At 38.5% G+C, this 288358-nt stretch overlaps 1 protein-coding gene and 1 long non-coding RNA gene across 8 annotated transcripts; one reads left to right on the top strand and one right to left on the bottom strand.

The window, feature by feature from the left end:
• Positions 1-60476: 60476 nt before the first annotated feature.
• Positions 60477-216839, top strand: ERCC6L2 (ERCC excision repair 6 like 2). Of its 7 annotated transcripts, none has more exons than XR_004902152.1 (20): positions 60478-60888; positions 65645-66069; positions 96496-96618; positions 111785-111978; positions 123643-123804; positions 124202-124409; positions 130462-130602; positions 131866-131979; positions 132259-132378; positions 141460-141531; positions 142054-142199; positions 148615-148710; positions 159063-159162; positions 168947-169099; positions 173325-173405; positions 174800-175931; positions 181001-181155; positions 204912-205093; positions 214632-216726; positions 216797-216839. XR_004902152.1 is itself a non-coding variant. In XM_036021482.1 (20 exons), the coding sequence occupies exons 1-20, from the start codon at positions 60843-60845 to the stop codon at positions 215596-215598; spliced, it is 4569 nt and encodes a 1522-aa protein (XP_035877375.1). In that variant the 5' UTR covers positions 60478-60842; the 3' UTR covers positions 215599-215817. The 7 variants fall into 7 exon arrangements, 6 of the variants coding, with proteins under 6 accessions (XP_028387267.1, XP_035877375.1, XP_028387269.1 ...); XM_036021482.1 differs by lacking the exon at positions 216797-216839 and having other exon boundaries at positions 174800-175753; positions 175802-175931; positions 214632-215817; XM_028531466.2 differs by lacking the exon at positions 216797-216839 and having other exon boundaries at positions 60477-60888; positions 214632-215817.
• Positions 216840-248555: 31716 nt separating this feature from the next.
• On the bottom strand, positions 248556-254052 carry LOC118499643. Its single transcript, XR_004902153.1, has 3 exons — positions 253464-254052; positions 251676-251750; positions 248556-251188 (listed from the first exon to the last, which is right to left on the bottom strand). It is a non-coding gene; the product is annotated as an uncharacterized LOC118499643 (long non-coding RNA).
• Between the last annotated feature and the right edge of the window lie 34306 nt (positions 254053-288358).

Consider the following 288358-nt stretch of genomic DNA (forward strand, 5'->3'; position numbering starts at 1 on the left):
TCCATACCCTGTTAGGAACCAGCGGCAAGGGAAGCTCATCTGAGCTCCACCTCCTGTCTACACCCCCACCCCCACCTTCATCCATGGAAAAAACGGTCCCTGGTGCCAAAATGGTTGGGGACTGCTGTTCTATGATGACATTTTTGTTCATTCAGCTACCTATCCAGCAAATATCTACTGTGTGCCTTCTGTGGTCCAGCCATTGTGCTAAGTTTTGGCATCCAAAGCAACAAACGATACAGTCTATAACTGGGTGGACATCCTGGGAACAAAGGCAGGGAAGAATGAAGGGAATCATGAGGAACCACTTGGGGAACTTTTGGTAAATTATGCCACGTACGATGAATTGTCACTGGTCATATTTCCTGGGGCTCTATGCTTTTAAAGATATTATCAACTTCCTAACTTTCCTTTCACCTCATTATAGGAGAGTCAGAGACAACAAGATGCAAACATAAATGCCTTCTCCTCCAGCTCCAAACCAAAAATAAGCTACCCTTTAAAGGCACAGATTTTATAGGATATAGATGATTATATTCTTTTAGGTTTACTGTTTTCTTAGCCTCTTCCTGAATTATTTTAGCTCTTGAGCACATGACATTCACATAAAATAGTCAGCAAATAGGTTAATTTTTTTTATAATGAGCAATATTTTAGGAATCTTTCTTCAAATATCAGTTACTATATGTCAGTTTTTATTATCATAGACATTCTTAAACTTCTTATTGGGCTACATCTTGGGGTTTTGTTTTTGATACACAAAAGAAATATTTTGCAATCATAGGTGCAATCATTAAAAGGAAAGATAAAAGCTCTAAGAATAATGCACCAATTCAGAGCATCTACTTGGGGTTCAGCATTGAGGAAAAGTGGGTTCTTTCAGGCCACCTATCTCTCTAGAATTCTAATTGGCTCACTGGTGTAAATGTTAATTCCTTTTTTATGACTTTAAATATTCTAGTTCAGACTAACACCTACCTTATCTCCTGGAGAAGCCTGAACTGTGTTTCCTCACCACCCCAAGCCCAGGATGTGCTCCCACTGTTCAGTGGGTTTCACACCAGAACACGTGGTTTTATGTGTATGGATGCCCTTTTTAGGCTTTGTAGGTTATTAGGACATTTTCTTTTGCAAGAAAGCAGGAAACTCAATCCAAACTGACTTTTTAAAAAAGGAAATTTACTGAGTCAAGAGGCAGGTGAATCCAGGCAAAGGACTCTGTTTCTTAGTTTGGCTTTCCAGAATATTTCATTTAGTCTGCAAATTCTTGTGGTGGTTGCTCGAAGTTCCAGACACACCCTCTCAGGTTAAAATTCAGGTGAAAATATAGTGTGCCTTCCCTGTAGCTTCCAAAGAAGTTCTGAATTGTACTAATTCAAGTCATATGCCCATCTCTTAATCAATCACAGTGGCCATGGAATTTGATGCTCCAGTTGGCTGAGCTGGGTTGCAAACTCCACTCCTGCAGCAGGTGTTGAGTCTCCCTCCAGCCATAGACACTGAGCTTGGGACAGATGTTCCTAGAAAGAAATTTAAATCATTACTAGAAGAAAAGAAAGTAAATGTCTCATGTCTTCCTCCAGCTTCTGTCCCATTTCTTTGATCCTTTTTAGCACAATGGCTCAAAAGAAATGCCTATCGTCATGACCTCTGCCTCTTATCAACCAGGTGGACTTCTAGAAGTTCTATCACTCCACAGATAGGCATCTCCAAGGTTGCCAATGACCTCCAGTGAACTCCAGGAGACAAAGTCAGGTGAAAGTCTGCTCTAGTTCTCAACTTCTCAACAGGACCACTCCCTACTCATTAAAAATGTCACCTCACCCCATCTCTAGTCACAGTTCCCTCTGCCTCCCTTGCTGGCCCCTCACTGTCTGTAAGACTCCAGCCTGGAGGGGGCCACCATCTTTTAGCTACCCTCTTTCCCTAGACATTCAGTAAAGAGAGTACTACTGCCAGGAGCAAAGCCAGAAGCTGGGCTAATGCAATCGCAGAGGAAATGCAGCCCAAGCAGAAAGAAAGGAGGGAGAACATTCCAGCTTCCCTCTGCTTGCTGCCCTCCCATCTCTAACCAGTGTCTCACATTCTCCAAACCCATGTGGGGAACTATTTGATAAGAGAGCTTTTGGGAAGTTAAGCTTATGGAGATCAGCCTTCAGTGAAATTGAATAAAGAGGGAAAGAATGTGAAATGGAACTGAAAGCAGTTAGGCAGATGAATAGCACAGGATAAATGAGAGAGAGCATCCTTCCCGTAACCAGAACCCTCAGATGTTACATTAACCTAGAGCACCTTGTTCTCTGTGTGGTTTCAGGGAGTATTACTTTTGCCTAATGTTATGGATGCTTAAAGACTTTTTGAACTGAATTTTATGATTGGGGTGTGGGTGGAGCATCTGTGTTTTCCCTGATTATGGATATTCATCCTATGGATACATTTATACATATGGCATATAATGTATGAGGTGGAAAAGAAATGTTCACATGGATATGACACTGAAAAAGTAGTAATTTTCTATGTCCCAGAGCAAGTAGCAATTCTTGTGACTGAGAGAAAATTAATGTTAATTATATTTATGATTAATATTAGATTTGTAATATTAAAATAATATTAAAAGGGACCAATCCATGTAAAGGATGCACTATTATAATAATATTAAGAGGGGTTAATCCAGTCCTGGCTGGTGTAGCTCAGTAGATTGAGCACAGGCTGCGAACCAAAGTGTCGCAGGTTCGATTCCTAGTCAGGGTACATGCCTGGGTTGCAGGCCATGACCCCCAGCAACCGCACATTGATGTTTCTCTCTCTCTCTCTCTCTCCCTCCCTCCCTTCCCTCTCTAAAAATAAATAAATAAATAAAATCTTAAAAAAAGAGGGGTTAATCCATAGAAAAAGAATTAATGCAAACCAAAAAACTCAAATACAAGTTTGACTTTTAATCAGGCACAAATTAAGATTTTACATTTTAAGTCTAACACTTGAGCTATTAATTCTAATGCAAAGCCAGATATCAATATTACATAAAAATTATCTGTTTTCCATGCCAACTAATGTTTTGTTCAACACAACCACCTTGAGTATTTTGCTAACTATGAGACTTGTAATTTCAAATTGAATTATCCAGATTAAGTGAGTAGATTTAACTGAATAATTGCTAAATTTTTAATCAACTCTGAGCTAGGTAGACACAGAGACATGTGCTTTGCATACTGTCATGGGTCTTGGCTGAAGGAGGGTGTTGCTCCCTGGCAGCCAAGATAAAAAGGGAAATACATGTCACTTTGTCCTCATGGTCTGATAAAGGAAGAGGTCTAATTCAGGGGAAGAGAAACACTTTCCTGGAATGATGTCAAAGTGAATTTGTCACAAAGATCCAGATATACAGAGCATTTGAGTAACATCACAGATATCTTTAATGGCAATAAAAATTCAGAAGCACTTTTGTAGGTTATTCTTATAAAGTATATTTAGTCTGCCATTCTGCTGGAGCAATACCAAATAAGACCAAGGAACAACACAGAACATTTCTATGAGATTTTTTTTTGTCAAAATAAAATATTTCAAGTTCTAACTTGGTATAGAGGTAGGCTTTGAATATGGAAGAAGTTAGCATGTCTCACAGAACATGTTTCCACAAACAGAAATTGTCTCCAGCAGGTCTAGGCAGGGGTTGCTGAGCTGCTACTTCTTCCCACTCACCACCAACTTGCCAGAGAGTGAGAAGTCTGTGTGTTTGCCTGGGTGGAAAGATGATGCTCAGCCCTACAGAGCACCATAGGAACTTAACCTGGATAGTATTTCTTAAGCGTGATGTGATATATCTGACTTAACTCTTTATAGAAATGATTGGCTTCTACAGGGAAATAGATGTAATTGGCCAGGAATGGAAGCCAGCAGACCAACAGGAATATTTCAGGAATCCATGCAAGGGTTGGAGTGGAGGCAGTATAGCAGAATAGGATCCAGACTGCACTGAAGTACATGGACAGGATTTGCAGTAGAATAGAAGATGGAATGTGAAAGGAAGAGCAAGATCAAGAAAAATGCCCACATCTTTGCACAGTTCCTAGGTGAAAGAGTTAACATTTACTGAAATTGGAAGATGGGTAGGAGGGGGAGGACAGGTTCAGAGTGGTAGAAAGAGTTCTATTTCAAACATAGAAATGAGGCATGTCAATGGAGAGTTGACCCACCTTTGCTGAAAGAGTAACTTTGCATTTCTTTAGGTGCTACAGAGTTCAGTTCTCTAGAACATGAAAGAGATAACTTTGCCTACACTTTGCAGGACAAGTATTTTTCATTGCTTACTGTTATGGGATGAATTGTGTCTTCCCTAAAATTAATAAGTTGAAGTCCTCACCCTCAGTACTTCAGAATGTGACTATATTTGGAGACTGTGTTCTTAAAGACATAATGAAACTAAAATGAATTTATTAGAGTAGGTCATAATCCAAGACAACTGATATCCTTAGAGGAAGAGAGAGTAGGGCAGGCACTTCCACAGAAGGAAGACCAAGTGAAGACATGGGGAAGATGGCCATCTACATGCCAAAGATAGAAGCCTCAGAAGAGACCAATCCTGCTGACACCTTGATCTTTGACTTGGAGTTTCCAAAAGTGTAAGAAAATGAGGTTGTTTTTTAAGCCACCCAGCCTGTGATACTTGGTTATTATAGTGCTAGCAAATAAATATATTCACCTTGACATTAGAAAAAAATCTGTTTTTTTAATTACATGATACCTTTTTAAGAAAAAATAATAATCTGTTGGAATTGAACTCTCTCCTCCTCCTAAAACAAACAAATAAAATTGACCTGCTTATTGGAATTACTTATATTGCCACCTGAAAGCTAAATCCTCTGTGCTAATAATTTTCATATATATTGAGTATTTTCCCCATAATACTTGTCTAACAGATTTATTGTTTCCCACCATGACTACTGGATTATATTATTAAAAACTATGACATTGGCCTATTGAGTCATCATATAGATTTACACTTGACGTAAAGGAGAGCTAGGATGTATTTTATACCACTCAAGATCAGAATCTGATTTTTTTTTTAAATTCTGATCCACATGATTCTGCTGATCGTGTCAACACACAGGCTTTGACAGAGTGTTTGTATCCTGAAATCTTCTGAGTCCTTATAGCTTACTTACTGTAACATCAGGTTAATAGATACTAAGAAACATTTAACCACATTCTTATTCAAGAAAAGCTGAGTATAGAAAAGGTCTGGGCAGCTCTCTGTATGCAACACAGCTGCACCTTTTCCTCCTGTTTCCCCAGGGTGTTCTCCCTCTCTCTTTTCTCCCTCTCTCTCTCTCTCTCTCTCTCTCCTCTGCACTCCTCTCCACCTCCACCTAGGCTCCAAAGCCCCTTCTTTTGCATCTGTAACTCATTTCCTGAGCCCATTTCTTCTATGGCTCACTTCTACCTGTGTGACTTTTGAAAACAAACTTCTTCTTATTTAAAAGGAAGAAAGGAAGAAAGGAAGAAAGAAAGAAAGAAAGAAAGAAAGAAAGAAAGAAAGAAAAGAAAGAAAGAAAGAAAGAAGATAAGTTCTGTAGGGAATTCAAAGTGGCTCAGTGGAGTCTCATAGAAAATATTAGATGGAAAGATCTGCAGCATGGGGACATAGAGATGATGGTGCATGTGTGATTAAGGAAAATATGATGGGGTACCTGTGAGTTCATCTTGAAGAAGCAATACATGCTCTTTCATTGTAGTAGTTATTAAATATCCAGATCCATGTCAAGATTAGAAAAATTCTGGAAGCATAAAATCTTCACTGAGTGACACTTTCCAAATTATCATTAATAACCATTTGAATTATACCAAGGATGTGTACAGGAAAGAGCTATCAAATTTCAACTATGAAACACTAAATCTCATCCTGGACCCCCATCATGAGCCACTGTGTCCCCAAGTCATCATTCTGTGGTTGCTTATATGGCTGTCTCCTGTTAACATTTATTTTTTTCTAAAGAACAGTTTATTTTCAGAATTAAATGGATTTCTGTTGGTTTTGGGAGTTTTAATTAAGAAGCCAACCTTCTCACTTAGACTATTTATTCCAGAAGTGTCTATTAAATCAAGGATGGGGCTGCTAGGCACAGGGTAGTCACAGCTTGTTTTAAACCATCTATTAAACCTATTAATGTGACCAGGAAGAAAGCTGCTCCCAACAAAACACCCAAATTGCAGCGCATGAATTCTTTGCTCTGCCAATAAGTTTTATAAACCTATGACACCCTAACTTTGTTTCAAGTTCATTAACACTCGAGTTGTTTCTACACATATAATTAGTTAGACTTAGGAACCTGAACATTCAGAAATATTTTAAGTAGGACTCATGATTTTTCATCCCAGTCTATTGGTTAATTATTAATAACCCCAAATCTGATCTCTTGATGGGAGAGTACAGTAATCCTTCTTGCACTTCTCTGCCAGTGAACAGTATTCCCCTCTTTACACATGATTACACATGGATTTAGACAGGTGTTTTCTTCTCTGACTCCTCTTCTTCTGATTCCTAACCTAGTTTTTCAGTTTAGATTGTTCATTGGTAGAACATTAGAAGAAACATCGCCCAAGTTAGTAAGGTTTACAAGATTGTGTGCCCAAAATGCCTCTAACCTGACATGGTTCGGTATAATTATTTCTGTAGTTCTGATGTCTTAACTCCAAAAAGACACAGCAATGAAAAACAGTTACTAATTTTAAATTGTTATTGAAAGATATTATAGTTGAATTCATAAAAATCAGTTGGTAACCTGCAGTTGCTAACCAGGAAGAAAATAAGATTAAAATGTCTTTAAAAACAAAAATAAAAACGAATGGGATGACATTAAACTAAAAATTTTGTACACAACAAAGGAGACCATCAACAAAATGAAAAGACAATGTAATGAATGGGAGACTATATTCACCAATGAGACATCTGATAAGGGGTTAATATCCAAAATCTACAAAGAACTTATAAGGCTCAACAGCAGATACTTTTTTGAAAAGTATCTAAGTAGATACTTAGATACTTTTAGGCATACTGCAGAAGTGAGGTAAGGAATATGCATGTCTCCAGTGGTGATAAGAAAAGAGTAAACATTTTCTTTGTTGAAGAGCCAAGTTTTATTTTTGAAGGAAATTCAAGGCCTGAAAAATGAGAATTGATAGGATGTATTTGATAAAAATAACAGAAAAATGCTTGGCCCAGGAAATTCCAGTTAGTAGGTTAGTTCTACTCAACATTTGTATGTGGATTTTGTTTTTGATGCACCCTCACCTCCCTGCTCCTTCCAAATGTGGACAATTACAGTGTCCACAACTAACCACAAAATATGTGTGCAGACCTGGGCACTCTTAGTTGTTCTATCCAAGAATCCACAATCTAAGATGACGAAGTTGCCTTCTACCAGAAAGGCCACACTTGAGGCTTTTAGAAATAGCATAGATAATGTTGAAAATGGAATTTTGTAGGTAAAAGTAGTGTGACCTGTTGACTGTTATGATAAATGCTATAAATAAGCTCTAAATGTTGAATTTAAAAGTGTTCAAGATGCGTGGATTGGCTAAAATATTTTTTATTTTTTGAATATCCCTCCTTGAATGTAAGGAAGTAAGTCTATTGCCTGGGTGTGTCCTTTGCTATAGCACTCACACCTGATTCCTGAACCCATGCCCAGTCATAGGTTCAGTTCCAGAGAGTGAACTAATAAGGTTAACAGAAACCTGCTTTGAATATTGTCACATTTTTCTCAAGTGAACCTTTCTTATAATGTAGTGGGCCAAGCACCTATCTGGAATATTTGTGGAGTTTATGGAACAGGAGGTCAGACGTGTTTGGGGCTTGCTTGCCTGAGCCTGTGTGCTTGATAAATTTGTAAGGTAGTAGAATTTGATGATACTTACTTTTATTATAACCTGATAGTGAGGTTGTAGGTAAATCACTAATCCTTACCCACATAAAACTCTGTCTCAGCCTCTGTTGTCTTAGGCCAAATGAATCCTAAGAGTGGTACATTGTCAAATTGACTTAGGTCACTAAGGAACACATGCTCACACTAGTTCATGGTCTGTTTCTTCTTTTCCTAGTGGTCTTCCCTTTATCCTCTCTCTTAAACCATGCACATCTTCCAGGGACCCTGTGTACTATGCTATCTCTGGTCTCACAGTCTTCTCCTCTCCTCTGCCTTCTCTTCTCACTCATAAACTGTTAACTTATTCTTAAGGCTCATTTGCTTACATTCTCCAAGAGGGATTTCTATCTGAAGCCCAAGAAATAACAGTAAAGTTTCAGGCATCAGGAAGAGTAAGGGAAGCATTTTTAGGGCCAGTTGTCACCCAACTACTTTAATATACTGAGGCCAGACCCTGGCAGTGCTTTGCAGTTAGCAGGAAGGGCAAGTAGAGACAGGACAGCCCTGGGAAAATCCAGGAATGGAGTGCCATTTGTTTTCTGATTTTTCCATTCTGTACTTGCCTTGTCCTCACACAGAAGGCCAGGCTCTGGGCTCTCCCCAAACATCTACTGTAAAAACACTCTTTACTGTCCATTTCCTCAGCATCTAGCATTTTGACAAATCATCAGCCGAGGATATCAGTGAAGCTTGTGAGTTCATGCATTATTTTAAGATGACTTATATAATCATTACCAGGGCCTTTCATGCTCCAAATCCAGTGAGGGAAATGTTAGGGATCAGAATAGTTCACTGAGAAGGTCATTTTAAGTAGGGATCTTTGCCAGTGTCCCAGATTATATACCATGTGCCTACCAATTTCAGCTTCACAGATTGCTAATCACCAGTGGTGATATTTTATTTAAGAAAAAATAGTCTCGACTTTCTGAGGATTTTTTCTTCTATTTCTCTTTTTTTCTAGACTGGTGAGTTATTATTATTATTCATTATCATTTTTTAGGATAACAACAATAATTCAATAAATGAACATCTTGCCTTTCTCTTAGGAATGTCAGGTACTTTCCACAACAGAATATGTATGTATGTCACAGGGTGCAGCCAAGAGGGGGTTCCCAAATAGGGATTTGGAATGGGGTCCAGAATTCAAGGTGTCCAGGAAATATTAGGATGTCCTCACTGCGCCCCCCCTCCCCGACACACACAGGTGTGCATTGGGGGAAGGGACATGTGAAGCTGGGCCATTGAGAGCTCTTTTGCATAGCAACAGCTTTGCAGCTAACCTCTGGTGTGGCCATTCAACATATCTATAACCTTTAACTGGTTGCATAGATATGTTAAATAGCTGTGGCCATGCTCTGAGCCAGGGGGATGGAAGTAACTTCCCCACCAAGACCTAACTAGGGGCAGGTCCCCCAAGTTATAGCACCTGCGTGGGAGCTTGAAGAAGATTGACTCCATGACTTGGGGCCACACCTGCCCAGACTCATGATGGCAGCCCAGAAAAGCTGGAAGGATATGAAAGTGCTGGCAAATGTAGCCAGTTGTGGGAGGAGTTGGAAATGGGGCTGCAGAGGAAGATTGGCTCGGGGATTTTAACCCAGACTCGGCAGCCATTGAGGGAAGAACCACGCAGCTTTGGCAGAGTAGGAACTGCTGCAGCCCTGCGAGAGAGAATCACCATCAAGTGGCAACCCCCGCTCCTCCCAGCCATTGGAGGGGTAACCACCACCTGGCTTTAGCTGGAGATCCTGGTGACACAGCTGATGGTGCTGGGAACTGAGGGAGTCCTACCAGCTGAGATGGAGTAGTGGGAAGAACTTGGGGCTGCCTGAGCCACAGACTTCTATTTCTTTTCCTGAGATACAGTACCCCAGACTGGGCAAAGAGGGGAAGGAAGGATTGTGTGTGTTTGTGGATGTTTTAAGGGACTTTGGGATTTTGATGAAGACATTAGGTCACTACTTAAAGTCTGTGCAGCATTAAATAAACATTTCCTTTCCTTTTCATGAATCTCTGGCATGGAGAGACGTCTTTCCTCTGGCAGCAGACATAACGAAACTGAGGGCTTCCTTTCCATAATAGTATATTGCCTTTGGCCCCCCTTGGCTCCTTGTTGTTCTATAATGTGTATACTATTAGAATATTTCCATTAAGTTAATGTGAGATGAGCTGGTAGATATTTTTATTTTTATTTTGTAGGCAAAGATATTATAGCAGATGCCGGTGGTGACCCACTGGCTCATATCACTTCAGTGGTGGCCTGCCCCTTTTCAGCTGCCAGGGGCTTCATCTCTCTGGTGAGGACAGGCAAGGCAACGGTTCCCCAATCACTGCAGGCAGAAGTGCTAAGGGGAATCAGCCAGTCTTTACAATGACTGCTCGCAGTTGGAATGTAAATACCCTTGCTTCCCCTACCCTCAGCAGTGTCATACCTTTGCGCTGTTACACCTTTGCAGTGGGTCTTATACCATTTCCCACAGTTTCTACACAGAATTAAATTCCAGCTTAATTCCAGGGACAGCAGGCTTAATCATGTGTCCCTAGCTGGATGCTATCTCCTTCCTTTCTTCCTGTTCTACTACTCCTCTATGTATTTCTTATACCTATGGTGTGCTGGTAAACTGGTGCTCAAAACACAAAGAAAAGGAATAAACCCTGCCATGATGTGTAGCACTTGCTGGTTTCCATGGTATAAATACTATTTCAGCTCTCAATGTGACCTCACTGGACTAAGGAGAGACATGAACAGTCAGTGTGCCCAGCCAGTGCTGCACACTGTTCCCTGTGGCTCCTAAGGACACTGCTTGCATTCAAGTCTGATTCCGGGTTTACTTCTTGGTGCACACAAAACTGGGACAGAAAAAAAGAAATCCAGAGAAACTAGGTAATTTCCGTAGGAGTGGACACTTGGTCCGTGGCTGAAGGAATGCCTTATTACCTAACAAATTAGATGATAAGGTGTGATATTATTGTTAGTTATTGATACTTAAAATTTCATTTATTTGTCAAGTAATAATGAAATAAATATAAATACTTTATACAGAAAAACCGATAGTACAACTCTATATTGTAACATTTTTCATATTCTTCCAAAAGGCCTGATATCTCTCCATTTATTTTACTTGCTGTGTCAGTTTCACTAGCCCTGGACTCATCTTTGCCTATGTATTTAGTGAAATTAATTTTGTACAGTAAGATTAAGAACCATAATATATTTATAGTATTTTTCAGTAGAACAGAAATAAATTAATCAGTCTTGGGCTTTTCCTTTAAAAAAAGTTGCTAAAACACATTTAGAATCTCATAACTTTTGAGATCACTGCCTTGAAATCACTTCTTTAAGTGAAATTTTTGCCATTGCCAAGAAATTCCAAGCAGCTCCTTCTCCTCTGCAATGCGGGCTCTATGTTGCCAAGCACACAAAGCCTAATCTGCAGGAATTGCCCTCCAATGTGCAAAATAAAAAGATTCCAACTCTCAGAAACATTCCATCTTGATCTCCTGCAAAAATGGGTCAATGTGCCAAATATGATATGTGATATGAATTGGATGCTAAGAGAAACTTGGATGACTGATTCATATGTGGCTTGTAGGACTTCTAACAGTCTGCTCTAAAGAATTGTTCCAGGCTCCTCTGGTAGAAACAAATGTGAGTGCCATAGGTTAACAGTAAATAATCATTTCCTACAGCTCTACCGATCCTACATACAGATTTTAACTTCTTCTTAACTATGTTCCTATTTATGGCTGTCTCAATATCCTCTTCTATTTAAATGTTATTTGACTTATTTTTTTATTTCATAGATTGTACCTAAATTGCTCATCTTCCAACTGAGGAGTCCAGGACTGCATAAAGCATTTCACAATTCTGAATGCAATAACTTCTGTATGATTTTGTGACACAGACGTAGGTACTGGGTCTAATTATGCAAATTAAAAGTGAATAAATTAGGCTATTATCAAACTGTTTAGGCTGAAAGAGAAATGGTCCTTTAGTTTACTCAAAAAAAGTATTAAATGCCTACTTTGTGTTGGGAACTGGACGTGCTAAGAGTAGTATTCTTATTGATTTCAGAGAAGTCAATACCTTACTGGTTTGGTTGGGTTTGGTGTGTGACCTTGGTGGTTGTTTTGCTTATGTCCCTCTCAGAACATCTTTAATACCATTTATTGGTTTATGTATTTACCTTACCCCTGTCATTAGATTTTAAGCACTTTTACTACAGATGCTTGGTTTTATTCATATAACATTTATCTAAATGCCTAGTAGATATTAGAGAAATATTGTTAAACTGAACTGAATTGAGAGGGAATACTTTTTTATTTCTTTTTAGGTCTGAGCTTGAGCTTGCAACAGAATTTAGGACTCATGACTTCACATTCCCACCTGCTTTACCCTGTATTTATAACATAATTTGTGCTGTAAATGCCTTTTGTGTCTGAAGAGTTTATTATTGACGGGATGACTCTCCTGCTTAATACCACAACACGTATGAATGTCTATTTGGATAAAGTTTTTTAAGTGTTAGACTTTCTTCTGACTCAGCAGGTTGATTCTTTCACTGGCTCCTATAAATGTGGCCTGTTATGAGTGGTAAATATGCAGCCTGTGGACCATATGTGTTCTCTAGGCCATATTCAAAACACAGAGAGTTCTTGAATTCCAGATGTAACCCAGGCTTCTGCTACAACTTGCCTAAGAAAAGCCATGCCTGAGAGATTCTGAGCCAGTAATGAGGCTGGTCCCTGAAAAATGCATTGCCCACCCTTACCCTCCTCACAGTCTGCAGCCTCCCAACTAGTTCTTAAGCTTCAGTCTGTTTTTAATTGAGTACTTGGGAATTCACAAGAAATCTTTGCACACATTTTTCTATTTCCTACTCTTTTCTCCCACTCATTTCTGTCAGCTTTTGTTCTAGTGCCTTCACTTTATTCCAATGCTCTCATCTCCTCCTCTATTTCCCTATCCCACACTCAGTGAAACATTAAATCCAGCACACTGACTTAACTTTTCCATAGTTTTGCATCAATAATATATAATTCTGCAAGAGGAATTAAATTGGAGTATATAAAACAAATACCACAAGAACAAGATTAAAACCTGTCAACCTTCTGGATAGTACATATGTTGCATTTGTGCTGTCAGTCACTCCTCCCATACCTATGGTGTCCTGAACATTGCCACTCTGTACTGCACCTTCAGCCACTGAGCCTGGACACAACTCAAGAAACCTTCTAAGCACTGCATTTCAGGTATCTACTACCTTCCATCAAAGTTTGAAATCTTTTTTTTAATATCTTCTTTTGAATTCCTTTTCTTGTTGGGTAGGAAGAACTAGTCTTTAAAGAAGAATTTTCTTTGGCCCACAGTTGGAAATCTTTTTTTTAATATCTTCTTTTGAATTCCTTTTCTTGTTGGGTAGGAAGAACTAGTCTTTAAAGAAGAATTTTCTTCATGGATGATTTCCAGGCTTGAGCAGCATGAGCATCCCCCAGAATTGTCAGAAATATAAATTCTCTAGCTCCAACCTAAACCTAGAGAGTCAAACACTCTGGGGATAGGGCCCAGGAACCTGTGTTTTTTATTGTGGTAAAATATACATAATATAATTTTGCTTTTTTTAACCATTTGTATAACATACAACTCATTGGTGTTAAATACATTAACACTGTTGTGCAACCATCACTGCTATCTATTTCCAGAATGTTTTCATCATCTGAAATAGAAATTCTGGAACTCTGTACCCATTAAACAGTAACCCCCCATTCCTCCCACCCCACACTCAAGTCCCTGATAACCTCTATTCTACCTTCTATGTCTATGAGTTTGCCTATTCTAGGTACGTCATGTAAATGAAATCATACAATATTTGCCTTTCTGGTTCTGGCTTATTTTCATTAGCATTATGTTCTCAAGGCTCATCTATGCTATAGCATGTACCCATATTTCATTCTTTTTTATAGATGAATAATATTCCATTGTATGTATATACCACACTTTATTTATTCATTGATCTGTTGAATATTTTGGTTGTCTCTGCCTTTTAGCTATTGTGAACATTACTGCTATTAACATTGGTGAACAGTATATGTTTGAGTTTCTGCTTTCAATTCTTATGAGTATATACTAATTGCTGGAAAATGTGGTAATTCATTTTAACTCTTTCAGGAACTGCCAACTATTTCCCATGGTGGCTGCACCATTTTACACTCCCACCAACAATTCACAAGAGATCCAGTTTCTCCACTTCTTTGCCAACACTTGTTTTCCTTATTTTTTAGATGATAGCCATCCTAATGGGTGTGAATTGCTATCTCAGTGTCATTCTGATAAACATTTCCCTAATGATTAGTGATCTTGAGCATCTTTTCATGTGCTTGTTGACCATCTATATGTCTTCTTTGGAGAAATGTCTGTTCGAGTCCTTTGTCCAATTTTGAATTGAGTTGTTAGTTTTTGCTGTTGAGTTTTAGGAGTTCTCAGTATCTTCTGAATATTAGTCACTTATCAGATAATGTGGTTTGCAAAATTTTCCCCCATGTTGTAGGTTATCTTTTTACTCTCCTGATAGTGTCCTTTGATGCACAGAAGTTTTTAATTTTCATAAAGTGCTAACTTTTCTTTTCTTTCCTGTGATCTTGGTGTCATGTCCAAGAAATCATTGCCAAATCCAATGTTATAAAGCTTTCCCTATTATTTCTCCTAAGATCTTCCTAGTTTTCATGTCTATGTTTAGGTTTTTGTTTCACTTTGAATTAATTTTTATACTTGGTGCAAGGAGAGGGTGCAGTTTCATTCTCTTGCATGTGGCTGTCCAGTTTTTCTAGCACCCTTTGTTGAAAAAGAGTGTCCTTTTCCTGTTGAATGATCTTGGCATCCTTGGAACAATCTGTGTCTTAACTAGGCCTCTAGACAATTCTAACCACATTCACATTTGAGAACCACTGTTCTGTGTATCCTACCCTTTATCTTATACTTAACCAACCTCAGCTTAGGACGGTCATAACCAAGTGGCCTTCCCAATACACAGAAGGCATTTTATCTTGAAATTATAGTCAGTCTCACTATAATAACTTTATGGGAATCCCAGACAGTAAGAGTGCTCATATCAAAAAGGAAAATGTTACCAACTTAAATCCACTCTTGTTATAACCAGTAAGTGATCCACTGAATGTCTTATTGCCCTTTTAGAATTAACCACAAAAAGAAAAAGAAAAAGACCCATGACATTTGGCGAATTAGGCTCTAGAAATCAAGTTTTCAAACAGATACTCTTAAAAAGGTTTATATACACTCTTTGAAACATTTTGCCAAACTTGGTCTTCAACTTGTTTATGGTAAGCAATGTTCATATCAATTTTAGTGTAGTGAGTTAAGACTAAAATTTTAAAAGCTCTGCTGAATTATGTATTAAAGCCTGATTTGAACCATGCTAAATTGGTACTTAGCTTTCATGTATTAATGAAAAAAAGAGTCTAACACATCATAAATAAATCTACTTGTATAGTTAAAAACCAGCTTTTATACAGCCAAGCTAAATCAGCCACATCTAAGTGTGGCAACAATATGCATGTCCAAGCCTGGTAGCAATACCCAGAAATTTATCATCAACGTAGCCCTGGAAGAGAAACAGTCACATCAAAGCTGCCAAACATTTCAAAATTCAGTGACACAGATTGATTTCTACTTATTATATAGATATCCAGGTTTATTTAACTGACAAATTAGGCTTTATTTTTTAGTTAACTATATCTTTCAATGGTCGGTCATCATCCAATCTAGAAATAAATGTTAGTTGATTAAAGTAGTAAAGGTTAAAATGTTTAAAGCACATGCTGTAGATCTCAAAAATCAAGTCAATATGTGTAAAGGGAAGAATTATTAGAGGATTTATGAAATCTGGCCTGAACAAATTAATTCATCAGTTTAGCCAAAGGTCTGTCAATGAATTCAAGAACCTTTTCAAAAAGGAAAACATCTGTTGCAATTTAAGTTTCTGTTATAAGTGAATGTTGTAGATTACTCTTTCTGAAAAAAGAATACAACAGTTTACACAAATGTCTTTGGAAGTTAATTGGAAACTACTCTCTGTCTTTGAGGATACGGGGGTGGCAGTCCTTGGGGAACTGAAGCTGTTACTGTACTCTCCACCCCTTCTTGGTGATGGAAGGGCTCTTGACTCACCAGGGCTGAAAGATATTCCAATAAACCATGATGCCAACAGTCTTAAAGAGATCACTGTGTAAATGAGTATGCAAAGCCTCTACCTACCTGTGTTGGATTCATTTAAGTGATGTACTTAATGGGAGATTTAAAGGTACTTCCAACGATGTGCATATATGTCATATACATATACATATACCATATACGCATATTTATCTGCCTTACAAATTTATTTAGAACCTAAACTTCAAATAAGAAGAAATTTCACTGTACATATTTTGAGCTAGGTGAAGTGAGTATTACACATATATAATAGGTAAGGAAACTGAAGCTCAGAATCATTGCATGAATTTGTTCAAGAACACATAGCTAGCAACTGGAAGGACTTAAACTTGATCTAATGTCATTTGATACTGGGGCATTGTTCTTCCTGTTGAGACACATTACCTTCCTACCATTCCCAGCTGTGTTTTCACAAATAATGAGGGCTCATCTGGGGTCACTGACCCTTGCTACTCAAAGTGTGATCTGTGGACCAGTCAGTAGTATTGGCGTTTCTTGAGAGCTTGTTAAAATGCAGAATCTCAGGCCCCACCCCAGACCTAATGAAAAAATCAGAATCTACATTTTAACAAGATCCCCAGGTGCATATTACTGTTTGAGAACCTATTTTAAAACTCTCTTTGGGAAACCCATGCTAGAATTTACATGCTAAAAAAAGGACCTGCTGAAACCCCTAAGATTTAACTTCAACTTTCAAAACAGTAATTTTCTTATATTTTAAAGATATATAATGATTGTGTGGATTTTGTTCCAGACTTATTAAAAGATAGAAGATTCACTAACTATTATGAGATTGAGACCAATTCTTTTATTTTTCTTTAGTTTCTCTAGTTTAATACTACACTGAAGAAATTTGAGCAATTTACTGTTGAAAACAGTTTTCAAATCATGAATAAAACTTTTAAAAATATTTTGCTAACAAGTTCAAAATTCATGGTATCTTCTATTTCTTTCAGCTTATGTTTGGTAATGTTTATAGTTTTATCATAATTAATCATGGGGAATGTGTAACTTTTAGTTCGCTCAAGTTTGGGGGATCTCAATTTAATACCGGCAAACTTTGAAACAAAGAGTCCCAAAATTTCTAATATTAAACAATGAAATAAATGTAAGGTTTACATATATTTAAGAAAGATGAAGAAAAACAAGATAATAATTTTCCAAACTCAGGGATTCTGGTGGCAAGAGCCTTTCTTAGTAGCTCAGGGTGCAAGGTAGAACCCATTCTGGACAAGGCACCCTTCTGTCAGAGGGCTTCTGACACATACTCGCACTCTACCAGACTAGGACAAGTTAGACACTCTGCTTTACATAATGTGCATGTCTTGTGGAACGTGGGAGGAAACTAGAGTCCCCAGAGAAAGCCCATGCAGACATGGGGATGATTTGCAAACTTCACACGACAGTGGCCCCAACCTAGAATTGATTTTTTTGTCAGCATTACAATGAAAAAGCATTGAAGGAAAGAAACAGTCTTATTCCAGAACCTGCTTTACTGCAATAGAAACAACTTCACTCCAAATTAAGGCACTTCTCCCTATTACTATCTTTTATTAACTCCCTAAAACTAAAATCATCCCTAGGCAAAGATATATTTTTATTAGCACAATGGTAGAAGACAACTTCTACCATCAAAAGCTTTTAACAAGCCTGTGGCTTCATAATAATCAGCCCCCAATGGCAGAAGTTGAAAAGCCAGTAGTTAAATTTTGGTTTTGGAATCTTTGTGAACTGCTAACTTGAACTGGCTTTTAGAAGAACCCCATAATCATATCTCTGGGTTTTTCTGTTTGATAAAAATCCATAGAATCAAATTGTGAAATTTTAAATTGTGTATCTGATTTACTTAAGTGTAGTAGAGCCCCTGCCCAAGATAATGCCATTCTCACCATGAGACATGGGCATCATCAAACATATCAAGAAACTTTGCTCTTGGAGGTCTACTCACATGGGAACCCAGGGAACTTTGGTGAAAGGTCAGAGGGTGTGGGTTATTTTAGGAAGACAGTGTTAGTGTGTAGTTCTTTCTTAACTATCCTCACAGGTAATTGGAGCAGAGAGAGGCAAGCTTGAGTATCCTGGAAGCTGGGGCAGGATTCAATGGGCAGAGCAGGCAAATAGCAACAGACATAAGGTAAAGGGGAAACACAAGCCAAATATCTCGGAGCTGTCAACGCAAGACATGTCCAAACCTGTAAGAATTATCATGAGATTATTTGAGTCAAACTGATGACAATTGCCAGGAAGGAAAATCTCAAAGGATTGAGAAAATGTTCTGGAAAATGGCAGTTTTAGTACTTGTTTTATATAACAGAATCAAAGGGCAAGACATCAGGGGTTGTGTGGAATCAAGTGGTAATAGATTAGGGAGGTAGGAGAAATCAAAGCAGGAAAACTTCTGGGATTGGATAAAAAGTAAATGATAGACATATACTTCTTTTACATAAGTGGGTACAGGATAGTTAACAGTCAGTAACAGATAACAATAATAAGGACAAGATTTGTGGTCTTCTGGTATGGTGGGTGGTTGTGCTTTGAGAGGTCTGAGAAAAGGAAATTACTTGGTATTCTAAAGGTATGTTATTAGGTATGTTATTCTAGATGCAAAAAGGTAACAGAAAGTTCCAGTTAAGGTAAAGATTGACCTTTGTTAGGGAAAAATACTGTTCCAGTGTAATAGAGAGGTCTGGCCAGATTGCTTGGCAGAGGGGAGGGACGCCTGAGAGAGGTCGGGAAGTGCCAAAGGCAGTGGATTGAAATCACAATTGAAACCATGTGACCACAGGCTTCCTGACCCCCAGGAAGGGTAAACAACTAATGCAGCTCATGACACAGCTTACACGGAGCTTACGGAGCTTACGTGGGCTGAAAAGGTCACAACACACATTAACAAGGTGATGCCCCACCCCAGGCAGAGACACTGTGACCTGTGAGGCTAGAAAACCCTCCTGCCCACTTCCAGATCATGGTGGCTAGAGGAGGAGCAGGACACAGTGCAGGCTGATGCACATGGTGAACATTAGCCTGAACTAGCTAACAAGTCGGACACCCCTGGACATATGATTTTGGGGCAAAAGGTTTAAAACAGAGCAAGCAGAAACTCGGTCCTTTTTGTGTTTCCCTCACCCTGCCCAGTTGTAGGTGGGAGACCAGGTATTTGTGGGACCCAGAAGACACCAGGCCCTGCTCATGGCTCTTGCCTTGCCCTGCTTGCACGGTGGGGAACAAGCTCACTCAGGATGCTGAAGGCCCTGTGCTGCAGGGCACAGGTCTCAGATGGCTTCCATTCTTTCAGTCTGAGAGAAGAGCATAGACCCATGGGCCAGTAATGTTCTCTGGGGATGCAAGTGGCCTTGGGTGCCAAGACCCAATGGACAGAGCCAATGTCTCACGACTAGCTGTAGTGATCTGGCAGTGCACCCTGGCCCCAGGAAAGAGAAGCAGGTGCAGACAAGGCAATGGAGATACCAGCCACACAAGTGTGTATTCAGAGAGAGAGAGAGAGACAGACAGACAGAGAGCCTGGAACTGGAGAGTCAGAGACTCATCCGTATAGCAGCCTTGGACTCCAAAAGGACAGATAAAAATAGGGGAGGGGTGGTCTCTGGGCATGGATTTGAATTTCAGTCTTTTTAGGAACAAGGGGATTTCTGTGCTTTACAGAAGAGAATGGCCTGGAGGAGGTGAGGCTCCAGCTCCCCCAGTTAGGCACCCTGTTAATAAAACTTTTTTCTTTCCCCACCAATTATTGTGTTATGCTTGTGTACAGCAGCAGGCTCCCACTTTGTCTGGTAATACTAGGACATAATGACTAGGATTGACCCTAGTTATTAGTTAGAAAGTTTTAATTTCAGACCATACTATGTGGTTACCTTCTGGTTACTTTCCAAAGAAAAACTATTTTACCACCATCTAACCAGTTTGGGTTTTATCAGAGCCTAACCAACCTGGGGAAAGGGAAAAATTTACTCTAGCCATCCTGTCATCCCACCTCAGGAGAGGGGAAAAACTGTGAAGCACTTGTGAAGTCTACATCCCAGGGTCATAAGCTCACTAAAAGTTTAAGATTTATTCATAAGACATAGAATGCTACCCCTCTTCTGACACCACACTAAAATCCTGTTTACTGGAATTCCTTTTACCAAGTACATTATATCTAGCTAGCAAGAAAAAATTACAAGGCATATAAAAAGGCAAACCACACAGCCCTAAAAGACAGAGCAGGTATCTGAACCAGATTCAGATATGGCAGGGATGTTGGAATTATCAGACCATGAATTTCAAACAACTGATTAATATGCTAAGGGCTTAAAGTAAAATTGTTTCTCTACTCACAATTTCTCTGACACCAAATGCACGAGTTTTCCACATTGAGAAATTATCCAGTTTGGGAACACCAATTAGCTGTCCTATAATCTAATTCAGTTCTGATCCTATCTACCCAGAGTTAGCACAATCTCCATAGGCTAAGGGCTCAGTCCCACAAGACTACCCCCACTTCAGATGCCTAATTTAAGTAGTGGGTCCCTAGGTTGTCTATTGGCTACAAATCAGGAGTTCCCACAATCCCACAATCCTCTCCTCAAGTTTGGTAATTTGCTATGGCAATTCACAGAACACAGAACTTTACTTACATTTAATGGTTCATTTTAAAGGATACAAATTAACAGCCAGATGAAGAGGTACATACAGTGATGTCTGGAAGAGTCCTGAGCACAGGAACTTCCATCCCCATAGTTTAAAATGTGCAGCACTCCTGGCACATGGATACCTTCATCAACCTGGAAGCTCTTCAGAATCCATCACTTAGGATTTTTATGGAGGTTCATTAGGTAGGCATGATTAACTAAATCATTGGCCATTGGTGATTAACTCAAACTGTAGCCCCTCTCCTCTCCCTGGAGTTCAGGAGGTGGGCCTGAAAGTTCTAACCCTATATTCACATGGTTGATTCCTCTGGCAACCATCCCCCATCCTCCAAGTCAACTTACTAACATAAACTATTAAATGGTTGAAAAGGACTTATTATGAAAAATACAAGACAAACCTATCACCCCTATTACTCAGGAATTTACAAGAGTTTTAGAAGTTCTGTACCAGGAACCAGAGACAAAAAGGAGACACGCATTTCTTATTAGATCACAATATCACAATATCACAGGGCTCTAATGAAAAAACTAGACAACAGAGATGAAAAGACAGATAATATAAGCAGACAGATGAAAATTCTAAGAAAGAACCAAAAAGCAATACTAAAGAGGGAAAAACCCCACTGTAATAGATATAAATGTCTTTGATGAATGCATTAATAGACTGGACATGACTAAAGAAAGAATCTCTGAACTTGAGGATATATAGATAGAAACTTCCAAAACTGAGAAATATTGAGAAAAAAGGACACAATATTCAAGAACTGTGGAACCACTACAAAAAGTGTAATATATGCAAAATGGGAAGATAAGGTAGAGAAGAAAGAGAGAAAGGATCAGAGGCTATATTGGAAGCAATAATGACTGAAAATGTCCCCAAATTGATGTCATACACCAAACCACAGATCCAGGAAGATCAGAGCACACCAAAAAGGATAAATGCTCCTCCCTCCAAAAATACTACACCTGAGCATATTATATTCAAACTTAAAAAAAAATCAAAGAAAATATACTGGAAAAAAAAAACGCAGAAAAAAAAGGACTTCCAGTCAAAATGGAGGCATAGGAGGATACACTTTGCCTCCTCATACACCCAAAGAAGGACAGCAATAAATTTAAAAACAAAAAATTGCAAGAAATGCCAGAAAATTCAACTGTATGAAAGTCTGACAACCAAAGAGTTAAAGAAGAAACATTCATCCAGACCAGTAGGAGGGGCAGAAATGGGAAGCTGGGGTGGAGAGGACTCACGGCAAGGCAGCAGATAGTGGACTGGGTGGTGTCACATTTGTGTGCTGATAAACTGGAAGGAACAACTCAGGAGCAAGACAAACCATGCAACCTGGGGTTCCAGTGCAGGGAAATAAAGCTTCAAAACCTCTGACTATAAAAACCTGTGGTGGTTGTGGCAACAGGAGAAACTTCCAGCCTCACTGGAGAGTTCACTGGAGAAACCCATGGGGTCCTAGTGTTTTGTCCTAGAATGTACACAAACCTACCGGCCCAGGAATCAGCACCAGAAGGGCCCAATTTCCTTGTGGGTAGCCGGGGAAGTGACTGAAAGCCAGCAGAGAGCTGAGCACGTGACCATATTCCCTCTCTGGCCCCTCCCCGACATACAGTGCCACAACACAGCCAAGTGGCTTACCCCACCCTGGCAAATACCTAAGGCTCCACCCCTTACAATGTAACAGGTGCCCTAATACAAAGAAATATGGCCCAAATGAAGGAACAGATCAAAACTCCAAAAATCCAACTAAGCAATGAAGACATAGCCAATTTATCAGATGCAGAGTTCAAAACACTGGTAGTCAGGATGCTCACAGAAATGGTTGAGTATGGATGCAAAATAGAGGAAGAAGTGAAGGCTATGAAAAGAGAAATAAAGTGAAATATACAGGGAACCAACAGTGACAGGAAGGGAACTGGGACTCAAATCAATGATTTGGAGCAGAAGGAAGACATAAACATTTAACCAGAATACAATGAAGAAACAAGAATTAAAAAACATGAAGAGACGCTTAGGAACCTCTGGGACAGCATCAAACATTGCAATATCTGAGTCATAGGGATGCCAGAAGGAAGAGCAAGAAATTGAAAACTTATCTGAAAAAATAATGAAGGAGAACTTCCTCAATCTGGTGAAGGAAATAGACTTCCAGGAAGTTCAGGAAGCTCAGAGAGCGCCAAAGAAGTTGGACCCAAGGAAGGGCACATCCTATTTCCCATATTAAAGATAAAGAGAGAATCTTAAAAGCAGCAAGAGAAAAGGAGACAGTTGCCTACAAAGGAGTTCCCATAAGACTATCAGCTGATTTCTCAAAAGAAAACTTGTAGGCAAGAAGGGGCTGGAAACAAATATTCGAAGTCATGAAAGGTAGGACCTACATCCAAGATGACTCTATCCAGAAAAGCTACAATTTAGAATGGAAGGACAGATAAACAGCTTCCCAGATAAGTTCAGGTTTAAGGAGTTCATCATCACCAAGCCCTTATTCTATGAAATGTTAAAGGGACTTATCAAAGAAAAAGAAGACTAAAACAATGAACAGTAAAATGACAACAAACTCACAACTATCAACAACTGAACCTAAAAAAGCAAAAACAAAAGACAAAGTAAACAAATAACTAGAACAGGAACAGAAATGGAGATCACATGGAGGGAAGGGGGAGGGGAGAGAATAGGGGAAAAGGTACAGGGAATAAGAAACATAATTGGTAGGTACAAAATAGACAAGGGGAGTTAGGTATAGTATAGGAAATGGAGAAGCTAAAAAATTTATATGTATGACCCATGAGCATGAACTAAGGGGGAGATTGCTGGTGGGAGGGTAGGTGCAGAGTGGAGTGGGATAAAAGGGAGAGACAAATAGGACAACTTTAATAGCAGAGTCAGTAAAATATAATTAAAAAAGAATTGATAAGCTGGACTTCACTAAACTTAAAAATGTCTGCCCTACAAAAGACATTCTTAAAAGAATGAGGAAACAAGCCACAGACTATGAGAAAGTATTTGCAAAACACCTGTCTGATAAAAGACTGTAATCCAAAGTATAGAAAAAGTACAGTCAACCCAAAGTGTGACTCAGTGGGCTGAGTGCCAGCTTGCAAACCCGAAGGTCTCCAGTTTGGTTCCAGGTCGAGCACATGCCTGGGCTTCCCAGCTGGGAGCATGCAAGAGGTAACCAACTGATGTTTCTCTCACACATCAATTGTTTCTCTCCCTCTCTTTCTCTCTCCTTCCCCCTCTCTTTAAATAAATAAATAAATAAATAGCCCTGGCTGGTGTGGCTCAGTGGATTGAATGCCAGCCTGTGAACCAAAGGGTCCCTTGTTCGATTCCCAGTCAGAGCACATGCCTGGGTTGCAGGCCAGGTCCCCAGTAGTGGGTGCGCAAGAGGCAACCACCCAATGATGTTTCTCTCCCTTTCTTTCTCTGTTCTTTCCCCTCTCTATATAAATAAATAAAAATTTTAAAATAACTAAGTAAATAAAGTTTTCAAAATATACAAAAAATCTTAAATCTCAACAATAAGAAAACAAACACTATTTTAAAGGTGGGCCAAGACCTGAACAGAAACCTTACCAAAGAAGATATACACATGGAAAATAAGCATATGAAAAGATGTTTCACATCATATTTTATTAGGAAAATGCAAAATAAAACAATGGTGAGACATGCTACACACTTATTAGAATGACTAAAATCCAGAACACTGACAACATCAAATGCAGAGTAACAGGAACTCTCATTCATTGCTGGTGAGAACGCAAAATGGTACAGTCACTTTGGAAGACAGTTGGCAGTTTCTTGCAAAACTAAACATAGTTTTACAATTCAGTTATTTATTGTACTTCTTAGTAATACCCAAAGGAGTTAAAAACTAACATCCACAGAAAAACCTGCATACAGATATTTATAGCAGCTTTATTCCTGTTTTTAAAATTAATACTTTTATTTCTATTTCTTTTTTTAATTTTATTGCAGTTCAAGTACAGTTGTCTGCATTTACTCTGCACTCCAGCCATACCCACCTCCCTCCTCTGATTCTACCCCACCTTGGTTTTGTCCATGTGTCCTTTATAGTTGTTCCTGAAAACCCTTCCCCTCCTTCCCCCCATTATCTCCTCCCACCTTCCCTCTGGTTACTGTCAAAACCTAGAGAAAAACAAGATGTCCTTCAGTGGGTGAATAGTTAAGTAAACTGGTAAATCCAGATAATCTGTATTATTGAGTGTTTAAAAAATAAGCTATCAAGTAAATGAAATAACATAAAGGAAATTTAAATACATACTACTAAGTAAAAGAAGCTAATCCAAAAAGTCTACATACTGTATAATTTCAGCCATTTGACCTTCTGGTAAAGGTAAAAGTAAGGAGACAGCAAAATAATCAATGGTTTCCAGGGGATGGGGAGAAGGGAGAGATGAACAGGCAGAACACAGGATTTTTAGGGCTGTGAGACTACTCTGTATATTATGATGGTGGACATATGTCTTTATACATTTGTTAAAACCCATAGAATGTCCAGCATCAAAAGTGGAGCCTAATGTAAACTTTGGACTGTGGGTGATGATGATGTGTCAATGTAAGTTCATCATTTGTAAGAAATGTACCACTCTGGTGTGGGACATAGATAGTGGAAAGGCTGTGCGTATGTGTGGTGGACAGGAGATATATGGTAAATGTCTATACTTCCTGCTCAATTTTGCTGTGAACCTAACTGCTATAAAAAAAAAAAAAAGAAAGTCTAGCCCTGGCTGGTGCGGCTTAGTGGACTGAGTGCTGGCCTGCAAAAGAAAGGGTCACCTGTTCAATTTCCAGTCAGGGCACAAGCCTGGGTTGTGGGCCAGGCCCCCAGTAGGGGGTGTGCAAGAGGCAACAACACACTGATGTTTCTCTCCCTCTCTTTCTCCCTCCCTTCTCCTCTGTCTAAAAATAAATAAATAAAACCTTTAAAAGAAAAGAATGTCTATTAAAACAAAAATAAGTGTGTATGTATTTGGTACCAATCAAAACAGCATAATGGAAATGGCGGCATTTGCATATAATGTACTAATACATGGGCAGAACAAACTACAGCTGATGTCACAACATGGATGTGTCTCATATAAAAGACAGAGAGGTTTTTCAAGATGGTGGTGGAGTAGGTGGATCTTGTGTTCACCTCCCTCCAGAACCAAACTGGAAATTCAGCTAAATTGGGACTAAACTGGGGAAAAGTTACCCTGAATGATCAAATGTAGACTGGCTGAAGATATTTATAACAAAGGAGCTATAAAAGAAGGGTGGAGAAGTGAAAGGGGCTGGCCCCACTCCTGCAGGTGGTGGTTGAAGTGCTAAAAAGATATTTTAGCTCTTCGAGAGTCTCCCTAAGAGGTGCAAGGCCTAAACCTCAGGACAGGGTCTGCTGGATGCATAGCAACCCTCTTAAAAGGGACAAAGCTCAAAATTGTGTTTGCAGTCACTCACCCTAGGCTCTGGCAGAGGGCGAGCAGTGCAGACTGGAATGTTCCAAGGAGAGTCGGGGGTGTGTTGCTCTGGGGAAAGATGTGGGAGGACAGTTGTCAGGATCCCTGTACTGAGTCCATCAGAGAAACTTGTAGTAGACATCTTTTCTGGGTGGAGCAATCCCCTCTCCATGGCATCAGGCTGGAGGGTGGAGGAAGGCACCCTCCCTTGGGAATTTCTTGTGCCTGACTGGTGAAGCCAGCAGCATAGGCTGGGGCCAGAACTGGCAGTCTAAGCAGACAGGTAAAATTAGTGACTAGCTGTGGGGAGGGGTTATTCTCCCCACCTTCCCTTGAACCTGACTCTCACTACTCCCTTCATGAAAGATCTGATAGAAACACCCTTCATTGTCAGGCAGACCCAACCTGTGTGTTCTGGAGGCCCAATACACCTGAATATGAGGGGCTCCACCTGCCCAGAGTCAGGGCAAAATCTAGAACAGGCTGTGTGGCTCTGAGGTAGTGGCCACATCTACCACCTTCCTTGAAGCCTGGATGGCACCACCCCTTCAATGGAGACTCATTAACTCCATCCTCTTGATTCTGCCAGAGCTTCTCTCAGTGATTCAGAGTAGCAGGCAGCTGGCAGGCCTGCAGAAGCAGATAGGGGCAGAACCCAGGGTGCCTTGGAATGTTTGCTGGCCCATCCCTAGGACCAGTGCTGGTAAAAGCCAGCTTTGGAGAGCAGTTTGGTCCTTCCCAGGCACAGCCAGGTCCATTAGAGGCAGCCACAGACTGTGGATTGCTTGTACCTTCAAACAGGTTGTCCAGGGCAAGGTATGGACAGCAAGTATAACATTGGCTAGAGCCAGAGTTCTTCCCTAGGAGCCAAGAACCAACACAAAGAAAGGCCAGCACCAGACAACAATAGAGCAGGATCCAACAAACTTCAAAAATAGTACATCCAAAGGGAGATCACAGAAAGCACCAAACTCTGCAGAGGAGAATTTCCATTTTCTTTTTTTTTTCAATTTTTTGCTTCTTTCTTTTCTATGTATTTTTAAAAATTTCTCGTTTTCTTAAGGAGATTTTATTTATTTATTTATTTTTAGAGAAAGAAGAAAAGAGGGAGAAAGGAAGGGTAGAAACATCAGTGTAAGAGAAAACCATCAATGGTTGCCTCTCCTACACACTCTGACCAGGGACCAAACCCAAAACCTAGGCATGTGCCCTGACCAGAAATAGAACTAGTGACTTTTTCCTTTGCGGGATGATGCTCAACAAACTGAGCCACACCAGCTAGGGTCACACCAGCCCTTTTTTTTCTTTACTTATTCTTATTTCCTTTTTCTTTTATTATTTGCTTTTGTTTTTCCTTTCCACTATTCTTAGTCTTTTTTCCCTTTTTTAATTTTAATTTTTTATTATTTCTTTAAAACATTTAATTTTTATTATATACATACTATTATTTCTTACTATACATGTTTTTTCTTTCTTCATTTTTCCTTCTCTTTTTATTTTTCTTTTTTGGATCAGCACCTACACAGCAGACTTCATGCAGTGATCTCACAGTCAGCCAACCTCAGAGTTGATCCCACCCATGAACAGGCCAAGAGCAATCAAGGCTCAATGACAGTACGAGGGCCCACAAAACCCAAACAAGGGATATTCCTAGAGCACCCATCTCAGGAGGTCAAGGATACCACGCCCTGGGTCCCAAAGGACACCTACTACATAAAGCCACCCCACAAAAATTGGGAGTCATAGCAGATCTAGCTAATACATAGAAACAAGCACAAAGAGACAGCCAAAATGAGGAGATAAAGAAAAAACCCCAAATGAAAGAAGAGGAGAAATCTCTAGAAAAAGGACTAAATTAAAGCTCTTTTAATTTATCATTAGGTAAGCAATTTATCATATACACAGTTCAAATTAATGATTATAAGGATGCTCAAAGAACTTAGTGAGAACTAAAATAGCATGAAAAAGGACATAGAAACCATGGAAAAGGACCAGTTGGAAATGAAGAATAACATATCTGACTTCAAGAACACACTAGAAGGAACAAAAAGTGGGCTAAAGCAGAGAATCATATCAGTGATTTAGAAGACAAGGTAGAAAAGGCACCCAGAGTAGAAAAAAAGACAAGGATAAAAAGAGTGAGGATAGTTTAAGGGAACTTTGGGCAACATGAAATGTAACAACATCCACATTGTAGGGGTTCCAGAAGGAGAAGAAAGTAAGCTAGGGATAGAAAACCGGTTTTAAGAAATAATGGCAGAAAACTTCCCTAACCCCATGAACAAAAAAGTCATAGATGTTCAGGAAGTGGAGAGAGTCCCAAAGAGATTCACACCGAGAATCACCATAATTAAAATGTCAGTTTAAAGACAGAGAGAGACACTTAGTTACTCACAAGGCAGGTCCCAAAAGACTGTCAGCTGATTTCTCAACAGAAACACTTCAGGCTAGAAGGGATTGGCCATGACATATTCAAGGTAATGAAAAGCAATGACCTGCAACCAAGACTACTCTGTCTTTCAAGACTATCATTTAAAATTGAAGGCAAAATAAAGGGTTTCTGAAACAAACAAACAAAAAAAAAGGAAAAGAAAAATTGAAGGAGTGCATTACCACCAAACCAGTATTGCAAGAAATGTTAAATGGTCTGCCTTAAGAAGAAGAAGAAGAAACAGAGAGAGAGAGAGGAACATAAGCATAAAGAAAAAAATGGCACTAAATAAGTACCTATTACTAATAACCTTAAATGTAAATGGATTAAATGCACCAATCAAAAGACATAGGGTAAATGAATGGATAAGAAAACATGACCCATATATAGGCTGTCTACAAGGAACCCACCTTAGAACAAAAGATTCACACAGGTTGAAAGTAAAGGGATGGAAAGAAAAATTTCATGCAAATGAACATTAAAAAGGAACTCGGGTAGCAATACTTATATCTGACAAAATAGACTTCAAAACAAAGATATAATATAATATATTATATAATAATATATAAGTAATTACATATATAATATATATGTAAACATATATGCACCCGGTATGGGAACACCTCAATATATAAAGAAAATCTTGGTAGACTTTAAGGGAGATAGCAACAGCAATACAGTCTTCGTAGGGGATTGTAACATACCATTGTCATCAATGGATAGATCTTCAGACAAAAAAAAAAATCAACAAGAAAACAGTGACTTTAAACAATACACTAGTTCAGATGGATTTAATTGACATTTATAGAATATTCCATCCCAAAGCAGCAGAAAATATTTACATTCTTCTCAAACGTACATGGGACATTCTCAAAGACAGACCACACATTAGGACACAAAATAGGTCTTAACAGTAGATGAGTGGATAAAAAAGCTTTGGTACATTTACACAATGGAACACTACATGGCTGGAAAAAGAAAGGAAACCTTACCCTTTGTGTCAGCATGGGTGAACCTGGAGAATATTATGCAAGTGAAATAAGCCATTCAGAGAAAGACAAATACCATATGATCTTACTCATATGAGGAATCTAATTAACAAAATAAACTGACAAAATAAAACCAGAGGCATGGACACTTGGAACAGACTGATATATTTCAGAGGGGGAGTGGGGTGTATGGAAGATGGGAAGCGATTAGCCAAAGAACATATATGCATATATGCAAAGCCCGTGGACACAAACAATATGGTGAAAACTGGGGAGTGAGGTCTTGATGGAGAGGAAAAATGCAGTAAAATGGGGGATATCTGTAATTGTCTCGGAAATTAAAAAAAGATAAGAGAATATATGGTTTATTGGTCCATGTTCATCAACTTTAAGAACGGGCACTAGCCTGTGAACCAAAGGGTCGCCTGTTCAATTCCCAATCAGGGCACATGCCTGCATTGCAGGCCAGGTCCTCAGTAGGGGACATGTGAGAGGCAACCACACATTGATGTTTCTCTCCCTCTCTTTCTCCTTCTCTTCCCCTCTCTAAAAAATAAAATAAACAAAATCTTAAAAGAAAAAAAAGAAGTCAGGATCATAATTACCTTTGGGCAGGAGGAGATTTGAGCTAGGCAGAAGCATGAGAGAATCTTGTGGAGTGATAAAAATGTTCATTTTGATCTTGGTGGTAATTACTGTGGACAAAAAAGGGGGCTACTTGACAGACCCTGACAAGCTTAGGGAACTATCTGGCAGGCCTGAAATGCTCTATACTGAAATTAACCATATGGGATGTTCTGATCATAAAAATTCCTAACTGAGCAGATTATGATGGGAAGTCACATCTTAGGCCTATAATAATATATTAATCTTTACCTTGAGCAAGCCCTGTCCATTGTTTTTGTGAATCTAGGATAACATACTTCAAATGTCAAAATGACCTCTTCCCTAGGCCTCCAGAGATTCAGGGTAAGGCAATCCCAAGATTCCTCATTTTTATCTTTCACCTATATACTCCTGTAAACTATGTATGTTAAATGTTAACATACACGCACCCATCACTGTAAGAGAAGTATGTATCTCTCCATTTTGCATTTTATCCAATCCTAGAAATTTTCCCACTTTTCCTTCTCCTGCTGCCTTAATCTGCCACAAATGGATTTCATGTAACCTTCCTTACCTCTTCTCTTTCGATTCTAATGTATAAAATGATCTGTAAGTGTTGGAGGTTTGATTCCCAGTCAGGGTATGTGCCTGGGTTTCAGGCCATGACCCCCAGCAACCGCACACTGATGTTTCTCTCTCTCTTTCTCCCTCCCTTCCCTCTCTAAAAATAGATAAATAAAATCTTTTTTAAAAATGATCTACAAAACTGCTACTCCCCAGAGCATTATCTCAATCTTTTGAGAGTTTACTTCCAGGTCTGCTTCTCAGCCTTGTCTCAAATAAACTGTTTAAACCTTTACTTAGGTTTGGAATTTCTTTTGTCCACATTGCACAGATGTACTCATATACAGAATTCATTGAGCTGCGCACTTAAGATCTGTGCACTGAACAGCATAGAGTATTTCCCTCAGGTTGTCCTTCAGTCTTTTCCCCATGTTCTCAAGCTGTGGTTTCAAGAAGAAGGATATATGGGGGTCATAAATTGACTCCTATGGAATACTGAGAGCCCAAGGTGCTGGCAGCTCTTGTGATAAGAGGAGGTAGCACCACCAGCATCAATGAAGAGGGTCCTTCATACACACAGCACTGTCCTCATCTTCAGGCATTAACAGTTTCGATTCCAACAGCAACAGCAAGAATAGCACCTCTAGTTAAAGAGTTGTGGCCATGGGGGTAACACAGCTGTTTTTAATATTTACTGGGACTAAAGACTTCATCACTGAGGTGGAAGGAGGAAAACAGTGCCTACCTTGTGGAAACAGACAGATGAAGAACAATATATCAGCCTCATTATAGAGCAAACATGAGAAGAATGGAATTTATACTACTAAACCTCAGGATTAGAAAGGTTTATTCATCACTTAAAGGCAGGGCTGGGAAACCCCAGGCCCCTGATCCCTTGTAATGACCAAGCCCTTATCATTTACCTCATGATCAAGAGCAGCCTAAAGCACATGCCTTCTGCAAGGAAGTAGGCCCCAACAATAAAGAAGGAAGGAGGAGCCAAGCTATAAGTGCTCAGTTCATTATCCCATGCTCCTCACTCTGAGAAGTCACTACCTCCCGGAGAAGGAGAGAGAGTAAGGTGGCACTGTGCCACACCAATGGATGTCCTCTACCTATAAACCTCAGGAGTGGGAAATGAGTGCCCTCTTATAACTGCCACATACCTCTGGCAAGAATATGAGAATACAGAGTTTCTGCAGAGCAGACAGTGAGTTATCATTATTGTTATGGTCTATTTTTTTGGTCAGATAATGATATGGTCTTGGAATTAGGTTACAATAGAAATGGCCATCCTGAATTTAGGACATTTCGTGATAACACATGGTGGTCATCATCTCATGTTAGGTGCTGGGAGGGCATCAGGAGAGATAATAATTTTTATCTATTCATAAGAAAGAAAAAGGCAGCCTCAGATTTAGGTCAGAATGTAATTACCACAACTCCAGATGCCTCTTGCTTGGAAAAGAAATATTCCTTCTTCTTATGAGGTGGCATGGTGGAGGATGAGATATATCCTCAATGAGAATAGGTCTTTTATCTGGGCAGCCAGATGCCTTGTGAAGAAGTCAAACCTAACCTCTCTCCTGTCTGTAATGGGAGCAGGATGCTGGCCAGGTCTGCTGGGATAGGGCTCCAGTTACAAAGCACGAAAAAATCTGTGTCCCAAAAAGGCACATGCTTTTACATACAAAATAAGCCTAAAAGTTTAATGTTATTTCAAGATGGGAGTAAGTGAACTAAAGTGCTATAAAGCTTTAATATAAATATGTACAATTGCCAGAACCATGTGAACAATGTGTGAAAAAGACCAAACTCCAGGTACTTTATAAAAATTGTGCTTGAGACAACTTATTTTCAGTTATTACTATATAGTATCTTCTTAGTGTTTTAGAAATTAACATTTTTATATTAATATCATTCATATTTCTACCTATAATAATTCATTTAAATATATGATTTAAAAAACTGCTACATTAAGAGCCTTATCCAAACACTATAATTACTTCCAGAATAATGTAGCTCTAATTTTATAATGAAAGTCAAAAACAGCATCACAAAATAAAATTCACTTGAATTATATGCTTTAATGTCTTTCATTTGTTTTAAAACCAAAATTTCAGTAGGCCATAGCAACTCTGCCATAAAGTACAAATGGAGGTTTTCCAATCTACTACTAGGCAGATTATCAAGCCAATCATTTAGTTCATTCTTGGAGAGAGCAGGGATGCTCTAGGGAAGGGATCAGAGAAGATCCTGGGGGTACACAGAGAATGCATGACCAGAAGGGACACCAATGAGGAAGTGAGGAGGATTGCAAGAGCAACCACAAACAAAGAAGGAGGGAAGGTTGTTACACTGTCCTCATTTCACAGTTTTGCAAATTGTGGGTCTAAACATCTAGCAAATCAGATTGGATAATTTATAATTAGATACTTGAGGAAATTTTTCAAGTTTTGCATTAATCCTTGGCATAGCTTCCCTCTATTCTCTGGATTGTTGCATTAGTGAGGATCTGCAAACAAAAGACATTCTTCATAGAAACAAGAAGAAAAACTATTCACTTTAACATTGGCACTGTTTTCTTTCTCCCTGATTTATTCACTCATGTGCTTCTTCAACTGTCCTGAGTCTATGGGAAAGAGTATTTACTGGTTAGTAATTGAATGCCTATTTATTCCCTCCCTGCATTACTAATCAAGAGAAGCAAATTTTTCAACTTCTAAAAGTCCATTTAAGATGTTCTTTGTATGACTCAGTGGACATATTCACTGGTGTTAAGCAATATCACTATGACTAACCAGCTTTTCTTTTGACATCTTCCAGTAGAAGAAATGAGTTGCTGTGTAGAAGTTTCCCTTCAGGTGGCCTTTACCTCAATCATAACAACGAACCAATTCTATAATGGGAAACTTTCTTTTCAAGAGATTCAAATGTTATGTTAATACAAAGTGCTTACTGCTACCAAGTTCTACCTCTCAAAATAGCAGAAGACAATAACTTTCTGTTGCTGCAGGGATTTTTTAAAAAAGAGCTCTTTACTTGGAATCCAAGAATATGACTTTTTTCTAGTATTTCAGATTTTCAGAAAATTAAGAACATTCCTCCTAAGAAGCTGTCATCAGCATAAGGTCTCTGAATGCAGCTGACTGGAAGATGGGCTTTTGAATGCAAGGTGGAAATCTACATTCAACTGAAGGTAATTAGAAAGCTACTGTTTAATATTAGGTTGCCAGAAGATCCAGATCCTCTCTTCCTAAACCCCCTGAAGAACCTTGTATATTATTCATAGAAGGTTTCAAAACAGACCTGGGTCATTAAGCACTTGAGAACAGGTTGATAATTATGGGAGCTTTATAGTATAAGATGAAGTTGCACTGATGGACTGGGTTTGCGAATATGATGGAGGGACAATGACTAAGTACTTGTTGATGCTTCCAGGGCTTGTTGGAAGACACAAGATATCATAACATATTTTTACAACATGTATTTAAAGCGAAGGGGAAAAGGAAAAGGAAGAGAAAGGTATACAGAGTAGTAGAACAAAAGGCTAAACAGAAAAATGTGTGAGTATTAATTGGAGAGTAAAGGCAATGATAATTAAAATTATTTAACATCAATTGTTTAAATTTTCAGTGCTAATTTAGGTCACAGTATGTGACATTGTTGATGCATAGACCTTATTTTAAATTCTACACTTACCATTATATGTTCTTAGAACACCTGAATTAAATAAGTAACTTATTCCTGATCATGTGGCTTACTATTGTATCAATAAACGTCAACACCAGGTTTTAAGGAAGAAATTATCACCATTACACAATATTAACAGACATTTCTTGAGCTCAGTGTTTCACTTTTATATTTAACAGATTGACCAATTTGCTACTAAGTTTGTTTCTCCTGCTTGGGCTGTAAAAGAAGCAGCATCCTCTGGGAAGCATTTTGACTTGATGCAGTATTACAGAGATGCCAACACACAATTTCAGTAAAATCCACACTTCTTCAGGTAAATTCAACTCATTAATACGCTATGTTGGCTAAATTGTAAAATATTGATTCACTCATCCTGCTTACAAAGATTATTAGATTTTATATTAAGTCAGAATTTCATCTGATTTCTCTATCTAAAATCTATGTGAAGGTTGGATGCCGATGATACTGAAAATAATTAAAAATATACTGATCTCCATGAGCTTAAACTTGTGTAGTATTCTAAGCCATTAGCACCCTTATTTATACCGAAAGCATACATAATATGGAAAAACACAGATTATTGATATTGTGAAGGTAACTGCCTGCATTTTAACAATGATTATCATTATTTTTTAAACATTTTGTTTAGTAATAGGCTAATGGTATTCTTCATAAAGAGTGCCTGCTAGTTCTTTCTTGAACTTAGATCTGTATCTTCAGTAAAGAAAGTTCCTTTAGATCCTTTCTTAAAAATCTAAGCGGACCTGTCCTTTGTTATAAGTGTTTAAATAATTTTTCCCAACTTTTTATTGTGAACATTTTCAAACATAGAGAAAATTTGAAGGAAGAATACAATGAGCATTCATATCACTCCTCTATCTAGATTCAACAACCATGAACACTTTGCCCTATATGCTTGTGTGTGTATATCTGCTGGTCCATTTCAAAAGAAGTTGCAGACTTCATAAAACTCTTTCCCAAATATTTCAGCTGTATCTTCATAAACACAGGGCACTCTACTACATAATCACAGTATCATTAATACCCCCAAGAAAATCATAATTTTGTAATACTATCTAACACCCAAACCACATAAAAATTTATTCATTTTCCCCAAATCTATTCTATGGAATATATTACATAGCTGTTTTTTGGTGTCTCTTTAGTCTTTTTCAATTTAGAGCAGTGTTTGTCCAAGCTCTCCCCAACAGTCAACACATATTTTCTTTTGTTGGCCCTAAACTTTTAAAGTGCCCAGGCCAGTTGTTTTTTATAATGTTCTACATTCCAAATGTGTTTGATGACTTCTTTATAGTGTCATTTAACTTATTCATTTCCTCTATGCATGTCTTGTGAATTTGAACTTTAGTCCTTCAGATCCCTCTTTAACATTTTATCTGAGTTACAGCTTCTCATGTTGGCTTTTTTACCATTGAATGTACATATAATACTTGGCCTTATCCAATAAACTAGTCTTTCTGATTTTGTAAAATGTAAGTGCCACTAACTGAGACCTCTCTCCTATACTTTATGATTTCTTAGCAAAATATGGAGCACACATTTGCCAAGTGAATCATGCCATTCATATTCAACCTCTTTGCATTCTTGTAAGTAATCCAAACATTTTCATTTAGAATAGGGTATACTACACTAAAAATATCATTTTCCTCTCAATGTACCACCTTTTTCCCCCTTAGCATTATCTGTCTTGTGATTTTTAATTAAATATGCTCTTCTCTAGTAACAGGCAATTAAAGTCTTAGAACTACCTAGGCAGCTGGTTATCTGCTTCTAGAATCACATATTTTATGAATAACTAAATGTGAATAAAATTCATGAAACTAAATTTTTATTGCACCAACTAAGTGTGAAGGAAATATGGATGCTACTCCTGTCATGTATAATGAGTGGCATGAGGTGAGGCAGTCTGTACAGAGCTATGGAGCTACTCATCAACTCAAGCCATAAATATCTGTAAAACTGACATATGAATGTTTTGGGGTGACTGCAAATTAAACTAATTACAAAAGTATTACAATGGATAAGTTAGTTCTTTAAATGTTTCTCAAGATAAGACGAAAGCTCACTATTTATTCATGACTGATTTGACTGGAAAGTGAGACTTATATAATTAGTGTACCAGTTTCTGGCCCAGAAGTTCATAAATTCAGATACAAAAACAGAAAAATGTACAGTCCGAGTTACTATACAGCACCTTGCATCCAAGAATCATTAGATATAGTATAGAAGAGGATTAAAGACAGTAAAGGAGATTTTAAAAATCTATTTAATTGGTCATTTAAATAGAAAATTAAAGAGAGAGCTGATAAGGTCTTAAGGTACATTATCTGATAGAGGAAGCCAGGGTTCTGAAAACCAACTATTGAAAAGTTGACTTATCGATTTTCTAAAAATTAATTTTCTCTGATATCCTTCTTGAATAACTCACCATTGGCAATAAATTATTTGTATATATTCAATTAATTCATTCAACAGTTATATATTTTTATCTTCACCTGAGGACATTTTTTAATTGCTTTTAGATACAGACAAAGGAAGGGAGGGAGAGAGAGTAAGCGAGGGAAAAAGAGAGGAAGAGAGAGAGAGAGAGAAACGTCAGTGTGAGAGAGAAATATCAATTGGTTGACTTCTCATATGCTTCCTGCCTGGGTCTGTGTCCTGACTGGGAATTGAACCCATGACCTTTCAGTCTGTGGGTTAACTCTTCAACCAACTGAGCCACACCAGCCAGGGCTCAACAGATATTCATTGAGTACGTACTATGTCCAGGCTTCTGTGTGTTGTACCTGTAACAGGGAGCATCAATAACAAAAAGTCATTGCTCTCATCATTTAGGGGATATGAACAATGAACATATAAAATACATAAAAAATAACATCAGGTAGTGGTAAGTCCTACCGGTACTTCCTCTTCCTTTCTTTCCACACTAAATATCAGTGCTCTAGATCTGGCTTCCATTCTCTAGAGAGCAGCCAGGAGAGGGAATGACACTGGTAAAGTCATGTGTGGATCTATGGCCCCTACCCTGGATGAGTGATGGTGGTGCTATTTTAAATAGGTGCATCCAGTAAAGCATATGACAAAATGGCATTTGAACCAAGACCAGAATAAACTTTGAATGTGAGCCATGAGAAAATCCATAGGAAGAATAATCTAGGCTGAAGGCAGAGCAAATACAAAGGACCTAAAGATAAATTTCTTAATCAATACTTATTAAAAAGGTTACAGTAGAAAAAAATGGTCGTAAGAAGACTAGATTGCCTATGTCATCACCCATTACAAGTTGAATATTTCTTAAAATGTTCCCTGAATTATGTGCATTTAATATTTTCAAAAAAAATATTTCTTAAAATAAACTTTTGATAAATTTGGCAAATTCAGCAAGTTGATTATTAGACAAATAGATCCTTTGCTGAATTGGCATATGGAAGAATGGCTTTCAATCAGTTATTTTCTGGCCAATTTACCTAGAGTTATCCCTGCTTTAGAATAGACATTTAATGTTTATTGAAAAAAATAAGAAAAATGCTGTAGGTGAAAAAAATGTCAAGAATTATATTGAATATTGTTGCTAAAAGTTATAACATACTAGAACCTAACTTGAACTTGGAACTAATATTACTCTCTGATTGATGTGTGGGTCACCGGCCAGCAGTGATCACGGAACGCTCTGGATGGCTCGTCGAAAAACACGCGAGAAAAAAAAAAACATGCACAGAGACAAACTAGTTTCTGTGGGGAAGTAGGGACAAAATGGCCACCCCCCCAGTGGGGAGCACCCCGATTTACTGTCCATATCTGATTTTATTGGGCTCATTTTGCATAATAATTCAGGTAAAGTACAGTACTCATCAGGGGGAAGTAAGGAACTAGAGAAAACAAGGAACTCTGCCGGTCTATTGAGTCGGGGTCAAGGAGCTGTAAGACTTTGAGGAACAAACTAACTTCCTCCTTGGACCCCTCTCATTCAACTGAGAGCATTCTAAACAAAGGAGGTTTCACAGTAATTTACGTGTTCTTTCTTAGGCCTGATCACCCGGGGAATCCGCCCTTTTCAGCACAGAGCTACACCACCCTGTCATTGTTTCAGGCTTAGGTGGAGCAGGGGAACTAAGGCAACCAAGAGATAAGGAGATTTTCTCCCAGACGATGAGACTCAAGCTATGTCAAAGCCGAGGAGCGAGGGTCCATCACCCCCTTTTGCTGCAGCCCCCCAAGTCCTTCTTTTGGGGGGCCTCCCAAAGTGATCGTGCCTGTCTTAGTTCGTTCCCCCCGTGGGGAATCTTCCCCATCTTTGGCTAACCGACCAAGCTTTTTGGGGTTCAGTTATGAATAAAGCAGCAGAAGCAGCATTCCTGCCAGGGAGATAAGCTTTTGTTTCCTTGCTGGCTTACGGTTCCAAGGGCGTTCCCTTAGCCTTAGCCTAGGTGGGGGTTTCAGCTTCTGATACCAGTCAGGGTGGTTCCCAACATCTGATATTTGACCCAACTGGGAAACCCTACATAGGCCTTTGAACTGCAGTCACGTAAAACTTACCTTTGACCCAGTCTATCTCTTAGTATTTTCCTTTTTATCTTTGAAGGAGGCCCAGGAAATCAGCCTGTTTTCCTTTCTAGCTGAGTTGCTTTCTAGCCCTTGAAATTTTGTTCCCCATATTACTGCATAATTTCCCGCATTCCTCATTTTCTTCTACATCTGGAGTTAGGCACCTAGGCTCTTTTAATTTTAAGAATATTATCCCTGATCTCTGAAAAGAAATAGGAGAGCAAAGCAGCTTGCATGGCAAGAGTTAGAAGGATTACAGAACCCTTACATAATTATAAAAAACCTGATCCTTGTTCCATCTAAGATGGTACATGGATACGTAAGAATCAAGTTTTTGTCTGTAACCTTTCCTCTCTCCTCTAAATTATATTAATGAGTTTTAGCTCTTCAGGATTGCTAAAAAGCAGTTATTGAAACTGGTTATTTAAACATGTTAATATTTATTTTAGAAAATACAAAAACAGTTGTTAAAACAGTCAGAATATATTGGTACCAGTTTGTGGTCCTTCTAGAAAATGGCCTCCCACCTGTCCTCACCCTTCATCCCTTTTCTAAACAGTCATCAGTGATCTAGATATGGATCCATAGAGACTGTAGTGCTCCTGGTCAGATCATAAATGATCCATGACCCCTTCTCTGGTGACTCCCATAGTTTGCTTGATTGGTCCTGCAGAATAAGAAGATTGTCTCTCAAAAATGATTCTTTATCACTTATTTGTTGTATACTCTGGACATGTGGTATAGTCAGTCCTCCAACTGCTAGTAAGCAAGGAGGCTGGTAAAGTTATCGGAACAATAGGGAAACTGATTGGATGGCTAGTAATATACGTAGGCACGTGAAGTGAAGATTTAAGATTTCCAAAAAATAAAAGGGCATAAAAAGGAATAGCGCACCTCTGTTCTCTGTCTTCTGCTGAGACATTCCCTCAATATTAATTTGGACTGAAAATAGGTATTGTTTTCCTGTTATAAACACGATTGTGGGAGGGGCACCTTTCTAGAATATACAATGGCAGATGTTTGAAATAGATGCCTTGCAGAAGACTATACTCAACTGAGGTTTTGCCCTCTGCATTTATCCCTGGAGGTGAAGTTCACTAAACCACTCTTTCCCTCTAGCCCCAATTTTAGATGCAAATAAGGTAGAACATATAGATATTTCCTTGACCCAAACTGGCACTTCATAGCTTTTAAGACCTCAGCAATGGATGACACCCTTTCAATGGATCCTTGGCCCTTTGCTCCCCCTCCCCCAATGAAGAACATTGCGCATTTCCTTACCAATTCTCTATGGCTTTGTCACCATATTGAGTATGACATATAACTACCAGGAAGCCATTTTTCAAGGGTAAGGATTCACTAAATGAGAAGGCAGTAGATGAGATGGAGAGGTGAACTGGATGAGCAAGGCTGAGCCATTATGCCTGGAGGGATCCTGTTACCAGGGATGTGACCAAGTCAAGGGCTTTTGTACAATAAGTAAAGAGCAAAGTGTGCAAGGTAAAGAGCAAGATAAAAACCTGTTGTGAATACTGAGCCCAGGGCTACAGCAGGACACTACTGAGCATCTTTGCTGCTACAGTACTTAATGGGTTTTTTTAGAGATTTTATTTATTTAGTTTTAGACAGAGAGGAAAGGAGAGTAACACCAATGTGTGATTGCCTCTCACTTGCCCCCTACTGGGGACCCAGCCTGCAACCCAGGCATGTGCCCTGACTGAGAATTGAACCAATGATCCTTTGGTTCACAGGCCGGCACTCAATCAACTGAGCCACCCTGCCAGGGCTAGAGTACTTAATTTTGGAGTCAAAGCAGCTTAACCCTCTTTTTAATATCTGATTTAGTTTTACAGACTGGTTTGGTAGTCAGGGCTTCAGCTACTAGGATAGGCAAAACTTCAGAAAATCTTCAAAAGTCAGACAAGGACATAGATAAAAATATCTAAATAGCAGAGGTCAATTCCAGGAAATTAGATAACTGGGATCAGAAACTTAAGGGCGAGTCTTTGTAAAAGAGTCTTTGCATGCAAGAACTGGGGAAAAAAGAAAAGAATAATCTAGTAACATTCACATTCACATTCACACTGAGTGATAAAAGAAGGCAGGATAACTGAACTGAACTTTTTCTATACTGCTACTTGCTAAATTTTAGAATGAAGTGTAAAGAAACTGAGACCAGGTTCTCATATCAGGATAACCTGGCTACTTCGAATTAGTTCCCTATGATTTTGAGCATCTGCCATCACTTGCTATCATTACTATGCCATCCCAAGGTGGCCAGACCAGCCTTTCTTCCCAAGTGTGGCACTTAGAGTTCTGGTTCAGCTCTCTAATTATTTACCTCACTGCACTGACCCGATGCAACTATTGCTAGTCTCTTAGCTTGTCTGATGTCAGCCTAGCCCAAGGCTGGTTTTTTACAGCACAAAAAGAGTGTTGGACTTGCAAATTTAAAGCCATAAATAAGGACTATAATGACTTAGAGTGGAAATAGGAACAGAAACTTAATGAAGCTGCAAGAGCAACAAAAAAACCAAGAACACAAAGAGCTTTATTTTAGACATCAAGGGTTTTCCCAGACTTAGTTTCACTGTTTCTTGGTGGTAACTCTAATATTACTCTATCAAATGGATGTATGAGGAAATGTGAAAACCCTACTTGTATCCCTAAAATCATTGCCACTACTCAAATAAATGTGACAGCTTAGATCAGCAGGAGCTCTGGGAACATCGGTAATGACCCCTCTGTCTTTGGAATGTCATTCTCTTGCTATAAACAAACCTTCAGTTAGTTCCCACTGACTTTGGGATAGTGGACTCTTCATCCTGACCTTCTATGTTCTCTGAGAACTCTTGCTAATCCCGTTTGTGCACCTAATACTCCCACAAAACTTAATCACTGTGTTCCGCACTTGACATGAACCTTTTCCATTTTCTGACTTTTCTCAGTTTACTTTCTGTTGAATAACATTTTATTTTACTTACACATCTAAATATAACTATTTTTCAATGACAGCTAAAAATGCCATCTTTTCCAGAATGCTTTTTTCTTGACTATACTTATCTCCAATTATACCTGTATCTCACCTACTTCACTCAGCATTTTTTAATTCCATAGTTAAGTATGTCTTGTCATCTACCTATATTACACTGCACATTCATTAGGCACAGAGATTATATTTTACTAGTATTTTTGATTGGTCACAGAGTTGAACTAATCATATTCCTTAGTTTATATTAGCCAATCATTATAGTTGAAGCAAAACATCTACAGTAAGTTAGATATTTGTTCCTTTTTATCTTATTGCCTATTCCCATTTCCTTTTGTATTCCCTGCATAATAATCTGGATAATTCATAGCTATAAGAAGTATCATTGTGACAGCATCAGTAAATGCAAATAGACATTAAGAAAATGCTCTGGCTACTGGAATTCTTGCAAGCTTTAGATATTGAGAATCTGTTTTAAAACTGAGCTACATAAATAACTAACATTGAGAAAAATAAAGCTCATATTTTTCCACAGAAATTGAGTGAATTATCGAAATTTGAGAAGGTGTTAACAGTCTTGAAAATATGAATTCATTGGGTTTTGCATTTCTACTGTGCAAAAGTGGTGTGGGATATTTCAACCAGTCTGCCAAATAATCTATGCATAAATTGGAGAGAGCCATTCCCCTGAAAGACTTGCTTTATATTAAAAAAAAATAGTATCCAGTTTAAAATAAACTCATTTAACTTTTACATGCTTTTCACATTTCCCTGTCTTAATTAGTTCCCCACGTTAATTTATTAATCAAACACTATCAGTTCGCAGCTCATGTCATCTCATTCAAATATATTGATGAATATAGAGCAGTGTGCTAAAATTATTATTATGAAGGAATCATAATAATATATTTGCTTTCAGAACAAACTTCTATTCAAGCCTGCACATCCTATAATAGCTGTATTATTTCATGGTCCCTAAGGTATCGCTCCCTTTTAAGACATGTTTGATGCAAAGGGTAAAAGTTTCTTCCTTTTTGCCGCCTGGTAGTATTCTATTTTACCATTTGCAACAGTCTGGATGGACCTGGAGAACATTATGCTAAGTGAAATAACCCAGTCAGAAAAAGACAAATACCAAATGATTTCACTCACATGAGGAATCTAATGAACAAACAAGCAAAACAGAGAGGCTCATAGATGGAGAGCAGATAACAGCTAGTGGGGGGGGGGGGAGAGGGCAGGAGGATGTGAGGAAGTGGAGGGGTTGAGCAAAAGGGAAAAAGGACTCATGAACATAGACAACAGTGTGGTGATTGCTGTAGGGAAGAGGGTATAAGAGAACCAAATGGTAATGGAAAAATATAATGAAGATTAAATCAAAATAAGTAAAAATAAAAAATTTAAGAAGAACATATTTGAAAAGTAAAACTGGCAACAATCTTTACAAAGTACATAGGCATACTTTAAAATTTGAACTTGAACATTGTCTGTGTGTACTAGCTTCTTTTTTTAAAGATGTGCCTTGTTTGAAGAATATAAGCAATGAAAATTCAGGTAGTCATGACAGGTGAGGTGATGTGTTCTAAAACAACTTAGAGAAAATGTATCTTTAACAGAAATCATATAGAACCTCAGACTTGAAATGGACCCTATAGATCATGTGATCTGAAGACCATTAGGGGAGACACAATCAGGACTGAAAATATTTTCACTCTGTAATTCTCAATGTGATCTAGAGATTGATATTTCTGTTCTGCTTAGTGAAAACAAATTTTACATGTATATAAAATTATATATATATATGGCATTATCTAGATGTTATGCAAGTGTAATTCTCATCATTGCTTTAACTGGATCTTTTGGGGGAAAAGATCCTCTTAATATGTAATACATTTTTGGACCTAACTCCTTGGAAAAACATATCTTCATTAGTATTAATCTAGTTGGGCAAAAAATCTTTCCGTGGTACTTATATCAGGTAATTTTCTATGCTACCACATTTTGGTATGAATATTAGGGAAGGGATATATGGATTCAGTCCAAATATTGTTTTTCAACATTTTATCTGAAATTGTATTCAATTTTCAATATATGTAGTTTTCAAAAGATAGTTTGGGCATTCTAAAATATCATTGTAATTAAGCATGTATTTGGTATATTTATTTAAAGCAATAGTAAACTACTGATTTACATATAAATTTTAAACAACCAGCATCATTTCTCTATAATGCTAACTTAAAGTTGAGTAGCATGTTCTTACATGGATACTGCTTGTGTTTTATGCTGATAGTTTTCATAATAAATTAATCATATATAATATACACCTTTTATAAATGTCTCATGTTCATAATTTTTCACTTGATTGCCATCAAATTAAAATCTGACATTAAAACTATGCTAAAGGAAATAATTCAAATATAACCATATATCTATCATTAACATGCAAATTTTGGCATGCAAACAATAAATACAGTTTATTTATTTAAAAACTCAGAATAAAGACATATCTAGAAGGTAACTGCCTTATATGCATTCCTCCAAATGGTATAGTTATACCACTTCCTTCATCATTCTACTACTTTACTGCACATTTGGTGTTTGATAGCTGTATTGGGTTGACTAGAAATTTTGAATATGAGAAAAGAACCTACTGAGTTGGTTTTGTTCTTTCTAAATTTAAATCTTTCTAAAAATTTTATAGTTTTGCATTTTCATTTGGTTTTAATTTACTTGAATTTAATTTCATGTGTTGTGTTAAATAGAAATTCAACTCCATTTCTTTCCCCTGTGAAAAATCAATCATTCCAGTTTTGAAGTTATTTATTGAACCGTTGCTCCTTTCCTTTTGATCTCTTACCACAATTATCTTGACTGTTCTTGGCACTTACAATTTCCCTTTACAATTCACTTGTCAAGGTCTGGGGAGTAAAATCTCTGCCAGTAATTTGATAGGGGATCACACTGGATCTATAGATTAATCTGAGGGAAAATACACATCTTTATGATATTAAATTTTCATACCATGAACATAGTATATATTTCTTTTTATATAAATTTCCAGTGAAGTTATTATTCCCCTATTCCCTCTAAAAATATTTTGCATATATTTTTGGAGAAGTGTCTATTCCAGTCCTTTGCTCATTTTTAAAATCTAGTTGTTTTTTTCTGTTGTTATGTTTTGCAAGATCTCTATATATTCTGAATATAAATCCCTTATCAGATATATGATTTGCATGTATCTTCTCTCATTCTGTTGGTTGCCGTTTTATTCTGTGAATAGTATTTTTTGAGTACAAAATTTAAAATTTTTCATGAAGTCCAATTTGTCTATTTTTTTTGTTTGTTTCTTATGCCTTTGGTGTCATATCCAAGAATTTATTGTCAAATGCGATGTTCTTAAGCCTTTGTTCTGTTTTCTTCTAAGAGTTGTATTGTAATAGGTCTTAAATTTAGTTCCTTGATCTGTTTTGAGTGAATTTTTACATATGATGTTAGGTAAGGGTCCAACTTCATCCTTTCACATGTGGATATCCAGTTTTCTTAGCACTATTTGTTAAAGAGACTGTCCTTTCCCCCATTGAATGGTCACAACACCCTTGTTAAAAATCATTTGACCATATTTGTGAGGCTTTATTTCTGGCCCCCCGTTCTATTCCATTGATCTATGTGTCTGTATTTTTGCCAGTAACACACTGTTTTGATTACTGTGGATTTGTAATAAGTGTTGAATCAGGAAGTATGAGTCCTCCAGCTTTGTTCTTCTTTTTCAAGATTGATTTTGGATATTCTGGGTACTTTGAGATTCCATATGAATTTGGGGGTAGGTTTTACAATTCCTGCAAAAACATTTTATTGGGATTTGGTAAGAATTACATTGACTCTGTAGATTGCTTTTGGTAGTAATGGCCATCTTAACAATATTAAATTTTCCAATCCATGAACATGAGCTGTGTTTCCATTTGTTTATGTGTTTAATTTCTCTTGGAAATGTTTTGTAGTTTACATTGTATGAGATTTCATTTACTTGGATAATTCCTAAGTATTGTATTATTTTTGATGACATTGTAAATAGAAATGTTTTGTAATTTCTTCTTCAGATTGTTCATTGTTTGTGAATGGAAATGCAATGATTTTTTTTGTGTTGACTTTAGATGCTGCTACTTTGCTGATTTCATTTATTAATTCTAACACCTTTTTGTGAAGTTTTTAGGGCTTTCTATACATAAGATCATATCATCTACAAACAGAGATGATTTTGCTTCTTCCTTTCCAATTTGGATGCCTTATATTTCTTTTTCTTGCCTAATTGCTAGGACTTCCAGTACTTCTAGTACAATTCTGACTATAAGTGGTGAAAGTAGTCATATTTGCCTTGTTTCTGATCATAGAGGAAAAGCATTCATTTCTTTCACCATTGAATATAATGTTAGCTATGGGTTTCCATAAAGGAGGCTTGTTATGTTGAAACAGTTTTCTTCTGTCCCCAGTTTGTTGTGTTTTTATCATGAGTGTTGAATTTTGTCAAATGTTTTTTCTGCATCAATTGAGATAATCATGTCATTTATTTCCCTCATTTTGTTCATGTGGCATAATATTTTGACCAAATTTTCTTTGTTGAACCATGCTTGCATTTCAGAAATAAATCCCACTTAGCTGTGGTAATTACTCCTTTTAATATGCTGCTGAGTTCTGTTTGCTAGTATTTGGTTGAAGATTTTTGTGTCAATGTTTACAAGGTCTTTGCCTTTAGTTCCCTTTTTTTGTAGTGTCATTTTCTGGCTTTGGTATTAAGGTTATGATTTCCTCATAGAATAAATTAGAAAATGTTCCCTCTTCTTCAATATTTTAGAAAAGTCTTAGAAGGATTGGTATTAGTTCTTTAAATGTTTGGTAGACTTCTGCTGGGAGATTTTTGATTACTGATTTGGTCTCCTTACTGGTTATAGGTATATTCAGGTTTTTTATTCCTTCATGAGTAGATCTTGGTAAGTTTCATGTCTCTAGGAATTTTTCCATTTCATAGAGGTTATCCATTTTTGTCATATAATTATTAACATACTCTCATAATCCCTTTCTATGTCTCATGATGTCCCCCATTTTTTATTTTAGTAATTTCAGTCTCCTTTTTTCTTACTCCATCTAGCTAATGGTTTGTCGATTTTGGTGGTCTTTTTGAAGAACTCACTGTTTTCATTGCTTTTCTCTATTTCTTATTTTATATTTTGTTTATCTCTGCTGTAATTTATATATTTCCTTCCTTCTGCTAGCTTTGGGTTTAACTTGTTCTTCTTTTTCTAGTTCCTTAAGTTGCAAAATTAAACTTGTTAATTTGAGATTTTTCTTCCTTTTTAATGTAAATATTTATAGCTATAAATCTCCCCCTTAACACTATTTTCACTGCATCTCACAAATTTTGGTACATTGTGTCTTCATTTACTTTAGTCTCTAAGTATTTTCTAATTTCTCTTTGTTATTTCTCTTTTGGTAAATTGATTGCTTAAGAGTATAACGTTTAATTTCTACAATTCTGTGCATTTTTCAGTTTTACACTTATTATTGATTTCTAACTTTGATAGAAAGTTAGAAGGAAGATAATTTTTTTCACACTTTGTATGATACCTACCTTTTAAAATCTATTGGGACTTAATTTGTCAGTCTATCCTGGAAAATATCCCATGTGCACTTGAGAAAAATGTGTATGTTCTTCTTGTTGGCTAGTGTTTTTTATGTCTGTTAGATTTAGCTAGCATATTAAGTCCTCTGTTTCCTTAATTTTTGTTAGGTTTTCCCACCTATTATTGTGAATAGAGCATAAAAGTTTCGAACTATTATTACAGAGCTGTCTATTTTCCCTTTCAATTCTGTCAGTATTTGCTTTATATATTTTGATGGTTTGTCATTAGTTACATAAATGTTTATAATTGATATATCTTCTTGCTGTATTAGAGCCCTTATTAACAGACAATGTTCTTCTTTGTCTCTTGTAACTTATTTGATTTAAAGTCTATTTTGTCTAGTATTCACATAGCAATGCTTTGCTCTTTTTTGCTTAGTATTTGCAAGGAATAGCTTTGTCTATTCTTTGCTTTTAACCTATTTGTGTCTTTGGGTCTAAATGATTGTCTCTTGTATGCAACATATATTTTATTCATGTGTTTTTCTCCATTTTGCCAATCTCTGTCTTTTGTTTGAAGAGTTTAATACATTTACATTAAAGTAATTATTGACAAAAGAGGGCTTACAACTGCCATTGTGCTATTTTATATATGCTCTCATTTCCTGCATTAATATATTCTTTTGTGTTTAATCAATGTTTTTATAATGAAACGTTTAAATACTTTTTCATATTCCTTTGTAAATATTCCATAGCTATTTTGTGGCTACTGTAGAGATTATATTTAACATCCTAAAGTTGTAAGACTTCAATTTTAATGTATACCAGATAAATTTCAGTAACATATGAAAATTCTCCTTCTTTACAGCTCTCTCCTGAACCTTTTAGTTTTTGATGTCACAAAATTACACCTTTATATATTGTGTGTTCACAAACATAAACTAATAATTCTTTTAAGTGCATTATTCTCTTAAATCAAGTACGAAACAAGATTTGGACTTAAAACCAAAGTTATAGTAATACTAGCTTATATGCTAATGATTATTTTTTTTAACTTTTCTTGTCATGTAAAAAATTGTACAGTTACAATAATATTAGCTTTTAAAATTTCCTATGTATTTACCTTTATTGAAATCTTTATTTCTCTGCTTCAGGGTACTGTCTAATGTGTTTCATTTCACATTGCAGGACTCCCTTGAGCATTTTTTGCAGGTAGGTCTAGTGGTCAAAAACTCCTTCAGCTTTTGTTTATCCAGACCTGTCTTAATTCCTCCCTCACTTTTGAAAGACAATTTGGTAGATATAGGATCATTGGTTGACAATTTTATTTCTTAGCACTCTGAATATATCAGTCCACTGTCTTCTGGCCTCCAAAGTTTCTGATGAGAAATCTGATCATAATTTTGAGATCCATTGTATGTGATTTGCTTCTCTTTTGTTGTTTTCAAGATTCTTTCTATCTTTGACTTTTGTCATTTTTATTATAATGTATCTTGGTGTGAGTCTCTTTGGTTCATCTTACTGGGAGTTTGTTGAACTTCTTGGATATTCATATTTATATGTTTCATCATTTGGGAAATTTTCAGCCATTGTTTCTTCAAATATTCTTTCTGCCTCTTTTTCTTCCTTCTCTTTTTGGACTCCCTAGTGTGTATATGGGTCTGCTTGAGGTTATCCCACAGGTCCCTTAGGCTCTGCTTACTTTTCTTTAATCTTTTTTCTTTCTTTCCTCCGCCTGAATAACTTCCATTGTCCTATCTTTAAATCCACTGATTCTTCTTCCTGCTCAAATCTACATTTGAATATGTCTACTGAGTTTTTCATTTCAGTTGTTGTACTGTTCAGTTCCAGATTATTTTTTATGCTTTCTATCTCTGTTATTTCCATTTTGTTCACATATCATTTCACTGACTTTCTCTACATATTCCTGTGGCTCTCTGAGCATCTTTCTTTCTTTTTTTTTTTTTGTTCTATATATGTTTTTTATCTTCTTTTTCTTAGATAAGTCCCTTTAACATTTCACAAAATAAGGGCTCGATGACAGTGAACTCCTTTAGCTTGACCTTATCTGAGAAGCACTTTATCTGCCCTTCCATTCTAAATGAAAGCTTTGCTGAAATAGAACAACCTTGGATGTAGGTCCTTGCCTTTCATGACTTGGAATACTTCTTTCCAGTTCCTTCTTGCCTACAAGGTCTCATTTGAGAAATCAGCTGACAGTATGATGGGAACTCCTTTGTAGGTTACTGTCTCCTTATCTCTTGCTGCTTCTAGGATTCTCTCCTTCATTTTTACCTTGGCTAATGTAATTATGCTGTGCCTAGGTGTGTTCCTCCTTGGGTCCAACTCTTTGGTACTCTCTGAGCTTCCTGGACTTCCTGGCAGTCTATTTCCTTTGCCAGATTGGGGAAGTTCTCCTTTATTATTTGTTCAAATAACTTTTCCACCTGTTGCTCTTCCTCTTCTCCTTCTGGTACCCCTATAATTCAGATGTTGGAATGTTTAAAGATGTCCTGGAGGTTCCTAAGCCTTTCCTCATTTTTTTGAATTCTTATTTCTCCATTGTTTTCTGTTTGATTGTTTCTTTCTTCCTTCTAGTCCACTCCATTGATTTGAGTCCCACTTTTCTCCCCATCACTGTTGATTCCCTGTGCATTTTCCTTCATTTCATTTATCGTAGTCTTCATTTTTTCATCTAATTTGTGACCAAATTGAACCAATTCAGTGAGCATCCTCATCACCAGTGCTTTGAACTGTGCATCTGATAGGTTGGCTATCTTTTGGTTGCTTATTTGTATGCGCTGTTGAGCTTTGATCTATTCTTCTGTTTGGGCCATTTTTTTCTTGTCACACCTGTTATGTATGAGGAGTAGAGCCTTAGGTGTTCACCAGGGTAGGGCAACCCAGTGACTGGGTTGTGATGCTGTATGTGGGGGCAGGGCCTGACAAGGAATGATGGTGCTTGCTCCACTCTCTGTCAGATTTCAGTCCCTTTCGCCACTTACCCCAAGCAAACTGGGCCTTTCTGATGCTAATTCCTGTGTGGATGGGCTTGTGCATATTCTAGGATCCCGTGGGTCTCTCCAACAAACTCTCCTGTGAGGCTGGGAGCCTTTCCCAGTGTCGCAACCCCCCACAGGTGTTTTCTATCAGTGCCCCAAGTGCCTCGATTCACAATCGCTGCCTTGCTAGGTCTGCCTATTGCCACCCTGTGCCCAGTGTCTGCCAGCCTCTGTCTGAGTGCCCAGGGTCTACCCACTGTGGTATTGCATGCCCGGGATGCCTTATGTGCCCGATGTCACCACTTTTTGTGCGGAGATCCCTTTCCTCCCGGCTATTTGACTCCACCCCTCCTACCGGTCTGGATGAATATGTCTATTTTAACTCCTTGGTTGTCCAACTTCCATACAGTTCAATTTTCTGTCAGTTCTGTTTGTTATTTTGTTTCTAAATTGTTGTCGTCCTTATTTTGGTTGTGTGAGGAGGCAGTGTGTCTACCTATACCTCCATCTTGGCTGGAAGTCTCTGAGCATCTTTATGACAGTTATTTTAAAGCCTTTGTCTAGTATATCTGCCTTAGGTGTTTTTCAGAGACAGTTTTTGTTGATTTATTTTTCTTTGAATGGGCCATAGTTTCCTGTTTCTTTGTATGTCTTGTGATGTATTTTGTTCAATAGTGGACATTCAAATCTAATATAGTAAGTCTGGGAATCAGATTCTCACCCTTCCCCAGCATTAGCAGTTTTGTGTTTGTTTGCTATTGTGATTGTTGTAGCCTCTCTCTGTGCCAAGAATCAATCTGAGATATAAGCTTAGTATCTTCTGTCTTTTCTTTTCATTTTTTATTCTCACCCAAGGACATTTTTTCCATTGCTTTAGAGAGAAAGGAAGGGAGAGAAAGAAACATCAATGGGAGAAAGAAGCATCGATTGACTGCTTTCTGTACACACGCAGACTGGGGGTCAGTGCCCAGACTGGGGATTGTATGTGTCCAGGCTGAGGATTGCATGTGCCCGTGCCCATACCAGGGATTGAACCTACCACCTAGGTATGTGCCCTGACTGGTAATCAAACCCACAACTTTGCAGTTACAGGACAATGGTCTAACCAACTGAACTATACTGGCCAGAGAGGGAGATACTTGCAACAATGGGATATATACAACAACAATGGCTTCTTACTTTTTGTCTACATCTCTGTGATCAGAAGCAGCAATTAGCAATTACAGCACAGATCCCCATTATTTAGCAGATAGAATCCATTTTGCCCATCTTATCTTCCACAGACTTAGTGCCAGCTGCTAAAAAGAACATAGGCATACCCACTGGCTGGGAGTGGGATATTAGTTAGTGATATTGTGCTAAGATCTAAAATTGGCCAAAACTAACTACAATTTACCATGTAAGTCTTCTCCTGGAAATTCCAAGCCTTCAACAGAGTCTGAAGTTAAAAAATCAGTCCTGGCCATGTAGCTCAGTTGGTTGAAGCATGCCCTATACACCAAAAAGATGGTGAGTTCAATCCTTAGTCAGGACACATACCCAGATTGTGGGTTCAATACCTGGTCCAGGCACATATAGGTGGCAGTTGATTGATGTTTCTCACATCAATATTTCTCTCTCTCTCCCTTCCTCACTCCCTTCCTCTCTATATAAAATCAATGAAAAGCATATCCTTGGGTAAGGATTAAAAAATAGTTATATCAAACAAATTCTGCCAGTGCAGTTGCTGTTTAAGTAAGGAGAGAGACTTGTGGTGCTTCTTATTCCACCATCAGTCTAGAGTCAACCCCCGAACAATCACAATTATGATTCTTCTTTTCTAATATCTATGATATATATCTAGCTTTCCTTTATTTTTGAAATTACTAGGACAAATGTGGAACAGACATGGTAATAACAGATACCAGTGTGTTCACAGTTTTAAAAGGTGTTTATACCACTTCACCACTAAGTATAGTGTTTTCTGAAGGTTTGGAAACGACACCTTCACTAAGTTAAGGAAGTTTTCTTCTATTGCTATCTTGCTAATATTTGGTAGAATTTTATAAAATGGTTTTTCTATCTATTCAGATAACCTTAGACATTTTTCTTTTAATCTGTTAGTAAATCATGCTATTAGATTATTCAATTTTAAATTATACTTACACTACTGAGACAAGCTCAACTTTGACATGATACATTATTGTTGCTGTTATTCAGTTAGATTCAGGTCACTAGTGTTTCATTTAGATAGTTTTTAAACATTTTTACTCATTTACTTACTTTTAGAGAGAGAGTAAAGGAGGGAGAGAGAGAGGGAAAGAAACATAAATAAGAGAGAGAAACATCCATCAGTTGTCTCTTATATGTGCCGCAACAAGGGACTGAACCCACAACCCAAGCATGTGCCCTGACCAGGAATTGAACTGGTGACCTTCCACTTTGTGGAATAATGCCAAAGCAACTAAGCTACACTGGTCAGGGCTTACTTAGAATTTTTTCATTTATAATCATAACAGTTTTAACAACCTTGTAATATTTGCTGGTCAGGCTAGCCTTATTAGACTTTGCTGTCAAGAGTTAACCAAGTTGACAAAATAAGTTAAGAGTATTCTTTTGTTACCCCTATTCTCTGGAAGAGTTAGAATACTGAATTTATCTATTCTGTTGAATATTTGGAAGAATTTGCCTATATAGTCAAATTTGGTTTTTTTGGTGGATTTGGTCTTTTCTTGGAAGGCTGTTTTCAACTACTGACTCCAGTTGTTTGTTTGTTAACAGTTATATTCAGGGCTACCTTTCCTTTTTGATATATTTTATAGGAAATATACATAAAATTTGTCATGAAATTGTAAATAATATACTCCCATAATTTTCTAATCTCTGAAATGTCTTTAGTTTTGCTCTAGTTTTCAATCCTAATGTTTTATTCTTTACTTGAGGCATTTCACCAGTGATTTACCTACTTTATCATTCTTCTCAAAGAGTTTGACTTTTGGCTTCAGTTTTCACCTATATCATATTTTTATTACTCTTTCATTAATTTCTGCTTATTATTTTTATTCTATTTTCTTTAGGACTAGATTGTTATTCTTTTGCAACTTCTCTTGGAAGCATAAGCCATTAATTTTCAACTTTTCTTCTTTCTTAATATAAACATTTCTTACCCCCTAAATATCAATTTCCCACAAACTTTGATTTGCTGCAATTCTATTATTATTCAGTCCTAATACATGTTGAAATGATAGGACCCATGATATGAAATCAGAAGATAAGTTTATTTATTTGCTACACTGCTCATTCAAACCTACTTTGAAGGCAAGTTGTTCTCCAGATCCTTGAAAAGAAATTGGAAAAAGCCACATGAATCTTCTGGTCTCTTTCAATTAAAAGGAGAGAGAGAGAGACTTTACAGGAAAGAAGGGGCTGGAAACAAATATTCAAAGTCATGAAAGGTAGGACCTACATCCAAGATGACTCTACCCAGAAAAGCTACAATTTAGAATGGAAGGACAGATAAACTGCTTCCCAGACAAGGTCAAGTTCAAGGAGTTCATCATCACCAAGCCCTTATTTTATGAAACGTTAAAGGAACTTATCTAGGAAAAAGAAGAAGACCAAAACTATGAACAGTAAAATGACAACAAACTCACAACTATCAACATCTGAATCTAAAACAAAAAGAAACTAAGCAAATAAACAGAACAGGAACAGAATGACAGAAATGGAGATCACTTCAGCAGGGATGGGGAGGGAGGAGAATGGGGGAAAGGTACAGGGAATAAGAAGCATAAATGGCAGGTACAAAATAGACAGGGGGAGGTTAAGAATAGTATATAGGAAATGTAGAAGGCAAAAAAATTATATGTGTGACCCATGGACAGGAACTAAGGTGGGGAGAATGCTGGTGGAAGGAGGGTGGAGGGTGGAGGGGAATAAAAGGGAGAAAAAAATGGGACAACTGTAATAGCATAATCAATAAAATATACTTAAAATAAATAAATAAAGTATCTCGAAACAAAACAAAAAAAAGACAAAAATTCCAACCATGTTTGTGAACTTATGTTACCCCTTGAAATTCTGACAACTTTCATATATTTGAGACTATTAATGAGTGTTGATAAGCTGAGAACTTTTAACCTTCTTGGTAAACTATGCCTTTTATAGTTATGATTAATTTCTTTACCCTTAGTGCTTTTACATTAAGGCTTGTTTTGTCTGATATTAATATTCTGAGCTATTCTAATGTAAAATAGCTATTCTATTTTTCTTTATTATTTTTCCAGTACATCTGTTTGCCTTACTTTCAACCTTGCTTTTATTTTTGTAGGTATATGTCTAGTACATACAGTTGTGTTTAGCTTTTATCCAATCTGAGAGTTCTATTCCCCAGGAAATTAATGTTTAATGCATTTATTGCTTTTGTGTAAATATATAAATTTTCACTATTTTGTGCTGTTAATCATAATTTTGCTTTATTTTTCTTCTTTTCTGCCTTATATTGGATGGATTAAATTTTCTTTACTATCCCCCTTTTCAGGCTTCTGATATTAAATGAGAGTCTCAGTTCCAACTTTGGACCTTTTGGGGGCTGAAGACCATGTCTTCTGTACCCACAAGACTGTTAAAACTTAGACCTGAGGTAGGCAAATGCCTCCAGGACATCAGTAACCTAAGTGCCAGCTTAACAAATTAGTTTTCAGCTCCTTCCTTATGTTTGGCCTCTGAGTATTTTACATACCTTTTTGCATTTTGAGTATTTTCCTAAAAGCATTTGAACCTGAAGGTTTTGTTTTGTCAGAGGGGTTTTAGGCTTGTTATCTGATGTGAGATATGAAATAGTATATAAAATAGAATCATAGGTTTAAAATTTTCAAATCTAACATATATGTGAAAATATTTCACAATATCTTCTGTGAAATATTTTAATATACCCATCAGAGTAGAAGAATCAGGAATCAGGTTCTAGTTCAGATTTTATAACCTTGGGTAAATCACCAAATAGTTATCAAACTATTCTATTATCTCTAATTTAGAGTATCAATGAGTCTGAAGTAAAAAAGGCATTGGTGAAGGTTCAAGGTGTAATAATACTCATCGTATTCCTAATACTGACCTGCCATTGACTGTGTGTCTCTCATTATACCTGGCTCAAGCCTCAAATTGTCCTTTTGTTGACCCAAGTTTTTTTTAAATTTTAGTTTAAAAAGTAACATAAAATTTACCTTTCTAACCATTTCTAAGTGTACTGTTCAGTAATGTTAAGTTTGTTAATTGTTGTAAACCTTGACTTTTAAACTTTAAGGTTTAGGTTATATATTGTTAAAGAAGGACCCTTCTGTTTTTACCATTTCTACCTGGCCCTTATTCATCTCTTCTTTATTCCTGTCCTTCCTTAGGTTGTCACCTGGGACTTTTCCTCCTCTTTTTGTAGTTTTAATAGGTCTAGTTTGCTAGATCCTTCTTTCCCAATGGTTTTAAGTGATTTAGTTATTCAACATTATGTATATTGACTTCAGGAATTCCTGAATATTTTGAAAGTCTTTCAGTTTCACTTTGCAGTGATTAGTATCATAGTGTTGGATTGTTACATGAGCACCTAGGCAAGGATGTCCTTGCTATGGGCTCAGACTAAAACTACTGTTAAGTGGAGGGTAGGGGGATGAGAGAGGAATGTTTGAGGATGTCTATTTGTATAAGGCATTTAATTCACTAAAACATGTTTTTATGTCATAATTATTCCTGCTTCATTATGCATCATAACCATGGTGGTTATGTTAAATAGTAAGTACTCAGAAAATGAGGCTCCCTCTTCTGTTAATTCAAAGGGGTATTCCTTCCACTAGATGATCTCATTCATTTAAATCAAAATTTACCTCTAAATTTATCTTATAACTTCTCTTTAGAGGTCAGCTTTTTAAGGATCAACATTATAAATCAGTGGACCTCTAGAAAATTAAGACAATAGTTTTGTAACCAAGCAGACAGGGGCCCATTCATATGGTGCCTCAGTGAATGACCCAACCATTAATGCTGGAAGAAACAGGTTTTTATTTACAATATTCCAACCATCAGGGGGCTGGGAGTACCTCAACTCAGAGCTCTGTTCTCCCACAAGACCTAGCACTTCCCATGCTCCCCCAAAAGACTATAAGCCAAAAACCCAAAAGTTCCCCATGTCCTTATTTTAAGCCGGTTGTGCAAACAGTTCTCTAGTCCCTCTGGGAAGGTACCAAAGTCACCATCCTCACACAGCAGCCCTCTTGTTCAGGATCTGGGATACGTCATCATCAGCCTCCATTTAATAGTCCAGGAAAGCACATGCCATGGTACACTGGCTCATGGTAAAGTCCAGAAAAGGCACAAGTCCCAAGAATCCAGGTAGAGTCTAGGCCTGTGAGGCAGCATGTCAGCGTCCTGCAAGGAAGGGCCTTTGCTGGCTTCGGAGTTGGCTAGAGTAGGCACAATCAGAGCAGCAGTATTTCTTTCCTTACTACATCAGGCCACATGGTGGGATCCCGACCATTAACTACATAGCTGCTTGCTTACTCCTTCCTTCACAAAGTTGCCGCATCATTGTTCTCCTTCCTCGTGGCTCCCCATTTATTTATTTTTAGAGAGGGAAGGGAGGGAGATAGAGAGAGAGAGACAGAAACATCAATGTGCGGTTGCTGGGGGTTATGGCCTGCAACCCAGGTATGTGTCCTGGCTGGGAATCGAACCTGGGACACTTTGGTTCCCAGCCCGTGCTCAATCCACTGAGCTACGCCAGCCAGGGCTACTACACCCTTTCTAAACTTCATGGCAGCTGTCTCACTGCTAGCAACAAGGATCTCCCATGTGGCTGCCCACCCTTAGTTTAAATACTGACTCAGAGCTTCCTGCATGACTTCCCACTCGGCACTATATGTTCTGAATGTCATGTAAACCTTCACCTGGGTGACAGCAGAGCTTCCCTTCAGGAAGCATATGGCTACCACTTGCCATTGTTATGAAAAGTATCTTAAACCGTATCATCTGCTTGTCCCCTCTCCCAGCCATAAGCTGTGGGAAACATGCTCTGTACCCTGGTTTGTATTACACAATGAACCATTTCAGTGGGAGAAAAAAAATCAAACTTCTCTGGTAGTTTTAAAAGTAAAGTAAGTTTGATTGAAATTTCCATTTGCTATTGATTTTATAGAAAATGTTGAGTTCATGAATTCCAAGAACCAGATTTTTCCCCTATATTTTAAAATTCCCAATACCAGGGTGCATATTAAAATCAAGAGTTGCAATTATAATCAGTAGGTTCTGTTAGAAGTGCATGAGAAATAGAGGTGGGAGGAATCGGATGACCTGATCCAAGTGCCTTTCTTTGATGCTGTGTTTGCAGATGGGCTGAGTCTGGACCGACTGCAGCCTTGGGGGAGGCAAGAATGGGGTTTTTAAGAGAAAAAGCAAGGAGTTTGTGAGGGGATAGGGGAGGGATTCATGTCTTGTTCTTATGAGTGGGTGCCTCAAGGTTTCAGGATGTGAATTGGGACAATGGGTTAGGTAAAGGGCAGGGCTCTTCTCAGGTGCAGGAGGGTCAGACTGCCCACCAGCCTTTATGGCTGGCATCAGATATCTATTGTGGGAGGTGGGAGAGAGTTTTGATTAAGCCTTGGGCTATCAATTGAGTTGGGATAACTCAGTCACGGGCAGTTCCAGAGGGTCGGAAAACTAGCCTGACTGGGCCCTGTGCAGTCTGATGGGCTGGGAGCTGGCCCAACTTTTCCACTTTTTAAAAGCTATACATAAATAATATGACTTCAATCCATGATATTTTAAATTAGAATGTAGTCCAAGCTCTGACCAGTGTGGTCCAGTTGATTGACATCATCCTGCGAAGTGAAAGGTCACCAGTTGATTCCTGGTCAGGGCACACGCCATGGGTTGTGGGTTTGACCCCTGGTGAAAGTGCATACGAGAGGCTCAATGTTTTCCTCCCCCTCTCTCTCCCTTCCCCTCTCTGTCAAAATAAATAAAATCTTCAAAAAAAAAAAAAAGAATCTAGTCCAAAATTCCAATTTAAGTAATAATGTGGTACCAGCTACTCATCAAAAATATTAAACTGAAGAATGGCTACGCAGAATGCGACTTTCATGTGGATGCACTGCATTGATAACAACAGTAATAGCGATACATATATTCCGTATTATATGACCAGGCACCCTTTTAGGTGTTTCAATTATTTCATTTTTGCAATAAACCTGTAGGTAGATTACTATTGTTAGCCTTTTTGCTGTCACGGGTGAGGACACTGAAGCAGTGATGCTAAATGATAACCTATAAATGATTCATGAAAGCCAATACCTTAGGCATTATTAGTGGATGAGTTAGACATTTCTCTTATATACACAATTTTTATCTGCTTGTAAATAGAATTTTATGAAACCATACTGTTAACTTTCAGTATTTATTAAAGAATAGATATCTATAGTTTTCCCCATTGTCTCTGTGGGAGGCAGAATATAACACTACCCTCCAAAAAAAAAAAATAGAAGAGGTTCACAACCTAATCTTTGAAGCAGGTGAATGTTACTTTACATGGCAAAAAGGCTTTGTTGATGTGATTAAGGGTACAGACCTTAAAATGGGAGAATTAGCCTAGATTATTCAGGTGGACCCAATCTTATCATATGAACCCTTAAAATCAAAGAATCCTTCCCAGCTGCAGAGGGTGATGTGACTACACTAGGAAGGGTCAGAAAGATGCAACCTCATTGGCTTTGAAGTCAGAGGAAGGGAGCCATGAGCCAAATAATATGCAGAGAGTCTAAATTATTCTAGAAGCTGGAAAAAGGATTCCTTAAAGTCTCCAGAAAATAATGCAGCTCAGCACAGCTGACACCTTGATTTTAGCCTAATGAGACCTGTATAGGGCTTCTAACTTACAGAACTCTTTAAGATAATAAATCTGTGTTGTCTATACTACTTTTGTGCTGTATAAGCCATTACATTTGTGGTGACTTGTTATGGCAGCGAGAGGAAACTAATACAGGCCCATTCAGGCTAACCTAATTTAATGAAGTATTGTACAGTATACAAAAATATTTTAATAAGTGAAGGAACTATTTCTGTATTCTACGAAGCCTGGAACAGTATTAGATGTTCAGTATCCATTTAACTCATGAGCATAGTACTTCCCTAAATATGCTTACAAAAGCAGACTAGATGTAATGTATTATACAAAACACTGATAACTTTACGCGAAAAAACACATTAAATTTTCACAGCATTTTTACCTTTGCCTTCTATTTATGGCACATGTTGCTGGTTTTAAACTTCCATTACATATTTAAGACTTACTATATTTTAGTGTGTGACAATAAAAATGCGCTAAATTCACTCAGCCTCCCCTGGGTGTCCCAACGCGTGGGCGTCCCCCTGGGCAGAGACAGCACTCCAAGAGGGGCCTGCTAGCCTCCTGAAATTCCTGGGTTCGAAGAAATCAAACCAAAGGTAAACCAGATCGCCCATCGAACTGCCTGCTGCCAGAACACCATTCGGCCCACCCGCCCTTAAAGGGCCACAACAGAACCGAGGGCAGGAATTCCTCCCAGATTACTTTAGGAGACGTAGGATCGGCACCAAATGAGCGAGCGATACCCAACCCCGCGACACTTTAACATATGGCGCACTTTAGAGTTACAGCCCTCTAGGGGTAGAAAAACCCCCGCAAAGATTGCTCCGCCCATGTAATGCAAGATTATATTCTCGCGAGATCCCGATGACAGTTCGGAAGCGTCATCTCGCGACATTTTGCGAGTCAGGGTTGGAAGTTGGAGGCCCGGCTTTGAGAGAGAGGATTAGGGGGTCGACTGGTACGTCGGCTGTCCTCCAGCGGCGGTGGGACCCGAGATGACTAGGTGAGGGCCTCCCGGTCAGCCTCCACAGCGCCTTCCGGCTCTGCCACAGCCTCGGACGCCATCAGTCTTTGTCCCTGGACCGCATCAGGCTGCACCTTTGATCCCTCTCTCCGGTTGTGTCGGGGTCTAGGGAGGCGATGTTCGAAGAGACGGCGGGAGGTGGAGTTGGCCGCGGTTTTCCGGCTCGCAACCTCCTCGCCCCGCCCGAGAGCAACCAGGCTTCAGGCCCCACCCCCTGGCCAGATGGATCCCTCCGCCCCGAACTGTGGCGCGGAAAGCACCGGTAAAGGTATAAACTCTGTCTCCTGACTTTGGTCTTAACTGCAACGGGTTGGGCCAGTTTCTGCCAGTTCCTTTAGGGTTGGGATTTGAACCTCTCCAAGTCTGGGGCGGATCTTTTGCGATTCAGTGCTAAGAAACTGGACTCTGGAGTCATACTGCCCTTGGATCTACTACTGGCTCCCTTAGTTGTTGAGCAAGTTACTGTGGCTATTAAATGAGATGGTATACATACAAAGCACTTATGTGACCCAGCACCTGGCCCATAGTAAGCGTTCAGTAAATGATATTTTCCTTCTTTGTCCTTGTACGCCCCAGTTCCTTGTGAATGGTGGAAGGTTTAAGTAGATAAAAAAGGTTGAGGTATTTAGTTCAGTTTACAACACAAGAGCTTAATATATGATGTATTGAGTCCAGGGTCTTTATGGAGTCATGAAGAGAGGGTTTAAGAAGGATTTGGTTATCTGCCACAAGTCATCTGGGATGTCTTCTTGTCCCCATATTTAATAGCTTTCATTATAGAGACATAGCAAAAGCTTGAGTGCATGTTCCGTGCCCAGCAATATGCCGAATGTTTATCTACATGCTTTCCTTTGAGGACGATCTCGATCTCATTAAATAGATGAGGAATTCAGAGCTAAAGTTCAAAGAGGTTTATGTAACAAACCAAAACTCTGAAGGACAAAAATGATGACACTTTAACCTAGGGACCAGAAATGTCAATACCAATAGAAACCTAGCAAGTGAAATAAATACATGAAGCTGCTGAGTGGAGATTATAGTGATGGGGATGCTCATGCCTCAGTTGAAAGGAACAGGGGCTACTCAGTTCCAGGGAATTGTTCATTCATGTGTGAATTGGTACAGCAGGGTAGCTTCAAGATCAGATAGCTTGGTTCATACCCAGGCTCTGCCACCTTATAGCTGTGTAGCTGTAGGCAACTTGGTTAACCTTTATCTGTTCCACCATTTGTAAAATAGAACTGATAATATTACTTACAGGAAGTAATGAAAGGGTTGTTGCGAGGCTTACATGCAGTACTCACCTGAAGAATATGCTGGCATACATAAAGCCTTCGAATGTTAGCTGTATGTAAATATTTGTTAATTCTACAATATTGAGTTTCAAACATTGTTCTAAGGGTCCAGGTTGTAGCGGTAAACACAAATTAAGCCCTGCTCTTCTAGGGAATTTATATTTAAGTTGGGGAAATAAACAATAACAGATATTTAATATTTTTCTCAAAAATGGAATAAAGTGGGGTAAAGGAAGAGAGAATGGCAGGGAGTGCTATTTTAGATAGGGTGATCAGAGGTGACACTCTGAGGAGATGCCATTTAATCAGAGACTTGAATGAAGTAAAAGAATCAGTCACTTTGGTATTTAGAGAGAGAGCGGTAGGAAGGAACTGAAAGCTCAGGGGGCTCGGAGGTAGGAGCATGCTTGCCATGGTGAGGGATAGCAAGGGAGCCAGTTTGGAATGGAAGAGTGAGAGCAAGTAGGAAATGAGTTAAAGAGGAAAACCAGGACCAGATCACGAGGAGCCTTACACCCGCACCAACCCCATGTTCCATTCAATCAAGTGTGAAATCCTCCCAATTTAAGCTATTTATTCTGCAGTTTGAGTCTTGAGAGATTCCAGCCCTAGCTCAAACTTACTTAGTTCTAGAAATTAGCCATAATCAGGAACCAAATAGATTTCCATAATTTTTTGTGTGAAGCCCAGAGGCTTCTGCCCATCCTGTACCCTCTGACACAGTTTTCTTAGACTTTCTTCCTTTTTCCATTGTTTCCTCAATACTCTTTCTTATAGCACACTGTTCTCTTCTTCCAAAGCACTTACTATAATTTAATGCTTGTAAATTTTTTAGTGTCTCTCCCTCAGTAAATATCAAGGATCTATGAGATCAAGGATATGTTTATGTTAATAAATTCAGCACATGTTTATTGAATGCCTACTGTATGCTGGTCATGGGGATAAAATTTTGAACAACACAGAACTTTTCTTTGAAAAGTTATTTTCTAATGGGAAAGACATAAATAAGTAAACGTGATAAACATTGTGATATGTGCTATGGAGGCAATGAAATAATGAGCTAGGGAATAATGAGGTACCCTACTTTAAATGAGGTGGTCAGAGACAAAATTTCCAAGGAGGCGACAGAAAAACAGCAGAGAAAAGATCTGCTTAGCATTTTTGAATCAAGGGAAATATTGACAGATTAAGTTGGAGAAGTAAGTAGGGGCAGATCATACAGGGGTTTATGGACTATATAGTAAGGAATTTGGACTTATTCTTTGTGTAGTGGATGGTTACTTAAAGATTTTAAGTTAAAGATTTGCTAATTTGTATTTTTAAATGAGCAATATTGCTACTATATGAAAAATAGGTTATGGGGGGAAAATAGTGGCAGCAGAGAGAATGGTTAGGAGCCTGTGGCAGTAATTTAGGAGAAAGCTGAAGCCAAGGTGGCATGCTTTAGGACAGAAGTTAGCAAATTATACTCATGGGCCAAATCTGGCACACCTTTATTTTTAAGATTTTATTTATTTATTTTTAGAGAGAGGAAAAGGGAGGCAGAAAGAGAGGGAGAAGAACAGCAATATGCAAGAGAAACATCGATCATCCATCACTTGCCTCTTGCCCGTCCCCAACTGGGGAGCTGGCCCACAACCCATGCAATGCCCTGACTGGGAATTGATCTGGCATCCTTTTGGTTTCCAGGTTGGTGCTCAATCCACTCAGCCACACCAGTCAGGACTGGCACATTTTTTTGTTGTTGTAGATAAAGTTTTATTGGAACACAGCCATGCCCTTATATTTGTGTTGTCTAGGTGCTTTTGTGTTACAAGGGCAAGACACAAGATAGCCTTCAAGACCTGAATTGACAAATAGCTAAAACCTAACTCTACAGAATAGTTTGCCAACAATTGTTTCAGAGTTATTTCATGGAGGAAGGTAATACACTTTTGAAGTAGAACCAGCAAGACATTCTGATGGACTGAATGTAGGAAGTAATATAAAAAGAGGAATAAGGGCAAGACTAAAGTTTTTCTACCTTGAAAAGTTGTTACCTGATGATGCCATTTAATGAAATTCAGGAAGTCTGGTTCTTAACAAGGTTTAGTCACAATAATTTTTACTTCGTTTTTTCATTTTGTACCCATTGTGTGGAATAGTATCTGATTAATAATTGGTGCCAAGACATGGATTTTGAATAATAAATAAATTAATGGATTTTAGGTCTTTAAAAATTAGAAAGCATTTGCTGAGTAGGCAAATAGTTCATGTGAAACAAAAATAATGTGTTAAGAATTGCTATAGGGGTTGATTTAGATTTTAAAGCCCAAATACTACTATTTTGAAAATAGGGCCCATTGATCTATGTGTTATTTCCTGTACAGTGAATCAGAGTTTTAGTTTAACATTTAAACTTTGTCCTTTAGAATAGTGTAGCAGTGCTTAAATAGTTTGGATCCAAATATTGGAGTGGGGGAACAAGTTTTTCTCTGTACTTGTGATTGCTTTGCAAAAACACAGTCTTACCAAAGTTAGTGGGAATAATGGTTTTACTTTTGAGGAACAACTGATGGGATATAGCATAATGAGCTATTCTCAAGAAAGTATAGACATACTAGTCATATTATTATATAATCATAAATGGTATAAAAACCTATCTTGAAATCATCAAGAAGACCCTAAGAAACTATACCAGTGGTTATTGGATCTGAATGAGAAATGTATGACAAAAATAATTCTTACTGTTCTTATAGTTGTAGCCATACAGTTCCTCTGGATTCTTGCTATAAGAAATTCCATTTGTAAAATTATTTTTACTTAATTTCTCTATTTGGTACTTTTTAATTGCACCAATAGTATATTCTATAGAGAGTTCCCTCACCATTCATAGTACTATATTTTCTGAATAGAAAATAAAATAGCTGTACAGTTAAACAGAATAAATTCATGTATGTAGAGGTCAGACTCTTTGAAAAATAATAGAATCTTAACAGCAAGATCTTAGAATTCATCTGTGCTTTGTTTCTTTGTAAAGAATCTTAACTCTTTAAAACCTAGAAGGGAAAAAACCTTGAGAAAGCATGTACACATCACTGAATTGAAGGTTAGTTGTAAACATACATAAAAAGCAACAGTTTAGAAGCAGCAGTATTGACAGTGGGAAGAAACAGCTATCTCCAGAGAAAGATGATGGAATATAAAAAGGAAGACAGAAGAATCACAAAGCATTGCTGTCCAGAAAATTTTAGCTTTCTCCTTACCAAGTCCTATTCACTATTACTCTAACTAGACTGAATGATTATGTAATGCAAATGTCATCATGAATGTTTAAATCAGTGGTTTCAAACACAGGGCTGTGCAGCAGAATCAGTTTTTGAATTTGACAATACCAAAAAAAAAAAAAAACCAACCTAATAAAACCAGATGCCCATGGCCTATATACACTAAATCAGAATCAAAAGAGGTAATGTCCGATCGTACATGGGGAGATCGTAACACAACCAGGATGGGAACCATTGGAAATAAATTATGTGCCCTTTCTCCTGCTTTTTATAGGAGAACATCTGATGATATTTATTAGGAAAATATCTATACATATTATATGTATAATTTATCTTGTTTTAGTAATTTGGAAAGAGGATTTATGTGAGGTATTTTTTTTTCTTATAGCAGTGGATAAGTGAGGAAAAAGTGGTACTTTTTAAACTAGATTTGGAAACTATACTTTCTTCTTTATTGTTACAGACATATGGTATCCAGGAGAAAGATGTCTTGTCCCTTCTCCAGATAATGAAAAACTTTGTGAAGCAAGCATAAAATCCATCACAGTGGATGAAAATGGAAAGTCATTTGCAGTCATCTTATATTCAGATTTTCAAGAAAGGAAAGTACCTCTTAAAAGACTTCAAGAAGTAAAACCTGTTAAAGATTATTCTAGGAGTTTCATATTTGATGATGAAGATTTAGAAAAACCTTATTTCCCAGACCGAAAATTTCCGTCATCTGCTGTTGCTTTTCGTTTATCTGAAAATGGAGACTCTATTCCTTATACTATTAACAGGTATTTGAGAGACTATCAAAGGGAAGGAGTGCAGTTTCTTTATGGACACTTCATCCAAGGAAGAGGGTGTATTCTTGGTGATGATATGGGACTTGGAAAAACAGTACAGGTGATTATTTTAATTACTTTATAATTAAAATTCCGTAAAGTCATTTTATCATATACCTGAACAGATGCCATACAGAAATTTCTATTTTTACTCTTGAGTTCTTATGATAGCTAGTGTGTATGTGTGTGTGTACAGGTGCATGTGCACTGTGTGTATATGTCACACTCACCTGACAGTAAAGTCCTCAGAGTAAAGGACAGTGCCTTAGTCATTTTATCTTCAGCATCTACTTAGTATTTATGAAATATATTACTCAAAATAATGTTTTGGTATAACATGGCTTAATTTTACCTTTGGTAATACTAGTACTAAAACACTAATTATATTTATAAAGTAGTTTAACTTTTTTAGTAATACTTTATAGAAAGAAAGTATTTGACATTTGTTGAGCTGTATAGCATGGTTAAATAGATTCTTACAGGCCTTTTGTGCACGTTGTATCAGAAGTTTCTTAATCTGGGATCCCTGGGCCACTAAGAATTCTGTTGGTGGACTTCAGAGAGGCCTCCTGTTTTCTCTAAATGTGTGCTGGAATTTGTACATGTACTATATACTTTTCTGCAGAGAGGATCTATATGAGTTATCTATTGCTATGTAACAGATACTCCAAAATTTAGTATCTTAGAAATGATACACATTTATCATATTTTAGTTTCTGTGGGTCAGAAATTTAAGTACAGTTTATAGCTAGACCCTCTGGCTCTGTTTCTCACAAGGCTGTAGTCCTTCCTTGGAGTAGGGAGCATCCACTTCCTAACTCACGTGGTTTTAGGTAGGATTCACTTCCTTGTGGGTTGTTTGACTGAGGCCTCAATTGGTTCCTTGCCACATGGGTCTCTGCTTGGAGCTTTTCACAACATGGCAGCATATTTCATTAGGGAGAGCAAATGATGGGGAAAGAGAGAGCACTATTAACACAGAAGTCATGGTCATTTGTGACATAATCACAGAAGAGACAGCTTCTCACTTTTTTCATGTTCACTTCTTAAGGAGCAAGTTGCTATGTTTATCCATACTTAAGGAGAGGAGATTAAACAAGGTTATAAATACCAAAGAGGAGGGGATTATTGGGAACCTTGTCCAAAGTTGCCTACCACAGGATCCTTTCCTTTCATTGGATTTTCTTTTTTTTTTAAAGGTGTTTTTTTATTTATTTTTAGAGAGAGGGAAAGGGAGGGAAGAAGAGAGGGAGGGAAACATCAATGTGTGGTTGCCTCTCACATGGCCCCCACTGGGGACCTGGCCTGCAACCCAGGCATGTGCCCTCACTGGGAATTGAACCACCAACCCTTTGGTTAGCAGCCCTCATTCAGTCCACTGAGCTACACCAGCCAGGGCTCATTGGATGTTCAAAGAGGTTTATGATCCAAAGAGTTTAGAGTTCTGAATCTATACTTTATACTAAATAATCACTCTGGACTTAGAGGGGTATTTGTCTAGTTTGTGATTGTTTCCTTATAAATGAATTTAAGTGATTTTATTCTTCATAACACCTTTATTTTTACAACTCAAAGGAAAGTGAAAAACTAATTTAACATTTAAAAGTAGCCAAATAAATGCAACTATGTATAAAGCTCTAGAGTAAAAAGCTAGGGTAAAAATTAAGTTACCATCAGCCATATCTTCTGTTTCTTTAAACCTAGGCAATGCACATAGTATTAGGCTTGCACATTGAAGGTGCTAAATAATTGCTTGCAGAATAAATGAATTTGCATTCTCAGGAGAATGTGTGGCAAGAATAAAGAAAGAAGCCTTTTAGAAACTACTGTCGGTGATCAAATCATACAGATGAATTCTAGAAGAAAATAAATAATAAAGCTCTTTTGTAACTCTTTACATATACTTTTACTGTTTTTGCCCATGCTAGGATGTTCTTTCCCACACTTCTTTGATTAGCCAATGCCTGTTCATGCTCAAGGTCAGAAACATGAGGGTGCTACAGAAAGTGACCTGTAGTTTCTCAGATGCCTACTCTAAAACTACTAAGTGTAGTTCAGATTCTTCTGGATGTTGAAGTTCAAATCTAGTTTTCATTTTTGAAGCCCATGTTACAGAGAAATTCCCTTTATTTCATGTTTCATAGAATTGTTTTTAAAGTGATTTTACTGTATAATTTTGTATTACCTGATGAACTGAAATCATTGGAAGGCTTTGAGTTGTATTATGTGTTGTGAAAGTCTTTGAGGGCTCGTCTATTGAAGATTATGAAATAGGTTCTGTACTAATTTTGATACTTATCTGGATTCGTCTGATCCTGGAAGACCTAGTTCTCTGGTTCTTATAACTCAGAGATTAATTTCTATGTAAATAAGCAGTTTGGGAGACCCATATAAGATAGAGTGTCTATAGATATAATGACTAAGCCAGTTGAAGAAATATGAACAACAGTTAATGAGTTCACTAGAATTTCAAAATGTCTTAGAATTAGGTCTATGAAAATAGACCACTGATATTTACTGTTGGAACTACAGTATTATCTTCTTTTATTCTTCATTTTATTTCCTTCTTCCTGATTTCATCCCTTTAGTTTTTCCCTTCTTACATTCTAAGTTGGCCATAATATGAAATTGAGCTCTTCTTTTTTAAAAATTATATTTTATTGATTATTCTATAACAGTTGTTCCAGTATTTACCCCCTTGCCTCCCTCTGTCCAGCATCCCCACTCCCTTAGGCAATCACTACACCATTGTCCCTGTCCATGTATCATGTGTATAACCTCTTTGGCTACTCCACTTCTTATACTGTACTTTATATCCCCATGGCTATTCTGTAACGACTTATTTGTACTTCTTAATCCCCTCACATCTTCACCCATTCCTCCACACCCTCTTCCATCTGGCAACCATCAAAATGCTCTCCATATCCATGATTCTGTCTCTGTTCTTGCTTAGTTTATTTTTTAGATTCAATAGTTGATAGATATATATTTATTGCCATTTTATTGTTCATAGTTGTGATCTTTTTTTTCTCAAATAAGTCCCTTTAACATTTCATATAATAATGGTTTGGTAATGATTAACTCCTTTAGTCTTTTCTTGTCTTGAAAGATCTTTATCTGCCCTTTGATTCTAAATATTTTTGCTGGGTAAAACAATCTTAGCTGTAGGTCCCTGCTTTTCATTACTTTGAATATTTCTTGCCAATCCTTGTAGCCTGCAAAGTTTCTTTTGAGAAATCAGCTGAGTCTTATGGGATCTCCCCTGTAGGTAACTAACTGCTTTTCTGTTGCTGCTTATAAGATTCTCTCTTTATCTTTAACCTTTGGCATTTTAATTATGATGTGTCCTGGAGAGGGCCTCTTTGCATTCATCTTGTTTGGGACTCTCTATGCTTCCTTGGACTTACATGTGTATTTCTTTCACCAAATTAGGGAAGTTCTCTTTCATTATTTTTTCAAATAGATTTCCAATTTCTTGCTCTTTCTCTTCTTCTGACACCCGTATGATGCAAATGTTGGAACGCTTGAGGTTGTCCCAGAGGCTGCTTAACTATTCTTGTTTTTATGGATTATTTTTTCTTCCTGTTGTTCTGATCGATTGTTTTGTGCTTTGTTATGTTCCAAATTATTGATTTCATTGCCGGCTTTATTCACTCTACTGTTGTTTCCCTGTAAATCATTCTTTATTTCAATTACTGTATTCTTTGTTTCTGACTGGATCTTTTTTATGTTGTTCAGGTCCTCACTACCAAGTTCCTTGAGCATCCTTACAATCAGTGTTTTGAATGCTGCATCTGATGGATTACTTATCTCCATTTTGTTTAGTTTTCTTTCTGGAGTTTTGACCTCTTCTTCCATTTGGGCCATATTTCTTTGTTTCTTCACTTTTGGCCGCCTCCCTGTGTTTGTTTCTATGTTTAGGAAGAGCTGCTATGACTCCCTGTCTTGGTAGTATGGCCAACGTAGTAGGTGTCTTTTAGGGTCCAGTGGCACAGCCTGACCTATCACCCAAGCTGGATACTTGAGGTATGCCCTTCATGTGGGCTAAGTACACCATCTTGTAGTTGAGCATTAGCAGGTTGCTGTTGGCAGGTCAATGGGTGACACTTAATGCAGGCTAGCCTGCTGCAAAGACTGGCTGTGACCCCTGACCACCGACCTCCACCCTCTGTAGCAGATCAACTATGCAGGGCAGGGTGGTGCTGCTCCAAAGTGGTCTGTAGCTGTCCACTGGGTGCACATGCTCTGGGGTTTCCGAGGTGGTGTAGGACAAGGTAAGTGCCAGCCAGGGCCACCTTGCATGAGCTATAAAGCAGTCTGAGGTGGCTGCTACTTAAGCTTGGCTTGGAGATGCCCAGGCAAAGTCAAGCTATGAATCTACGCTGGCTGCTGCTAGTGCTGGGCCTAGGGGCACTTAGCAAGAGGTATGGGGGCTGGGGACTTACTGAGACCAACTGTTGCTTGTTTGATAGGATCAGGAGGTTATAAAGTATGAGCCAATACCAGCCATTCAAGTGGAAGAGTCATGGTTAACAGTTTGGGAGGGTCTATAAATTGTGGGAGACAGAGTTTCAGGGGATTTCCAAAACAGGGCAAACAGTGTTAGCTAGGTCACTGTAGTCTCAGAAGTGTTGCCTGCCTGCCAGCTCTGGGGCTCTGATGGGAGAGGACTCAGAAAAGGGACAGTGGCCACTGCCTGCCTTTCTGTTTGGAATAAAGCTGTCCCCATCTCCTGCTTTGATACCAGACACTTCAGTTCCTACCTTTATGTGACTGGTGCCTCTCAAGGTGTTACCCCAGTGCTAGAGCTCAGAGGGAATGAGTTTGAGTAAGTTCATGTGTGGGGTTCTTTGAGGGTAAATGCTTGGGAGTCCAGAAGTTTCTTCTACCCACTCAATCATTGCTGGTTTTTGCAGCCAGAAGTTATTGGGACTTATCTTCCTGGCACTGGAACCCTGGACTGGAGGGCCTGGTGTGGAACTGGGACTGCTTGCTCCTGAGATATCCCTCCCGAATTTTTAGCCACCACACGTGGATGTGGGACCAGCCTGTTCTGCATCTCTGCCCCTCCTACCAGTCTGAATGGATGTGGTTTCTTTAATTCCTTAGTTGTTAGACTTCCATTCAACTCGATTTCTGATGGTTCTAAGTGATGGTGGTTCTATATTTTAGTTGTAATTTTGATGTGGTTGTATGAGAAGGCAAGGTATGTTTACTGAATGCTACCATCTTGACCTGAGCTCTTAAAAAAAAAAACTCGCTTTACATACCAAGTAAAAATTGCCTTTGTAATTTCTCATTTAAAAGTTGGCTAATTTAATATTTTTCATTCTTCAAGGAAGAGGATTAAAAAATTCCTGTTAGATTTAGTGACAAAGAACTCATTGGTATCCTGAACAAGAGCTATTTTGTTGGATATTTGGAGGCATAAGCCAAAATGAAATAGGTGAAGATACAGACACAGGAAGTATCCTCACCTCTTTAAGAAATGTGGCTTTGAAAGGGAACAAAAGTGACCTAATAGTAGCTGAAGGAGGATGGGATTTTGAAGGAGTTTCTTTTTTGTTTGTTTTGTATCATTTGGGAATAGGGGTAACTTGTATATTTTTTAAGTGAATTAAAAGGAGCTGATTGATAGTGAGCATGGAACACCATACATAGATATATGCATAGCATATATGCATGTTCATGAACACATAGACATACATAAATATGCAAAAAGTGGTATCATTATTATCTTACAAACTGATTTTCCCCCAATACCCTATAATAAAACTTTTCAAATATAAAGAAGAGTGGGAAAAATTGTACAATGAGTTCCCACCACTTAGATTGTTAATTTTCTGTTTCATTATGCATGGCTTTATCATATATCTGTCCATCCCTCAAGCCATCTTTTGTTTTCTTTTAAAGTAGCAGACATTAGTGTATTCTGTCCCTAAATACTTGAGCACGCATGTCATTAGCTAGAGTTCAATATGTATTTACAGTTTTTTTTTCATTTTTGAAATTAAATTACAATGAAATGTACAAATCTTAAGTATCCTCACCATTCCATGAGTTTTGACAAATACATGTCTCTATATAAGCCAAATAAACCCTTTAAAGATAGAGAATATTGTCATCACCTCAGAAAATGTCTTCATTTCCCTTCCTAGTCCTGCCACAAGCCCAAGAGGCAATCATTGTTCTGCTTTCTTATGTCATAGATTATTAGTTTTGCCTTTTCACCTATTCCTTTGTATAGATGCTTCATTTTTGTTACCCATCCTCCTGCTGATGAACTGTTTCCAGTGTTTAGCTATTATAACTAAAATAATTTACAATTTTGTTTTCATTTCTCTTGGATAAACAATAAGGAATGGAATTACTTGGTCATAGAGCTGATGTACGTTTAGTTGTATAAGAAATTGCCAAATGGTTTTTCATAGTGTTGGTACCATTTTGTATTCCTACCAGCATTGTGTGAGAATTATGGTTAATTCATATCCTTATAAAATTTGGTTTTGTCTTAATTTTAGCAGTTTTGTTAGGTATGTGTGTTTGTGTTTGCTTGTATGTTTATATGCTTTATTAAGGTATAGTTGACATAAAATAAACTGTATAGCTTTACACAATTTGATAAGTTTTATATATGTACACACTCCCTCCAAGAAATCATCACTGCAATACTACACTCAAAGCAATGAACATATGTATCACCCAAAAGTTTCCTTGTGTTCATTTGTGCCCATATATATATTCAACACTGATAATTTATTACCTATGATTTTTGCTTTTAGTTTTTAATTGGACTAGGAAATTAAATTGGGAAGGAGTACAAAATTCTAGATTTGTATGAAAACTTCCCAATAATTTACAGGATTCTCACATCTAATTCAATAGGTAATTTGAAAATGACATCCTTCTATACATTTACATAATATTTAATTAGATAATTAACTGTAATAAACATTTTCAACTGTACTATACAGGTTTGGGAAACTGACCTTTTATAATCAAAGAGCAAAAATGATAGGAAAGGAGGTAGAATGGGAACTTACTATAGAGCAGTGCTTTCTCAAAAGTGTGATCTCTGGACCAGAAGCACGAACATCACCTGGAAACTTGTTAGCATTGTAACTTCCTGAATCTTACCCCAGACATATTGAATGAGAAACTCTGGGGCTGGGACTCAGCTATCTGTGTTTTAACAAACCTACTAGATCATTTGAGGCCTACTAAAGTCTGAGAACCTTTGCCCAAACTGTTGTTTTTCAGAGAGGATGGAAAAGTTTGGTTGATTTGGTGATTTGGTTTAGTGAAGGTTAGTTAAGAGAGTGTTTTGCTTATATGAATATTTATATGTAGGATAATGACCATTTTACTTTAAAAAATAAAATTTTAGAAATAGATATGATAAAGATAATCTTGTTCAGTTTATTAATGAATGAAGAAATTGAGACACAGGAGTACTAAATGGCCCCTATCTAAATTCATGTACAGGAAATAACTATTTTCATTTCCTTTCACTATTCTTTTTTTTCTCTCTACCCTTTGCTGCCTCTCTTTTTCAGCCTTTTATCCAGCTTTTTGATTAACTGCATTCATTCAATGACTTGAGATTTATTAAGCACCTAATGTGGGTCAGGCCCTGTGTTAGGTACTGAAGAACCTAATGTAAATGTACACAATCACTATACTTGGAGTTCACAAATGGAGATGAAAAGAAATGAAGCCCGAGGGTCATCAATCAGTCTGGTGGAAGGAAGAACAGCCCTGTCTGTGGGTGTCAACAAAGCCTTTCCAGGGATGTTGGTATTTTCATTCTTTGCCTTTTGTTGGGTCTGCTTTTGAAAACCCACCAAAATTTAGAACTAATTTGAGTGATATCAATTAAGACATTTAGGGGTTTTTTTTTCCTTGCTTTTTCATGGAAGGCATAGCTCTAATAGAGTGTTCAAAAGGTTTATCATAAAAGATCTCATTCAATGAATCAAAATTATTTTTAATCTTAATTTGGTAATTAACATTCATAGGCACAAAGTTTTAAAACTACTATTAAATAAGTACAATATGTTTTACATATTTATTTGCCCATCTGCTATGTGAAGAAGATGGTGTTAGTACTTTTTGAGCAGCAGAGATGGAACTTTGAAACTATATTTTCTTTGAATCTTTGTTTTTATAATATTAGATATTACATAATAAAGAGGTCATCTCTGAAGGCTATCATGACAATGATAATAATGATGATTTGAGGTTTATGTATAATAAACCTCAATCCTGAGAGAAATGCTGGGATTGGTGATAATTATAGTTTTCTTAGGTTATTATCAGTACCATTTTTTGGATAATTTGGTCTTAGATTCACAAGCTATATTAAAACCTAAAAAGTTCTTTAGATCACAAGTCATGTTGTTTACTCAGGAATATAGTAATAGAGAAAAAATAATGTTGACTGTATTTCATTCATGGATAAAATGCCATAATATCCATTTTGAGAGACTAATTAACTTCCAGAGCCACAAATCTTCTAAAGAAGAAACAAAAATGTCTTTATGTTTTAAAGATATATTGTCTCTTTTTTTTGGCATGAAGTTCAGATTTTAGGAATAGAACTTTGTAAAGATAAATGGGCTAGGCCCCCTTTCAAAACAGCACTTTGTTATTGTTTTTAAGCAAGCAAAAATTATCATACTTTTTGAAGTATGATTCAAAGTACTCTGTCATCTTTCTATCTCACAGGGAGATGAAAAAAAATAAGGAATATAGGCTCTTTTTTTTTATTTGGTCATTTAAGAAACAGACAATTTTGCTATGCCTCCTCTTAATCTAAGGGAAAGTTTGTTGTATTATTTTCCTACCTCTGATTTACTCTGTATATCATGAGCTGTCTGTATGTGAGGAAATGGCCTATAAAAATGTTTGCCTGACATTTATAATGCAATGCCTGTAAAAACAGAAAGATTTCTCAGAGAAGTATTTTATTTCTGAAATGTAGTTTTTGGACTTTATTATTCTGTAGGTGTCTTATTTAAATGCCTATTTTTGTTCATTTCATCTCTAAACATAATTTTAGAACTATTTTACATTTAAAAATGTTCTAGATTAGTTTTGTAATCTTCATTGTAAATATGTCATTCTGACACGCGCTCTCCGGCCTGCAGTGAGCACAGAATGCTGCGGATCGCTCGTCGACACACGAGAAAAACATACACAGAGACAACCAGGTCCTGTGGGGAAGTAGGAACAGAGTGGCCACTCTCTCTAGTAGGGAGCGCGCGTCAGCTGGCGCCCAATGTGGGGCTGTTTAGCATACCCTGAAGTAAAACCTTCCATTGAAATCTTTGTAAAGGCTGTGAATTGTTAATGACTGGGAGGGAAAATGCAAAAAGGTCCCAATCCTTTTCTGCTAAGGGGATGGTAAAAAAACAATCTTTTAAGTCAATAATTAATAGCGGCCAGTCTTTTGGAATACAGGTACGATTAGGAATGCCTGGTTGGAGAGGGCCCTAAGGCTGGAGGGATTCATTAATCTTTCTTAAATCATGAATAAGCCTCCATTTGCCAGATTTCTTCGGTACTATGAAGATGGGCGTGTTCCAAGTACTGTTGGAAGGTTCTATGTAACCTGCTTCTAATTGCTGTTTAACTAACAAGCAGGTTTGTTCAAAGCGTTCTCCTTTAAGAGGCCACTGATCAACCCATACCGGCATGTTAGAAAGACACGTAAGGGGTAGGGGATTCATAACAACAGTGGCCACTAGGGAAAATGCGGCAGAGAAATTTGCATTCCCCATTGACTGAGAAGGTCATGGCCCCAAATATTAAGGGGCATTGGCAAAACATAGGGTCGAATTTTTCCTATCTGTCCTTCTAGCCCATAACATCTGAGAGACCACACTGATCTGAGGTTGAGAAATTCCTCCAACCCCTGTGACAGATGTGCCACTTTCCGTTAAAGGCCAATCAGGCGGCCAAAACTGGTTGGATATAACAGAGATGTCTGCTCCTGTATCTATGAGGCCGTAAAAGGCTTTACCCTTTATCTTTACTTGTAAAATGGGTTTATTTAATTTAATTGATTCTGTCCAGAAAACGGATTGATCATCTGTGCTACCAAAGTTTCCTTCTCCTCTCTCCACATTCTGAGTCTTAGGGGTTTCATAGGGGAGGAGGAGAAGCCAGGCAATCCGTGTTTGGGCTGGAATGATATGATAACCGGATGCCTTGAGCATAATTTTAATTTCTCCTTGATAATCTGAGTCAACTACTCCTGGTTGAACAAAAATACCTTTAATAGTCATACTGGATCTTCCTAAAATTAGACCAAGTGTTCCCTGGGGTAAAGGTCCCCAAACTCCAGTGGGAACTACAATTACTTGATCCTACTCCTTTAAGAGGAGTTCATGGGCGAAGACCAAGTCCAGCCCTGCACTCCGGAAAGTGGCAGCGTGGAGGTCTGAGACTCTGCATTTTCCTGAACTCTCTGATGCTGGCAGCAGCTGTTTCTCTGATGCTGGCAACAGCTGTCTCTTTGATGCTGGCAGCTGTATTGGAAGCTCCGATTGGGTTTTGGGACGCAGGAGCATGCACCCCCTTTCCTGTTTCCCTGCAGGGGATAGCCGTTTCTGGTAAATTTGGAATGGCGATCCTTTGCCCAATGCTTGCCTTTGCCACAGCGCGGATAATTTCTGGGGGGAGGTGTATGGTTACTCTTTCCTCCTTTCTGTAAATTTGGGCAGTCTTTGTGCATGTGATCAGGTTGGTTGCAATTATAACATTTAGAATTTTCTTTAATTGCAGCAGCTAAAAGAGAAGCTTTATGCTGCTTGGTGCCGATATCTTGGCAAGCTTTAATAAATTCACTAATATCTTTTGTAGTCCCCCGAAGAGGGCCTAAGACAGATCTGCAGTCTGAATTAGCATCTCATAAGCCAGCTGAAGTAAGATAGTTTTGGCTGCTTTTTCATTATCTATTTGTCTTTCAACGGCTTCCTGGAGGCCGTCAATAAAATCTATGTAAGCCTCAGAAGTACCCTGATGGATATTAACAAAGGAAGAAACTTCTCTAGTCTGAGAATCAGGCACAATTTTCATAGCTCTTAGGGTGATATGTGCGCACTGATCGTGAGGGGAGGGAGTCATGCCCGAGTCTCGGCCATAATGAACTCACCAGATCCAATTAACGTGGGAAGAGTAACAGGATTTTGCATTACTTCATTTCCACTGCTCGGGCGCTGGCCCATTGGCAATATTCCGAATACCAGACAGTGTACTGAGCTAGAGTTAAAACTGTCCTGGCAAGAGCAACCACAAGGAGCCATTTTATAACTATCAGTAATGGCTTGTAATAACCCATTGGTATAGGGAGCCCATACCAGAAATCGGACCCCATTTTCTTTAATGCTTCTTTTTAAATCATAAAATGGGAAGGGGAGTGGCTCGTGGACATTCCTTTGTCCCCTAACGATAATGGGGAAGGCAGATAAAGCCTCCCAGTCCCCCTTCTCTGCTGCCTGGCGAAGGCACTTTCTCATAGACCTACCGGGGGATTTGTCTGAATTTTCTTGCTTTCTCGGTGGTGACTCATCTTGGGAGGAATTGCTTGCTCTCCCATGGCTGGGACAAGCCTCTCTGTGGGGGTGAAGGTGGGGCCTCTGTAACCTGCTCTCTGGAATTGCACAGTTTCACTCTCTGAATCAGACTCTTCTTCGTCTAGCTTTGTTTTCCTTGCCAAATGGGCTTGAGAGTATCCCCTGACCAGCCTCCAGGTCTCAAAGGTGTGTGCACCAATAGATATACCGTTGTCTTGCCAAGATTTCAACTTCTCACCCACTTTTTCCCATACATCAATGTCCAGTGTGCCTTTATCAGGAAATGAAGGACATTATTTTCTTATAGATTGCAAAATCTGAACTAGATGCTTTTCCTTCACCTTATACCTTGCTTCCTTAAGAAGTTGTAATATATGCAGGAAAGCTTTCTGCCCTTTAGATAAGTTACAACCCATGTTTGCCTTTTAAAAAGAAAGAAAAAGCTTCCTTTTATTTATTTTTATTATTTTTCTCCAATTCTTATTTTTCCTGCTTCCACCGCCTGTGCTGGCCCTGCGTTAACTAGCTAGGGAAAAAGTGTCGTGGATCGAAGTGTGCTGTTGGTGAAAAATGGTCAGAGAAAGGGAATTGGACCCCAACTCCACTTACATGCTTTGGGTTCTTCCTTGGAGGGAGGGAGCTTGAAGTGCTGCAGGCAATCAGTCTGCGCGCTTCCCCAGTAGCGAGATTACGGTGTGTGGGAGTTCCCTGTAAGGCCCCTACACCTCTTGGGAGATGATCCCAGATATCCCCACGAGGTTCCGACTCACGTGGGAACACTCAGTTTCCTGAGCTGGGGGCGAGGAAATGCCTTTTATCTCCGGAGTTTGGCGGATGCTAAAGCCCTCATTCATATAAACCTACAGCTAACACTTAAATCCTGAGCAGCGATCTTCCGCGTTTGGTGGCAACCGGAACTCTAATAACCTACTGGCTTCCATGATGCAGGCGGGCAGAGAAAAAAACAAGGATTGAAAAGTCGCTGCAACAAGTGGTCAAAAACAGATCACCTGACTGCTTTTTCCAAGGCAAACCGTTTGTTTTCTCTCTCAAATTTGGGAGCTAAGGTACTATTTACTCCATTATAGGCTGTCTCGAAAGAGAGGAGTGACCTTTAGAAAGAAGAGACTTACTTCCCTGGAAATTCAAATGCATTCTACGACCTTATCTGTGAAAGAACACTGGGTCATCGGCCCTTACCAGGGCTTTTTTATGCGTAAGTCCACCGGAGTTAATGCGTTTGTCCACAGCAGTGGCTCAAAGCCTCTGGCTCAGAGTGGTCCCAATTCTTTGGGCTCCCTCGTCTGGGCGCCAGCAGTATCCATCTCTGCTGCGGATGCTCAATGAAACACGAGAAAAGCATACACAGAGACAACCAGGTCCTATGGGGAAATAGAGACAGAACGGCCACTCTCTCTAGTGGAGAGCATCCTGTATCCCTTCCCAAGCAGATTTTTATTGAGAATATAGTCTTTGTGGATTCACAGTCTGGCAGAAAAGATCAAAAGAAGTAGGTGACTTACAAAGGTGCAGACAGAACCCCTGCTGTGATTCTGGGCAGAGCTTGGAGTTTTAACATATGGCTCAAAGGGCTAGTTTCAGTTTCCTGTCTGTGCCTTCATATTCTAATCTAATAACATCCTCCAGCAAACAGATCTCATAGGATCTCGCATATTCTATGTCCCAGGCTTGATTACCCCAGGGGTCCGCCATTTCTGGTCTGGGCTGTACTGCCCCTGCTATTTGTGCAGGCCTGAGTCAACAGAGGAGACAAAGGCAGCCAGAAGACTTGGATTTCTCACTTCTGAGAACAAGGACTCAGGCTTTGACAAAGCCGAGGGGGCAGGGGTTGATGTCTGTCACCCCTTCATTTCCACAGCCCCGAGTCTCTTCCCAGAGGCCTCCTTGTGGTCATGCCTGTCTTAGGTGATTCCCTCTGTGAGAAATCTTACCCATCATTGGCTAACTGATCAAGCTTAGGAGGTCAGGCACAGAACAGGCAGCATTCATGCCAGGGAAATATGTTTTGTCTCCTTAGTGGCTTCTGGTCCAGAGGTCTCTCACTCAGCCTAAGTCACAGGGGGTTACAGCTTCCTGAGACCAGGCAGGGCAGTCACCAACATCATTCACCCATGACTTAAGATTTCTCTTGACTTCTACTATATTAGTATAGCATGATAGAGATGGCTGGATTTCTACCTTTGTTTTCTCAAATTTGTGGCCAGATGACAGAGATTACATTTCCCAGTTCCCTTTGCATGTCTTGGGTTTGTGACAGAGTTGCTCAACAGAAATGAGGGTGGAAGTTTGAGTGCCAATTACAATCCTAGTCCACCTGTGCTGTTCTTTCCATTCTCCTTTTATCATCCTTTCAGATGTTGACACATTACTGCTAGCATTATCTTAATATAATGAGCTAAGTTTCTCAGTGGTTTTAGTTAGCCTCTCCAGTTAGTGTGTATTCAGTTGGATTTCAGACTGTTGGTGGATAAAAATAAGCCTTTCATCTAACCTTTTTCAGCACCCAGCACAATACCTGACATATAGTAGGTTATATATTTTTATTAAATGTAGTCATGAATTTTAAGTTGAATTAATTGTATATTTTTATGGTTATAGCTTAGATTTAATGACCCCTATATGCCAGGCTCTAGGATGGTTGTTTTCCATTAAACATACATGTTAATTAGGCATTACTATCCCAATTTTATTGATGAAAAAATAGAAATTTATAGAGTTAATGTAAATTGCCCAAGGTCAGATATAATACTGGTTGGTCAAACTCCAAGTCTTAGCTGTTAACACCTGCATTACACTTCCTTGTATAATGTGGGTTAGGAATGCAAATTTGCTAGAAAATTTTAAGACTAAGCACAGGTTTAACTGTTCTTGTATATCATTATTTTATATTTTAGATAACAATTTACTGAAAATCTGCTTGATTTATTGTGATGCATTGGGTTGGCCAAAAAAGTCTGTAGGTTTTTTTCCCATACAGTAAAAGACACATTTTTCATTTTTACCAATAACTTTATTGATTTGGATATATTGAGTATGTCAGCTATCCTCTGTGTGGTATAACATTGATTGTTCTCATTTAATGTTTCAATTTAATTTCTGTCAACTTCAATTGGTCTACCTGACCATGGAGCATTGTCCAGCAAGAAATCTGTACCACGACACATCACAAATCACTTTTGACACATTTGATCAGTCACAGCACCTTCTGCATACACTACACAAATCTTTTTTTGCATTTCAGTTGCATTTTTAACCTTCTTGAAATAATAAAGCATGATATGCTGTAAATGTTATTTTCTTCCATATTCAATATTAAAATGCTATACAAAAATTCACCAATTTTTGTTTTATTTTTAAATGCATACTGATATGACAGCTGTCAAAATACAATCTAACAAAATTGTTTTGAATGGAGTTGAAGACAGCTAAGCACTACTACAGCCATCTTACAGAAAAAAACAAATGAACTTTTTGGCCAACACAATACAAGATTGTATAAAGGAAATAAAGCCTTCTGACCTAAGTGGAATGATGCTAACAAAAATAGCTCCTATTTATTTAATCATTAATATGTACTAACTTGACCTTTTACATACAATTTTTACTTTTTTCAAGAACTAAAATAATATTGATAATACCTAAAATATACAAATGTATTCTCATAAATATGCAAGCTATAATTTTTTCATTGAAGTGAAATTCACATTACAATAAATTAACCATTTTAATATATACAATTCAGTGGCATTTAATGTATTTATAATGTTTAGTGCTTTTCTCTAGTTTCAAACCTTTTTAATCCCTCCAGAATGCTCATTAAGTAATCATTTTCCTCTTCTGCCATCCCTAGCAACCACTAGTTGGCCTTTTCTCTCTATGGATTTGCCTTTTTTGAATATGTCATATAAAACAAGTCATACAATTTTGGCTTTTTATATCTGGCTTCTTTGACAGAATGTTTTCAAGGTTCATTCAAGTTGTAGCAGGTATCAGTACTTCTTTCTCTTTATAGTTGAATAATATTCCATTATGTGTAAATACTACAATCTGTTTATCCATTCATCCTTTGGTTGACATTTGGGTTGTTTCTACCTTTTGGCTATTATGAATAATGCTGTTGTAACCATTTGTATACAAATTTCTGGGTGGATATATACTTTCATTTCTCTTGTATATGTGCCTGGGAGTAGAATTACTGGGTCATACGATAACTGATAGTTCAGTGTTTAATTTTTTGAGGAACTGATATTCCATTTCCTACAGTGGTTACACTGTTTCCCACCAGGAATGTATAAGGTTTTCTGTTTCTCTACATGCTTGCCATCATTAGTTATTTTCTGTTTTCTTCATTGTAGCCATTCTAGTGCATGTGAAGTAGTGTCTCATTATACTTTTGATTTGTATCTTGCTAATAACCAATGATGTTGAACAACTTTTAATGTGTTCTTTGGTCATTTGTGTATCTTCTTTGGAGAAATGTGTATTCAAGTAGCTATAGACAATGTTTATGTCCCCCCACCCCATATTCATGAGCTGAAACTATAATCCCCAATGTGGTAATATTTGGAGATCGGTCCTTTAGGAGGTAATTAGGTCATGAGTGTGGAGTTCTCAAGGTGGGATTAGTGCCTTTGTAAGTAAGTAGAGAGTGGAGACTCCAGAGAGCTTGTCTTCTCTCTCTGCTCTTCATCATCTGAGGATACAATAAGACTGCCATCTACCAGAAGAAGGCTCTTACCAGACACCATATCAGCCAGCACAGCAGTCCCCAACCTTTTGGGCATCAGGGACCAGTTTCATGGAAGACAGTTTTCCATAGATGAGGGGGTAGGAGGGAGAAGGGGTGGTTTGGGGATGATTCAAGTGAATTACATTTGTTGTGGACTTTATTTCTATTATTATTATAATGAAATAATTATACAACTCACCATAATGAAGAATCAGTGGGAGCCCTGAGCTTGTTTTCCTGCAACTAGGCAGCCCCATGGCGGGGAGGGTGATAATCTGTATTTGTAGTCGCTCCCCAGTGCTAACATCACCACCTCAGCTCCACCCCAGATTATCTGACATTAGATTCTCATAAGAAGTGCAATTTAGGTCCCTTGCATGTGCAGTTTACCACAGGAATTGTGTGCCTATGAGAATCTAATGCTTCTGTTGATCTGACAGGAGGTGCAACTCCGAGGTGGAGCTCTGGCAGTAATGTGAGGGCTGGGCAGAGGCTGGAAATACAGGTGAAGTTTTGTTCACTGGCCTGCTGTTCACCTCCTTGCTGTGCGTCCCAGGCAGCAGGATGGGGGTTGGGGGGCTGAAGACCCCTGAGCCAGCACACTGATCTTGAACTTTCTAGCTTTCAGAAGGGAGAAATAAGTTTGTTATTTAAGCCACCTAGTCTATGGTAATTTTGTGATAGCAACCTTATGTGACTAGATATTAAGTCCTTTACCCATTTTTAACACTGAGTTGTTTGTCCATGTATATGGAGTTTGTTTCTGGTCTTTCTACTCTCTATCATTGTTCAGTTGGACTATCCTTGTACTCAAATAATTCCTTGTCTGTTTTTATACCTTTGTATTTTCATGTAAAATTTTATTCAGTTTGTCAATTTGTTTCATGAACAAATATGTAAAGGATTTTGATTGGGATTGTGGAGTCAATTGCATTGAATTGAGTTTGACTTATAGAACACTTTGGGGAGAATTAACATGGATCAAGAGCTCCATTTATTTAGGTTTTTAATTTCTTTCAACAATGTTTTATAGTTTTAGTATAGGCCTTACTCATATTTTGTTAAATTTATTCACCAAAACTGACACAGCAAGGAATTAGAAAATAATCATTCTTAATTATATTTTGATGAAATTGTCAGTAAAATTTTTTTCATTTAATTTTTCCATTTTTTGCTGGTGGTTCAATAGTTTCCCCTTCTCCTCTGTTTCAATTTCTGTGGTTTTAGTTACCCATGGTCAACTGTGGCCTAACAATATGAAAGGAAAATTCCAGAAATATACAATTCATAAGTTTTAAATTGTGTGCCATTCTGAGTAACATGATAAAATCTTGAGCCATCCCACAACATCCTACCCAAGACATGAATAGGTAGGATACTACCCTTGGTCCAAGGTAGTATCCATGCTATGTATTCCAACTGCCCTTTAGTCACTTAATACTTATCTCAGTTGTCAGATTGACTGTTACAGCATCTCAGTGCTTGCATTCAAGTGACCCTTATTTTACTTAATAATGACTCCAAGCACAAGCAGAGTAATGCTGGCAATTTGGATATGCCAAAGAGAAGCCATAACGTGCTTCCTTTGAGAGAAAAGTTATGTATGTAGAGGAAAAACTTAGAACAGTGGCACCTTGGTACTCGTCCATAATTTGTTCCAGAACTCGAGTTGAGTGTCAAAACCAATGAGTACTGAGCAAGTGATGTGTGACGAAGCATTTTTTTCTTGTCAAAATGAGGTGAGTACCAATTTATGACTGTGTATGTAGTGTTTGGTAGTATCTGTGGTTTCAGGCATCCACTGAGGGTCTTGGATCATATCCTCTGAAGATAAGAGGGGACTCTGTATATAAAAATCAAATTCATTTTTGTATTTGACCTTGCTGACTTCTTCACTTATTAAATTCTAGCAGTTGTTTCGTAAATGGGTTAGGATTTTCTATATAAACAATAGTATCATCCATAAATAGAGGTAGTTTTAACTTTTATGCCTTTGATTTTCTTTTTGGCCTCATTTCACTGAATAGATAAGAGCCCTGTACAATTCATTTAGAAGTAGTGAAAGTAACATCCTTATCTCATTCCTGATCTTAGGGAGACAGCATTCAGTATTTTAACATTAAGTATATTAACTGTAGGATTTTTATAGTATATTTTATCAGATTCAGGTTATTCCCTTGTCATACTTTCTGAGGTTTTTTTAATAGTTAATATGTATTAAATTTTATTAAGTACTTTTTCTGCTTATAGATAATTATGTTTATCTCTTTTATTCTGTTAATCATTATTATAGTATATGAATCATTATGATTTATATTGATTTTTAAAAAGTTTAACCAACATTGTATTCCTGGGGTAAAGCCAATTTGGTAATGAGGTATTATTTTTATATATTGCTAGCTTCACTTGGCTAATATTTTAATTTGGCATTTATATTGATTACAGATATTGATTTATAAGATTTTGTAGTATATTTGTCTGATTTTAATAACAGGGTTATGCAGGCCTCATAAAATACATTGGACAATATTTCTCCTCTCCTTTTTGAAAGAGTGTGTATAAAGTTTGTGTTATGTTATCCTTAAATATTTGATGAAATTTACTGGTGAAATTTTTTGAACCTGGAGTTTTTGTTAAAGAAAGATTTTGGTGAGAGGATCCAAAATGGCAGAGGAGTAAGTGCAAGCTACACTAATCTCCCATGAATACCCAAAAGAACACTAGCTGGAGAGAAGCTTTATAACCACGGACAGACAGAAGAAATCACTTTACCACAATGTTAATGGGTGGGAGTACAGAGGAGACATGAAAGGAATGGCTGGACTCCCGCAGGTGGTAGCTAAAGTTCTGAAGGGATATTTCAGTGGCTGGGGTGGAGAGTTTCCCCTGAGAAATGTGAGGTCTAAACTCCAAGTTGGGCTCTCCAGCCTACAACACCCGAGCCATAAAGGAACCCAGATAATATCCAGGTGTGAAAAGCAGCAGGATTTCTGTCTCCCAGGAAGAGGTTGCTGGAGACTCAGAAAAACTCTTAAAGGGACAACACACAAAATACCATTTGCAGCCACTTACCTTGGGCTCTGGCAAAGGGAGGGCAGAGTGAATGAGAGCCATGTGAGGAGAGTCTGGGGTTGGTGGCTGTGGGGAGAGGACTGAAGGAATAGCTGTCAGGATCCCTGTGCTAAGTCATTCCCCATACTGTAGGAGCCATTTTCTCAGGCAGAGCTCTTTTCTCTGAATGGCATCAGCCTGAGGGGAAGCAATACTCAGGAATTACTCATCCCCACCGTGTGTGGTAGTGAAGCCCAGTTGCTGATTACAACTTGATTATATTAACAGCTGGACAGTTTAATGGCTGATTGGTTTAACAACTAAGGCAGAAAATACAAAGAAGCAGCCAAAATGGGAAGACAAAGAAACAGACCCCAAATGAAAGAACAAGTGAATTCTCCAAAACAAGTAGATGAAATGGAGGCAAGCAATTTATCAGAGAGTTTAGAGTAATGATTATAAGGATACTCAATAGCAAGAAAAAATCCATAGAAATCATTAAAAAGGACCAGTCAGAAAGAAAGAATGCAATATCTGAACTAAATAACACACTAGAAGGAATAAATAGTAGGTCAGATGAAGCAGAGTATCAAATCAGTGTTTTGAAAGACAAGGTAGAAAAAATACCCAGGCAGAGCAGCAAAAGGGAAAAAGAATTTTAAAAAAATGAGGAGAGCTTAAGAAACATTTTGGACAATATGGAGTATAACAACATCTGCATCATGGGAATACCAGAAGGAAAGGAGAGCAAGCAAGGAATTGTGAACCTATTTGAAGAAAAAATGACCAGAAGCTTCCCTAATCTGGTGATGAAAAAGTCACACAAATCCAAGAAATTCGGAGAGTTCCAAACAAGTTGGACCCAAAGAAGCCTACACCGAGACATAGCATAATTAAAATGACAAGGCTTAAAGACAAGGAGAGAATCCTAAAAGCTGAAAGAGAAAAACAGGTAGTTACCTACAATGGAGCACCATTTAGACTGGCATCTGATTATTCAACAGAAACATTTCAGGCCAGAAAGGAGTGGTGTGAAATATTCAAGATGATGAAAAGCAAGGACCTAAAACCAGGGCTACTTTTCTCAGCAAGGCTACCATTTAAAATCGAAGGAGAAGTAAGGAGCTTGACAGAGAAGAAAAAGCTAACAGAGTTTGTTAACACCAAACTAGTACTGCAACAAATGTTAAAGGGCATGCTTTAAGAAAAAGAAAAGGGAAAATAAAAAAGAAGAAAATAGTCTAACAATAAAATGGCACTACACACATATCTATCAATAATCACCTTAAATGAAAATAGCTTAAGTGCCCCAACCACAAGACATACTGTAGCTGAATGGATAAGAAAACAAGACCCATCCATATGCTGCCTCCAGGAGACCCATCTCAGATTGAAAAATACACACAGATTAAATGTAAAGTGTTGGAAAAGATATTTCATGCAAACAGGAAAGATAAAAGCTGGGGAAGCGGTACTTATATCTGACAAAATAGACTTTAAAACCAATGCTATAGTAAGAGACAAAGAAAGACAATGCATAATGAATGATAAAGGGAACAATGCAACAAAATGATACAACCCTAGTAAACCTTTACACACCCAACATAGGAGCACCTAAATATGTAAAGCAAATCTTAATGGACATAAAGGGAGAGATCTACAGAAATATAGTCACAGTTGGGAATTTTAATACTCTACTTCAATGGATAGATCTTCCAGGCAGAAAATCAACAAGGAGACAGCAGCTTAAGTGACACACTAGATCAAGTGGATTTAATTGATATCTTCAGAGCATTTCACCCCAAAGTAGCAGAATACACATACTTTTCAAGTGCACATAGAGGGTTTTCTAGGATAGACCACATAATGAACATAATGGACATAAAACAAGTCTCAATAAATTTAAGAAGATTGAAACCATATCAAGCATCTTCTCTGACTGTAATGCTATGAAACTAGGAATTAATCACAAGAACACTGAAAAACATGCAAAGATATGGAAGCTAAATAACATGTTATTAAGCAATGAATGGGTTAACAATGAGATCAACGAAGAAATCAAAAGACACCTTGAAACAAATGAAAATGAGAACACAACAATCCAAAATCAGTGGAACACTGGGAAGGTAGTCCTAAGCAGAAAATTCATAGCATTACAGGCCTATCTCAAAAACATAAGAAAAGCTCAAATAAATGATCTGGCTTTACACTTAGAGAAAGGACTTGCAAAAGAACAACAAACAAAACTCAAAGTGAGTAAAAGGAAGGAAGTTTAAAGATCAGAGCAAATGAAATAGAGTCTAAAAAAATGATACAAAAGATCAATGAATCCAAGAGTTGGTTCTTTAAAATAATAACAAGATGGACAAATCTTTAACCAGACTAATCAAGGAAAAAAGAGAAAGGGCCCAAATAAATACTATCAGAAATGAGAGAGGAGAAATAACAATGACACCAGAGAAATACAAAGAATTGTAAGAAAATATTATGAGCAGTTATAAACCAACAAACTGGACAACCTGGATGAAATGGATAAATTCCTAGAAACATACAGTCTTCCAAAAGTAAGTCAGAAAGAACCAGAGACTCTGCTGAATAGACAGGTTACACCTAATGAAATTGAAGCACTAGTGAAAAAAACTCCCAACGAATGAAAGCCCTGAACCAGAAACCTTCACAGGTGAATTTTACCAAACATTCCTAGAACTAACACCTCTTCTCAAACTATTTTAAAAAATTCAAGAAGAGGGAAGGCTCCCAAACTTGATTTATGAGGACTGCATTATCCTAATTCCCAAACCAGGAAAAGATACTACAAAGAAGATTGATTATAGACCAATATCCCTGATGACCATAGATGATAAAATTCTCAATAAAATATTAGCAAACTAAATAAAGCAATGCATCGAAAAGATCATACACCCTAATCAGGTGGGATTTATTCCAGGAATGCAGGGTTGGTACAACATTTGAAAATCAATAAATGTGATTCACTACATAAACAAAATGAAGAATAAAAACCCCACAACCTATCAATAGATGCAGAAAAAGCTTTTGATAAAATCCAGCACACATTTATGATCAAAACTCTCAGCAAAGTGGGAATAGAGGGAACATACCTAATAAAGGCCACATATTACAAGCCACTGGAAGCATCATACTCAATGGGCAAAAACTACAAGTGTTCCCCTTAAGATTGGGACAAGACAGGAATCTCCACTCTCACCTCTCTTATTCAACATTGTACTAGACATCCTAGCCACAGCAATCAGACAAGAAGGAGAAGTAAAAGATATCCAGATTGGGAAGGAAGAAGTAAAACTGTCTTTATTGGGAGATGACATGACACAGTACATAGAAAAACCCCAAAATTCCATGAAGAAACTACTAGAATTGATAAAGGAATACAGCAAAATAGCAGGATACAAAATTAATATGCAGAAATCAGTTGTTACATGCCAATAACAAACTCACAGAAAGGGGAATTAAGAAAACAGTCCCATTCACAGTTGCTTCAAAAAGAATAAAATACATAGGAATAAACCTAACGAAGAATGCAAAAGACCTACACTCAGAAAATTGTAAGACACTGAAGAGAGAAACTGAAGAAGATAAATATAGTTGGAAGCACATGCCATGTTTGTGGATAGAAAGAATTAACATCATGAAAAGGTCCATACTACTTAAAGCAATCTGTACATTCAATGCAACTCTTATCAAGATTTCAATGATGTATTTCACAGAGCTAGAACCAGTATTTCAAAACTTATGGAACCACGAAAGGCCCCTCAGGGCAACAGTGATTCTGAGAAAGAAGAACAAAGTTGGAGGAATCATGCCATCTAATATCAAACTATACTAAAAGGCCATAGTAGTCAAAACAGCCTGGTACAGGGATAAAAACGGACACATAGATCAATGAAATAGAATAAAGAGCCCAGAAATAAAACCACACCTTTATAGTCAATTAATGTTTGACAGAGGAATCAAGTCCATACAATTGACTAAAGACAGTCTATTTAATAAATGTTGTTTGGAAAATTGGACAGATACATGCAGAAAAATGAAACTAGACCACCTTCTTACACCACACACAAGAATAAACGCAAAGTGGGTCAAAGACTTAAATGTTAGACCTGAAACCATAAAAATTCTAGAAGAAAACATAGGTAGCAAAGTCTTGGATATTGCTTGTAGAAATTTTTTATCGGATATATCTCCCAAGTCAGGGAAACAAAAGAAAAAATAAACAAATAGGACTACGTCAAACTAAAAATTTTTTGCACGGCAAAGGAAATCAACAAAATAAAAAGACAACCCACAGAATGGGAGGTCATATTTACCAACACATCTGATAAGGAGTTAATATCCAAACTTTATAAAGTACTTACAAACTAAACACCAAAAAACCAAAACAACCTAATTAAAAATGGTCAAAGGACATGAATAGACACTTCCCCAAAGAGGACATATAGATGACCAATAGACATGAAAAGATGCTCAACATCACTAACTCATCAGAGAACTGCAAATTAAAACCACAATGAAATACCATCTCACACCTGTCAGAATGGCTATCATCAATAAATCAACAAACAAGTGCTGGTAAGGATGTGTAGAAAGGGGAACCCTTTTGCACTGTTGGTGGGAATGAAGACTGGTGCAGCGACTGTGGAAAGCGGTATGGAGATACCTGAAAAAAATTAAAAATGGATCTTCCTTTTGACACAGCCATCCCACTTCTAGCTATATATCTGAAGGAACCCAAGACACTAATACAAAAGAACATACACACCCCTATGTTCATTGCAGTTACTTACAATCACCAAAATGTGGCAATAGCCGAGTTGTCCATCAACAGATAAAACAACGAACTATGGGACATTTACACAACTGAATTCTACTTGGCCATAAAAAAGAAGAAAATTTTACCCTTTGCAACAGTATGAATGGAACTGGAGAACATTATGCTAAGTGAAGTAAGCACAGTCAGAAAGACAAATACCATGTGATTTCACTCATATGTGGAATCTAATTAACAAGCGGAACTAACAAGCAAAACAGAGACTCATAGTTAGAGAGCAGATAACAGGTAATGGCAGGGGTAGGTTAGAAGGTGGAGGGTTTGAGAAAAAAGGGAAAAGGACTCATGGACATGGGCATGAGCATGGCATGGGCAACAGTGTGGTGATTGCTGTGGGGAGGAGGGTATAAGGGTACTCAATGGTAATGGAAAAAATACAGTAAAGATTAAATTAAAAAATAAAATTTAAAAAAGATTTTACTTTAACCTTATTTTTTATAATGTTTATTATAGATATGAGGCTGTATAGATTTTCTCTTTCTTGCTATGTCAGTTTTGGTTATTTTTTTTCAAAGAATTCATCCAGTTTATTTAAGTTGTCATATTAATTGGCTAAGGTTATTCATGACATTCCTTTATTGTTCTTTTAATGTTTGTGAGATCTGAGTGATACCTATCTATATATTTAATGGTTACTTTCTATACTCTATTTTATTCTTGTTTCGCCTAACTTGAGGTTACTAATTTTGTTGATCTTTTCAAAGAACCAGATTTTAGCTTTAGTTTTCTTTATTGTTTGTTTGATATTTTATTGATTCCCTCAGTTACCTTCATTATTTTCCTTCTGCTTACTTTGGATGTTTATCACTCTGCATTTTCTAGTTTGTTAGGTAGAACCTTGTGTCATTAATTTCATACCTACCTTCTTATTCTCTAAATTTATGTTCAAGGATTGCTTTGTCTGCATCCCACAAATTTTTATGTCTTACATTTTTTTTCATGTATTCAAAGTATATCCTAATTTTTATTGTGTTTATTTTTGATCCTTGGGTTATTTACAAGTATACATTTGATTTGTAAATATTTACATATTTTTCCTAGATATATCTTCATTAGTGTATAATTTCTTAGTACCTAGTACCTAGTCTATAAGATTTCATTATTTTGAAGAGCTTATTGACAGTTTTTAATTGCCCATTTTATTGAACATACTATGTGCATTTCAAAAGAATTTGTAGTCTACACTTGGATATACTCTATAAATATCATTAGCATGTCATGGTGATTGATAATGCTCAGTTTTTCTTCTTTCTTTTTTTTGTTGTTAATTGCTGGGAGGGAAGTTAAAATCCCCTACCATGATCATGGGTTTGTTTGTATATACTTTAATTCTAAAAATTTTACCTTCATATATTTTGAGGCTGTTATTAGAATTATAAACCTTTATAATTGTTATATCTTCCCAATTAACGGACCTGTTCATCATTTTGAAATGTCTATTTCTGAAATCTATTTTATCTGCTATTAAGATAGCTACACCTGTATTCTTAAGCTTACTAACTGCATGATATGTGTTTTCTGAACTTTCAAGCTGTCTGTGTCTTTATATGTATTTACAGTATATCCCTTGTAGACAACTCTTATCCATTCTTGACAATATGACATTTAATTGGTGTGTTTAGTGCATTTATATTTAACATAATTCCTGTTTTGTTTGGATTTGGATATACAATTTTGTTATTTGTCTTCTGTTTGAACAGACTGTTTACTGTTTTGCTATTCCTTCTTTCCTGCCTTTTTTGTGTTAATAGATTTTTTTAGAGTTCCATTTTTATTCTTTTATTGACTTTTAACTATCGTTCCTTGCATTTTTTTTTGGGTGGTTGCTTGAGTACTGAAAATATGCATTATCAAATTTTCACAGTGCACTAAAAGTTAATGTACCACTTTATGTAAAGTGTAGATATCTTGTAATAAAGTAGGTCACCTTATTCATATTTTAAGGAAAGTAAGAGTTAAGAAAGTTAAGTATAATACCTATGCTACCTATTTAATACCTATATCTAAATTTTGAAGGTGAAAGCAAACTTCATTTCCAGAACCAACCAAACTTGGATTTTGTGTATATGCCTTTTTAAAAATATATTTCTGTATTCCATTTGCTGATATTTTAAGAGTTTTGCTTCTATGTAAGAGAAATTGACCTGTAAATTTCTTGTATTATAATATTCTTGTCAGATATTTTTATATACTTATGTTGAACTTATAAAACAAGTTGAGAACATTTCTTTCTTTCTCTAAACTTTGGAAGAGTTTATTTAAGATAGGCATTGGGTAGCCTTGGTTGGTGAAGCCACCTGACCCCGAGTTTTCTTTGTGGAAGGATTATAATTTTATATTTAAATTTCTTTACTAGCTGTATGAATATGTGTTTTTTTCTTTTGCATCAGCTTCGATAAATTTGATTCTGTTTCCCCATTTCATCTAAATCAGGAGTGTCAAGCTTATTTTCATCACATCAGCCTTATGGTTGCCTTCAAAGGGCTGAATGTAATTTTAGGGCTGTATAAATGTAACTACTCTTTAATTAGGGGTAAGGAGCTTGGCACTGCCACCAGGTAGAAACAAGGTGTGAGGCCAGATAAAATAAGGTGTAGGACCGGATTTGGCCCCCAGGCCTTGTGTTTGCCACCTGTGATCTACATTTTCACAGTTTGGGCATAACATTGCTCATTATGTCCTATATGTATTTTTGCGTGTTCTCTTAGGTTCTCTTTTTTTATTATTTTTGTTAGGGGTTTATCACTTTAAAAAATCTTTTCACACAGTGATCATTTGGCTTTGTTGATCCTTTGTATTGTATGCTTTTTTTTCATTAATTTGTTTTTAAATTTTCTGTTATTTTTATAAATTTTTGAAATAGATTCTTAAATATCTGATTAGCAGCCTCTTTTCTTTCCTAATATATACATTTAAGTTCCTAAAGCATGACTTCAGGTGAATTCCACACGTTTAATATGTAATTGTTACCTATTATTATTCAACTCAAATCATTTTCTAATCTTCATTCTGAGTTCTTTAAACTATATTCCTTACTTTCCAAGAGTTTGGGGATTTTCTGCTTATATTTTTGTTATTATTAGCTTCTTGCATTGGGATCAAAGAACATATTCTACATGATTTCTGTCTATTGAAATGTATTGAAATTTGCTTTATAACCTTGCATGTCAATTTTGGTAAATATTTCATGTGATATTGGAGTGCTCCAAAGAATTTTGGAAGGAGGTTAATATGTGTTTTGTAGACTATAGTAAACCCTTTGACTGCATTGATCATGAAAAACCATGGTTGGTCTGAAGGAAATGGGCATGCCTCAGCACTTGATTGTCCTGATGTGTAACCTGTATCGTGGACAGGGAGTTACTGACAGGACAGACTGTGGGGAGACACAATAGTTTCCTTTAGGCAAAGTTGTCAGGAAAGGGTGCTTTTTAATGCCTTGTTTAATCTGTACGCAGAACATATACAAAAAAATTGGGCTAGATGCAGAAGAAGGAGGAGCGAAAGTTGGTAGAAGAAATGTCAATAACTTAAGATATGCAGATGACATCATCTTACTGGCAGAAAGTAGCAATGCTTTGAAATGATGTCTGACAAAAGTGAAAGAAGAAAATGCCAAAGCAGGACTGCATTTGAACATTAAGAAGACAAAAATGAAGAAGTACAGAGCTTTAACATAGACAATGCAGACATGGAAATTGTTAAATATTTTGTTTACCTTGGTTCAGTCATCACTTTAAGTGGGACTGCAACCAAGAAATCCAGAGAAGGCTGAGACTCAGGAAGGCAGCAATGAAAGACTTAGGAAAGATCACCAAGAGCAAAGATGTGTCATTAAAGACCAAGACTAAGATCATCCACATCCTCATACTATGTATGGATGTGAAATTTGGACAGTGAAGAAGGCTGATAGGAAAAAAGTTGATTCATTTGAAATGTATTCTTGGAGATCTCTAGAGATACCCTGGACTGCCAGAAAGACAAGCAAGTCATAGAGCAAATTAAGCCTGAAACTACCGGAGGCAAAAATGACAAAACTGAAGCAGTACTATTTCAGGCACATCATGAGAAGTCAGGGTTCTTTGGAAAAGACAATAATGCTGGGGAAAATAGAAGGCATTAGAAAAGAGGAAAACTAAATATGAGATGGATTGACTCCATAAGAAAGCTAAAGACATGAGTCTGCAGGAGCTGAGCAGGGCTGTTGAGGACAGGACATTGTGCACATCACTGATTCACAGAGTCACCTGGAGTCAGAGATGACTCAACAGTAGCATATAATACACAAACTTTAAATGAAACTATGTTTTGCAGCAGCATGCAGTGTTCTATCAGTTGTTCATTAGGTCAAGTTTGCTAACTATGTTATTAAAACAGTCTATATCTTTACTGATTTTGTTCTTAACTGACTTATTTTAAAGTCTACCATTGTTCTAGTAGATTTGTTTACTTTTAGTTACTGCATTCTTCTAGTGATTACACCAGAGATTACAACAGATATTCTTGATTTGTCAAAATTTTATATAAATTAGTGCTTTTATTTTCTCCTAGACAGCATAGGAACCTGCAAATATTAATAACTACACATGTGCCTTTTCTAACTCACATATGTTTATTGTCATATCTTTTAATTCTGTTCTTTAATTCCAACACCATATATTCATTATTTTTGCTGCCTTTAACTTTTCCCTGCATGACTTAGTGTCTACACAGGATCATTTTCTTTGTGCCTGAAAACATTCTTTAGTTATTTTCTTTAGTGTGGCTCTTTTTGGTGATGAATTTTCTGTTTTGTTTGTCTGAAAGTATCTTTATCTTCATGCTTGAGTGATAATTTCACTGGTTATAAAACTAGATTGCTTTTACTTTCTTCAGCACTTTGAAAGCATTATTCTATTGTATAGTGTCTTCCATTGTTTTTGCTGCAAGGTCAGTTATTTGTCAAATTGTTGCTCTTTTTGTAGGTCATCTGTTGTTTTTTTTTCCTCTGGCTGCTTTTAAGACTTATTTTTAATGTCTCATGTTTTGAGCAGTTTTTAATTAAATACCTACTTGTGGATTTTTTTATTTTTATTTTTGGCTTGATGTCCATAGTGGATCTGCATTATATGGCTTGATTTTTTTTTAAGTTTTTAAAAGTTGTCAACCTTTATCTTTTTAAATACTCCTCCTCACCATTCTTTATCTTCTATCACTTGGGATTGAAATTATAGGTATCCACACTCACACTAAAAATAATTATTTTCCTATAGCTTTGCTAATTCTCTCACTTTTCTTTAGATTTTAATGTTTGTGTAAGTTGCTTTTTAAAGAAAATCAATTCTTTTTCTCCATATGGAGATCTCATACTTTTCCCCTTGAATCTTTTTTTTTAAGATTTTATTTATTTATTTTTAGAGAGGAAAGGGAGGGAGAAAGGAAATGGAAGAGAGAGACAGAGAGAGAGAGAGAGAAACATCAATGTGTGGTTGCTGGGGGCCATGGCCTGCAACCCAGGCATGTGCCCTGGCTGAGAATCGAACCTGCAACACTTTGGTTCGCAACTGACGCTCAATCCACTGAGCTACGCCAGCCAGGGCTCCTCTTGAATCTTTAAAACAACCCTGCCAATATTGTTATTGCTGTTTTCACATATTTTTAGTTATACAAAGAAGTTAAGAAACTGGCCCAAGTTCACATAGCTGCCAAGCAACTAAAGTCCAATTGATTAACTATTTCTTGCTCTTCATTATATAAAGTTATATTTCCTTTTTTCTATATCTGACTTTCTCACTTGATTTTTGGAATAGAATATATATTGGTGAATCATCTTAGTTTATCTTAAAATAACATTGTATCATTTCACCTATATTTACTAGGTAAACAAGTACACAAATTTATGAGTTAAACATTCTCCCCTGAAGGAATTTCTTTTTTTAACAGGGAAAAAAGAATATATACAGTTTATTCTAATAAAGAATATGAACAATTAGTTTCCATGGATCAAAACAAATTAGAAGATAATGTCCCAACTGATGAGATCAAGAAATAATTCATTGAGTAGGTAGAACTTATGAAAGAGGTGGCAGTGTGAGAATATTTTTTTACTGCATTCAAGAATAACATGTATATTATACATTTATTTGTTAATGTGAATAAAGCAAGCCAATACTAGGGTTTGTCATTAATTAGGTAGTCAGTCATATAAGCAGTAAAATATTGTCCATTATGTTAAATATTGATTCAAAAAGGTTTTTTTTCCAGGTTATTTCATTTTTGGCTGCAGTTTTGCATAAAAAGGGAACCCGTGAGGATATTGAAAATAACATGCCAGAGTTTTTACTAAGAAGTCTGAAAAAGGAACCTCCTCCTTCAATAGCAAAAAAGGTAAGACAGCTAGGAGCATGTGTATAGCTCATGAAGCTTCTATTGCAAAAACAGAAAATTTTAAATATCACACATTATAGTATAAATTTCAAACATAAAAATTTAAAAACTATTAAAATATTTGTTCCAAATCTAATTTTTGAAGGATTGCCAATTGTATCCTCAAGTTAAATATTATTGACTCTCAGAATGGCAAAATATAATTTCAGCTTGAACTTATTTTAGGGTTTCAATCTTTTGCTTAGCTAGATTTATATGATTTAGTTTGATTAATTTGTTAAATATCTGTGAATGTGCATATAAAGTTATATATGCACATATAATTGAACTTCATTATACTTTTTTTATTTATGTGAGAATGGAAAGGAGACAGTTGTTGATATCAATAGCAAAGGTACAATGGTGACATTTAAAGTTGCTTAGAAAACCACATCTCTAAATATGAAACAAATTTTTTTTATACAAGGAACATTGAAGTTGGAATCAGAAAGACTAAGGTCTAGGCTTCTCTCAGCCTCTCTGCCTATGGGATAATGAATACTATTCATGTCCATATGTCATCTTTCTCCTTTGGCAATCTGTGTTTCTAAATATCTTACACATGATTTTTATTAAAAAAAATAAGATCTTTCTAACAAAGTAATGAAATGCAAAAAAGTATACTATATTTATGTGTCTTGCTTTTATATTCCTCAGCATCCAGGAAGCTGGATAGAAATGAAGAAAGTGATTTTATGAAGTTATGGTTATATTATGTCCGTGAACCACTTTCTACAAGTTTTAAAAGAGGCTCTCATCCTGGCTGGTGTGGCTCAGTGGACTGAGAGCTGGCCTGCGAACCAAAGGGTTGTTGGTTTGATTCCCATTCAGGGCACATGCCAGGGTTGTGGGCCAGGTCCCCAGTTGGGGGTGCTCAAGAGGCAACTACACATTGATGTTTCTGTCCCTCTCTTTCCCCCTTCCTTACATTCTCCCTAAAAATAAATAAGTAAGATAAAATAAAAAAGAAAAAGAGGCTCTCATACATAAGGTTAAGTCCAGGTTTACTCTTGTGTGTTACTAAGGGCTTTTCAGTGCAAAATTTTGAGAGATATTAGCTTACAGCAGGAGTGTCAAACCTTGAGTTGTCTTGGGCCACACATTAAATACACTGATTTGTAATCATGAAAAAATCTCATAATGTTTTAAGTTTAAAATTTTGTGTTGGGCTGCATTCATAGCCATCTTAGGCCGTAGGCAGCCCGCAAGCCTCAGGTTGGGACACTGCTGGAAGGTATTATAATTATTATTATTATTTTAAATTCTCTTTATTATATTTACTAACATGAATGGATCCTGAATGTCAAATTAAATTTGATCCTCAAAAACATTATGACTTAATGTGTTTTAAATCTCTAAGAGTCCAAGTGCTGTTTTTAGCCATGGATTCAGTTGTTTTTGCTTCTAAATGTCCGTGTGGAGCTTACATATGTCTTGTATATCACTTGTGACAATTAGCAGAGGGGAGAGAAAAATAGGGAATGTAATATTTTAAATATTTAAAATTTTAAAAAAATTTTAGGAAGAGCAGGAATGGGAAAAGAGAGAAGTAAAGAAAGATTCATTTGATGGTATGATGAAATATAATAGTAGCTACCTTAATTAACATTAATTTGCTCATTCTCTCATGTACTGAGATGATCATCTACTAAAATGCCTCTCTCCCCTTCCTTCCCACCCCCTCTCTGTGTATGTATGTGTATATATACATACATACATAAGTATATACACACATATATACTATATATATGTAATTCCTTGCTATAATATGCATTGCTGTTTTTTCTACTAACAGCAGAAACTTTTTTAACTAACCTCCTTTAGTTAAATTCTTAATTCATTTACTGTATTTTTTATCTTTTCTTGTATTTTAATAAATTCCATTCCGGCTATAATGTTATTTTGAGTACTTATTTTGGCTTCATTCCATAGTTTTAGATATGTAGTCTTTTCATTATTAAATTCTAAATTATCTCTGATTTTAGTTTTTGTTCTCTTTTACCTAAGTACTGTTAAAAAGGAAGTTTTAAAAATTTCTGGTGAATACAAACTATTAGGTGGGCAACTGCTGGGATGGCTTACTTAGCCTTTGTTGTCGATTGCTTGTTTTGTTGCATCAGATGAGGATCCATTGCTGACCTGACTTTTTTCCCTTGGAAAGGAATTTTCTTTTGGTTTGAAAGTGTGTAAGACTTTTTCTTTATTTATGAAATTTAGAACTCTTCTCAGCCCCAACACTCACTGTAGAATTCTTTCAAAAAAAAAGTTCTCCTGCTTTAGAACACTATACGCAGTACTTTGTATGGGGGAAGTGGAGTACTGCTGCCAGAACCGGTTTCTCTAAAGGAAATGACTGGTATCATTGTTCTCCCTTTAATTAATAACTGCCATTTCTTTTGTTTTCTTAATTTCTTTTCCCAGTAGTTCATTGCTATTATATAGAAACAGCTATATCAATTTTTGTGTATTGATTTTGTATCCTGCAACTGTATTGAATTTATTAGTTCTTATAGATCTTGGTGGACTTTTAAGAGTTTTCTATATATAATATCATGTCATCTACAAACAGAGACCATTTTACTTATTTCTTTTCAATTTGGATGCCTTTCTTTTTCTTACCTAATTGTCTTAGATAAGAGTTCTAGTTCTATGTTTAATAGAAGTCATCAAAGAGGGTATCTTCATCTTGTCACTGCTCTTAGAATATAATTTTTTAGCTTTTCACCATTAACTGTGATGTTAGCTGTGGATTTATCACATATAGCCTTAATATTGAACTACATTTCTTCCATACCCTACTTGTTGAGAGATTTTTTAAAATCATTAAAGGATGTTCAATTTTGTCAGATGCTTTTTTTGCATTATATGCTCATTCTCTCATCTACTGAGATGACCATAAAATTTTTACCCTTCATTGTGTTAGTATGATGTGCCACATTTGTTGGTTTGCGTATGTTGAATTATCCTTGCACCCCAGGAATAAATTCCATATTTTCATGGTGTATGATCCTTTTACTGTACTGTTGAATTTCATTTGTTAATATTTTATTGCAAATTTTTACATCTGTGTTTATCAGAGATGTTGGCCTGTACATTTCTTGTAATATCCTTGTGTGGTTTTGGTATGCTAGCCTCATAAAATGAATTTGGAAGTGTTCCTTCCTCTTTTATTTTTTAGAAGAGTTTGAGAAGAATTGGTATTCTTCTTTAAATGTTTGATAGAATTCTCTAGTGAAGCCATTTGGTCCTGGATTTTTCTTTTTTGGGAGATTTTGGTTCCTGATTCAATCTCTTTACTAGTAATTAGTCTGTTCAGAGTTTATACTTTTTCATGATTCAGTCTTTTTTTAAAAATATATTTTATTGATTATGCAATTAGAGTTGTTCTATTTTCCCCTCTTTACTCTGCACACCCCCTCCTTCCCACATTCCCCCCCTTTAGTTCATGTTTATGTGTCATACTTATAAGTTCTTTAACTTCTACTTTTCCTGTACTATTCTTACCCTCCCCCTATTTTCTGCCTACCACCTATGCTACTTATTCTCTGTAGGTTGCATATTTCTAACTATTTATTAATTTCTTCTAGGTTATCTAATTTTTGTCATATATTGTTCATAATAGTTTCTAATGATCCTTGGTGTTTGTGTTATCAGTCATAATGTCTTCTCTTTCATTTCTAGTTTTATTTATTTCAGTCACCTTTCTTTTCTCTTAGTCTAGCTAAAGGTTTGTTAATTTTCTTTATCTTTGTAAAAAACTAGCTCTTAGTTTCAGTGATCCTTTCAATTGTTTTTCTAGTCTCTATTTTATTTATTTCCCACTCTGACTTTTATTATTTCCTTTCTTCTACTAACTTTGGGTTTAATTTGTTTCTCATTTTCTAGTTTATTAAGTTTTAAAGTTAGGTTCTTTTTTTATTTGAAATCTTTTTTTTTTTTCCTTAAGGTCAGCCTTTATCTGTATGACCCTCTGTGTTAGAACTGCTTTTGCTGCACCCCCTAAATTTTGGTGTGTTGTATTTCTATTTTCATTTGTTTCAAGATTCTTAAATTTTTTCTTTTGACCTGTTGGTTGTTCAGGAGCAAATTGTTTAATTTCCACATACTTGTGAATTTTTCCATTTTTCTCTTCTAATTGATTTCTAGTTTCATATGATGTGATTGGAAAACGTACCAGATGTTTGATATGATTTCAGTCTTCTTAAACTTTCTGACTTGTTTTGTGGATTGACATATTATATTTCCTGGAAAATATTTTTTTGTGTGCTTGAGAAGAATGAGCATTCTGTGGCTGTTAGATAAGTATTCTGTGTATGTCTCTTAGACCTGTGTTCTAATGTGTAGCTTCAGTTCATTGTTTCCTGACTGAATTTCTGTCAGCCAATTTGTCCATTGTTGAAAGTGAGGTATTGAATTCCCTTACTATTATTGTACTGCTGTTGTATTCTCTCTTCAATCTATTATGATTTGTTTTATGTATTTAGATGTTTTGATGTTGAGTACATAAATATTTAAAATTGCTATAACTTCTTGGCAATATAATTATCTAATGACCTTTGTCTCTTGATACAAAGTCTTTGGTTTAAAGTCTATATTGTCTGATATAAATAAAACTAACCCAGCCTGGCTGGCATAGCTCAGTGGATTGAGCGTGGGCTGGGAACCAAAGTGTCGCAGGTTCGATTCCCAGCCAGGGCACATGCCTGGGTTGCAGGCCACAGCCCCCAGCAACCACACATTGATGTTTCTCTCTATCTCTCTTTCTCCCTCCCTTCCCTCTCTAAAAATAATAAATAAAATCTTAAAAAAACCCCAACTAACCCTGCTTATTTTGATTTGGAATATCTTTTTCTAGTACTTCACTCTCAATCTATGTGTCCTTAAAGCTGAAGTCAGTTTCAAATAGACAACATATCCTTGAGTCTTGGTATTTTTTTACTTTTAATCCATTCAGCCACTCTATGTCTTTTGATTGGAGAATTTTAGTCCATTTACATTTAAAATGCCATTCCTTTTTATGACCCAGTCCTTTCAACTGCCTCTGCTTTGATAAGTTTTTTTTGTTGTTGTTTTGTTTGTTATTGTTATCATTTTTAGGTTTCATCTAGGAAAATCACATTTTTTTTGAAGTGTCCTGTTTCATAGGTACAGGATGAATTCCTCAGTTCTTCAAGTAAGTCAGTTCTCACCTGCTGTCACACTGTTCTGATCTGCTGGAGTGTTCTCTAGGCATTTCCCACTATGATTTATTTATTTTTATTTTTTGTTATTTTGTTTGCTTGCATCAATAAATATATGTGTTTAGTTAATCATTTGAGCTGCTCCATAAGGAAAGTTTTTAATGAGATTACCACTCCCATGTCATATTATACCCCAGGAGTAAATCAAAACAAAAGTTATAATATTGTGTAATGAAATTCTTAAAAGAAAAGTTCGTACTGGTCCATTTAAAACTTTGTGCACTTTTAAACATTTTTTTTCTTTTATTGGTTCTAGAGAGAGGGGAGGGGAGGGAGAGAGAGAAGGGGAGAAACACTGATGTGAGACAGAAACATCAGCAGTTGCATTTTGCATGTGCCCCAACTGGGGACCAAACCCACAACCCATGCATATGCCCTTAACAGTCTATGAAATAGCTAGAGAAGAAATAAATTCCTTTATATTTATTATGTTAATGCCACAATTGCAATGGAATCTTGTAAAATTAATGTTGGAAGTCCTTGAAAACATCCTTTTAGTGAACTGAATGTCACACGCTAAGGAGTGAGAGGTAGGAGGGGTGTATGTGTGTCACATGTTACATCTCATATACATTTGAAAACTTTGTAAGTGTAAATCATCTAAGAATGAGTAAATAGATGTTTTGTGCCAAGAATAAATCTTTTGTCCATTATATGTTTTTAAACTATTTCTATATATTTTAAAAATTTAGGTAATTAAATATATCTATATTTATAGCTTCAAGTTTTCATGTCTACCTCAAAAGTCTTTTGTACTCTGAGATTGCAAATAAATTCACCATGATTCTTTTATAATGTATATGATTTTACTTTATACATTTATACCTTTGTTTGAGCTAGAATTTATTTTGTTACAAGGAGAGATGTAATAATCCAGTTTTATTTTTTCCCCAGATGGTTACCCAGTTATCTTCATGCCATTTATTGAATAAGCCCTGTTTTTCAAAATGATTTGAAAGGTCACCTTTGAATAAAATTAAACTAATTTACATATTTGGATCTATGTCTAGACATATTGTTCTGTGCTATTTATTTGTTCATTTCTCTTTTAGTACAAAACAGTTAATTATTTTAGCTTTGAAAATATTTTATTTTTGGTAGGACTAAGTTTCTCCTTAAATTTTCTCAAATGTCTTCTAAAACCCTATTGATGTTTTAGTTGGTATTACATTGCATTTATACGTTTACCTAGGGAGAATGAATACCTTTAGAGTATAGATACTGTATATCCAAGAGTTATTTCTTGCCCCTCAAAGTTTCTAGTTTTCTTCGTGTGACCCTGTTTCTTGTTCATTAAGTTTAACTAGGTGTTCTGGGGTTTTTTTTGATTGCTACTACAAATGGAATTAAAAAAATTATTTTCTAACTGGCTATGTTTTTGTATATATTAAGGCCACATGTATTTTATAAATTCTACTTTCTTAATTATTTTACTGTTTATAATAGTTAAGTTTTACTGTCCATTTAATTGGTTTACTTATGTTTTCTGTAAATCATTATAATTTTACTTGTCATTACCATTCTCGTATATTATGTACTTGTTTAGTTGCAGGATTTGACAGTTACTGATTTGCTATCCGTTGGTGTGCCACTGGTTTATAAGTTTCTGTTTTGATACACTCTTTCTCAAGGTGTAGTAATATTATCTTGCTGCTTTGCTAAAAAGGATTTGGAGGGGCTCCTGACTAGAGTGGATTCTATACTTAAATTCCCATATATTAAATAACCAGAGTATACCAAAGAAAAGGTTATTAACTATGCACAATAGGGTGTGAATTAGATTGGGCATTTTGAAAGAATTGATTGTAAAGGTTATTAAAGAGAATATTATTTAGAACTTTGTTATTTAGTAGTACACTTGTCATACAGTTGTCCCTTTGTGTGCATGGGTGATTGGTTCCAGAACTCCTAACTGTTACCAAAATCCATAGATGCTCAAGTCCATGAGATAGAATGACATAGAACAATGTGTACAATCATCCCTCCACATCCACTGTCCCCAGCTGTGGATTATAAATACTGTTTCTGATCTGTGGTTAGTTGAATCCACAGATGTGAAACCTGGGTATACAGAGGGCAGACTGTTTATTTATTGAAAATGACCGACATTCCAATTTATGGTCTGTAATTTCTCTCTATGAAGGTACATTTTATTTTTCACTTTGATATCTCACTTCCTGCCATGTGAAACCTTTGTTACAGCTCAGCTAGTATGGCATTGTCCTCTGAATATTCAGTGCTGGTCCTACCTTGGAATTGAAATGCATGGTTTTATTTTATTTCCCAATTAAACACCTTTGTTTTCTAAGCATAATGCAAAGTACTAGAGTGACAGTGGTAAATAAAGTCAAGTGTCTCAAGATCATGGGCTTTCTGATATAAGGTGCTAACATGATGTACCATGACAATTAAGAGTTTTGGACTTAGACATGGTTCAAATACTTACTTTGACAGTATGATCTTGGGTATATTTTTTAATATTTCTACACCTTAGTTTTTCATCTCTAAAAAGGAAATATTAAATATTTCTACTTGATAGCATTTCTATGTAAAGTCCTTGTGTTAATGTCTGTAAACTACTTTACACGATCATTGGCTCACGGTAACTGCTCAATAATGGTAATGGTATTGTTAATACTAGTACTACTTCTACCACAAAAATCATCATATATGAAACATCTGTGGGTGTCTTATCACAATCCATACCACATCATTTTTGAAAGCATAGTGCATGAAGAATCAAACTATAAAAAGCATGTGCCTCAGTAATTGAAGTAGACTCGTTGAAAGAGATGAAAAATAATTCAATATTGTCTAGTTGCACTGTTAAACATGACCTCTGTTAATTTTAATAACATTTAACTGAGCATATTTTAATTTATTTGTATTATATTTTAGAAGTAGTTTTATAAAATTATTTCTTCAGAATAAGAAATAAAGTTGCTTTGGGTGTATTGACTTAGCAGTTAGACACTGCTTTCCATTTTATTGTGTAGCTTCCTTTGCTAAAGAAAGGCTTGTTAAATAGATTATTATTCACAGCATGGTAGTAAACATTTTAAGTTTTTGTACATACATTCTCTGGACCTTGCAAACAGCATTACTCAGTTCTCTGACCTCTTTTAGTATTAAAATTAGTTTCTGAACCATTTGATTTACCTTTCACGATTTTGAAGACCAACAATGACTGTAAGAAATGTCTTAATTTTTAAACCTCTTCTGGAACCTTCAGGTTGCTGTTTCTAGAACATCTTTAGATCCATGCATCTTTGATGAATGACCCCTCAAGTGGAAAACCACTCAAAATGTTCAGATGGAATTTGTTCCAATAATTTTCACCTTGTATTATACAAAAAATGGGGGAGTTGGGGAGATACTATAATTGGACTTAGTTCTTAGAGACACAGTTTTATATTTGAAAATAAGAGAAAAATGGAAGTCACAGCATAAATTAAAAAATACTTTAGGCAAATCAAGTATGATGAGAAAGTACTTAACAGTACAAATGGTCAGGAAAATAATTTACCATGGAATTATTTAGAACTTGTTTGCTGCCCAATTTTAAGACCTGTAGACTTTAAAAGTTAAACATAAGTGAAGTTTAATAAATGAAATTTAATTAAAAAAATAAAGTACTTATAGTATATGTTTGATAATGGGGCAGGGAAAAGGAACTCTCATATTTAGTAAGTTAATCTTGTGTTCTTTTTCTTCTTTCCCTTTCCAAAACAGTAACAGATTTGACATCTTATAGTTGACAAATGGCATTGCTGAAATATTTCACAGAAGAGAGTGAAGGAGTAGAATAGCATTGTATTCTTTTGTTGTTGTTAAACTGAAATTGTTCAGTATGTTTAATTGGTTGATTCTATCAAGTAGGACAAGTTTAAAACTTTAGAAAAGAAACTTATAACCCTGTTAAGTATAATAGCTTAGGAGTAGTGGGAATAGTGAGAAATAAAAACATTAAACATTAAAATGATTGATGACAACAGGATTTAGGGTTCATGTAAGAAAGGTGAGTAGAACTTCGAAACATTCGTGTAAAGACTAAACAGAGATAATTGGTCATTTTGATGAGGACTGCTTTGGCAGAGACTTAGGGCAGAAGTTGCACTTAACAGCTGAGTTCAAGAGAGGACAGTAGGGAAGTCAGTAGAAATAAATATTGAAAACTCCTGAGGATCATTGTTATGAAGGAAGTAAAACAATGGAGGAAAGCTAGAGAGAAATATAAGGTTAAAGAAGAGGTTTTTCTGGGATTCTTTTTTTTTAATCCTGGGAAATACTAAAACATGTTTGCTTGTGGATGGATGTTGTCAATTAAAAAGGGAAAACTAATCATGTAGGGGAGATTGCAGGCAATTTCTCCAGCATTGACTTTAGGTTGGTAAGAATATAAGAGCTATTGTATACATTCAGATTTTAACAATGCAACCAGAGAAGACTGAATTATTTTTCATTTCTTTCAACATAGTGATTAGACATTATAGAACTTATGAAGTGATCACCCTGATAAATCTAGTACCTGACACCATACATAGTTATTGCAACATTATTGATTATATTCCCTATGCTGTACTTTACATCCCCTTGACTTTTTATAACTGGAACTTTCCACATCTTAATCTCTCCCCCATTTTTACCCATCTCCTCAATCTTTCTCCAGTCTGGCAACTATCAAAATGTTCCCCATATCTCTGTGTGTGTGTTTCTGTTTTGCTTATCCATTTATTTTGTTTTTCAAATTCCACATTTAAATTAAATCATATCGTATTTGTCTGACTTACTTCACTTATAATACCCTTGAGGTCCATTCATGTTGTTGCAGATGGCAAGATTTAAGTCTTTTTTATGGCTAAATAATATTCTATTGTATATTTGTACCACTTATTTTTTATCCATTTATCTACTGATGAACACTTAGGGTGCTTCCATATCTTGGCTATTATAAATAATGCTGCAGTGAACATATGGATGCACTCATCTTTTCAAATTAATGTTTTGGGTTTCTTCAGATAAATACCAAGAAGTAGTCCATTTTGTCTGATATAAGTATTGGTACCCCAGATTTTTTTCATTTCCATTGTCATGAAATATTTTTTCCATCCCTTTACTTTCAGTCTAAGTGTGTCTTTCTGTCTGAAGTGAGTCTTGTAGGCAGCATGTGTAAGGATCTTGTTCTCTTATCAGTTCAGCCACCCTATGTCTTTTGATTGGAACATTTAATCCGTTTACATTTAAAGTAATTGATAGATATGTAGTTACCGCCATTTTATTATTCATATTTTTATCTTTTTCCTATTTCTTTAAGAAGTCCCTTTAACATTTTTTAAATAAAAGCTAAACTACTTTAGCTTTTTATTGTCTGGGAAGCTTTTTGTCTGCCCTTTGATTCTAAATGTTAGCCTTGCCGAGTAATCTTTGTTGTAGGTCCTTGCTTTTCATCACTTTGACTATTTTGTGCAAGTCCCTTTTACCCTTCAGAGTTTCTGTTCAGAAATCAGCTGACAGTCTTATGGGAGCTCCCTTTCAGGTAACTACGTTTCTCTGCTGCCTTTAAGAGTCTCTGTTTTTAAACTTTTGCATTTTACTATGATGTGTCTTGGTATGGGCCTCTTTGGTTTCATCTTGTTTGGGATTCTCTGTGCTCCCTGGAATTGTGTGTCTGTTTTCTTTACTAGGTTAGGGAAGTTTTCCATTATTATTTTTTCAAATAGGTTTTTAGTTCCTTGCTCTCTCTCTCCTTCTTTCGGTATCCTTATTATGTGAATGTTGGTACCCTTGATGTTGTCCCAGGGGTCCTTTAAACTATCCCCATTTTTTTAGATGCTTTTTTCTTTTTTTGCTGTTCTGATTGTTTTCTGAGACCTTAGTTTCCAAATTGCTGATTCAATCCTCTGCTTCATCTAACCCAGGGGTGTCAAACTCATTTTCACCAGGGGCTACATCAGTCTCGCAGTTGCCTTCAAAAGGCTGAATGTAATTCTAGGATTGTATAAATGTAACTACTTAACAGTTAAGTGCGAGCTTCATGCTGCCACTGGTTAGAAACAAGGTGCTGGGCTGGATAAAACAAGGTGGAGGGCCTTGTGTTTGCCACCTGTGATCTAATCTGTTAATTCCCTATAATGTATTCTTTATTTCAGTTATTATATTCTTCATTTTTGACTGTTTCCTTTTTTATGTTTTCTATTTCTTTGTTAAAGTTCTCACTGACTTCATTGAGCATCCTTATAACCAGTGTTTCGAATTCTGCATCTGGTAGAAAGTTTGTCTCCATTTTGTTTAGTTCTTTTTTATGGAGTTTTGTCCTGTTCTTTCATTTGACCATGTTTCTTTGTCTCCTCATTGTAGCTGTCTTCCTGTGTTTGTTTCTGTGTATCAGGTAAAGCTGCTGCATCTCCCAGTTTTGGTAGAGTAGCCTTATGTAGTAGTTGTCCCATGGGGCCCAGTGGCACAGTCCCTGGTCACCTGAGCTGAGTGTACCAGAGCTGTGCCTTGTTTGGGTTATGCATTTCCTCCTATCTTAGTTGAACCTTATTTGCTCTTGGGACATCAGTGGGAGGGATTGACTCTCAGGCTTATTGATTGTGAAGACTGGCCATGATGACTACATTGGGGGAGCTATTGTGCAAAGTCTGAACCTACAGGGCAAGATTCACTTTAGTGGGGCTCTGGTGACTGCTGAGTCTTCCCTTTGGGTGTGTCATTTGTGGAGATAGTTGGTGGTGCTCTGGGGTGATTTGAAGCTGTCCACCAGGTGTGTTGGTTTTAGAGCCTCTTGGAAGAGGCTCTGGTGCAGATCAAGGTCATCTACTGCTTGTGCCCTGCTCAGGACCACTTGTTATAAGCTACACTTATGCAGACGGTTGACTCTTGTGTCAGGACTGGAGGTACCTGGGAGAGACTAAGCCATGACCTGAGTCCAGCTGCTGCTTGGGGCTGCTTAGCAAGAGGTACTCAGCACACCAAGGCCAGTTGCTGCTTGTATGGGGTTTGTGAACCTTTGAGAGATTTTAGAAAAATCTGCAATATGAGCCAAGAAAGATTGTATGAAAAAGCTATGCAATCAGCTTGGGTAGGCCTGAAAGTTGGGTGCGACAGAGTCTCAGAAAATTATTAGTATGGGGTGAATGGTGTTAACTGGTTTGATGGAGGTTCATATATGGCTATGTGGGTAGAGTGCTCAACAAACGAACAATGGCTTCTGTCAGGGAGAAAGGTGCTTCTCCAACCCACATCCTGAAGCCAGACAGTTCAGTTCCTTCCCATATGTTCCTGGTGCCTTTCAAAGTACTTCCCCAGCACTGGAGCTTAGAGTGAGTGAGTCTATCAACAATAAGTCCATGTGCATGCCCTTTAAGAAAAATGCCTGAGGCTCCAGCAACCCACCAGCTCACTCAGCTAAAATCTTTGCTGGTTTTCACAGCCAAAAGTTATAGGGATTTCTTTTTCGGGAACTGGAAATCTGGACTGGGGAGCCTGGTGTGGGTCTGGGACCCCTTGCTCCTCAGAGGGACTTCCTAAGCCCAGATATCACTCCTGATTTTTAACCCACACACGTGGGTGTGTAAGCAACCCATTCAGCATCTCTGCCTTTCCTACCAGTCCCAATGTGATTTCCTTGGTATGTCCTTAGTTACAGAACTTCTGTTCAGCTAGACTTGAGGCAGTTTCTGGTGATCATTGTTCTGCAGTTTAGTTGTAATTTTGATGTGGTCATGGAAGGAGGCAAGCACAGCAGTTACCCACTATGCCATCCTGACTGGAAGCTTTCCCAAGTTTTCTAATTGCTTTGATTTCTTTAGGTCTTCAACTGACAGTATCTGAGAAAGGGGGAAAGGAAATGAACTAGGGCAGTGGTCCCCAACCTTTCTGGCACCAGGAACCAGTTTAGTGGAAGACAATTTTGCCATGTATGGTGGGGGATTGGTTTGGGGATGATTCAAGAGCATTATATCCAAGATTACCACCTGATGTGTGGCCCAGTTCTTAACATGCCTGCACTGGTACTGGTCCACAGCCTGGAGGTTGGGGACCCCTGGACAAGGGAAATAAAAAGGAATGAGAGTTGTGGAAGACCACATATTTCAAGAAAAATACCTGAGCTGTTTTGCATATTTATATTACCTGCTTGACCCTTGAAGTTGTGATTAAGATCCTGATTATACATTTTCTGTTTTGTAGAATTACTTCTCTTTCTGCTCTCTCTCTTCTCTCAACTGCTTTTTGGGTGAGAAATAAAAAATAGCTGTTAACTTTGGACAAGGTTAAGTATCTACTTTGTCCTAATAAAAGGCTTAGTAAACAATAGAGGCAAACAGAATGGAGAGCCCAGAAATAAACCTAAGTCTCTATGGTCAATTAATATTCAACAAAGCGGGAAGCAGCATAAAATGGAGCAAACATAGCCTCTTCAACAAATGGTGTTAGCAGAGCTGGACAGCTACATGCAGAAAGATGAAACTCGAGCACCAACTTACACCATACACAAAAATAAATTCAAGGTGGATAAAAGATTTAAATACAAGTCGTGACACTGAAAAAGTCCTATAGGAGAACATAGGCAGGAAAATCTCAGATATTCCACACAGGAACATTTTCACTGATATATCCCCTAGAGCAAGGGACGTTAAAAAAAAAGAATAAAAAAATGGGACCTCATCAAAATAAAAAGCTTCTACATAGCTAAAGAAAACAGCATTAAAATGAAAAGAGAACCAACTGTATGGGAAAACATATTTGCTAATGATACCTCAGACAAGCGTTTGATTTCCAAAATATAAAAAGAATTCACATGACTCCACTCTAAGAAGACAAGCAGCCTAATTAAAAAATGGGCAAAGGACTTGAACAGACATTTCTCCAAGGAGGACATACAGAGGATCCAGAGACACATGAAAAGATGCTCAGTATCTCTAGCTATTAGAGAGATGCAAATTGAAACCACAATGAGATACCACTTCACACTGGTGAGAATGGCCATCATAAACAAAGCAATAAACAACAAGTGCTGGAGAGGTTGTGGAGAAAAGGGAACCCTAGTGCACTGTTGGTGGGATTGCAGACTGGTATAGCCACTATGGAAAACAGTATGGAACTTCCTCAGAAAAATAAAAATGGGTCTGCCTTTTGACCCAGCAATTCCACTGCTAGGGTCATATCTTAAGAACCCTGAAACACCAATCCAAAAGAACCTATGCACCCAATGTTCATTGCAGCACAATTTACAGTAGCCAAGTGCTGGAAGAAACCTAGGTGCCCATCAGTAAATGAATGGATCAAAAAACTATGGTACATTTACACAGTGGAATTCTATGCATCAGAAAGAAAGAAGGAGCTCCTACCCTTTGCAACAGCATGGATGGAACTGGAGAGCATTATGCTAAGTGAAATGAGCCAGGCAGTGAAAGACAAATACCATATGATCTCGCCTTTAACAGGAACCTAATCAACAAAACAAACAAACAAACAAGCAAAATATAACCAAAGACACTAAAATTGAGGACAGGCTAACAGGGACCAGAGGACAGAGGGGAGGGGATAATGGGGGAAAAGGGTGAAGGCTTTGCAGGAACAAATGTAAAGGACACATGGACAATAACAAAGAGGGGTGGGAACAGGGGAAAGAAGTGGAGAGGGCTGGAGTGGTGAAGTGGGGTTGGGTGGAAAAGGAAGAAAACTACTTGAACAATAAATAATAAAATAATAAAATAAAACAATAAAGGATTTTTTTAAAATGGTCTTCAACCTCCAGATATATCCAGTTTCTCAGCTGTATTTGTTATTATTAACTGATGTGTCAAAAATCAAAGAATAACACTTTGATATTCTGGATTTCTTTCATTTTTAGGAAATAAATATCACAATTTTTTTTCTTTTAGATGTTCTTAATAGTTGCCCCTCTTTCTGTCCTCTACAACTGGAGGGATGAATTGGACACCTGGGGATATTTCAGAGTCACTATTTTACATGGTAATAAAAAAGACAATGAACTGATTCGTGTAAAGCAGAGGAAATGTGAAATTGCTCTAACAACTTATGAAACGCTTCGCTTATGTCTGGATGAACTTAACAGGTAATGGCAATGGAAATGATTGCATTATTATTCTGCTTACATCAATTGTATTTATCCCTTTATATTGTAACATTTTAAAAGCTGTAAATATTCTTTGGCATGATTTATTTTTAAGTGTATTTTATTGAATATGCTATTACAGTTGTCTCATTTTTTTCTCCCCTTTATGCCCCTCTGCCCTGCACCCCCCTTCCCACCAGCATTCCACCCCCCTGTAGTTCATGTCTATGGGCTATACATATAAGTTCTTTGACTTCTCCCTTTCTTATACTATTCTTAACCTCCCTTTGTCCATTTTGTACCTACCATTTATGCTTCTTATTCCCTATACCTTTTCCCCCATTCTCCCCCCTTCCTCTCCCCACTGATAACCCTCCATGTGATCTCCATTTCTGTGATTCTGTTACTGTTCTAGTTGTTTGCTTAGTTTGATTTTGTTTTTGTATTTTAGGTTCAGTTATTGATAGTTGTGAGTTTGTTGTAATTTTCTGTTCATAGTTTGATCTTTTTCTTAGATAAGTCCCTTTAACATTTCATAGAATAAGGGCTTGGTGATGATGAACTCCTTGAACTTGACCTTATCTGGAAAGCATTTTATCTGCCCTTCTATTCTAAGTGATAGTTTTGATGGATAGAGTAATATTACATGTAGGTCCTTGCCTTTCAAAACTTTGAATATTTCTTTCCAGGCTCTTGTTGCCTGCAAGGTTTCTTTTTGAGAAATCAGCTGATAACCTTTTAAATCATTGGTAACTTAATTATGATGTGCCTTGGTGTGTTACCTCTTGGTTCCAATTTCTTTGGGACTCTTCGAGCTTCCTGGACTTCCTGGAAGTCTGTTTCCTTCACCAGATTGGGGAAGTTCTCCTTCATTATGGTTTTCGAATAAGTTTTCAATTTCTTACTCTTCCTGTTCTTCTGGCACCCCTATGATGCAGATATTGGAGCATTTAAAACTGTCCCAGAGGTTCCTAATCCTCTCCTCATTTTTTTTTTTTTTTGAATTCTTGTTTCTTTGTTCTGTGCTGGTTGAATGTTTATTTCTTCCTTCTGTTCAAAATTGTTGATTTGATTCTGTTTCTTTCCCTTCACTATTGGTTCCCTGTATATTTTTCTTTATTTCACTTTGCTTAGCCTTCACTACTTCCTCTATATTGTGTCTGTACTCAATCACTTCTGTGAGCATCCTGGTTACCAGTGGTTTGAACTCTATACCTGATTGGTTGGCTATCTCCTTATCACTTAGTTCTTTTTCTGGAATTTTGATCTGTTCTTTCATTTGGGCAATATTTCTTTGTCTTGGTGCACCTGTTATGTGGTAAGGGGTGGAGCCTTGGGTATTCACTAGGGTGGGGCAAGCCACTTGGCTGTGTCATGGCACTATATGTTGGGGAGGGGTCAGAAAGGAATCAGTGCCTCTTGCTCAGCTCTTACCTGGTTTCAGTCACTTCTCCTCCTATTCACAAGCAAATTGAGCCCTTCTGGTGCTGATTCCTGGATGGGTAGGTTTGTGTACATTCTAGGACCCCATAGGTCTCTCTAGCAAACTCTCCTATGAGGCTGGGAGTTTCTCCCACTGCTCCTACCCCCACAGGTTTTTACAGCTAGAGGTTTTGAGGTTTTAGCTTCCCACACTGGAACCTTGGGTTGTATGGTTTCTCTTGCTCCCCAGTTGTTCCTCCCAGCTTATCCAAACTTGAATATGGACCTCCTGGTTTGCCAACCACTGCCTTGCCCACCTAATCCTCCAGCAACAACCTTGCTGAGTGTTCTCTCTGCCCCGACTGCCCATCTCTGCCCTTCCTACCAGTCTGGATGAAGGTTTCTTCTTTTAACTCTTTGGTTTTCTGACTTCTATACAGTTCAATTTCCTGGCAGTTCTGGTTGGTTTTTGTTTTTAAATTGGTGGTTGTCTTTCTTTCAGTTGTGTGAGGAAGCAGAGTGTATCTACCTATTCCTCCATCTTCTCTTTGGCATGATTTAATTTCCTTTCAGTAGTATTGATATTGGCAATCTATAATAATTAAATTATTTTCTGAGAAAAAAAAGCTGCATCAGGCTTACCAGTTTCTTATTCTATTTCCTCTATTACCTCTCCAAGTGCCTGTTAAAGAATGGTAAGACTTATTCTAAATCTCATACACAGCCTTTTATGCATATGATGCCTGAAGACTAACACATTCATTTCCATGAATGATTTAAATTAGGTGAGTCTGTTGTGAATGAAGAGTGGCAAAAATGCATATGTATATTGAAAAGCACTGCTTCAGTTTCCCTATATCCTTGTCAATGCTTGATATTGTCAGTCGTTTTTTATTATAGCCATTCAAATGGCTATCTAATGACTGTTGATGTTGATATCATTTTCATGTGCTTATTTGACATTTGTATAACATTGTTGGTGAAATATCTATAAAAATCTTCACTCAGCTTTTAAACTGAATTGTTTTAGCTTATGTTGAGTTGTAATAGTTTTTTATAATTTCTATATACAAGTTCTTTACCAGGTTGTGATTTGCAACTGTTTTCTCCCAACCTGTATCATGTTTTGTCATTTTCTTAATGGTGTCTTTAAGACCAAAAGCAAAAGTTTTTCTTTGATGAAATCCAACTTACCAACATATCTAAGAAATCTATGCCTAACCCAGAGTCACAAGATTTTTTCTTACATTTTAGTTCTTATATTTAGTTCTATGGTCTCTTTTGAGTTAATTTTTGTGTAAGGTATGAGATATGGGAGTACAAAAAATACCTTCCCTCTGACCTGCTAAATTCTTCTGGCTGGGTTAATACTGAAATTGACATGAGATATATCAATAAGAGAAAATGTCCAAAATTTATGGATGTACATTTGGAGATACCATAAAATATGAAACTGAAGACACATTGGGCAGTTGAGGTTTGTATGTCATTTTCCACAAAGGAGAAGGAAGGCAGGGGTTTGGGATTGCAAAGGGAAATTAGGCTATTTACAAGTAGACGAGAAAGAGCAAGCATGGTAAACCAACTTTTGCTGGGCCACCCAGAAACAATGGGTTACAAAAGGGAAATTGACAAACAGAATTTTGTTGTATCCTCCCTGTTTGTCACATTTGATTCATTTGTGCTAAGGTGAATATGCTAAGGTTCCCTTCCTGAAGTAGGTTTTTCTATCAGATTCCTTTTGTTTCTTAATAACCAGTTTAAAATCTATATCCTAAAGGCATACTTCAGGGTGGCAAAATTTTGACTCCCCTCAGAGATAAGAGTCTAAATTAGTTTTCTTTCATAGAACTTCCTGGATTTTTACTTACTCAATGTTTTATACTCAGCCATAGTTATTCTTTGTGCACAGTCTGGCACTCATCCACAAAGCCACACCACCCAGGGCATCATTCTTTTTTCTTTTTAATTATTATTTTATTTTAATTGTTCAAGTACAGTTTTCTTCCTTTTACTCCAATCCCAGCATACCACCTCAGCCCTCCTTGCCACCCTCCCGTTTCGATACCCTCCTTGTTTTTCTCCATGTGTCCTTTATACTTGTTGCTGTAAACCCTTCCCCTTTTCCCCTGAAATTCCCTCCCTTCTGCCCTCTGGTCACTGTCAGCCTGTTCTCTATTTCAGTGTCTTTGGTTATATTTTGCTTGTTTGTTTGTTTGTTTGTTTTGTTGATTAGGTTCCTGTTAAAGGCGAGATCATATGGTATTTGTTTTTCACCGCCTGGCTCATTTCACTTAGCATAATGCTCTCCAGTTCCATCCATGCTGTTGCAAAGGGTAGGAGCTCCTTCTTTCTTTCTGATGCATAGAATTCCACTGTGTAAATGTACCATAGTTTTTTGATCCATTCATTTACTGATGGGCACCTAGGTTTCTTCCAGCACTTGGCTACTGTAAATTGTGCTGCAATGAACATTGGGTGCATAGGTTCTTTTGGATTGGTGTTTCAGGGTTCTTAAGATATGACCCTAGCAGTGGAATTGCTGGGTCAAAAGGCAGACCCATTTTTAGTTTTCTGAGGAAGTTCCATACTGTTTTCCATAGTGGCTATACCAGTCTGCAATCCCACCAACAGTGCACTAGGGTTCCCTTTTCTCCACAACCTCTCCAGCACTTGTTGTTTATTGCTTTGTTTATGATGGCCATTCTCACCAGTGTGAAGTGGTATCTCATTGTGGTTTCAATTTGCATCTCTCTAATAGCTAGAGATACTGAGCATCTTTTCATGTGTCTCTGGATCCTCTGTATGTCCTCCTTGGAGAAATGTCTGTTCAAGTCCTTTGCCCATTTTTTAATTAGGCTGCTTGTCTTCTTAGAGTGGAGTCATGTGAATTCTCTTTATATTTTGGAAATCAAACGCTTGTCTGAGGTATCATTAGCAAATATGTTTTCCCATACAGTTGGTTCTCTTTTCATTTTAATGCTGTTTTCTTTAGCTATGTAGAAGCTTTTTATTTTGATGAGATCCCATTTTTTTATTCTTTTTTTTTAACGTCCCTTGCTCTAGGGGATATATCAGTGAAAATGTTCCTGTGTGGAATATCTGAGATTTTCCTGCCTATGTTCTCCTATAGGACTTTTTCAGTGTCACGACTTGTATTTAAATCTTTTATCCACCTTGAATTTATTTTTGTGTATGGTGTAAGTTGGTGCTCGAGTTTCATCTTTCTGCATGTAGCTGTGCAGCTCTGCTAACACCATTTGTTGAAGAGGCTATGTTTGCTCCATTTTATGCTGCTTCCCCCTTTGTTGAATATTAATTGACCATAGAGACTTGGGTTTATTTCTGGGCTCTCTGTTATATTCCATTGGTTTATGTGCCTATTTTTATGCCAGTACCAGGCTGTTTTGATTACAGTGGCCTTGTAATACAGTTTGGTATCAGATATTGTGATCTCTCCTACTTTGTTCTTCTTTCTCACAATTGCAGCAGCTATTTGGAGTCATTTATGGTTCCAGATAAATTTTTGAAGTATTTGTTCTATGTCTATGAAATATGCCATTGGTACTTTAATAGGTATTGCATTGAGTCTGTAAATTGCTTTGGGTAGTATGGACATTTTGATGATGTTAATTCTTCTGATCCATGAACATGGTATATGTTTCCATTTGTGTCTTCCTTGATTTCTTTCTTCAGTGTTGTGTAATTTTTGGAGTATAGGTCTTTTACCTCCTTGGTTAGGGCTATTCCCAGGTATTTTATTTTTCTTGTTGCTATATCAAATGGGATTTTTTTCTTGATTTCTGCTTTTGATGTTTCTTTGTTCATATACAAAAATGCCTTTGATTTCTGGATATTGACTTTGTATTCCTTTGTCTTCGCTAAATTTATTTATCAGGTTGAGCAGTGTTTTGGTGGAGTCTATAGGATTTTCTATGTACACTATCATGTCATCTGCAAACAGTGACGGTTTTGTTTCCTCCTTTCCAATTTGGATGCCTTTTATTTCCTTTTCTTGTTTCATCACTGTGGCTAAAACCTCCAATACTATGTTGAATAGAAGTGGTGAAAGTGGACAACCTTGTCTTTTTCTTGATCTTAGTGGAAAACATTTTAATTTTTGCCCATTGAGTATGATGTTGGCTGTAGCTCTGTCATATATGGCCTTTATTATGTTGAGGAATGCTTCCTCTATTCCCACTTTGCTGAGTGTTTTTATCATAAATGGGAGCTGTACCTTATTAAACACTTTTTCCACATCTATTGATAAGATCATGTGATTTTTGTGTTTGCTTTTGTTTATGTGATGTATTATTACACTTATTGATTTGCAAGTATTATACCATCCTTGCATCCCTGCAATGAATCCCACTTGGTCACAGTGTATGATCTTTTTAATGTATTGTTGGATGCAGTTTGCCAATATTTTGTTGAGCATTTTATCATCTGTGTTCATCAGTGATATTGGCCTCAAGTTTTCTTTCTTTGTTGTGTCTTTTTCTGGTTTTGGGATTAGGATGATGCTGGCTTCGTAAAAAGAGTTTGGGAGTCTTTCATCATTTTGGATTTTTTGGAATAGTCTGTGAAGGATAGAGGTTAGCTCTCCCTTAAATGCTTTGTAGAATTCTCTTGTGAAACCATACGGACCCAGGCTTTTGTGTTTCGGGAGTTTTTTGATTAATGCTTCAGTTTCACCTGCTGTTATTGGTCTGTTCAGGCTTTCTGCTTCTTTTTTATTGAGTTTTGGAAGATTATATTTTTCTAGAAATTTGTGCATTTCACCTAGGTTTCCAAATTTCTTGGCATACAGTTCTTTGTAGTAATTTCTTACAATCCTTTGTATTTCTGTGGTATCAGTTGTAATCTCTGCTCTTTCATTTCTGATTGTGTTTATTTGGGTCCTCTCTCTTTTTTTCATGAGCCTGCTTAAATGCTTGTCAATTTTATTTTTCTTTTCAAAGAACCAGCTCCTGGATTCATTGATTCTTAGAATTATGCTTTTAGTCTCTATGTCATTTAATTCTGCTCTGATCTTGGTTATTTCCTTCCTTCTACGTGCTCTGGGCTGTCTTTGTTGTTGTTCCTTGAGTTCTTGTAGCCATAGGGTTAGGTTGTTTGAAATATTTCTATCTTTTTTTGGTAGGCTTGTATCACTATGAACTTCCCTCTGAGGACTGCTTTTGCTGTGTCCCATAAGTTTGGGGTAGTTGCAAGTTCATTTTTGTTTGTTTCCAGAAATGTTTTGATTTTTTCCCTAATTTCATTCTTGACCATTGATTGTTTAATAGCACGGTATTCAATCTCCATGATGTTGAGTGTTTTGGGTTTTTTTCCTTGGGGTTGGTTTCTGGTTTCAGTCCCTTATGGTGGGGGAAAATGCTTGATGTGATTTCAGTTTTCTTGAATTTTTTGAGGCTTGTTTTATGTCTTGTCATGTGGTCTGTCTTTGAAAATGTTCCATGTTCACTTAAAAAGAATGTGTATTTTGCTTCTTTGAGATGAAGGGCTCTATATGTATCAGTTGAGTCCATTTCTTCTAGGGCATTGTTCAATGCCACAATATCTTTATTGATATTTTATTTGGAATATCTGTCGATTTTTGACACTGGGGTGTTAAAATCCCCTAGTATAATTGTGTTGCTCTCAGTATCTTTCTTGAAGTGTTCTAAGGTTTTCTTTATGTATTTGGGTGCTCCTATGTTGGGTGCATATATATTTACAATGTTTATGTCTTTTGGATTCTTCCCTTGAGTATTATGAAGTGACCTTATGGGTCTCTCTTTATGACCCTTTCTTTGAAGACTATTTTGTCTGATATCAGTATTGCTACCCTGGCTTTTTTTCCCTGTCCATTTGCTTGGAAAATTTGTTTCCAGCCCTTCACTTTCAGTCTGTGTAGGTCTTTTGTCCTGAAGTGGGTCTCTTGTAGGCAGCATATGTGTGGGTCATGCTTTCTTATCCATTCAGCCATCTGTGTCTTTTGATTGGAGCATTTAATCCATTTACGTTTAAGGTTATTATTGACAGGTACTTATTCATTGCCATTTTCGTACCTTTGTTCCTCTCTCTCTCTTTTCCTTTTCCTTAAAGCAGGCCCTTTAGCATCTCTTGCAGAAGTGGTTTGGTGGAGGTGTATTCTTTTAGACTTCTTTTGTCTGGGAAGCTCCTTATTTGGCTTTCTATCTTGATTGAGTCTTACTGGGTCATAGGCCTCTGGTTCTCATTACTTGGAATATTTCATGCCATTCTCTTCTGGCTTGGAGCGTTTCCATTGAGAAGTCAGCTGCTGGCCTTACTTCCTGTTTCTCCCTTGCTGCCTTTAAGATTCTCTCTCCGTCTTGGAATTTTGCCATTTTAATTATGATGTGTCTTAAAGTGGTCCTCTTTGGGTTCCTCTTGATTGGGACTCTCTGTGTTTCCTGGATTTGTGTGACTTTTTCTCTCATCAAATTAGGGAAGTTTTCCATCATTACTGTTTCAAACAGGTTTTCTGTCCCTTGCTCTTCTTCTTCTCCTTCTGGTATCCCTATTATATGGATATTACTGTGTTTCATATGGTCCTGCATTTCTCTTAATCTCTCTTCATTCTTTCTGAGCCCCTTTTCTTTTTCTTGCTCTTTTCTGGGTGTTTTTTTCTACTTTGTCCTCCAGCTCACTGATCCGATCTTCTGCTTCATCAAGTCTGCTTTTGATTCCTTGTACTGTGTTCCTTCATTCAGAAGTTGTATTCTTCATTTCCTCTTGGCCCTTGTTTATGGTTTCTATTTCCTTTTCCTTTTTTTTTTAAGATTTTATTTATTTATTTTTAGAGAGGGGAGGGAGGGAAGGAGGTAGAGAGAGAGAGAGAGAGAGAGAGGGAGAGAAACATCAATGTGCAGTTGCTGGGGGTTATGGCCTGCAACCCAGGAATATACCCTGGCTGGGAATCGAACCTGGGACACTTTGGTTCCCAGTCTGCGCTCAATCCACTGAGCTACGCCAGCCAGGGCTTCTATTTCCTTTTTCATGTTGATATAGTTTGCAGTGAGTTCACTGTAGTTTCCCTGTAGTTTCTCAGTGAGCTCATTGAGCTTCCTGATTAACCATTGCTTTGAACTTAATATCTGATAGTTGAGTTGCTTCTATTTCATTTAGCATTCTTTCTGAGGGTTCCTCCTTTCCTTTCATTTGGGGATTGTTTCTTTGTCTTCCTGTTGTTTGTGAGACTCTCCTTGTTAGCCTCAGCTTCTTAAGTTTAACTGTTCTGACTCCCTGGGTTTATGATGTGAATTTCTGTGGTAGAATACCTGTGAGATTCAGTGGTGCTATCTATCTCCTTGATCTCCTCGATCTCACTGGTCCTGGGCTGTCCTTTAAGTTACCTGTGTTTGTTTTTGCGTTTTGATTGTTGTTGGGTCTTTCTTTGGTGGGTCCTTCTCACTGGCTGGTTAACTGAGGGTCACTCTTTCCATCTCCTCTTGTATTTTGTTGTGCTAATGTGGGCAGGTGTTGTTGAAGCTGGTTCTTCCGTGCGTACAAGGTTTTGAGGATTCTTTCTTGCTCTTGTTCAGTTGTTTGTTCTGGGTAATTTCTCCACTATTTAGTTGTATTTTCAGATAGGTCCTGGATTGAGGCTAGTGTGGCTTCCACTCCCTCCTTCACCTTCTTCTGTTGTTATCTCTTATTGGTTCCTTTGTTGTTGGGTTTCCTCTTCCAGCGGGTATCCTGGTGTTCACAGCTTCCACCTACTCTTTTTTGTGATCAGTTGGAGGGGGAAGGCAAAATGGTTGAAGACAGCAAGAGAGTATTCTATGATATTTACAGTAGCGGCCATTAGAGAAGAATAGGAGATTCTTTGGCTATGTATAGTGCTAACTGTGATATCCCACCCAACTAGTTACTTTTTGGAAAGGATGGAAAGAAGATAAGATTCTTGTTGGGGAGGGAAGGATAGTTAGTTAGATCTAGAAAGCAGTGAGGTTGTGGGAGGTCAGATTCTGAGGTAAGGTGAGAGTAAAGGATAGTAAATAGGTGTAGTGTGTGAGAGAATAGAGTTATCCACCATAGTAATAGAGTTCAGGAAACCGTGGAGTGGTCTAATATCGGGGAGGGGTATTGTGTAGTATTTAAAATTGTATGGAGTAGCTGTTATTTACAATAATAATGTAATAACAATCATATGACAGAATCTATGTGATTTAGATAACAAGAATAGGGAGTCTAGGACTTTGAGTAGTGTGCTAATGGAACACAAGTGTAGTGAAGGACAGTAAATTAACAATACACTATGAAAGAGAGAACAGGGGAAACATGTCAAACGATACAATTTAACCAGTCAAGCAAAGTAGACTAAACAGGAAGAAGAGGAATACAAACATACTATTAAAATAAAAGATGTAAGAATAATGAAAAAATAATAATACAAATATGCAGTAACTTGTGAGTCCTCTGTAATAGCAAAGTGAAATTTGTTGCACTGTCTTAACTGTTGGGATGACCCCTCTTACGGCCCAACTCTGGTCTTTTCACAGTTTCACGTTTTTTTTGTCTCATTTGTGGGAATTTAAAAAATAAAAAGAAGAAGGAAGGAAGAAGAGATAAAATTGGAAGGAAGTGAAAAAGGAATAAATCAAGAAAAAACAATAGAGAACAAAGGAGTTGAAAGATATAAAAGTAATAATAAGAAAATAAAGAATTACTAAAAAAAACATCTTGCTGGTCCCAAACTGGCCAAATCATTTTGCTGGTCTTGCTGGCTGCAGCAGGCTGAGGGGCAATTGGTTTCATCTTTCTCTCTTCCTGATCCACACTCAGTCAGCCTCAGGTGCATACCCTCTCCTGGTCTAGCCATGCACTCTCCCCAGGGCTAGCCAGGTGCCTCTCCCCTGGGCTTTAGGTGTGGGATCCAGGCCTTCCGCAGAGCACACTTTCCCCAGGGTTACGTGTGTGGGCTCAGGGCCTTCCTCAGAGTGGACTCTCCCAGGGGTATGGGTATGTGCAGGGCCTTCCGCACCACCTTGGGAGCACTGCCCAGCTGGGTGGGGAGGAGGCCAGAGTAGCTGATGCAGGAGAATTCCCCAACCAGGGTCTCTTTTCACTTTCACTTTTTGAGAAATTGCTCCCTCTCAAGCCTGCCACTCTGCACAGAGCCCTGGCCTCTCACACTGCCCAATTCTCCAACCAGATGGGGGATTATTCATTTCAGGCCCCCTCACGGCCCAACTCTCAACTCTCCTAAGCTGACGTCCACAACTCTGTGGGTGCTCACAGTCCCTGTGTGTTTGCCACTTAGTCTGTATTCCCCTCCCTGCAACTTCAAGCAACCAGGTCTCTCCCAGTGCTGCTCAAACCTTGTTTGGTTGGGGAGGGAGCTGTAGACTCGGCTGTCTCCCAAAACCCCTGTGGCAGACCCAGTGGGCACCGGGCCTGGGGCTGCAGCTGCCCGAGTTCCAGGGACCTTATTGTCCTGAAGCACACTCCTTGCCATCTGGTTTTTCAAAGTCCAATATAATTTTTGGTCTCCTATCTTCATATATGCTGAGGTACTGTTGGCTGTTTGCTTTGTTCCTCCATAGACTGGCTAGGTTTTTCTCCCGTGTGTAGGGGAAGTGGAATCCACTCCCTCCTACCTGACTACCATCTTCCCTCTCCAGCATCATTCTTAATGATGCTCAAAATCTCCAGTTAGCCTGGAACCTGTGTCCTTTGGACATGCCCCCATTTATCTTTGAACATCTGTGCTGCACAGTTGATATCAACCATTTCTCCATGGGGCGCTGGTTCCCTTTTAGTTGATTGACGGCTATGGGTGCTTGTTGCTACTGTGATAACAATCAATCCTAAACTTTTTTTTAGCAGATAGAGCTATATTATATAGCTATATAATATAGCTTTTAAAATCATAAGTTTATATTGACATTTACATTCAGATTTAACATTGCAAGTATTGCTTTTTATATATTTATTTCTCATATTTAAATTTTTTGTCACTTTAGTAATGTTTGAATGAGTTTTTGTTTTAATTTCACCATAATTACATAGATTGTCTATATTCTTTTGTCTCCATATACATTTTATTTTCATGGATTGTCCAAACTATAACCATTTAACTAACTAGGTGAAAATGCTTGGTCAGAATGCTATCATCAGAGAGTAGAGAGGGAAAAAACCTCCAAAATTTTGATAGAGCTGCTTTCTAAAATTATATAAGCTGGAAAAAGGACATTTTCTCAACCTTTCCCCCTTTTTGTTATCACTTAATAGTTTAGAATGGTCAGCTGTCATTGTGGATGAAGCTCATAGAATCAAGAATCCAAAGGCTAGAGTAACAGAAGTTATGAAAGCTTTAAAATGTAACGTTCGTATTGGCCTCACTGGAACCATTCTTCAGAACAATATGAAAGAACTGTGGTGTGTTATGGACTGGTGAGTGCTAACACTTTCTTTTTTATTTAATACATCTCTAACTTAATGTTACCTTGTTTGCTAACTATTAGTTTCTGGGGGAAAAAATACAATTATTTGTCTGTTTACAGAAGTACTTGATCCCAAACATAGTATACAAAATAGAGTCCTATGAAAACCTATCTTTACTCTTATTCCCTGAATTAAATATCTGAACTAATTTACCAATTTTATTATCATCTTATAGTTATTTACCAAAAATGTCATAAAGAAAGAATGTTATGTTTACTTGCCTTTTGCTATTTCTGTCATTAACAAACAAGTGACTTAGTCTATTTTTTAGAAGCAAAAAGAAGCCAATGTTTTTCTTTTGGATAATTTAATAAAGCCCTAACATTTTCTTAATGCCTTGATAAAGGGCTGTACCAGGACTTTTAGGTAGCAGGATCCACTTCAAGAAGCAGTTTTCTGATCCAGTAGAACATGGTCAGAGACACACAGCAACAAAAAGAGAACTAGCTACTGGCCGAAAGGCCATGCGAAGGCTTGCGACAAAGATGGCTGGATGGTTTCTCAGGCGTACCAAGATTCTCATCAAGAATCAGTTGCCTAAGAAGGAAGACCGGGTGAGAACTGCATTTGTATATATTATTTCTAATTGTGTTTTATTTTTTCTGAAAAAAAAATATTTTCAAGAGAAAGTCTGTCTCCTGTGATATTTTTTGAATATAGTTTTTTTTGCCTTTTACTTGGTGTGAATAAACTTGCTTTATGCAGAATTTTAGAAAAACCACGATTAAGCCCAATCATTTTCTTTACTAACTTTACTGACCTGTCCACTAACAGGTATATTATTAGTATGTATTAAGCTCATTTTTCTTATTTTAGAACAAAATACTTTCTATGTAATTCTTCCTCAATGAAGAAAGAAGAACTTCTCTCCCTAATGTGTTTTCTGTTCATATTTTGTGATTCCTACATTGTCTACTATCTACAGCTCAGTTTATTCTTTCATACCTTAACTCTAGCTACAAGACCAAAGTGGTTGAAAACTTTTTGTTATTATAGATTTGTTTCTTATAGAATGCTATTTGCAGTGACACAACTAGCCTACTTTTACAACTTTGTAGGAAAAGTACAGTTGAATTCTACTCATTGTTTAAGGAGATTTGAAGAGTTGACCTTAGAATTTTTTTAAATATAGTAGTTCTTTTTTATAGTTTTTATGTGGTTCTTCTAGCTCAGACAATAGACTAAAGATTCTATAAATTACTGTAAAGTAAATCTAACTAATGTTGTCCCAAATAAGGGCAATCCTATCAGTACCCTCTAGTCTTAGGATATCCTGTTGATCATTACTTTAAAAGATAGATTTGCAAGAAAAATATGATACTGATCTTCAAGTTGAGAAACTGATATAACATTTGACTTTTTGATTTAAAGCAAATATTATTTAATTGGAAAACTTCATGAACCTCCACTTTTTAAAACTGTTTTGTGAAATTTAATGTATATTATTTAGTTGTCTGTCTAGTAGGAATACTAAACCATAAAAATATGAAAAGAAAGTTGCACAAAAAAGTTTAGAGATTGGGCTCTGAAATCAAATGCCATAGGTTTGAATCCTCACTCCCCTGCTTATGAGTTTTATAACCTTGAACAATTTGCTAAGTCTCTCAAACCTTGGTTTCTTTATCATTTACATGGGAAAGATGATAACAGTGCCTGCCTCATGTTGTTGCTCTAAAATGTGTGACATGAAAAAAGTGTTCAGTAAATGTTACTACGTTTTAATAATACCAACTGAATAATAAAATAATACTTAGGAATAAATTTAACCAGGGAAGTAAAAGACCTGTACATGAAAAACTATAAGATGATGAAAGAAAATGAAGAAATCACAGATAAATGGAAAGATATCACATGTTTGTGGATTAAAAGAATTAATATTGTTAAAAATAATCTCAAACTATATTATGAAGCTATAGTAATCAGAACAGTATGGTACTGGCATAAAAATAGAAACATAGACCAAAGAAATAAAATAGAGAGCCCAGAAATAAACCCATGCATATACAGTCAACTAATATTTGACAAGGGAGCCAATAACACTCAATGAAGATAGTTTTTTAAATAAATGATTGGGTATTCACATGTGATAGAATGCTGTTGGACTCTTGTTTTATACCACTCACAAAAAATTAACTCAAAATGGATAAAAGACTTAAATATAACACCTGAAACCATAAAACTAGAAGAAAGCATAGGGAAAACGCTCCTTGACACTGGTCTTGGAGGTGATATTTTGGATATGACACCAAAAGCCCAAGTGAAAATAAACAAATGAGACTATATCAAAATAGAAACCTCTGTGCCACAAAAGAAACAATCAACAGAATGAATAAGAGGTTAATATGCAAAATATATAAGGGATTTATACAACTCAGTAACAATAATAATCTAATTAAACACTAATCTGATCTGAATAGACATTTTTTCTCCAGAGAATACATACCAGTGGCCCATAGGTACTGGCCAACAGGTATGTGAAAAGATGCTCAACATCACTAATTATCAGGGAAATGCAAACCAAAACCACAGTTCAACATTACCTCATGCCTGTTAGAATGGCAATATAAAAAAGACAAGCATACAAGTGTTGGTGATCATGTAAAGGAAAGTGACGCCTGGTGCACTGTTTGTGGGAATGTAAATTAGTAGAGCTACTATGGAAAATTGTATGGGAGTTCCCCCCCAATTAAAGCTAGAACTACCATATGCTCCAGCAGACCCACTCTTGGATATATATCCAAAGGACATGAACTTACTCTTATAAAGATGCATGAAGTCCCATGGTTATTGCTGTTATTCACAGTAGTAAAGACATGGAAACAATATTAAGTGTCTGTTGACAGATGAATGAATAAAGATTTTGTGATATATAGATATATAATGGAATATTATTCAGCTATAAAAAAAGAAGGAAATCTATAATTTGTGAAAACATGGATGGACCTTGAAGTCATTGTGCTAAATAAAATAAGTCAGACAGAGAAAGAAAATACTGTACAATCTCACCTATATGTAGAATATTTATTTTAAAAAGCCACACTCATAGAAACAGAGAAGAATGGTGGTTGCCAGGGGCTAAGGGTCAGGGGAAATGGATAGATATTAGTCAAAGGGTACAGCCTTCAATTATAAGATGAATAATTTCTGGGGATCTAATGTATAACATAGTTGCATAACATAGACTATATTGTTAACAGTACTATAGTGTATGTTTCAGAGTTGCTAAGTGAATAAATTTTAAATGTTCTAACCACAAAAAAAATTAAAATGTCATTATATGAAGTAATGTATGTGGTTAACTAACCTTGTGGTAATAATTTTATAATGTATATATGTATGAAATTATCACATTATACATCTTAAACTTACACAATGTTATATGTCAATTATATCTCAATAAAGCTGGGAAAAATAGTAACTCAAAATTCCCTCCATGCCTTAATCATCAACCCCCATCTTCTACATCCTCTTTTTAATTTTTATATCTACTTTTGTATTCAGTACAGTCAAGATATAGCAAATATATATACACCATATTTTTTGGACCATAAGATGCACCTAGGCTTTAGAGGAAAACAGGAAAATAATTTTGAAACAAAAAAAATGTGGTAAAATATTTAATAACATAATATAATATTTCACCAATGTAAATGTAAAACTACATTTGGACTATAAGAGGGGGGGTGCGTCTTATAGTCCAAAAAATATGGTAGGTTTTTTTTAAATCTAGCATTGTTTTATGTAGCTATCCCTATATTTGCTCAGATGCACATTTTTGTCATATTTGACAGTAATATTTTATTGTAGTGATATACACATATAACTTTATAAATAAATGGCTTTTCTCTATTATTCACATTGCTCAAAGCCCTATTATAAGTATATTTAGGTTTATGACCCTAGTTACATATAGCTATAGCTGGAAGAATTTTACCAATTACTAGTACTCCTGGAAGTACAATATAAATTTTATCCCCAGAAACTTATGGCATTATTTTATCATCTTTTTTCTCTTTTTGAAATTGGGTACAAAATAGCAACTTGTAATTGCTTTTATGGATATTTACTTGGCTCTTATCATTACTAATCTTAGAAATTTATAGAAAGATACTAAATACAAATACTTTAGCTTTTTTGCAGTAATTTGAAGCTTTTAATATTTTTCTAAGTTTTTCAAGTAATTCTGTAATTATAATTCTTACCATTGTTCTAAAGTTTTCCATTGTTTCTTATCTAGTTTCTGATTTGACCTAAATTTTAATAATTTATTTGCATGGTACACTAATAATGTGGAACCCTGAAAACACCCACAATTTTGAGAAATATACAGGATGAGGCAAAAGTAGGTTTACAATTTTTTGAATAGAAAATAATATGATAATAGCTTCCGGCAAGATGGAGGAATAGGTGGGCACACCGTACCTCCTCGCACAACCAAGAACAGAACCACAATAATTTACAACAATGATTTGCAGTCATAATATCAGAGCTGTCAGAGGATTTATCTAAATGGAAGTCGAACAGCCTAGAAGTTGAAGTAGACCCGTACATCCAGACTGGTAGGGGACTCCGAGCTGAGCGAGCGGGCGCGGGGGTTGGCTCGGGTCGTAGGCGCGCGTAGGTTGGGGGAAATTTGGCGCAAAATCGGCGCGACAGCAATCTGGGACGCAAGAGCGCAGTGGTGTAGCGGTGATCCCTGAGTACGCAAGCAGCAGCTGGGGGAATCAGTGGGGCAGTGACTGGGGACCAGGGCAGAGCTCACGGCCCAGAAGCCCAGGGAAGTGTCTGACTCCAGGAGAACGGAAGGGTCGCCATTGATCCCTCCTGTCCCCGCTCCCGCCCCTGCCCCCACATATAACGTCACAAGCTAGCGACTGGGGCGCCCAGCACTGGTGAACACCTAAGGCTCCGCCCCCCACCGTAACAAGAGTGACCAGACCGGAGAAAAAATAAATAAATAAGTAAAATAATAGGAGAGATAGGGAAAGACGTAAGACATGTTTCCAGCAGAACAGATCAGACCCCCAGGACTCATCCTTTTGAGTGACCAAGAAATAGCCAATCTATCAGATGCACAGTTCAAAACACTGGTGATCAGGAAGCTCACGGAACTGGTGGATTTTGGATCCAAATTACATGAAAAAATGCAGATTACCATAAAAGGGATGCAGGAAGACATACGGAGGAGAGCCAATTGTGAAAGGAAGGAATCTGAGTCTCAAAACAACACAGTGGACCAGAAAGAAGATAGAATCAACCAAGCAGGAGAGCATGATGAAATAAGAATTCAAAAAATCGAAGAAAAGCTTAAGACCATCGAGGACACCTTTAAACGTTCCAACATCCGAATTATAGGGGTACCAGAAGGGGAAGACCAACAAGTGGAAAAGTTATTTGAACAAATAATAAAGGAGAACTTCCCCAAACTGGCAAAGGGAACAGTCTTCCAAGAAATCCAAGGAGCACAGAGAGCCCCAAAGAAGTTGGACCCAAGAAGAAACACACCAAGGCACATCATAATTACATTAGCCAAGGTAAAAACGAAGGAGAGAATCCTAGAAGCAGCAAGAGATAAGGGGACAGTAACCTACAAAGGAGTTCCCATCAGACTGTCAGCTGATTTCTCAAAAGAGACCTTACAGGCAAGAAGGGGCTGGAAAGAAATATTCCAAGTCATGAAAGACAAGGACCTACATCCCAGATTGCTCTATCCAGCAAAGCTCTCATTTAGAATGGAAGAGAAGATAAAGTGCTTTTCAGATAAGGTCAAATTAAAGGAGTTCATCATCACCAAGCCCTTACTTTATGAAATGCTAAAGGGACTTATCTAAGAAAAGAAGATAAAAAGACATGTATAGTAAAAGGACAGCAAACTCACAATTATTAACAACCACACCTAAAGCAAAACCAAAAGAAACTAAGTAAACAACTAGAATAGGAACAGAACCACAGAAATAGAGGGCACAAGGGGGGGCTAGCAGTAGGGGTGGGAGGAGGAGAGAGGGGGAAAAGGTATAGAGAATAAGTAGCATAGAATGTAGGTTGAAAATAGATAGGGGGAGGGCAAGAATAGTACGGGAAATGTAGAAGCTAAAGAACTCATAAGTATGACATATGGACATGGACTAAAGTGGGGGAAGGTGGGTGGGAGAGGGGGCACAGGGTGGAGGGCAGTGAAGGGGGAAATGGGACAACTGTAATAGCATAATCAATAAAATATATTAAAAAAAAAGAAAATAATATGATAATAAATAATAACACAAGAATAAACTGTGTATTTTGCATACTCACAACTGTAAACATACTTTTACCCCACCTGTAAAAGGAAATCTCATAAGTTGTTTTCTTCATATTTTGATTCCTTTTAATTAAAAAACAAACTCTTTGAGATATATTTGAAAATAAAGTTATAATTTGTATAGTTTTGGCTAGGGTGTTAGCAAAAAATATAGGAGATTTCTGAGAAATTGTTATAATCATGTATCTAGAAGAATAATTTAGTTTATGAGCAATTTTTACTATTGCAAGCTATGAAACTGGATGTGTATTGTGATTATTATCACTATAGAAAAAATACTAATAATTACCTTGTGTTTTTCTTGGCAGATGGTGTATTGTTCTCTAACAGATTTTCAGAAAGCTGTCTATCAAACAGTATTAGAAACAGAAGATGTGACTTTGATACTTCAGTCTTCTGAGCCTTGTACCTGCGGTAGTGGCCGAAAAAGGAGAAATTGTTGTTATAAGGCAAGCATTTTAGTTTGATATCTTTACTATCTTATTTTGATTATATAGTATTCTATTGTAAGTAGCAGATAAAATAAGTTTTCCACAGAGAGTTCTTTACTTTAGAAGCCATAAGTTAATGAAAAGAGATAGTTTTAAAAAATATATTATAATATCAAATAGTAGTCATGGCAAAATACAAGATTCAAATATATTTTCAAAAATGACTGTTTTGACCCTGGCCAGCATGGCTCAGTTAGTTTGAGCATCAACCAGTAGCTGAGGGATTGAGAATTCCATTCCTGGTTGGGGCAGGTACCTGTGTTGCAGGTTCAATTCACAACCCATCTGGGCATGTGTGAGAAGCATCCAGTCAACGCTTCTCTCTCACATTGATGTCTCTCTCTGTCCCTTCCTGTTGCCCCTCCTTGCTCTCTAAAAGCAATGAAAAAAAATGTCCTTTGGTAAGGATAAAAAAAAAAAATCAAGCAAACTAGTTTTTGAAAGTAGCTTCAATTTGATATCCTCCTTTTCAGCTTTTACTGGGAAGTATCCTGCTTTTATCTTGAAATTTCATCGCTTTCAGGAAGTCTCACTATCCACTAAATAATAAATTGACTCTTTCATCACAAGTTTAAAATATTATTCTGATATGAGATATAGTATTATTTTAATAAAAACTGTGTACAATTTAGAAAGCATTTTATTTTCATTCAGAATCAAGTATGTTTTACTTTCTATCTGTATTTCCCTTTTTCACCTCTATTTTATTATCAAGTTACCTGTCACATAACTTTGCACACAGAGGGACCCTACATAAATATTTATCTAGATTGATATTTATTCTCACTTTCATTTATTTTGCTGTTTTTAACAACTTCAGTTTTTTTGTGATAGCCCAGATTCATAGGAACCCTTGGAATATATAAGTGAGAGGAGAGAGGAAAGGGGTTCGTATAACACTGCCCCTTACCACATAGTTTTGTTACCATGAACCTCTTATGCTGCATTTCTGTGATTGTATCAGGAGGGTGAATACTTTTGGAATGAGGACATCCTCCCCTCTTTGGTTAAAAACATCACTACGTTATGGTTCACCAAAAGTATGATGTGATTCATGGACATTTGGTATAAAAAGTTGACCATCATTTTCTCAGAATGTATTGTGCCAGTAGTAACCCAATTAAAAATATTATTGCAAGTGATGTATTTTGTGACGTAAGTAATTACATAGTCATGTTAGTCCTTTGCTTGTTTTTATTTTCTGTATTTCTCTGCTTATAGACTAATTCACATGGTGAAACAGTGAAAACCTTGTACTTCAGTTACCTCGCAGTCCTTCAGAAGGTAGCTAACCACGTCTCGCTACTGCAGGCTGCTAGCACCTCCAAACAGCAGGTTTGGGTTCTCTTTTAAAATGTCTTTGTGATGCTATCTGGTATAAATATTATACTTGATATGAAATTACCTAGCCAAATATCTTTAAGTTTTTTTCTATGAAATTGACTTATTCATTTTTAATGTACATGTCAGAGAAGTATATGCACTTAAGTTTTTAATCAAAGTGAGAAAATCTAAACTTGTTAAAATAACTTTTGTTTATAATTTTGCATTCAATTTATATAGGTTTAAACATATTAAGTTAATATTTCTTTTCATCTTCCTCTTCCTTTAAAGGAAACACTCATCAAAAGGATATATGATCAGGTATTTTCCAGATTCCCAGATTTTGTGCAGAAAAGCAAAGATGCAGCCTTTGAAACACTTTCTGATCCAAAATATAGTGGAAAAATGAAGGCAAGTGTTCTTCTTTCAGTTTGCATACATATAAGAGTGATATACAAAATATTTATCAAATGGTATGATAGGAACACCAGCTAATCATTAACAGAGGCTCAATCATTGAGAAGAGGTGGTAGCCAAAGACAAATGGTCTAGTTGTATCTGTACTCACTAGCTCACTATGAACCTGCATCTGGTGGGTTCTCAATTAGAAGCAGTTATACCAGATATATTTCAAATGTTCCCATAGTATTGGATTCATATCCTCCTAAAAAAGTATGCTGTTTGCCCCATGTGTAATAATTTGTCTTCCAATTTTTAAGGAGATAATCTGCCAGATATACAAATGTGAATGCCAAGAGGATAAAGATAGGAGCTCAGAATCAGAGAAAGAAACTTCTTGAAGAGTTCTCTAAGTTCTCTATTATATCTCTAAGGGTTTTCAAGGCCTCTATGTCTAGACTGAACTTTGTGCCTCTTATTTTTACTTGCCAACCTAGATCACAAGATTGTTATATCTCATTTATGGAAGAGAGCCTTTGCTTAGCCCTGGCTGGCGTAGCTCAGTGGATTGAGTGTGGGCTGCGAACCAAAGTGTCGCAGGTTCGATTCCCAGCCAGGGTACATGCCTGGGTTGCAGGCCATAACCCCAGCAACCGCACATTGATGTTTCTGTCTCTCTCTCTCTATCTCCCTCCCTTCCCTCTCTAAAAATAAATAAATAAAATCTTAAAAAAAAAAAAAAAAAGAGAGCCTTTGCTTTATACTGGGACACCGACCTGTTGGTGCACTTGGTGATGAATTGAGGGAGGGTTCTGAAAAGTAATGCTAGGTTCTCCAATCATGACCCCCTACCCCTGGGCATTGCCTGTCACAGCTGCATGAAATACTGACAGTTCTAGCCTCCTTGTAGCAGAATTTAGTTGTTTAACCGAACAACTGTTCAGTTGTTAAAGATTGTTTATCAACAATCTTTATTTATGAAATCAAAGATTTTTACAGAGCAATTCCCAACTTAATATTTTAATTAACAAGAAGCAAGTTATTTCTTTTGGCAAAAAAAGGAAGTAATTCAAAGTAGGGTTTTTTTTTTCTTTGAAATTCTGAAAATATTTTTAGCAGTTAATCTATATAAGCTCAGCATAGTTTAGTTTGCCTGGACCTCTAAATCAATGGTATAAAATGTAAACTAGGGAGATTACCCTAAAACCTTGTGAGTGCTTTTTTTTAACAGAGATACAATTGGCATGTAATATTGTATTACTTTAGATATACAACATAATGATTTGATACATGCAAATATTTTGAAATAATTACCACAGTAAGTCTAATTAATATCCATCACCTCACATAGTTACAATGTTTTTTTCTTGTGAGGAAACTTTTAAGATCTACTCCCTTTTAAATATACAATATAGTCTTGCTAACTACAGCCACCATGCTGTATAGTACATCCCCAGAATTTACTTGTCTTATGGGAGCTTATACTTGTTGACTACCATCACCCATTTCACCTGTTCTCTACCCCTTGCCTCTGGCAAGCACTAAATCTATTCTCTGTACAGGATGAGTTTGATGTTTTATTTTCTTTTGTTTTAAAAATTCCATATATCAGTGAGATCATATAGTATTTGTCTTTGATTTATTTCACTTAATTCCCTCGATGTCTATTCATGTTGTAGCAAATAGCAGGGTTTCCTTTATTTTTTTTTTAAGGGAAGGGAGGGAGAAAAAACGGTAGAGAAACATCAACGTGAGAGAGAAACATCAACCTGATACCTCTCACACGTGCTTGACTGGGGACCAAACCCATAGCCCAGGCATGTGCCCTGGCCAGGAATTGAAATGGTGACCTTTCACTTTGTGGGATGATGCCCAATCAAGTGAGCCACACTGGTCAGGGCAGATTTCCTTCTTTTTTATGGCTGAGTAATATTGCTATCCATTCATCCATTAACAGACACTTATGTTGTTTCCATGTCTTGGCTACTGTAAATAATGCTGCAGTGAACATGGGGGTGCTGATATCTTTTTGAGATCAGCTTCATGCTCTTTCATGTGGCTGTCTAGTTTTTCTAACACCATTTAATGAAGAGTCTGTCCTTTTCTCATTGTAAATTCTTGCCTCCTTTGTTTAAATTAATTGACTATATATGTGTGGTTTTATTGCTGGGCTTCCTATGCCATTCTCTTGATCTTTGTGTCCATTTTATGCCAGTACTGTACTGTTTTGATTATTATTGCTTTGTCATATAGTTTTAAATTGGAAATTGTGATGCCTTCAGCTTTGATCCTTTTTCTCAGATTGCTGTGGCTATTCAGGGTCTTTTGTGGTTCCATTCAAATTTTAGGAGTGTTTGTTCTACTTCTGTGAAAAATGCCACTGGAGTTTTATAAGGATTGCATTGAATCTATAGATAGCTTTAGGTACTATAAACGTTTTAGCAATATTAATTTAATCCATGATCACAGAATATCTTTACATTTATTTGTGTCTTCTTCAGTTTTTTGCATCAGTGTCTTAACAGTTTTTAGTGTTATAGGTCTTTCATCTCCTTGGTTATATTTGTTCCTAGATGTTTTATTTTTTGTGTAGTTGTAAATAAGATTGTTTTCTTAATTTCTCTTTCTGATTGTTGTAATTAATGTATAGAAATGCATCTGATTTTCCTATATTGATTTTGTATTCTGCAACTATAGGGCGGGGCGAAAATAGGTTTACAGTTGTAAGTATGCAAAACACAGAGTTTATTCTTGTATTATTATTCACCAATTATTGTATTATTTTTCATACGAACAACTGTAACCCAATTTTGTCCCACCCTGTATACTGAATTTGTATATTAGTTCAAATAGTTTTGGTTTCGTTTTTTTTTTTTTTTGGTGTAGTCTTCAGGTTTTTTCTATATGTAACATGTATCTACAAATAGAGGCAGTTTTACTTATTTTTCCTGATTTGGTTTTTGGTTGCCTTTTATTTTATTTATTTACTTGCCTAATTGATCTGGCTAAGACTTCCAGTGCTATGTTGAATAAAAATGGCAAGAGTAGGCATTTTTATCATTTCTTGTTCCTGATCTTAGAGGACAAGCTTTCAATTTTCATCATTAAGCATGTTAGCTGTGGTATTGTCATATATGAGCTTTATTATGTCGAGGTATGTTTTCTTTATACTCACTTTGTTGAAAATTACGTATTTTTTTAAATAAATAGGTTTGTAGTAGTGAGAATATTCTATGATTTATTTTTATAACATATATTTCAAATCTAATTATATTTCCTAACAATAGTAAATCTATTTTTGCCATCTATTTTATTGACTTTTATTTAATTTTTTTAAGTTAAAAATATAAAAAGCCCCATTAATGTAAACTGAGTACTCATAACTTTTTTTTAATCTTCACCCAAGAGGATATGTTTATTGACTTAAAGAGAGAGAAAGGGGGGTGAAAGAGAGAGAGAGAAACTGATACAAGAGAGAAACACCAATGGGCTGCCTCCTGTATGTGCCCCAACCGGGGATTGAACCCACAACCTAGGAATGTGCCCTGACTGAGAATCAAACCTGCAACCTTTGGTGTATGGATGATGCTCCAACCAACTGAACCACCCACCCAGAGCTAATTATCCCATAATTTAAGCCAGTAGAATATTTCCAAATATCATGGTCTCCTTTGAAAACTATATTTCTATTACTATTTATTTGAATTTTATTCATTTTGACTATTAACAAAAAAGTTAGCACTCTTGAAATTAAATGAAATTTTATAACTGCATTTTATATTCTTATATATCCATTAAATATATGATTCAAAATATACTGTTAATTAGTTATATATTTAGTAAAATAGTGTCTGATGAAGATAATTATTGCATTTAAATTTTATTAAAATTTTTAGAAGGGTAAAAGCAAGCTTGAATTGTTGCTTGAGGCTAAGTGTCTTTATATGTGAAAGAAGCATGTAATTTACTTGTTTTTTGAGAAAGCACCAACAAATCAGAGACTGATAATAATAAGCAAGGATTATATTTTTCAGGCTGTGTTTCATCATTTGATTAGCAACATCATGTGGTGATTTGGTAATTGAAAACCTACAGGCTTATTGTGGAATTATTGCCTAAGTGGTTAAGAACTCCAAGTTGCATGTACTTCTTTAATTTGGGTGATAAAAGATCCTAGTTCTATTTCTCTTATTATAGGTTAGCCTGTGGGTACAATTTATTTGTGCACATAATGTCCACTGTACCCTTCATAGCCTCAAAGTTACACTCATGAACTCCAGCTTTTTCTCTTAAGTATCAAGATCTTTGTTGACCTCGACTACTATTCAAAGGGATGGTCACAAGTTGCACTTATTTCCCTGATGAGAATACTCATTTTTCTTTCCCTTGGGAAATGCCACAAAGTCACTTACTATGGGGGCTGGAAAAAAAGAGTAGGACACCCAGTTTAGTGCTGCTAGAATCATACAAATGTCATTTTAATCTCTGTGCCTCACTAATCTGAATCAAGTTAGACCCAAGATTCCTCCTCAGCTGTGAGCAACCCAAATTTAAGATTCCTTTTTAGGGGAATTTTCTGGGTATGTGAAGGATAAGTGAGTGATAAAATATTGGGCCTGTATTGTTAAGACACCAACCTATACTTACTACACTGTCATTTTTCAAATTTCTAATACAGGATGTTAATTTACAGTTATTTATTTCATTAATGAATCTGAGGGTTTTTTTTTAACAAGCCTAATAAATACCTCCAATCCAAAAGCATTCGATTTCCTTTTTACTTGTAAGATATTCAAGAATACCTGAAAATGCAGTAGGTATATTATCCCAAATAATCAGAGTAGATTTCTGTGCACTCTTCTTTTTTTAATACTTCTTTTTTTAAGAGAGTTTTTTTATTGTTGTTCAAGTACAGTTGTCTCCATTTTCCCTCCACCACTCCCCCAACCCCACCTATCCCCACCTATCACCACCTCTCACCCGCAATCCTACCCCCTTTGGCTTTGTCCATGGGCCCTTTATGCATGTTCCTTGATGACCCTTCCCCTTTTCCACCCCATCATTCCTCTCCCCGACTCTGGTTACTGTTAGTTTGTTCTTTATTTCAGTGTTGCTGGTTATATTTTGCTTGCTTGTTTCTTTTGTTGTTTAGGTTCCACTTATAGGTGAGATCATACGGAATTTGTCTTTCACTACCTGGCTTATTTCACTTAGCATAAAGCTCTGCAGATCTATCCATGCTGTCGTGAAAGATTAGGAGCTCCTTTTTTCTTTCTGCTGCATAGCATTCCATTGTCTAAATGTACCATAGTTTTTGATCTACTCATTTACTGATGGGCACTTAGGTTGCTTCCAGCATTTGGCTATTGTAAATTGAGCTGCTATGAACATTGAGGTGCATAGGTTCTTTTGAATTGGTGTTTCAGGATTCTTAGAGTATAATCCCAGCAGTGGAATTGCTGGGTCAAAAGGGAGTTCCTTTTTTAGTTTTTTGAGGAAATTCCACACTGTTTTCCACAGTAGCTGTAGCAATCTGCATTCTCACCAACAGTGCACTATGGTTCCTTTTTTTCCACAACCTCTCCAACACTTGCTGTTTGTTAATTTGTTTATAATGGCCATTCTCAACAGTGTGAAGTGGTATCCCACTGTGGTTTTAATTTGCATCTCTCTGATAGCTAGTGATGCTGAGCATCCTTTCATATGTCTCTGGGCCCTCTGTATGTCCTCTTTGGAGAAGTGTCTGTTTGGGTCCTTTGCCCATTTTTTAATTGGGTTGCTTGTCTTCTTAGAGTGGAGTTGTGTGAGTTCTTTATATATTTTGGAGATCAAACCCTTGTTTGAGGTATCATTAGCAAATATATTTTCCCATATGGTTGGTTCTCTTTTCATTTTAATGCTGTTTTCTTTAGCCATGAAGAAGCTTTTTATTTTGATGAAGTCCCACTTGTTCATTCTTTCTGTTATGTCCTTTGCTCTAGAGGACATATCGGTAAAAATATTGCCACATGGAATATCTGAGATTTCCCTGCCTATTTTCTCCTCTAGGACTGTTATGGTATTGTGACTCATATTTAAGTCTTTTATCCATCTAGAGTTTATTTTGTGTATGGTGTAAGTTGGTGCTCAAATTTAATTTTTTTGCATATAGCTGTCAGAATCTCCCAGTACCATTTGTTGAAGAGGCTACTTTTACTCCATTTTATGCTTCTGCTCCCTTTGTTGAATATTAATTGACCATAGAGACTTGAGTTTATCTCCAGGCTCTCTGTTTCGTTCCATTGATCTATCTGTTCTTATGCCAGTACCAGACTATTTTGATTACAGTGGCCTTGTAACATAGTTTGATGTCAGGTATTGTGATCCCTCCTTCTTTGTTCTTCTTTCTCAAAATTGCTTTGACTATTTGGGGTCATTTGTGGTTCCATATAAATTTTTGAAATGTTTGTTCTATATCTGTAAAATATGTCATTAATATTTTAATAAGGATTGCATTGAATCTATAAATTGCTCAGGGTAGTGTAGCCATTTATATGTTAATTCTTCCCATCCCTGAACATAATATATGCTTCCATTTGTTTGTGCCTTCCTTAATTTTTTTCTTCAGTGTTGTGTAGTTTTCTGAGTACAGGTTTTTTACCTCTTTGGTTAGGTGTATTTCTAGGTACTTTATTTTTCTTGTTGCTATATCTAATGGGATTTTTTTTCCTGATTTCTAATTCTGGTATTTCATTGCTGGTGTACAAAAATGCATTCAGTTTCTGAATATTGATTTTGTATACTGCTATTTTGCCAAATTCACTTATTAGGTCAAGTAGTTTTGGTGGAGCCTATAGGGTTTTCTGTGTACACTATCATGTCATCTGCGAACTGTGACAATTTTGCTTCCTCCTTTCCAATTTGGATGCCTTTTATTTGTTTTTCTTGTGGCTAGGACTGATCACTGTGGCTAGGACTTCCAATACTATGTTGAATAAGGACTTCCAATACTATGTTGAACAGGCACCCTTGTCTTATTCCTGATCTTGGCAGAAAAGCTTTTAGTTTTTTACATTGAGTATGATGTTGGCTGTAGATTTCTCATATATGGCCTTTAATATGTTGAGGTATGCTCCCTCTACTCCCACTTCGCTGAGTGTTTTTTTATCATAAATGGGTGCTATACCTTATCAAATGCTTTTTCCACATCTATTGATATGATCATGTGATTTTTGTCTTTCCTTTTGTTTATGTGATGCATTATATTTATTGATTTGCAAATATTGTACCACCCTTGCATTCCTGACATGAATCCCACTTGATCATGGTGTATGATGTTTTAAACAAAGTATCAACAAAGATATTGTGGCATTGAACAATACCCTACATCAAATGGACTCAACTGCTATATATAGAACCTTTCATCCCAAAGAAGCAAAATTTACATTCTTTTCCAATGCACATGGAACATTTGCAAAGATAGACCATCTGATAGGACACAAAACAAGCCTCAACAAATTCAAGAAAACTGAAATCATGTCAAGCATTTTCTTGGACCACAAGGGCTTAAAACTAGAAACCAACCTCAAGGAAAAACACTCAAAGACACTCAAATTCATGGAGATTGAGTAGCATGCTATTGAACAATGAGTTGGTTAATAATGAAATCATGGAAGAAATAAAAAATTTCTGGAAAAAATGAACACACAAAAGTCCAAAACCTATGGCACATACTGAAGACAGTCTTGAGCAGGAAGGTCATAGTGATACAGGCCTACCTAAAAAAGAAATCCTACATCTATGAGAATTGAAGGAACAACAACAAGGAAAGCCTAGAGCAAGTAGAAGAAAGGAAATAACCAAGATCAAGGCAGAATGAAATATATGGAGACTGAAAGAATAATTCAAAGGATCAATAAATCTAGGAACTGGTTCTTTGTAAGGTAAACAAAATTGACAAGTCTTTAAGCAGATTCAACAAGAAAAAAAAATAGGGGACCAAAATAAATAAAATCAGAATTGAAAAAGGAGAGATTACAACTGTTACCACAGAAATACAAACGATTTTAAGAAATTATTAGAAACAAGTATATGCCAAGAAATTTGAAAACCTGGGTGTAATGGACAAATTTCTAGAAAAATATAATCCTCCAAAACTGAATAAAGAAGAAACAGAAAGCCTGAACAGACCAGTAACAGCTGATGAAATCAAAGCAAGAATCAGAAATCTCCTGGCACACAAAAACCCTGGATTGGATGGTTACACAGGAGAATTTTACAAAACTTTTAAGGAAAAGCTAACTCCTGTCCTTCTCAGACTACTACAAAAAGCCCAAGAAGAGGGAACACTCCAAAACTCTTTTTTTGAAGGCAGCATCATCCTAATCCCAAAACCAGTTAAAGACACAAGAAAGAAAGAAAACTACAGGCCAATATCGCTGATGAACATTGACGCTACAATTCTCAACAAAATATCGGCAAACCGCATCCAACAATACAGTAAACACAAATGCCTGTTTTTAAAACAATAGTATTACTATTATACACAGGATTATCTGTTTCTTCCCTAAAAAGCACTGTGTGTAGAGGCAGGTTATTGGTATTTTGAGGCCAAAATCACATATGGAAGTCAGGGCTTACTGTAAAATAGAGAAACCAATAGAGGAGAAAATGAGAAGAGGTATATATCTGACTGATAATTTTAAGGAAATAAATATCAAGAGAATTTCTAAATACTTCCTAAAGGAATGCTACTCTCTAATTCAGTTTCTGAACATATTGTAGATTTAAAAAAGTGTATTTTGGAAATTATATTAATCTATTTATATGTGTCTCATAATCTGAAATTATTTCTTTTTATTAAAACAAGATAAAATGAAATAAAATTCTTTAGGGGCTTCACCTCATTGTTCACAATATGATGATGAATAACATTTTATGTAATATATAATACTTTATTTCTCTAAGTTGCCAACAATAAAGGGAATTAGGAAAGCTGACTGAGATTATGTTCAATTAAAAATACTTCTTAAGAAATTCTCAAGTGATATTTATATGTACAAACTGTATGCTTAGTTGGAACTGGTTCAGTGATGTCCTGTGCTTCATTTCCAGGTCCTTCAGCAGCTTTTAAGTCATTGCAGGAAAAACAGAGATAAAGTTCTTCTTTTTTCCTTCTCCACCAAGGTGAGTTCTTGATCAGCCCGGCCTTAATAAGGAGAAAGCCTCAAATACATAATGGCATCCAGCCATAGGTTCTGTCTTTTACATTCTGTAGAAATGGTAGTGAGGTAGCTAAGAGACTCTTAGATCTCAGGGTTACTGTCAAATAGCAAATTCAAAAATAGGTCTTTAATTTTCTGTTGATGTTTTTTATTGATAATTAAATTGTTCTTTAACATATTTAAGACATTTTAAAATATAGGAAATAGTGTAAATAAATGAAATATATTTACATAAATCATTTGTCCAATACTTTTCTTATTCTTTGGTTTTAGTTTTAAAAATTAAAGATTGATTTTTTTCCAAAGAATAGGTCAAGGTCAATTTTATGAGTTAAAAGTCAGAAAAATATCTGTTGCTCTTGTAATTATAAGAAAGAAATTGTGAGCAGCACTAATTAATGCTTAGTAAATTTTATCTCTGTAATGGTTTAAAGCTTGTTAAACCATGAATTCACCTTTGCCCGTCTCTGTACCTTTACTCTAGTTGCTTGATGTGCTGCAGCAATACTGTATGGCATGTGGGCTTGATTACCGACGACTTGATGGAAGTACAAAATCAGAGGAAAGAATCAAGATTGTGAAAGAGTTCAACAGTACACAAGATGTTAACATTTGCCTTGTCTCCACAATGTAAGAAAATAAAATTTGATAGCTAGATTTTAATCTAACTGCTTTTAAGATTTAGGGTAATTTTAAAACGATTTGTGAATTTTCAATGGTGATAGTTTTATTGCTTTGTTTTACTCAACTTAAGGAAAAACAGCAAAGGTACTATTAATTATGATTGAAGAAACAGTTTCTTGAGGTTTACTTAATCTTTTCTCTCAATTCCCTTGTCATCACTGAACATTATTTCCCTTTATATGTCCATGTTTACAAAGATAGTAATCCAAAAAAATAGTTTTTTTAAGGAATTTTCTGTAGAATGTTCTGACTCATGTCTGTGGTCACAAGAAGACTGAATTAAATAATTGAGTTATTAATCAAATATCAGAGAATCATTGGTAGCATTAGTTTGCAAACTGTGATCACGGAGCCCTGGAGAGGTCACAGGGCATGGGGGCCAGGCATTTCCCTGCTTTGTCTCTACTTAATCTTAGTCAGAGCAGCTCCACATTTATAGGTTTGATTAAAGTTAAATCAGTTCTAACACTTGTTTACAAGTCTCTAATTAAAACCTTTTAAAGAATATACACACTTTAGATGAAGAGTTACCAGTCACTCAATATAAAAACCTAAGTAAAATTAATGTTTCGGGAGGTGAACAAATCCATAACTATTGACAGCTAAGGTAGTATTTTATATATCTACTGCCACTGTCTTTTAAAAAGAATTTTGAGGGATTTTAAAAATCAAATTATCTGTCGCATGATGCAAAAAGTAGAAATAAGTCAAAAATTGTTTAATGAGGAAGAAAATGATATGTATGATGAGTGAGCTATCAATACTTATTATTGAGCACTAAAATTATTCTTGAATTCTGCCGTAAGGCAAAAGGAGAGAAACTCTGGATTCCCAATTTCCTATGAATTAATTCAAGTTGTAATTTCTCACTTGAGTCTTTACATACAGAGCATTAAATGGCATATAATATTACCTTCAGTTAGTTTTTTATAAAATAAACATAAGTATTCTTAGGTTTATCAAATAAATGCCTTCAATAGTTCAAATAGTATAGAACTTATGATAAGCAATTATCTCTCCCCCCAGTCTAATTTGATGAATTCTGCTAAGCTCATAATTATCTCTTTAACTGTACTAGAAATTGCTATTTAATCTATCCACTGGTTTTTTAACTTTTATTTTATTTTATTTTTGAAAGAATTAAAATTGTTTTTCCTTTTATTTTTTATTTATTTATTTATTTATTTATTTATTTATTATTTTTGGTGAAAACTTACACTTTATTTTTTATTTTTTAACATGTTTAAATTGTTGTTCAAGTACAGTTTTCTGCCTCCCCCTACCCCTCCCCACCACCCTAGCCCTCCCCCTCCCTCCCCCATTTCTGCCCTTCCTTATTGTTGTCCATGTGTCCTGTATAATTGCTCCTGTAAACCCTTCATCCTTTTCCCCCATTATCCCCTCCCCTCTCCCTTCTGTTCACTGTTCTCAATTTCAGTGTCTTTGGTTATATTTTGCTTGCTTGTTCGTTTTGTTCATTAGGTTCCAGTTAAAGTTATTTTTCAAAAGATATAATTCATTTTCTTTTGCACACAACTTTAAGTTAGTATACTTTGGATTTGTCAGGGAATATTTAGGTGCCTCTAATTATTCCAATCCCATGAATCATAGTTTGAAAGGCTGTTGAGAAAAATAACTTAGTATTTCTCTTAACTTTATTCCAGAAAACTATATCTTAACTGCCTCAGATATATGAGTGGTGCAGTTCCTGGCCGGCAGGGTCTGTGTTTTGTGGCTGCGGCAAACAAATTCACACGGACTGCAGAAGTCCTGTGGAGAAAAGGGGACGGCATGGCCACTCTCTGAGTGAGAGAGTGCCGTGACCCTTGCCTAGATAGGCTTTTATTGTTTTCTGGGCACATTACATCAAGGATGGTCCTCATTTACTATGCACAGGTTCGCTTTAGGTGATTACCTTTTACAGAAAACAAAGGAGAGGATGTTGCTAATTACATCACAGAAGAAGGATATTTGTAAATGCAAAGGGAAAAGTGGTTGAACTGGTTACATTCCTCCTTGGAAGGTTTAGCATAGATTTCAGGAAGTTACTTTAAAGATATGCAGTAAACATTTGCTGCCTCAATTCAGGGTGAGGGAGTTTTAGCAAAAGCAAGACTCATAGCCTAGGTACAATGCAGGCCTGATTCCCCACGGGAGAACCTATCCGTGAACGTGGCTCCTGTGTGCCAGACCTTGTTTCCCACTGGCTTTTCCGAGTGGGAGCTGGGCTACATTCCCAAGCCACATGGAATGGTTCCCTATATATGAGGGCAATTTTTTATGTCCCCAAAGAGATTCTAAACCACTCTTCAGATAAGTAGATAGGATTGTATATAGACCTATTGTCAAAACCTGCCTCTGATTCTTTATTTTGTTATGTTGTCTAACCAGTCCCACATACCTTTGTTCACTTTAGTTGTCTTCATTGAAACTTACTTGATGTAGGATAAGAAAAATAGCATACTTTTTTTTTTTTGCCTCTCCTAGGAACACAAAGAGCAATAAATGCCTATTAGAGTTATATTTAAATTTTCATGATCATTTAAAGAATAGGCATATCAGGAAAGACCATAAAAGGAGAGTTATGTTTAAACTGACCCCTTATAAATAAAATTCCATTAGAAGGAAAAGCAGGTTTACATAAAGGGCATTTTAGACAGAGATAACAGCTTAGGTACAAAAATGACCAGGGAATTTAAGTGGTTAGAGCTTAGGATACTAAAGCTCTATGGGTATATGACTAAATATGAGGAATTATTAGTTAATTTAACAAAAACCATATTGAGTGTTCTGTGACAGGTCCTGGAGAAGAAAAGATGTAAAAGGTTCAGATCCCACTCTTTTACAGTTTGTAACTAAAAAAAATATGAGGATGGAGGGAATAGTTAAGATATGTTAAAAGGGTGGTTTCAAAATAGTATGGTCATTAGCAATGCTGAAGGACAAGTAGAAGTTAGCCAGGCAAAGAAGAGAGCCAAGAAAATTGTAACTAGTATATGAAGGCAACTTTAAATATATTGGTAGTTCCATGAGATAAAGTCTGAGTATATAAGAGTTTGGCTCTGATGGATAATGATAAAGGGATTTAAAACAGAAGACTGCCATACTTGTTTTTTTATATTCTGTGGTTAAAATAATTTTATGTAAGATGAGAATGAATTTAAGGTCTGAGGTAAGGGAATACAGTTAAGAAAGCAATGAAATAATATCAGGACTAACAGGTGCTATATAGTAAGGGCTTGAAATAGGGCAGGGGAAATAGGAATGGGGAAGGGACTAGAGAAAAATACTTTCTGAGCTAAATTTGACTGGATTTGCTATTGGATAATTTTTAGTTTTTGTGAGGTTTTTTCCCTTTTAAGTTTGTCAGTGACAAATTCTCTTAGTTTTTCTTAATTTAAGGATGTCATGATTTTCCCCTCATTCCTGAAGGATATTTTTGCTAGATAGAGAATTCTGGATTGACATTTCTTTCAGCACTAGAAAAATGTTATACTCCTTCCTTCTGGACTCCATGATTTCTGATGAGAAATCTGCTGCCATTTGAATTCATTTTCTGTGGAAGTAATGTGTTGTTACTCTCTTACTGCTTTTAAGAGTTTTTAATTTGTGTTTTGTTTTCAGAGGTTTAATTATGATGCATCTTGGCATGGGTTTCTTTGGATTTATCTGTTTTGGAGTTCATACAACTTCTTGAATGTGCAGGTTTATGGCTGTTCCCAAATTTGGGAAGTTTTTAGCCATGTGTGTTCAAATACTTTTTCAGCCTCTCTTTTTTTTCCTTCTAATAACAGAGAGATTAGCCCTTCTGTTAATGTCCCCCAGGTCTCTAAGACTATGTTAATTTTTTTTCAGCATATTTTCTTTCTGTTCTTTAGATTGAGTAAATAATATTGACCTGTTCTTATGTTTATGCATTCTGTTCTCTCTCATTTCCATTGTACTATCAAGTTCATTCCAGCAAGTTTTGTAATTCAGTTATTTTTCAGTTCTAAAATTTCATTTGTTTTTTTTAATATCCCCTCTTTCTATTTTCTTTATATGCTGAGACTTTCTATTTTTAGTTTGTTTCAAGCATATTTGTAACTTCTTATCAAAGCATTTTTATTACAACTGCATTAAAATTCTTATCAGATAATTCCAACATCTGATTAATTGTTGTCATCTGTTGATTGCCTTATCTCATTCAAGTTGAGATTTTTCTGGATCTTGGTCTGACTAATATTTTTTTCAACATAACTGAAAAAAGAAAGAAAAGCTTTAAGCATCTGGTTATATATGCATTGGCTCCTGTTACATGTCTCAGGGACAAACTCACTTGTCCAAATTAAAGAGATAAAGAAGAGAGGAGTATTACAAATGCCTTCATTTTGGTCATAGACATGACGGTTAAAGTAGCCAGGCAGAACCAGGTTCTTTTACAAAATTGGTTCAGGAAAAAATTCTCATATGAAAAGAAAATGATAAGGTGTGGTTTCAAAATATCCGACACAGTATTTCTTTTGAAGATTGGACTTTTTTTTCCTTCATACAAAATTAATTTGTTTTTTTTAATGTTGTTCAAGTACTGTTGTCTCGATTTCTCCCCATCACTCCCGCCCATCCCAGCCATCCCCAACTCCCACCCTCAGTCCTACCCCCTTTGTCTTTGTCCAGGTGTCCTTTATACATGTTCCTGACAACTCTTCCCTCTTTTCCCCCCACCATGCCCTCCCACCTCCCCTCTAATTGCTGTCAGTTTGTTTTTAATTTCAGTGTCTCTGGTTATATTTTGCATACTTTTTTCTTTTGTTGGTTAGGTTCCACTTATAGGTGAGATCATATGGTATTTGTCTTTCACTGCTTGGCTTATTTCACTTAGCATAATGGCCTCCAGATCCATCCATGCTGTCATGAAGGGTAGGAGCTCTTTCTTTCTTTCTGCTGCATAGTATTCTATCATATAAATGTACTAGTTTTTTGATCCACTCATTTACTGATGGGCACTTAGGTTACTTCCAGTACTTGGCTATTGTAAATTGTGCTGCTATGAACATTGGGATGCATAGGTTCTTTTGAACTGATGTTTCAGGATTCTTGGGCATAGCCCCAGCAGTGAAATTGCCAGTTAGTGATTTTTTATTGTTTGCTGTATATTTTTTAGTATTTTGTTATAAGATTTATATCTTATTTGAATCTGTTTCAATCAGATACCCTGCCAGACACAAAAGGATGGAAATCCATGTATTCTACTTGGCCTCTGTTGAATCTTGATAGTGAAATACTTCATTACTATTTCTGGATGGCCTCCACTGATACTACAGATGGGGACCTGGTTATCACTGGGAAGAAATGAAAGTCCTAGCTCCTCAATCAGTCTTTTCTGACACCACACAAGCAGGGGTTAAAAGTGGCTCATTACATTCAAGCAAGATTGGAAGTTTAGTCTTTTCACCTAGTCTTTACTGACTAGATTGAGGGTAAGGCCACAGATCTTTTTCTGTGGTCTTTGCAGGAATAGGCTGGTTATTATCTACGTTTTTCTGACTTAAAAGGCTACATCTTTCCTTTCTTTGGCTAAAGGAAGGATTTACTTGGGGCTTTTTTGTCTGTGACTGTTGGCATTTCCAGTTCACTAGCTTCTGCAAAACCCAGTCTGGGATATATTAGGCAAGAAAAAAAGTCCAGGAAACTCACTGCCATGTCATTGTTCATGTCTTGTAATTCCTAGCCAGTCTGAGTTCTCTCTACCTTTTAGTGTCTTGTGTTTATTTTGTATATAGTACCCAGGATTTTTATTTAGCAGCACTTAGTGGCAGAATAAGGAGAAGTGTATCTAATCCTGGCTTGATTTTTTAAAAATGCATATATTACTTTATTTAGCTGCAATATACCATATTTTGCCATCTATAATGCGTTCCCATGAGTAAGGTGCACCCACATTTTGGTGCACGGTTATACACAGAATTATTATGCCCATTACACCCATGGTATGTAATCATTATACCCGTGTATAATATGCATTCTTATTTTTTCCTCAAAAATTTGGGCAAAAAGTGCACATTATACATGGCAAAATATGGTACTAACAGTGTTTAAAAATTATATTATGAAAATTTTAAAGAAATAGTATTTGAGTATAATCAGCATAGTCTGTTTATATAGACTCTAATGGTCAAATTTTTTAGGGACAGTATAGAGTGATGGAAAAAGAATATTTCATAGCTATTTCATTTGTGATGTATTTGTATTTTAATCACCTTGCTTTTACTATGTGAATGCAATATCATGTTGATTTGGTTATAGAAATATGGCACAATTTAGATATAGGATAAAAATTTTTGTTTTTACTGTTTTAATATGCTCTTTCTGTTTCCTCTAGGGCTGGTGGACTAGGCCTCAATTTTATTGGTGCCAATGTTGTTGTATTATTTGATCCTACTTGGAATCCAGCCAATGATCTTCAGGCCATCGACAGGTATAATACTGACAAAATGTAAAGTGACCTGCAAATACTTTTAATCTAAACATTTTTCTGAATTGGTTAGGTTGTTTATCACATGACTGTGATTAGAAGGTAGGGAAAACATTGTTTAAAAAAGCTATTTAAGGTAACCATGGAGTTCTGAATCCAAGAGGATTGTTTATTTCTGAGTCTAAGAGGAGAGGACTCTTTATTTATTTACCTAAATAAATAATAGGTATTTATTTTTCATTCATATCAAAATCCCATTGTTATGTCAGAGTTGATTTAAGGAGAAAAAATAAGTCCGCGATACTTCAGGAAAATAGGAAAGGTCACTACTAATAGCTCAGAAGTATCAAGAAACTCCTGCAGTACAGAATGAAAACAGAATCTGTGTGGTCAAGAAACTAGCAGAGTAAAACCACAATCAACAGTTGATTGAAGAGCACAGAGGAAGAAGTGAATATTTTAGAACATAAATAATGACTTAAACAGGAAAGAAAACATACATACATGCATCTTGGTGATATTCCTAAATTCCATAGATAAAGAGAAGGATTAAAAGATGCCAGAGTGAGAATGAGGGAGAGAAAATTATTTATAAAAACAAAGACAAAAACCCCAGTTTATCACAAAGAAATTTGTGTTAATGTACATATGATACATAAAGCAATTATATGTGACATCAGTAACACACAAGTGGGGCTAGAGCTTTATAAAAAAAGGTTTTTTAATGCAACTGAAGTTAAGTTGGTATCAATTTGAAGTAAATTGTTATAACTTTTGGATAACTTATGTGTAATCTGCAGGGTAACCACAAATATGTATATAATGTACACAAAAGAAAATGAGAAAAAATTAATATATGTCACTTAAAAGTCAGGTAAACACAAAGGAAGGTATTAATGGATGAAACAAAGGACAAAATAGCTATGAGTTATACAGAGAATAAATAAAATGGCAAAAGTAATTCCTTCCATACCATTAATTTCTTTAAATGCAAATGGATTAAATTGTCCAATCAAGAAACATAGATTGGTAAAATGGATTAAAAATGTTACCCAACTATATGCTGTCTGTGAGACTCTTATAGGTCTAAGGACATGCATAGGTTGAAAGTGAAAGGATAAAAAAGAGATTTCATCCAAAGAGTAACCAAAAGACAGGAGAGGTGGTTACATTAATACCAGACAAAATAGACTTTAAGTTGAAACCTGTTGCAAGAGGCCAATAAAGATATTATATAATGAGAAAAGATTCAGTTCACCAAGAAGCTGTAACAATCAAACAAAATTGCTCCAAATATATAAAACAAACATTGACAGTATTAAAAGTAGAAATAACTAGCTCCACCATAATAGTAGCAGACTTCAATACTCCATTTTCAATAATGGATAGCATTTCCTGTCAGAAGATCAATAAGGAGAGGACTTTAACAACACTTAAACAAATTGAACCTCATAGACATATATAGAATTGGCCTCAAAGCAATTGCATAATATACATTTTTCTCAAGTACCAATGGAACATTTTCCACAATAGATCCTATGGATCACCAAACAAGTCTTAATAAATTTAAAATGATTGCAATTATAAAATTTTTCCCAGTTACAATAAAATGAAAATGAAATCAATGGTGGAAGAAACACAAGAAAATTTACAGGTATATTGAACTTAAACAACACACTCTTAAGCAACCAGTGTCTCAAAAAGAAATTGCAAAGAAAATTAGAAAAGATCTTGAAAAATTAAAATACAACATATCAAAAGTAATGGGATATAGCAAAAGGAGTGCTAAGAGGGAAATTTATAGCTGTTATAAATGTTTACATCTAAAAAAAGTCTCAAATTAACAATCTAACCTAACACCTTAAGGAACTAGAAAAGGGAAAACAAACTAAACTCAAAAGCAGCAACAGAAAGGAAATAATAAAGATTAGAGCAGAGATTATAAAATAGAGACTAAAAAACAAAATAAAATCAACAAAACCAAAATTTCTTTTCAAAAAGATCGACAAACCTTTAGCTAGAGAAAAAAGAACACTTAAATAACTAAAATCAGAAATGAAAAGAGAGACATTACTACTGACTTTACAGAAATATGAAAGAATTATAAGACAATACTATAAATAATTATATACCAAGAAATTGTACAGCCTAGCAAAATGGACAAATTCCTAGAAACATGCAAACTATAAAGACTGAACCATAAAGAAATATAAAATATGAATACATCTACAACTAGTAAAAAGATCAAATCACTAATGAAAACTGCCAACAAACAAAAGCCCAGGACAAAGATGGCTTTACTGGTGAATGCTACAAACATTTAAAGAAGAATTAATACCAGTCTTTTTCAAACTTGTCCAGAAATTGGAAGAAGAAAGAATACTTCTTAATTTATTCTATGAGACCAACATTGTATTGATACTAAAGCCAGACAAAGACCTATAAGCAAAGAAAATTACTAACCAATATTTCTTAGAGATATTGATGCAAAAATCCTCAACAAAATACTAGCAAAGCAAATTTAACAGCATATTAAAATAACAATACGCCACAACCAAGTGGGATTTATTCCTGGTTGACATGCAAAAATCAATCAGTGTAATACACTACATTAACAGAATGAAGGAAAAAGACACACGATCATTTAATTGATGCAGAAAAGGCATTTGACAAAATTCAACATATTTTCATGATAAAAACACTAAACAAACTAGGGATAGGAGGAACTATCTCAACATAATAAAGCCCTTTTATGAAAAATCCATAGATGACTTAATAATTAATGGTGAAAGAATGAGTGCTTTACTCTAAGATCAGGAACAAGCAAAAGTGCCTGCTTTCACCACTTCTCACCTAGCCAGTGCCGTTAGGTGAGAAAAAGAAATAAAAGATGTCCAAGGTGGAAAGGAAGAAAAAGAATGATCTCTGTTTACAGATGACATGATCTTATATGTAGGAAACCCCGAAAGTTCCACATAAAAAAAAAAGTTAGAGCTAATAAATTGATTTCAGAAAGTTATAGGGTATAGTCAACATTTAAAAAACCAGTTGTATTTTCATACACTAGCAATGAACAATCTGAAAATAAAATTAAGCAAACAATTTCACTTAACAGTGGCATCCAATAAAAAGAAGAACCACTTAGGAATAAATTTAACAAAGGAAGCAAAGACTTGTACACTGAAAACTAAAAAATATTGCTGAAAGAAATTAAAGAAGATACAAATAAACAGAAAAATATCCTGTATTCATGAATTGGAAGACTTACTATTATTAAGGTGTCAATACTTTTCAAAACTATCTACAAATTCAGTGCAATCCCTAGCAAAATGCCAATGATGTTTTTGCAGAGATGGAAGTAAAAGGTCTTAAGAGACAACTATGATGAACAATTGTATGCCAATAAATTGCATAGTTTAGATGAAATGGAGAAATTCCTAGAAACATACAACCTACCAAGACTGAATTATGAATAGAAAAATCTTAATAGACCTGCACTGACTACTGATATTGAATCAGTAATCAAAAGCCTCCCAATAGCCCTGGGCAGCTCAGTTGGTTAGAGCATCATCCTCATACACCAAGGTTGCGGTTTCTATCCCAGGTCATGCAAGAATCAACTAGTGAATGCATATATAGGTGGAACAACAAATTGATCATCTCTCTCCCCCTCTCCCCTTCTGCCTATCTCTCCCTCTTTCTCTCCCTCTCCCTTCCTCTTTCTTTAAAATCAGTCAAGCAACCAATTTTAAAAAAGAAACAATAAACAAAGGCCTAGGACCACATGGCTTCACTGGTGAATGTCACCAAACATTCGAGAAGAATTAAAACCAGTTGTTTTCAAACTCTTCCAAAATATTAAAGAGGAGGGAACACTTCCTAACTTAATTGGTAGAGTCAGCATTACTCTGTTACCAAAACCAGGCAAAGATACTACAAAAAAAAATAACAAAACAACCATAATAATAATAATAAACTATTAACCACTATTTTTATGAATATTTATATAAAAACCTTCATAAAATACCAGCAAACTGAATTAAATAACATGTTAAAACAATGATACATTATAACCAAGTTAGATTTATTCCTAAAATGCTAGGATGGTGCAACATTCTATAAAATCAATAAGTGAAATACATCACATTAACATGATCATCTCAATTGATGCAGAGAAGATTTTGACAAAATTCAACACCCTTTCATGATAAAAGCACTCAACAAACCATAAATAAAAGGAAACTACCTCACCACAATAAAGACCATTTATGGAAAACCCACAGCTTACTGGTAAAAGATTAAAAGTTTTTCCTCTGAGAACAGCAATAAGGAAACAATTCCTGTTTTCACCACAAATAAAAAAAATAGGATTGCACTAATATGAGGTACCTAGGCTTGTCAAATTCATAGAGACAGTAGAATAAATGTTACTAAGGGTTAGGGGTGGGAATAGAAATTTATTGTCTAATGGGTACTATTTTTCAGTTGAGGAAGATAAAAAAGTTCTGTAAATAAATAGTCATGGTGGTTATACAGTAATGTCATGGTACTTAATATCCCTGAACTGTACATTTAAAAATAGGAATTTCTAGTCAAGATAGCAGCATAGGTAAACTTGATACTCACCTCTTCCCACAATCACATCGAAATTACAACCAAATTACAGAATATCCATCATTCAGAGCCACCAGATATCAAGCTGAATGAAGTCCTAAAACTACAGAATTAAAGAGGAAACCATATCAAGACAGGAGGGGGTGGGGGGTAACAGGGATATGTGGAATGGGCTGGTTCCACATGCAGAGGGATAAAAATCTGGAGGTATAAAAATTCAGGTCCCCATGTGAAGCAAGGGGTCACAGCTCCTCACCAGGTTCCCAAGCCAGAGTTCCAGTGCCAGGAAGGGAAGTCTCCATAACTTCTGGCTGTGAAAACCAGTGGGGATTGAAGCTGAGGAAAATGGAAACTTGTGGAGTCCCAGGCAGTTCTTCTTAAAGGGCCCGTGCAAGGACTTATTCAGACTCACTGCCTCTGAGTTCCAGCATGTAGGCAGTATCTTGAATCTTGAAAGGCACCAGGGATATGACAGGAGGAACTGAATTGTTTAGTATCAGGGCAAGAGCTAGAAGGGCAGCTTTCTCCCAGACAGAAGTGCTAGCAGAGGCAATTGTTCCTTTCCTGAGCCCCCCCCACCAAAAGACTGGCAGGCGGGCAGCATATCTGAGTCTCCATCAACCTGGCTCACAGTCTTTACCTTACCCTGGTGATTTCCCTGAGGCCCTACCCCACACAACTTTCAGGCCCATCCAAGCTGTTTTCCAGTGATTTTTCCATACAAATTGCTTGTCCTGGCTCATGCTTCAGATTTTCCTAAATTCTCTCAAAAAAGCTGCATCTAGCCTCAGTGGGCCCCACACCTCTTGCTAGGTGGCGCCACGTCTACCACTAGCAGCAGCTGGCCTTGGTACACAGCTTGGCTTTGCTTAGGCACCTCCAAGCCCAGCACAAGTAGATACCATCTGCAGATTGCTTTGTAGCTTATGCCAGTGGCCCCATGCAAAACACAGGCAGTTAGCTGACCTTGGCCTATACCTCCTGGGAGGCTCCAAAGCCAGTGCACACCATGGACAGCTTCAGGCCAATCTGAACACTACCACCTAACCATCTCTACAAGAGACTCATTCAAGGGGTAGACTCAGTGGGCAACAGAGCCCTGCTGAACTAAATCCTGCTTTGTGGAGTGAGCCACTGCACAAGTGATCCTTGACTGCGGTCAGAGGCTAATGGTCAGTGGTCACACCTCATCCTTGAGCTGATTGACTTGAGTCAGTCCTTCCTGTTGACATGCCAACAGCAATCAAGGCTCAGCTACAAGAGGAGGGTGTACACAGTCCATGTGGTAGGCACATCTCAAGTACACAGCTTGGGTGATAGGGGAGGCTTTGCCACTGGACCCTACAGGGCACCTACTATGTTAGGCCACTTTACCAAACATGGGATATGTAGCAGCTCTACCTAATACAAAGGAGCAAATACAGGGAGGCTGCCAAAATGAGGAGACAAAGAAACATGACCTAAATGAAAGAACGGAACAAAACTCCAGAAAAAGAACTAAACAAAATGGAGACAGGCAATCTACCAAATACAGAGTTCAAAACACTGCTTATAAAGATGCTCAGTGAACTTAGTGAGCACCTCAACAGCATATAAAAGAACCAGTTAGAAATGAAGCATACACTAATCAAAATAAAGAATAACTTACAGGCAATCAACAGTAGAGTGGATGAAGTCAAGAATCAAATCAGTGATTTGGAATATAAGGAAGCAAAGAACAATCTATTGGAACAGCAAGAAGAAAAAAAGAATCAGAAAAATGAAGATAATGCAAAGATCTTCTGGGACATTTCAAGCATACCAACATTCACATCATGGGGGTGCCAAAAGAAGAAGAGAGAGGGCAAGAAGTTGGAAACCTATTTGAAAAGTAATGACAGAAAACTTCCCTAATTTGATGAAGGAGATAGACATACAAGTCCAGGAAGCATAGAGAATCCCAAACAAGATGAACCCAAAGAACACTAAGACATATCATAATTAAAATGCCCCAGGTTAAAGGCAGAGAGAATCTTAAAAGTAGCAAGAGAAAACCTACTGACCTACAAGGGAGCTCCCATAAGACTGTCAACTGATTTCTCAACAGAAACTTTGCAGGCCAAAAGAGATTGACAAGAAATATTCAAAGTGATGAGAAGCACAAGCAAGATTACTCTACTCAGCAAAGATAAAGAGCTTCCTGGACAAAGAAGAGCTAAAGGAGTTCATCACCACCAAATCAGTATTATATGAAATGTTTACAAGTTTTCTTTAAGAAGAAGAAAATGATTTTTTAAAATATGAACAATAAAATGGCAATAAATGCATATCTATAAATTATTGAATCTAAAAACAAACCAACAAGCAGAGCAGAAGCAGAATCATAGATACAGAGAACACTTTGGTGATTACCAGATGGGAAGAGGGTTGGGAGAATAGGTGAAAAAGGTGAAGAGACCAAAAAGTGCAAATTGGTTGTTAAAGAATAGTCATGGGGAGGTGAAGTACAGACAGCATAGGAGATATAGTCAATAATAGTCTAATAACTATGTATGGTGTCATATGGGTGTGTGATTTGTCAGCATGATCACTTATAAGTTCTGTAATGTCTAATCACTGGGGTGTACACCTGAAACTAATGTAGTGATGTATGTCATCTGTAATTGAAAGTAAAAACCATTTTAAAATAATAGAAATAAAAGCTTTGTACCTTCAAAAACAGTTAAAATGATTAAATTTTGTTACGGCTATTTTATAACAATAAAAAATGAGGAAATAAGAGAGAAAAATGGATTACTTAGAAATAAATAACAATGAAAATACTATGAATCAATACTTAAGTTCTGTTGCTAATTTAGAGTTTTAAATTTATTTCTTAAAAAAGAAAGACAGGCCCTGGCTGGCATAGCTCAGTGGAGTGAGCACGGGCTGCAACCAAAGTGTCGCAGGTTCGATTCCCAGTCAGGGCACATGCCTGGCTTGCAGGCCATGACCCACAGCAACCGCACATTGATGTTTCTCTCTCTCTCTTTCTATCTCCCTCCCTTCCCTCTCTAAAAATAAATAAATAAAACCTTTAAAAAAAAAGACAGAATGTAAGTGAAAGAAGGATATCATTTAGAAAAGAAGAAAAATAAAACACCTAAGGAAAATAGAGGAAGTTGTATAAATTATTAACTTAGTAAAATAAAGGCAAAACATAGCAAAACAATAAAAGCAAAACAAATCAAATTTTTACATTATTCATTAAAAAGAGTAATATAGACAAACTTTTGAAAAATCTAATCAGAGGGAAAAAGACAAATATACAGGAAAGCTTAAGAAGCAGGAAGACCAAATAAGCATCAAGAATATTTATTTATAATGTCTAACATTTTCTAGATGTAAATGATTAAGATTGACTAAAGATGATGTGAAAAAATATTTAAATAATCTCAGAAGACAGTGAAAGTAGAATCAAACATGTACTACTTTGTGAAGGACTACTTATTCCCAGTTTTTGTGTTTTTTTTAAATAGAGATATTTCATTTATTTTTCAATGCTATACAAATAAATATCAAAAATATTTATTGATCACTTTGTATTTATTACGTCATGTTAGATATATGTCAAAGCAAATCAGATGTGAATTTATTTTGTTTTCATAGAAATTTAAATTATCCATTACTATTTGCTTAATAGGTGTAATTCAGCTCATAATATATTGTGTTATTAATATCACCCCAGTTATAATACTCTTAATACTGTGCTGGGTGCAAAACAAAGCAAGTTAGCCTCAGTTTTTTTAAATGGCAGTAAAAATAAGGATAAATAAATAACAGCAAAATTTATTGTATATTTACTGTAAGTCAGGAATTGTTCTGTTCTCATTTGATTATCTCATTTATTACTCACAATATCCTTACAGGTAAGAAGTAGTATAAATTATTAATTTAGTAAAATAAAAGCAAAAACATTAAGTAATTTGCTCAAGTTCCAAGTCAGAATTGGCAGGGTCAGGATCTGAATCCACACATTCTTAATACAGAGCCTGCATCTGTAATCTGCCTCTCACCACTGACAGCTGTCCAGTAAAATGGCCAAATGAAAACCACAGAAAATTCTCCATTTTTCTGTGTCTTATGATATTTGTTGTAATTTTGTTCTTCTTCATGTAGGCCACCAAGACCCACATGATGCAGTATCTTATTTATTGCAGTATTCCCTTAAAGTACAGTGCTGCAGTACACAATGGAAGTTGACAATAAACTAAAGAAGCAGCATTCCTCTTCCCTTCCCTCCCCTTTCATTGACTCTGTTAGGAAAAAACAAGAAATGAAGTTCTTGATCTCTATACCATGTAACAGTCTCTCAACACTTGTCTCCACATGGTAAAAGACTCATCATGTTACATATCCCTCCTGCTTTATTTACCAATAAATTGGTGAAACATAAGTCCAAAGAAACAGGTGTACAGGCTTTTATCTGTAAAGATTAAAAAATATGTATTCTAACAGAATCTATCCCATTCACCAAATAATTGGATGACTACATTCAAAAGACTTTCCTTAACCCATTTTTAATTTTTTTAGACCCCAAATCCACTGTGGAAGAGAAAGGGATTTTAAGCACCTCTGTATGGAGGCTGCAGGACGAAGTGACAGTGCAATAACTTACCACTCTCCATGCTGTGTCACCAGAGCCCCATTCTCCTGTGGAGGTATAAGGTTGTTGGAACTCTTTGATGCCCTCTTCAAAGCCTTTCTCTGTGAGGAGGAATGGGTGAAGGAGGCAGAAGGAGCACCAACTATAATAACATAGAGTAACTTTACAAGGTCAAAATTAAATGTCCCCCAAATTGTAACATTTTCCAGCATGAGGCAGTATGGCCTTGCCCTAGATCCCCCTGGTGACTGTAACAGGTATTTAGAAGTAGGTGACCTCATTCTGAGCATCCAATAAAGCCTCCACCTGGGAGAAGCTCAGCGACTAGAACCATAGTTAACCAGTGTTATAAGTCAGGTTAGAGTTTTAATTAGTACTGTGGTTCCTATCAAAACACCTGGGGTACTAGTCAACTAAGTGATTCAGTCAGACAGAGCCCATAGAAATCTCTGTGGACAAGGACTATATACCTGCACTTCAATGGGCTTACTAGTTGATTAACTGCTTTTCCTAGTTTTTTTAAAAACAACTTCACTGATGTATAATTAATACATAATAAACTGCACATTTGAAATGCACAGTTAATAAGTGTTGATATAACTTTACAAATGTGAAGCCATCACCACAGTAAAAATAGTGAATATATCCATCACCTCCCAAATTTTCCTTGTGCTACTTTGTAATCCATCTCTCCAGCTCCTCCCCTGTCCCTATTCCCAAGCAACCACTGATCTATTTTCTATCACTGTGGATTAGTTTGCATTTTTGAGAGTTTTATATAAATGAAATTATTTGGGAACATTCATGGCTTAAGCTTAAAACTACCAAAAAGGAAAGTCTGAATTTAAGAAAAGTTTTTGGACAATGGAAGGTGATGTTTGTAACAAAAATGGACAAGATATGTACATTTTCTGTAATACTTTTCTCCTTCATGAGTGGACTTTCTATATGAATTTCTATTTTGCATTATTATTAAATAGTATAGCATGTCTAAACATAATTTTTTTAAAAAATTAAAATTTTATTAATGTTCCATTTTTATGTCAAAAAGATATTGCCTGAACCCAAAGTTGTTTCACTTGATTTTTGTTTGCTTTTGTTTTTAACCTTTTTGCAGAGCATACAGGATTGGGCAGTGCAGGGATGTCAAAGTGTTTAGGCTGATATCTTTGGGAACTGTGGAGGAGATCATGTACTTACGACAGGTGTACAAGCAGGTAAATATATTTCCTTTCTAATTAAAAAGTCAGTGTTTGCCTATTTTCAAGAATTAGGAACAATTTTTGTAAAACTATATTTTAATTATATTCTAAGTGTAATATGGCATTTAATAAGATTATTAAATATACTCTAGAATATACTTCTATAAAACATTTTAGGTTCACTGAATTTTAGAGCTGAAAGTTTCTTAGAGCAGTACTTCTTCAACTTTAACGTGCACATGAATCAACTAGAGATATTTAAAATACAGATTCGGTCCTGGCTGGGTGGCTCAATTGGTTGGAGCATCGTCCCATGCACCAAAAGGTTATGGGTTCGATTCCCACTCAGGACATATACTTAGGCTGCAAGTTTAATCTGCAGTGGGGGCATGTACAGGAAGCAAACAATCCATGTTTCTCTCTCACATCATGTTTCTCCCTCTCCCTCTCTCCGTCTTCCTCTTTCTCTAAAATCAATGAACATATATCCTTGGGTAAAGATTAAAAAAAAATACAGATTCTGATTTAGTGGATTTGGGTGGAGCCCAAGATTCTGCATTTTTAACAAGCTTCAAGGAGTGCCAAACACTACTAGTGTGTAGACCACAATTAGAATAGCAAGGTCGCAGTTTCCCAATCTGTGGGCCAAACATAATGTTGTATCACCAATGGGATCTGGGTTTACTGAAACATTGATCCCACAACTTGGAGCAGGAAGATTATCTAAGCCAGCGTCCAACCTTGAGTAACAACCTCTGTTTACTCCAGGTAGATATTACCATTTTCTATATGTGCCATGACATAAAGAAGAGTGAGGAGAAATGCCTTAGAGATAGCTAAAGCCACCATTTCAAAGCCATCCCAGTAAACAGAATTACAGGAATCAAGTGCAAGTGCCCTACTGTGCTGGTACTGTTAGTATTCATATAAAATTCCATTAACTCTTTAGTATCCTTAGGGTATCAATTACTATTCCATTTCTGCTTCTAAATAAAGTTTATTTAGTTTAGAACTGCTGACTTGAGAAGATCTGGAATGAGGTTCAAGTTTAATTATAAATGTTAAATTTGAATTACTCCCTATATATTGAGTTGGCATCTCTTTAAGAGCAAACATCTGCCACATGTGGTGGTAGTTAACCTAAGAATGATCCAATCTTAAATTAATGCTGTTTTCTTAATTCTAAAAATAGAATTGTACACAGCAGTTTTTGTTTTTTCTTGAAGCATTTAGTTCTGTAAGAAGCCTTTCATCTTTTTGTTCCTTGGTATAACAAACTACTTAAAAACTACTTCTTTAGACATATTTAACCAATCTTGCAAAAAAAATAGCATATTATTTTTTCAACTTAGGAGCAGTTCTTTAGGATAGTATTTTAGCCTATCACTAGTAAGAGTTTTTCCTCAATCATGTAATTTTTCTCAGTCCCATTACTATATATATATAGGGTGGGAGAAAGTAGGTTTACAGTTATTGTATGGAAAATAATACAGTAATTAATAAATAATAATACAAGAATAAACTCTGTTTTGTGTACTCACAACTGCAACCTATTTTTGTTCTACCCTGTATATACTTTTTAATTAGTCATCTCACTCTATAGTAAAATAACAGCCTGTTATATAATATATATTATATAATATATAATAAAAAGGCTTCAGAAGATGATGGTAATTGAAGTTTTCAGAACTTTGTAGAATCTAGTTATTTATTAAAATATTTTTAAATGTGAGTACTTAGGGAACATTTAGCCATACAACTTGGTAGGCACAAATAAAAGTAAGATGGCAGTCATGTGAGGAAAAGACATTAAATGTGATTTAAAGATTGGTTTTAGTTTGAACCAAGGATATGTGTGTTGTGCACACTCTAGCCTCTCAAGTGTTTCTCAGATCTTTTGGGGAAAATAAACATCTAAAAATGACGTTTAGGGAAAAGAACTATAAAGATGTGGGGAACCAAGAATTTTCTATGTGATCCAGAAATTATAAGGAACCCTGAAAGACAGAAAACAATTGGGATTGAATTAGAAGAAGAAACTAACCTAAACTCAGTCAGGAAAGGGTTACTGAAAAACGTAGGTGTTACTTCTGAATAGTTTGAGGTTAGAGTTACCAGATACTAAAAAAATAAGGAAACGTGGGGGTAACTGTGGTACTCATTCTTTAGGGTATCATTGCGACCTAACAAGGTGGTTTAACACTTAACAATATTATCCCATTGTACCAAAAGACAGCCATCAGAGGTGTCTGCTCTCAAGAGGAACGAAAATTAGAAATATTGGAAACAAAGAACCAGGGTGGAGCTTCAAAGTTTTGCTGGAATCAAAATGGAAGTTCCTCCTATTGTGTAGAAGATGAATTACATGCAGATCCCCCACTTTGAATTATCACTTCAGTGGGCTGAGATAAATATGTAAGATATTTACCCAACAAAAAATAATTATTTAATGATTTAGAAAAATAAACACTGAAAATGGCACTCAAAGATAACCAGGTTCTAATCCCTAGAACCTTTTTGTGTCACTTTATATAGGAAAAAGGTATCTTTGCAGCTGCAGCTGGCAGAACAGTCGGACCCACATTTGCATGCAGAATTATAGGATTTGGACAGACCACACAACCCAGGGTTCCAGCATAGGGAAATAAAGCCTCAAAACTTCTGACTGAAAAAATCTTTGGGGGTTGAGATGGCAGAAAAAACTCCCAGCCTCACAGGAGAGTTCGTTAGAGAGACCCACAAGGTCCTAGAACGTGCACAAACCCACCCACCAGGGAATCAGCACCAGAAGGACCCAATGTGGTTGTAGGTAGGGGAGGAAGTGACTGCAAGCCAGCTGAGAGCTGAGCCAGAGGCATTGTTCCCTCTTGGGCACCTCCCTCACATCAGTGTCACAATGTAGTGACATGGGTTGTCCCACCCTAGTGAATACCTAAAGCTCCACCACTTACTACGTAACAGGTGCACCAAGACAAAAGAAATACGGCCCAAATGAAAGAGCAGGTCAAAATTCCAGAAAAAGAACTAACTGACAAGGAGATAGTCAACCTATCAGATGCAGAGTTCAAAACACTGGTAATTAGGATGCTCACAGAAATGGTTGAGTATGGTCACAAAATAAAGGAAGAAGTGAAGTTTATGAAAAGTAAAATAAAGGAAAATAAACAGGGAACCAACAGTGAAAGGAAGGAAACCAGGATTCAAATCAGTGGTTTGGAACAGAAGGAAGAAATAAACACTCAGCTGGAACAGAATGAAGAAACAAAAATTCAAATAAATGAGAAGAGTCTTAGGAACCTCTGGGACAACTTTAAATGTTCCAACATCCGAATTATAGGGGTACCAGAAGGAGAAGAGGAAGAGCAACAAATTGAAAACTTACTTGAAAACATAATGAAGGAGAACTTCCTCAATCTGGCAAAGGAAATAGACTTCCAGGAAGTCCAGGAAGCTCAGAGAGTCAGAGTCCCAAAGAAGTTGGGCCCAAGGAGGAACACACCAAGGCATAACATCATAATTATGTTACCCAAGATGAAAGATAAGGAGAGAATCTTAAAAGCAGCAAGAGGAAAGGAGACAGTTATTTACCAAGGAGTTCCCATAAGATTATCAGCTGATTTCTCAAAAGAAACCTTACAGGCAAGAATGGGCTCTGGATAGAAGTATTTCAAGTCATGAAAGGCAAGGGCCTACATCTAAGATTACTCTATCCAGCAAAGCTATAATTTAGAATGGAAGGGCAGATAAAGTACTTCCCAGATAAGGTCAAGTTCAAGGAGTTCATCATTACCAAGCCCTTATTATGTGAAATGTTAAAGGGACTTATCTAGCAAAAAAGAAATATGAACAGTCAAATGACAACAAACTCACAAGTATCAACAACTGAACCTAAAAAAACAAAAACAAACTAAGCAAACAACTAGAACAGGAACAGAATCACAGACATGGAGATCACATGGAGGTTTATCGACTGGGAGGGAGAGCAGGGAGCATGGGGGAAAAGGTACAGGGAATAAGAAGCATAAATGGCAGGTGCAAAATAGACAGGAGGTTTAGAATAGTATGGGAAGTAGAGAAGCCAAAGAATTTATATGTGGGGACATGAACTAAAGTGGGGGAATGATGGTGAGAGTGGGGTGCAAGGCAGAAGGGAATAAAGGGAAGAAAGAATAGGACAATGTGTAATAGCATAATCAATAAAATATTTTTTGAAAGGTGTCTTTGCAGATAAGATTAAATTAATGATTTTGAGATAGGGGAGATTAGCCTGGAATATCCAGGTGGGCCTAAATCGCAAGTGGCCTTATAAGAAAGAAGCAAAGGGAAATCTGACACAGGAGTAGAGAAGGCAGTGAGGCCACAGAGGCAGAGATTGAAGTGATATAGTTTTAAACTGAGGAATGCTGGCAGCCACAGGAGGCTACAGAGTTAAGGAATGATTTCTCCCTTAGTGCATGTGGACAAAGTACATCCCTGCTAAACCTGGATGTCAGCCCAATGATACTGATTTCAGACTTCTGACCTTCAGGCTGTAAAAATATATTTCTGCTTTTTTAACCAACGAAGTCTATGATGATATTACAGAAGCCATAGGAACTAATACAGGCACTCAAAATGAGAATTCACCTCAGAGAAAAGAGAATTAATAGAACAGATTATGAAAGAAATATAACTAATATATTCAAATGCTAAATTGAGGTTGTAGGACCCTAGAAACAAGAACAGAGTACTTGGAAAAATAGTCTATTAGAAACCCCGTAAATGAAAATCTTCAAAGATAGGCTTAGCAAAAGCAAAGTTTTTATCTAAAAGAAAGACCCAAGCAATTCTACATTACAGAGCAAAAAGACAGTGATACAATGCATGGAAGAAAAGTTAGAGGAAATGAAAGCTATATCTAGAAGTTCCAGTATCAGCCTTTTACATTTTTTAATTTTTTATTTTATTTTAAAAATTTGTATTAAAAATATTTAATTAATTTACATTCAATATTATTTCATTTTACTTTCAGTTGTACACCACAGTAGTTAGCCACCATTATCAGTCTTATAGTTGAAGAAGAGAACAGAAGGAAATGAAAGGGGAAAGCCCCAAATAAAAGAAACATGTAAAAAGAGAACAAGTCCATGAATTATATGGACCTAGCAAGTGCTAAATGGGATGAATGAAAATAGATCCACACTTAACACTATCTTTCTATAATTGAAGAAAGCAAAGATAAAGTAAAAAACCTTAAAATTTTCAGAGATAAGCTTTCTTAAGAGAAAAAAAATATGTACAATAGTAGTAGATTTAGATGGATATCTTAAGTTCTTTTTTTTTTATTCCTCACCTGAGGATGTTTATTGATTTTACAGTGAGAGAAGGAGGGAGAAACATTGATGTGGGAGGGAAACATTGGTCAGGTACCTCTTGTCCACACCCCGACTGGAGATTGAACCTGCAACCGAGGTATGTGTCCTGACCAGGAATCTACCCCACAACCCTTTGGTGTGTGGAATGATGCTCCAACCAATTGAGCCACCTGGCCAGGGCAACATCTAACTTCTTATTAATGATATTTCATACTTAGGAGCAATCATTTCAAATAAGGAGAAATAATAGCCATGTATTGTCAAAGAAAGTAAATTATTAATTCAAAACTTTCCATAAAGATTCTAGCCTAGGTGGCTTTAGCAGTGGATTCTATCAAACATCTAATATTCTTTTTGGAAACAGAAGAGTGTTCTTTTTGGAATACTTACAACTTACTTTAGAAAGATAGATGAATCCTGATACCAAAACTTGACAAAGACATTTCAAGAACGGAAAGTTATAGGCCAGTATCTCTCAAACATAAATGTAAAAATCTCTAACACAGCCTTGGTTAGAAGTTGAATTGTGCCCTTCCCTCCCAACCTCCCAAAAAAGATATAAGTTCCAACCTCTGGTACCTGGAATGGGATCTTTTTTAGAAGTAAGGTCTTTGCAGATATAATCAAGTTATGATAAGGTCACACTGAAATAGGGTGGGATCTAATCCATTGACTGATGTCCTTGTAAGAAGAGGGAAACTTGGACACAGGTGAACACAGGAGAATGCTGTGTGACAGGGGAGGCAAAGATTGGAGTGGCACAGCTGCAAGCCAAAGAACACCAAGGATTGCCAGCCACCACCAGAATCTGGGAGAGTAAGAAAAAGATCTTTCCTTAGAACTTTCAGAGAGAGCATGGCCCTACCAACACCTTGATTGCAGATTTGTAGCTTCCAGAACTGTGAAAGAATAAATTCCTGTTGTTTCAGGGCACGTAGGCTGTGGTACTTTGTTGGAACAGCCTTAAGAAACTAATGCAGCCTCTAATGTACTGTAAATTTGACTACATTTTTATATAAAACTTCTGTATGATAAAGGAACTATAAGCCAATTTAAAAATGAGACTAGGAGGAAATATTTGCATATACATATAGCAAAGGATTAGCATTTACCATATATAAAGAACTTCTACAAAACAATAGAAAAGTTATGATTATGTATTTCACTAAAGGAAAAATATACAAATAGTTATCACCTGTATGAAAAGATGCTTAACCACAGTTGAAATATAGAAATACAAAGTAAGATAAGATCGTGTTCTAATACTTTCTGCCAAAGGCTTTTTGTTTTGTTTTGTGAGGTTTTTGTTTATTTTTTTAGAGAAATTGGGAGATTGGTGCTGTTCATTGTTGTTGGTTGTATTGTGAAGAGGTATTCCTATCTTGTTTTTGAGAGTACAACTTTACACATTTATTTAAGAGACTAATTTAACAGTATTTTAAAACATATAGCACCTTCTCCCTATCTACCTGACAGTAACACTCTCACATATAAACAGCGAAGGATGATAAAGATTTATATTCACTGTCATTAGTATTTGCTTTAAAAATGAAAAATAAACAGCCTAAGTGCCCAATAGTAACAGAATAAGAGCATAAATTCTTGTATACCCATATTATGGAATACTCTGCAACAGCAACAAAAAAATTATAGTCAGAGCAAATGTGCTAATGTGGCAAGATCTCTAAGACATTTTTAAGTGGGGCAAAAGAAGCAAGTTGCAAAACATGTGATCAATTGTGCTTATGCATAAAACTATTCAATATTTCTATTTGTATATATTAATAGCATTGAAAAAGATCTAGAAAGATACACCTTACCATCTCACTGTTAGCTATACTGAAAAGGGATAGTCTGTATTGTTCAAGGGAGACTTCCACTTTGACATGTTTTGTTGGGGTAATGCATACAGATATTTTATACTTTTTAAAAATGAGAACATCACCTACACAGCAACTTTACTTCTCCAGGTTTGGAACATTGCATGTAATCTACAATTTGGCATTTAGAAATTCATCTTTTGTATGTATATAATTTGTTTAGTTTGTATTTACAGAAGAGTTGCAAGAACAATGGGTGCCCTGCCCCATTGTTGGTGATGTTAACCTTGACCACCCAGCCAGTTGTGTCTGCCAGCTTTTTCCACTGCAAGGTCACCATTTTTCCCCTTTGTAATTGATAAATATTTCATGGAGAGATCTCTACCACTATGCTAATATCCTGTCCCTCATCAAATCTATACCCATTGGCCTTAGCATTATCTGATGATTCCCACCTGAATCAGTACCACTATGATGGTGATCAGATCATGATTTTTCTACTTCCATTATTCCTGCTTTTTAAAAATTTTTTGGCTTTCTACCGTAAGAAAGAGCTTCTCCCCTCCCCTCTATTTATTTAATCTGTGTGTTCTCATGGGATCCTATTTTAGTAACATTACAACTCATTGAATATCACTATTTATATTGATATTCAAACTACCTCACTTTTTGGCCAATGGGAACCCTTTCCAAGTGGCTTCTGTGTCATTTTGACAAGCCACCATATTTCTTTTTGCACTTCCATACTGTGGTGAAGTGAATATTGGTCCCCCAAAGATGTCCACACCCTAATCCCCTAAACCACCTGGATTATCTGGGTGGGCCCAATGTAATCAGGAAGATTCTTTTGCAGGGGAGGGGCAAGAGGGTCAAAGAGGAGAAGTGAAGGCAGAAGCAGAGAGTCAGAATGATATGAACATGCCTTGCTGCTCTTGAAAATGGAGGAAGGTGTCATAAAATTTTTAACATGAAGAACGTTCCTTCTTTTTACTTCTTGCATATCTGATATGTTGTGAGGAAATCCAAGCATTTTGTAGCCTTGTGTGAGTTTTTCTTAAGATGAAAACTAAGCTACATTTTCCAGTTACTGATTTTTTCCCCTAAACTCTTGAATTCAATATGATTTTAAAAATATATATAGTTAGCCTACAGATAGATGCATCTGCCCTTCACTTTTATTGGAACTACTTTGGAATACTTATTTTAAGTACAAAATAATGTGCCTTTTATAAGTTTTGCAGTAAAACTTATGAAGATTCAGATTTAATGCTTAGAAATTACTTTGGTAATTATATTTAGTAGTTCTACAGTCTGACAATACGGTGTTTAAGGTAAAGTCAGTAGCAAGGGTAAAGTCATCAGGTAACCAGGCCATCAGGTGCATCAACTGTTATTGTGACTCTACATTCCCAGGACTGTAGCCCATGTTCCTGGGACATTGATATTGACCTGAGTAAGCCAATATGTTGATCCATAACTTCTTCAAAGTAAGGTCCAAAGGATCTTGTTTTAAGGGTGACATCCTGGAAGTGAAAAATTAATACAAGTATAAATTTTGGATTTGGATTTGGCCCAACCCAGGTATAAATCTAGAAATGACACTTCCTAGCAGGGTAGCTGTGGATAAGCACTTAATTTCTCTAAACTTAAGTTTCTTTATTTCTAAACTAGAGTAACCCCAGTTTGTTTGTTTGTTTTTACTTCTGAAAGGGAGATAATAATATCTTACATGCTTGTAAGGGATTAAATGAGAAAATGTAAAAATGCTACAAATGCAGTAAGTATTCAGCAAATAGCAGCCATTATTAAGAATAATTTTAGCCATCTAGAGTAATTTTATTACAGCGCAAATCAACCCTGATAATAATCACAGTAACCTATGATTTCTTATTAATCCTTCTATCAACAGTAGACTGAAGTTGGTTTTCATCCCATGCATTCTTTGTTTCTTCCAAGACATTTTGAAGTGTACATGGGATTAATCAGATTGTATTTACATTACACTTAGTAAAATATCCAGTAAATACAGACACTTAAATATTAATATGACAGTGGTATATATCCTTAAGGGTTCCACGTCAATATTTTCTCTATATTCAAAATTGTTTCAGAGACGCAGTGTTTCTAAACAGCAATTGAATTCTTGCTGTTATTTGACAATATAACCATGGCCACAGTTAGTTTAACAACAACATGGTTATCATGTAATTACTTCAGATTATAATTTAACTTCAGTAATGTAGTGATTATTTCTACCAGTTTTGGTAGTACTTATTGTAATAAAAGTCTAGAAAGGAGAAAAGTGTATCCAATGCCTGTATTGGCATTGCCTGTATGCCTGTATTATTAAACATTTTACATTAGGTGCATAATCATTAGAGATGTGATCTTGACTGACTTGGTAGAAATAGATAAAATAGGAAATATAAGATCTCTTCTTTAATAAGATTGGCCATTATTTCATCTTTGTGGCAACATCTGCTGGGGGAATTAAAATAAAACTTCCTTTCTAAGGAGAATCTGCCTGCTCCAGCTAAAGCAGTGTGTATACATGGAATGCCAGGAAATTCTGACATATTGTTGGAGCAAACACTTCAAAAATATCTTGTGTTTATTCTGTTTTAGCAACTTCACTGTGTGGTGGTTGGAAGTGAAAATGCAAAGCGATATTTTGAAGCAGTTCAAGGATCAAAAGAGCATCGAGGAGAGCTTTTTGGGGTCTCTAATCTCTTCAAACTACGGTCCCAAGGGTCTTGTCTTACGAAGGATATCCTGGAGGTGTGAAATTGTTCTCTGACCTTTTCAATAACATTTAAACATGGTTTTCTCTTGTTTAGGAAACTTGAAATGTAATTGATGGTCTCTTTACAGAGAAATTTTTGGTTTTCTTTAAAAAATGCCTTATGTTTAGAATTTCTACTTTTGGGGAAACAAGAAATAAATTATTGTACCTCTAAACTAAGATTTTCCCATGCATAGTTATAAATAATGTACATACACAAATCCAGATACTTATACTAGATAGTGTGACCTCCAATGCCATTTTCAGACTGGGAAAAAGAAGTTTATTATTTTGAAACAGCAGTTGAAGTCAGGAACTAAAAAAAAAGAGACTTTGCTAAATAAACAAAAATATAAAATGTGCTTTGATTAAGTTACCAAATACTCCCTGAGATGTACTCTCATGCCTCATGGAGATTTTTGTTTTCTGTTCCCAATAAAAATTCCACACTAATATTCCAAACTCTCCCAGTTGTGTTCATCCTCAGCGTACAGATGTTTCTTATTCTTCAAACAGGGTATTTATAGCCTTTAAATTTTTTAAATTCTATAATATACCAAACTACTAAAGATATTAATCTATATTCTGGTTGATATTGATGAGAATCATAATATCCTGGGCTATTATCATTTCAAACCTCCCCTGAATCATTGGAGGAGGAAACTGAGTCTTGGAATTAAGGATATTTTCCTTAACTTCCAGGACTTTGTAATACTGAAATATATACTTCATTTATTCATTAGGTACTATAAATCAGTTCAAGGAGCATTTTGATCCCTATCCTCAAGGAACTTAGACCATCTTGATGGGAGGCGGGACAGAACGTTCACATAGTGAACATGTAACATCAGAAAACACATGTAAAGCAAGCAGCAGTATGACTCTAACCTAATGCTAATCAGTGATCACTGAAGACTTAACAGGACGGCGTGTGTTATTTGTATCCTGTGAATATTGCAACTGCTACACAATATCTGGTGTCTACTGCTGAGTTTTTATTTTATAGTAACTGTTTGATTCTGAATTGAGTGGCCCATTTAAAGTCCCCTTTCTTTGATCTCTTTTATGTTTTTGAATATGCTGCTTCTTATTATGGACGTCTTTTTGCCAATTCTTTTCTCTAACCTATTTGATTAGCCTTGTTTTCCCTCCAGGACCCCCTCAGATATTATCTCTGTCTCAGGGTACTGCAAACACACCAGCCTATATTTATGGTTCTAATTTGAAATCATTACCTATAAAACATATGTAAGCATTGTATTACTTATCCTGTTTTCTGCTGTAGTTTAGTTCTCTGTTTTATGAGAATAGCCACCTTATTCCTTTGTTAAACAAGTGCTAGGTAAGACATATCAGTATGACAAGTTATTAAATGGAAATTTCTCTTGTTGCTGGTTGTCCTAAGTATATCTTGGTTCATCTCCAGGAGTGTTTGTTTATGAATGGCAGGGCCCTCCACATCTTCTTTTTTTTTGTGGTTCTTGCTAGACACATCATTGGCACTCGGTTACTAAATATTGAATTAAAATTGCTCACTCATTGTCAACCAGAATATAAAATTATTCAGGCCTGTTTAAGTTCATGTTGCTTTTGGCCAAACAATGCTTTAAAATATTATTATTCCAAGCCCTATATAATGAAAGCATATATCACAACATAAAAGAAGAATTTCACTTCTTGTGATTCATTTTAATTTTTAAAGGCTATAGAAAATCCCTTTTAAAATGTTTTAAGATGTGGAAATTTGAATTTATAGGACATTTAATCTGATGATTTCTAAGCAGTTTAGTTCTGTGTTTCATTAACTTTTTTAATCTATATTATAGTTTCTCATTAGAGTTATATTGAGAGTTCACTTCACAAATATTGACTAAGTATATACTAAATCTCAGGTACTATTAATAGAGCTACACATACAGAAATTAATAAAGTACAAAAAAATCCTGCCTACAAAAAAAATTACATTCTATTTAGGGGAGACAAACAATAAGCAGGAAAAAATAAGTGAAGTATAGTATGTATTATGATGGTAGGTTCCAATGCTACAAATAGAGCAGGTGGAAGATGAATAAGTTCTGGAGACCTAATGCTCAGCATAGTGATTATCATCAATGGTACTATATTGTATACTTCGAAGTTGCTGAGGGACTAGATCACAAATGTTCTTACTACAAAAAAGTATAATTTTGTGGCATGATAGAGATGTTAGAAAATGCTATGGTAGTAATCATACTACAATACATAAATGTATGAACATGTTGTACACCTTAAATGAGTAAAGTGTTATATGTAAATTGTACTTCAATTTAAAAAAAAAAGAGCGGGAAGGGAAATGGGGAGACCATCAAAGAAACAGCATTTCATTTATAAATGGAGTAGCCAAGGAAGAGCTCACTGTGAGATTGCATGTGATCCTTTGAAGAGACTGGGGAGGAAGATGTGATTTAGACGTAGGAACAAATGCTAAGGCCATGAGGGAGGAGAATGCCCAGCATGATCACAGAATGGCAAGGAGGACAGAGTGGCTAGAGTGGGGTAAGCAAGAGAGCAAGTGGTGGGACTAGAGAGATGTTAGGAAGCAGGGCATGCAAGGACTTTGACTTTAACTTTGGGGGAAACCAAAAACAATTAGAGGGTTCTGAACAGAACAAAGACATAGTCTGACCTATATTGTCTAGATTAAATATTAAGAAGTAGATTGTAGCCCTGGTCGGCATGGCTCACTTGGTTGGAGCATTGTGTCATAAACCAGAAGGTCAGGGGTTCCTTTCCTGGCCAGGGCACATAACTGGGTTGTGGGTTCCAGCACATAGGAGAGGTCCCAGTTGGGGTGTATATGAGAGGATATCAATGGATGTTTCTCTCTCACGTTGATGTTTCTCTCCCTCTCTGTCTCCCTCCCTTCCCCTCTCCCTAAAATCAATAAGCATATCCTAAAATCAATAAGCATGTCCTTGGGTAAGGGGGGAAAAAAGAATTATGCTGAAGTACAAGAGTAGAAGCAAGAAGTGAAATAGGCGAATAATGCAATAATCCACCCTAGAGATGACAGTGGTTTGCACCAGGGAATAGTGGTGATGGATGGGATAGAAGGTACAGAAAAAGAGGAGTTAATGATGACTCCACGGTGTTGGTCTGCACTGCAACAAAGGACTGTAGTGCCATTTATGTACCACACAGGGGTTCTGTTCACTTGAAGGATTTGGGGTTCTGCCACTTGGATCTGTTGTAGCCATTTAGCTTCTGTTGAAAAGATGAAGGGCAGTCCTGGGAAGGAGGCTCCCCACTCCCTTGTGGTAATAGCCTCTAAGCATTGGAAGAAAAAGTCTAGCAATTTAGGAACTGTTTGTCATTCTCTAAACTTCGTTAAGGGAAAGTCTCCCTTGTTGCCCTGGATACCAGGTGGCTGGAACCATGCCATTGGTATGTCTGTATATTCATAAGTCGGACATTTGTAACTCTGGTGATGCTAGTACTATTTCTCCTTCTTCCATCAACAAATAAAGCCTTAAAAGAGAAATTCATTAATTTCCTTTTGAAGGAAAATTTAATATTCTAGAATTTAGGCAATTGAATGTTTATGCTTTAAATGCATAAATATTTTTCCAAAAGATGTAGCAATCCTATTACATAATTAAGGCCTTTTTAAATTTCATATTAAGATGGACCTTTTCATTTTGATGTTTACTATACCTAATGAATCAATAAACATTTTAATAAATGTGAACAATAAATATACTGGCAATGTAGGCTAGAATATCAAGTTCCCCATACTCAACATTACCTGTGCTGTTTGAAATGTAGACAGTTTGTCCTTACTATAGTTATTATATAGACATGCTTATTATGGATCATTACTGTGAATATATATAGCATTTTTCCACCCTCCGTCACCTACTAGAACTTTTAATAGAGTTGGCTGAAAAGTATTATTAGCATTATATCTGAAAAAAATAAGCTTTAAAACAAGAAATAAGAGTATTTTATGGGCCCAGCATGCTTTCACTGTACCCCTCTACTACCTAAGAATTAAGATTATTTTAAAATGTTATATAAAGTGTATATGAGTTCCTTAATTAGCAAATTGAAAAATAACATTAAGGGAGCTAAAGTAAGCTGCACTCAGTTTTTCTTTCATAACTCCAAGTTTTAGTGTGCCATTGCTGTTATCTGTTTTTTCTTTAACCCCATATTTTACACATTTATTTGCATTATTTATAGAGAGAAGGCCAAGTGGAAGCAGGGGTCATGACAGCCAGAACATGGTTGAAAGAGGAACCTCAAGTGCACAAACTAGAAGCAGTAAGCAATATTTTCATTTATAGCCCAGACCTCCTAGAAAACATGTACTGTGACAATTTTAGGTTTACTTTCCTTTTTCCTTCATTTTTCAATGTGTAAAGAAAAAGTCTTTTTAAAAAAACATTAAGGACACAACGTTGGAGGACTGTCAGTAAAATTAATAACTTAGGCTAACTTAACCTTTTTTTACGTTTAATCTTTATTACATTCTTTTTCTATTATCATTTAGTCCCCTCGAGCCCCCTCCATGCAGTGGTCCATATACTGTGGTCCGTGTCCATGAGTCCAAAGAACAAATTCAGGAGCACTCATCCAGCATTTATATCCAGAATGGATTTTAACTGTACCGAACTGTACATGCAAAATTAAATACCCTATGTAGGTGACCAATCCAAACTAAATCAATAACTTTTACTGAACAACAAATTAAATGGAAACAGCAATCTAAGTGTACTTAAGATTATTAAATCCAAATATCAAAATTATTCTCTTAAGTAGATATGTAATTTTGAATCCTTGATCTAATAACCTTTTTAGTAATTTGTCATCTCACATGCAACAAAATATATTTGTTATCAAAGGACCTTTTTAAAAGTAAATGACATTTAAAGTAAAGAAGATGTGTAGAATTTTTTCTTATTGTAGTTTCTTGTTTGTTTTTAGAGGTTTAATAAATTTTTACTAGCCCAATGGTTGGGAATATGGAGTCAGTATTTTTCTAAATGTATAGAAATACAGAATATCAAATGTTGACAGAAGTACTGCTAGATAATATTTTCCCCAAAACTCTTACTAATGAAGCCTCAGTCTTAGGAAACTAAAGGATATACTGAATCCTGACTGATGTGAAAAAATTAAATATTGGTTTTAAATTTCTACCAAATTTTGCTTCAAAATATCTTCAGTATTTTTTTATTTCTGGTTGTCAAGACCCTATTCAATCTTATTTTTATTTTTAATTCATTAGAACCACTTTCCAGCTGCAAATTTTCTTTGTTAACTCCTATTTGTTTCTTTTTCAAAGCAGGATTAAAAATGTCTGCTAGACTACAGTGAGCAATAAGTTGTGTGCTTTTCACTTTTGAAGCCAGAATAGGTCCCTGCCTCTGATAAGCTGACTGTTGAGCTCTATCTTTTTCTTATAAATAATTTGGTAATGTGGTTATTTAGTTTAAACTTTTATTTATTTTGGACAATTATCCAACTTGAAAAGAGAAAGAGTGCACCAGACTATAATATCAAATACTTTATATTTGTTTATTAAATGTACTTTTACAAAATACCAAGTAATATACTTGTACAAATTATCTGCCCAAGTTTAATTCCTTTCCAGTACAATAGATGTGATGTCATTATCTTGATGTCTAATATTTCTGTCATTGCTTCCTATATAGCCTGCAGAGCCTGACTATCAAGAATGCAGAGGGCCTGAGCAACCTGCATGTGGTCTATGCGATGATTTTAGTGATGATGAATCAGTGGAAAACTCAAGAATAAAGTCTACTAAAAACAAAGCATCTGACTCAAGTAAAGCTTCAGGTTCTCCTGGACAGCTTACCTTACTCCAGTGTGGTTTCTCTAAATTGCTTGAGACAAAATGTAAAGCAGTTGATGATAGTGATGAAAATATTGCATCTGATGATAAAAGTTCTGATGAACAGCCCACATGCCTTTCAACTGAAGCCAAAGATGTTGGTTGTCAGAAAAGTCAAGTCTCTCTTGGTACTTCAAAACATCAGAAATTAGCCAACATCCTAAGTCCAAATGAAAAATATATTTTTGATAAAAGTGAAAAAATTTTAGAACAGACTATTTCTTCTGAGTCTGATGATAATACAAATTTTAAAAATACAACTGACCACCATTGCAATTTACAGAATGTCACAGAATCGGAAGATAGCGATGTCATCTTTCCCACACAATATACAGCACAGAAATCCCCTAAGAATAGTGTAAGACTTAAAATAGCCAAGGATAAATATGAAGATTCTGAAACAGAAAGCCCTGTAAAAATAGCAAATAATGATGATGATACAAAGACCGATGTCAGAGAAAGTGGACGAATTTCAAAACAATTAAATCCTGTGAACCTGAAATCTATTATGAAAAGAAAAGGTAGTAGTGATATTAGTGATGAGTCTGATGACATTGAAATTTCCTCTAAGTCAAACGTAAAAAAACAAAGAGCTACTAGTTCACTGAGGTTTAAAAGAAAAAAGGAAAATAAAAGGGAACTTGACACTTTCCCTAAAGCAATGAAGAAAGCAAACCAACTGTATGCAACAGATGAAGATTATAATTCTACTGATGATTTTACATCCTCAGATGATGATTTTTCTGTTAGCCACATCGGTTTCTCTAAACAGAGACATAGACCAAAAACTTCAAAAGATAGAATTGGTTTCTCTTCAAAATTTCCTAGCCATAAGAAAAATAGCACTTTTGCACCAAGAACACCAATGAAATTTTCAAATGAGAGCACTGTCAATCAAGAGCAGACGTATGAATCAATGGATAAATTTTTAGGTAACTGCAGATACTTTCTGAAAACTTTTTTTAAATGTATTTACTTTGTGAAATCAAGTAGTTCTGTAAGAGATTCTTGAATTAGCTTGTAAAACAGCTCTCTACAATCAAGATGCTACATTGAGGCACAAATGAGGAACTGGCTGGGTGGCAGGGAAAAGGGAAGACCACCTAGGTCAAGATGGAGAATTTTGTCATGCCCCCAGGACCTCCTACCTGTGCCCCATTATTCTAACTTTTCTAGTAATTACTTTTTTGCATTTTTATTATTTTAATCACACAAATGTGTATCCCTACACATAATTTGGTCTCTCTTTTTTAATTTTGTAGAATCTCTTTTATTCTGTAGTATTTTTCTTCATCTCTTCCATTTCCATTTGATTTATCTGTTGATTGATGGACTATCTATAGGGTTTTCCTCAATTTGAATTTTGCTAATTATGTTCTTTTGGTGCAGCTGAACATACTCCTTTGCCCTCTATATTTCCTGCAAATTAGCAGTATCTGAGACTGTGTCAAACTCAGGTTAAATCCCTTTGACAAGACAAAAGTTACTGTTTGGGAAGTATATGGGAGGCACAAAATGTTTGCTGATCTTTATTTATTTTTTTAAACCTCATTGGAGGACTTTTTAAATTAATTTTAGAGAGAGAGAAACATCGAATGGTTGCCTACTGTTCGCACCCTGACCGTGGATTAAACCTGCAACCTAGGAATGTGCCCTAACCAGGAATTGAACCTGCAACCTTTGGTGTACCTGACTATGCTCCAACCAACTGAGCCACCTGGCCAGGGCACTGTTCTCTTGGCAACCATTGATGCTTAATGCCTATAACTATATTCATTCAGAGTAGCAAAACATTTTCTACTTCTCTCATTTCTGTTTTATTTGTTAGTTAGAATGCCTCTGTAGAGAGATACTTGCATTTACTGTTACCCAGTGATACAGTTCATATGGGGAGAACAGGGAAAATAATTCCTTCTTTACTAGTTTTTAATATAATAAATTAATCCCCTGTCATCCCTAGAGGGAATGATCTTTCTAAAAATCATTATGAATAATTGATTGAAACACATTTAATGGATCTCAATACATTGTAATTAACATCATTATTGAGGCTCAATTGTCTCATCTTTGCACAATGAGAACCTTTGTATGTGAGCATTTTGGTTCCCGAGACCCTTTGACATTATGCTCATCATCTCTGATTGCTATCTGATATTACAGAGTGTTCTACAATCAGCTCTTATATTTTCTGTTACAGGCGAGAAGTCTTGTTTTTTTTTAATGAGAACTCATGTTTCAAGACCACAGTCTTGTGCTAGGAATGATATTGCTACTATTAGCTTGGTTATTATTTCTGGGCCTTTTCAGTGGACAGAATGTATATGTGTAAATACACACATACACATTTATATTTATATCTGTATATAAGTATATGTTTATATGTATTTATGTATGTATTTATATGCATGTTTATCTACACATATGTATTTTTATGTACGATGATTAAATACTTCCTAAGTTTCTATTGATACTTCCATATTTATATTGATAATTTGAGACTATAGAATTTTTACTAAACCTCTTCTGCATTACATTTGTATACCATTTTATCTTTAATGTTAATTCTGGTTCTTAAGCATATAGGGAATGATTTAATTATGTTTCATGATTACTCATTTGTTTTATTCCATACTATATAAATAGGTCATAAAAGTAAAAATAGCAAAACTACTACTTTATGATTCCTGGAAATGTGCTCTTCCGTTTCTTCCTATTTTAAAAGTGGATGTACTACATCTATAGTGTCAGAACAATGCAGACATTGCTTTGTATAGTTTCCCCTTCTTAGACTTAATTTACTTCTGGTTCGCAGGTAACTCACAATTTAATGCTCCCCATTAATTCTTATAGCAATGTTTCTCAAGTCATTTTGGTTGTCAGAAGCTTATTTTCTAGCAGATCCCTCAGGAAGTGCTCATGAGAACAATATTCCCTGAGATTCTTGTTAACAGTTTGTGCCTTTTATACTTAAAAATCATTTTTACTAGGTATAAAATCCTTGGCTCAAACTTTCCTAATTTTAATTATGTAGTTTTATTTTTTTCTGGTATGAACTGTTGTGGGGGGTGTGTGTGTGTGTGTGTGTGTGTGTGTGTGTGTGTGTGTGTTTTCTTAATGCCCAAAGGGTATTTTTCTTTTCATTGATGTCCAGTAATTTTACTGGGTTGTGTTTTGGTGCTTGTCTTAATCAGCTTGGGCTGCTGTAACAAACTACCATAGACTGGATGATTTTACATTTATTTCTCACAATTTCAGAGGCTGGAAGTCTAAGATCAGGATGCCAGCACCGTTAGGTTTCTGGTTAGGGCACTTTCTTATAAGGGTACTAATCCCATTCATTAGGGCCCCGCCCTCAAGACCTGATTGTGCCTTCCAAAGGTGCAACTGCAAATACATCACACTGGGGACTTCAATTTACCAATTTGGCTGTGGGCAGGGTGGGGGGTCATGCTCAGCCCACAGCAGTGTTGGTTATTCTGGGTCAGTATTCTCATAGTGTAGTTTCAACTTGGTTTTTATTTTAGGAAAACTTTCTTGTACTAGGGCTTTTAGTTATTTGTTTTATTTCTGTGCTTCGGCTTTCTTCTTCAGGGACTCCTCTTATTCAAATGTTCAGTCTTCTTTACCTGTCCTCAGAATTCGTCACATTTTCTCAAATCCTTTTTTATATCTTTTTCATCTCTTTTTGCTTTTAAAATATTTCTTCTGTTTCTCTTAAAGCATTATCTATTGTGTTCATTCTGTCTTATGTTCCTTCTGGTTTAGTCTTTAGTTCTGAAATAATATTTCTAATTTCTAATTCTTGACTTCTGTCACTCATTTGTAAATTATTTTCATTCTGATTTATGTTGCCAGTCCTGTGTTTTATTATTTTCTGAAAGTCTTTTTACTTCATTTTGAAATCAGTTACAATTCTAATCTGTTTTGTGAGCACGTATATCAGACATGTTTTCATTGTAGGAATAAATTCTGCTGCTTACTCTCTTTTACAATAATTTTTATGAGATTTGACCCTCTGGCTTACTTTTATAGAAAATTCTCCATGAATTTTTAAATGAGGCAGAATGTAAGAAATTTTTTGTAACTTCACAAGGATCCATGTCTGTGATTTTTATATAGTGTTCCTCTCTCTCTCCCTCTTCCCCGCTTTGCTCTACACCTTCTCTTTTCCTCATTCCTGTTCTTCTGACCCTAGATCCTGCTGGTTTTGACTCCCCTCCAAGAGCTTTTCCTCATTGTGTGGCCATGACCTGAGGGTCCTGGTGGGTCAGTTTGGAAAGTTCCTGAGTGATGCTTGTTCCAGCCACTCAGGCTTTCTTACCTCAGCCCATGCACCCACTCAGCATTGGAGAGTAGAAAACCTTCCCAGATTCACTGTTACCTCCTGTTGGGCCCATTGTCCTTCCCACTGAATACCTGTTGGCTATTCTGGGGTCTCCTGTTCTCGATCTATCAGGTGTCATTCTGTTGCTTCCTTCTTCCTGCACACTAACCCTGATGTCATGCAGAGTATGTAGCTGTTGGGTTTTCCCTACTTCCTTGTGTTTTAGGGCTCATAGGAATATCTTGTCATCTGACTTAGTTGTTAGTGCTGCCCATGACTTTTGGTTCTGCTCTTTAACTGCTGTTTGTTCTCCGGTAAGGATTCAGAAACATTGAAGAACTGCTTCCCCTCCCACCACCTTGTGCCGAGAATCCATTTAATGATGTTAAGAGTTAGCTCAAAAGTATTTGACTCATTCCCAAAGAGCTACATAAAAAAAAAAAAAAAAACTAGTATATAAGCAAGGATACAATTATATAGAAACCTTAATTATTGTGATTAATTTATTTGCAAATCAAGCTTTCCTTTGCAGTTATTAGTAGTCTCATTTAATCATGGCGATATGTATTTTGATACCCTTGTAACTAAGTATTGGACTGTTGTGCTACAACTGCAGCTACAATTCAAGTTTAGGTTTAAGGAATTATTGCGTAACTATTTTTTAATCAGCTAAGGGGGTTTTTTGTTTGTTTTTACTGTCCAAAAAGGTATCAATAGTTAATGTGGAACTAGCGCTATTTTGAGTAAGGCATAAAATCTATCACCAAGATGAAGAAAGATCTTAGTAAATTTTCTACCAGAAGAATCCTTCTGAAGGTTTTAAACTGTTACCATATGCACTCCCTGGTGTTTTGAAATTTAAGGAGAATATTATCTTAGTTGCTTTTTCAGTCATTTTATTTAACATCTTGTTTTCACATGATTGGTGATATTGGTTGAGAGAGGTTCAGGACTGAAACAGCACAAGTGTTGAAGGTCATAATCGAGGTTCATTGCCAAAGCTGTTTGAGAGAGCTTTTACAGACCTCAACTCTAGGTGCCTAGAAACAAAGCAATAAAGAAGTAGCCGTCTTTAAACTTTTTTCAGATAAAAGCTATAAGTTAATCTTTTTTCATTTCCTAAAAAGCTTCCAATTTTTACATTCTCTGGGAATATGTACAGAAAAGACAGAATATAAACAGTAAAATTGAACAAAGCCAACCAAACAAAACTCCCTGGTCATAAACCGTTTGCTCCCACTTCGTCACTGTGATCAAGTACATGTTTAAAGAAACAGATGAGGCTAGCACTGCTCTTTAAATTTGTAAATAATCTTTCTAAAAACCACTGGAACAACAAATTCATAGAAACAACCCTCTACCATGACTTTTCTGCTGGCCAGACTCTCATTTATGGTTTAAGTCTAAGGATTGTTACCTAATCTTAGATGCTGTCATATTGATGAAAGGGAAAAGTCCTTTCCTAGTTACCCTAGACCAACATATTTAAATAGTTTTTCTTTTTAATTTTTTGAAAAAATATTCTAATGTTAATGGGCAAACTGAATGTTTTTCTTGAGGATTAAAAACAAAACAAGCATAACTTATTTAGTATATTGCTGATAATTTTTAAAATATACATGGAGCCATATTGCATCATAATGAGACATCACTTAATAATCACCAATTACCTCCTAGATGGTGTTCAGGAAGTGGCTTACATTCACTCAAACCAGAACGTGATTGGATCAAGCAAAGCTGAAAATCATATGAGCCGATGGGCAGCACGTGATGTATTTGAATTGAAGCAATTTTCCCAGCTTCCTGCTAACATAGCTGTTTGCATTTCTGAGGTAAGAAGCAAAGAGGATGCTGTCATCTTTAGCTTTTATCTCATTTTCACAGAAGTTACTCAACAGGATCTTCTCTTAAGCACCCTCTTCAAAAGTAGCTGCTAAGATTATAAGTGACATACAAATAAGTGTTAAAAAAAAAAAAAAACATTATTTGGGCCCTAGCTGGTGTGGCTCAGTGGATTGAGTGCTGGCCTGCAAATCCAAAAGTTGCTGGTTCAGTTCCCTAACAGGGCACATGCCTGGGTTGCAGGCCACGTCTCCAAATGGGGGCATACTAGAGACAACCGATTGATGTTTCTCTCACACATCATTGTTTCTCTCCCTCTCTCCCTCCCTTCTCCTCTCTCTAAAAATAAATAAATAAGTAAATATTTTTTTAAAAAGCATTATTTGATGCACTGTAGTCACTGAAGATATTTTATAGTACAAGACAAATCAATATCTAAATGTCTAACAACTTTGGGTTGCTTAATAGTTTCCCTCAATAAAAGTTTGCTAGAAATGAGGAATTTGAAGGAATAAGGCAGTTAAATGAAAACCAAAACAAGATTCCCTTCCAAAAATTTTCATCTAAAGTGGAGACACACAAAAATGAGCTTCCTATAGAATTTACTTTTTTAGCAAAAAGATGTTTATAATGTTAAAATTAAGAAATACTTTATGTGGGCTCTTATTTAAATTGCTGTTATATAGAAACAAGTCTTTATATAAATATGATATTTATACATAGTCACTTTCATCAAAGGTTTTAAAAATATTTACTCTCTTTGGCTTATTATCCTTTATTAATTCCTAAGAACTAAGTGTGTGAGGAATAGTTTTCTATCACTCTGTGTAGGAGTTTAAAATGCATGCTGTATAAAACAGTGGTGCTTAGTTTCAAGTTAGCATTACTTTTACGAATGAAGGGAAGAAAATGCTTCTGAACTGCCAGCTTTCTTCATTTATTTGTACCTCAGCTGGTTCAACAAAGGGTTTGGATTATCTTAACAATAAAATAAGAATAGAAAATGAAATTTAGAACCAAGGGAAATACACATTAAACCGAAAGTTGAAGAGTGGGAGAAAGTTAGAATGCAGATATATAGAGCATAATGTTCGTACCCAGATATTTTTTTAAGGACAAATTTGATTGAGTTGCTGGTAGACAAAACAAAGGAAGTAAACTATTTAGTGTGTTCTCAACTAGTTCATTTGAAAACGTGTGTGGGCAGTTTGGGTGGTCACAATGACTGCGTGCCCAATGGCATTAATGTCTGGAGGCCAGGGATACTAAATGGGGCATGGGGGTGAGCTGAGGAGGGGGACATCCTACTTGCCAAGAATTGTTTTGCCCAAAATGCCATAATACCCTGCTGAGCTAAATGATCGTCCTTAAAGGAGGGGAGGGTTGGGAAGAGAGGGGGCAATACCATTTCTACTAAAGAAGAGAAGAGCTTTTCTGCACTTAATATGAAGGAAATTTGTCTCTGGGATCTTAAATGAGTACCACTGAGTGAAGTCAGTTGTCTTTAATGTAGCGTATATGAGATAACAGACTTGGAAAGGCTGTGCTTTTAGTATTTTTTAATGTTATCCCAAGTGCCAGTGCCAAAATTCAACTCATGGAAAGTCATGCTGCTTTTTTATATTCTAGAAATATACAGTCTCTCAACCAACACTGTAGACAGCATTCCTATAGTAGGAGCTATCTGGAAAAGATCGGCAGAAATATACTGGGTTTGCCAGAAATTTGCTTTATTAGAATAAAGAGCATATTTTTTAATAGATAGCCAATTTTTATTAGTTTTTTTTAATGCTCTTTTTTAAACAAACAAATTTTAATGGGAAAAAAGTAAGATAGCTTGGGAAACCTTTGTAATAGGTGTGAATGAAATAATTTAACTGGATATTAGGCATTAGCTTTTATTTAGATATTTTTTAGAGGAGAATTTTACAGGCATATAATTTCTCCCAAAATGGATCTGGGAAGGAACCCTTAGATATAGAAGCAATAAAAAAATCCCTTTGGAACCTTCTCAAAGAACGTTGTAAAAATGAAAATGCTGCAAATTCACTTTGTCTTTAATTGGCAGGGAGCGAGGAAAACAGAATGGAGTTTATCCTTATATTAGCAATGCCAATAGTTGTCAACCTTTTCCAGCCCCAACATTCACAATCTTATCAGAAATTTTGTTTCTTCACAGTGATACTCATAATAAGGGATATTTCTTGCCAGGAAACAAATTGGAGTTTCCTCCCCTGGGATTTCTAATACATCCTTTGAGGCCATGCATCTCCCCCATCACACGTAGACCAACTTAGGAGATCTTTTTCAGGAAAAAGGAAGAAATCTATTGTTTCATGACTAAATCGTGGTTGGTATAACGTATTCAGGGAAGTTTGAAAACCATTAAGCAGGATGCCCAATCTCATGCCACAAGTGCTAGCAGGCCAGGGACTGCGTGTGCAAATATGCTTATTTCAGTGGCTGACTTCTTTAAATCAATACTTGATACAGTGATGGTCCAACAGAATAAAATGCAGTCCTTCGGGTTTGACCTGTACCATTTAATGCGCTGGGTAAATAGTATAGCCATACTGTAATACCTTGAAAGTTGTAATGTATTACATATATACAAAAATTACTCAGGAACAATGTTATAAACTTACCATTAAGTTTTGTCTTGTTTGTTATATGAAAATCAGAGTTTTCAAAACAGATAATGATCATACCTAGTTGCAATGTTTTTAGTTTTTCACTGATGTCAAAAACTAAAGCTACTGTAATTTTGATATAAAAATATAACCCCTGAGATATACCTTATGCTTTTTTCCTTTTGTATTAATTGGAAATAAATAAATAAAAATGAATATAATGAGTCCATCTTCAATTTGTTGAACTCTATAATCTTCCCGAGGCAGAAGGAATTTTGATGATTATAACTAGCCTATGGCATGGACTGTACTCAGAATGTCAAAGAATTTGAATTCTAGCTCTACCTCATACTTCTTGTGTGACAATGAGAAAGTTACTTACCTTCTCTGTGCCTCCATTTCCTTGTGTTTAAAATACGAGTAATTATACTGTTTACTTCAAAAGGTTTTTACAAAAACTAAATTAATACCTATAAAATGCTCTGAACAGTTCCTGATACACTATAGCACTCAGTGAATAATAAGTATTGTTATTACTACCACTGGATAAGACTGTCTTTTAATTCCCCTAGAGTTGTTGACCCCTGGGGGATCAACAAATTAAAATCCAGAAACTGTTGTATGCAACCACATTTAACTATAAGTAAGAGAATAGGTGGTACTAGGGAAACTGGGAATTTGGGCTCCCTTTAAAAACCAAACAAGAATGTTCATTTGAAGAGTATTTTTCAAAATTTTGTATGTGACTATTAAGTTTTGCTTATGAAAATAGAAAGACACTCAGTACTATTGTATAATTTATTTCATGGTAGTCTATATTAGAATTGAAGTTATTAGTAATGCTTTTCTTTAAAGCTGATAGATTTATTTTCTCTTTAAATCTATCAATTGATGTGACGGCTCCTAATTTATCTCCATAGCTGCTGACTGACATTCAGTGAGTGAGACATCACTCTGCCATCATTCTAGTCCTATTGCATTATCTTTACACATAATACTCTGAGTTTTCCTCATTATAATTCTTCTGGAAACTAAATACTATTTCAGTAATGTCAGGGAGATAGAAGATAGTCATGTTTTTCTCTTTACTGAAACTATTTGTAAAGATGGTTAAATTAAGGATTTCTGAAGAAACTTTTAAAATATTATTTTACATAGATGAGATATTGATGACATTTCTAATGTTCATGATCACTGATTTCATCATATCTGGTCAATAGTACTTCCACACTTTTAATGAGTAAATCATTGAAACATTGGTTAGGGATATGTATCTCATTCACTGAAAAGTTTTGCAACTTGCTGTATGGTGGTGGGTGGCAATAATGAATTCGCAGTTTTGAAAAATGTTAAAAATGGTTATGGGAAGAAAGAATAAAGTAAGGTAAAGGGAAATGAAGCCAGGTGAAGACAAAAGAGTCTCATCCATAGTGTTAGAAAAATTTGCAAACCTTCTGCTTTTGAAGACTCCAAAAACCCCCAGACTTCCCACCTATAGTACAGTGTCTTTCATCTGGGACTCACATCAAGAATCTTTTGATTACTGAGAATCCTTCTGAGTGCTTCATGTCTGTCACCAAAGTTTTATTAGAGACCTTTATTTGTATTTGAACGATTTTGTGTCCGTGTGTGTGCACGTGTGCTTCTGCAGCCAGATGCTCGTGTTGCCTCACTTCCTAAGAAAACAAATCCTATGACTCTGTATGGCGGCAGTGCACCATTGACAGGGATCGCAATTTGCAAGTATTTCACTTTCCAAGGAATACTATAGTTGAGTCTAAGTTAAAGCCTTTAACTAAATTGCACGGGAATATACTAAATGGAAAACTTACATAAGAGAGGTAATGCATATCACAATCCTAGACACAATTCTGTGGTCTTTCAGTGCCACAGTTTTTCAATCCTTTTACCATAATTCTTGATAACCAAAATCACAAAAGCTGTGACCCGCTTTTCAAATTCAACTACGTATTAAGAAAAGGCCTAATATATATACTACTATCTTTTCTATCTTTCCTTTGGTTTCTGGTAGTTCATACTTTTATAAATAATTTTTACTTATAGGACACACTTTATAGATGTCTTGAATGAAAACCTATCACTCCTAACATAAATTTCTAATTATACCTTTGTTATATAGTATTACAAACAATATAAAATAAGAGCTCATTTTGCCTTAAATTGTACTTGGATATTTTACAACCATTTCTGAAGACGGCTTATTTGGAAAGATGAGATGTCTGATGATAAGAGAAAACCTATGTGATCTAGGGTTCAGCTCAGACCAAAAAAAAAATGTTTTAAATATTTGAAGGAACTGATAATACCTTTATTAGAGTTAATTTATTCTTTTGATATATGGAACTATGTCGCAAAACTTAGCTATACCTGTTTGTGATGTGCTGGGTGCCTCACTTTTTCAATCAACTGCATGTTTTCAACTTAAGTTTACTTAAAGTTTTCTGAAAAGAAATGTACAAAGACAGCATTCAATTAAGGATTAATCACTATGGCAACTGAGATGTGGTGACTGAAAGGGGGAGGATGTATTCTCCCCTCAGTTTCCTGCCAGCTGTCATAGTCAACCTCTGCTGCCTGAATCCAAGCCAAAATATAGACTGTGACCAACTCTAAGAAACTATATCTGTATTTTTATAAATTGGTACAAGTATCAGACTATAAAAGAAGACTTAATCCTCTGAATTGGATGACAGACACTTGGCACTCTCGCCAGTATTTGACAGAGAAATAACGGGCCGCTTTGTAGTAAAACCTGGATTAATAGTAAACCCTTCTTTATGTTATTGCAGTGTGGTGTAAATGAGAGAACTAAGCATGCTGTCAGCCTGGGGGTTGTGGGTGGCGCGGGAGAGAGTGCCTTTTATATAACCAGTGCAGGTTTAAGCTCTTCATAATACTGTAAATACAAAATATTGTGTTAATAAGAACTTCTCTTTCTTGTATTTGTATTAGATTGGCATTTTGTAGATGACTTAAAGAAAGGATTTCTATGAGCTATGGTGGATTTGACTGCAGTATGTTTATACAGCTTTCAGAGTCAGCAAGGAAGGATGGACTGTTTATAATAAGCAGAGTTTGGGACGATACAGCATTCCATTATCCTATTTTTCAGGACAGTGAATGTCATGATGGTTTAAAGTAATTGTTCACAAATGACTGGTTTATGAAGTAGTTCAGTAAGTCAGGTTTATGGTTTCAGCATGTAATGAATTTAACTCTTACTGGGTGGGATTTTTCATGGTCTTAGCACTTTCCTTTCTATAGCTAGATGTTGATGTTATGGTGTTTGTATCAGGAAGTTCTTTCAAGTAATTTTAATAAAGATCAAGTTTTTTTTAATTGTGTGTATATACAGGGTGGGGGAAGAATAGATTGACAGTTGCTCATGTGGAGAACAATACAATAAATAATACATCCCAAAGGAGAACATGAGTACAATAAAATAATACAATAATCAATAAATAATAATACCAGAATAGACCATTTTGTTTACTCACAACTGTAAGCCCACTTTTGCCCCACCCTAAATGTCTAAAATTATGTGACTAGTGGCATAAAAAAGGGCTTTTGTGTTTCTACCTTTAGAACTAGGATTGATTCAAAAAGATAGTTTGTCATTTGTGAAGTGCATCTATTTCCTAGTCAAAGGAAGGAGAATCTGGTGTTAACTATAAACATACATACCTTTTCCCCGCCTGGCTGGTGGCTCTGAGAAGCTGTGGCCTCCTTCCTCACAGTACTGTTAGCAGGACTAGCAGAGTGATGTGACTGATGTGTTCATAACACATTCCACTCCCCAAAAGAAAGGTATTAAAAGTACTCATAATATAATATAATTTTTATTGTATAAAATTTATAAATAAATGCTTATTTATTATCAGCAGAGGTAATGAGTGAAAATCCCTGTGTTATTCTCTACAATGTCCTATTATTATTTTTGTTGTTAAAAGTACCAGTAATACAGTATGTTAGAATACCATAAAGGATATCTAGTCCAGTCCCCTAATTGTATAGACGAAGGACTGCCTTGAACTATGGCTGATTTGTCATGGAGAATACTATAGAAAAACACTGTATTTGAAAGGAATCATAAATTAGTCATTGGACCAGACTAACAAAAATAATCTTTCATTATTAGGAAACAGTCTAATTCTTCTTCTAGCTTCTTCTTTGCCACTGTTCTGATTGCATACAAGATAGATACGGCTCCTTTAAACAATTTCTCTGTTTAGAATAGCTGAAAGATTCTGATATTTAAAACAATACTGTTTCTTCAAATAATGTCTCCTACAGAACAAGATAAAGATATAAAGCCTCGTTGAACTCTGATTGACTCTACCTAGTGACTTAAAGAATGTTAAGCACTTAGCCCTTTTCAAATTATATTTTATCCCTTTATGAAAACCATGGTATCAATTGGACATGGCCACTTAATGGAAACACCTATTGCCTTGTCATCTGAGAATCCTGCCTCCACACGTATGAATTCTGAATTTTTATAGGATGAATAAAGCAAAATTATAAGGGTAAGGAATCATAGTATTTTAGAACTTGAAGGATTTCTGGAGACTATTTATTTAATGCAAACATCTTATTTTACTGATTTTTTAAAATAAGAATGTAAGTAGCTTCCATTAGGCTCAACCGTGGCAGTTAGCTTTAATCCTTATAGTGCCAACCCCTCTGTCTTCTCTTGGGCATTTTCCCCATTTCCTTTGGTTTCTGTTTTGTGTGGGAGGTTTTACCTTTTTTTAAAACTCCATTTTACTTTTCCAATATGACAAATCAATCTAATTTTCCAAGCTAACTTGCCTGTGAAGAATTATTCTCACTTTAGCAAGTAAAAATTTTTTAAGTGGTTTAAACTGCCTTTTCCATGAATAACTTCCTTAGTTTTTTTGATAATTTGATAGTGTTCAGGGTTCCCACTGAATATATTTAATTGGCCAGAGGAAGCAGTCCCCTTATCTGAATGAGAAGTGTTCTCAGGTTTGCCTGGCATTCATGTCTTTGATTAATTCACTCAGTCTGCACCTCCAATCATATCATCTGCTGTCTGGTCCTCCATTCTTGGTGAACTCAATTCAAGTTTTGCTCTCTCTCCATGTATTTTACAAGCCACTGAGGGATCGGGAAGGACCATGGTGTACATGTCTATAAATACCACCACTTAGCAACAGGCAGAATAGGAGTTCACAAAATGTTTACTGTTGGTAATTCCTGCACAGAAGTACTACATAAAGCAGATCCCCACAACCATTTTCACAACAAGTAAGGGCTCCTTATCTCTTGACTCTACAAGTTAATGATAAAGTGGGTAAAGATTTTAGTCACTCTAGAACAGCGTAAGTGCTGTTATTCTTCACCTTTACTCATTATTTGTCATCTGTTGGCCATAGTGCTGGTATAGGAAACCCGCTCAAGAAGTGAGAACATGGAGAATGGTGTCAGAAAGATATCTCTACCCCTAAATGACATTGTGAGTCTTCTTCATCTAGCACTAGTAAATCTGAGAAGCCACTGTGAGGCTTAATTTTCTGTTTTCCACACGTCTTTGAAATGTCTTGTGTTTTTTTCCATGGCACACAAGGTCTAACCTGCTTTTCCAGTCTCATTGTGAAATACTCATTCAGGATTATTGACATTATGTGCCAGGCACTGTGCTAGACACCAGAGATATAAAGGTGAATAGCCTTCAGCTTATGAGCCAGTCTCCAAGCATACCACAGACTTCTTTTACCTTTCTGTGCCTTTGCTTCTGTGGTTCCTTTGTTTAAAATTCCTTGTCACCTGTGCCTGCCTTTTGAACTCCTCCTATCCCTTGTATCATCTGTGACAGCTTCTCCTTAAAGCTTCTCCACAGGCTATACAATAGGTCACTAACTAATTAAAATATCAGCGAGTCTGGAGGGGGGCTTTGCCAAGGCAGGTGCTATAGCCCAGCGGCATGTAAGGATTTGGGCTCTTTCATTTTCTGCCCCCTCTGTCCTTAGTAAGTTAATTTTTAGTCAGTCTCCAGGCCTTTTTCTCCAGCTGCAGGGTAATGACTGAATCTCAAGAACTCATTTCCTTGTACAAATGAACCCAAAGACAGGAAGGTGTGGCTGACTTCATTTATTAGGGAGGAAAATCATTCTGGCAGAATGTGATTGACTTGACTAATCTCAGTTTATCCCAGAGAAACAGAGAGAGTGATGCACCTTCCCTGAGCACATGTCTAAGAGAGCCCCCGTTTTGCCCAGACAACAAAAACGGAGGCAGTGTCTGTTGATAGGTCATCAACCATACCTGATAACATTTCCCTGGTTAGACTGTGAAATTCTTTTTGCATTAGGAACTGCATCTTATTCTGTCTTTTCTTCCCAGAACCTTCTGATTTTAATTGAGTTTCCATTAGATATTGAATAAAGCCTTCTCAAAGAGATTCTATAAGTAAGAATGTGAAAAAATACTCTAATTTATTTGTGTAAGTGTAAATTCTTGTGTAGTAGATTGGCTTTTGGTGGGATAAATATATCTGAACTGTGGTCCTTAATATAATATGGAATTCATAATATTTTTATAAATTTCCCTATGAAGATAATATTCATTTTAATGTAACCAGGGTCGATTCTTACAGCTTTTATGGCAAGGTTGTTGGTAAGTTGATGTTGTATGTTAAAAGTGTCAGTCATCTTATAGCCAAGTTACTGTCAAAATCAAATTAATTTGTAAATAGTTTTCATGAGTATTTAGCATTAACTACTGCAGAGTAAAATTACTATCTTATTATCTTATTATCGTATTCAGTATTTAAGGATATCTTATTACTATTGCCAGGTAAAATAATAAATGCCTTAAGAAGAAAAACTTTTTGCCCTTGCTCGTATGGCTCAGTGGATTGAGAACTGACCTGCAATTGAAAGGGTTGCCAGTTAGATTCCCAGTCAGGGCACATGCCTGAGTTGTGGTCCAGGTCCCCAGTAGGGGGCAAGCAAGAGGCAACCATGCACTGATGTTTCTCTCCCTCTCTTCTCCTCTCTCTAAAAATAAATAAATAAAACCTTTTAAAAAAAGAACTTTTTACTTTGTTCATAAAAATCATTTGGTAAATATCTCCCCATAATTATTAGTTGTGTTTTATAAGTTTATATTTATTTATTGAGAGCCTGTAGAGCACATAACTCAGGATTCAGTACATAAAATATAAATATGGTTGCTTTCTAGATTAGAGACATATATGATCTACTTAAATAGGTAAGATCTAAACAATCAAAAGAGTCTTCAACAGTATAGGGGCCCTACCTATTGGAAAAGAGGGGCTTTCTTTTTTCTTTCTTTCCTCTCTTTCTTTCATATCTTTCTTTTCTTTTCTTTTTTTTTTTTTTTTTTTTTTTTTTTGAGAGGGTAGGGGCAAAGGAGACAAGAGAGAGAGAGACAGAGAGAAACATCAGTGTGAGGGAGAAACATCAATCCATTGCCTCTCACATGCCCCTCGACTGGCACCATACCTGCAACTCAGACATGAACCCTGACCTGGAATCGAACCCATGACCCTTTGCTTTACAGGACAACATTCCAACCAACTGAGCCACACCAACCAGGGCTTAGAGTTCCTTCATTTTGTTGTATTTTTTTGGAGGGTGAAATTAAAATCTTTGGCCTACATACAGGATTGCTGCTTCTTGGTTTGGTATGCTGTGTGTGATTACATAAAATCTTAAATCAAGATAGACTCAATTTACATAATAAATGAGAAATTGAAATAACAGTGCAAGAAAAATGTACTCAAGGAGAGTTTCATGAAGCTGGAACTCCTAGCATGGATAAGAATATGTTGGGTAGAGGTGAGGTTAAACAGATTTGGCACCAGAAATGAATGTCATGATGTGTTTGGCAATAAAGAGAAGACTGACCTAATCAGGCTACCTTATACTGGACAACAATGAGAATAAAGCTGCACAGGGGGTAGGGAACAGACCATGAAAGGTCCTCCATTCAGAGAAATAATCAATAAATGTTAAAATGACATGAACAGATTGAAATGTTAGAGTTACTCTGGCAAGTAACTTTCAACATGTGCAGGTGTCTAACCATGTCATGGCTGATGAAGGCCAGGAGCCAGGGCTGGAACAGGTATGAGGAGGGACCTAAAAAAATGAATTATCTTCTGGAGGGCAGGCCCCTTATAGTATAGGCTTCCCTGCCAGGTGAGTGTTCTAGGAACCCATCCCTATCAGTGTGCCAGCTGGCGTTGTTGTGAGAGGCTGTGTTCAGCTTCAGTAAATTTCTTTTGAAGACTCTTTCAACACATTTGCCCATTTCATGATGGGTGATTTACAAGTGCACCTGCCCACACCTTTCTGAGTGTTTAGCAGTTTTTAACAAAACAGCATGACTCCCATGCCCCACCCTCCCTCTCCACTGGATCTCACCCTGGTGACTTTTTTTTGTTTCCTGGATGGAAAAACTCATCAGAGAAAAACATTTTGCTGATGTGGAAGAGGTGAAACAAAAAACAGCAGAAGCACTAGAAGAAATCAAAATCAATGAGTTCAAAAACTGTTTTGAGCAGTGGAAAAGTCAATGGGTATATTGCATCAAATGGAAAGTACTTTGAAGGTGACTGAAGTTTAAACATGTAGGAATAAATACATAAGCTTTTATAAATAAATTCCAGCTTTTTGGGGTCCCCCCTCATAGATATAGTCATTAATCTAGACAGTAAAGCTGGGTGAAACCAAAATCTTTTGATGATCCTGGTCAAATGACCGATATGGAGGTATCAAGTATGTGCTCGGTGAAGGCATGCCAGTTTCTTGTAGACAAGCAGTTCTCCAAATGTGGTGCATGGGCCCATGAGATACTCAGGACTCTTTCAGGGATCTGCAAGGTCAGAACTATTTTCAGAATAATGCTAAGTGCCCTTTTCACTTGTTGACATTTCTACAAATGGTGAAAAAGCAATGGTGGGAAAAGTGCTGGCAGCTTACATGGCCCTAAATTGTACTTGTGGTCATTGGATTCTTTACTGTCACACCTTTACAGAAAAAGAAAACTGTTTTCACTTATGAATATCCTTGATGAAGCAGTAAAAATCATAACTTTATTAAATCTCAACATTTTAGTTCTCATATTTCTAATATTCTCTTTGATGAATTAGGAGGTGTACATGAGCACTTGTACAATTCATCTGCAAACTGAACTGGCCACTTTTTCATGCAACACCATGTTGAACTTGAAAGAATAACCAACAAACAAACTTTGGTTAAATTTAGACTTGTGTATTTAGTAGGTATGTTCTATAAAGTGAACTTAGTATGTCATTTTAAGAAAAACAATAGACAGTAATTGTTGCCAGTGATAAAATTCATGCTTTTAAGTGAAAATTAAAACATTGAGCCATTGAGCCCTGGCTGGGTGGCTCAGTTTGTTGGAGCATCATCCTATACACCAAAAGGTTTCAAGTTCAAACCCTGGTCAGGACACATACAGTAGGCAAATGATCAATCTTTCTCTCACACAGTGATGTCTGTCTGTCTGTCTGTCTCTCTGTCCCCCTCTGCAAAATCAATAAAAAAACATACCTTAAGGTGAGGAAAAAAAACATTGAAAAGCTTGTATTCACACCATGACCATGATGCCTTCCCCATAAAGACTTTTCTGATGCAATGATGACAACAAAAATGATTATATAGTGCTCCATAATTGAATGTGTCAACATTTTGAAGATCTTTACAACTCAGTTAATCAATATTTTCCAAATGACCAGTGACTATACCAAAATCATGCATGGTGGGCACAGGGGAGCCGGGTGAATCAGCTAAAGTACAAGATATACTGGTAAATTTTAATTTTATTTATTTTTGTTTATTTTTATTTATTTTTATTTTATTTTTCCATTACCATTTATCCTCCCTATACCCTCTTCCACTTCCATCCACCCTCCCTCCAATGAATTAATTTTAACAATATAAAAAAAATTTACTGATATGGATTCCTATTTTATATAGCCTGAGTTTTTATATAATATCAAAAATAAGGATATCTACAATTACTTGAAAATGCTATTAAAATATTCTTCTGATTTCTACATATCTGTAGGAAGTCGATCTTCTTCATATACTCCAACCAGTATAGCATGTAGCCACAGATTGAATGCAGAAGTAGATAAAATAATCCAGTTGTCTTTTATTTAGCCAGATAGTAAAGATGTTTGCAGAAAGTACAGTGTAGCCACTCTTCTCTCTCATTTTTTTGTTTGTTTGCTTTGGATAATATAAACTTTGATGTTGTTAAAAAGAGGTCTTTAGGTTAACATGTTAGGTTAGGCTTATTCTTATTTTTAATGAATTAATATATATTTAAATTTCCAATAGCTATAGCCCATGTAAACAAAAGAACTTTGCTATCCTCAATAATTTTTAAAATATAAAGGGTTCTAAGACCCAAAGGGGACCAAAGTTTTGCATCCCAAAATGTGCTTTTGGGATATTGATTTTAAAGTGGTTATTAAGAAATAAAAGACTCAGAAACAACCTTTGACCCTCCCTCTTCCTATCTAAAGGGAATTCAGATAGGAAAACCTGCTTCAGGAAGAGAATCTTCTTAGCGTATTCACCTTAGCCTATTCAAATCAAGTGTGTCAGACAGAAAAGATCCTAGCAAAAATCGGCTTGCTAGATTTTCTCTGTGTCCCATTCTTTCTGGGTGGCCTAGCAAGAATTTCTTTGCCATATGCTTGCTCTTTCTCCTCTACCTGTGAATTGCCTACTTCCTCTTGGATATCCCAGACCCTTGCCCCCACTTACTCTTTGTCCAAAATGACATATAAGCAAACCTTAACTGCCCATGTGTCTTTGGGTGTCATATCTGTTGGCACACCGAAATGTACATTCAAAAAAATAAATATTAGATGATTTCTCCTCTTTATCTGTCTCTGTTAATTTATTAGCCCAGCTAGAAGAACTTAGAAGGTGGGAAGAAAGGGGTTTTGTACCCACCACAGACCAAAAAGTTCCAGAACTGCTGTTTAGATCATATGAAGGGAGTCATATATATGTCCTCATGGATCATGTTTCAATTGGCCTTTCTCTGTGTGAAAGCTTTACTTCCTCTTCTATATGACTCATGAAAACATATCTAGAATAGGAAAGAGTGAAATGACATGGTTATAGGGAATCTAATTTAGTAAAAAGGAATCATTCAGAGTTTTAAGTACTTCAGTAGTAATTATTATTTATTAATAATAATAAGTCTGCATCATACCTCACAACTAGTTCCAATGTCTCAGTGTCTTTTGTGGCATGTTGTTTAAAATGTTCTTCCCTAGCCGCTGGAAAGCCTTTGGTGGCCTTTTCACCAAGACAGCCTACACTCTATCTGGAGGCCACTGGAAGGCAAGCGGGTGCAGGAGCCTGCCAAGAAAGGTTTTTATTTTTTTTTTCCATCAACACCACCGTTCTGTGATCTTTTCATGTAACAGGTATTATTTAGTATGGGACTTTCAAGTAGTCTTTAGTGAAAATTTTACAGTGATATAAGTAAAACTCAATACAAAGATTGAGCTTGAGATCAGGGCTATAAGATGCTAAGGACCTATTCATTGCTACTTACTGGAGAGTCTTTAAAGACTGGTAGAATTGTGAATTTTAAGTATGGAAGAGACAGATGTGAGTCCCAGATTCAAATTCCCCATCCTCCAAATTCTGATGGGGCTCAAAAAGATACAAACCTCCCCCAAGTTTACACAATAAGTGTCCGGGTAAGGCCTGGACCCAAGGGCCTATGGTGCTGAATCCAGCCCTCAGGCAGCCACCCCAGAAGGCTCTAATCCTTCTCTAGACTTTGTCTGTAGGAGTATTAAAGGGACCTTCTCCCTGATCTCCTGCCTATGGAGGACTGGAGGTATTAGTGAACGCACCATGTGGCTCATCAACAGGCTTTGGTGAAGGTAATTGCCACTGTCTCACCTGGCCCTTTCCCACAGGTTGACCACTGTAGTCATGAATGGTGGTGCATTCAGCTTAACAGAGTCCAAGGAGGTGGGGCTTACAGCTCACGTGTTTCTCTCTGTAGCATGTGCTCCCCCAAGGCTGTCACTTCGTTCTGTCTCTTAAATAGGTTTCTTGGATGATGAGAAATGGACCGTTGTGGATAAAAAGGAACCTAAGCTGAGGGCAGTCATTCTAAAGTTGTCCTTATGTGGCTCACTCAGAAAGCAAAGTAGTGTGAAATATACACAAGTGGGCAGAAGGAGGTTTACGTTTGTAATTACATTTGTAATTACATTCAGAGTTGAATGTAATTTTTAACATATACAGAAAACTTGACTTTAATATATGAGGTCTGTACAGAAGGTATCCCACTACATAATATGAAAAATAGAGACACTGATGAAGATACAAGAAACATTGCAGATAGGACAATGACACCTCAGTCCTCTTCAAAGTGGGCACCTTGGGACCTCATGCCTTCTCCTAATCACCATCAGCTGCCCCATCATATTTTCCTGAATCTCATCAACGGTCTGTCTGAAATCTCTTCCCTTTTAAAGGTAATTTTAGTTTTGGGGAAAGCCGGAAGTCTCAGGGAGCCAAATCTGGGCTGTAGTGGGCCAAGTTACTTGGGAGATTTGATGTTTCACAAAAAAACCCTGCACAAGACATGATGCATGAGCAGGTGTGTTGTCATGATGGAGCTGCCAATCACCAGTTGCTCATATCTGGCCTTCTGAATCATCTGATAGTTCCCACGAGGGAATGTTCAGGCTTAACACAAAATTCTATGCAGATTCATTGCTCTACTTGCTCAGTCATTTTGAATGTGATGGCCACACAGTACACATGCTGACTCAATAGCATCTATTGCCCCCACTGACTAATACAATGAAGTCGTCATTGTTCACTCATGCACATTCCAGTCCAGTCTCCTTGGCTGCCAGGTTACATCAGTGTCCTGCAAACCATTCTTGTTATATTAACAATGGTTGGCCTTTTTCCAGACAGACTCATGTATTTGTGGTAGGTCCTCTAACCAGCTGGCTTTTCTCTAGTGGGAGAGTGAAGATAATTTAGGGTAGTTCATAGTTGCTTTAGGTTTTTGTCGAGTGTTGGAAAACATTCCTACCACCAGTCAGATATCTTGAATGATTACCTTGAGGAAAGACTTTTTCACACTTGTGTGACGATCCTTAAAAGTTTTTGTCATTTTAGACTCTCAGATGCCATTTGAATAAATTTACTTGCATGCAGTATGTTTTTATAGTACCCCTGACTCCCTGCTTTGCACAAAGACAAGCAAGTTTATGACTTATTATGTGTTTACATGGTTGGCCCTTACCCAAAGAGAGATTGCTTTTTAAATCTTTTGTTTGAACAGATGTATAAACAAGAGTATTGCTGCTTTTCAGACATCACTAATTAAGGTTTAATGAAGAAAAAATGAAAGAGCACTTGACTTTTTTTAGGCTTTATGGGAAAGTTGGTGTGATCAGGTCAATATGAGGGCCTGTGGTCACATGGTATGCCCCCAGGTGGCAGTGACTGTGGGGCGGTTTATGAACCTCTGTGCCATTCCCAGAAACAAGGTGTAGATCAAAGAGCTTTCCTGACAGGCAGATCCTCCAGTGATCTTAGAATCCAAACTTCAATGATTCCTTCCACTCAGGCTGCTCAGTGGGTCAGAGCCACCAGGACCTTCTAATGCTTCCAATTGTCTCAATTATTAATTAAGCTTAATCATATGGTTAAGGGAAAAGCTGTACATATAACTTTTAAATGCACATTGCTCTTTATTCTAGTATATGCTGCCTATAATGTGTTTTCTAGAGAAACCAGCTCAGCATAGTGATTCATTCCAAAATTGCGTAATAAAACATTTCAGTAATTTCTGGTAGCCAACTGTGGACAGTCCACCCATCCTATTAGGTTGTTCTGCTTCATTGTGTACTGTACCTTCCAGGATTCCTCTTCTGCAGGACAGATGAGCAGAGGAGAAGAAATCAGCAGTTTCTGCACCAGCTATTGATGAGTCTTCAGAATTAGCCTCAAGGAGGTTCAGAACGATGGCAGAGATTACAATAATATTTTGCCTGCCAAAGTGGAACTAGAAACTGTTCATGACTGCTTTTGAAACTCACTCTCCTGGATAGTAACATTTCTTGCCCTATTTTTTACAGCAGGGGTGGGTATGGGAAAAATTGATTTCTATCAACTTTTCTCATTTATTTGCTGTTCCTACATAGGTGCCCTCTACAGTGCTTTTAGTAATTTGCCTCCAAAATTACTTTTTACTCAACTATTAATAGATTTTTTCTCTTCCTTAAACATTCTCTATACTATTCCAGTGAAGTTTCCTAGTATATAAAGATAGATTTTCTATGTAGCAAAGTCATATGGCTGTGAGGTAGAGGGAATATTCCTTTTTATCTATTCTTAGTACGCTGACATCAAAAATTGCCTTCTGCAAACTTTTTGAGTCAGTTTTATTTTTTCTCACTCTTATGTATTGAAAATTTATATATACCTTATCTTTAAGTATCAGTTGTGCCTTTCAAAAATAACAGTTCAAAGAAAATAATATAAGGCTTAGATTTAATGCCTTGAAATATAAGGAAAGTGTATTATCAAAGATCATTGGAATGTTTCATACTATTGGTTTAAAGTTAGGGAACTTTCCTGCTAGAACCAATATAAAACAACAGTAAGAAATAAGTTGTACGTAGATTCATAGTATAGAGAACAGACTTATGGTCGCCAGAAGGGAGTGGGGTTGGGGAACTGGTGAGAAAGGTAAAGGGATTAAGAACTACAAATTGCTAGTAACAAAGTAGTTATGGTATGCCAAGTACAGCATAGAAAATAAAGTCAATAATATTGTAATAACTATATACAGTGCCAAGTGGGTACTTAAAATATCGGAGGGACCACTTTATAAAGTATGATTGTCTAACTATTATGCCATGCACCTGAAACTAATACATTACTGAATGTAAACTGTAATTTAAAAATGAAATTTAGCCCTGGCTGGTGTGGCTCAGTGGATTGAATGCCGGGCTGAGAACTGAAAGGTTGCCAGTGCAATTCCCAGTCAGGGCACCTGACCCAGTTGTGGGCCAGGTCCTTCCTCAGTTGGAGGCATGCAAGAGACAACCAATCTATGTATCTCCACATATTAATGTTTCTCTCCTCTCTTTCTCCCTCCCTTCCTTTCTTTCTAAAAATAAATAAAATCTTTTAAAAAATAAAATTTAAAAGAGAAATAAATTGTATGGAATTGCACACAGTTGATTAGGTCTGGTATGGATACATTTTAGCTACTATAGAAGCAAATTTTTCATATAAAATTGTCCTCTTATTCATTTAATCCTAATATATATCTTTTATAACTTAAAATAATTACAGCTTTTATTTTATAGAATATATACATTATACATTTTTTAATTTTACACTTTACAGATACATCAGAAAATCAATAATAATTATGTAACTTTATGAAAATTAAATCAAAGCCTATATTTATAAGGTTTTAATTATGTAAGTCAAATTAGGTCTTATATAATCAGCCATAGCCCATCCTTTACCCTTGTAGACCTATTTAACTGTGGTCTGAAAGGGGTGGTGTTTCCCCTTTTTCAATTCTCATCTGACTGCTTTATATAGTATGTATGTGTCCAAAACAGGAAGTTATATTAACCATAAATTAGAATTATTACTTCATTATTCTCTGTTAAATTCAGCCTATTAAGTGACCCCCCTATTTTCATGCCATCGGTCTCATTATCAAATGGATTCTTACCTGTACGTTATCTAGAAATGATGACTGTGTTCCTGACACTTTCCAAGTTTTCTTTTTAATAAAAATTCCAGAAGTTGAATTTGATATTTTCATATAAATACAATAGTAGAAATACCCAACAATATCTAATTACTTATAAAAATAATCATGAACATAGCAATTACTAAGTTATAAATTATACTCTAACAGTGTATAATAAATTTTATGAAATACTTATTAGCAGGTAAACTATACAACTACTGTACAAAACCCTTGTATTTATAATTTCTTTCTTAGTATTAAATCTTAAGACTATAAATCTTAAGATGAAGGAAACCTTCATCAGAATCATAAATACAGAGGTACTTTCTGAGGGCCAACCTTGATGGAGAGTTTTGAAGAAACTTTTAAAGAAAAGAACAATTAGGGGGTTTTGCTTAAACTGGGATTTCTGCTTTCTTCATGGTATGATCACAAAATTTCCTATCAAATGCAGGCATAGTGTTACAGTTGTTGGTCACTCAGGGGGGAAAGCAGAGTAGATTTATTCTGCCTTCTTGAGCAAGCAACCTCATCTTCTACCTGAATTCCTAATTCAGCTCATTTTACTTGAGCCTGCATTATGTTGCTCCTTTACAATGTTGCCTCCATGTCATATAACTTTGCAGCTTGGACATTCATGGTAATGAATGAATTTGAGTCCAGTTCACATAATCCAGAATCTTTCATCTTGGCCACAGACCTTGTACTTTGCTACATAATAAAATACAACTGTCACTACAATTGCAACTGTGCTATGGCACTACTTTACCTTGTATCTGTTGTAAAGGACTGTAAAGCAATCTGTTATAAAGGATTTCATCTGCATTAGATTGGATACTACTGTAAAAGTTACTATGTTACTATACAGTACTGAAACCAGCTATTATAGCAAGAGCACCAAATGTTTATTAAATTAATTAACAAAATTTTGTTTCACAGACTTAATTAAAGTGTTAAAATACCCTACTAAAATGGAAATCTGAACCTAGATAGACTTTTCTAAATAAAAGATAGGATACTGAGCCCATGTGAGAGATGAATGCTTTCCCTTTTTATTATTGTGTAAAATAATCAGGTTTTAAATTGCATAACGTGCACCAAAAACAAAAAGATACACATATCTGATAGTTATAGTTGTAAAGCCTGAGTTTTCCTGAAAAGTTTATAAAACTGATTTATGAAAAATTCATCTGTACAAAATGTAAGCTTTATAATGCTTCCAGGGTTAGAAAGACCCATAGTAATAGTGTAAATAACTAAAAATTTTCATTTTCTGGCATGATTTCTCTATGGCTTCAGAAATTGCAATACATGAGGAGGGAGTATTCTCGGTTGGCACAGTTCCTTCTCCTGCTTACTCCCTTTCCCCTCATGCAAACATTCCTATCTCTCCTTCCAGTAATGGATAATTCTTTCTTGGAGGTCATCTAAGATAATGAGCCTTTCTATTAGGAACTTTTCACATTCATCTTGTTTTCTTGTGATGTAAAATAAATGCATCAAATCTCTTTCAAGCTTATCTTTAAAGATCAGCACTTTCCTCTATTAATAATGTTTTAAGATTTAAGAAATTGTCTTTAAGAAAAGTATTTTCAACATTGTTTGTCCACCTGAGTCACAGTAGATTTTGCAAGAAGTCAATTTATTTTCATTAGGAATGGCTTGCTACTAAACAACATATAATTATGTCTTATGTTTTGTCTTATGTTCAGTTTATTTCAGTGAAATGAACATCAATATAAGTTGAAAGGATAAATGATGGATTTTTAAAAAGAAAAATAAAAAATGCCATCTTCTTTTGAAGAATAGGCTTGTCAATTTTAAGTCTCTTAAGGATATTTTGTATATGTGTAAATAAGGATATTCTGTATCTTTGTTTTTGTAAATATCTTTGTTCTCAACTGCAGAGTGTGGTGACAGTAACATGACAGGTGCTTAGTAAACATTGTAAAATGAAGAGCCATCCCCTCCCTATACTCATTGACATATGCCACTTCAATTCCATTGAGCTCCTATAAAAAACAAATGTGTCATCAGCAAGAATCTTTATCTAGTAAACTCTTACAGTCTTTGTATGTCTGAAAAACTTCTCAAATGATAGATTAACTGGGTATAGAATTCTAGGTTGACTGTTTTTTCTCCTTACATGTTGATGACATTATCTCATTATCTTCTGGTTGTGGTGATAGGGTTAATGAGAAGTCTGCCTTTAGTTTGATTACCATTTCTTTGTGGGATATCTTGTCTTTCTGGTATTTTAAGACATTCCCTTTATCTAAGATATAACAAAGTTCAGATTAATTTTTATTTTTCTGCTAGAGTCTCCTTTTTTAGTTTGAGGATTCATGCTTTCTTCAATTCTCCACCATTATCTCTTCCATTTTCTCTGTTCTGTTTTTCTAGTATTTTAGAAATTTTGTGTCTTCTGTCTCCTAATTTCTTTTTCTATCTTTTTCCCGTTTTCCTTCTTTCTTTCTGGTTTGATCTCTGTACTTCACTCTGAGTAATTTCATTCTACCAGTTTATCAACTACCATTGTAGGTAGGGTGGTTAGTCTGCTCTTTAACACATCTTTTGACTTCGTTTCTATCTCTATTTTTCATTGAAAAACTATATTTCCTTTTTAGAGTTTGTATTTGATTCTGTGTCAAACCTGCCTATATATTATCCAGTTCTTGGTGATAGATTCTATCTTTTCCTTTATCTTGACTTGCTAATGATTTAAAGTCTCTTCCAGATTGCTTTATTTATAGTTTCTCAAGTGTAGATTCTCACATTTGTTGCATCTGCCCACTTTCATGATGGAGAGTTTTACGTGATCCTAATAATTTTTGCCTGAACTCCTCTCCTCCTGCCTTCAGTTGGAATCAGAAGCATTCTCTAGATTATGGAAGTCCTCCTATGGTATATTTTTGTATTCACCTTTCATTGAGATCTATGATTTTCACTGGTTCTAGGCCAGTCCTTTATGTTAGTTTTTACCTTAGATTTCCATTCCACCCAGACACTACAAAATAAGATTCCACAAATGGCATTGGCTGGGCACTTCATCTTTTCACCAGTGATTCTTTCTACACTATCTGGAGTAAGAAGGTAGCCTGCCTCTATCCTGTGTCTCCAGTTTGGGGTTTCCTAGCTTTAAATTTTCAGTTTTAAAAACTGGCTTCTTTAACTTCTTCTGTATTTTGGTTGATTTATTGTTTGTACTTATTTTTAATTCAGGGACTTAAATCATTTTTCATCTCCCCTCCACACAGGGAGTCCTGCAGACTATAACTTAAGACCCTATCATGGGAGCTACTGAGCTCCAGCTCCCACTTACCACTATGTTACCTCTTTGTTACTGGCACCTAGAGATTTTCCTTTCTTACTTTTAAGTTCAAATATAAATTTATTGTTGTCAAATTGTGTATAGTGTTTTTCTTTGGGCAATGGAATGGTCCTAATTGGGCTCTGTCAAGAGAATTGCCCCAGCTGGGTTGGGGTTCCCATTTGGATCCTCCTTATGGAAGCTCTGAGCCTCTTTATTAACCTTATCTATAATGAGCCACCTTTCATCTGGCACTAGCAGGATGTTAAGGAGGGCCTGTACATCTGCCCATATTGAATGGTGAATGGCCAGACTGGAGGTGATAAGGTCTGCCATTTTCTGAGGGTCTTCCCTATAAAGGGTTGGAATTCTTCCAGTTCAGTAGGTCTGAAGTGGAAAATGGAGTATGGGCCCATTAGTGGCCAGCAAGCTGCCCTTCCTGGTTTATTCTGCCTATAGAGTATTGCCTCCAGGGGAATTGTCCCACTCCAGATAGGAATGTTTCCTGACCAAATAGGGTGCCCTGCCAAATCTTCAAGGGGGAAACCATTTCTTCATCATGCAGGGATGGGGCTGTCACCTCTCAGGGGTATCTAGCAGCAGGAGTGGTGACAGAGGAAATCTTCCTGCTGCTAATCCTGGGTCCCTCAGGTTCAGGGCATTAAAGAGACTCATCTCATTTTCCTTTTCTCCCTGTGTCTTACTATCAGAAAGGGGTTTTAAAGCCATTCCCTTCTCTGCATCATTAGGTTGTTTCCTTTCTTTGCCAAATATTAATTATGTAAAGACATAAACCCCTAGACATAAGGGACATTGTTCCATTCACTGATTATTGGAATAATTCCAACTGTATGATGGTATAGTAATTTAGGAAACCATGTAGGGGCCATTTTCCCCTATAGTCTAAAGTATACATAGACCAAGCAGTGTTACTATAGAAAACCAGTTCCTTCTTAGTCATTGGGTGATAGCTGAACCTGGACCAATCTGCTAAAATTTGGCCAAGTGGGCTCCATTTAGGAGTAGAAACAGAACAACCCCTGAAGGAACAAAAGTACAAACCCAAAACCATAACCATAGAAAGATCCCAGACAAAGTGAAAACATATAAACAAAACTTGGATCTGTAACTTCATTAGTCCAAACAAGCACTCACAAGCAAGTTCTAGCATCTTCTTGCAACTGATACCACAAGTGGTCCTGACCAAACCTAAAGGCACAAAGCCCAAGGGACACAAAGCCCAAACAGCAGGAATAGCCTTGGATAGCCTACCAACTGGTACTATAAATGGTCCTAAGCGGACTCAAGTGGCATGAAGCCCAAGTGGCAGGGATACAGGACACCTGGTATCCATGCCACCAGGTAAGTTTGACTTACCCTCTTGGTGTTTGCTCCCCAGAAACCTGTTTCCTTTCACCTTGTGGATAATTGGGCAAAGAAGTAGAAGTGTCAGGTGTTTCAGGGTGCTGAAGTCTTGAGAAGGAGTGCAGGGAAATTTCCTCAGAAAAGCTCTCAGCAGCTGCTGGGAAGTTCCCACAACCCCACTCCTGGGTCACCCTGCCACAAACAGCTGGGCACACAGCCCAGGCCTTCCAGGGATTACCAAGGTCCACACTGCCCCCCACCAGAGTCACCAAAAACTGTAACCAAACAAGTGGAGGTTTGGCTGCCTGCTGCAATGAAAGCCAATTTGTGAGACAGGTGCTGGGGCAAAAGGAAAGTCTATTCAGGTGCTATGACCAGGGAGAATGGTGGACTCCCATCTCAAAGACCATCACCCCTATCTGCTCAAGTCCAAAGTTCTTATAGGGGTTTTCTATCCAATTATTGTGTTAGCTTTTGGAATTCTTGGATCCTGTCTATTCACCTTACTAGCTTTCAGCGTCCTCCATATGAGAACCTTGTGCTCTACCATCTTGGCCAATGGAGGAGACTCCCTGGCACTGCAACTGGATGTCTATGGTAACACTTCCTTCCCTTTTTTCAGACACATAAAGACAAGACGAAGACAGATACATCGACACACACAAAGAAAGGCCATCAGCCAAGTGAAGAAGGCATTTCATTTCCCCTTTACATTTCACATCCTGTGAGCCAGAAGAAGAAAAAAGTTTACCGAACAGACCAGACCACCTTCATAATTGGGGAAACACCAAAAGGGATTCGTAGGTATGTCATCTGTAACAACATTGGACTTGTAAGAATAATTCTCAAAAGAAATATAGCTCCTCAGTAAAGTAAAAAAAAATTTTAATTTTAAATATTCCTCGAACCCAAATATTTTAGAAAAATCTTAATTTGTACACTTTAAAAAATAAATTCCAAATGTTTTATGTATTTAGAAAGCTGATCCATGAATTGATTAAAAAATGAAATTATTTTATATAGGTAAATAAAATACTTAAGTGCATTATATTCATTCACTCATTAAATATTTATTGTACACCTAATATGCACCCAAGCATAGTTCTGGGTGCTGAATATACTGTATTAAAAAAAAAAGACAACTTACAGTACAATGGGATGGGGGTTGGCATTGGCCCATATAATTTCAAAAATAAAAATAACATAAATAATTATATAATGGTTTGTTATAAGAAAGGTAGGGACAAGCTTCCTTGATGAAGAATAATGGGATTAGGAGGGATGCACCTACCATTCTGTTGGGTAGTCAAGGAAGCCCTTGATCCACAGGTGACATTTAACTTGAGATTTAAGGGATAACTGGACAAAGAACTAGCATAAGAACATCCCTGAGAAGGACAGAGGCTTAATGTGTTTGAGGAACCAAGAGAAGGTTAGTGCACTTAAGTCATAATAAACAGAGCAGAGAGTGGCAAGAAATGAAGACACAGATATAGATGGGGCTGGAGTATACAAAGCCTGGTAGATTTTAGGGAAAGTTTGAATTTTGTTCTAAATGCAGAGGAAAGCTGTTGAAGCATGATATGATCTGACCTATGTTTCTAAAAGATTGTTCCAACTTCTGTGAGGAAGAGGGCAGAGTAGACGAGGGGAGATCATAGGAACTAACTAGATCATTCTGATTCGCAGGAGAGTCATTGCCAGGGAGACACAGCCAAATGAGTGTGTTTGGTATTGGGGTGGTTGTTGCAGCAGAGAGAAGACAGAATTACTCCCAACTTTCTGTCTTGAGCAACAAGTTGGACTTACTGAATGGGGAAAACTAGAAGAGAAACAAGTTTGGAGTTTAAAAAGATCAAGAGTTCTCTTTTGCTCATATAAAATTTGAGTTTCTATGAAAATGTTGAATAGACAATGGATGAGCTACCCTGGGATCTGGGGTCTAGGATCTAAATCTGGAAGTCATCTGCACGGAGATTATCAATGGTGTTTTGGGCCATGGGACTGTGTGAACAGCCTAGGAACAGAGCACAGAGAAGAGAGGAAAAACCCCAGGACTGATCCTGGAGGCAACAGTGGCCTGTTGATCAGGAGGCACAGTGTAAGGTCCTGAAGTATGAGAAAAGTGAATTTCAAAAAGGAGGGAGCTCTTGACTCTATCAAGTTTTGTGGGAAAGTGCCGCTGGAGTGGGCAGCAGAGAACTCATTGGCTGCTTCAACCTGAACAGTCTAAGTAGACAGATGCTGGGATGAAATGGGCCAACAGTGAACAGGCAGAGCCTGCAATAGCTCTTTAAGCTTGGATATGAAAAGCAGCAGTAGCTAGAGGGGAGTGTGGGACCAAGGGTAGGTTTTGGTTTTTTTTTTTAAGTTGTCAAGATAATAGAACCTGCTTGCGTATTGAGGGAACAGGCTGAGGTAGGGTGCCGGGCAGGGGCTGGGGGGTAGATCATGCCAGAGTGAATGAAAAGAGTAAAGTGTTAGAGGCAGGAGAGGGTCCTATCCAGACCACTGGCCAAGTTCCAGCCTTTGAGAGGCATTGAAAGAAAAGAGATGATGGCAGGCACAGATATAGTGATATTTCCTCAGTTAATTGAGATTTTAAATCACCAATTCAGAGGGAGATAGATTTATGCAGAGGGAAGTTGTGAAATAAGTCATTTTTAAAGTAGGAAAGCAAGCTTAGTGGGACTAGAATTCTTGGGTAATATTAAGTCCTTGTTTGAGAGCAATTCCAATAAAACTATCTGCACAGTCATGCATACTTCATTCTGCAAGCTTTGATTGTTTAGTTGTAAACACCGAATAGAGAGAAGGCTAGGTTTTGCTGGGGGTTAGTATGACAGGAGAGAGAAGCAAGGAAGCTGAAGGGTGTTTGCACAAGAATGATTATAAAATTGAACCTAAGCTGTACAAGGGGGTAATGAGAAAGCAGAAAGCACTTGATTTTGGGGGTTGTCATGGGGGTTGTCATTGTTGTCATGGGGGTTCACACTTGAGCTGGAGCACGAGATGACTGAGTCAAGGATTTATAGGTAGTGCAGTTAATGGCAATGACTGGCAGTATATGACCTTGGGAACAGGGGCCTGGCATGGGATTGAGTCTTTGGAGGTAAGGTAAAGAAATTGATGGACTACGAGTCAGGTAGGACATCCACATGGATTTTGATGATAATTATCAAGAATGATGGTAGGACCCCTGACTGGCATGGTCAGTTGGTTGAGTGTTGTCCCTCAAAGTGAAAGGTGCCGGGTTTTGATTCCTGGTGAGAGCACATGTCTGGGTTGCGGGACCAGTCCCCGGTTGGGGTCATGCAGTAGGCAACCAATCAGTATTTTTCTCCCTCTCCCTCCCTTTCCCTCTCTCAAGTAAATTAATTAATTAACTTAAAAAAAAAGAATGATAATAGGGAGATGAATAGAAGCAACATTAATCCAGGAACAGTTACTAGCAGGAAAAAACTAAAGAGTCAGTTAACAAAATGCAGGAGAAAATGGTTTAGCTGGTTAGCATAAACCTTATAAAGGGAAAGGAATTTTTAGGAAAACAATGGTCTGGAAGCAGCAATGTGAAGCATGAACCCTGAGGTTGAAGGGTGTGAAGTGTGAGCCTTGACTTGCAAATACAACATGGGAGGAAGGCAGTATCACAAGGCAACAAAGGGACCATTCAGCATAGGAGATACAGGGGAATTGGGAGATCATAGCCTGGTTCCACAGGCGCCCAAGAATGGTCTGGAAGGTGGAGGGTTGGATTAGATCAAGGATGTAGAGTAGGAGGAGATGAGAGGCCATTGGTTATGGTAACCAAGGAGGACAGACTGAGGTAAAAAGTGATGGAAGGCATGACTGAATTGGTCCTCATGGCATCTGGGGAGAAGGAGAAAGTGCTGGTGCTCTGTGGGCTTCCCTTAGGGATTTGGCAACTTCTAGTCCTTAGCTGTCCCAGAAAGGCTGGTTCCTCAGTTCCTTAGCTGCTGGTGTGGCAGGTTGGCTGTCAGTTACCCACCTTTGCCCAGGAAGGTGAACACCCCACACAGTTGCAGCAATGCATCTTCTCAAACATTCACAACAATGATTTTTGCACTTTGGCCAGTGATTTTGCTAGGAGGCTGACCATCTATGTTTTATCATCTTTGTAGAGAACATTGTCTTCATCCCCTTTCATTTGTATATAAAAAAACTAAAATATTGACAATGAATAGTTTTTGCCTCTTTTCCTTTCTTCTCTACCCAGCCTAGGGAATAAATGCCTCAACTCATGTTAACTAAAAAGACAAAGGAGGTCTAATATTAGAATGCCAATGTTTGAACCAGGCAATAATTTCCAAACTATTAACACCTCTTTCTTACTAACTATCCTACCTTTGTGAGAATCAAGACTGGTCCACGCTACAGCCTGATGGGTCATCTGAATGAAGTGTTTGGCCCTACCTTTCCTTCAGGAAGCTTAGGCAGAGAGGAGATGATGATTTTAGCTGTGTTCTATCCCTGATGCCCCAATTCCTCAAGAAAATGGGGAGAGAAATTTTAGTTTTATCCATGATATATAACTACTCCAGATATACTTGCTGAAAGATACCTATTTTTGGTTTCCTTTCTTTTTCTCTCTCTCTAAGTGGCACTCATGTGTCTACTCTAGTTTACTAAATTTTTCTACCCATTGGTTGTACCTCACAGTTCCTTATTTTTGGAAAATTCTTTTAAAATTAAGAATTTGAAAGCAAGTTAGAAGGCAAATAAAATGAATTACAATCATAACTCCTTCTGCAACAGGCAACCACATGGCATATTGACTTGCATACCATTCAGATCAAATGGGGTTGGAAGCAGCCCCCTTCCCCGAGGTGACGAAGTTGCAGGGTCAGGGGAGAGGTCAGTACAGCAAAGGCAAAAGTCCTTTGGCAGCTGCGGAAACACCACCAAATTTTGGGTAAATAAAAGATGTCAGCCTGTAACTTTGCCAATAACTTAGTCTTCACAGCATAAATATTTATTAGAAAGGCCATGAAAATGGATTTGGAGATGATTAATAAACAAAATAATACTACCTCTGTTGCTTCATGTGACGTGAAAACTGGAACCATTTAAGAACACGTTGTTGCTCTCCAACAAGAACACTGGCAATTTCCAGGACAGAAATTTGGAAGCTTGTATTTGTGATATTAAATATTCTGTTGATCAGGCAGAGGTAGCACCTAGATTTGAGCAGTTTACGGGACCAGTGTGGTAAGACCTAGAAGCCACAGTGCTCACCTGAAACCACAAAGGAAAGTGAGGAGTATGCAGCGTGGATTGCCATGAAAATCAAAGGAAACTTTACAAAACCTGATCTGGATGGCAAAAATAATAGTGACTTTAAAGTTCCTAGTCACACACATGTAAAGAAATTATTTGCCCTCAGGATTCTCTGCTCTGTGCACCAGGTCCTCTCTGAGACTGGGCCTGTGCGTGTACCCTCTCTCTCTGGAAGGCTTCATCCCTCATCTTTGCCTTCCTGGTCTGAGCTGATAGCAGAGTAGCCTTTCCTACTGCCTTGCCCCTTACCAGCCACTGGTTTAGGTACCCCTTGTGTGGGTGCCCTGCACTAACCCCCATTGTGGGACTTACAACTCTGTTCTGGTTTGATTTTCATGCACCTGTCTCCCCCAACTAGACTATAATGTCCTTGAACATAGGGAACTAGTTATTGTTTTATTGTATGGTTCCTACCCCAGTGCCTAGCACCTAAGACGGTTCTGTAAATATTTGTTGAATGAAAATAATGTTTTAAGGAAATGGTATATAAAATATAGATGCAGTTCTAAAATTTTGGAACTTTTAATCATGTGCTGCAACACCATCTATGGCTTTGTTTAAAGGAATGTTTACAAACCTTAGGCCTTCTTGACTCATGGCCAGATTCAACATCAGTGAAGCCATACCCTCTGTCTTATTTAGTCTACTCGGGGTGCCATAACAAAATCCCACAGACTAGAGTTTAAATGACAGAAATTTCTCACAGTTCCGAAGCCTGGGAAGTCCAAGATCAGGGTGCCAGTTGATGTGGTTTCTGGTAAGGGCTCTCTTCGTGGCTTCCAGGTAGCCACCTCCTCACTGTGTCTTCTCATGACAGAGAGAGCATTCTCTGGTGAATTCATTTAACCTTAATTACCTCCTAAATGCTCTATCTCCAAATATAGTCACATTGGGCATTGATGAAGGCTTTAACATGTAACTCTTCGGGGGACCCAGTTCAGTCCACAGCACCCTCACCTGGGGAAAGGAACAGAGTCTAGTACCCAGGGTCCCAAAACAACCCTCTGCCTCCATCTTAACCAGGGTTGCAGAAGGCCCATTTCCCACATATGCAGATAACACTTTAATTAGTACCTTTTTGTACTAAGAATGAAACTTGCTTTTTGAAATAGTATCTCACATCTTTTTTTCTAGTATTACAAATGGCATGTATTTTTATTTTCGTGGTTTTTTATTCTTTCATTACAGTTGAAATTCAATATTTTATTAGTTTCAAGTGTACATCACAATGGTTAGATATTTACATAACTTACAAAGTGGTACCTTGATAAGTCTAGCCACCCACCTGGCACCATACATAGTCATTACATTATGTTGACTACATGCCCTATGCTGTACTTAAAATCCCTGTGACTATTTTGTAACTTCCAATTTGTACTTTTTAATCTCTTCATCTTTTTCACTCAGCACCCCAAACCCCCTCCCCATCTGGCAACCATCAGTTTGTTTTTGTATCTACAAATATTTCTGTTTTGTCTGTTCGTTTTTGTTCTTTAGATTCCACAGATAAGTGAGATCATCTGGTATTTGTCTTTCTCTGTCTGACTTATTTCACTCAGCATAATACCCATAAGGTATTATTTCATGTTGTTGCAGATGGCAAGATTTCATTCTTTTTTAATATATTTTATTGATTATGCTATTACACATTGTCCCTTTTTTTTCTCCCCTTTATTCCCTCCGCTCTGTATCCCCCTCCTACCATCATTCCCCCATCTTAGTTCATGTCCATAGGTCGTACACATAAGTTCTTTGGCTTCTCCATTTCCCATTCTATTCTTAACCATTCCCCCTGTCTATTTTGTACTTACCATTTATGCTTCTTATTCCCTTTGCCCTGTTCTCCCCCTGCTACCTCCCCTCTGATAACCTTCCATGTGATCTCTATTTTGGTAAATCTGTTCCTGTTCTTGTTGTTTGCTTAGTTCGTTTTTTTGTTTTTGTTTTTTTAGGTTTGGTTGTTGGTAGTTGTGAGTTTGTTGTCATTTTACCTTTCATACTTTTTATCTTCTTTTTTTTCTTAGTTAAGTCCCTTTAACATTTCATATAATGAGGAGCTGGTGATGATGAACTCCTTTAACTTGACCTTATCTGGGAAGCACTTTATCTGCCCTTCCATTCTAAATGAAAGCTTTGCTGGATAAAGTAATCTTGGATGTAGGTCCTTGCCTTTCATGACTTGGAATACTTCTTTCCAGCCCCTTCTTGCCTGCAAGATTTCTTTTGAGAAATCAGCTGAGAGTCTGATGGGTACTCCTTTGTGGGTAGCTGTCTCCTTTTCTCTTGCTGCTTTTAAGATTCTCTCCTTATCTTTAATCTTGGGTGATGTAATTATAATGTGCCTTGGTGTGTGCTTCCTTGGGTCCAACTTCTTTGGGACTCTCTGAGCTTCCTGGACTTCCTGGAAGTCTATTTCCTTTGCCAGATTAGAGATATTCTCCCTAATTATGTTTTCAGTTTCTTGCTCTTCCTCTTCTCCTTCTGAAACCCCTATGATTCAGATGTTGGAATGTTTAAAGTTATCCTGGAGGTTCCTAAACCTCCTCTTTTTTTTGAATTACTATTTCTTCACTCTTTGCTAGTTGAATATTTATTTCTTCCTTCTGCTCCAAACCATGATTTGAGTCCGGTTTCTTTCCCTTCCCTGTTGGTTCCCTTTATTTCACTTTTTATAGCCTTCACTTTTTCATCTAATTTGCGACCATATTCAACCAATTCTTTGAGCATCCTGATTTACCAGTGTTTTGAACTGTGCATCTGATAGGCTGACTATCTCTTCATCACTTAGTCGTATTTTTTCTGGAGCTTTGACCTGTTCCTTCATTTGGACCATATTTTTTGTGTCAGTGGGCCTATTATATAGTAAGGGGCAGAGCCTTAGGTATTGGTCAGGGCAGGGCAACCCACATTGCTGCACTGTGATGCTATATGTGGGGAAGGGGTCAGAGAGTGGAAAATGCCGTTGGTTCAGCTCTCAGCCAGCTTTCAGTCACTTCCTCCACTACCCACAAGTAAATTGGCCCTTCTTTGTGTACTTTCTAGGACCCTATGGGCCTCTCCAGCAAACTCTCCTGTGAGGCTGGGAGTTTCTCCCGCTGTTGCCTCAACCCCCACAGGTGTTTTCAGTCAGAGGTTTGAGGCTTTATTTCCCCGGGATTGGAAGCCTGGGTTGTGAGATCTCTCTCTCCCTCCAGTCATCCCCCCTGTTTATCTACACGCAAATGTGGGCCCACCCCGTCCTTCAGTCGCCTCTTTGCCACACGTCCTGTTTGCTCTGGCTGCGCATCTCCCTTCCTACTACTGGTCTGGATGAATGCTTCTTCTTTAACTCCTTGGTTGATGGACTTCCATACAGTTCAATTTTCTGGCAGTTCTGGTTATATTTTGTTTGCTGTCCTTCTTTTGGTTGTACGAGGAGGCACAGTATCTACCTATGCCTCCATCTTGGCCAGAAGTCCTGTTTTTAATTTTTTGAGGTACTTCTGTACTATACTGTTTTCCACAGTGGCTGCACCAATTTGCAATCCAACCAACAGTGTATGAGGGTTCCCTTTCCTCCACATCCTTACCAGTGCTTGTTTGTTCATTTATTGATGATAATCATTCTGACAGATGTGAGGTGATAGCTCATTGTGGTTTTACTTTACATTTCTTTGACTAGTGATGTTGATCATCTTTATTTATGTCTATCAACCATCTGTTTGCCGTCTTTGGAAAAATGTCTGTTCCAATCCTCTGCCAATTTTTTAATTGGATTGTTTAGTTTTTTTGGTGTTAGGTTGTATGAGTTTTTTGTAAACTTTGGATATTAACCCCTTCTTCCATTCAGTAGGTTCTTTTTGTTTTATTGATGGTTTCCTTTGCTGTGCAAAAACTTTCTGGCTTGATGTAGTCCCATTTGTTTGTTTTTTTCTTGTGCTTCCCTTGCCCAAGGAGATATATTCAAAAACATATTACTAAGAGCAGTGTCAGAAAGTTTATTGCCTACATTTTCTTCTAGGAGCTTAATGCTTTCAGTTCTCACATTTAAGTGTTTAATCTATTTTGAGTATTCTTGTGTATGGTGTAAGAAAGTCAACTATCTAGTTTCTTTCCTTTTTTTTTTTGGCCTCTATCCAGTTTTCCCAGTACCATTTATTGAAGAGACTATTGTTACCCTATTGTATATCCTTGCTTCCCTTTTCACATATTAATTGACTATATAGGTGTGAGTTTGTTTCTGGGCTCTATGTTCTGTTCCTTTTATTTATGTATCTGTTTTTATTCTAGTACCATGCTGTTTTGATTACTATGGCTTTGTAGTAGAATTTGATATCAGGTAATGCAATACCTCAAACTTTGTTCTTCTTTCTCAAGACTGCTATAGCTATTCAGGGTTTTTGTGATTCCATATAAATTTTAGGATTATTTTTTTCTAATTCTATGGAGAAAAAATAGCATCTCACTTCTTAGTTTAGCTGTCTATACTGAAGCCAGACCACATGGGGGAAGAAAGAATCAAGGTGTATCAGTTTAGAACTTTTGTTTAGGCTTATCAAAAACTTCTGTGAAATGTCTATGTTGTATTTGTGTGGAAGAAAGGGAAAAGGGACAGAAAAATAAAAAAAATCCATTCTTATATTTTAGAATTTTCTCTTTTGTATTTATTAAGACTCTTCTTTGACAGTTTTATTTTATGGAACTTGAATGTAATATAGATTTTGAAATACAGATTATATGAATTATAATTCTCATGTCAGTCATAAATTGGCTGACTGGAAGAGTTAATATGCTGGGACCCCATAATTCCCAGGAAATACCTAATAGTATAAATCAGAATAATTTCAAAAGCTGGTGATTTCATGAACTAAAATATTTTTTTCATTAGTATAAGGAAACAGGTCATATTCTGCTAGTGTGGAATGCACTTTTGTTATGGAATTAAGTTAATATATGTCAAAGAAATAAGATTGCTTTGTTTCTACATTTCATATCATGATGACAAGTTCTTTGAAAATAATATGTAATAAAAAATAACTGCTGATTTTGTTCATTAAATCTTCAGAAAACAATTTGAAGAAATGGCTTCTTATTTTAATTTGTCTTCTGTGGAATTTGCTCAACGTGTAACTAATGCTACATCAGAAGAACGACAGCAAATGCTAAAAGACTTTTATGTTTCTCAATATTCAGAGGTAAAAGACTTTTTTGTGGATACTGCTGCAGAATTCATTAAACCTGCCTATGAGAAAGGAAAGAGAATCAGGAATAAGTCTGGAAAGAGAGAATCTTCTATAAAAGAAAGGCTGCCAGATTCTGAAACTTTGTCATTTAAAGATTCTACCAAAAAAATTTCTCAAATTTGCAGCCCAAAAATATATAAAGAAAAATCGGTTAGCCCTCAAACCCATGGCTTCTGTAGAGAAGGGGTGCTTTCTAATGATGCAGAAACTCAGAAATTACCTACAAGCTCTACCCAAGAGCCTGACAATGAAAAAAACAGCCAACTATCCAAATATACTATAGCATCCAGTTCCCTGAACAGTAAATCTGAAGCACATAAGAAAAGGTTAGAAAATACCATGGAAGACCTGCAAGACCTGACAGGAATGAGCATTTCAAGAAATGAACCCCCTTTCAAAGTAGAAAACAAAAATATGAAAAATCCAATGTTAGAAAATACTTCTGTGGTAGGCTTACTTGGTGACACCTCTATTCTTGATGACCTCTTTAAAAGTCATGGGAACAGTCCCACACGGTTGCCAAAGAAAATTCTTTCAGGGCCCATAGAAAAAGCAAAACAGAGACCAAAAGATTTCTGGGACATCTTGAATGAGCAGAATGATGACAGTCTTAGTAAACTCACCGACTTGGCCATGATAGAGACTCTGTGTGAAAAAGTGCCCCTTGCTGCATCTTCCAAAAGGAAAGAGGAGCTAGAAACCTCTCTTTGGAAATCAAATGAGAATTTTTTGTGGAAAAAAGTTAACTCAAGTGATACAGATAAAAACACAACCAATACGCAAGAATAATATATAAACAGACAAATAAATCACTACACCAATGAACTTCTGCCATCGATGTTTACAACACTGTTTCACCCTAATTATGTTAACTTGAACACACTTGTCAACATATATTTTTATTAAACTCTTGCGCTGATTGTTTTTAAAGTCTAAATTATTATCATGTATTTGCTTCCTTGATATCTTCCTTGATCTTTTAAAAATATGATTTTATTATAGTATAAACCTGTTATGAAATGGAAAAGATTCTGTATTTATCAGGCAACCTGGGGCATATCGCTTGCAGAGTAATTATGTGACCTTCAGTAAGTCGCTTACCCTGCTGTTCAGCTATTTCCTATAGGAAAGATGAAGGGTTTGAACTTGATCAACACAAGCATCCTTCTAGTTTAAAAAGCTTTGGTTCACTCTCCCAGATTCCATTAAATCATAGGCCAAATTATGTTCACACACACACCCTCCCCCGCATCAGGTGTACATTGATGTGCTCCTTTCCTACTAACATTTGAAAATTATTAAGTTAACTGTTTTCCTTTATCTTCAGTATTATGTACTACTGTTATTAAATTACTTTAGATGACAGTAATTACTAGAACTGAATATATGGTATTGTGTTAAAGTAGTAAGTTTATAAATGCTCAAAATCAAAGAGTTAATGCTGTATAACTTTACCATAAGAGATATAATGCTGAAGTAACATAATTATTACCTTAGCCACAGAATGTCGACATCAACTTTTCAAATGACTATTATGATCTCATCAATATATAGCTTTGTATAATATTTTTGTATTTCTTAAGTATAAAGAAATGAGTAAATATTTAATTTTATTTGAAACTGATATTTGTTGGATTTAATTTAAATGGTTTATACCCAGTGGAATGTACTCATTGCTGAATTCCTTTATTTGGAAACATTCAGTCAGGCCCTGAGCGTGGTACGAGCTCAAGAAGCAGAGCTGCGCCACTACTACAGGTTAGAGAAAGGAAGCTCCATCTGTGAAGATTCGTGACCATGAAGCCCTTGGCCTTGTGCCCAGCATGCAGTAGTAGGGACCTGCAGCTTCTTCTGACCCACATTCAGATGCACTATAGAAGCTTTCCCTCAGTTGAGCTCACAGGCTGATGGGAGGAAGTGTCCAGGAAATAGCCATGAACCAGAAAATGATGGTGTTCAGACATCACTGTTACTGTATTGAGGGGAGAGGCCCTCAGAAGACCCAGGATGAAGAGCCATTGCACACAAATAAAGAAAAAGACAGAAATCTCTTCTCAAGGGACTGAATGTCCAAGTATGTTTTTCTCCAGGGCAATGTTGAAGGCTCTGAAATATATTTTCTATCATACCAGTGTAGATGTGTTAATACATATATATGATTGAAATAAAATATTTATGAAATAATATTTCCCTTAAAGCATGTGATATACTTTGTTGATATTTTCTCTTCTTTTGGCTCTCTGCATGTACTTTTTTTTTTTTAGTGTTCTCACAACTTACTAAACCAATATCATGACCCATGAATGATTAGGAACCACAGTTTGAAAGTCACTGTTTTAGGTTATATAAAGTTTTGGGTTTTGGTGGGGGTTAGGTTTTATTTTTAACCTGGAGCTGAGTTGTGTCCAGATCTACTTGACCCATAAATGTTATTAGCCCCATGCAATCAGCTACATAGGAGCTATCCTTCTCCATCTCAGTTCATATACCAGGCAAAGTTCAAGCATTTTAATAAAAGTATATCTTTCATAAAATAAAATACCTTTTAAATTTTTACTTAGACATGACCTTAGAATCATAAAAATTTCATACAAATATTAGCTCTATACTCTTCAAATATTAATAAAGTATTATTAAAGAGATTTTCATTGGTAATAGTCAAAATGGGAGCAAATATACAGACCTGGAGTTTAAATTACTTCCCAAATTCCTTGCCAGTGAAACATTTGTCGTTATTATCATGCAGAAACAGTATGCCAAGCAGAGCACAGAGTCCAATATGAAAAGAAGCCAGTCAGAATGCTCCAGCCAGGAAACTGTGGAGCAGTGGAAGATTTGGTTCAGCCACAGATGAATCTGGGGACAGACTCTACGAAGAATCAGCAGAAAGAATCCTTCCTGGTTTGTGCCACCAGGGTCTGCCAAGCAAACAGGTGGCCCCAGGCAAGCCCTGGGCCTTCTTTCAGCCTCGTTTTCCCTTTATAGTTGAGATAGACTAAATCAGTGGTGTTCAACCATTTTGTTAAGCATTGAACTTTTAATTGGAAGTTCAACTTTGTAAAGGAATTAAAATGGAGGTCTTTTTGGTTCAAGTAGTAGTGCTGTGGCTCCATGGAGCACTAGTTTGGAAATCACAGGGATGTGATCATTACTAAAAAAAAACTTTCAAATTCAAGTTTTGAGTCTATTAGCCACACTCTGTTTTCTTTACTTCTCTTTAAAATAATTGTTACTAGACAAAGGGCCTGTCCCTGAGTGGGTCTGTCTAGGGCCAACTATAGTGTGTGGGTTCCTGACTTCGTGTAAGAAAGATTTCACACTGTTACAGGGTGCAGCCAAGAGGGGGGACCCCAAATAGGTATTTGAAATGGGGTCCAGAACTCAAGGTGTCCAGGAGATTTTAAGGTGTCTTCACCCCTTCCCCCCCAGGTGTGAGTTGGGGGAAGGGGCACACAGAGCAAGAACATGCAGGGCAGCTTTGCAGCTAATCCATGGCATGGTCATTTAGCATACCTATAGCCTTTGGCTGGTCACTTAGATATGCTAAATAGCTATGGCCATGCTCAAGGCCAGGGGGATAGAAAGGGACCTTCCCCCCAAGATGGGACCTGGGGGGCAGGTCCCCTGAGTTACAGAGCCTGCGTGGGAGCTGAGAGAAGATTGGCTCCAGGACATGAGGCCACACCTGCCCAGACTCATGATGGCAGCCCAGTAAAGCTGGAAGGATACGAGTTCTGGCATGTGAAGCCGAGTGTGGGAGGAGTCGGAAATGGGGCTGCAGAAGAAGATTGGCCGCGGGGATTTAAAACCCAGACTTGGCGGCCATTGAGAGGAGGAGAACCATGCGCAGCCCTGAGGAGAGAACCATGCGTCTTTAGCAGAGTGGAGACTCCTGCATCCCAGAGAGAGGGAACCACATGGCTTGGCAGAGCAGGGACCCCCACAGCTTTAGAAGGCAGAACCACCACCTGGTTTTAGCAGAGATCCTGGCAACTCAGCTGAGGGTGCCAGGAACCCAGGGAGCTCTCCCAGTCGAGATGGAGGACTAACTGGGAAGAACCAGAGGACTGCCTGAGCCATGGACTTCTATTTCCTTTCCTGAGATACAGTACTCTGGACTGGGCAAAGGGGGAAGGAAGGAAGGACTGTGTGTTTGTGGGTGTTTTTAGGGATTTTAGGATTTTTTTATAAAGACATTAGGTCACTACTTTAAGTTAGTACAGCATTAAATAAACATTTCCTTTCCTTTTCATGAATCTCTGGCATTGAGAGACATCTTTCCTAGGGCGGTGGACATAATGGACCCAGGGCCTTCTTTCAATAATAGTATATCATCCCAGGCCCCCCTTGTTGTGTTCTGTAACAACACCACCAGTCCAGATAACTATGAGGATCTGTTCATTAAAGCTGGGAATGCTAAAACAAGGAAGGACTTAGCATAGAGGAAGCATCGGGAGAGCTTAGGCTGGGCTGCCTTAGCTCACTGGGAAGTCAAAGAAGAGGGGAGCTTGGAGACAGGTTAAGGGGATTAGCTTGAGACAAGCTGCCAGCTGTCCATTGCCTTAGAGCTTAAGAGATGCGTGCCTGTGGGGGAAGAAGTGGAGGTGTAAGAGGGGAAAGGGAATGTCCTGGGCTGCACCCCAGGGGGAAGGTACACAGCTGGGTCCTTTGGCATGTGCTGTTATCTTGCTTTCATAGGCAATATCTTAGGGGAAGTCTCAGGGGAGGGTTTCAAAATGCAGAATATTCATCAGTTTTTTAGGTGTGCTATCTCAAGGTCATGGTCTCCAATGATTGGTCAGTGCCAGGGCAGGGGGTCATTAGTCATTGAAGCTTATCCTAGTGTTGACCACCTGGTTTTGCTGCTTTTCTGGGCCTGGAGCTGAAATACACCTGAGACCTAGATGTTACTTCTAGGGAGGTGACCTTTTGTACCTGGCTGTGTATTGTTCAGCCACTGTGTTCAGCTGTCTCTCTCAGTTTCCCGATAGCAGTTTCCCCAAGGAATTTTCCTAGCTTTCTATCCTGTCTCACAATGATATAGTTTCTGGCTGGAGCACTCAACATAGTTATTAATATTGGAAACTGAGGCAAGATATTGAGGGACTTTTGCACTTGAATTCCTCATGGTTCCCTTAAAGCCCTGAAACCACTTCTTTGAGTAAATTAACATCTGCAAGTGTTCAAGGCAAAGGAGTCTTAGTTTGCAGAGATAAGTTGGTGATAAAATTTTTTTATCAGTCAACAGAAAATGAGAAAACCAAGAGCCGTGTAGAGTTGCTCAGTTTTAAAATTCTTTTTTAAGTATATTTTACTGATTATGCTATTACAGTTGTCTCAGTTTTTCCAGCTCCACCAAGTACCCACTGTCCACCCAGCCATTTCCCCCTTAGTTCATGTCAATGGATCGTGCATATAAGTTCTTTGGCTTCTCCATTTCCTATACTATTCTTAACATCACCCTATTTATTTTGTACCTACAAATTATGCTTAATCCCTGTACCTTTTCCCCTATTCTCCTTTTTCCCCCTCCCAGCTGATTACCCTCCAAATGATCTCCATGTGTATGATTCTGTTCTTATTCTAGTTGTTTGCTTACTTTGGTTTTGTTTTTCTTTTTTAGATTCATTGTTGATAGTTGTAAGTTTGTTGTCATTTTAATGTTTAGTTTTGATTTTCTCTTTCTTAAATAAGTCCCTTTAACAATTCATGTAATAATGGCTTGGTGATGATGAAATCCTTTAGCTTTACCTTATCAGGGAAGCACTTTATCTGCCCTTCCATTCTAAATGATAGCTTTACTGGATAGAGTAATCTTGGATGTAGGTCCTTGCTTTTCATCACTTTGAATACTTCTTACCAGTCCCTTCTAGCCTGCAAAGTTTCTTTTGAGAAATCAGCTGATAGTCTTATGGGAACTCCTTTGTAGCTAACTCTCTGCCTTTTTCATGCTGCTTTTAAGATTGCTCTTTATCTTTAATCTTTGGCATTTTAATTACATTCTGTCTTGGTGTGGTCCTCTTTGTGTCCAACTTGTTTGGGACTCTCTGTACTTCCTGGACTCATATGCCTATTGCTTTCACCAAATTAGGGATGTTTTCCTTCAGTATTTTTTCAAATAAGTTTTCAATTCCATGCTCTCCCTCTTCCCCTTCTGGCATCCATATGATTCAGATATTGGCACTTCTGGAGATGTCCCAAAATCTTATACTGTCCTCGTTTTTTCTAATTCTTGTTTCTTCATTCTATTCTGGCTGAATGTTTACTTTTTCCTTATGTTCCAAATTGTTGATTTGCATCCTGGCTTTCATCCTTTCACTGTTGGTTCCCCATGAATTTTTCTTTATTTCACTTAGTGTAGCCTTTATTTTTTTTTTCTTATGTTTTCACCATACTCAATGACTTCTCTGAGCATCCTTCTCACCAGTGTTTTGAACTCTACATCTGATAAGTTGCCTATCTCTGTTTTTGCTTAGTTCTTTTTCTGAGGTTTTGTTCTGTTCTTCATCTGGGCCATATTTTTTTTAGATTTTATTTATTTTTCGAGAGAGGGAGAAAGACAGAGAGAAGCATCGATGTACAATATGTGAGAGATAGATCGATCAGTTGCCTCTCTCATGCCCCCAACTGGGGACCCAGCCTGCAACTCAGGCATGTGCCTGGACTGGGAATCGAACTGGCAACCTTTTGGTTCACAGACCGGCACTCAATCCACTGAGCCACACCAACCAGGGCTGGGCCATATTTCTTTGTCTCCCCAACTTGGCAGCCTCCCTGTGTTTGTTTCTGTGTATTAGGTAGAGCTGCTTTGACTCCCTGTCTTAGCACACCAGTTAGGTTGTAAGGGGTGGAGCCTTAGGTATTTACCATGGCAAGGCAACCCAATTCATCACTTTATGGCACTCTGTGTGGGGGAGGGTTCAGAAAGGGGGCAGTGCTGCTGCCTAGCTTCTAAACCCTTGGCTGGTACTTGCCCCACTTCCAGTCACTTCATCCACTTCCCATATGTGACTCGTGCCCTTCTAGCTACTGCTCTGGTGATGATTCCCAGCATGGGTGGGTTTGCATACATTCTAAGACCATGGAAGCCCTTTAAATGTACTCTCCTGGGAAACCAGCAGCTTCTTCCACCGCCCCAACCCCCACTGATTTTTATAGGCAGAAGTTGTGAGGCTTTATCTTCCCAGCGCTGGAATCCTGGGCTGAGCAGTCTGGCCTAGGGCTGCAATCACTCACTCCTAAGGTATCCCTCCTGATTTTTATCCACCACATGTGAATGTGGGACTGCCCATTCTGCCGCTGCCACCACTGCCTGTCTGTTCTGTCCCATGTCCTCTTCACCCCAGCCCCCCATCTCCACCCCTCCTTCCTATCTGGATGAATGTCAGACTTTAAATCCTTGGTTGTCAGGCTTCCATACAGTTCGATTTTCTGGCAGTTCTGTGTGTTTTTGTTTTGAGGTTAGTTGTGATTCTTCTTGTAGTTGCTTGTGATGCTTCCTGTTCGAGGAGGTGAAATGTGTCTATCTATGTCTCCATCTTGACCAGAAGTGTCAGTTTTAAAATTCTGAAGTTATCCTTGCTGTATATTAAAATAGCTCCATTTTAATGACATGATGATAGATCATAGTTGTTAGTCTTTTTCACTGTCCTTATTTGATATAAAAGTTGATAACCACATGTCAATTCCCAAAAGTTTTTTTTGACATTTACTGGTCTATAAAATCCAAAATAACAGGATCACTGTCTGCCTCAAAGGTCATTTTTTAACATAGAAGGGAGGAAATAGAGCTCCATGGTCACTATGTCATAAATACAGTTAACAGTGAGTCTAGGAATGACCAAAGATGTCAGTGACCTATAAGATCCTGTAAGGTGCATCACTTTCCAAGATCCCAGAGTGCAGACTACTTTCTAGGCTCCTCACCTAACTCTCATTTAATCATCACTGATGTGGTTCCATCCCCCACCTGTTTTGCAAAGCATTCTCCACCCAGAGCTTCTGAGAGGCCTTAATAGGGGAGGCTCGTAAGCTCAGGAACACGTCTTGGGCTGGTCTGAGTGACAGCCCCTGGCACTGTCCCTTCCCCTCCTCCCCCAGTTGCAGGTTCCATGTGGTACTTGTGGCAGTAGGAAGAACAGCTAACTTTTTCTCTGATAAAGAACCAACCACGGGTGCAAAGTTTTCAGTACAAAAACAGCCCTTTCAGCATTTACTCTCTGCCCCTGGAGAAAAGATTCAAATTGACCCCACCTTTGGCAATCAGAGGCTGTATCGTGCCCAGCCCCAAAGAGGCAAGTCAGACCTCCTGCAGAGGCTTGTCAACACACAGGTGCCCAGGTCCATTCCCCAGGAGATTCTAGTTCAGGAGGTCTAAGGTGCAGCACTGGCACCCAATTTTATGTTTGAAGCTTCACAGTAATTCTGATGTGCTAATATTTTGTCTAAGACCTTGTCACTGGGATGGACTCCCCTGCCTAACCTTCTCTCTGCTAAGTGAGTCCCTCTCAGCTCCCCTGTGAAACCAGCAGATCTGCCACTGAGCTCGTGCTGGAGCCACTCTGCTCTTTTAGGCCCCAAAGTTGTTAAGGTCCCATGAAAATATCCACCATAGCATTGTTTCTCTAATTATACTTTTTCAATCAGACTTTATTTGCTTTGTGGCCAGTTAACACATTGTGATGGTTATATTTACCCCCTAAGTGTCCAAATATGAGACAGTCTTAATTATATGACCATGATGCCTTCCTGTCATTGACATGGATAACATCCTGTTGGCCTTCTTGGTTTTGTCTTGCTCTCTCATAGTTAAAAATCAAAAGTGCCTCTTTCTACAGATGTCTTTTTGGCTTCCTAAATGGGCCCCTCAATCTAATTGGAAGAAATATAGAGTGAAACTCACTCTGTATTCTTTTAGCTTATCTAAACAAGGGAGAAAGTATGCATCTCTGAATTTCTTCTGTTTCTAAGGAAACTCTAGTAAGTCATCTTGTCAAACTAAAATATTAATTAGTGCCCCCCCCCCCAAAAAACTGTTTTAACTGGATTTTTTTTTTCATGTTTCTGGACTGAAAGATAGACTTCAAAAGAAGGCTCATAATAGCTAATTCACATTTTTTCCTTCCTAAAACTATTATAAAAGCATTGATAAGAACAAAAACTTAACTTTTCAAAACATAAGTGCCAACATGTATTCCCTAAGAACCTCTGATCTCATGGGATCAGATTCCACCTGCCCTGCTCACCTGCCAGCGCCCTCACTGTGCTTCCAATAGTGGACTCTGTCTTTCTCCCCAGGCAGGACTCACTGCCCTATCTCCCCATTGTAGCCTGCTGAGCAAAGCTCCAGGTTCCTTCTAGGTCAGTCCCTGACCTTCCTGAGTCCATCCCTTCTCCTTATGCATCCAGTTCACAAATCTCATGGAGTTCTAATGCCCTGTGCAACAACCTAATAGCTTTCCTCCTTAATCCCTCTCCCCAAACACTGCATCATACTCAGACCTCTTAACTCCCCCTATTCCTGTTTTAGTAGACCCCTCATTATCCTGTTCCACCTGGGTGGGGAAATCCCATCAGCAAAGTTCAGCAAGCTGAGCAAGGTGGGAGGAAGCTCAAGCTGGGACACTCCAGAAGCCAGATGGCCAGGCAAAGTCATCTCTGGCAACAATTCAGTGACCTGCCAGAAAAAGACAATACCAGCCAATCTGTGGAGTCCTTGTAGGGGTGCCATTTACCTTCTACAATAGCCCAGAACTGCCATATTGCCCTGAAAGGCACAACAGCTCCTGCAGTCTTCAGGGCATAACAGTGTGCTGGGGGATGTTGGGATGGACAGATAAATGGGTCTCAGAAAACTTAGTGTCCCCTTGGAGGGCATGTGAGGAAGGGAAAAAGACCCACCAAGGAATGCAGGCACAAATGGGTGTTATCTGAGTGCTGGAAACAAAGTAGCTTCCAGAGTCCAAAAGGGAGAAGAAACATGCTTTGGGCTAGAATGATCAGAAAAAGCCAACCCCAAATTCTGGGAGTGGATTGGTGACCAGGCCTGAAAGAATGGGAAAGCCAGAATATCACTTCCTCCAACCTCTCTTGGCTTTTAAAACCCCAGATGTACAGGAGTGCGGGCCTAGTAGAGAAGTTAGTGTTTTGGATTGGCCAAATATAAACAATCTAACCTCCAAAATGAAAGGGTGGGAGGTGCAAACAAAAAGAAGGAGAGCCAGACCTAGAGGCCAAAGTGGGGTGGGGGGGACCCCCAGCAGCCGCACGTAGAGATTTCCCACCTGATTCTGGCCCTGACAACCCAAGTCAGGGGTGGGGAGGGGAGGCTGTTTGGTGTTGCCTTCCTCGCATGTTATTCTGTGGGATGTTGTCCTCCAGCAGGAGCCAGGCTGCAGCTCTGCCCTGGACGCAGGTCTTCAGGAGCGCTGCCATCAGTGAGGCCACCTCCTGGGTCCACCAATATTAGAGAGTGTGTATAGGTAGAAAGTGCTTCCAATAAAGTAAAGCTTCCCTGAACATTACTTTGTAAGTTTCCAGAAGGCTAACCGCAGCCACTGAGGATGGTGGCTGGAAACCCCTCCGAAGTGCCACCAAACCTTGACTGGAGATTCACCGCCGCCCCTGCGCCCTCAGCAGGAGCAACAATTTGCTTCTCCGAATCAGGGTCACTTTCTCCCTTTGGGGAAAAGAAAAAAAGAAAGCCAATGAAATTATGCTCAGGCTATACTGATGGAAAACATGAAAGCAAACTCCAGGGTTTTGCGCCTCGAAGGTACGTTTAGCCACAAACCTCAGGAAAATCTTCAAGTCTCTGGGTGAGCAGGAAGCACTCGGTAGGCTGCGGGCTCTCACCGGGCCCAGGGGTTTGCCTGAAGAGGGAGGCAAGGAAGGCAGAGGGGTAGCCTTTTGGGGGATTTTGCCTCCCTTGAGTTTCAGACACTTTGAGCTGTGATAATCCCCAACCCTCGGATCCTGGGCTAGCAGTGGGCGTGGCAGTATACCCTAATTGCGCTGGGAGGGATGAATCCAGTGCAGGCAGTGAGCGAATTCTTCCCTAGCGCAAGCACTCTAGCTTGGGACTCACAGCCCGCAATGGACTCCGCGCAGACCCCTGCGGGGGTCAGAATTTGGTTTGCCAAAGCCAGCCTGTACTCCGGCTGCCTGCCACAGGGACTGGTGGGATTGGGCCGAGAGGGTCCCCTCCCCCGCCGCCGGCTCCCTCCCGCCTTCCAGGCCACTGCCAGCACGCGCTGCCGGGTGTGAACTTCCGCGGTTCCTGCGGTCTGGCTCGCCGCCCGCTGGGAAACCGGCCTCAGCCTGGATCCCGGGCGCGCATTCTGAGCTCTTGGGAAGCAAGAGGGCGGAGGCGCAGGGAGGTGGGCAGAGTGGGAGTTCCGACTGAGGTTGGCGGAGTGGGAGTTCCGACTGAGGTTGGCAGAAGAAAGGAAGGTACAGAGCTCAGGTACAGAGACTGCCTGGCCAGTCCAAGCACGCTGTCAGCCAGTAACTCTGGGTAGCACCACCAGGCACACCAGACAGCCGTGAAGCTGCTGGTCCATGGAGGAAATCTGGCATAATACCTCACCACACTGCACCTAGTCTGGGGCCAGCTGCACTAGGAAGCAGGTCCCTTTGTGCATAAAATATTCCACCTCCAGTCTGAACCCCACCTCTGCACTCACCGCTGCCTCTGGACCTGCTGCTTCTGCCTCAAGTCCCCAGCCACACATCTCCTGCCCACACACTCAAGATCTTCCCTGCAGCTGCCTTCCCTACCTTCCACCTTCCTCTCGCCATCAAAACTGGCGCCCTCCACCAAGTCTGTGGTTCCAGCCTGATATCAAGTCCTAGAGAGAACATCTCCAAAATATTTCCCAAGTCCCACTGCCCAGGGCCCGAGTTCCCATCTCTCTACCTCCCATCAGTATTCCTGCAGACTTCTCCCCAGATTTCTAAGTCTCAACCTCCTCCCTCCCTAATCCATTTTCCACATTGCTTCCCACCTAGAGCACATTAAAACAGAGACCTCAACAGTTGTAAATTTCATATTTCCTCTGGTGAACAGGCCCAGGGGGCTTGGGCTCCGAGGGCATGGGCTCACATTTACTGAGGACTTCCTATGTGTCATTTGTTAAATATTTCAAGTAGATTTTCTCATTTAATTGTCCAACAAACTGGGTATTATTATCATGTTTTTAGAAAAAGAAACTGAGGTACAGAGGGGCACAAACCTTGTGAGCAGCAGAGGCAATTCCCAGCCAGCCTGTCTGTGAAAGTCTGTTTCTTCATTATAGCAGCGTTCTGCTGAAAGCCCTGACTTTCCTGACAAGCGTGGAATGACCCACTACACCAGCTTTGTCTGGGGACCAGGTGGCAAAGACCATCTGTTAACTAAGTGGATAGGGCAAGTGGACATCAGGTGGGGTTTGATCTGGAATTCCTTAGGGTCCCCCTTGCTCTTCCACCTGCCTTTAATGAATTAGCCATCTGAGTTTATGGGCATAGACAAGTTAGAACAGTCTCTACCTTTGGCTCCCTCTGGTTCTCACCCGACAGCCTCCTCTACCCTGCTCTTGCTTGGCAGCATCCTGGAGACACCACAGGTGTCCTAACCCCAAGGCAGACTTGTAACATTCTCCTCCCTTTCCCACTGACACAGGTCCCTTAGGGCCCTCCATACCCGCTTGCCCTCCTATCCCCAGCCCTGCCAAGCATTAGTCTTTGGCCACTTCCTTTGCATGTGAATGAGACCTTGTCTGGGCTGCCTTTGTCCTGGGAGTGGTGGGATTTCTATTACTAATTAGTGGCTGGGAAATCACAAGTCAGCAGTCCCCCTTCCAGGACCTGCAAACCACAAGGGTTCCTGGCCTCCACTTCCTGCATAAGAATTAGGGTGATTCCTCCCCTACCTGCCCTACCGTGACTCCAAAATGGGCAGAGACTTGGAGATGTCAGTAAACAGGGACCATCTGACTGGTGTGTGCTCTAGTGAATCCCAGGATTTCATTTCTGTGAACTTATCAGGTGTATTGTATAATACTTGTGCTTTCTTTTTTTCTTCCTGGAATACATATCCTACTAGAGGTACTATTGCTTTTTTATATAATTTAATTAATTTTTCTGTATAGATCAATACTATGACATTGAAAGGGTACAAAAGAGCATGTGGTTTTCCTCCTCACCCAGGGGCAAACTCTACCATCACTCACTGTTACCAGCATCTTGTGGGGCTTTTTCAGAAACCATCCACACATTTATGACCAAATTGGTGCTTTGAAAAACATCAACTTAATTTCAGAATGGAGCACTGAGGTTCTCAACACTGAGCTTGTATCATGCCCAGGACACACACTCTGTTACCCAGTCACATGGGGCTGGGGCAGGAATGAGGGGGTGTCCACCTCAAATAGAGACCAAAAGATTTGCCCCCATCTCCTCTGGGTGCAGAACAAGAAGTCAGGAGTGTGAAATATACAAGAATTAAATAAGACTTGAAACCATCCTCACGGGAGATTCCATCCCTCATGCTGGAATCTGTGCATACAATAAAAACCTTACGTTCTAACAACCCCTGGTGTCAATCCAAGAAAGAATGGCTTTCTCCTTCTCAAGATGAACTTCTCTATTTTTCTGGTGAGGGTTATTTTAGTATCAGCATTTATTTACAGAGACAGTCTAACTCTCAGGTGTACTTAGTAACTTCACATCAATTTTTTAAAATATAAATTGCTTTCCAGAAGTGAACAGAAGCACCATCTACAAAGTGCTACTAACTATTGGTCTGTAGTCTAGTTGCTTCATAAACAGGGGTAGATTAGTGTGTACCATGCAACCCCAGAGCTTTTCCTTCCCTGGTCAGAGTCCCTGTCTCAGTATTTTTTCTTCCCATTCTTTGGAGAAGGTGCTAGTGACCATAAAGAGAAGGTATAAGAATGGACGAAGGGAAGTCAGGAACATAGGCTATTTAAAATCTGCCTGATCAGTCTGAATGTATTCAGGAAAGAATTCATTTTGCTCTCCTAGATGGGATGAGGTGCCCTGTCTCCTCACATCACACAGCAAATCACTCCCTGACTGTTTTGCTCCCCTACCTGAAGGCTGTGTTCCTGCCTGTCCTTGTACTTCTGTGCCAATGATTTCTTGGTCAGTTTGGTGGGCTCCCTCTTCTCCGCTTGTCCTTTATGTTTCCTAGGATGCTGCCTTCAATCTAGGGATAGTATCACGGAGCACACTCACCATTCACTTTCATGCTTCTAACTGGTCTGTATGTGGGTGTTCGTAAACCTTTAGCACAACCCTTGACCTCTCTTCTCAGTTTCAGATGCACAGCCCCATTGCTCTGGTGCAACCATACCCCCTCGGGTGATCTATGGATGCTTCATGCTTCTGTCCAAAATGGAATTCTTTATCTTCAATTCTGTCCTCATCCTTCTCCTATATTTAACTCCAAACTCAATCATTTTACTGTCAATCATTGACCTTAATACCTAAATCTGATCACCATATTTTTAGATGCTCATTTCTTTCACTACATTTACACAGTAACCAAGTCTAATATACCTTGACTCTACCTCCTCCTTTCCAATATGTACCACTGAACTAATGTCTAAACCATTGCACTGGTTTCAAGTCTCTCACTTCTTAATTCTTCTAAAGAAATCTCTTGTATCTGGTAGAACTCTTTTGATGCAAATGATACAAACTGCCCTAAGGAAAAAGGAACATTGCCAGTGTAAGGCTGATTTCAGTAGTGGTTTGTTATAGAAGCTCAATGGGAATCACCCAGGCCCAGTGTCTCCCTCTCACCACTCAGTTCTCCTCTCTCCCAAAAGCTGGCTTCATTCTCAGGCTGCTTGAAGTGGCAAAACGACAGCAGAAGCTCCGGCTCACATGCTTCCAGCTCCAAGTCCTACAAGGAAGAGCCTGGGTCACATGTTACCACTGCCCCCTGCTGGGTGGGTAGCCCCCTCTGAATTTCATGGACTGAAAGTAGTAGAGAAGTGGAATGGAGGCAATTACTAGGAAGAGCATGAATTGACACTGAGCAACAAGTACAGCAACAAATCTGCATCAAAATTTGTGTTAAGCTTGAACATTCCCCCACAGAATCTATTCAGATGATTCAGAAGGCCACAGCTATGGGCAACTGGTGATTGGCAGCTTCACCAGGACAACCCACCTGCTCATGCGTCACATCTCATACAGTTTTTTTTGGTGATATGATAATCACCCAGGTGCCTCAGGCCCCCTACAGCCCAGAGTTGGTGCCCTGTGACTTCTGGCATTTCCCAAAACTAAAATCACCTTTGAAATGGAAGAGATTTTAAAATATCAGAACTCCACCACACACCTGACTCCACATAGAATCCTTTAACATTAACCCAAGTCACACTTGTGCCAACTGAAATTTTGTCAAGATAATTTGACTCCTGTCAACACATAATTTTCATTATTGTTAAGCTTTTTCATTTTGTTTTCATTGATATCTTCATCAGTCATCTTGTATGAGAGCTGAAATTTAAAAACGATCATGTGGATTTATCTACTAACTGGCCTGGGAACTGCGAGCAGTGCTGTGAGAGTGCACCTCTGGCAGAACTAAGGAGAGAGAAGAAGAGAGGGCTCTTGAGTTTCCTGGGTCTAGGTTTGGTCCTCAGAAGCAGCCTCAAGACAAATGTCGGTCTGTATGTGTTATATTAAAGAAGTGCCACCAGGGGAGCTGGAGAGAAAAGGAGAAGGCCATGCAAGGGTGTCATTTTGGGCTGCTTTAGGTGGATGCATGTTCAGCCTGACCCTGCAGGGGACTCTGGAGTGTAAGTTGTGCCCTGGAGTTTTCCTAACCTGAGGTCAGAGAAACTGGATTTCCTACACTTGCACCTGGAAGTCACAAGTGCCTAGGAGTTCCCAGGATGTCACATGCCCATGAACCTCCTCCAGCCTGGTGGCACTCAACCAACAGCCAACCCTGCCAGTTCCATTCCAGTTGGAATGGGTGGTTGTTCAGAGTTGCCACTTTTAGAGGGCTTTCCTTCCTTTTGTCCTTCCTTCCTTCCTTCCTTCCCATTTCCTTTCCTAACACTTGTGGGATCCTAGCTGAGATTACAAATGGAGGCCTCAGCTCATAGCCTACCCTCTTTCCCTCCCTGTGCATGGCCCCATCACTCACTGAGGATGCCTCACCCACAACAATGTGGTCATCCCAGCTCTGTTTCTGCAGCTCCTTGGCCACCCCTGGCCCAGCAGTCCATGTAGCAGGTGCATACTCCAAGAAAGAGTCCAGCCTGCACCTTGGAAACAGTGGAGTATTTTCATTATTTCTCTTTTTCTCTCCTTGAGTAAAAGCTGAACACTCTAGTGTCATTATTTTGGTTTCCTAAACATTTTGGTATGCACACTAAGAACATCAACCCTGTGGGTAATCAATGTTTTCACCCTCCTCCCAAACAGTCCGAGGACCTTGAACATTTTAACTCTGAGCTTCCCTCCCAACTTAAGTATTCTTTTTATTATTTTTTATCTCTTTTTTAAATGCCCACAAGGTGTTGTTGTTTGTTGTTTTATAAAGATAACTGTGTTTACATTTACGTTCATATTTTTACTTTCATTGTTGATCAATCCTATTGCTTCTCAGACTGCCCCTCTGGGACCTTTTCCTACCAGCTGAAGTGCAGCCCAGAACTTCCTTTAGTTAGTGTTTGTTGGCAAAAACACTCTTAAGTTTATCTTTTTCTGAAAAGTGCTGGTTTCAGCACCTTATTAACTTGTTCACATCCTAAAGAACTTTCAAACAGCTTTTGTATTATCTGGAAAGAGCGTAAAAAAAATTAAGAAGTTGATGACTATCCAATGAATGGAAAAGTGGAGGCAGTGCTTCTACTTTAAATTGAGTATCAGTCTGCTTTTCTTGGGTATCCTCTTATGCAAATACATAAAAAAATATATATCTTTGAGAAAGTCATGCCCACAAAAGAGAAAATGATTTGTCATTTATTGGTTTTCTTTTATATAGTGCTCACCTCTTTCCAAGGACTACAGAATGCTTACAAGATGTTTCAGTTTTCAAATGGCCAAAAGCATTTGGTCCATCTGAACCTCCTCAAAGGGATCATTCATACTCTTGGGCTCTATCTCATCACTTTCTACTGTTAATTCACCCTAATCTGGCTTCCAGCCTCATAATTCTACCTAACTGTCTCTCATTGAATCATCAATGGCCACCATGTCAATTCAGGTTCTCCTGGAAGCCAACTCAGAGGTGGGCTTAGAGGTACACGAGATTCATTGGCTAACACCTGTGGAAGATACAGTGAAAAGGAGGAGGAGGAGGCGAGGGAGCCTCCCACTGCAGATCTGTCCCCCATAAAGGAGAGAGGTGGGAAAAGAAAAGGGTAGGAAGCTCAATGGGCTGCAGGCAGCTATAAGAATGTCTGGGCAGCTCCTGTGGAGCTGTAACTCAAAGTTTACCCACATTGGCCAGAAATGTGAGCCCTTATATTATCACTCTGCCCAGTCACTGGCTGAGGGCTTTCCTGGGGGGACATGGCCCTGCTCAAACTTGGAGGCAGATCCTGAAGGCACCCACAGGGAAAGGCCTCCAGTAACTGCACTCCTTGGTGCAGGTTCTCTCTTGAAGGGAGATCCAAGTGGTGTACCCACACCCTGCCACAGCCACTGTGAAGTTCACAGTGAATGTCTCCCAGCCCTCTTCTCACCTGACCTCTCTGAAGCTCTGAGATGGTTGATGTGTTCTTTTTCCTCAGACACCATCTTGCCTGGGCTTCTATATCTTAGTATTTTCTTGGTTTGAGAATACCAAGATGTTGATGGCTGCTCCTTCTGAGAATTCTTTGCACGTTCACCTTCATCCATGTGGACTCCCTGTGTGGGCCTGTGTGGTGTGCTATGCCTCCTGTTGTTACCGGGAAGGGGACCTGGTCCTGAGCATAGTGTGTGGGCTCATGGCCTCGTGCAGGAAGGATTTCACAACATGAGTCCAGGTGATTTTTAGAGGATGCATTTATTAAAGCCTGGGGACAGTGAAACAAGGAAGGACCTAGGATAGAAGAAGCAACAGGAGAGGGACTAAGTGGTGATATGGGCCTAGGCAGGGCTGCTTTAGCTCACTGGGAAGTCAGAGAAAAGTGGGCCTTGGAGATGGTTCAGGAGGTTAGCCCAGGATGAGCTGCCACTGCCTATTGCTCCCTGGTTGCAAGCCTTGTGGGGACCCTTAGAGTTTAGGAGATGCATGTCTGTGAGGGAAGAAGAGGGGGAAGGGAAAGAAAGGCGCAGGCCTGCTCCTGGGAGGGAGACTGTGCACAGGGACCTTCATTTTGAGGGTTTTTAAAGGCTGGGGTGGTGAAGGGATGTCTTAGAGGAAGATCTCAATAGAATATTCATCAGCTTCATGCTGCCAATACACCAAAATGAAATGTATTCCCTTAACTTCATCTGTCCTTGGATGTGGTTGCAAATGACACTAATTGGATATCTGCTATCTTTCTTTCTGAGTAGAATGATTTAAGCTATTTACTTTCTGGTGGTGGAGAAGTACAAACCATCTACTCTTAAGGGCCCTTGGTTTAGGGAAAACAGAATTTATTAAATGGCTACAAACTGCTGTTTAACTATCTGTCTTAGTTTTCCTATTCTGCTTGTCCTGGCTAAGTAGCCTGTCTCCCTGTTTCTAGGGATCTGTGAGTATAGACTCCTTCCTTCATGACAGTCATTTCTATGTCTTACCAACATGATAAAAACAAATCTGGCATACATGTTAAAGCGCATTCATTCACTCCATAGTTTTTCAAAGCACCTGCTGTATTTCTGGCATTGTTTAGATGCCGATGATAGAGCAGGGAGTATGTAGACAAGGTCCCTGCTCCAACATGGCTCACATCTAGTGCCACAAAGACAATAAACAAAGAAAAAAATAACTATTTCCAGGGAGACTTAAGCGATATTAACAAAATAGGCCAGAAGGGGTCATTTATGTTGGTTTGCCTGTTTGTTTCAAGGTTGTTTGTCGGATTGTTTTTAGGATGACTAGCCAGGGAAGGTCTCCCTAAGGATGTGACACTTGGGCCAAAGCCGGAGTTGTTGCTTATATCCACCAAAAACCCACAGAGGCCTGTGCTGGGAGCCTGGAGGCGCCCAAAAGAACAGGAACCATGTATCTCCTGCCGGCACTCAGCCAGAACAAACTCTCCTTTTCTCAACAAGCAAAGGAGGGCTTCAGTCCAAGAGAAAATAATTTTCCAGCATCAGCAAGGTCCATGGCCTGCTCCAATCAAGTTGCCTTCCAAATTCTATAAAGCTGAGGCGCCCCAGCACCAGGACCCAGAGGATGGGTTGACTACATGCCAGAACCCTCCAGGCAGCAACCAGCTTGAATATGTGTTTACATATTTGCAAATAAAAATGAAGTGTCCAGGTCCCTGAGCACTTTTTCTCCTCATCCCTTGGGATCCACTGCCTAGTTCAGCTCAGCAGTAACACAGCCTTCCTGGCCACAGCACCCCTGACTCCCCCCAACTCCCACCCCTCCACCCAGGCCTGGTCAGACTAGCCATCCTCTGTCCACACTAATAGCACACAGCCATTTCCACCTTTTTTGAAAAAATTAGATCCAACTTACTGTAGACAATTGAAATCAAATAAGAGTAGAAAATTAAATTACAGACCCCCAACTCCTCAGCAGCACATAGTGGGTCACCAAGCAGACATGGGTGCTCTGAAGGCCTGCAGCTGAACCACACCTGTGCCTGGGGACGGGAATGGGCTGTCAGCTTCCACATTCCTCTTCCTCAAAACCCTCAGGCTGGGGCTGAGTGGCCCCTGCTGGGAACTGTCCACCCACATCCAGAGCCCTGAGGCCAGCACCTCATATACCTCCCTTCATCAAAGAAAGACCAAGTACCCCAGATCTGAAAAGCGACTCCCATGCCTTCCATGGGAACCTGAACAAAAGCCCCATTTCACCGGGGCGAAGGAACAGCCCCAAGCAAGGCCTACTGTGCCAAAATGGAAGCTGCAGCTAGCACCTCACTCAGGCTCCTTTTCCACAGCCTCTCTCTCCTCGCAGGGTTTGTGCCAGTGCCAGCTCCTTTGGAGAACATCTCCTGTGAATCCTGGCCCTGTCACTGAAACTGGCTTATCTTTGCCTCAAATTCAAAGAATTTGTCTCTCCCGTATAGCTCTCTGGTGGGTTTGTTTAGGTATTTATACAAATACAGCCCATCAGCTTTGATAGTTTTCCGGTGGGAGTCTTTTCAGTTGTCAGTAATGTCATGTTCCAGAGCTACGAAGACTCCGAAATACCACTCCTGGAGCAATTTAAAATCAGAAGAAAGCTCACCAAGCACAGGGACTGGCACAGCCAGGGAGAGCTTCTGTGTGGCCAACATGCAATGCTGGCCATCTCTAACACGCCATTGGCCTCCATATGCCCCATCAGGCCCTTGGTGGCCTGTGAAAGGTTCATTCCCTTGGAGGGAGGTCAAGGGAATGAGGTCAATATGGAGGTCAAATTTCAAATTCTCAAGGTGCTCAGCTGGCTTAAAAATGTCAAAAAAAGAGTCTTTCTACTTATCAAGCATTTCACATGTCCCCATTTAAGCAGGAAGTCTGCCTCCTGTTTAATCTAACTGCCAGGCCTCAAGAGTTGCAAGCTGGCAATTTAATAACCTGTATGCATAAGCACTTCTTTGGATAGATCAAAGCTTTCGTGGAAAGTGCCTAAATCCTATAAAAGTAATTTATTTGCTTACCCACAAAATTATAATATTCATTTTGTTTGTGTAAACCCCCAGTCATCAGTCATTAATATATGAACCACAAGAAACTGTTTCAAGTAGGATTTCATCCCAGACATACTTTCCAGTTTGAATCTGACATATTATACCTGGGAGGATTGCAGGAAACCATAAATAATTCTTAATTCCTATGTTGGGTTTATGTATAATAAAGATTTTTTGTTACTTTAAAACACACACACACATGCACACGCACACACACAGCAGGAGGCTGGGAACGAGCTGTCTGGGAAGGCGGGGCAGCCTAAGGATGGTGCTGCCCCTTCTTGGAGCCATCACAAAATAAAGAAGACGCCCTTTTCTGTCTTTAGTTATAATTTGGTCCAGTTACAAAAACATGTTTGTGGTTTGGGCACATGGCTTGAATCCAGGTGCCCGGAGCAGGATCTCAAACATGCTGGCAGGGAGTGCAAGGGTTTGCCCTGCGGGCCATAGCAGAGAGCCCAAGGCCACTGAGGGACCAGCCTTGGGAAGCAGCCGAGCTCCTGGGTGGTGATGCCAAGCTCCACTGGGCCTGCTCTCTGCTCACTGGGAAGCACCTTAGAGACTGGTCCAAAGCCCCTGTTCTCCCAGGTTGAAAGCCATGAAGTGTGTGCAGGTTGGGGACAGGGGTAGAGGTTCTGGCTGTGGTTCCCTGGAGGGTTCACACCCTTGGGCCCTGTTCTCCAACATCAGCCCACTGCCTGGCTCCCCCAAACCTCAGCTTTGAAGAACTCCTGGATTGCTCTGGTTTGCTAATATATCTGGAGGAGGAAATAACACATGGCAAGTGGCAAGAACACCTTCCAGGAATCATCTGAGGAGGGTCAAGGGTACCATTTTCCTAAAGCTTCCCCACTATGGCCCATCAATGGGCCTGACCTCTCACTTCTATAGTTTCTTACATTTGCCTCAATGCAAAGGAGGCTCATTTCCCCCTGCCTAATCACACAATGTGGAAATAATGATACCTAGACCTTCAGAGGAGGCTCCCAGAAAAGCTGGCCTTGCACAGACAAGCAAGAATTGGGTGGGTGGGAAAAGGCAGAGCAAGCAAAAGGACAAACCATGCCCTGGAGAGGGGACGCAGAGCCCTAGGACTATGGGCAGAATGGCAGGTCCATCCACAGGAGCTGCCGTTCCAAGGAGCCATGATGCTGGGTGGAGATCCCAGCTAGTGCCCAGATGGCCTCGGATTCCAGCATCTCCACATCTTCACCAACACTTGTCATCTTTGGGTCTTTTGATAGTAGCCATCCTAATGGAGGCTAAACACAAATTTTATATTATTGAGTTCAAAATTATCCTGTTGCTATATCACTTTTAAATGCTTTTAAAGGCTTACTGTCAACTTCTGCACTTACCTCATAGCAGAAAAATAATGAACATTTCTTCTTAAACCAGCCCCAGTCTAGGGACCAGACTGTGAGTAGCACTGCTGGGGCCCAGTCTGTCCATGGGGGAGGGGAAATGAGGGCCAGAGAGTGAGTGAGAGCTGGCCTTTGCTGAGCTCCCACTCCCTGGCACTACCTGTATTTATCACTTAAACAGCGCAAACTACTAGGAAGTAGGTGTTGTTACTATACCAAGGCTACTGAGAAGAAAACAGAGGCAGGTTAGGAGCCCTGTCCAGTGTCAGCAGGTCGGGAAATGGCAGAGGCAGCTGTGAACCCCTGCAGCCATCTTCGTTATTGTTTCGTTTTCTGAGATTACACAACCAATGAGCTATATAGGGGGAAAGATGGAAGTTCTCCCAGCTTCTGGGTTGAGTGACTAGGTGGAGCGGGATGCCAAATTTCAAAGGAAATGTGATCAGTCTATTTTTGGGCATGTTGAGGTTCATGTCCATGTGTGTCATCCAGGTGGCAACAGTGCAAAGGGAAGCTGGGTAACAGATTCTGAGCTCCTAGACAAGGACTGGGTTTGAAGTGCAATTGAGGGATGCCAGGGCAAAGATACATGAGTTTGGTGATATCCCTCAAAGAGACCAAGAACATTTTCAAAAGAAGGAGCAATGCCAGAGAGGAGTGAGGAGCCAGAGAAGAAAGGGATAGGAGGTATACCAAAAGGAAAGGAGGTATCAACAGGGAGTTTGGGGCCACACAGAGGCCACACAAGACAGAATAATCCAGAGCTTGTACTGTTGGCTGTGTGCTGTTGACAGGGTCATGGAGGCTATGGAGGTGGAGGCCAAGTTGCTATAGGTTCAAAAGTGAGTGGTGGGAAGGGTGCAAAAAGTGACCAAATGTGCACACCAGTCTTTCTAGAAGTTCAGCTGTGAAATGGAGAAGAAATTAGACAGTCTGTGAAAGAGAGTCATGCATGTCTTCTAGGCGTGGGGTGGAGGGAAAGATTGGGCCAAGGATAAATTATTATGTTGCTTTGTCTTTAAAATAAAAGAAAAAAAGCTGGATGCCCTGCCCAAGTGGCTCAGTTGGTTGGGGTGTTGTCCCATATACCACACAAAAAAAAAACCAACCCAGGTTGTGGGTTCAATCCCAGGTCAGGGCACATATCTAGGTTGTGAGTTCAATCCTTGGTCTGAGTAGGTACAGGAGGCAACTGATCAAAGTTTCTCTCCCACACCAATGCTTCTCTCTCTCTCTCCCCTTCGCCTCCTTTCTTTCTCCTTCTTCCTTCCTCTCTCTCTAATACCAATAGAAACATATCCTCGGGTGAGGATTTTTTTTAAAAGACTGAATGAGTTTTTACAAAGTTGCTGGGGGTGGGAGCTGGAATCTCCTAGGAATCCACTAGAAAGATTGCTGGAATGATGGGGAACTGGATCAAGAATGGTTATTATTGAATAATAGGAGAGAAATTCCTCTGCCCCTAAGATATGAGGGAGGGAAGATAGTTTATGATACAGATTTATATCATCGGTGGAGTCAGAGGCAAATTGCCCACTGAGAGGAAGAGAGGGGTGAGTGGTGTGTGGGACTGAGGGAAGAGGTGGGCTTTGGATGTGCCACCCAGACACAGCAGTGAGAGTCACCCGAGGTTTGGGAAGATGCCCTGGAAGCAGGAAGAGCCTGGCTGAGCAGGAGATAATGTGTCAGCATGGCCCCATGGCCTGTCTGTGGGATTTTTCTCCATCAAGGCTCAGCTGCCCAAACACAGAACCCGAGAACATGAATGACAAGACTCACCCAGGGTTGAGGTTTCACAGGTTGTATCTGGCTGCAGTCAAAAGGTCAGGAAAGAATAGGGAATGCTGTCATGAGAGAGAAAAGATGAAGTCAAGTTTTAAAATACATGCACAAATTATTTGATACTCCCTTCTGTAAAAGGTGGTCTCATTTCCCTACCTTTCAGTATGGGTTGGACTTAGTGACTTGCTTCTAAGGAGCAGAATGTAGCAGAAATGTCAGTGTGTGACTTCCAACTCTAGGTCACAAAAGACTTTGTGGCTTTTTCCTGGACTTTGTTCTGTTCTGGGAGAAGAGAGCTGCCGTGTCACAAGGATGCTCAAAAATCTCTTTGGAGAGGACCTTGTGGCAAGGAGATGAGGTCTCCTGTCAACAGCAGCCTGGAGCCATCTAGGACACAGACCCTCCAGCCCCAGTCGAGCCTTCAAATGACTGCAGCTGTGGCTGCCATCTTCACTGCGACCTCCTGAGAGACCCTGAATCACAGCCACCAGCTAAGCCACAGAAACTATGTGAGATAATAAGTGTTTGCTGTTTGAAGCTATTAAGCTTTGTGGTAATTTGTCATAAGCAGTAGATAACTAGGTAGTGCTGCAGTGTGAGAATAGAGAAGATGGGATTGATTCAGGGTCAAGGTTTGGCAAGTTGTCCCTGGCAAAGGGACAGAAAGGTAGGGGGATCAGTGGCATCAGAAGAAGAGAGTGAAGTAGGACCAGAAGGCACCTCGTATGTGAGAAGGAAATGGAGAAGTCACAGCCCTAGAGGTCTCTGACATCACAGAGCCCATGAGTGAAAGTGGGGGGTGAATGAAAAAGACAGAGAAGTCAAAGAGTGGGGTGTGCTGTTTCAGGGGAACATGTTTGGGTGGACAAGGTTAAGAAAGTCGAAGGTCAGTGATATTAAGGCTCATGAACAGTGAAGCTGTTACTGAACAAATGTGGGGTTCAGCTGCCCACTGCTAAACACAGGCATATTCTGAACGCAAAGGATAGTGGGGAAGGAAAAATGTCTTTATTAAGGTGTTGCATAATTTGGGGGAATAGGAGACTTCCCAGCTCCAGGCTTTGCTCTCCCACAAAACACAGAAAAACCCTATTTGTCCCCCAAAAGATTGAAACTAAAGCCATGCCCAGAAATCCTTCTCCATCCATATCTGTCCTTTTTGAAGCCCAAGGCTGCTAAGCAGACAGCTCTCCAGCTTCAGGCTCCCTCTCTGGAGTCCATGTGTGGAGGGCTGGCACCACATTGCGGTGCCGCTGCCCCCTCCTGTGCAGGGGGCCCAGGGCCACTGCCAACCACTGCAGCTAGCCATGCGGGGCTCCATCTGCAGGGCCTGGGGCCTGGTCCCCACCGCAGTCCCGCAAGCGCTCTGGCCTGTGCATCTGTGTGCAGATCCCAGAGGAACAGAAGGGGCCTGCCCTTCCCTCTGTTCACATCTCTTGGCACAAGCTTCCATGCACTCTGGAAGGGTTCAGCTCCCCAGCCAATCCCATCCTTTTCCCAGGCTAGACTGCTAGTCTGTACCTCCCCTTGCTGCCATGTTAACCTTTAGGTACTCAGACCTCTGTGTCCTATGGCAGGGGTGTCAAACTCGTTTTCACCAGGGGCCACTTCAGCCTTGCAGTTGCCTTCAAAGGACCGAATGTAATTTTAGGACTATATAAATGTAACTACTTCTTAACTAGGGGCAAGGATCTTGGGTAGAAACAAGGTGCCAGGCGTTAAAACAAAGTGGAGGGTCGGATTCAGCGTGTGAGCCTTGTGTTTGCCACCTGCGTCCTATGGTTTCCACTTCAATCAGGACCAGAAGTGGGTAGGAGGGCTTTTCCCTTTGTCCATCATGCTCCAGCATCACACAGACTTTGTGCAAGGCCCCTCCTACCGCATTTTGCTCTGGGACAAGGAAATCTGTTGTCTTGTGCCACTCTAGCTTGTTTGCCATTGCCTCAGGCAATCTCCTCCTACAACCTTTTCCCTGGCACAGAGATCTGGCCAAACCTACCTGTCTCAAAACTAGTGAGGGCAAAGGTGGGGCTTAGTCTGGGGAGAAAGACTTAATTTCAGATTTCAAAGGTCTCAACATATATGGGGGAGATGTTCAGGCCAGTAGATGACAAGGAGTAAAGGTGACTCCTCCAGAGGCATAACTATCTGTAAACCGCTAAGAAGAACATTCAGCATGCCCGCTGCTCCAGGGGGCTGCACAGAAGATTTCAGGCCAGAGAGAGGAGGCAGCAGGGGGACCAACAGGTAGAGTCACTCCCAGTGCTAAACCCTCCCATTGGCAGGATACCAGGGATGCCAAGATACACACTGTGAGAGAAAAATGAGTTTCAAAGAAACAAAGTCCTGGTAGCCCCTCCAGCCTGGTCCTCCTTCCCCCTCTGGGGTCACCTGTGCTGTGCTATGCTGTGCTGGAGTGAGAGGACCCCAAACACCTGAGGCAGGATCCCGATCTTCCTCTCGTCCTCCCTCCTCCCCACCTCCCCCCACCACACCCAGTGTTTCTTTTCCCTTGGGTAGCCCCCAGTGTGACCTCCCCCATGGCTGTTCAAGTCCACACCTCCTTCTGGGGCCACTGTGTTTCCCGGGTTAACGTTTCCTGCTGAGGGCCTTTGCTACTGAGTCAGCAGGAGGGACCAAGAGTCACTCCTCTCTCTGGAGCTGGCTTGTCAGCTTGAGTATTTCCTCACTTAGGTGCAGTTTCCCAGAAGCCTGCAGTTTCCCAGGCTAGTCTGAATCCCAGAAGAGGACAGTGGTTATCACCCAGCTGGGCCCACACTAGAGATCCATACCTTGACCCAGAAATCCTAACATCTGTTTCTATATCCTGAAAATCACAAGGTTCCCAAGTCTGGATTTATCCGTCAGGCTGCACACTTTCAGAACCACAATGGCATTTCCCCTGGCCCTTTCCTTCATACACAGTCCACAGCCACACCGTCCTATGCATTGACACAAGTGACAGCATTTGCAGATAAGTGAATGTGCAACATGACAAAGCCAGAAACACCTTTTGTAAAACTGTTGGCAGTCAAAGGCCAGGCTTGCAATGCCCTTGGACATCATTCCTCTCCCTGTGCTTTTGCAGTTGTTTATGTTGAAACAAGTCAACGCGGAGCTGGATAACAAATGAATTCCAGCTTGAGTCTTGGCAGGGTTTGTTTTGCTTGAGGGAAGTTGTTTATGCTAACGCCACCTCCCCCCGACCATGGTTGGATTTATATTATACAGAGTCTTGTCCATCATCTGGATGCTGCTGTAAACAAGATAATCTTTGTCTCCCAGGAATGGGCCTGATGCCAATAACTTTAAATAAACACCAGCACCAGTTTTGTATTTACATTGTCTGAGGTAACCGCTGGCAAGAGTTTTCAATGGCGCCACGGGCCCCTCCCTGGCTAAGGTGGTATCGGCTTTCAGGACTGACCTTGTATGTGGAGCACTCGCACAGTGAAAAGATTTCATACTTAGCAGATGAGTGCTACACCCAGGCCTGAATTCTTTTGTGTGGTTTTGGCATTTTTTAATTCCATCAAGTTAGCATTGCCTATTTTTGTGTTGGATGGAGTATGCAGGGGTTGGTGGGAAGACCTTAGATGTGTATGTTGCAATCATGAACTCAAGCTACTGATACCATCAGTGGTAAGGCTCTTGGTGTCCATGGGCTCCGAGGATTGTGCTATTAACAGGGCTGTGATTCTGCTCTATGGAAGACATTGGTGTATTGAGTTGCATTCCATGCAGATCATAAGTGGAATTTTACAGAAGTCTGAGTGTCTGTGGCAATTCCAAACCAAGCAACCACGAAAACATACAACTCTTCAAATAGTGATAAATTATCTCTGTGGAAGAATAAAGAAAAAAGCAATTTTCTTGCTGAGCTTCCCAACAAAGAAAGCAAAACCTATGCAGGCTGTGTGATTCACACTCCCAGGCCTCTTTAGGAACAGACTGAAAATGTCTTTTGCAGTAGTAACTATTTGGTTAACATTCCAGACTTCACATGCAGGACATAGAAATCAGTGCCTAAGAGCTAAGTAACTAGGCTTCCTGTGGAATATCATTCTGCTGAAGGACAGTATAGGGGAAGGCTAGGAAAGGGAGTCTGAATACTCCATGTAGAAAAACACAGCAGGAGTGAGATCTTTATAGCTCCTTGTTTGACTTCAGGTTTGAAAATCTTTCAGGTCTAATTTATAAACCCTCAAATGAATATGAACAAAATAAAAGAATCAAAAAATACAGCCCACTTCCGAAGAGTGTACAGACACACCACGTGTTATTGCCGCTCACTTCATTGTTCTTCGTAGACACTGAAGGCTTCTGGCAGCCCTGCATCAAAGCAAGTCTATCAGCACTATTTTTCCAACAGCATTTGCTTACTTCATGTATCTGTGTTACATTTTGGTAATTCTTGCAGTATTTCGCACTTTTTTACCATTATTGTATTTACTATGATATCTGTAGCCAGTGATATTTGGTGTTACTATTGTAATTGTTTTGGGGTGCTAGGAAGCAGGCCCGCATACGACAGTGACCTTAATCTATAAATGCGGTGTGTGTTCTTACTGCTCTAATGACAGGTGGTTCCCCCATCTCTCTTCCTCTCCTCTGTCCTCCTCATTCCCTGAGACACAAAAGTATTGAAATTAGGCCAATTAATTACCTTGCAATGGCCTCTAAGTGTTGAAATTTATAGGAAAGGAAGAGTCAATTTGTGTGGCAAACTTCATTATTGTTGTATATTGAAAAGTTACCACAGCTTCACAACCTCCAGCAACCACTGCCCTGACCAGTCAGTGGCCATCAACATTGAGGCAAGATCTTCCATCAAGAAGATCATGACTCAAGGCTCAGATGATAGTGAGCAATTTTTAGCAATGAAGTATTTTTAATTAAGGTATATACTTTGGTTTTTAGACACAATGCTATTGTACACTTAATAGACTATAGTACAGTGTAAACATAATTTTTATATACACTGAGAAACAAAAAATGTCATGTGATTTTCTTTATTTCAATATTCACTTCATTGCAGTGGTCTGGAGTTGAACCTGCAATGTCTCCAAGGCATGACTGTACTTTATGGTGTTTGGTTTTATTCTGTGCAAAAGAAATGAGACATCAGATGAACTACCGGACTTTGCCTAGACTATAGGTATGATGGATAGGGTAGCGCAGGGTGGGATGAAGACTGTAGGCCCTGGAGCTGCACTCTGCAGGGATAAAGCTTCGCTTTTCTTCTTCCCTTATTAGTGACTGCAAGCAAGTTATTTAATCCATCTGTGGCTCAGTTTCCTTTTCTGTATGATTGGATTGATAATGTTCCTAGTTCGAATGGCTGTTGAGAAAGGAGTGAGTCAATTTTAGTGCAGAATTATGTGAGCTATTATAGTACTTCTCTGATGGAACCCTCCTTGCCAAGTGTAATGGGGATGCATAGCAGATACTCCAAGTAGGTCCAACTGAATAGCAGTATCAGTGAGGACTCAGGTGCAAGAAACAGAATCCACTCTAGCCAGTGTAAGTGAATGGGACTTAATTAAGCAAAATAACTTATAGAGTCAGTGGGAGGGCAGAAAAACCACCTGTACATTGAGCTTTCAGGGATGATTCCCAAAGCCACCATGAGCTGTTCCCTCTTCTGTAATTGAAAAACAGCCCATACTGCTGTTGGCTCCAAAAATCACACCTGCTTGCTACCATCTATCTCAACTAAATGGAAGGCCCTAACCCTCCTGATGTTCATAACTGACTGGAAATCATAGACACTGATCCTGCCTCATTCTCATTTCCCAAGCCTGCCACAAATTTGAACTCACATGTAAAAGCTCAAGTGCAAAAGAGTTCGGCAAAGTTTAGTTGTTTAGTGTTCCAGGCCCAGGAGATCAAGACAGTGAGCCAGCAGGAAGGTGGGACAAAAGCTGAGCGCCAACTACCATGCCACTACGTCAGCCATGAAATAAATACCTAAGGACAGGAATGTGGAACAGGACTCAGGTGTCCCATTCTCCTCCAACCTTCATTGTCCTGGGCTCCCTAGCATCTGTGGCCATGGATGAAATGCATTTTGATTCTAAAAAGCCATGTTCTTTTACACCAGTACAATTTCTAGGAGAGAAAAATGAAAAATATGAACATAGTCAAAAGAGACATTGCTGAGCATCTGGAAATATTAGAGGGTAAATACATTTTTTAAATAATTATAAAATCAAATCCTCTTTTGTTGTTTAGCTAAAGTCAGTTGTCTATGTTGGCAGGATTCTGTGGGATATCATTATGGTATGAAAATACATTTATTTTTACTGCTTAAAAATGAAACCACAGAAGTGGATGCCATAAAATTACCAGCATTTATTTCTGGTTAGTGAGACAAAAAGTGACTGTTATAGTCTATATGTTTCTTTATATATCCATATATTAATTTTACTATCTAAAGAAAAGTGGTTCATATGATTTTTAAACCAATCAACCAAAAACAAAATTTGATCTCTCTCTCTCTCTCTTTCTTTTCTTTCTTTCTGATCTATTAAATCACTTGCAGATATTTTTAAAGGCCTCACCAGTAGGTTAATACCTATGGTACTAATAGATTAGTGGACATTTTCAAAATTGTATAAATACACAATATTTAAACTAAATTTATTTGTTTGCCAAAGGCTAGGTTTTCTCCCAATTTCTTGAGTGAATTTTCTATTACCTTCTTAAAAATAAAATACAGACTTAGAGGCTATTTTAAAATTGCTTCTGGTTTAACTTGTTTCTCTAAAAATAATGACAACATGCAAAACCCAAGAAGCAGATTTTGTTAAAGATTACAGTGATTTTCAACCCTCAAAAATGTGAAGAGTATTCTCCCCAAGGTAAGGTAAAAGCTGGTTTTTAATTAAAATATAGTACATGAATGTGGATCACAAGTTCTCCTGTAGAGGCTCAGTTAGCTTTCCACGGTCCTTGAGGATGGTGTTGTGCTCTTTGTTTCATTGATGCTGAAGAAACAGGTTGGGAGAACTTGAGTGACTTGTCAAAGACCATGTAGCCCTCTGAATCCATGGAATCACATCGGCCTAAGACAAGCGTGCATCCCCCTTGCCCTACCAGTCAGCTAATGATGGTGACACACGTCCCATCAGCTTGCCCCCTGCAGCTGTCCTGTTGCTGCTCACCGGCTAGGTGCCCACTCCTAAGCCCAACACGGATACAATCAGGGAGCCAATCTGCATGGGATAAGCACCACTCACAGGTGCCCCCCACATCTCCATAATTCTCAGCTAGGCCACAGTCCTCCAGGCACACCCTGAGGTTGCCAGCCTCTGGCCACAGTGCAAGTGATGCTTGGGGCTGAGGAAAGGGGTTGTCTAGGGGACCAAAGCACTGTTTCCTGCAAGTTAGAACTTTATAGACCAGGCAAATTTCAGTTTGTCAAGTTTTTTTTTCTTCAAAAGGATATTTCATGCATTCAAAATTATGACTTTAAAAACAAATTAGTTTCATGGGAAAGTCACTACCCTGCCATTCTTCTCATTTTGCTGTTCGTAGGTATGATGGCTACCTCCTAACCCCTGGAAGCCATGAATGTGTCACCTTCCATGATAAAAGGGAATTCGGGCAGCAGATACTGTGTTGGCCTAAAAGTTCGTTCTGTTTTTTCGGTAAGCTGGCTCTAGTAAGCTGGCTCTAGTTGCGCTTAGTTGTCTTGAACTTCAAAACAATTTTGTTAAATTGTATTGTGACAGCTATCATATCAGCATACATTAAAAAAAAACTTATCAAAATTGGTGAATTTTTGTGTGGCATTTTAATATCGAAGATGGAAGAATATAAGCAACATTTTCTGCATATTATGCTTTATTATTTCAAGAAACTGAAATACACTAACACAATTTGTGCAGTGTGTGGAGAAGGCACTGTGACTGGTCAGATGTGTCAACATGGTTTGTGAAGTTCCATGCTGGAGATTTCTCACTGCACAATGCTCCACAGTCGGGTAGACCAGTAAGTTGACAGCGCTCAAATCAAGACATTAATTGAGGACAATCAACATTATACCACGTGGGACCTGACATACTCAAAATATCCAAATCAAGTGTTGGAAATCATTTTCACCAGTTTGGTTATGTTAATCATTTTGATGTTTGGGTTACACATAAGTTAAGCAAAAAAAAAAAAAAAAACCCTTTCTGACCATATTTCAACATGAAATTCTCTACTTAAATGTAATGAAAATGTTTCATTTTTAAAACAAATTGTGATGGGCAATGAAAAGTGGATTCTTTACAATAATGTAGAACAGAAGAGATTGTGCGGCAAGCGAAATGAATCACCACCAACCACACCAAAGGCCGATCTTCATCCAAAGAAGTTGAGGTTGTGTATATGGTGGGATTGGAAGCAAGTTCTCTATTACAAGCTCCTTCAGGACAACCAAACGATTAATTCCAACAAGTACTGCTACCTATCAGATCAACTGAAAGCAGCACTCAACAAAAAGTGTCTGGAATTAGTCAACACAAAACATAATCTTCCATCAGGATAACACAAGACTGCATGTTTCTTTGACGACCAGGCAAAAACTGTTACAGTTTGGCTGGGAAGCCCTGATTCATACATGACATGCTCCAGATATTGCACCTTCGGATTTCCATTTATTTTGGTCTTTACAAAATTCTCTTAATGGAAAAAAAAAATTCAGTTCCCTGAAAGACTACAAAAGGCACTGAAACAGTTCTTTGCTCAAAAAAAAAAAAAAAAAATAAAAGAGTTTTGGGAAGATGGAATTCTGAAGTTGCCTGAAAGATGGGAGAAGGTAGTGGAACAAAACAGTGAATACATTGTTCGATAAAATGATTGGTGAAAATGACAAATGTGTCTTTTATTTTTACTTAAATACTGAATAAACTTTTTTGGCTGCTTTGGAACAGACCTGAAGACAGGGAGATTATTTTGGATTGTCCAGGCCAGCCCAATGTGATCACAAGTGGGAGAAGGAGGCAGACAGGAAGGTGGAGCAATACCACAGGAGAAGGATCCCCCTGGGTGTGGCTGTGAAGACAGAGGGCAGGGTGATGAGCAGAGGAATGAGGGCAGCCTCTAGAGGCTCGAAAATGCAAGGAAACGGATTCTCCTATAGGGGCTCTGGAAAGGAACACAGCCCTGGATGTTAGCCCAGTGAGACTTTAAACCTACAGAACTTCAAGATAGCATATTTATGTGTTTTTTCCACCACCAGGTTTTTGGTCATTTGTCACAGCAGCAGTAGAAAGCTAGTACAACCAGTGAAACTTCACCATGGCCTCATAGAGGCCTGGGGCCTGTAGCTCTAGGAGCTTATCCTAAGAAGAACCGTCAGAATTTCCCATTCTACAGGACATTTTGTTTAACCAAGTAGGATGCTGTACACAAAATGCTCTACCCAGTATCTGGCAGGCAAAACCATCAAAAGCAGGAAAAATCCAGGCCCTACCTACATCTTGTTTCTGAAGGCACAGCCTCAAATGACAGACACACTGCCCCAAGAGTGAGTCATGGAGGGTCAAGGTGAAGAACAGCTGAGGTAGAGTGTAACCCGTGCAGGAGATGGAGAAGGAGAGGGATTAGAGGAAGAGCCGTGCAGAAGGTGCTGGGCTCGGAAACACCAGTCCAAGCCCAGGAGTGAAGACTGAGGTTGCTTACAAGTGTTGCGAAGATCATAGTAGTTGCTTGATAAATGACAGCTATGATATCAATAATATTATCACTACCATTTTTCATTGGTGTTATTCTTCTTTTTTTAACCAAGGCAACCAATTAAGCTAAGGCTAAGACAGAGAGTGACTTGAAGACCAGAAGAATCGGATCACAAAGAAAACCACGAGGAAGTTGCTGGGCACATAACCCTGCCCCCTAGTCTTGGAAGGTGGAGTACTCAGTACTTTCATGTAGGTGCACCTCCCTTCCTAACTCCCGACTCTTGCAGCCAAGGAGAATGAAGCTTAGATGTCCAGTGACTTACTCAAACTTTCAAAACCAATATGTGCTGAAGGTGGAAATTGATCCCAGGCTTGTGTACAGACAGGGAGATGGGATAATTTTCTTTGTACTAGAAACCAAAGTAGCTCCATGGAAAAATCAGCACACTTAGTTCACTCCCTAAATTTGGGTTAAAACCCCAGATCCTCCAATGTGTTATCAGTCAGGGTAAGTAGAAGTGACTACAGTAACAAACAACCCCCAAACATCGGTGGATTAGCACATGAAAATTTGTTCCTTGATTACATCTCAGCCCAGTGTGTGAGGGTGAGGAGGCGACTTTATTCCACACAGTCATTCAGGGATCCAGATTCCTTCTTGCTGTGGCTTGCCCTCCTCTAGGTCCTAGGAGTGTCTCCATTCATCCAGTGGATGAGGGAAAAGGACAAAGATCGCGTGTTTGAGGGGGAAATAATGCAGAAAGATCCTGTGTACCCTTCACCCAGTTTCTCTCCGTGGTAACATCATAAAAAACTCTAGTACAACATCACAACCAATGCCAACATCAGTAGAGTCAAAACAGAAAACAGTCCCAGCACCACAAGCATATCTCATGCTGCCCTTTTATCTGCTTCCCTCCCACCTCTACCTCTCTTAAAATGCTGGCAACCACAAATCTGTTCTCCATCTCTATAATTTTTTCATTTTAATAATATTATGTATATGTGGAATAACACAGCATGTACACTTTTGAGACTGGCTTTTTCATTTGGCAGAATTCCCTGGAGAGTCTTTCAGGTTATTCCATGCATTTAGCAATAGCTTGTTCTTTTTTACTTCTGAATAGTACTCCATGGTATAGATGTACCACAGTTTGTTCAACCATTCACCCATTGAAGGAGACTTCCAGTTTTGGGCTACTGTGACTACAGCTGCTGCAAACATTTTCCTAGAGGTTTTTGTGTGAACATAAGTCTTCGTTTCTTTGGGATAAATGCTGAGGAGTGGAAATGCTGGTGTGGAAGACAGTTGCCTGTTCAGTTTTATATTCCCACCTGAAATGAATGGGTGATCCATTTTCTATAACCCTCGCCATCATTCAGTGTTGCCATTTTTTTTGATGGTGGACCACTGTTTTCCATTTTAGCCAATTTGATAGGTATGTGATGATATCTCATTGTCATTTTAATTTGCATCTCCCTGATGGTTAATGATATCAAACACCTTTTCATATGCCTATTTGCTTCTGTATATCCTCTTCTATGACAGGCATCCTCATGTTTTGGGTTGGTTTTGGTTTTTTGTCCATTTTCTAATTAGATTGTTTCTTTCTGACAATGGAGTTTTAAGAAATCATTATATATAGTCTAGACATAAGGGTATATGTTTTGCAAATATTTTCTCCCAGTCTGTAGCTTGTCTTCTCATCCTCTGAACAGTATCTTTCTCAGAGCAAAGGCTTTTAATTTTGATAAAGTGCAATTATTGTTTTTGTCTTTTATGGATTGTGATTTTATGTCAAGCCTAAGAATTCTTTTGCCTAGCCATGTATCCCAAAGACTTTCCTCAATTTCTTTTCTAAAAATTTTATGTTTTACATTTAGGTTCATTACCCATTTTGAGTTCATTTTTGTATCCTGTGGAGGTTTGGGGGGCCGGTCCTAGCCATGGCACACACCGCTTCAGCTCACATTTCATGGGCCAGAGCCCAGTCACAAGGCTCCGTCTAATTGCCAGGGATGCTGGGGATGTAGTGCAGTGCTGGGTACTGGTGAGCGCTGCAGTCTCTGCCACACTTACTTACATTGTCCAAAAAAACTACTCCCTTCTCTACTACCATGTTCCAGAGCATTTACCAAATGCTTGAGAAGTGACCATGTTTCTGGGCCCAGAACATAAGAAATGTTTGATAAATATTTGTTAAATTAAAGTAAAGGGGGGATTCTTATTTTATCTTCACACCATCCTGCAAGATCAGAATCATGGCCTTTGTTGTACTGTTTAGTGAAGCTGTGTTTTCCTGCCCCTCCTGGGAGGCCTGTTGGTGCGGACGTGGCTTAGGGGGGCCACTAATGAGAGGCCAGGTCTTCCAGAGGACATGCAGGGCTCTTTGGCCCAGCCTGTGGTCTACCTAGTGCCCTGGAGGGGTTGGAGAGACAGAAGTGCAGGCGCAGTGACACCAGGAAGCCAGAAGTTTGGACACCTGTTTTGCAGGGAGCAAGGTTAGAAGGCAAAGGAACTCCAGAGCAGCTCTTGGCTGTGAGTGAGTTTATTATGGGAGGTGACACCATCACCAGATGTGGCAGCTGGCTCTGTCAACCCAGGAAGGGAATGGAGAGGGGAAACTCCTTGGATGTTCAGTGGCTGCTCAGCCAGGAACCTCTGAGCGGGCCCCAGTTCCATCTTTGTGGTTCCTGCTCTGGCCTGGGGAAGCCAGAGTCAACAATCTCCCCAGCATGGTCACAGTCTATGAAGAAACTTTGGGAAACCCTGTGAAAGAGAGAGAACTCATCCTACTGACCAGCTGCACTGCTTGAGGTTAAGAATTTGACCCCTTAAGACATCCTGGAACTGTGGGGCTTCTTCATTCCTAACCAAACCAGAACCTCTGGGCTTCCAACTTTGTGTTAATTCTTAGCAAAATTTTCTTCTCATTTCAAAAAGTGTGAATGTAAGAAGTAAGAAGGCAAACAAGTCTTCTCTTCAGACCTCTCCCTTTGAAGCATGCTAGTGAGAAGCCAATGGAGCCAGCCAACCCATCCCTCCCCTCCACCCCAGTGGCCATGGCTCCACAGTCCCAGCAGCGGGGGAACTTCAAAAAATCTTTGCAAGCTTTGACATGACAGTGAGGTCTTCTGGGTCGTGGCTTTGGGGAGCACATCCTTTAAGAAGGTGCTGCCCCAGGCATGTGACTAGGACTAAGGGGCTGGGGGTTGGGGCAGGACACCCTCTCCCTGTCCTCACCCTGCACACTTACCCAGTCACTACCTGATAAGCACTGTAAATACTTATTCTGAAGCAACTGCCTCATCCTGTCTGGATACATTGGAGCCTACATGTAGAAGTTCAACAAGGAGCCATGGCTGGTGTGGCTTAGTTGGTTGGAATGTCATCTTGAAAAGTGAAAGGTCACAAGTTTGATTCCCAGTCAGGAAACATGCCTAAGTTGCGGGTTTGGTCCCCAGCGGGGGCACATATGACAAGCAACCAATCAATATTTCTCTCTCACACCAATATTTCTCTCCTTTCTCTCCCCACCTTCTTCTCTTTCTGAAATCAATAAGCACGTCCTTGGGTGAGGATTTAAAAAAAAGTTCAAGAAGGAAAAAAGGAAACCTAAGATCTTTCAAACTTCAAACAGGGCCCCATCTGGTCACTCCCTCCAAAGTTTGAAATCAAGGGGCAGATACACAATTTTGTGCCAATGTCTCCTAGAATAAGTGTACTCCTAATGGTCTCTTATTCATGTGGCTCCACATTCCTGCGTCCAGCAGGGACCCCTCTGACAGAAGGAAATGTTCCATGCAGTTAGGACTCCTGACCCCTGGGGCTATGCTCCGACCCATGGATTCAGAAGTTGCCACAAACCTGGTCTCATTTTAGGTGAAATGTGTTTTCTTGCTCCCCACCCCACCCCCTACCACATACACAAAGGTGATTTCAACAATTGCATCAGGTTCCAGAGGTTTCTTCTCCCCTGCTGAGTTTAGGTAGCCCTGGCTTCCTTGTGAGATCACTTCAGGCCGGGGTAGGGGGTTGGGGGACTGTGGGCACACACTGGAGTCATCCATTTTCTCAACAGCTTCTTTCCAACAAAGGATCATGTAAGCTCTGGACCCCCCACCCCACCCCACACCCAGCCTTTGGCAGGGACACTGCCAACAGGCTTTCACTGCCAGTTTTTCAGTGGAGGGGACCAATGTTTTGTCAGCCCAAAATGTTCTTTCGGGGATATTGATTTTAAGCTGGTTATTAAGAAACAAAAGACCCAGAAAGAACTTTTGACCCTCCCTTGCCTAAGGGAATTCGGATGGAAAGGTCTGCTTTGGGAAGGGAAGCAGCATCTTCACCTTAGCCCATCTGAATGAAGTGTGGCAGACAGCAAGGATCCTTGCAGAAACCTGTTCTGCTAGACTCCCCTCTGTGTCCTGATCTTCCTGGGTGGCCTAGCAGGAATTTGTTTGCCACATGTTTGCCTTTTCTACTCTACCTGTGAATTACCCACTTCCCCTTTGAAATCCCAGACCCCTGCTCCCACTTCTCTTTTGTCCAAATGGCATATAAACAAACCTTAACTGCCCAGTGTGTCTTTGAGTCACATTCTTATGGACCCTGCATGTCCATATGAATAATAAACTTTGGAATTTTCTCCTGTTAATCCGTCTCATGTTAATTTGATTATTAGCCCAGCTAGAAGAACTTAGACGCATAAGAGGAAAATTACTTTTTTACACCCCCAACATCAGGGGGAGGGAGAGGAGAGGGGGTGGGATGTGTGTGGGAGAGGGAGAGAGAGAAGTGGGAGGGGCGGCGCAGAGCTCAGAAATGTCTCTGTGTGTGGTCTGAGGCTAGCCCTCATTTCATGAAATTCATGCTTCATTCCTGGCTCGGTCAAACTTTGCGCGTCACTGAATGAGTCCCTTATCCACTTTCCAAAACACCGAAGAGTTTTGAAAGGGCTCTGTGGGTAGACAGTTACTATCAGCAAAAAGCAAACAAGCCAACATACTTAGCCAAGCGCTTTAAAATATTTAAACATAGTCACCTTCAGCTTGTTGTGCACAGTCGTGGCCAGCAAGGAAAGAAGGCAGGAGGCAAAATGCTGCAAATGTTCCTTTCGGTGGCTCTGCTGTCCCTTTGAGGAGTCACCCTAGGCTAGGAGGCGAAGTTTCCTCCTCTCTTGGGGCTGAGCTTCCCCAGCAAGGAGATGGAAATGAGGACCTGTCTGACCTCCAAGAACAGGATACTCCTGGGGGCAGCCTGCTGTGAAATTCACCCACAGCTGTTTTCTAATCAGATGTGGTTTGAGCCTGAGGTAAGGCAGTGCTGCCCACCCTTGGAAAAATAAAAATGTCTGGGCAACCCCTCCTTGTATGAAAAGCACGCTCTCTGACGGCAGCATAATTAAAATGCTGAGCTGGGAAGCTGTGGGTGTCTGAAGCCGGGAGCAGGTACAGCCCAGATGCTTCCAGCGTACATGACCTGGCACCCACTTCTGCTGCTGACAGCCGCAGAATCGCCTTCCCTGTGGCTAGCAGCGACCACAGCCCGCCAGGCTGCCACCCTCCTGTGGCAGGATGGCACCAGACACCCGCCCACGCCCACCAGGCTTCATTCCACCAGCTGGAAGTGGCTTTCTGGTTTATGGAGCAGGACAGAACTGTAAAGTCAGTCATTCTCATTGGCCAGAATAAAGTCAACGCTCCACCTCAGCCCGAGCCAAAGGAGGCTTCTAGAGACCTCCCCCAGGCCCACCCTAACCAGCCAGGCCCTGGGTCCGTGCCACCCAGGGCTCTGAATGGGCTCCCTGTCTGCCAGAGCAAACAAACTCCCCGTGGGCTGGGCCGGAGGTTACCAGGGACCCGGAGGACAGGGGACTTTTTCTCCTTGGATGTTCCGTTAGGGAAAGCCTGCCAAGATGTTTGCCAAGGGATTTGCCAAGGAGTCCAATCTGCTCCAACATTATGGATTCACCGATAAATAGCCCCATTCAAGGAAGACAAGGCCCAAAGGGCTTTTATAATGCAACGGCTTCCCTGCACCCCAGCCAGAGCCGCCTCCCATCCACCCAGGCTGCCACCCAGGTTTCCTCCCTGTGCTGGGCTCACACGGCTTGTCTGCCTAGTTTCTAAGTGTGCTGGGGCACACAGTTCCCTAGCTCTAGCTTTTGTTTTCATATCTGTGAAGTGAGAGTTTTGATATTTGACTTGCAGACTGCTGTGGGGCTTAGATAGAGCCTGGCCTTGGTAACTCCTCAGTGAATGGCTGTGTTGTTATTAGTCACACCTAGAAGCAGTGCAGGAAACTGCTGGATGGCAGTAGGAGGCCTGAGGCCCTGCTACTTGCTGTCAACCTACCTGTGGAGCCCTGGAGACTGGTGGGTGGGCAGTGGGGACAGTGTGTGGATGTCTGACATCTTCCGACTGCATACACCTCTTCCTTCAGTGTCCAGCCCTGGAGAAGCATGCTGTCTGTCCTCACTCTGCCCCTGGGCCCTGGCTTTAGGAATGTCTGAAGTCCCCCACCACCAAGCCCCACATGGCCCCAAGCCCTGGCGCGGCCCCTGGCATTCCAATCTCCAGCAAACACTTGAGCAGGAGCTCCAAGTGCAGCCTAGAGGAGCCCTGCACTGGTTGCATTGGCAGGAGACAGGTGAAGGCAGGGAGAACCACCTTCACTACCAGCCCCTCCCCTCAAACCAGTTGTTTCATGTGTCAGGAGACTGTCCTGTGACTGCCTTCTGAGAAGACCAGAAGAAGGTGGACTGTTGAGGCTGTGGCCCAAGAGAGGATGATTAGATACCATGGAATCCCTTAGACCACTGTGCCATTCAGAAACTTACAGGGCAGGGAGAACAAAAGTGTTCTGCAAAAAGTAGATAATCAGTAAATACCTGCTGACCTTACTGAGTTTATCCTGAAAAAGGAGGACAGAAAAAAAAAAACATTATTTAAAAAGGGGCTGCAAGGAGGGCAAAGCAGGGCTAGGCAGAAAGACTTTCAAACTGGAAATTATCAGAAACAACTCTGATGCACACCACAAGGCCAAGAACTGTGTTGACCTGAACAGATGGGGATTCAGTCCCTGTGACAAGGAAGAAAGACCGGCCATGGTCTGTGCTCAGAGTCAGAGCACAATAAACACCCCTGTGTGTCTTCGTCTTCCACAGGGGTAGGACTAGAACCGTGTCCCAGATCTCCTAAGAGTGCTGTCCCTCACTCTTAGGAGGGACACCCCAAGCCATGTTATCTCCATTTGGGACCCAGGGGCCTGAATACCTTTATTTGTGCTTCTTTAGCATTCAGCTCCTATGCCCTGCCCTGTCCTGTGGTGGTGCCTCATTGCCAGATGGAGCATTTCCAAGAGTCCTTGGGCTCAGCCATTGGCTGGCAGGCTCCTTAAGCCAGACAGACACGTGAGGGCCCTTGGTTACCAAGGACCTGGAGGACAGGGGCCCCACAATCCAGCCCAGAGACTTCTGCCCCTGAAGCCTGCATGTGAAAAACTGCAAACCACCAAAACAACCATTAATGGAAACTGATTAAATAAGTTAAATATACCATACAATGGAGTACAATACAGCCAATAGAAATAATAACCTAGATTTCTCACATGTAGGAAGTCAAATCAGTAAGCATCAGAGTTATAGTCACAGAGAAATTCCTTTTCTGTAAAGAGAAAGTACATAATCTCTCCTGGTTTAGGAGATGACATTTTCCTGCATGTGTTCAACTGTTAGAAGCTCCACTGGGGGAGAGGCATCTGGGATTTCTACATTTCTCTGCACTTTCTTTTTAAAAAAAAACTCTAGGTACATAGTGCTTTTAGTTTAAATGACAAGAGCTACATGTGCTGGTTACTTGAGGTTAAGGACCCTTGGATGGACAGGGTTTTGTTTGAAATAAAGCAGGAGTTGATGGGTGGGAAGGAAGCAGGCACACCTGAGAGCTCACAGGTAAAGCAGCTGTTCTGAACCACCTCCCAGGAAGACCCCATCTGGAGGTGCAGCCTTCTCCTGTTCCAAACCAGCCCTAACCTCTTCTGGTTTACCTGATATCTGTTTTGGAAAAAGAGAAATGGAAACCTCATTTTTCCTGAGTTCCTCCTACATCAGCTTTCTGTAACAAATGCAAATAGGAGGTAGCTGTTAATCTCATGGGGTTTCCAACTCTCTGGGAGCTGGTCCTACTGGGTGGGTCAGAAGAAAGCCCATTACTATGGCATGGCTGATTGAACTAAGACTACAGGCTAGTCTTGTTGTCTAAGGAATCTACTCTGGGCCAGAACATCTGGACTTTACTTCTAGAGTGACAACTAACTGGAGGCTAATTCAGGGAAAGTGGCTTTTCCTCTTTTGTAAGTCAGTATCCTTACCCACAGCATGGGACCAGGGTGGGGTGGTCAGGCAGCTTATACTTGGAGGAAATATCATCCATGAAAAGGTGCACATAAATATACCAAATCTCTATCTGGCATATGTGCTTACATAAACATATGTGTGTTTCTTTGAGGGTGAGGTGATTTGGGCAACAATAGGAAAAAGCCATGTCCACCAAATCAAGGTAGGTAGAAATGTGAGGTAAAAGAAACAGAAGGTGAATTTGGAACAGGGGAGCTTGCAGGACAGGAAGGCAGGAATCTTTCTGCATGTGAGGTGCTATGAGGAAAAAGGAATGTGGGTGGGTACAAGAAGAAAGGGAGGAGCTCGGAGGCCTCCCCTCCCTCTGGCAAAAAGATGAATCAGAAAGTTTGGAGTTTATGTGGGAGAAGGTATGAGAAAAGAGGATTGACAGGAAAGGCCCTTGAACTCTAAAAATCTATCAGATCCTAGGAAGAGAGAAGGACCCAAAATCTGGGCAGAACAGTGGAATGGTACATTAGGAGCTGAACACCAAGTTTTGAGAGATGTGTGGCTGGAGGAACTCCTCTCTGGCGTCCAGGTGCCATGGTTCTCTGATGCTCTTCTGGCCTCTCTCAGGGTGTGTTATAATAAATGCCAGCAGACCCACATCCAGATCAGTGCTGTGCTCCTGGGCTCTCCATGACTCAGCCGAACTGTGTTTCCAGCTGATTTTCTAAGGAATTCAGAGATCCCCGTAGGAAAGGGCCCATAGAGAGGATGGTAGAGAGAGTGGCTAGGTCTCAGAAAAGGCTCAGGGGAATGCTGTCATGCTTTAGGGAGTGCTCTCTGCAAGGTGCTTTCTGCTCTGTGAAAACCTGTTATTGAACACCAGACTTACCAAAGAGAAAAATGAGGAGTGGAAGTTGGGGCGTCCTGGGGGCAGGAGCAGAGGAAGGTCAACCAAATGTTATGATCAGGAAAGGTGGTGTCACCCTAAAGGGCCTGCAGAGTCTGCTCTAAAAATACTAGCCAACATTTACACATGACAAGCCACATCGGTGGCAACAGCTGCTTAAGCTTATTGCATTCAACTCATTTAATCCTCACCTCAGTCCTGCAAAGCAGCTGATGGTCATTCGAATTCCAGGTTTATAAATGAGGGGACTAAGACATAAACAGGTTTGGTGACTTGCTCACAGTTTCACAGACAATAAGTGTATTAGTTATCTTTTGTTGTCTAACAAATTACCACAAACTTAGCAGCTTAGAACAAAGCCTATTTATTATCTCAGCTTCTGTGGGTCAAGAACTGAGGCCCAGCTCAGCTGATGATTGGGGCTCCCATGAGGCTGCAATCAGCCAGGGCTGTGGTTTAATCTGGAACTCAGCTGGGGAAGGACCTGCTTCCAAGTTCACGTGCTTGTTGGCAGGTGGCAGCTCCATGAGTGCTGTCGGTGGGGGAGGCCTCTGTTCCCAGCTGAATATTGACCAAAGGACACCTCACTTCCTCACTTCACAAGCTTCTTCTCCTTAGGCTTCTTCACAGCATGGGTGGCTCACACTATCAAAGCCAGGGACAGAAGTTCTGCTGGCAGGAAACGGACAACCATGCCATATAATCATGGAAATGACATCTCATCACCTTTGTCATATTTTATTGGTTAGAAACAACACAAGTTCCCACACACACTCAGAAGGAAAGATTACACAAGGGCAACTAGAGGAGGCAGGATCACCAGAGGGCATCTGAAGTCTGGCTACCACAGTAAGCTGCATTGGAACCCAGGCAGCATGGCACCAAAGTGTAGACACCTCACCTCTGTGCTCTTCTCCTACCAATATTTTCACCATGTCTGTGTGGTACCCAAATCCTCGATGCCTGACTCTGAGCTCATCCCTTTTTTGTGTGCTCTCATTTCTAACACACAGAGCCATTATCACAAGTAGCATAGCCTTCCTGGCCTCTAGCCACCAAATTAAGGAAGGGTACAGGCTGCTAAGGGTGGATTCCTGAACTCTCCAGATTTTATCAAGCAGGGTCCCAGCAGGAAACAGAAGGCACACTCAAATTAGGATAATTAGAGGACGTTTATTTGCAAAGGGGCTATTTATAAAGTGTGGACAGCTGCAAGGGGACCATGGAGTGAGGTGTTACCAGCATCAGACTAAACGGATGAGAGAGGGTGAGGTGTGGTAACCCAGAAGGAGAGGGCTGTGAGGAGGATGACTCCACCAGAGGTGACTGCTGGGAGGAAGTCAGAGCAATGAATACCCCAACCCCCTTCTACTTCCTCCTTCTCATCTCTTTCTGGGGCCCCTATTGGCCAAACCCACCCAGAATCCAGAGGGCCCAGCAGCTGTAGAATGCAGTCCACACAGGTCAGACTCACCAGGCTGGAGCTGAACAGGGAGAAAGGGGTTGGGGACAGTAGGTGGTCAGCAAGCAGGATACCCCCGTGTAAGTATTTGCCCAATCTTCACCTCTTGGAGGGGGAGGACTTAAAACTAAAGTTTTAATGGTAGGGAAAATTGAATGTCAGCAGAAAGAAAAATAGAGCCATTTCCATATCAGGTAGGAATGTATAATTTGATTCATCAAAGGTTTAATTTGTCCCAAAACTTTCAGGAGCCCATGTATGGCTAATGTGAAGCAAAGTGTTGCTTTGTGTAATTCTAAACTTCTGCAAGTTACCACTGTAAACCTAAAATCTAGAACTTAATTCATAATAACAATGTCGTTGTTGTTGTTGTTGTTATAAGAATTATATGGCAATTTTATATCTTACAGATCAGCTTAAGTGTTTTACCCCACTTAGATACTGTGTAGTCTACTTCAGGAAAGCCATCAAGTTCATTGGTGCTTAAGGAAACCATAAAAAATAAAAATTTATTTTTTTATTTTAATAAAAAAATTTATTTATTATCCAGTTTCAAAGAAATTTAATATTATATACAGTTAAGGAAGAAATTATACATTTCTATCAGTTAGAAACTGATCTCCATAATAAAATAGATTTTAAATTCAGTGCATGTCATTATTAACTGCTAAGGAAATCTTAGCCCTCTTCTGCCTTAAAACAAATAAATTATTTTTAAAGGTATATTTTATTGATTATGCTATTACAGTTGTCCGAATTTTTCCCCCTTCCTCCCTCCCTCTCCACCCACTACTCCCCTTCCATCCAGTGACCCCTCCCTTACTTCAAGTCCATAGGTGGTGCATTTAGTCCTTTGGCTTCTCCATTTTCTATACTGTTCTTAACATCCACCTGTCTATTTTGTACCTACACAATTATGTTTCTTATTCCTTCTACCTTTTCCCCTATTGTTCCCCTTCCCCTCCCAGTTGATAATGCTCCAAATGATCTCCATATCTATGATTCTGTTCCTCTTCTAGTTGTTTGCTTAGTTTGGTTTTGTTATTGCTTTTTAGATTCAATTGTTGATAGTTGTGAGTTTGTTGGCATTTTAATGTTCATAGTTTTGATCTTCTTTTTCGTAAATAAGACCCTTTAACATTCATATAATAATGAATGTGATTCTTGGTGATGATGAAATCCTTTAGCTTTACCTTGTCTGGGAAGCACTTTATCTGCCCTTCCATTCTAAATGATAGCTTTACTGGATAGAGTAATCTTGGTTGTAGGTCCTTGCTTTTCATCACTTTGAATACTTCTTGACAGTCCCTTCTTGCCTGCAGTTTCTTTTGAGAAACCAGCTAATAGTTTTATGGGAACTCCTTTGTAGCTAACTCTCTGCCTTTTTGTTGCTGTTTTTAAGATTGCTGTTTATCTTTACTCTTTGGCATTTTAACTACATTCTGTCTTGGTGTGGTCCTCTTTGTGTCCAACTTGTTTGGGACTCTCTGTGCTTCCTGGACTTGTATGTCTATTTCCTTTGCCAAATTAGGGATTTTTTTCATTATTTTTCAAATAAGTTTTCAATTTCTTGCTCTTCCTCTTGTCCTTCCAGCATCCATATGATTTGGATGTTAGTACTTTTGGAGATGTCCCAGAGTCTTATACTCTCCTTGTTTTTTCAAACTCTTGTTTCTTCATTCTGTACTGGTTGAATGTTTATTTCTTCCTTATGTTCCAAATCATTGATTTGATTCCTGGATTTCTTCCCTTCACTGTTGGTGTCCTGTGCATTTTTCTTTATTTCAGTTAATGTAGCCTTCATTTCCTCCCTTATGTTTTTGCTGTATTCAGTGAGATCACTAAACATTCTGACCACCAGAGTTTTGGGGTCTGAGTCTGACAGGTTGCCTATCTCCACACTGTTTAGTTATTTTCTGGAGTTCTGTTTTATTCCTTTATTTTGGCAATATTTCTTTGTCACCTCAATTTGGCAGCTTCCCTGTGTCTGTGTAGTAGATAGAGCTGCTTTGACTCCCTGTCTTAGTGCACCAGTTAAGTTATATGGGGCCAAGCCTTGGGTATTCTCCAGGGCAGGAAGCTGGCTCACTATTTTGCTGCTCCATGTGCTGTGGAGGGGTCAAAGAGGGAATAATGCTGCTTCTGGCTAACTTCTGGTGGCTTGCCTAGCACTCACCCCATTTCCAGTCACTTCACCTTTTCCTGTGTGTGACTGGCACCCCTCCAGCTGCTGCCCTGGTTGTGGTTCCCAGAGTAGTTGGGTTTGCATATGTTCTGATCTGTCTTGAGAAACTGACAGTTGCTTCTGCTGCCCCAACCCACACTGGTTTTTACAGCCAGAAGTTATGAGACTTTATTTTTCCCCCACTGGAACCCTGGCTGCACAGTCTTCCTTGGGGCTGGGATTGCTGGCTTAAAAGATATCTCCCTAATTTTTATCCACCACACATGAATGTGGGACTACCCATTCCACCCTCCGCCACAACCACATCATGGCCACCACACCACGTTCTCCCTGCCCTGGCTCCCCAGCTCCACCCCTCCTACCTGTCTGGATGAATCTAGCTTCTTTAAGTCCTTGGTTGTTGGGCTTCTGTACAGTTCAATTTTCTGACAGCTGTGGGTGTTTTTCATTTTTAAGTTAGTTGTGATCCTTCTTATGGTTGTGCAAGGATGTGAAGCATGTCTACTTACTCCCCCATCTTGACTGGAAGTTTCCAAATAAGGGATTCTTAAAGAGTCTTCAGCATTTATCTGGTGTGGGTCACTAGTTTCCTGGGTCCTCCTTTTCTCATTAAAGAGGCCCCTATATCATTAAGCAGTTAGGAGATGCAAGAGGTTTGTCTAACAGAGATCCCTGTTCTGGCTGTGCTCAGAAGAGGCAAAAATGTGTTGCTCTAGTTATCATTATTGATCCGATATACCATCCACTAGAAGGCTGTGATACATGTGTGGGCTGGAATACTAAGCAACCACTAAAAAAATTCTATGAAAGACTTCAGTTGACATGTGAAGATATTCATCATATATAGTTGAGTGGGGATGGGGGGAAGCCTAGATAAGACTACTGTATAGTGAGACTCAATTTTTGAAGAAATCAAATATGTATACTTGTGTCTGTGTGCAACTGTGGTGTATCTTTAAGTTGTGAAGAGTAGATATGAAAATACTTTCAATAGTTATTTGGAGGAGTACTAGGTAATTATCATTATCCTTTTGCTTAGCTGCAGTTTAAACTTCAACATGTACTTATCATGTAAAAGTTCGTTATGGAAAAAACCCCAAAAACCTCTGCTTGTAACACATTGGAAATAGAGCAAAGCAGCAGGCTCCCATGGAACACAGCCCTTTGGGCCTTTGTCATATTGTATTCTCTTCATCCTATGCAAAGGGGACCCCTTAGTATCCTCAATCCACCCCATTCCTATCCTGGTGCTTATAAAAAATATGCACTATGATAGGCAAGGAGAAAAGACCAACCCCTGTGTCCCATCAGAAAAGGCTGAGGGGTTCCAGATGAGCCAGCTAGGCCAGGCCTTTTCTCTATGACTTTTATGTTGTTTCTTCCCAAGACCTCCGAGGTCAGGAGCTAGTGGTTATAATGCTGGTATAAACTCTGGAATTCTGTTTGTACAACTTAAACCTGGCTTTAGTCTCTGCCTTCTTTATGTTTCACTTCCTATTAACAAATGGTGATGCCATTTTCTTGTCCAGGAAACAAAGAGGCTTTTCTAAGTGTCCCTGAACTTGCTCCTCACTCCGTCCCCTTCTAGCTGGACTCCAAATGAGAAATGTTAACCAATATGGAAATATTAACCAGGTCTAAAATCAATGCCTGAACACCTTTCACTAAGAAAATTATATAAATTCCAGATTATATAAAGCCTTCTCACTTTCCAGCAAAGCACCTGAAGACCTCATTGTAGAGATGTGCTGTCCGAGCTCCCTGAATGTCCCTCTTCCACATGAAAACATGTGGGGGGAGGTCTCCTCTCTGAAGCATTCCTCTCTCAAAGGCAATGACCTTTGTCACTTTTTGGTTGCCTTTCCAGTTCCAGATTATATTATGTCCCCTAACAAATCTGTAAAATTTCCCTTTTTAGAAATGTTTCAGGTTGAGGAGGTTTTTTTAAAGCCATGGTACTACTGACAACAAATAGACTTACTTCTCATCATCTTTTTGACTTCTCTTCAAGGGAGTGGAAGGCTAGAGAATATTTAGTAGCTAAAGGCCCAGATGTTGAGGGACTGGGCCAATGTTCTTTTCTTTCCAAGGATTATTTCCCTACTTCTGGAATATCTTTTCCATACCTTGGGTTTAACTTTGGTATTCTTAAACCAGAGCTGAAAAGTGAAATACATAGAGTCAACCCCCAAAACCTATGTCAGTGGGAGCCAGGGAGTGTAGAGGAGCCCCCCATTCTAAACTAGACTGAGTTTAATCACTACCCTCCACCAGGTCTCTTGCTGCTTCAAGTCATCACGCGCCACTACTGCTGCTCTCAGGGAAACACTTCTGAGTGACAAAATGGCCAAAAATAGCTACAGAATGGCTGAAAAGGAGGAGAAGCAAAGGACATGGAGAGAGATGCAGCCAGAACAAAATGCCAAGGGCAGTTTTTTCAACAAATGATGCTGATATCCTTCAACAAAAGGATAGCCATATGCCAAGGATCTTACACTATAGACAAAAATTAACTCAAAATAGATCAAAGACCTAAATATAAGAACTAAAACTATAAAACTGTTAGAAAATTATAGGGCTAAATCTTCATGATCTTATATTTGGCAATGAATCCTTAAGTATAACACTGAAAGTATAACCCCCCCCCAAAAAAACCCCACATAAATTGAACTTCATCAAACTTATAAACTTTTGTGCTTCAAAGGACACATTTGAGAAAGCAAAAAGAGAACCTACAGAAAAGGAGAAAATTTGAAAATTATATAACTAATAAGGGACTTTTATCCAGAATATATAGAGTTATATATATCAAGTCAGTGATAAATACCCAAATAACTGAACTTAAAAATGAACAAAGGATCTGAATATATACTTCTCCAAGGAAGATATACAAATAGCCCGTGAAAAGATGCTTCATACTGACAGTCACTGGGAAAATACAAATCAAATCTGCAATGAGACCAGGGCAAAAGGGCAGAACATGAGAGTACTGTATTTTGCCCTTTATAATAATGTATATACACTCCTGTATATAATATGCACCCATGTTTTTGGCCCAAACTCTCAGAAAAAAACCTTTAATTTTAATTTTTTAATTCAATTATTTATTTATTTATATTTAGAAACAAAACCAATCATCATATTCCAGGGTATTATTTTGCAGATGGATATTGTTACTGCTTTCTAAAGTTATACTTTTAATGCATACACATAAATAAAAGAACTAAAAACATTTATATAGATACAGAATTAGTACTACCCATTTATAATACACATTCTTATTTTTCCCTCAAAAAACTGGGCAAAAAAGTACACATGATACAAGGCAAAATATGGTAATTTAGAAGCTTCTAACATTCCTCTCTCCTGTGCATCCTCCTTCCTAGTCCCTGAGAAGCAAATGAAGTAACTGCATCCTGATTTTTATAAGAATCATTTCCTTCCCCTTTTTAATAGTTTTACCACATTTTAGTACATCCCTATGCAATAAGTTTTGCCACACAATAGTCTCATCTTGCCTCTATCTGGACTTTATATGAAAGAGGCCAAACTATATGCATTCTTTTATAATAATTTTTTTAATTTTTAAAATTGACTTTGATTTGAGAGAGAAACATTGATTTGTTGTCCCACATATTTATGCATTCATTCATTCCTTCTTGTATATGCCTTGACTGGGGATCAAACCTGAACCTTGGATGATGCTTTAACCAACTGAACTACCTGGCCACGGCTGTGATAAATTTCTTTTGCTTAACATTGTTTGTGAGATTTATCCCTTTTGATGAATGTAGTTGTAGTTCACTTGTTTCTACTGCTATACAGAATTCCATCTTATGACTACATCATAATTTGGGGGTTATCATGAATATTCTTTCATTTGGCCCCTGGTACACCTATAGAATAGTTTCTGATAGGTACATAAGGAGTTGGCAAAATCCTGAAATGCCTCCCAAGATTTCTCACCTCCCTAGGACTATGATTGTAAGGAAACAGCACACCCACAGTGATGTTAAATTACATGGCAAAAAAAGATTTTGCATATGTAATTAAGGTTACTAATCAGTTGGCTTTGAGTTATTGAAAAGGCAGCTTATGCCTGGGGACTCTTCTAACCACATGAGACCTTTAAAAGCAGAGGGGCTTTTTTCAGGCTGGTCACTGGAGAAGTCAGAGAGGTTTGAAGCAGGAGAAAGATTTGATGTTCTGCTGCTGGCCAAAGGGACTGACTCTCTTTCTTCACTCGTAGCAGACAAGGCAATGGAGACCTCAGTCCTACAACCACAGGAACAGAATCCTGCCAACAATTTGGATGAACTTCAACGTGGATTGTTCCCCAACACTCCAGATAAGAGTACAGCCCAGCTGACATGTTGACTTTGGTCTTGTGAGAGCTTAAGCAGAGAACCCAGTCAAGCCCATAAGACTTCTCACCTATAGATCTATGAGGTAATAAATGTGTAATATCTTAAACTGCAAAAAAGAAAAAAAAACCTCACCCAGAGATACCATTTAACACCCACATGGATGGCTATAATAAAAAAGGGTAACTCCAAATGTTTGCAAGGATGTGGAATAATTAGAAGCCTTGTACACTGCTGGTGGGAATATAAAATTATCCAGTCACTTTGGAAAACAGTCTGGCAGTTCCTCATAGGATTAAAGCAAAGAATCATATGGCCCAGCAATTCTACACCTACCTCTATAGATGTAGAGCTATATCCAAGTACCCAAGAGTGTTTGAACAAAAACATGTACTTGAATGTTCACAGTAGCAAGAACAATAGCCCAAAGGTGGAAGCAACCCAAATGTCCATCAGGGAATGAAGATAAACAAAATGTGGTCTATTCATATAATGAAATGTTATTCAGCAACAAAAAGGAATCGTAGGGGTCATGAAAGATCTGGGAGTGATCAGGGCTAAAGAGGTGACCATAAGAGGCAGTAACACCCGCTGAGTTCTCTTGGGCAGCACTTGGATGGGATTGCATGCAAAGGGAAGTTCCTCACAGCATGAGACTGCATAGGTTTATGGCCAGGGGGCCACCATCCTGAAGGCAAAGGATATCTAGGGACCAGAAAGTAAGCATAGGTGTTAGGTGAAGTTGCTCAGCAGCAAGACAGGGAGTCTTTGGGTAAGAGAGCTCTGAGGGCTGTAGCAGCTTGGGACCTCAAAACCACATCTTATCGATGGAGAGCAGATCCTAAGGGTAGTTTCCCAGGGTATGCAAAGCAGACAACCCATAAATGGCTAAAAATCTGCTGGTCTAATTATTCTTAAAGCAACTGAAGGTATAAATTTTTTAGTGTGGCACCAGTGAGCTTTTGAGCTACTGTTCTCAGCTTGCCTTGAACAAATAAATAGCCTTGGGCCATCTTTGGTTCATTTGCATAGTAGGAAAGAAGCATGGATAACTGCTATGATGTGGATAAACCTTGAAAACAGGAAGATGGAGGAATAGGTGGACGTACCGTACCTCCTCGTACAACCAAGATTAGAAAACCAATAATTTACAACAATAATTTACTATCAGAATAACACCCAGATCCGGCAGAGGATTTATCTGAATGGAAGTCGGGCAGCCAAGAAGTTGAAGTAGACGTGTTCATCTGGACTGGTAGGAGAAGACGAGCCGGCAGGCGCGGGGCTGGCTCGGGTCGGCAGCGTGCGGAGGTCGGGGGAAGGTTTGGCGTGAAATCGGCGCAAAAGCCATCGGGCGTGTAAGAAGGAAGCGGTGATCCCTGAGTACGCAAGCTGCAGCTGGCAGACCCAGAGGGGCAGTGATTGTGGACCAGGGCAGAACTCCCGGCCCGGAAGCCCAGACAAGGGTCTGAGTCCAGGGGAACGGAACTACCGCCATTGTTTTCTCCCGCCCCGCTCCCGCCCCACCCCCACATATAACATCACAATCTAGCGACCGGGGTGCCCAGCCCCGGTGAGCACCTAAGGCTCCGCCCCCCACCATAACAGGAGCAACCAGACCGAAAAAAAAAAAAAAAAGGACAGGGGAAAAAAAAACAAAACCATGTTTTCAACAGAGCAGATCAGTCCCCCAGGACTCATCCTTTTGAGCGACCAAGAATTAGCCAATCTATCAGATGCGCAGTTCAAAACACTGGTGATCAGAAAGCTCACGTAACTGGTGGATTTTGGACAAAATCTAGATGAAAGAATGCAGATTACCATAAAACAGATGCAGGAAGACACGCAGAGGAGAGCCAATAGTGAAAGGAAGGAATATGAGTCTCAAAACAATACAGTGGACCAGAAGGAAGACAGAATCAACCAAGCAGGAAAGCATGATGAAATAAGAATTCAAAAAATTGAGGAAAAGATTAAGAGCATCCAAGACACCTTTAAACGTTCCAATATCCGAATTATAGGGGTACCAGAATCGGAAGGGGAAAAGCAACAGATTGAGCACGTATTTGAACAAATAATAAAGGAGAACTTCCCCAATCTGGCAAAGGGAACAGTCTTCCAAGAAATCCAAGAAGCTCAGAGAGCCCCAAAGAAGTTGGACCCAAGAAGAAACACACCAAGGCACATCATAATTACATTAGCCAAGGTAAAAACGAAGGAGAGAATCCTAGAAGCAGCAAGAGGTAAGGGGACAGTAACCTACAAAGGAGTTCCCATCAGGCTGTCAGCGGATTTCTCCAAAGAGACCTTACAGGCAAGAAGGGGCTGGAAACAAATATTCCAAGTCATGAAAGACAAGGACCTACATCCCAGATTGCTCTATCCAGCAAAGCTCTCATTTAGAATGGAAGGGCAGATAAAGTGCTTCTCAGATAAGGTCAAGTTAAAGGAGTTCATCATCACCAAGCCCTTATTTTATGAAATGCTAAAGGGACTTATCTAAGAAAAGAAGATAAAGAAAAGACATGTATAGTAAAAGGACAGCAAACTCACAAATATCAACAACCACACCTAAAGCAAAACCAAAAGAAACTAAGTAAACAATTAGAACAGGAACAGAACCACAGAAATGGAGGGCACATGGAGGGTTAGCAGCAGGGGGGTGGGAGGAGGAGAGAGGGGGAAAAGGTATGGAGAATAAGTAGCATAGAATGTAGGTTGAAAATAGATAGGGGGAGGGCAAGAATAGTACAGGAAATGTAGAAACTAAAGAACTCATAAGTATGACACATGGACATGAACTAAAGGGGGAAATGTAGGTGGGAGGGGGGTACGGGGGGAGGGGAGAGAAGGGGGGAAATGGGACAACTGTAATAGCATAATCAATAAAATATATTAAAAAAAAAAAAAAGAAAACAGGTCTGGCCAAGATGGAGGTGTAGGTAGACACACTGTGCCTCTTCATGCAACCCAAATAAGGACAACAATAATTTAGAAACAAAATAACAACCAGAGCTGGCAGAAAATTGAACCGTATATAAGTCCAACAACCAAGGATCTAAAATAGACACGTTCATCCAGAGTGGTAGGCGGGGCAAGGTCAGCCAGCCTGCCAGGTGGAGAGGGATCAAGGCACAAAAAGCAGTGTCACCGGGTGCGCAAGGCATCCTGGGCACGCAAGATGGCAGGGGGTTGACTCTGGGCACGTAGGCGGCGGCTGGCAAACCCCAGGTGCAGGGTGGCAAAGGGCAGACCCAGTGAGGCAGCGATTGTGAAGCAAGGCACTGTGCGCTCGGCAGCTGGCTGACTGGGCAGTCCCGTATTCGAGCACAGATAAACTAGGCGAAACTGGGGAGCAAGACAGACGGTGCAACCCAGGGTCCCAGCTTGGGGAAATAAGGCCTCGAAACACTGATTGAAAACACCTGTGAGGATTGAGGTGCACAGAGACACTCCCAGCCTCACAGGAGACTTCGTTGGAGAGACCCACAGGGTCGTAGAATGTGCACAAACCCACCCACATGGGAATCAGTGCCAGAAGGGCCCAGATTGCTTGGGGGAAGCAGCAGAGGGCACTGGGATCTGACACAGAGCACAGCAGGTGCTATTGTTCCCTCTGAGACTCTGCCCCCACATACAGAGTCACAACCCAGCAACAGGATTACCCAGCAACTGGGTTGCCATGCCCTGGTGAACACCTAAGGCTCTCCCCTCATACCTAACAGGTGCAACAAGACCAAAAAGAAAAAAAGGCCCAAACAGAAGAACAGATAAAAGCTCCACAGTAAATACAACTAAGTGACTAAGAGATAGCCAACCTATTAGATGCACAGTTCAAAGCACTGGTGATCAGGATGCTCGCAGACTTGGTTGATTTTGGTCACAAATTAGATGAAAAAATGAAAGCTACGCTAAGTGAGATGAAGGAAAATGTACAGGGAACCAATAGTGATGGGAAGAAAACTGGGACTCAAATCAATGGAGCAGACCAGAAGGAAGAAAGAAACAACCAAACAGAACAGAATGAAGAAACAAGAATTCAAACAACTGAGGACAGGCTTAGGAACCTCCAGGACATCTTTAAACATTCCAACATCTGAATTATAGGGGTACAAGAAAGGGAAGAGGAAGAGCAACAAGTGGAAAAAATTATTTGAAGAAATAATAAAGGAGAACTTCCCCAATCTGACAAAGGAAATAGATGTCCAGGAAGTCCAGGAAGCTCAGAGAGTCCCAAAGAAGTTGAACCCAAGGAGGAACACACCAAGGCACATCATAATTGCATTAGCCAATATAAAAATGAAGGAGAGAATCCTAGAAGCAGCAAGAGATAAGGAGACAGTAACCTACAAAGGAGTTCCCATTGGACTGTCAGCTGATTTCTCAAAAGAGACCTTACAGGCAAGAAGGGGCTGGAAAGAAGTATTCCAAGTCATGAAAGGCAAGGACCTACATCCAAGATTGTTCTATCCAGCAAAGCTTTCATTTAGAATGGAAGGGCAGATCAAGTGCTTCTCAGATAAGCTCAAGTTAAAGTTTATCATCACCAAGCCCTTATTTTGTGTAATGTTAAAGGGACTTATCTAGGAAAAAAGAAGATAAAAAACATGTGTAGTTAAATGATAGCAAACTCACAATTAGTAACAACCACACCTAAAACAAAAACAAAAACGAACTAAGGAAACAACTAGAACGGGAACAGAACCACAGAAATGGAGATCACATGGAGGGTTAGCAACAGGGTAGTGGGAGGAGGAGAGAGGGGGAAAAGGTACAGAGAATAAGTAGCATAGATGGTAGATAGAAAATAGACAGGGGGAGGGTAAGAATAGTATGGGAAATGTAGAAGCTAAAGAACTTATGACACATGGACATGAACTAAAGGGGGGGAATGTGGGTGGGAGAGGGTGTGCAGGGTGGAGGGGAGTGAAGGGGGGGAAACAGAACAACTGTAATAGCATAATCAATAAAATATATTTTTTAAAAACTTGAAAACTGACAAAGTGAAATAATCTAGTCACAAAAGGCCACATATTGTATGAGTCCATATGAAATGCACAGAATGGGCAAATCCAAAGACAGAAAATATTTACTGGTTGCCAGGCGCTGGGGTTGGGGTGAGAAGATGGAGGTGATAGAGGGTATGGGGGTTTTGGAGGGGGAAAGGAAAGTGTTCCAAATGTGACGGTGGTGATGTTTACACAAATCTTTTAATATGTTAAAAGCCATTGGATTGTACTCTTTAAATGTGTGAATTGAGTGGATGTAAATTATATCTCAATAAAGTGTTCCAAAAGAAAAAAACTCAGAAGTAAAAAAGCCCCACTCCCTCCCACCCCCCAGAATGGCCCTTTCACGGACAAGTCACCACCACCACCGTTCAACAGGCGCCAGGGCTGGCGCAGAAGCTCTCCTGCTCCCAGGCTAAGGCAGCCACTAGGTCTGAATTTTCCAGTGATGAGAACATTGTACCTGCGTTGATGAGTAATAACAGAGCACATATATTCTTTTGTAATTCAAAGTTACACAAAACTTAGAGAAAATTTGCAGGAATAATATAAAGAACTCCCATATAACCTTCACTAAGTTCACCAACTGTTAGCATTTTGCCTCATGTGATTTATACCTCCATAGGTAGGTAGGTAGACAGATAAATGATAGATAGATAGATAGATAGATAGATAGATAGATAGATAGATAGATAGACAGACTAACCTGTGTATATCTATATATCTCCAGATCTTTTTTCAGAACTAGTTGGAGTTACTCTCTTAGCCTTAAATGCTATCACATGAACTCAGAACAAGAACCTTCTCTTTATTAAAAACTCAGGATTTAGCATTGATAAATTACTGTTATTACACATTTTACCAATTGTTTTGATAACTTCCTTTGTGGCATTCCCCCACCCTCACCCCACCCATGATCCAATCCAGGATCACACAGTGCACTAGTTTGTCACATTTCTTTAGGCACCTTTAGTCTTCATCTGGTGCCCACTCTTTTTTGTCTTTTATAATATCAGTTTCTGGAAGAGCATGGGCCCATGGTTCTGTAGAATGCCCTTGGTTTTGGTCTGTCTGACACGTCCTCATGAAAAGATTTGGTTTTGCATTTTTAGCAGATATTGAATAATGTTGATATTGTTGACTATCAGAAGTATTCAATATGACCAAAAATAACAGGTCTTCATCCCTGGAACCTGTAAATGCTATCTCATATGGAAAAAGGGTCTTTGTAGTTGTGATGAAGTTGAGGATCTTGAGATGGGAAGATTATCCTAAATAATTCAGGTGGACTCCAAGTGCACCCATTCAAACCCTCATAGGAAGGAGACAGAGGGATATTTCACACTGACAAAGGAGGAGGAGGGGATGTGAACACAGAGGCAAAGACTACGATGGGGTGGGCACAAGCTAAGGGACACTGGCAGCACCAGAAGCTGGAAGAGGCAAGGAACAAGTTCCTCCTAAGAGCTCTGGAAGGAGCAGGGCCCTATGGACAACCTAATTTGGGATCACTGACACTGATTTAAGACTTCTGATCTCCAGAACCATGACAGAATAAATGTCTGTTGTTTTAAGCCACCCAGTTTATGGTAATTTTTACAGCAACTGCGGGAAACTAAAATAGCAGAAATAGTGAAGAAACAGCACAGAAATACTACTGCATCCTTCTAACTGCAGCATTTCAGGAGACCCATGATGTTGGTCTGTCCAAATTGTCGTTGTGTGAATGCTGGTCACTTAGCTAAGGAGATGTCTTTCAGATTTCTCCACCGAAAGTTACTATTTCTCTCTTTTAAATTAGTAAATAATTTGTGGGGAGGTACTTTGAGATTATGTAAATGTACTGTTTGCATTCATCCTTTTCCCAACTAGTTTTAGTGTCTAATGTATCTAATTAATTATTACCATTGTGGTTGCAACTGGTGACTTTCTAAACCTAACTAATTATAAATTTATTGGTTGGCATGAGACTGTAAGAAATCACATTCTTTCTCCACATTTGTTTCTTTCTTTCTTTATTTCTGTTAATATAGACTCATAGATTACCATTTCATTCAAAAGGTTATAATCCATTACAATCAATATTTATTTTTATATTCAGATTATCCTGGATTTGGTCAGTGGAGGCCCTTTTAAGTAGACTTCTGTGTCCTTTAGTCTTCTTTTCTTCCTCCCTCTCTTTGCTCCCCACCCCTGTGCTGTGTCCTTTTGACATGTTTGTTCCAATCATTTTTTTCTACCACAAAAAAATGTATTTTAGACTCATCCCATACTTTCCCTACCCCAGCCCTCTGAGCTGCCATTTCTTCAAGGAACCTGGGCTTCAGTCAGTGGGTAAAGGTGTTTAGAAACCAAAATCTGGGCACTGGGTGAACACATATATTCTCAAAATATTCCATTTAACACAGGCCTTTGCTGATGCATTGACTGTTAGAGCTGAGGAAAACAGCTGATGAGGTCTTATAGTCAGCTTTCCAAGTTGTGTCTGGAGCTCTCTTTCCATGGTGTTGTCCCAGGAGTCCTCACACAAAGGGGATGGATCAGAGCAGGAAAGGCTCTGCTGTGGGTTGAATTATGCCCCCCTATTCATGTAAGTCCTGCCCCCACAGTACTTCAGATTATGAATTTATTTGAAGATAAGGTCTTTACATAGGTAATCAAGTTAAGGTGAAGTCTTGGGGTGGGCCATAATCGAATATAATTGGTGGCCTTATAAAAAGGGGAAAAGTGGACAAAGAGATATACTTAGAGGAAATATAGTGTGAATGGAGAAGATGCCATCCACAAGCAAGGGGTCTGGAGCTGGAACAGATCCTTCCCTCATAGGTCTCAGTAGGAACCAACTCCACCATCACTTGACTAAGTGTTATATGACACATTGACAATACATGGACTAAGGATATATGGCCTCCAGAACAGTGAGATGATATGTTTCTGTTGTTTGAAGAACTTTGTTATGGGAGTCCTAGCTGGTTTCTTGGACCCCTCCCCATCCCTCAGCTGAAGTGCTTCCACCTTGCTTTGATGGTCATTTTGTTTGAAAAACAATATCCGTTGTTTTAAAATAAAAGTTTAGAAATCCTTTGTTCCTACCCACACCTCTCCTGTTTCACAGATGAAAATGCTGACGTCCACAGAAATGATTTCTTTGCCATCTCAAAACCCTTTCCTGTGACCCACATTTTGCTTTCTTGGAGGCTGAAGAAGAAAGCGAAGGAAGGAGAGCAGGGCGGCTGGACCAGTGTCTCTGTGAGGCTGCGTCACAGCTTGTGAAGAAGGCCCATTACTGCTTTGGCTCTGAAAATGCAGAAGGCAAGTGGGATGCTATTGTGCTGCTGCATGTGATACAACAGATGCCATGTACAGCTTAGTGCTGGATGCACTTCCATGGCCATTTGTTCCCAGAAAATCCCTGTGACCTAGGACATGTCTAGGAGGGCTGGTTGCTAGGTTTCTGGACACTGTCCACCTCCACATGTTCTGAAGTAGCCATTAGAACATTGCAAATTTCATTGTGTCCTTCACCCTTCCTCCTCCACCTCTCCATTCCTCTCTTTAAGTCTTTCTTGCCCTATGTTCTAGCATATTTGTGATGCATACAAGCAAATACACCTCTGGTGCTTTGGGCTTTACAAAGCTCTGGGTCCAACCAGTGTTACCAAAGATGGGATCATGTCTTCTCTAGTAGCTTTTCACAAGTTTCTTATGTCATTTCTCCCTCCCGTAGAGTGTTGTAAGAAAAGCTCACAACAACTAAAGTTTAAGTTGTCATAGGTTATTAATGGAATGAGCTAACTTAAAAGATTTTTGTTTAGGGAACCCACAATGCCCCTGCTTTTTGTACTGACTCCACCCCAAGCCTGGATGCCAAACCTGCTCTTAACACTCAAAGTGTCCTTGTTTTGATGACATTTAGCAGAATCATCATTGGGTTTCACCCTGGTGCTTATTCTGTGTTCCTGATAGAAAGTGTGGGAATGCCTCTACCTCTGGAACAAAGAGGATCAGATCACATGGCACCCTTTTCCTCCTGCAAATATTGTTACAAAAAATGGGTACAGCTGGGTTCCAATACAACTTTTTCTACAAAAACAGACCAGGGACAGATTTGGCCCATGAGCTAAACAATACTGTCCTGTGTTGACAAGTCACTTCTTCTCTCTGAGCCTTAATGTGTTCACCTGGATATTACCCAAACATCCCTGTGAACTTCCAACTTGTAGGTCCCCAGTAGAGTCATTGGAACAATTTGTCTGGAATCCCCACTTACCCTGGGATAGGACATCAGCTCTCTCTTACTGTGTCCCCTGTAATCTAAATGGATGTGTATGTGTGTGCATATAGACACATCATATATACATGCATGTATATACCAATAGAAATAAACAATCCCACAATTCCTCTAATCCCTTATCTACCCACTGAGCTGTCTGCACTCCCTGAAAAGCTCTACCAGGCAGCTGTTGGTGCCATGACTGAATTTCTCCACACATGTACCAATCACAGTGCCCTCCACAGCCTAGAATCCTACCCTTGACCTGTGCCTGTGTCACTCCTGGGAGAGTCCATCCCATGTCTTCCCATCTCCCCAATGGGCTTGATACTCTGACCCCCACAGCACTACTGCTTGGTCCTGAACTGTGCTTCTTTTCTTTTTGCCCCCAGCCCCCTGGAAAAGAGGCCTTGGCACCATGAGGGACAATGGAGATACTCCTTCCTCACACCACACCTAGTGTTCAAACTGTTGCATCTTTTCCTACACCAAGGAAACTCTCTATTTGGAAATTTCCCTTCAGTCTTGTTCCCCAGAGATTTCCCTGCAATCTCTTTCTCCCAAGTCCTTCAGACACTTGAATCTTACTTGTGGCTTAATTTGTTTTTGTTTTTGTTTTTGTTTTTGTTTTTAGTAGAATCCCAGGAAAACAAAGAGATTTGGCTGGACACCAGTTTATGTGCTCCTGAGAAACTGTTCACAATCGAGGTAGTCTTGTCTGACCTGAGCACACAGAGGCTCCCTGGGTGCCAACAGCCAATGCCCCAACCCACCAAGCCTACCTCGAGTTATCCAAGAGACCCCCTACATCACAGAAAATGGGGAGCTCTCCTCTGTTATATCCCAAGACCCTGCAGCTTTTTTGAAGGCCATGCCCATGGCTTTATAGCAATAACAAGTAGAAGAAACAACCAAGAGCCGGGAAGGCTCCTGGCTGTACTAACTGGTGCAATCAGAAAAAAGGTATAGCTCATGCAATTTCAAAACATTCTGTTGAATCAAGAAATAGATATTTGGAAGTTTAACATATTCCAAGTTTTGGCTGATCTCAATAATTAGACCTGGATCAGTTTTACCTGCAGCAAGAGAATTACAGGTTCTGGGAGAGCAAATGCAGAGCCATGTGATTCTGTAGCTCATGGAAAACATTCCTTTCCAGCAAGGCAGCTTCTTCAGGCCAGCACTCAGATGACGCCCAGGGCTTCATCCACACAGAGGGACTTTACACAGCTAACATAACCACTCTCCCAGGCAGAAGCCATCACACACTCTTCCCACTTACACACATTTAGGTGCTCAGATTTAATGCAGCCTGCCAGGTAACAAGAACACCTTCTTACCTTTATATGTGCCAAAGTATTCCATAGGCCACAAAATGTAGCCAACCCTTGAACAACACAACCTTGAACCTAGCCAGTCCTGTTATATGTGGGTTTTCATTGACCCATTTAGTTCAAACCTACATTGTTGAAAGGTCAACTCTGTGGTTGCCCCTGTAGGTCTGTTGGTCTGTAGAAGACCAACTGTAGTTATAAGGGATTTTCAACTGCCCAGGGGGCCAGTGCTTCCAACCCCCACCTAGTTAAAGGGTCAACTGAAAGTGCAGTGAAACTATCCCCTCTGTCTTCTAAGTTATTATTCTTTTCTGTTATACCTGCTTCCCCCATAACTCTCCACCAAACAACAAAACCCAGGCACCTTGTCAACTGTGTTTGTTCTCACAAAGAATACTAACAAGACATCTTGAAAAAAGAAAACATGGAGATTGGCCCTATCACTTATCTATCTATTGCTGTGAAAAACCATCCCAAGAGTTAGTGGATTAAAATGACAATGATTTACTATTTCTCTTGATGTGGAAGTTTGGTTTCTCTGCTGGCTCACCTGGGCTCATTCATGTGGCTGCATTCTGCTGGAAGGTCATCTGAGCCAGGAGGTCCAAGAGCAACTCCCATGCAAGTCCGGCAGATACCACTAGCTCTTAACTAGGACATTTCAGTCCTCTTCCATGAGGCCTCTGATCCTCCAGAGGGTTGACTGGCTTCCTTATATGGTGGTCACAGGGCAGTGCCCTCAGATGGCAAAAGCAGAAGCTCAAAAGTCTTTTAAACCTAGCCATGGAGGTTTCATAACCCACTTCTGATGCAGTCTATGGACCAAAGCAAGTCACTTGTCATGCCTAATATTTAAATTAAAGGAGATTCCTTTACCTGACAAGAGTAGCAAACTCCCTTCACAAGAGATCATGGGATAAATTGCTGCTGCATCTTTTTAAAATATTTTTTATTTATTGATTTTAGAGATAGAGAAACATTGATTTGTTGTTCCACTTATTTATACATTCACTGGTTGATTCTTGTATGTGCCTTGACTGGAGATCAAACCCACAACCTTGGCATATTGGGATGATGCTCTGACCAAGTGAGGTACCCAGCCAGAGCATGCTGTAGCATCTCTGAAAACATCTAGAGTAACAATACAGGTGTGAAGTCCCCCTGAAGAGTTCTGGTCATATGAGGAAGGCTGTGTGGGAGAGGTTTATATGCTTCTCTGGACAAATGACTCCTCTGTCCATAAAAGGCCTCTCTACTAGTTAGGACTATCTAGGCCATAAGGGATGGAAACCCTATTCAAACTAGCTTCAGCCCAAAGGGGAGACATTGCAGACATCATGCATCCATGGAAGGAATGTGGCAGGCCCTGGCAACATTAAAACCAGAGGCTCAATACTCTAGGATTCTTAGTCTCTCCTTTCCATTCCTCTGACCACCTGGCTTCCTTCCTCTCTCTGGTTATAGAAACCTCTCTCCAGATATGGCTGCCAACCAACTCCTGGATTTCACAATTACTGGAGAGAAATAGACTTTGACTTCTTGCTAGTTTCAAGTTAAAAAACACTAAGGAAAGAATTCATAAACCAATGAGTCAAGGGCACATCCATAGACCAATGAATCATGGTCAGGGACAGAGTTCTGTGAGAACATAAACCATGTTGATGGAGGAGACCAGGGGCATCCCAGAGGGAAGAAGTGAGATGCTGAGCAGGCAAAACCATGACCCCTAGATACAATGCAAAGTGCTGGTTAGGGGAGTGAGGTCCAGAGTCAGACTGCATGGACTGATGCCCCACTTCCATCACACTTTAGCTGGGTGTCCCTAAGCAAGTTACTAAATCTGTGCCTCCACTTCCTAATCTGTGACATGACTGTTGTCCCCATACAGTTGTAAGGATAAAAATGGGTTAATATATACAAAGCTCCTAAACAATGCCTGATTCCATAGCATGTGCTCACAGTTATTATGAAAAGGAGGAACCAATGTCATTACACTAATTACATTTATATGATACAGAACAATATATAGAAGGTCAGAAAAGTTTTTGTTTTCTGATAACTGAAATGATTAATTTGGGGGAAAATGTATATTAAGGGTGTTTTGTCTACAGCAGTCCCCCTTTATTCATGGTTTCACTTCCCACAGTTTTAGTTGCCCTTGGTCAACCAAGGTCCAAAACTATTAAATGGAAAATTCCAGAAATAAACAATTCATAAGTTTTAAATTGTGTGTCATTCTGAGTAGTATGGTGAAACTTGAGACATCCCACTCCATCCAACCTGGGCAAACAATTCCTTTGTCGAGCATCGCCACACTGTACCCACTTCCCACCCATTTGTCCTGCAATAGCTTCTCCAGTTTTCAATCAGATCAATGCAATTGTGTTCAGGTAACCCTTATAGTAGCCTGACACTACCTCACAATGCCTACATCATTCACCCCACATCATCTCATCACATCATTGTGTCCTCTCACATCATCACAAGAAGTAGGGTGAGTACAGTATAATAAAATGTTTTGAGAGAGATACCACGTTGATATAACTTTAATTCTGGTATATTGTTATAATTGTTCTATTTTATTAGTTACTGCTATTGATCTCTTGCTGTGCCTAATTTGTAAGGTAAACTTTATCATATGAATATACATATTGGAAAAATATAGTATATGTAAGGTTTGGAACTATGTACAATTTTGGGCATCCACTGAGGGTCTTGGAACATATTCCCTGCACATAAGGAGGGACTACTGTATTTCAGAATTGCTTTCTGAGAGTTCACAGGGGGGACATTTACTCTTTCATTTGTTCAGCAAATACATTCAGAGTGCCTGCCTGGTGCCAGTCGCTCTCTGGGCGCAGAGCAGACTGCGCTAGGGAAATGGGGCAGACGGCCTGCCTTCAGGGACCTGGATCTAGTGGTGGACTACCCACCTCACTTAACATAAAAATGTTTTTTTCTAGAAAAAACAAACAACCTCAGGCCAAAGAAGGCTGTGTCAAATCACGGCAATTTCCAAAATATGTACAGAAGATGGCCTACACTGGACTTCATACTGTACACCACAGCAAACACTTACTTCTGGCCTATTCAGGAATAGTTATTTTCTCCAGGTCCCCAAATCTGATCAACCTCCATCCCCAAACAATCACCCAGAAATACATAAAATTAGTGCAGTTCATTCCACTATGGGTCAAAGGAAGTGAGAGAAAATTCCTGAGCTATCCCTGAGGTGAATACCACAGGCTTTAAGCACTCAAGTACCAGTTTCACAGGGAATGTGGCCTCTTGACTTTTTTCACTCAGTGTTACGTAGTTAATACCCATTTCTCCACTCTAGTACCAGAATAAATTATTCCTGAATCATACTGGGAGGTGGTGGGAAACTTTACCTCTAAAAGAGATGGCCCTTTTACCAGCACCCCTGTTTACCATCCTGGGTAGGTCACAGAGGCCTCAGAAGGGGCTGGCCAGTGTGGTCCAGACGCACACAGGACCCACACAACCACTCTGGGCCCTCGGGACAGACAGCTGAATGAGGTCGGATGTTCACCCTTTCAGAAAAATATTTGAACACAGCTGTTCCCCTCCTTCCTGCCACCCATGTGGTTGTGTTTTTAAATATGGCTTGAACTTGAAGCAGTTTCCATTTATAAAAATTCTTTAGGAAAATTCTCTTTCCAATAACAATATTCCCATGTGTGCCCTTTGCTTCTGATATTTTCCTTATAAATGAATCTGCTGAAACAGAGTCCTCCTGTCTTTTGGGTTTTTTGTGCATGCTCCCGCTGTTCATTTCTGGGACCTCATGCTCCAGCACAAGAACCCAAAGAGCACAGGCTGCTCCCTCTGCACTCCTAGGAGACAGTCCTCCATGATTCTGACGGTCTGTACTGGCCCGGGTGGGGTGTGCAGTGGCGTCCACATGGCCATAGGCGCAGGGCCACTGGCTCCCTGCAGGGGCCTTGGGCCTTTGGTCTCCAGACACATCACACATTCCTTATCTTGCTTCTCTCCACAGTCTTTCACCCTGGAAAAAGAGAAGACAGGCCACCTTGGTAGTTTCTGCCCCCAAATATTGGGTATCTCTGGGCCAGCCGATGACCCTACTGCAGCGGTTCCCCAACTTGGTGGGACCATGGAATCATCTTTCAAGGGCCCCGGGCAGGCCTTGCCTATACCACTCAGGGAAGGTTCTGCAGGTAGCACCCTAACAGGAGTAGTTTTGGAAGTTCTTCAGGTGATTTTAATGTGCCAATAAGGTTGAGAAACACTGCTTTAGGGGACACCCCACTGTGCCCCACCCTGAGGATGCAAGGGACCAGACTGGGATCCAAAGTGGAATGGATGTCTGCCAACAACTGTTTCCATAAACTGATAAATCCTGTAAGGATTTGACAGTCAGGACAGACTTCTCTTCTGTGTGGGTGTTTTCTGTCTGCCATGTGGGGATTGGAGTCAAGTTAACTCCAAATGGCCTTATCACAAGAATTGTATATCGCTCACTTCCAAAAGGGGGGGCTCCCTTTCAAGCTTAGATACAAGGATGTCACAGGAACACCCCAATTCTGGTCATTACAAATTCTTTGTATTCACTGAGTTGTGACATCTAGAGCCATAAACCAATTGATGTTTTAATTTCTTTGTCAATACTTCATTTTTTCTACTATGAAGATAAAAAGAGGCACAAACAGAAATATAATATATATATACACAAATATGTGTGTATAAGCATATACAAATATAAGCATATACTATACACCCATATGTATGTATGTTTTATATAGATATACCTAGAAATAAATCCAAAATGCTGTTGAATTAGGTTAAAATTTTGGAATGGGATCCTGGGGCAGCTGACACTCATTTCCAGAAGGGAGGAGCATTTGCAATGGCAACGCTGGGATTTTTAAGCCAAGGAAAGACACAGTGAGATAGATTGTACCCAAAGGAAAGTATCTACAGCTGAGCAATGACCAGTAAGAATTTTTTTTAAAAATCTAAGGCATTTTATAGCTGTAGAATTTGATGAATTGGGCAGAGGGTTTCATGTTAGGGGGAGAAACTAAATCTCAATGTGTGAGCACGAAAGTAAGGATGGGCAGGCTCGAACCACTCCGGCTCCGTGAGTGCTGAGGCGGGTGTGGCAGGAAGGGCTCCTAGTCTACATGCCTACAGATCACTATGTTCCTTGAGGTCAGAGCGTCCTTGTTTCTCGTGTTCTCATTGTCCCTCAAGCATCCAGCTTCAAACCAGATGCACATTCATCATTAGTTGGAAAAATAAATAAGTAAACTCAACACTTTCAAATGTTCATAACAAAAATAACAAATTAGGTTTTAGGTTTAGGGGTAGATTTCAAAATACTTTTAGTGTTACCTGCCTTCCTACATACACATGCACCTTCCCACAGTTCCACCAACCAATTTAATAGATGATTTCCTCTCTGATTCTTCAGAAAGAGCTATTATTACAAAGTCACTGAAACGTCTTGATCTATAAGAACAAAATATAATTTGATAAGAGAATAACCATGAAGTATATTATTCTGGGTTCTACCAGTAAGGGGTATGACGGTATTTTTCTCTCCAGGTATGAGCCTCTCCAAAAAGTATATGTTTGTCCAATCATCTACTTCCTACCAATAATGTGGGTATTGCAGGGAAATGGGGAAACTATATACTCATGCATTTATAGAGGAAAGATATTTTAAATGTTTTTCAACCAATAATATAGTAAAAATACCCAGGAGACTTATGGTGTGGAGCCAGGAGTCTATGAGGTGAGGTTATGTCTGCTCTAGTCCCCTTAGAAGCACTTTAAAAGGTTGCAAATAGAGAATAAACCCAATAATCCAGAAAAGTGGAAAGGGGGAGGGCCTTTACCCTCAATGACTCAGGCTAACTCTGTCTCTTGAAAGAAGAGTAAAACATGCATCCAAGTAAGAAACATTTTAGCATTTTAAGGCAAGGAAGATTTTGAATGCAAGAGAGAGCTTAAGTTGTTTCAATCCTAACATTTCATAGTGCCATAGGAACACCAAAGATTTTGCATCCTAGATTAGTTAAACCAATTATTCTTTTTTACACTCTAATAAAACTCTCTTTAGCAACCTCAAGCAATCTGTTGGAGGAGGTGAAGGCATGATGGCAGCACTTCAGCCTCCTCTGTCTGAATTAGGATGAAAAACCAACAACCAGAATTGAAGAGACTTTATTTCTTATACAGAAATGGTTTTTTAATGCCCTGCTTACATTTATAGACTTGCATGGGCCACCCACAAGTTGCAAATAAGACATGCCCATAAGTTTATAAATGAGTTGTTTGAAACTCAGAAAACATACAAGGTCCTATAGCCTCTGGCTGTAACCTACTTCACCAGCCTAATGGACTCTACCTTGTGTGTTTCAGGCTTCTACGTATCACCGACTCTGCCAATCCTCATACTGGCTTTGTCTCTTATGCCTCCATGCAGTTGCCCATGCTGTTACCTCTGCCTGGAATTCCTTCCCTCCACTTCTCCACTAAGCAAATGTTTACTTGGTCTTCTTTCAAAACATGGTGTCTCCTTTACTGTGAAGCCTTCCTTTATTCCACAAATAAATTTCTATTTCTTTGCTCTTTCTCATGTGCTGCCTCACAAGTGAGCTACTAGAGCATAAACGTACAGTTAAGGGTTATTACTTATTTTTATTTTTCTGTGTGTCTGTCTCCATCACTAAGCTGTGAAACCCTTCAGGAAAGGGATTATGTTCCACTTATTTCTGTTTGGTACCTCGTTTAGCACTTCCTTGGTTGCTGACCTAGGAGTAATTAAGTAGAAAGTTTCAGCAACATGTGGAAGTAAATCAAGAAAGAAGAATATATGAAACCCAGGACACAATGCATCCAACCCACGAGAGCAGTAATGGCAAATCCAAGGACAGTTGTGCAGCAGATTTGGAGATCCACGAGCAGAGGATAAGACCACAGAATAGAAAGTCTGAGGACTTTGTGGGGAAGCAAAAACAGAATGCCTGATATGATGGAGACTCTGGAGCTGTGTTGGTGAAGGTGTGGGGCTAAGGCTATAGTAATGGCAAATAGTAAATAGCAAAAAAGGCTAGTCAAATCTCAAGGAAAAGCCAAAAACGTTATAGGAAATGTTCTTTGCAAGAAAAGAAATTGTTCATTTCTTGGAGCTGGGGTAAACAATGTTTACATAGTCATAAAAATAGAAATTTTGGTTATTAATTTCACTACAAACAGTGATATATCTGTACCAGAACAGAGGTGGAGAAATGTAACTAAGTCAGGGCCAATGAAATCTGAAGCTAAGTTGGTAGGATTTATGGAAAAGATCCTTAAATGGACAAAAAACATGTGGGACATTCCCCTTTTCCTTTTCTCTTGTCTTATTTCTTGCCAGATGTAGCGAGTTCAGGGTTTCTGTGGTAGCTCTATAATCATTTGGGATCCACATTCCTTCTATCTTTCTGCTCCTATGTCTGGATTCTCTTATGTGAGGGATAAACAAATCTTTATCTTATTTAACTATACTCTGCTGGATCTCTGTACTGGCAGCTGAACACAATTCCTGTCTGATACAAGAGATACAGCATTTTCTGTAGTGACAGGGAACTAACCATCCAAAGAAACAGAGCCCCCTCCAGCTGCATTAAACAACTTGGGACATGTACAGGTGGAGGGGGGCTGCAGGAGGGATGTGCACATTATTGACTGCACATGCACCCCCATGTTCAGTGGTGATGAGTGAGCATGTGGAGAGAGCCAGACTGAGTCAAGGGGTACATCCTCACAGCAGCAGCTTTGCCTAATTCCTAATAGGATGCATATGTCTGGCCACTGATTTAAAATGCAGTTAGAATTATGTAACCACTGTTTGGATGAACCTATGCTGGATGCTGCTGATTAAACTCCAGAGCTGACATTCTTCCTATTTCCTCACTCCCGTCTTCTCCCCCACTTACAGGTCTCAGCTGCCATGGTCAGCCTTCTGTGTCCCTGCTATACCCAGTAGGAATACCATGAACAGTTGTTTAAATCGTGCACTGAACTCAACATTAACTTAATTATTTTTCCTTTTACTTGAGAGAAGAGTGCCTTTTTCTAAAACACAGAATGTTCCTGCTTGAACTAGTGGCCCCTATCTTCCAGAGCCCTTAAAATAAAATCTGAGGTGCTTTTGTGACCAGTAGTGGCCTCCATGGTCCATCTCTGCCTGTTTCTCTGATCTCATGGTGACTTGACCCGTGTGACTCCCACCACAGTGCACTTGGCTCCCTTCCTCTTTTCCACCTCAGGACTCTGACACATGTTCCTCTCTCTGCCTGGTATGCTGTCCCTCGTTGATCAGTCACTGCAGGTGACTGCTTTTTAAAGGGATGTGGTCTTGAGGGAGGCAGCTACCTGAGCTGGTCCACACAGGGGCTGACTGCTGAGAGGCATTTGCCAACAGCACTCCCAACAGCTTCACTTCTGAAGAGGGGGACCTGGGTGGCACCTCACATCCTCCACATCTACCTTGTTCAACACTACATCTCAAATGCCTACAACAGTACAAGATTCATAGGAGATCCTCAATGAGTTCCTGACACATAAATGAATAAGTTACATACAGGACTTGGTGGCCCCACTCATGCAGGAAGTGCTGTTTGCCCTTGTGAGATGCTACAGGTAGCAGGAGGCACTCCCTGGAGCTCTGCCGTGCCATTGACTTTGGACCTGCTCTTGCATAATGCAAAGCAAAGGAGTTTCTCTTCAGGGAATTCCCCTTGGCAAGCCTGCTTAACTATGTCAGCCTCTCAATCTGGTACCTCTGTCTCCCAAAGGATATTCTATTGTAACAAGACTCTTATTCAGCATAGAAGATGATTCATCACAGAACACAGTCCAGACTCTGACTGACTTCCTTCCTGCCTTCCTGCCTTCCTTCCTTCCTACAGAAATATTTTTTTAAGATTTTATTTATTTATTTTTAGAGAGAGGGGAAGGGAGATAGAAAGAGAGGGAGAGAAACATCAATCAGTTATCTCTTACATGCCCCTTGCATACCCAGCATGTGCCCTGACCAGGAATTAAACTGTGACCTTTCAGTCTGCAGGACGATGCCCAACCCACTGAGCCACACCTGTCAGATAACTTCTTTACTTATTATAGCTTTTTAACACAGATTTTGGAATAAATTCAGATGAAGACTAAATTTAAAAATATAGAAAGTGTTAAGCTTGAAAATTTGAAGTGTGTTTTATCAGGAAATTAAACTAAAAGGAGATGGTTACATACTTTGAAGTTAGACATGATCATGTGACTTGTTCTAGCCGATGAAATGTGAAAGAAAGAGATGTGTATCACTTCCAGGCAGAAGCTTTGAGAATCAGTGCAAGATTCTCCAAGTTCTCTTTGTCCCATCTTGTCAATGGTGGTAGATACGTCAAGATGGAGTGCTCATCAGCCCGGATCCCTGGTGACTACAATGCTGACGTGCAGTGGACAAGAAGTGTCAGCATGAGGCAAACCTTTGTTGTTTGAACCATGGAGATGAGGGAAGTGTTTGTTACTGAAGCATAACCTCGGCCATCTGGACCAGTTGGTACTCTTTCTTAGGTTTCTTTTTCACCCTAGTCACCTTTGTAAATACAGATTGACACTTGGATTTACTTTCAACATGTCTCACACATATTTTGTCACCTTTCCCAGATACCCTGATATCTCTCCCCGACCAGCCCAGAGATTATCTCTGCTATCTCTGCCTCTCTAACAGATCCTTAGTTTTCACAGCCTGTCAGCATTCTTCAAGAATGCAAACCCCAGCTGCTCTGGCCCTGGCCTCACATGTCTACCTCTCTGTGCCCGGCTCTCACAGCAATCCTGTGTCTGTGTCAGGATGAGAGCCAGTGTCCTCATCTGGTCTCTCACAGCCCACCTCCCTTAACCACAGAGGTAATGTATTTCCCTCAAGACAAAAAGAAATCAATCTCTCTTTCTTTAAAATTCATGCTTGTGATTAGATCATTCCTTTTTCTAGTTTGCTGTCCCCCCTCCTAACTTCAGGACATGGTTCTAACTTCCTTTAAAATATGACTTTAAACTCACCTTGTTCAGGAAACATTTCAGGACCAATGGCACATGAATTGATTCTCCACTCTGTTTGTTGCCCCACACCCTCCCCTTGGAACTTAGTTATTCAAGGTACTGTGTTAATGTTCCCTTGTGATGAGCTCCTTTGTAATGTGTTCTTTCAACTTTCATGCTGCCTTTTCAGACTAGATTTTACTTGTAGGATTAGCAAAAGCTGAAATACAAGGGATAAACTAATCTTTCACTAAAAAATATTAAAATAACTCACTTCAGAAACAATAAAGAAGTCATTTAATTGGCGCCTTCTTGAAGGCCAAATCTGCCATTTCTTCAGGAAGGGTGCCAAACTCTCAGATTTGTACATTTTAGGCATCCAACAAACAGGTTTAACTAGCTTAGGAGGCAATTTTTGAGGCAAAATTTTCAATTATCTTTGGTGAGTTGCTTTCACAGAAAATGTTTTGATACGTGTTCCATTTTGCAGAATGGTTGATACTTCATGATGTTACTCATCACTTTGCTTGTTCATTAGATTATTAAAAAGCACTCAATAACACTGGGAACATGGTATTCTGTGGTTAACTCAAGGTATACAAAAGAAAATAGGAGGCACAGTGCCCACTTCTGCACAACTTGACATTTATTTATTCAAACAAGAGGAAGAGGGGAAAGGCACACAGCTCCAAGGTCAGCCACCTTGAGTGTGGCTGGCAGATAAGTCAAACCTGAACACTGAATTTTATCAAAAGCTACGTGTGGCTTCCAATTCCTTATGCCAGTGATGTTTAACCAGTGTGCTGCAAGAATATTTTTTTTAAAAAATTTTATCCTCACCCAAGGACATTTTTATTGCTATTAGAGAGAGGGGGTGAGAGGAAAGCAGAGAGAGAAACATTGATGTGAGAGAGAAACATCAATCAGTTGCCTCTCATGTGCACCCAGACTGGGGATAGCACCTGCCCAGACTGGGGACTGAACCCGCAATCTAGGAATGAGTCCTGACTGGGAATCAAACTCAAAACCTTTCAGTTATAGGATGATGCTCCAACCACCTGAGCCACACTAGCAAGGGCATCACAAGAATTTTTTAAATATGCAATTCCTAACTATTTAATAAGGGGCACTAACCTCTTTTTCCTTAGATTATCAAATACAAAAGTGAAAACAGCCAACACAGTAATGGCCATCTAATGTGAATGAATCAAACTTATACTTATTTTTTTAATCAGATCAGCAACAAACATTTTTTTGGTGTACCACAGAATTATGGTAATTAGTTTATGTGTGTCATGAGATGAAAAAGGTTAAAAGTAGCTACCTTTACACTATCAGATCCAGAGCAGGGAAAAAGGCTCAAAGCCAGGGCCAGGTGCCATGTTACTAAAGTTAAGAGTGGCAAAATTAAACTAAAAGTTGGCATTTCCTCTTCTTCACTTCCTTTGCTGCATTATTGTTACTACTACCATTAATAGCTTTCATTTATTGACCATCATAGATATGGATTGGGATGACATCCTGGTTGGGATGACTACTATGATTTCCTCCTTGCTGTATTTTGAAAGGCGACCCTTGACCCAAAATAGGGCATTCATGGTATGTCAGGTCCCTGAGCAAGATGAGGAGCAGAGATGAGGACACAGTCTGAGTGGGGCTCATCAAAGATTTTCTTAGGAATTTTTTTAATTCCTAGCCAAGAGAGAGAAGCCCCATTTTTCTCTCTAGCTGTGAAACTGTTGACGTGTGAGTCTGGAGCTGCTGGTGGCCACAGTAGCAGGTTTGCAGAGACAGCTGGAGTAGGAAAGGATGAATTCCAAGGAAATCAGGGGTCCTTATAGCCCTCCCACTTCCCTGTCCCTCCCCACCCTGCTCTTGGCTTGGTTACACAAACCAGTAAAGCAACCCCCCTTTCTGTTTATAAATTAGTTCAAAATGGTCTTCTATCATTCTCAACATAACAGGTCTTAATTAATTGCAG

Source organism: Phyllostomus discolor, chromosome 3, assembly GCF_004126475.2.
Source record: "Phyllostomus discolor isolate MPI-MPIP mPhyDis1 chromosome 3, mPhyDis1.pri.v3, whole genome shotgun sequence".
Lineage (NCBI taxonomy): Eukaryota > Metazoa > Chordata > Mammalia > Chiroptera > Phyllostomidae > Phyllostomus > Phyllostomus discolor.

Bases quoted from the DNA above. Each gene is read 5' to 3' on its own strand.
- ERCC6L2 (XM_028531466.2), top strand. From the start codon at position 60,843: ATGGATCCCTCCGCCCCGAACTGTGGCGCGGAAAGCACCGGTAAAG. The intron at 142,200-148,614 runs GTAAGAAAATAA...TGTTTCCTCTAG, and splicing joins ATTTGCCTTGTCTCCACAAT to GGCTGGTGGACTAGGCCTCA. The intron at 148,711-159,062 runs GTATAATACTGA...ACCTTTTTGCAG, and splicing joins GATCTTCAGGCCATCGACAG to AGCATACAGGATTGGGCAGT.